This window comes from Mytilus galloprovincialis, chromosome 2 (assembly GCF_965363235.1).
Source record: "Mytilus galloprovincialis chromosome 2, xbMytGall1.hap1.1, whole genome shotgun sequence".
NCBI classification, from domain to species: domain Eukaryota; kingdom Metazoa; phylum Mollusca; class Bivalvia; order Mytilida; family Mytilidae; genus Mytilus; species Mytilus galloprovincialis.
The window spans coordinates 76,060,418-76,332,722 of NC_134839.1; the positions used below are offsets into that span (position 1 = coordinate 76,060,418).

Sequence of the window (272,305 nt, forward strand, 5' to 3'; positions counted from 1 at the left end):
TTGTGTCCATACCTGCCCATTCTGTTCAGGGTTTAAACTCTGCGGTCGTATAAAGCTGTGCCCGCCCAGTTAATTTCAACCACATAAACTAATGGCCTTTTTGATGTTTATTCCAACGACCTGAATGAATTGTATCTTTGTTGTTTATTTCTACAACCTGAACTAATGGCTTCTTTCATGGTTGATTCATACCACCTGAACTTATTGTATCTCTAATGGTTAATTTCAATCACCTAAACTGATGCCTTCTTTATTGTTAATTTATCACACCTGAAATAATGGCCTTTTTGTTGTTAATTTCTACCACTAAAACAAATGGCCTTTTTGTTGTTAATTCCAACAATATGAACTATCGGTCTCTTTGTTGTTTAATTCCAACCACTGAACTGATGGCCTTTTTGTTGATTTCAACCACCTTAACTGATGGTCTCTTTGTAATTTCCAACCGCCTTAACTTATGGCATTTTTGATGGTTGATTCCAACCACCTGAACTAATTTGATTTTTGATGGTTAATTCCAAGCACCTGAAATACTGGCCTCTGTGTTGGTAATTTTCAATCACATGAACTCATTGTCTCTTTGCTGGCTGAACTAATTGTATCTTTGTTGTTAATTTCAACCACCTGAACTTATGGTCGCTTTGTTGTTAAATCTTCTTCCTGAACTAATGACCTCTTTGTTGGTAATTTCCAACCCCATGAACTAAAAGCCTCTTTGATGGTCGACTCCAACCAACTTATTGCATCTTTGATGGTTAATTTCAACCACCTGGACTAACGGTCTCTTTGTTGGTAATTTCCAAATACTATCTGAACAAATGGCCTCTTTGATTATTAATTTCAACCACATTAACTAATGGCCCCTTTATTGTTAAAATCTCTACAACTGAACTAATGGCCTCTTTGTTGATTAATTTATACTTCTTGAACTAATGGTGTCTTAATTTGCGTTTATTCCAACCACCTGCACTAATTGTATCTTTTGTTGTTAATTCCAAACACCTGAACTAAAGGCATCTTTGTTGTTAATGTCTACCACTTTAACAAATGGCCTTTTGTTGCTTTTTCCAACAACCTGAACTATTGGCCTCTTTGTTGGTAATTTCCAACCACCTCAACTAATGGCCTCATTGGTGGTTGATTCCAACACCTGAACTAATTGTATTTTTGATGGTTAATTTCAACCACCTGAGCTAATGGCCTCTTCGTTGTTAAAATTTCTACAAATTAATTAATGGCCTCTTTGTTGATTAATTTATAATATCTGAACTAATGGTCGCTTATTTGTGTTAATTCCAACCACCTGAACTTATGGCCTCTAATTATAAATGCAAACCAATTCCTCTAAAGTTTTCTGTGTTGTTTGGTTAAATATTCCAACTGCTTAATCTTGTGGCCTTTTTGTTGGTAATTTCCAATCACCTTATATAATCTACCTGTGTTTAAAAATTCCAGACACCTTAATAGCTAATGACCTCTTTGTTGGAAAGTTCCAGCCACCGAATATAATGGCTTGTTAGTTTGTTAATTTTCTGCAACCTAATTCAATGGCTTGTTTGTTTGGTAATGGCAGTTGATATTTTTCTCAAAAAGGGTTTCAATTGTACTCTGTGATGTATATCTAGATCTTTTGCAGCCGCATCAGAAGTATAATAGGTCTAAGGACCACCAACACCACATATACAGAGGGGCGAAAGATACCAGAGGGACATTCAAACTCATAAATCGAAAAAAAATACTGACAACTCCATGGCTTAAAAAGAAAAAGACAAACAATAGTATACAAAACAAAACATAGAAAAAGAAAGACTAAGCAACACGAAACCAACCAAAAACGGGGGTTATCTCAGGTGCTCCGAAAGGGTAAGTAGATCCTGCTCCACATGTGGCACCAGTCGTGTTGCTCATGGTAATACAAATCTGGTAATAAGTCTAATTCGGTAAGTCACATTCGTGAGAGGGGAACGTGTTGGTAGTAACAACATAAGGAACGTATCCGATAGCATCTGTGAAACGAGCGATATTCCATAATGGTCAACCAATTCGGGCTGGTATCCGTAAAATTTACGAAGGGATGATTTCAACTTCACCATTTGGAACTCTTGGTTTAAAATATTCCTTGTGAATAGCAACACTCTATCAAGAAAATCATGATAGCAAATACAAGCCCGGGAATATCGTATCAATTGAGTGATATATACTCCGTATGCAGGCGCTCAGGTTGGAATATTGCTACATAGAAATGGAAAGTTCACAAGTGGGAAGCTGAAATCATATCTTTTGTAGTAAAGTCTTGTTTTAACTACTAGTATGTTACAAGTGCATGATGCCACTCACTATTTCCCCTGCAAAGTGTATATCTTTATTTCTCAACAAACCACATTACAATTGTATAGAGATACACATAGATCATGGACCTGTAGAGAAATATTCTATGTAAAACAGCGCTTTCTGTAAAGGAATTATTATATCGAAAGCTAGTTTTAAAAAAGTGAGTATTCAAATTACATCGCAAGAAAAAGTTATATAACAAAAATGTCGAACTCCGATGAAAATTCTAAACGAAAATTCCCAAAGCAAGTGGCAAAATCAAAAGCTGAAACACATCAAACGAATGGATTACAACTGTCATATTCCTGACTTGGCACAGGTGTTTTCTTATGTAGAAAATGGAGGATTAAACATGGTTTAATAGCAAGCTTAACCTCTCACTTGTATTTACAGTCGCATACAACTCCATTATATTGACAACAATGTTTGAAAAAAACCCAAGACATGATAGGTAAAAATATCAAAAATATGGTTACATCAGTCAACATTGTGTTACAATGTATAATCTTAATCACTTTAAAAACAAACAAATATGTCAACAAAGAAAAACAAAAAGGTATATAATAGACAAAGCACATAAGCAAAAACGGAAGACAAGAACACAAACAATTCAGTACCATAGAACAATAACACAATGACAGGATGTATACGTGCAGAGCCACGTCAAATCGAGGCAAAAAGATGACAAGCAACTTCAATATATAGAATCTATAGGCTACTCCAAGCCTATCGTTTATTATTTTTTGATTGTCTCTGTCTCAAGGATTGATGGAATTCCTCGAGATGAAAGACAGCGTCATTTCTACTCCTTGTCAATTAGAAATTTATGAGTTTCACTGTTTATTTGAAGTCCGTTATTGTTTGAAATATAACAAATAGATATAATGATATTTCAGAATATTACCACTGGTACAGTGTGTATCCACGTGTGCATGGAAAATTAAAGGACGGCTTTCATTTTGCAATATTAAAGTTATGAAGAACTTTTCATTAACCAATTCGTACTAAAATGAGTTAAAATATTGTAATCAAATTTAAGTTGTAAAAGATTAGGTTTTAAAAAAGTGTTGTTTTTTTTCTTCAAATAAATGAACTAAATAGTGTATAAAATAAAAACATCATGAATTTCAAAGGGACAATCTTTTTGTTATACATTTTGTCTGTACTTTCAGACCTAATCGGTATGGAACTTGACTGAACAAAATGACGGTAAACTTTAAACATTTTATTTTGAAAAATCATAGAAAAATCATTTACATCACCATTTTCATAAAACCAACATAATGTTATAGAACAAAGGTTTAACTTTTGAATTGTACTCATTTACGATGTCTAGTTCAAGAAGCTATAAGGGGTCTCGGTGGCCGAGTGGTCTAAGCTGTTACTACTGTAATCAATAGCTAGTCAGCACTGAGGTTGTGAGTTCGATTCCCGCTCGTACGAGTGCACTCGACTCCAATCTTAATTGACTAGATCAGTTTTCCTATTGAAGGTAGGTGGTTTTCTCCAGGCACCCTGGCTTCCTCCACCAATCAAAACTGGCCGCCACAAAATAGCCTAAAAGCGGTGCTTAAAAGTTAAGTAAAAACACCAAAAAAACCCAACATATGTGTATAACTATAAGTTCCTGATTTACTTGACTGATTTACACCAAATTGAGGCAAACAAATCATTTATACTATACCATTAACATCTAACCAGAGACATATAAACATATGTTTATATAGACATATAAACATATGTTTATATAAGTTCCTGATTTAAAATTCATAAAAGTTTACACCAAACTGAAGCAAAATGTTCCTTCTTAAAAGGATATCTCATTCTGAAACTTTTTTTTCACCTTCTAATTTTCAACATTTTGAAAATTCGTACTGCACTGCAAAACTGAAAGACACGTTTTGACAGAATAATGAAATGCCAAATTGAAATTTGGGAAAAATCGTAGAACATTTAGAAATTAATCCAGAAACACAAAAAAAAAAGTCTATAAGTTCTAGAATAAGGTTTCAGCTTCGTAATGATAGCAACTATATTGTTTTAGCCTTTCGTAATTATCGAGCTAGTAGAAAAAAACTGTGACAGTAGTTTTTTTCGTTTTATAATACGGGATGCAAATTTGACTATTTTAATGTGTCTTTTATTAGTTTGTTGCAGACATAGGTCGAAAAGGCTTTGAAATTACACCAAATGGATTCCATGATTTTACACTGAAGAGTAGTTTCTACTTATCTTGGTTTTTTTTTATCTTTATATATTCTCAAGAAGGATCACCCTGTGAATTTAGATGACCACAAAATATAACTGGGAATTGTATATTTTTTCATATTTCCAACCGAAAGAGTTGCCGCGTTTCCATTCCTTTCAAATATACAATTCCTTGTTTGTATACAAACATTGAAATTACGTGTACTTTTTCCCTGTATATAGTTATTGGATTTTTTTTTCCGAGCAGAATTACATATTCGTCTTTAATCAGTGATTTCAGGCCATAAACATACAAATCATAAGTCTATTTCATAACTTTTAAAAGAAACTGTCTGACATTTCCTGTATTTAATGATTGATCGACTGTTGATTGCTCAACATGCTCAAGTTAACTTCCAGTGGCAAATATTTCATGCTTTCAATTACTATTGTATTTTAAGAAACCTGGGCCTATCATAATGACGGCAATGTATTATGTCCCAGATGACACAAAATTCATCCAAGACAAAATTCATCCATTCTTAGACAAGAAATGTCCTCAGTATCTCCAAATACTAATGTTTTTTTTTAACAATTGAATGCAATATATATTGTGAAGTAGAATTTTACCTGTTCGGAATTTTTACATATCTGCTTCCAGAACGTATTGTATTTACAATCTAACACTACTGGTTCCATGAGATGTGAGCTTTTTGTTTGTCTCCTAAAGTGATATGATTTAAACCAGTATAGCAGACGGAAAACAACTTAAAACTTAGAAGTTAACATAACAAGTGGCAATTGAACGTTTTCATTAGTATTACATATCTTAACAGCAGATTCTGAAATTAAAAATCAGGGTGGAAAGGTTGTGGTGTTGAAGCTGTAACTTAATTGTAAGTGCAAAGGCTAAGATGGAGCAAAGGTCAATAATTCGGACAATATTATAACACACCTCCAATTATATATCTTACTGAGCTATATCTATATTAATAATTACCACTAATGCCTTAACCCAAGGATGGCCCATGAACAGCAGGCGCGGATCCAGCCATTTTAAAAAGGGGGGTTCCCAACCCAGAGTAAAGGGGGGGTTCCAACTATATGCTCCCATTCAAATGCATTGAATCGATCGGCCAAAAAAAAGGGGGGTTCCAACCCCCGGACCCCCCCCCCCCTGGATCCTCCACTGAACAGGTTGGGATCAAACCCTCCGTATGGTGTTTATACCTGTAAAGTCTATAGAGGGATTATATCCTTCTATAGAGGGTTATTCTTATTTAGAGGGATATATTTGTTTAGACTGGATTTAAAGCATGGAAATGGCAAATAATTGATTGGCATTTTCTGGTTATACATTGTATCATGTACTATATATGATCATATATTGGCTATAATCTAGCAATTAATTAATGTACCAATTATCGCACTTTACTAAAATTTGGGTTGCCCAGTTTACTGTTAAAGTGACAAAACATGCAATCTATTGTGTTACTGTACCTATCTGATCATCTTTCATTAGAATATTATCTAAGCAAAGTGCTCTCGACCAATGATATTGTAGGATTGTAAGTTGTTGTTTCCTGTGTATAACATATTCATATCCAACTAAGTCAGACATCACGTGACTTTTGTGACGTACACAAGCCCCCATTTTGTATTTTATTGCCCCATTTAAAATGCATAGATGCCTCAATAAAGTTTAATTTTCTCATTAACCAGGCCCGCTTCCTAACTTTTGCAAATCAATCCTTGTCTTTGATATTCAAACATATTTCTATCAAACAATATTGGTCCTAACAGTTTAATTTTTGATTAAATTCTGTCACTGGAGAATCATAAAAACATGTACTTTTTCTCGTTATATTTCTCCGTTGACTCAATGCTAAATGTACCGATACCCATGTCTACTTGTACAACAAATATAGAAATTCTGTTAATAAAAATAAAACTTTGCAAATCGATTAAGTATATTCAAACATATATCTGGCGAAAAATACTATTTAAAACAGTTTTATTTCTGGGAAATTTCTCTCAAACATTGATTTAAAAAAGTTAATTTTCCGGGATTTTTCAAAATAGCGGATGATGTATAGGAAATGTTGCATCAAATCGAGGATTTGTATAGTAAAACTTTCCTTGATTAAATTTAATTTTTCATGTAGAATATCTGAAGTTTCTGATATTTTCTTTGGTGATATTTCGATATGATTGATTTCAAAATTTCTTTATAAAAAAATTACTATTTTAAGTGTGACACATGAACATATTATTTTCACAGATATCCAGGATGAATGTAGTAGTCACAGAACAAAAAGTCACAGACAAAAAGTCACAATTCATTTTTTCTGATTGTTTTCTTTGAATAAAAAACGCTTTTTTCTACAAAAATATTTTTGTATTTTTCTTGAACTATTGTAAATAAACCAACTTTGTAAACAAAATTTACTAAAAAAATATCAAAGATGATTAAATGATTGTTAAAAAAACAAAATGTCAAAGTGGCTTGGCACTTGAATGGCTTCATGGTGTCAAGAAATCTTTTTTTTGCACGATTAAAATTAAATAAATCTTTATTTTTCTAGTATAATGACACATTTCATAAACTTTAATATGAATATATGTATTAAAAAGTAAATATTTCAAGACTTTCTCTTACATATTCCAACAACTGTCAACAGATTATTTGTGACTTTTTTGTCCTGAGACTCTTTGTCCTACCAAATTTGTGACTTTATGTCCTGTGACTTTCTGTCCCTTTACCATCCAGGATATACTGTTAACAGAAAATAGTTAACAATAAAAAAAAAAAATCCCTTCTTTTTGTAGGCTCACCTGGCCCATAGGGTCCGTAAACTCTTACAAAAATCTTCTCCTCTGAAACTACTGGGTCAAATTTAACTAAACTTGACCACAATCATCATTAGGGTATCTTGTTTAAAAAATGTGTCCGGTGACCCGGCCAACCAATCAAGATGGCCGCCATAGCTAAAAATAAAACATAGGGGTAAAATGTAGATTTTGGCTTATATCTCTGAAACCAAAGCATTTAGAGCATATCTGATACGGGGGTAGAAATGTTTATCAGGTCAAGATCTATCTGCCCTGAAATTTTCAGATGAATCAGACATCCGGTTGTTAGGTTGCTGCCCGGTGACCCGGCCAACCAATCAAGATGGCCACCATGGCTAAAAATAAAACATAGGGGTAAAATGTAGATTTTGGCTTATATCTCTGAAACCAAAGCATTTAGAGCATATCTGATACGGGGGTAGAAATGTTTATCAGGTCAAGATCTATCTGCCCTGAAATTTTCAGATGAATCAGACAACCGGTTGTTAGGTTGCTGCCCCTGAATTAGTAATTTTAATTTAATTAAGGAAAGTTTGCCGTATTTGGTTATTATCTTGAATATTATTATAGATAGATATAAACTGTAAACAGCAATAATGTTAAGCAAAGTAAGATCTACAAATAAGTTAACATGACCAAAATGCTCAGTTGACCCCTAAGAAGTTATTGCCCTTTTATAGTAAATTTTTTAACAATTTTTCGTAATTTTTGTTATCTTTTAGAAAAATCTTCTACTCTGAAACTCTTAAGATGAATTTAACCAAAGTTGTAAACAATTATCCTTAGGGTATGTAGTTTGAAAATTATGTATTTAGAGCCTCTAGTTATAGATTTAGATAAACTGTAAACAGCAATAATGTACGTGCAGCAAAGTAAGAGCTACAAATAAGTCAACATGACCAAAGTGGTCAATTGACTTCTCAAGGAGTTATACCCCTTTATAGTCAATTTTTAACAATTTTCATAAATTTTGTAAATGTTTGTAAATTTTTACAAAATATTTTCTAGTCACTTCTGGGCCAAGTTCATTATAGATAGAGATAATTTTAAGCAGCAAGAATGTTCAGTAAAGGAAGATCTATACAAACACATCACCAGCACCAAAACACAATTTTGTCATGAATCCATCTGTGTTTGTTTAATATGCACATAGACAAAGGTGAGCGACACAGGCTCTTTAGAGCCTCTAGTTTAAAGGTGCTTTTCCTATTTTTCTGTATAATTTATCTTTGTTTAGAAATATATTTATACATTCCTTTTAGAACAACAAATATTTTCGTCCAAAGAGAGAGAAAAAAAAACAATGCCCAACAATTATTATAGATAAATATTCTATACATTTAAAATCCCATCCCTTGACGAACAGGTGAACTTTGACTTGGGTTGTAATGTTACATAACAATATATTGTTAGGTAGACGTGCAAACCAAAATCAACCAGGTGACAATAAACATCCTGTGTAATACATGTATAACGAGAGTTTAAATTTTGTGATATACAAAAGTTTTCATAACTGTACAAATAAATATCTTCTCTTCCCCATGTCAAACCAGAAGAAGTTTGTATCATAATAAACTTTAAGAAAATATGAATATTATAAAAGTTTCTTTAAAAAAATAATTTTTGCTTTATAAAAGATAATCAAATTAATATTTTTGTTTCTATAATTATTTTAAAGAAATATTCTGATTCAAATTTTAATTTAAATGGATTTTGTTTCATTTCGTAGAAAGTTAAACTAGATTTCATTGTATTGATTTTATCATTTATTTTTTTAATTCAATATTTTAAGCAAAATCCAGGTATTCAATAAATCAATATAAAGTTAAACTTGTGTAAAAACAATTTGTTAATGTACACATTTCAACAACATTGTATACCTGACAATATTTATTGGTCCTGAATAGGACTGATATAGTTGGGTATATTTTTTCTTTCATTTATTGTTTTGCATAGTTTGTTCATGCTGTTACACAACTGTCCCAGGTTAGAGGTAGGGTTGGCACTTTAACATCTTTAACCCTGCTGCCTTTTCCAGGTCAGAAGCCTGTAATTCAGTAGATTGTTGTTGGTTCACATCTGTCATATATTTGTTTATGGGAAATTATTTTGTTTTATAAATAAGGCCATTAATTTTCTCAATTAAAACAAATTTCTCATGTTGGGGCATTTTATAGCCAACTCAACAGTGTGGAAGTTTCTCATTCCTACAACTGCTAAAATCCACTTCATTTGAACTTTGGTGGATAGATGTCTAATTGGCAATCATTCCTCCTGTATCTGCATATTTCTATATTGATACAAGATGAAACACAGGGTACCTGAATTCACTACAATGCAACAAGATGTGTTTGTATTCCAATTAAGGTCCTTCAGGGAGATACAAGCACACTTGTACTGTGATTAGTTGATGTATGGTTTTCCACTGTCAACTTTTTTTTGTAGATGGATAGACTAATTAGACCATTTTGGAAACCTGATGAGGATCGTAACGGGAGTGCTAAAATTCTGTGTGGTGTCGTTGCTGCAGTCTACATATCCAATCAAGTAGTCAGGAAAATCATAGATATAGTTCAGAAGCAACAGATAAAGAAAAAAATTCAAAAGAATAGGGAAAAACGTAAACTGTCTAAAGCCCAACTTGAAGAGCATTTAAAAGGGAAAGAGGTAATATATGGTTTAAAGCATTAAACTGATAATAATGATAGCTGAATGGTCTGTGATTAACATAAAAAGGATAACTGCTATTACAAAAAAACATTTTGGACAGCACAACAGAGCACATTAACCACAAATATGTTGTAAAAATATGTTATTTAAAGGATTTATTTAATTATCCCAAACTCATGAAAATCTATATGTTTGCTTCAACTTTTCTGGATTTTCAAATTTAAAGGATAAATTGTTTACATGAAACAAAAATTTTAATTTGAAATGTTTGTGTTGTAATGCGAGTAAATTTGTATTTGCTGAGTTTGTGAGTTCCAATTCTAGCATATGGTACACATACCTGACAAGGATAATTGACTAGGATTAACAGTTCCTCTACCTTATAGGTTGTTGGTTCTCCCTTGGAACTCATAGTACATGATATGGTTTTTCAATGTTGTTAGTAAAGATTGATTATAAAGTTTAAAGTTTATCCGCAGATAAGTACCAACACAATAAAAAGAATACTAAGCCTTTCATTTAAAGAACTCCAAGCTGAACTACAGTCAGGGAAACTGTCTGCAGTGGACGTGTTAAATGTTTATCAAATCAAGGTAAGTTTAAAACTTAGAAGTTGCAAATAAAAAAATATAAACCATTGTGTTCAAAATTATGGTATAGATTAAGTTATTAAGTAATTTTAAAATCCAAGTCAATGTATATAGATTTGATTTCATAGAAAGACAAAATGTTGGAGTTAGCTAAATTTTTATTTCTTTCCCTATAAGGGTTTCGGATTTAATTTTAATGGAAGATATCTGTAGATTGTCAAAGCTTCTTTTAATTTAGCCCTTAAAAAGAAAAATGTAAAGGCCTTCCGACATCAGAGCCATCATGGACTTCTATTACTGGTACATGAACTGTGTTAATATTTGCAATTGCTATGAAGTTAAAACACACATTTACATTTATAATTATTTTATTCAGGCATTGGAAGTTGATAAAAGGACTAACTGTATTACAGAACTAGTACAGGATTCAGAGGTAAGTGTTGAAGCCACATCTGAGGTATATTAGTACATAATACACATCTGAGGTGTATAGTACATGTTAGATATATGGGGTACATAGCCTTTTTGCACTAAGGCAGCTCAAAGCTAACACCAATCAATCAAATAATGTATTTTTTTATTTATAATTTTTGTAATACAACATTGCTGCTTCATTGTGTTGACTTGATAGGATATGAAATCAAAGGATTCTGAATTGTCTGATCAGTCTTGAAGGTATCTCCTTATTTTCTTATTATATAGGAAAGAGCTAAACAACTAGATTCAGATAGAAAGAAGGGTCCATTGTATGGAATACCTGTTAGCATCAAGGAGACATACACTATGCCAGGATACCCCTGTACAGGAGGGATGATGTTTTATTTTGATGAGAAAGTAACTGAAGAAAATGTTCTAGTCCAGGTATGAAGATTTAATAGATTTGTATGTCATATATATATAAATAAGAAAAATGTGGTATGAGTGCCAATGACACAAAAGAGGGGCAAAAGATACCAGAGGGACATTCAAACTCATAGCTCGAAAATAAACTGACAACACCATAGCTAAAAATGAAAAAGACAAACAGACAAATAATAGTACACAAGACACAACATAGAAAACTAAAGACTAAGACAAATCTCCAGCCAAGTCACAATGTTAAAAAATTAAACAATTATAGGTCAAAGTATGCTTCAACATGGAGTCTTGGCTCACAATGTACAGCAAGCTATGATGGACCCCAAAATGACTAGTGTAAAACCATTCCAACAGGACAACATATGGTCTTATCTACGGTACATAAGAAAAACCTGAGAAACGAGAAACACTTATGTACCACACCAAAAAAATGATAACCACTGAGCAGCAGGATCTTGACTTAGAAAAGGTGCATAAAAATCCAACAGGTTTAAACATTTTAACAGGTGCCAATCTTCACCCTTTACTCATAATTTCGCATATGGTTGAATGATAGGTCTTGGTATGTGGCATTTGAGCGCTAAATTCTTCAAATATTAGACCACCCCTTTGCAAAATTAAATAATACAAAAAGACAACAGTAAATTTATTCCAAAGAAAATACATTCAAAGAATTAAAAGTTTCTCGTTGGTAAAATAAAAAACAGCTTCAAATATATCTCAAATTATTAATAAATTAATTTACCAGCTAATATCATTAACCGGTATGTTTTGGTAAAAATTCCTAATTTGGAATAGGATGAATTAATCAGGAAAAAAATAATAAGTATAGAAGTTTATTCAGTGTCCAATACAAAAATAATTTGGTACCTGGCTTACTGAGTGGTCTAAGTAGTTGAAATTACTGTATATAAAATACCAGAATATTATTTACTGTGGATTCATTATTATTTGTTGGATACCAATTTTGATGGGTTTTGTTGGTACAGGTGAACCACGAATTCAGATGTTCAACAAATAACATTTTGTTGGTACAGATGAACCAAGAATTCAAATGTTCAACAAATAACATGATTTCAATACACCTTATTGCTATCTGTCCGCCATTACTGGATATCAAACATGTTCCTGTAAAATTTTGACGTCATAAAACAAAATATCTGATGCCACAATGAAAAAGTGATTGCTGTATGTGTCAAAAGTTCAAGCGACCAGGTCAGCCGGGATCAGCGATAAGGTGTTTATATAGGCTTTGTATGCAGAGATTGGCTAAACCACGAAATCAAATATCCGTGAATATACACGTTTTCAGCAATCCACAAAAATTGATACCCACGAAAATAAATGAACCCACAGTATGACATTACAAGCTCCTTTGTACTTTTACATTGCCTTATTTTTAGTAAGTCTTTTGAGGGTAAAATATATATATAAACTTACAACATATGATTTGTTTGTCCTATTACATTTGATATATGACCATGTAATGTTTAAATAGGTTTTAAAGAAGCAAGGGGCAATTCCATTTGTCAGGACCAACGTTCCACAAACTTTAATGACATTTGAATGTTCTAATTCACTATATGGCACAACAAAGAACCCACACGACCCCACTAGGATCCCAGGGGGATCATCAGGTGGTGAGTCTGCTCTGATTGGTGGAGGAGGTTCTATTCTAGGAATGGGAGGAGATATTGGTGGTAGTCTGAGGATCCCAGCACACATGGCAGGATGTTGCTCATTAAAACCATCTGGTGGTAGACTCAGGTTAATATACTTTGCATTAATTACAATAAAGTACAGTCAAACATACTTAAAGGTCATCTATCTTAAGCCAAAAACCTGTCTTGTCAGGTCATCCCTGTCCAGCTGTAGTAGTCTGTAATACCTATGTATTTTAAACCTCATTTCAAAGGTCACCTCTCCTAAAAAGTCAGCTTACAATGGTTCTGAAATTGAACTTTAAATACAGGTTTGACTGTATAACTGGTCCCTTACAAAAGTTGTGAGTTGATGATATGATTTAAAATTAAACATATATTGGGCTTTCAACATGCATTTTCAAATTATTTCATACAAGTTGTAAAGATTTTTATTTGACTTTTCTACTATTTCTTCACTTTAAAAAAAAAAAGAAATATGTTGAAATATTGAAAGCTTATATGTGAATTATTTCTTTTTACTCATTTTATGTTCTATATTATTGTATATTATAATTAAGTTTTGATAAAGGTTAAGTTTCTGTGTTATTTTAAGACAATGTACATATGACTGACTTTTAATAAAGTTATTTATAAGATGTACGTTGCTTGACCAATAATTTTACTTCCTTTGCAGTCGCAAAGGCCAAAACATGTTTAACAAAGGAGAAACTTTAGGTAAGAAAAACAAAAGTTAAAAGACATTAGATATATCTTACAATATTAAGAAACTCATTAATTAAGTAAATGAAACTTTTTTGCCTATGAAACCTTAGTAAATCATTTGTAGTATTCAATCAGATGTGAATTTCAAAGTGTTTCATTAATTTATCTGACAGTATGATATAATATTGATAGGCAGTTTACCTTGAATTTTCACATAATTATTACATTTGTTTTTTTAATTACTATATAAAATAAAAGGAGTTATGAAAATGTAAACAATTCTTCATATCACTTGAACTTTTTAATAACATTCATGATCATGATGATAGCCATAAACATATTGTTTTCTTTAAATACAAATATATAATTTTTTTCTCTGCAGTAGTTTTTCATAATCTTTATTTTAATTTCTAGATTATATTTTGATTTTATTATTGCAGTGTAAACATTTATAATTAATGAGTATTTGACATTTTATTTGCTCTACATATTCATAGGAGTAGGTTCAGTAAGACCCCTTTTTGGCCCCAAAATATAACAGTTTTACAAAATTATAAAAATGTATACTTTTAGTTATTCATTTGAAAGTAGAATGCTTCTGCTACATAAATATGGGCTGTTTTTGACAATACAATGCACATATATCAGGTTCTAGCATCATTAAGTCATGCTAAATTACTGAAATCTTCACAGTTTTAGCATTTTAGTTAAATTTTTGACGGTTTCTGTCTGAAATGAAAGTGGCCGCATTTGTGTTCATTCCTAATATTGAAATGTAAGTTGTATTTGATGATTATACAAAACATATATAAAGATTGAGGATGAACACGGATGTGGCTACTTTCATTTTTGACAAAACCATCTGAAAGTGACATTTTTTGGCATATTTGATAAATTTTTCATATTTAAATTGAATCGGGGCGTTTTAAATGACTAAATCAGTTGAAATCTTTGACATAAACTAATTTAATCAACTGAAATAGGCACTTAAGTGTTTAAGAAGTGTCCAAAATCTTTCGGCAGATGAACCTAAAATTTAGGCCAAAATCAGCACTTACCGGACCTACTCCTTTTAGGTTCCAGATTTTGGTTGATCAATTATTAAAATTTCATTCGGCTATTTGCTTTAAAATTTGGCACCTTATTTAGTATTCACTACAATAATTTGAATAATATATTTCTTCATGTTCTTTGTTCAACCTTTTAACTAATAATAAATGAATTTTGTGATATGTTTTAGTACAGTCCCAGACAGGACCAATGGCAGCCGAGGTAGATGGCCTAGTTAACTGTATGAGATGTTTACTGGTACCAGAGATGTTTAATTTAGATCCAGCAGTGCCACCTATACCTTTCAGAGAGGAGGTAATAAAGAATCATTTGCTTAAAGAATGCACTTAGGTGAAATTTAAAAAATCTAGATTTTAAAATTGATACTTTAAATCAGAAGAGCATTAGTAAAGGTACAACATATTAAGTTAAAAAATATGATAGGTTATGGAGCACCTTTTCAAGATAATTGATTTTTTTAAATGACCGGAAAAAGCTGACTTTTACCTTATATTTGCATTGGTATTATATGTGTCTCATTTCGAAAGAAAAGAAATTTACTATCTGCAGAAATTTTAGTAAATTGCCTTAAATGGGCCATTGAAGTCTTTATGTGAAAGCAAAATGGGTGTTATGGGGCAAATATTTTACTCTGTATTGTAGGAATAAAACCAAGGAGTCCGTACATTTGACAAAAATTTCTAAACCTCACCTTAACCCTTTAGCCCCCCAATCCCGCCTGTAGGCGTGATTGCGACAACCATTCTTTGATGGCCCGTATGACCCTCCATACTTTTTTTGAACTGCCCCAGCTGAACTGTTATGATAGCAGGGACTTGAACCAAGCAATTCATGGTCCATAAACTCTCCTTCATGAAAATATGGCACTTTGAAAGCCGTTGAAGAGTTCAAAATCGGAAAAACGTGAAAAGTAGCCAAAATCAGGTGGGGGTGGGCATCTTCTGATGGCCACTACGTAACTGGAAGTGACTGTAGGTATAAACTATTATCATAACTGCATGCATAGGTGGTTTAGGAACACAACAACGTATAATATGGCCAATAAGAATGTAGTCCATAAAATCTAGGTCACCATTTTGTCAAAAATCTGTAAAAACGGACATTTAGGCAGACCTTAGTTGACAATAATAATTCCCCAGCAAGACACTCAAGTCCCACATACTCCCAGTTAGCATGAATGGACTGCTGTAACTATAGGGTAATACCCTTATGACAAAGAAACACAGTGTTGTCAATGTTCACCTCTCAAGGTCGTTTTAAAATCGGAAAATAGATGGAAAATTACCATTTTTAAGTGTGGGTGGGTTCAAACCCAAGAGAAAATATTCCACCTCCCAGCCCACCCCCCACCCATGCCATCCGCCCCCAAATCCCAATATATAGTTTAATAGATGAGCACCAGTTACAGCATCAAGAGTCTGCTAATTTGCATATAATTTGCATATGATTGCAAATTTTCGAAAATGCCTGATTTTCCAGAAATCTCTTGGGGGGGGCGAATAAGTTAATGACCATTTTGTTGTGTAATAAAGTGTTCATTCAGCACATTTAAGACAATCTGAACTAAAGTTTTATAATACTGTATAAACATTAATTTTTGTTGGGTTAAAATTTCGTGGTTTTGTATTCAAAAGTAGGTTTGTGGGGATTAATTTTAGTGGTTTTGAAGTTGAGAAAAAAATTATGTAAATGCCACTTTATAATTGATAATACTCAATTAAACTGATTTTAACTTTCTCAGTTGGTAAAATCAGTAATTGCAATTCATAGTAACAGTGAGCTAACTGGCTTTTACACACCTTTGATGTTTTAACCCAGGACAATGATTGTGTAATAAATGTATTACAACTTGAGGGCATTACAGAGCATTAGACTAAAATAAACTGTTATCACAGAGATGTGTCTCGCTTTTTTGTAATTTCGATAATGCAAATGTTGAAATTAAAGTACCTTCCTCTGTTTTGGGGATATGGAATTGATCAGAAATTTGGATGTTATTTTTAATTTCAGGTTTTTATTATCGTACCTCCCTGTCAGCAATCATTTGTTTTACTATTGTAGATATTTACAGGAAAAAATAAGCTGATAATAGGATTCTACATAGATGATGGTAACATAAAGGCTGCCCCTGCATGTCAGAGGGCAGTGTTGGAGGTCAAGGCTATTTTAGAATGCCAAGGTCATACAGTAAGTTTTCTTGTTTTTGTGTAATATTGAATATTCATATGAGATGGTATTGTTTTAGTAGTATTTGGAAAAATACTGAATGCATTTTATATTCTTGTAAAAGGTTTTATACGATTGATAATTATTGTTTGCTTAATGTTTAGTCAGTCTAGAACAGTTTTTAATTAGAATATAAATCTGTCCTTAATAGTTAAGTTTTTACCATATATCAAACTTTAAATTGGCCTGAGTTTAGGAAAGAAAAATTCAACTGAAAGATCTTCAACCAATACAAATTTCTTGATAAAGTTTATTTAATAAACAATAGTTAAAAAGATTTTAGCAATGTAGACCAATGATTAGGTTCCTAACTTATGCATATTTTAAAACAAATAGTATGGTTTGGTACTCAACCCTTCTTCCTTTGTTTAAGGTTCCTGAAATTCAAGTGTGTGTCTTTAGCTTAACAAATTTTACAACAAAACTATTTTTACAGTAGAGTAAATTGTTTGGTTAACTTAAGCTGATGGTAGAGATATAAATATTTTCAATGCTCAGTCCTAGTACATGTAGTAAGTTCTGTTTTACATAATCATAAATTTTTCATATTTTACAGTTGGTCCCTTTTAAACCTGTTGATGTTTACAGAATGGCAGCACTTTTCCTGAAATCTGTATTTGCAGACGGTGGAAAAAGTTATTTAAATGTGTTGTAAGTATATTTAAGGTTTTTACAGAAAATTATTTATTTATTTAAAATTCAAATAACATTATGAATTCTTGAAACATTGTTTCCTTTTTAGCTCACCTGGCCCAAAGGGCCAAGTGATGGGAAATGTATACAAATGACTTCTTTTAGAGAACCACTAAATGGAATGAAATCAAACATAGCATGAATGCTCCTTATGAGGTGCTGACCAAGTGTTGTTACTTTGTAGCCGACCCATCATTCAAGATGGCCGCCAATGGGGGACTTAGTTTAACATAGGACCCTATGGAAAATGCATACAAATGACTTCTTTTAGAGATCCACTTAATGAAATAAAACCAAACATAGCATGAATGTTCCTTATGAGGTGCTGACCAAGTGTTGTTACTTTCTAGCCGACCAATCATCCAAGAAGGCTGCCAGCAGGGGACTTAGCTTAACATATTATATAGTATGGGAAATGCATACAAATGACTTCTTTTAGAGAACCACTGAATGGAACGAAACCAAACATGGCATGAATGTTCCTTATGAGGTGTTGACCAAGTGTTATTACTTTGTAGCCGATCTATCATCCAAGATGGTCGCAAGCTGGGGACTTAGTTTAACATAGGACCCTATGGGAAATGCATACAAAAGTCTTCTTCTAGAGAACCATTTAAATGAATGAAGCCAAGGATAGCATGAATGTTCCTTTCGTAATGAGGTGCTGGCCAAGTGTTGTTACTTTGTAGCCAAATTTTATCTTCTTTTATATGATTTCAAAAACCCAAGTAGAGTCAGGTGAGCGATACAGGCTCTTGAGAGCCTCTAGTTTAAATTGTAAAATCTTTCCCCACATGCACGAAATGTTTCAGAAACCGAACATGTCTGCTATAATAGCAGTGGCACCAATTGCAAATATAGTGCTGCAAATTAATATGCCCCCGACTTAACGGAGGGAGCATTTAGTTTTACCCGTGTCTGTCCATCTGTAAGTCCCAAAATTGGTTTCAATTCTCTAACTTTAGTTTGCCTCAACCAAATTTTATGAAACTTATACACAATGCTAATTACCACAAAACAGAGGTCAAGTTTGAATTTTGGTGGTGTCACTTTTACCATTCTAGAGTTATGCCCCTTTACCAATGGGAAAATTGCTGAATTTTTCATTTCCATTTTCTAACTTTAGTTTGCTTCAACAAAATGTTATGAAACATTTACACAATGCTTATTACCACACAACACAGATCAAATATGAATTTATGTGGCATCATTTTACCATTCTAGGGTTATGTCCCTTTACAAATGGAAAAATTGTTGAATTTTTAGTTTCTGTTCTCTGACTTTAGTTTGTCTTAACCCGAATAATTCAGTCGTTATATTTCGCTGATCTACGAAGGCTACATTAACGCCTGAACGTCTTCCTCGATCAAGACCGTCAACCGGAATTTTCACACCGCTTTGCAATATGGGAATTTTGATTTAAATTGGCAGCTAAAGAAGGAGGAGTTCCGGATGTTAATTGATGTTAAGTGATGTAAACTGATGTTAATTGATAATAATTAATTATTATCGGATTTGTGTTAATTGAACACACGTGTTTAGTAAGACAATTACAAGAGAGTTGCGCAGACTCGTTATCCTGATCGTAGCTGATTGGCTCTCTCTCACAGAGAGCAGGCGACGCGGCCAATGATCATAAGGAGTTCAAGCCCTCGTGTGGGAGAAAATCGGACACGGAAAGGGCTTGAATTATTCGAGTTAAGTTTGTCTCAACCAAATGATATTTAACTTATACACAATGCTCATTACCATAAAACACAGATCCAGTATGAATTGTTCAAGAGTTATGCCCCTTTACAAAAGGAAAAATTGCCGTTCTCTTACCTAAGTTTGTCTCAACTAAATTGTTATATGAAATGTACTGTGGATTCATTAATCATCGTTGGATACCAATTTTCGTAAATTTTGTGGTTACAGGTGAACCACCAAATTAAATGTTCTACAAATAACAAATTTGCACCATCATGCAAGTTTTCCCTAATCCACAAAAAAAAAAGTACCAACGAAAAAAATCCACAGTATATATAATGCTTATTACCACAAAACTCAAATTTTCAAAAGTTCAAATTTTGGTAGTGTTACATTTATAGTTCTGGAGTTATGTCCCTTTAAAACGTGATATGCTAGCGGGAGCATCACCTGTGTTCCTATGGACACATTCCCCATTTATTATATTTTATTAATTAACTACACTGTTATTGGACTTAATATGATGAAAACTGCCTATGCAATATAATGTGTAAACTAGGCCAATACAGAATAACTCGGCCAATACAGATTTTTTTCTGTATTGGCCGAGTTATTCTATATTGGCCGAGTTGACACAAGTGCAGGATTTCGGAACGTCTCTAGATTTTACATCGAAAGTCACGATAAACACAAACTGAAAGTAAACAGTTGTTTTGAAGACGCAGTTGTCATTTAGTGATCTTAAACATGCTGAAAATGTCAGTATGGCATACATTTCAGGCGAAAGACGGTCACATTCATTTAAAAGGTATTTTGAAAGCAGACGATAGAACTATTTCAGGTTTGGGGAACGAGTAGATTATCACAAAAGTTCATTTCTTGACGACCTCATAATTTCACGATTGTACACATCGATTTTAAATTAGTTTCTGCATAACACATGCAATGGCAGTACCTTTCCAATTACTATTTATGTGTTGCGTCTAAATTTAAGTTGTAACACTTTATAGTGACTGAAAAGGGTAGAAAAATTCATCAGATGAGAAAATGCTGAAGACACCTGGAAACAGCACCAGATCATTATGTATTGCATCTAATACAAAGAAACAAACTGAGATTTGGATAGTTCCACTTCAAGGTAAAAATATTTATCTCTTGAAATGATATTAAAAAAATATTGTAACACTGTAGTTAATTAATAAAGATATTATTATGTGTATTTCTGTATTGGCCTTGTTATTGGTCCTCGGCCAGCTGTATTGGCCTTCGGCTTCGCCTCAGGCCAATACAGAAATACTTACGTAATAATATCATAATATACGAATGAATAAATATGATATTATATGTTGCATATTGCATAATTAGCTTTGATATGTCATCTAGTACAATATTGATATATATATTTGAGTAAAATATCAAGGCTAATCATGAAATATTATATAGGGTTATTAACTGGCTGTGATTGCCCTGGTGTAGATTAAAGGTTAGCTGTTTTGTAAGTCCGACTAGAAAATTGTATGTATAGATACTAGATGAGTCAAACAGGCTACTGAAGCCCATAGTTTTCATTTTAAGTTTAGTTTTTATACGACCGCAAAAATTTTAATTTTTCGTCGTATATTGCTATCACGTTGGTGTCGTCGTCTGCGTCCGAATACTTTTAGTTTTCGCACTCTAACTTTAGTAAAAGTGAATAGAAATCTATGAAATTTTAACACAAGGTTTCTGACCACAAAAGGAAGGTTGGGATTGATTTTGGGAGTTTTGATCCCAACATTTTAGGAATTAGGGGCCAAAAAGGGAAAATAAGCATTTTCTTGGTTTTCGCACAATAACTTAAGTTTAAGTAAATAGAAATCTATGAAATTTTGACACAAGGTTTATGACCACAAAAGGAAGGTTGGGATTGATTTTGGGAGTTTTGGTTCTAACAGTTTAGGAATTAGGGGCAAAAAAAGGGCCCAAATAAGCATTATTCTTGGTTTTCGCACAATAACTTTAGTTTAAGTAAATAGAAATCAATGAAATTTAAACACAAGGTTTATGACCACAAAAGGAAGGTTGGTATAGATTTTGGGAGTTGAGGTCTGAACAGTTTAGGAATTAGGGGCCAAAAAGGGGCCCAAGTAAGCATTATTCTTGGTTTTCGCACCATAACTTTAGTTTAAGTAAATAGAAATCTATGAAATTTAAACACAAGGTTTATGACCATTAAAGGAAGGTTGGGTTTGATTTTGGGAGTTTTGGTCCCAACAGTTTAGGAATAAGGGGCCCAAAGGGTCCAAAATTGAACTTAGTTTGATTTCATCAAAAATTGAATAATTGGGGTTCTTTGATATGCCGAATCTAACTGTGTATGTAGATTCTTAATTTTTGGTCCCGTTTTCAAATTGGTCTACATTAAGGTCCAAAGGGTCCAAAATTAAACTTAGTTTGATTTTGACAAAAATTGAATCCTTGGGGTTCTTTGATATGCTGAATCTAAAAATGTACTTAGATTTTTGATTATTGGCCCAGTTTTCAAGTTGGACCAAATCGGGTCCAAATTAAACTTTGTTTGATTTCATCAAAAATTGAATAATTGGGGTTCTTTGATATGCCAAATCTTACTGTGTATGTAGATTCTTAATTTTTAGTCCCGTTTTCAAATTGGTCTACATTAAAGTCCAAAGGGTCCAAAATTAAACTAAGTTTGATTTTAACAAAAATTGAATTCTTGAGCTTTTTTGATATGCTGAATCTAAACATATACTTAGATTTTTGATTATGGGCCTAGTTTTCAAGTTGGTTCAAATCAGGATCCAAAATTATTATATTAAGTATTGTGCAATAGCAAGAAATTTTCAATTGCACAGTATTCAGCAATAGCAAGAAATCTTCAATTGCACAGTATTGTGCAATAGCAAGAAATTTTCAATTGCACAGTATTGCGCAATAGCAAGAAATCTTCAATTGCACAGTATTGTTCAATAGCAAATATTTTCAATTGCACAGTATTGCCCAATAGCAAGAAATATCTAATTGCACAATATTGTGCAATAGCAAGAAATTTTCAATTGATTGGAGTTATCTTTCTTTGTCCAGAATAGTAGTTGAATCAACTTAAATCATTGTTTTATACAATATACAATGTATATTCACTTTTACTACCAACTGATAAATTAAAACAATCTTTACCATTCAGTGATAACAAGCACCTTTTGTTACATTTTAATATTTTATGATGTATTTAAATGAGTAGTTATTGTTGCAAACTCCATTAGAAATTTGAATTGAGATCAGTTTTGGAAAAAGGGACAGGGGGATGTGAAAAAAAAATGGGAAGGGGGGGGGGGGTTAAAATTTTCTCATTTCAGATTTCATAAATAAAAAGAAAATTTCTTCAAACATTTTTTTGAGAGGATTAATATTCAACAGCATAGTGAATTGCTCAAAGGAAAAAAAAGTATTTTAAGTTCATTAGACCACATTCATTCTGTGTCAGAAACCTATGCTGTGTCAACTATTTAATCACAATCCAAATTTAGAGCTGAATCCAGCTTGAATGTTGTGTCCATACTTGCCCCAACCGTTCAGGGTTCAACCTCTGCGGTCGTATAAAGCTGCACCCTGCGGAGCATCTGGTTTGACAATGTATTTTGTACTTCTTATGTTGGGATGATTTTGATTTCTATGTTAATTTGCAGTCACTTTTATAGAAAGTTCAATCATAATTATATGGAACTTATTCATAGAGAGTTTCTTTGTCATTTTTAACTTCTTTATATTTCAGAGACAAAGACATTGTTGATAATTCGTTACGTAGGATTATGTTTGCATTTTCACTGCCAAATTGGTTTAGGAAAATGTTTAGTTATGTTGCCAAGATGATAACAAAGGTAAAACTGCTTTAACATTTTTTGGTTTGTTTAGTACATTTTTGTTTGGGATTGTCTTTTTTTTTTGTTAAAAAAATACAATTTTGTTTAAAAAAAAACCTATAATTTTGACTGAGTAATACATGTCTAGAGTATGATGCAATAATATTTGTGATACCTGTTGTAAAAACAGTATAAATGAAGTATTTTCTTTCTTGAATCTGAGATTTTACTACAAACAAGTTCATCTCAAATCAACTGATATATTATCTTTTAGATGAACACAATATAAAATCAAGGAGTAATAAAGAAAGACAGGCAATGTTAAATTTTTAATTTGTCTTCTAAACAGTAAATTTTGGTTTGATGATCACCAAGAGAAATTTCTTTATTAAGATTTAAAAAGCAATAATAAAAAATATACGACATACAGTAAACAATTTATGTGTCATATTTGCTCTATTCATTTTACAAACTGCTTCAAAGATTTCATGAATTTATTTTAATGAAGGAGGGGTTACTAACTATCCTTTCCGGTATAACTGTGCCTAAATTACTTGCCAAACCATACCCTGTTCTAACCAGAAAACATTGAAAAACATACCCTGTTCTAAACAAAAAAAATGAAAAACATACCCTGTTCTAGACCGTGTAAAATAGATGCAGTTCTTGACAGTGTAAAATAGATGCAGTTCTTGACCGTGTAAAATAGATGCAGTTCTAGACCTGGGTTCTAAACTGTATCTTAAATAGATAAATAATCAAATAAGCGATCCTGTTCAAGACAAATACTTTGTTTAAAAAAAAGACCCTGTTCTAACCAGCAGGACATGAAAAAGGTGTTCTAACCAGCAAGGCATGAAAAAGGGACCCTGTTTTGTGGCACACTCATACCACTAAATTATAGGAAGTACCATCCCCAATAAAAAAAAAATACAAATTAGTTTATTATTATCTCTTTTCAATAGTTTTATAATTTAATGTATGTTTATTTCTCCATAACTTATATTTTAGATTTTGATACAGGCAACATTGATTTTATTTTTTTGTCATTTTTTTCAGGACCAGTTTACCTCTATATTGTTACAAAGTGGATGTGGTGTAGAGTAAGTTATTTGTATAGTACTTAATTTATAAAAACTCTGCACAAAATCATCAGACCTAAACAAAATTCAAATTTGATCTGTAACTTATATTGATAAAACTATATACCAATTATCAAATCAATATCTTCAAGCATGAAGAAAAAAGTGTGGAAAACTTATTTGTCGGACTGATGGATGGACAGGCAGACGGACAGACGGAGTACAAACCTAAACCCCCTTTCAACTTATTCAGTAGGGGACTAATAAGATCTTAAAGACTGAATATTAATTGCCTTTAATCTTTTCAGATCAGTAACAGAATATTGGGATTTAGCTATAAATATAGAGGTAATGATACTTATATTATGTCACTGTACCTTAAACAGTAGTCACTTCTTTTAACTCTTTTCAATCCCCATTAAGATATAATATACAAATGTTTTAAATCATTTTTTTTTTAATTATTAATGAATACTGTAAAATGAAACTGATTGACAAAATAATGCACAAAATGATGAATAATAAAAAGTAATAGCTATATATAGGAGTAGCTTGATATTTATTCATACCACCTTATCTTTTGGTAGCAATAACTCTATGTATCACATTTACTTCACATTTAACAATTTTATAGCCAGTACTGTTAGAATAAACATTATAATATGATATTATTATCCTATATCAAAATTACATTCCCACAGCATACATAGCTTCATTATTGCTTGTTTTATATCTAGTGGCAAATATTACATGCATATTGAGGACTGTCACTTGAAAAGGAGGTTAGCCAAAATGGAAAACCAAACATGCCACTGGCATTTTAAATACCACTTATTTTCTATTTCTTGCATATTCACAATAAAGTCCAAAAATGTCACCTGCACAAATATATATTGCTATAAGGAATGTGTAATATAGATTAACATCTGAGCTGCCATCTACTTGTTTTATTTGAAGATAAATTAATGAAAGAAGATTACAGATCCACAGTGAAAATGAACTAATGTATAATGCTACTGTTGATTCATTTATTTTCGTGGGTACCAATTTTCGTGGATTCAGTAAACATTGTATTTTCATGGATATTTAATTTTAGTGGTTTTGCTGAAGTCTGCATACAAGCCTATAGAACATTAGTTATTTCGTTGAACATTTGAATTCATGGTTCATCTTTGCAACACAAAATCCACGAAAATTGATATCCCACTAATTAAAATGAATCCACAGTATTTCATATTATATTAATGTGTTTGGAGTTGTATTAACTAAGGTAGAATTTTATCTGAAATTTCATATATTTCAGACTTACAGAGCCGATTTTTTAAAGAAATGGCGAGATAACAAGTTAGATGCTGTTATTTGTCCAGGATTTGCCTTTACAGCAGTTCCTTCAGGGAGAGTCACAGATGTATCAGGTATATAACGTTTTAAACCTGAAAATTTATAGTTTAAAAAATAACTACGGTAGGGAAGAGGGGAATTCCCACTGTCAAATGCAGTTTTACTGGCAAGGCATAGATAGAAAATTCACTTTTAATTTAAAAATTTGTGATATCTTAAGCTAAACCTGTTCAAGTCTTTTGTTGTCCTAAGTCGTAAAATTTGACAAAAATCATATACACTCTGAAACTTCTTGACCAAATTTAACAGCAAAAATTATCAGCAAGATGATCTACAAACAAGTCTACTTGTTCATTAGATCATTATAAACTACTGATGAAACTATGTTTTTTTTTAATTTTGGTTTACCTCCAAAATTGAAATTATTTTTGGTACAATGATTAATTTTAAGAGTATTTTTATCAAGTACACCTATATTTTTGATGGAATTTACCAATTATGGTTCTTGTTTCTAGAAAATTAAATCAAAATATTTTGTTTACTGCATTTTTATGACCTATTTATGGGCATTATGTTTTCTGGTCTGTGCCTCCGTTCGTTTGTCCATCCATCCGTTTGTTCATGTCTGTTTATTGGTCCGTCCGTCTGTCCCGCTTTAGGTTAAAGTTTTTGGTCGAGGTAGTTTTTGATGAAGTTGAAGTCCAATCACCTTGAAACTTAGTAAACATGTTCCCTATGATATCGTTGTAATTTTAATGCCAAATTAAAGATTTTATCCAATTTTTCACGGTCCATTGAACATAGAAAATGATAGTGCGGATGGGGCTTTCAAGTACTTGGGACACATTCTTGTTTTGTCGTGTTTTCAGATATCTAGTTGTACAATTTTTATTTGTTATTTCAGGTGGAGTAACCTATACAAACCTCTACAATTTGTTGGATTATACTGCAGGAACCTTGAAGGTGACAAATGTGACACAGGCTGATCTGGATAACTTCCAACATTACCCATCTAATACATGGTTGGAAAAAAACATCAAGAAGGTGATTTATCTCCCTTGTCCAATTCAAGTTATAACTTATGGCATACATAGTTGTATAATTTGCTTAGTTCTAGTAAATTTAACACACTACTTTAACATTGTTAAATGTTTTTCCATATATCAGGAATACAACAAGCTGAATTCTAATTTGTACTCTGCTGTGCATTTCGAAATTTCAATTTCAATAACCTATAATTTTACACATCAGGGTTTAATTTTGAACGTAATACATTCAACTAAAGGTGGATTTACACAGTACATTTTCCCATCTGATTTTATAAATCTAATGTTGTTTCTACAAAAATCACACTGTGTAAATACTCAAATGGGATGTCATTTGATAAATTAAATAGAAAATCCTATTTTGTGAACAGAATGCTGAAACATTTTAATACCTAAAGCAGATTATTTTACTTGTTGGGAAGAAGAACTAATTTGCATTAATGAAGATTCTGGTTGTTTTTAATTCATAATGATTTATAGATAATATTTGGTTTATAGTATATATAAATTGTTAATGGTCTTCAACATTCTTGTAATAAAACTTGGATTTGTAATTTGTATTCAATTGTAATTTTTAATCAGATTTTGGCTTTTTTGAATGTCCAATACAGATTACTCTCATTAAAATTCAAGCATTAAATCTGACTACAATGAATTGTACCAATCTTATAGTTGATCTGTTTCCCTCAGTTTTAGTTTGTTACCAGGATTTGTGTTTGCTTTATCGAATTATGACTATTGAACAGCGGTATACAACTGTTCAGTGTTGCCTTTATTTATTCATCACAAACGCTAGGCTGTTCATTTAAAAATAAAGTCCCTCTAAAGGTAGGTGGTTTTTCTCTGACTACCATGAATTGTACAAGTTCATAAAAAGACACTAAGAAAATATAACATTTGACATTTACAAAAGGAAATCCTGTAAGGTGATTTTGATTTGTTATTAATAATAAAGAACTAAAACTAAAAGTGTAATACTTCACATACTGATTACTTATATATTGTTTTTTTTTCCTACAGTTTTCAGAGGGCTCTAAAGGTTTACCTGTTGGAGTACAGTTCGTAGGTTTATCCTACCAAGAAGAATTGGTTCTTAGACTGATGAAAGAAGTAGAAACATGCTTGCACAAGAATAGGTCAAAAGAAAGATTGTAATTGTAACTGTTAATTAATTTATATTTATATTACTTTCATTTATTTATGAAGAATTGAGGGAGCAAATACCATGCTAAATGAAATATTTTTAAACAAATGGTTGTAAACAAAATAATTCAAAAATATTGCTTTAAAAGTAACATTCTCCTAGTGGCTGACATATTGACCTTTTTGACTTTCATGTATATCTAAATTAAAATCTTTGTAATTAATATATTGGCTTATTCAGTAAGTTTGCTCTTGAAGTACCCTGCTTGCTTTAAAGGTAATGGCAAGTTCATAAGTTTGAGTTTAACAGCTAAGGATTTCTTTCATATACCTATATTTTAATGATTAATTCTAGATACAAATAGTCATTTGTATTGCCTAAGAAAATATATAATTGACTCTTTGTGACAAGAACTACCTCCAATAATAAGATTCAAGTAAGGTTAAGTTTGTGAAGTTTTTTATAATTTCCATAGAAATGAAAACACTATTAATGATATAACTAGAAGTAATTATCTTTTTTATTTTTATTGTCTAGAGGCATATCTATGATATGAACTTTTTTCATCTTCAGCACATAAATCATTCAATCAAATCATATTTAAACAGCATTTACTTATTTTAGTTATCAAAAATTCTTTATTTATCTAAAGCTAGTATAATCTGAATGGCAAATGAAATAAAATAATCAATGTTTTCTATTAGACTTGTGAATCAAATGACTTGATTTTTAGAATATAATTTAATTAATTTCTTTCAATTTATGAAGATTTTTTTCAGTATTTATTTATTTTTGGATATGTTTATGTTAATTTGACTGTGATTTTTAATGTTGCTCACCATATAATACCTCATTGTTAGACAAATCTGTTTTATAAGAATAAAGAGCAAGAAGTTTATAGATAGGCATCTTTATTCTTTGACAAAAATAACTGGGAATATATTGCATAATATGTGCAGCTGTATTTGAAATTAACATTGTATATATAATACATGTGATGGGATTGAAAAGTTTGTTTGATAATTATTTGTATTAAGATTTATCATTATACATTAAACAGATTAAAATTTGTTATGACTTAGATAATTTTTAAGGTAGAGGATAAATTTTTACTCATATTTGTTGTAATTCCCCGCAGTACAAAAGTTTTTTAGGACACACAGTATTGTGTTTGTTGATGTTTCTTATACCTCCCAAAATAATGTTATTGGTGGTATTTAAGAATTTTTCTGTCTGTTTATCTGCCTGTCTATGTGACTTGCATTGTTAACTTTTCCTAAATGCAAATTGGTTTTTGAAAGACATTACCCAAGGATGTGTATAGTTTGGTCAACATTCAAAAGGGGAGGTAATTGAATTGACCTCAATGTTGCAAGTATCTGGTTAGCTTAATGATGCTTTACATGGTTGCAGAATATTTCCCATGAATGTTAGGTTTGACTTTCATTTACAAAGAAACTCTCTGAACCAGATTCTAGAAAACTAAAATTTTTTTTGTAATAATAAAGGGGATGTAATCAGACTAAGTTACTTCAATCACATAACATGTGACAATAGCTTAAAAGCACAACTCCCTCCTTAACAATTGAATGAGTATTAATAACACTTTCAATGAGGGTGTATAGGGAAATGTTATCACTGTCCTAAATTTTTACAGAGAACTCTTTGGTCTATTTCCTAGAAAACTAAAATTGTTTTTGCTCTAATATAGGGGATAAAATTGAATTGACTTTAATATTGCAACATGTTGGATAATTTGTGAGCATAACTCATCCTGAACATCTAGTTGGATATTGATAAAAATTTACAAAGTTGTAGAAACATATCTGAGAATATGAATGTGTAATATTATCTGTCAGGCAATATATGGTAAAACCTTATAGAAAATCCTCCTAAATTGCTAGACATATATTGATAAAATTTACACAATAGTTCATTTGCCAATTCCCGTAATTGACCCTGTAATTAGAGACCTTTTTTTTAGTTGTCTCCCTTATGAGGGACATTAATTTTTATTAACAATGGAGAGCTAGCAGAAGGAACAAATTAACCTGTGCGTAATATGAGTCATCTTTAAGGTTTTGAAATCTTTTAATTACATTTATTTGTTGTTAAGCTAAATTTTTACTACATCAGAAACTATTTTTCATGAAAAATTAGTTAAACCGCCGATACATCATTTTCAATTCATCATGCATTGCATTGGCAAAAGCCAATTTTGTCCGGTATAGAACCAGTCTAAGATTGATAAAGGGAAATCATTTGTTCAAAAAGTGTGTTATAACAGAATCAAATCGGTAATTAGCAAATGGGCTATTGAAGACTAATATCTGAGAATATGCATTAACTGGTATGATTATTTTCCCACATTTCAAAGGAGAGATAATCTTACTCACTTCAAAGTTCCAATATGTTGTAATAGTCTCTCAAGCTAAACTATGTACTGAAGCAGCTTGACAGATTTTAAAGAAAATTTACACAGTTTAAGAACAGTACCTTACAATATCCATAAAATAATGTTAGTCTTGTCCTACATTGCTAAGAGGACCCTCTCTCCTAGCTGCAAGAAGACAAAAATAGTTTATGCTCTGTTTTCTATTTTGTAAATTTTTATAGACCAAGTCATTTTATATTTAAGATATATTAATAAAAGAGCAGGGAGCGGTATGTTTTAGTGAGTTCATAAACATGCAGTAGAAAAAAACAAGTATGAAATATTGAAGTCGCCAATCAGAATGTTGATAAATATTTTCATTAAACTTAATTCTGGTTCAGATTGATAGAAATTAAGTTTTATAAAGACAATCTTTTAGCATTTTTTTAATACTATATTTTTCATCTTACGATTGGAATGTTAATGTTTAAGCTGTAGGTGCTAGCATAATTGTTTATTATGTACTGATTTTAATAGTTATGATCTATGATTGTTGCATTAAAATATTTATATGATTTCAGGTCTAATTTTTTTATTTAGAAAAAAATCTACAAATAACTATGCAGAACACCTGATCCTGAATTTTCAGACCTGGTACATATAAAAGATAAAAAAAAAAAAAAACACCAAACAAAAAAGACTAGTAAAAAAACCACCAAAAAAAAGACAAGTAAAAAACAAACTGTTAAGATAATGGCAAAATACAAAAACCGACCAAAAGACAAACAAACAGTCAACAAAACATTTCAGTTGACACAAATATTACAATTTGACATTTTGTTCCCCTTTTTTCACAAACTATTGATACTTATTACTTTTTTCCAATCATACAGCTTTTCTATGCTATTTTTAGCCATGGTGACCCTGTTGGTTACTATTGACAGTAACAAAAAGTATTTTGATAAAGCTAACAAAGAATGACAACAATGGAGACCAAGTGATTGTGATATTACCGGTACTCACCAGGCCCTATGGACCAGTCATTATGCAATAAAAAAATCATGAAAGAACAGACCACAAAGCACAACACAGAAAGTGAAAGTTTGATAAATAAAATGGAAACAAAAACTAGGTTGAATTTATTATGCTCTATTTATAATTACAAATTGATTGATGTCTGTTGTATGACCCTTGGACATTATCAAATTCATAAAACAATACAGAAAAAATCCTGACACCAAACTTGCTTAAATGTGAAAAGCCACAAGAAACAATTTACAACCCAAGTATTTTTGTCAAGCCTTTGACTTTAGTCGAAAAAAGGAGACATAGCGATCCTACATTCCGTCTTCGTCCACAAATATTCACTCTGTGGTAAAAGTTTTTTAAATTTCAATAACTTTCTTAAACTATCCTGGATTTCTATGAAACTTGGACAGAAGCTTGTTTTTGATAATAAGATAGTATCCAATAGTAAATTTTGTAAAAATAAAATTTAATTTTTTCTGTATTTTACATAAATGGACTTATAAATATGCCGGGAAACACAACACTTACTCTGGTTAAAGTTTTTTAAATTTTATAAAATGTTCTTAAACTATCCTGGATTTGTACCAAACATGGACAGAAGCTTGTTTATGATCAAAAGCAAGTATCTAGAAAGAAATTTTATTAAAATTTTGTAGCTGTTTATCCGTATTTTACTTATAAATGGACTTTGGTTTTTAAAGCAATTGCTTTTATGCTATCGCGTATGGCCATCTTTGTGACCCAGATCAGAGACTCCGCCCATATCAAGCCATAGTATTTTGTTAAACAGGCTCCTGGTCTGTCATTCTTTAACACCTATGTATGTTTTCTAATGCAATACATAGCTTGAAACTTTAAAAAAACGTTAGTGGATTTAAGAAGTTTCAGAATACGTTCTTGTAGATGTATTTTTGTATTTAAAGGGTCAACCGTTTGACTATCAAATAACATAGAAGTCCGAGTGAAAAAAAGTACATTTTTATAACTGCGATTCCGTTTTCCGCCGTTCGTACGATGTTTCAACAAAATATGGATTCATTTCAGTTGTTGATTTAGTATTGAAAATTTAACTGAATTATCTCCTATTAAATACGGTTTTATATGTTTAATTTGTGTTTCTTTAAGAGGTCAGGTGCTCTTGTTCATTCATAAAATTATCGTTCATTCATACATTTATCGTAAAATCAAAATCACTACACAGGTTAATGCGTAGTGTCAAATGATTACCTGTAATCTAAAAATAGACAAACTTTGTTTGCGCAAATAATTTAGCGGAACGAAACCCTTGTTGAAAACACATAAAAATAAGTTCGTTTTCCTTTTCTGTCAAAACTCCGTAATATTTATCGATCACCTTACTAATGAAATGGACCCGTCCAAACGTAGTAGATGCCAAGTCGGTCCAGATGAAGAGATATTTCAATTTGGAATTTTCTAGTTACATAGATTGAAAAAAAGTACGTCTTTTTAAATATCATGATCAAAACTGGGTATGCATAACAAATGTCAGATGAAACCATTATCCTCGTCTTTTCAGTGAACAAGTCTACTACATTTGTTGACACTCGACGGTCCACCGTGTTAGCAATTTTATTTCACATGTTTTCGAAATATTGAAGATCATTTTTCGCAATGTTTCCTGAAAATTGATAAATGTCAAAGCAACGTAGAGCTGTTTGTTCTTGTTCGTATAATAAAATTGAGAATGGAGAATGGAAATGGGGAATGTGTCAAAGAGACAACAACCCGACCATAGAAAAACATACAACAGCAGAAGGTCACCAACAGGTCTTCAATGCAGCGAAAAATTCCCGCACCCGGAGGCGTCCTTCAACTGGCCCTAAACAATACATATACTAGTTCAGTGATAACGATTTAATGTCATGTTTGTCTGTGATGACCCCCCTTTTCGGGATTGCATGATAATTATAGTTATCTCGTACCCACATGCACTTGTTTCTATCCATAGGAAGGTCGACTATCCATATAAAACTATTTTGGATAGAAACAAGTGCCTGTGCTCGTACCGCATCAGAAGGACATACATGTATATCAACTGAGCAATAATGTTTGGAACTTAGTTTTAAAAATGATGACAAAGTACCATTATGAAAATATTTTTATTAAGCTGAAATATACATTTATTCTTTACATGTTTATGTCTTGTAAGATATTTTATTTCTTTCCCGTTTTTTAACATTTGCGCCTGGAAAGTTGAAATGTTTTAACTTAATCATTTGTGTTAATGGTTAAATATAAATTAATAATGAAAATTGTTAAAATTAAATCAATAAAGGAAATTATTGCCCAGTTACAAACACTACCAGGGGATAATCCATGATGAATTCTTTTTGAGTTCTATGTTTCAGCACATGTATATTTGACCCCAACTTTAGCCTGGTAAACGTGTTTTCTCCTTGTGAAATATAAAACATATTAAAAATGACTTTCTGCTAAAGTCTTTTATTTATATAAAGTTAAAACCTTCTTACTTCTAACTAGACAACACTCATGTCAGGTTTAATTATTATATATAAGTCCCCAAACATTAACATGACAGCAATTGCTTTTACAGCCTTTAAGGCTTTGATTTTTCCAGTTAACATAACCTACAGTCTGCAATTTAAAGTTTTTAAAACATTTGTTTGATTCATGAACTATCCTGGATTTTTACCAAACTTGGACAGAAGCTTCTTACAATCAAACTATAAGTATTGAGAGGAAAATTTTTATTGATTTTTTCCTCATTTTTGTTAATCTGTGATTAAAACAAAAGAAGGCGAGACACTGGGTACCGCATAACCCTTACAAAATTTTTTTTTTAAAATAAAGGACAAAATACAGTAATGAAAGCTAGGATACAATCAAAGATCTGCCATCGATTTCAAGTTTCCAATAGAACACAAGAGTGTACACATTGAAATGTCTTCCTTGTACTTTTCTTGATTTGAATTTATGTTGAAAGTTTATATGAAGGCATTAATCTAAACATGTTTATGTGTTACATATTTGTTTTTTGTTCAATTTTTGTACATAAATTAGGCTCGTTTGAATTGTTTTACATTGTAATTTTGGGGCCTATTATAGCTGGCTATGCAGTATGGGCTTTGCTCATTGTTGAAGGCCATGTGGTGACCTATAGTTGTTAATTTCTGTGTCATTTGGTCTCTTGTAGAGAGTTGTCTCCTTGGCAATCATACCACATCTTCTTTTTTTATATAATCAGTGTAACCTTTCAGATAAAAATCTACACCTTACAATTATACTTAACACCAACTTTATAAAGTGTATTGCTTAAAGTCTCTGAAAAAAACAAGACCCAAAAGTTAAACACTGACCAATGAACTATAAAAATTAGCTCAAGGTCAGATTAACCCTGCCAGACAACATGTTTACTATGAATCACTCTATACAGAAATGTAGTTGACCTTTTGACTTTTGTGTATAGTATTTGAGAAACAGACTTGATCATGAAAACTTAACAAAGGATGAACCATAATTTCAAGTTGATTTCAAGTTTGTATACTGTTAACTTAACCTCAATCACTGATCCATGAAATGAGGTTGAGGTATGTTGAACCCTTATTGGTGCACATGTAAACTTTGCAAAGATGTCATATACCAATTATAGTTATCTTGCTGCTTATAATAAGTGAGCAATTCACATGACAAAAAACAAAAACAGAAGTTTCAAGCATTTCATTATCCATGAAGATGAGGTCAAGGACAATAGACATATGACAGACAGAAACTTCATATCATAAGACATCTATATAAGTGTATGCAGGGTCCAGGTCCACTTCATTCTATAATATAAAGCGTCATACAAAAAGATTAGGGTGTTACCACCCCTCCTGCTTGATAGTAATCACTTTATGACAAAAGATTCAAGTGACAAAAAAACACCATTAAAATACATTGTATATCAAAACACAACCACTGATGAACTTCTTGACCTTGATATACTTATGTAAACCTATTAAACAAGAGTGTGTCCAAAGTACACAGATGCCCCATCCGCACTATCATTTTCTTTGTTCAGTGGACCGTGAAAATGGGATAAAATCTTTAATTTTGTATTAAGATCATATCATTATATAAGGGAACATGTTTACCAAGTTTCAAGTTGATTGGACTTCAACTTCATCAAAAACTACCTCGACCAAAAACTTTAACCTGAAGCTGGACAGACGGAGGGACGGACACAGACCAGAAAACATAATGCCCATAAATGGGGAATAAAAACACTTATACATAATCAACTTTTAATAACTTCACTTGTATCTTGTATATTACAACAGTAATCTAGAACCACACGTGATTGAATGTCTGTATTGTTTCCCTCTCCTTTACTTGTGATGTTTTCTTCTTGTTTATCTCCAGTTGTATATTCACAAGTCTTGCTTACTTCAATAGGTTGTGATGAGTTCACTTTGTCAGCTATGCTTTTAATGAACTTTGCTTGAACAAATATACGTGGTACACACAATCCTTCCTTCTTATTCACAGTCTCTCTTTGGATATATTCACAATTCACACAACTATAGCCAGCTGATTCCATAAGTAATGTTAATTCATCTACAATACAACCAAGAATATGACAGTAGTACTAGGCATACATTACATATACACTTTTAAGTCATATAGTTTGATATATACTGATATAATTGGTGTGAAGTGGACTAGAAAGGGCTAAATGCCAAATGAAGTATCTGTGAAAATAAGTTGGTTCAAAGTACTAATTACTCCACAAAACTAAAATAACTTCCATGTACATTTATTCCACACTTACCTGTTTTGAAATAGTAAGCCCTTGTACCATCTTGGCGTACATAAAAGTTCTCACATAACTTGTGGCCTGGACCAAATCTTAGCATGGCATGGTCATATAAACCATAATCTCTAAACAAAATACAGCCTCCTGGTTTTAATATCTGCAATAACAAATACATCTTTTAAAGATATAAATAATGTTTTCATAATAAAATAATAACACTACATCATGTAAATGAGGTTTATTTGATTTATTAAATGAAAAAAACATTGCTACATTGTACATGTACACCTATTATGTTACATGCTATAAATTACTCAGTTTTACACCACAAATTATGAGAAGATTATTTCATGGTGCATTTATCTCACAGTCTCAAATTTTGTAGATCTTGTCTGTGTCTAACCTTTTAAATAATGAGCAAAGCTACAACCAACTTTGTTTCAGTCTTATCGTTTTCATATTCATACCTTTTTAATATATTTATATAACAATTACCTTTAAAATATTCTTAAGGGCAGCCACCATTTTATCTGGATGAATGGCTGATAATACAAATATCATGGACACAGCATCAACACTGTCTGGTGGTATTTCTTTACACAGATCATCACATGTGATATCACACTGAAAGGCATGGCATCGATCAGGATTATACAAACTATTCTCCTACAAAAAAAGGTACCTTTACATAAACAGATCATCACATGTGATATCACACTGAAAGGCATGGCATCGATCAGGATTATACAAACTATTCTCCTACAAGATGTACATGAGTAAGAAAATCTACCTGAAAAATGCTCTGCTTAATAATTAAGGATTGAATGCTTCTTTTTGCAAATTCATTGGGGTGTAAAAGCCTTGAACGAAGAACATTTTTTTTATGAAGTGATTCATTCTAAAAATGTGTGCATAGTCAAGGCTTTTATAACCCTATGAAATTACTAAAAGAAGCATTCAGTACTTATATAATTACATTTTTTCTCTATGATCATGGAAACTCAATTACTATCAAGTTTTTCTTTTATTTACCTGTGCACTATATTGTGGAAATGTGTGTCATGAAAGTTAAAATTTATTTCAAAATTAATATTAAAGTCAGAATGATGCGAGATTACTGTTAGCCAATCAAAATAACATATAATAATGAAACATACATTGTACATCTAAAGTAATTATTCTTTTTTAATGTTTTAGTGTAAGAAAGAGATGTAACTTTTGTTTCTGGTATACAATGTACAGATTAGATGTAACTTTTGTTTCTGGTATACAATGTACAGATTAAATTAATATAAACACAAATAGAACAGCTTGAAAACTATTTATAACCATCATGATGACAGGGTTTATAGTTTTTTCAATATTTTTGTATTTTCCACAGGTACTTCCAAAATATTGTATGTGTTATTGTTCACTAATAGATCTGACGGTTCTACTGTTGCCATACTTACTACATGTACTATGGAACCATTATCACTCATGAAGTTCTAACTTTGTTGATTCAGTTGATGAACGTATTAAAGGTGAACTAAATTTTTCCTACTCCACAATAAAACTAGAGGCTCTCAAGAGCCTGTGTCGCTCACCTTGGTCTATGTGCATATTAAACAATGGACACAGATAAATTCATAAAAAAAATTGTGTTTTGGTGATCATGATGTGTTTGGAGATCTTACTTTACTGGACATTCTTTTTACTACAATTAAACAATTTTACCCTGTGTCAGATTTGCTCTAAACATCTAAATGCTTTGGTTTTTGAGTTATAAGCCAAAAACTGCATTTTACCCCTATGTTCTATTTTTAGCCATGGCGACCATCTTGGTTGGTTGGCCGGGTCACGCCACACATTTTTTAAACTAGATACCCCAATAATGATTGTGGCCAAGTTTGGTTAAATTTGGCCGAGTAGTTTCAGAGGAGAAGATTTTTGTAAAAGTTAAAGATGACGGACGCACCGGACGATGAAGAACGCCGACGCCGACGCCAAGTGATGGGAAAGGCTCACTTGGCCCTTTGGGTGAGCTAAAAATCAACAAAATTTTGTACCCATAAAAATAAATCAATCCATAGTATCTACTTATTCTGTATAAATGAGAATATTGTATCGTTTAAAGGAGAAAAGTTAACAGTAACCATAGCATACCTTGACAAACTGCACAGCTCTTATTGAAAAATCACAGGCATAGAAGTATAGCTTTTTAAATTCTTCCAATAAAGGGAAAAGAAAATTGCCCACTCCACATCCAACCTCAAGAATAGTTTTGCAGTCTTCTGTCTGTAAACAGAAAAAAAACATATCAGTAGTTTTATTATTTTTAACATAAGAGAGATTTGACATCTGCAAGCACTATTTCAAATGTACAGCTTTCAATAAAATACTGGTCTATGCTTTCATTTAAATAGACAAGAGAGCTGTGTTGTAGTGGTTAGTGCATCAGACTACTAACACTTGGGGTCCTAGTTAGATTCCCGTTTCGGGGAGAAAATTTCAGGGACTGAATTTTCAGCTTTCCCTCGACACCATTTGCGAGTAGTCTTGAGGAAACGATGATAGTCCATCAATAGTCTGTCGGAAGGGGATGATAAATGGCTGACCAGGGTTAAGAAAGAGCCATATATATCTCTTGCACGTAAAAGACACCCTTGCAGATTTAAAAAAAGAGTAGGCTAATGTTGCTACAAGGCAGCACTCACACCCACAAAAAGGAAAGGGATTAATATAAGTTGCAATAACTTGTTTCCCAATCCAGTCCACTATAAATAAATATGTTTAAAACCACAGACATGAGAAAATATTTGCCTACCTGCTCATCTTCTTCATAAAACAAATCACTAAATTCTCGCTTTGTCCAGTGCCTATCTTTGAAAAATTTTGTTGTATTCCTTTTATAAAACAAATCCCAGTTTTTCTGTGCTTCTTTTTCTAACTTATTCTGTTTAAATTCTGATATAACATTCTTGTCCTTTTCTAATTTTATTTTTTCTTCCTCTGTTAAATTCCTTGGGCATACTGATGATATTTGAAATGGAAAAGGTTTCTTATTGGATTCCTCACACATGCTGCTGGGTTAAAACTTCAATGGAAACCTGTTCAGCAATTCAATAATATACTTTCTACAAAAAAACTGAAAAAAATTTAAAACAGATACATATCATTTAATTTGTGTCAAAAGATGTTTGAACTAACATTTATTTACTTTATTCTTGCAATTGCATGATGCATTACTGAATTATTAAACGTTTCTATATATAGTCAACCTTTTTTGTAATTTTGGTTATTTAGTTGTACTGATAATATGAATGTCTAGTCTATTCTTTCTAACAAGATTACATTTGACAAGAGCAATTCTTAAATATCTTTTTATAATAACATAGCTCAGGGTGAACAACAAAATAGTTTGCTAGAATATCAGAAAGATAAAATCTCTGTTATACATGTAGAAATGAAGTCTGAGTACATATTGTAACAAAAGTAACGATGTGTAAGTTACAAAAAGTCGTTTGGAATGAACTATACTGATTATGTTTTAACATGGACCACGTGAAACCTTCGACAGTCAGCTCAATCTAGATTTTTTATGTTGAAAGACGATCCTCTCTTATTGGTTCTTACATCATGACATTCATTGTGAATCATTCATCTCATATATAGACAGATGGCAAGTTTTTAATATAAGAGTTTTTTTCATTCCAGAGTTCTAGATTGCTGTAAATAAGTAATAATCTCTCTGTAAATTGGAGAATTTTCTCCTAAAGGCTAAACAATTAGTGATATCCACTTCCAAATCAAAATCTTGAGAACAAAAGTAGTCGCTGAACCATGAAAATAAGGTCAAGGACAATGGACATGTGACAGACTAAAATTTTATATGGGGACAAAGTCCCCAATTATGGTAGAAAAATCAATAAGAAAAAAAAAAAAAAAAAAATCGGGAAAATTTCCCGAATTTTTCATTCTACTAATGATCTCAGATTTACTTCCTGTTCCGGTCTTCACCACATTTGCGCAGATATCTACTTCCTTTTCCAATCTTGTTTGCATGAGACTTTGAATAAAATATATATTTATCAGTCTACAAAATGGTCTAGTAAAATATAAGATTGGAACTCAATACAAATTCATTTTTAATAATTGTTTGATATGAAAAAAACGTTACCTGACGAAAGCGTTTCTTTTGTTTACATTGAATATGATGTCATAACTTAAAGAACGTCACAGCTAAATCCCTAACAACAGAACCAAAATCAGGAACGTTATGGTATTTCCGTTTCTTTAATCAACATGTTTGAATTATAAAAAAATAATACATACAGACTTGTGGGGACGAAGTCCCCAATAACAGTAGAAAAATCAATAAAAAAAAAAAAAAAATCGGTACTAATGAACTCAAAATCGTTTAATTTTTTTTATGTCATGTTTTAAATTCCCGCATCTGCGCAGAAATCTACAATGAACTTCCTTTTTCTGGTCTCGTTTGGATGAAACTTTGAGTAAAATATATATTTATCAGTCTAGTATAAAATAGGAAGGAACGCAATACCAATTTCATTTTTAATAATTCCTTGATATGAAAAAACGTTACCTGATGATAGTATTTCTTTGTTTACATTGCAAATGACGTCATACCTTAAATAATGTCACAACTAAAATCCCTAACAGCAGAACCAAAATTGGAAACATTACGGTATTTCTGTTTCTTTTTTTTAACAAATATTTAAGTTACAAAAAAATAATTCATACAGACTTCGTCCCTATTTACAGGTAATGCCTGCCTAATATTAACATAAGGCATCTGTATACAAAGCATGAAGCATCACATAATTATGGTCTTTCTCCTTCTAAAAATATTAAAAAAAAAAAGGAAAAAGTGCTCATGAAAAGTGTTGAATGTGTTATTCTTACGATCTTTGGTGGATTCCTTTCAGTTCATTTATAATTTATATACAGAGAGGCAGAATGGCAGAATATTATAACTAGTTTGAATGTTTCAGCATTCAGCAATAATTTTCAGGTGTTTCAGAGGCAACTTGCCACTTATACCATATTAACAGGGTTAATGCTAAAATAAATATTCAATTTCGAGAATAGCCAATTATTTTAATAGTCATCTGCATTTGTAAGACTTTCCATTTAATTCAAGAAAAAATAAGTTAGGCCTTTATCATACATTTTTAAAAAAAGTATATTTCAAGGACAGCAACTCTTACACGGATTTCCACTGTTTGACTTATTCGGTGAGTCTATTTTGCTGACCAGTTTTTCCACTTATTGTTTCTTCTATGGTTTCTGAAAATTTTCGGACAAGTTGACTAATAACAAAAGTGTCATCTGTAGGACGATCTTATTTTGGCCAACTCTTTCGCTTCCAAAAAAATCTCTCTGTTTAACTATAGTTTCTGTAAAAAGAATGCAAAAATGATCTTTCAAGGGCAATAACTCCCACAATGAGTCATTTGATTGACGATTCAGTCATTGTTAACTTATTTTAAATAGATTTCTTTTTGAAACAGGTTTATTATCATGATTGATTTTCTCTCATTTATTATACTTTCCTTAAAAAATGTAAAAAAGGATAAAACTCATCATTCAAAGCCAAAAACTCTTATAGGTGACAATTGATGTATTAAATCATGTGGCTTATTTACTACCTCATGGTTCAATTATATTTCAAATTCTTTTGCTTTATCCTTATTACTTTTGACGACGAGGTTGGTTTTTAACGACCCGACTTGATTACCCATGAGAGTCTTGCACGGTTGGTATTACCTTCGTCTACCTCCAGAGTCCTTATTGGCTACACTATTGGCTATATGATTATACTATTGAGTGTTTTTTGTCGAGCCTGTGGCGAGGGCGTTATAGTTAACTTCTAAAAAGCTTTCCACTTTTTGGAGGTGGAAGACCTGGATGCTTCATACTTTGTATATAGATGATGCCTTATGTTACGAAGTTTCCGTCTGTCACATGTCCATTGCCCTTGACCTCATTTTCATGGTTCAGTGAATGCTTTAAAAAAAAAAAGTTCAGATTTTTTTGTAATGTCCATTTCTTTCTTATTATGAGTAATAGGATAGCTATATTTGGTATGTGCGTACCTTGCAAGGTCTTCATGCCTGTCAACCACTTTTCACTTGATCTCGACCTCATTTTATGGATCAGTGAACAAGGTTACGTCTTGGTGGTCAAGTCCATATCCAGTGGCGGATCCAGCCATTTTAAAAAGGGGGGTCCCAACCCAGAGTAAAAGGGGGGGGTTCCAACTATATGCTCCCATTCAAATGCATTGATCGGCCAAAAAAAAGGGGGGTTCCAACCCCCGGAACCCCCCCCCCCCCCCCTGGATCCGCCACTGATATCTTGGATACTATAAGCTATAGGTCTAGTATATTTGGTGTATGTTAGGAATGTAAGGTATACATGTCCAACTGGCAGGTGTCATCTGACCTTGACATCATTTTCAGGGATCAGTGGTTATAGTTAAGTTTTTGTGTTTTGGTCTGTTTTTCGTATATTGTATGAAATAAATCTACTATATTTGGTTTATGGAATGATTGTAAGGTGTAGATGTCCAACTGACAGGTGTCATCTAACCTTGACTTCATTTTCATGGTTCAGTGGTCAAAGTTAAGTTTTTTAGTTTTGGTCTTTTTATTTTAATACTATATTAATTATGCAATAGGTCAACTATATTTGGTGTATTGGGAATATTTTATGATGGAAATGTCAGTTTCTCATGTTTTATTTGACTGTGACACGGTTCATTGCTCAGTTTTAAGTGTTTATGTTTTGGACTTTGTGTTTGGACTATAAGCAATAGGTCAACTATATTTGTTGTTTGGAAAGATTGTAAGCTGTACATGTCTGTCTGGCATTGTTTATCTGACCTTGACCTAATTTTCACGGTTAATTTGTCAATGCGTAGTTTTCTTGATAAAGTCTGTTTCTTAGAAACTATAAGCTATATGTCAACTATCATTTTAGTGTATTGAATGATTGTAAGGTGTACATGTATTTGTTGTCTGGTTTATATCACCTTGACCTTATTTTTGGGATCATTTTAAATAAATGTGATAGTTATGGTTAAGCTTTATTTTTAGGTCTATCAACATAATATCCCTAACGGGAAGGATTGTGCCTGATGTTCATATGATGAAATCATAATCTTTCAGTCAGTTTAATTGAAGTCTGGAGCTGGCATGTCAGTTAACTGCTAGTAGTCTGTTGTTATTTATGTATTATTGTCATTTTGTTTATTTTCTTTGGTTACATCTTCTGACATCAGACTCGGACTTCTCTTGGACTGAATTTTAATGTGCGTATTGTTATGCGTTTACTTTTCTACATTGGCTAGAGGTATAGGGGGGAGGGTTGAGATCTCACAAACATGTTTAACCCCGCCGCATTTTTGCGCCTGTCCCAAGTCAGGAGCCTCTGGCCTTTGTTAGTCTTGTATTATTTTAATTTTAGTTTCTTGTGTACAATTTGGAAATTAGTATGGCGTTCATTATCACTGAACTAGTATATATTTGTTTAGGGGCCAGCTGAAGGACGCCTCTGGGTGCGGGAATTTCTCGCTACATTGAAGACCTTTGGTGACCTTCTGCTGTTGTTTTTTTTCCAATGGTCGGGTTGTTGTCTCTTTGGCACATTCCCCATTTCCATTCTCAATTTTATTGTTAAAAAAAGAAGGCCAGACATTTCATCGTGTGCACTTTCGTTGTTAATGGTGTGAATTTTCGATGATTTAAACACCAATGATATGTTTTGAAATCTGAACTCACTGACTAGAACTGTGCTAATGTGATGTTTTTAGTTTGCCATTGATTCATGTGCTGTTTCACATGTTTCTTATGTTCCTCATTTTTACGCTTTTTTTTGGTTCTAATTTTATTTGTAACAGCAAGGATTTGTATAGTTACTATACAAATCATTGGTAACATAATATGGCATTTTCCCTTTGAAGTTTTTACGTGATAATCTGCTTAATAGTTTGAAGTTTCACGCCTCAATATCATAAAACGGCGAAATTGTGTCCCCGGCAAATATGAGCGCCCCATTAATAGTAATCCTTTATCCCAACAGCCAAATGTAACCGAAACTTGAAGTTGAAATCATCCCTTCGTAAATTTTACGGACGCCATCACGAGTTGGTTGACCGTTATGGAATAACCGTTTCACAAATGATATCGGATATGTTCCTTACGTCGTAACTACAATCCCCTTCCCTTTCATGAATGTGACCTTCCGAATTAGACTATTTACCGGATTTGTTATCACATAAGCAACACGACGGATGCCACATGTGGACTCAGGATCTGCTTACCCTTCCGGAGCACCTGAGATCACCCCTAGTTTTTTGGGGGGTTCGTGTTGTTTATTCTTTAGTTTTCTATGTTGTGTCATATGTGCTGTTTTTTGTTTGTCGTTTCATTTTTAGCCATGGCGTTGTCAGTTTGTTTTAGATTTACGAGTTTGACTGTCCCTTTGGTATCATTCGTCCCTCTTTTAAAACATACAGTTAAAAAAAATCTGTCTGAAACCACAGGCATTTGTCTCTTAAAAAATCACTTTATGCTTTAATATATTGACTGCACCACCTACTAGGATTACTAAATATCTATTGATTCCAGTTAGAATGTATGTGGTTTTGGTTTTATAAATCCGAGATCGGAAATATATACTTGCTTTTAGCCTGTCTTCATATTCCCATATCCGGTAGTATTGGACGCAAGTATTCACGGATAAAACGTAACTTTGTTTGCAAAGTTTGAAAGATGTAATAGAATTATTTTAATAATACAGATCATGGGCGATAAAAGTCTCCAAGTCGATAATGAAGTGCATGAATTGAAATTAGGTTCTAGCTTTGATCCTAAATCAAAAGTAGCTTTTCATTCAATCCGATGTGAGTACTATCAATATCATGCCATATGTTATTTTCACACTGAGATTACTATAACAAAATTACCTGTGAAATATACAATGTAGTTGTATATAAGTTTCCATAAACCGAAACATTATGGACAATTCACTTGAATGACCTTGTCCATTGAATTAATAATTTTCCGTTGTCTGAAAATTTGAAGATTAAGCTTTTTTAGTCTGTCAGATCAGCCAAGATGTGGTTTTTTTTTAAAATCAAAATAATTAATTATCGTTATTTTATGAAATTTCGCTTTGATCTTACTGTCTGATTTCTTTCTCAGCAGAGTCGAGTGATATGAAAATTAAGGCTAGAAACCAAGGGAGTACCGTTGTTAATGAAATTAACACGAAATTATCGATGTCATCATAGGTATAATAGGCTAGCGATAAACAGAATATCATTGGTCATCTCAACTCGATGCTTTTCTCACTTTCACCGTACCAGCTCAAGGGAGAAAATCAATCTTGTTGAGATGATCAACGATAATTTGTAATTATCAACAGATCAAAATAATGAATGAATATACATCATTGTACAAATGTTGTACATGTACGTGAACCATCATGACATACATCATGTACATGAACAAGTAAGAGTTATTAAATCTGTTAATCATTTGAATATTTTATAAGTTGTATTTATTATAAGATTGACATAGTATTCTTTTTATTTTGATGGACACAGTTTAAAAGCCATTGATGTATTCAATTACCATGATTACTGGAAATGGTCATAAGTCATTAAAAATTTATATTTGCTAGAGTAGAATATATCATGGTGATGTATATGTTGAATGTGGGTAGTATGCTTTGGTACATTTTTATACCCCATGCAACGAAGTTGCGAGGCTATAATGTTTTTGACCCGTCCGTCTGTCCATCAGTGTTTGTCCGTCAGTCCTGTTTCTTGTCATCACAACTCCTATCAAACCACACGACAGATTTTCACGAAACTTTTTAGATAAAAAGGACATACTATGTAGTTGTGCATATCGACAGGAAATTACGATTCAATTTTTTTTCTAGGAGTTACACCCCTTTGAACTTATATGCTTTAAGGTACTACTTCAACAGTTTGTCATCTCAACTCCTCTGAAACTACACAACAAAATTTCAGGAAACTTTGTAGATAAAAAGGACATATAAAGTAGATGTGCATATCAGTCAGGGGACTTACTGAAATAAGTGATTTTTAAATCACTTATTTGAGTAGCAAATTCGAAGTTTTGTCACAAATTGTGATTTTGTAGTTTTACCAAAATTTTAAACACATAGGTTTATATAATATCTTTTCATTAGTAAAATTGAAAAAAATGATTTTTTTGCTTCTTTTATGTATCAAGGTTTATGCCTTTGATGCTATCATTTAGCTGCAAATTCTATTTTAGTTGAAAAAATGCTATAATAATGGCTTTACATAATGAACTGATACATGTACTTTCTTAACAGATTTTTCCCAGCAGTGGGAGTATTTTTCCTATAAAGTTCAAGGTTTCATCTTTCAGATTATGTAATAAAATTCTACTGTTCGCGATAAAAATTTCACTGTTCGGGGGTGTTGAAATTAGTGGGGGTTATTAAAATAATGATACTTAAAGAAGTGATTTTTGGGAAGGAAATTGAGGTACGATACTTAAACAAGTGATTTTTATATCATTATCCTAGATTCAGTACAAGGTCATCACCTGAAATGACCTGGTCATCCTAGACAACACAGATGTTGGTTCTGATAAGTTTAGAAACATTAGTCCCATGATCATTAGTATTCTATATTTAAAGCTACAGTAAAATTAAATCACTTCTTCTAGTGATTATTTTGTACTACTTAAATAGATGATTATTAAAGAAAGACAACTCTTACTTTCAATCTTTTTGGAAATAATGTTACTTAAATCAGTTATTTAGGGGTCATCCATAATTATCAACCAATTTCCAAAGTGTACAAAACGTACACTTGGGGGGAGGGGGTTAAAAAATCAACATTTTTACTGTACGCTTTTTTTTTTTTATTATTTCCGAAATTTATTTCGTTTCCGTAGGGAAGGTCGATGTATAAAATCGAGAATTGGCTTGGGTGTGTTTCTCTTCTTATTTCTTCATTATTATTTTTACTTGATGATATTTATTTCAATATCATAATTCTCCTCAATCCGGATTGAACGATTAAAAGATCAAATATTATGAAAACTAAATCTTTCAAAAATATGAACTAGTAAAATTATTTAAACAAAATGTTTGCAAGCATTTCTCAGTACCCCCGATTGTCAATTTCACCTGCTTTATTATAGATCGTTATCGTTTCACTCTGTTTAATAAACAAAATCGATGGAAACGTTAAATTCTTTGAATGTTTTGATTTTGACAAGACGCCATTTTGTGAACAGATTTTAAACTGGTCCTTCGATTAATTTCCTTGTAATGCATTCCAAAATAGTAAACCAGTAAACCGGAAGTAAACTTATTTTTCTTAGTATAAGCCTCCTTTTATTATTTAATTTCACCATATGAAGTTTAACCTTAACTTAAAAAATATCCAATATATGTACACGTTACAGTATATATACATAAACGATAATAGTGCCATGAATGGCAAATTTACAGGGACCATTTAAATAGAAATACAGGCGAGAAATTTAAAAACTTAAAATGTTTTAAAACATTACACTTTTATTGATTGCTGTCTTGAGCTCTGATTCCATCAACAACTGTCAGTCCATACTTTACCAATGCAATATAACCATGCATTTCCCTTTCTTTGATTCTTAGCATAATTTATGTGCCCTTTTGTTAATATTTTGCATGCTCTAGGTGCCCTTTTTCATTGGAATTACCATTCCTACTGTGTGATAGGGGAAACACTAATCTTTGTACTCTTTATTCTGACAAAACACAAGCATCACAGATAGATGTCATCAAATAAAACAGTCAGATATGTTTTACTTTATTTTCAATGCAAATTTCTATATTAAACTAAAATATAATAAACAGGATCTTCTTTTTATTAAGAATGATTGATTCCTTTCTTCAAATCTGAAAATGGTTGATGTACACTTTCTGAGGGAGGGTGGGGGGTCTGAAAAAGTGTACGTTTTGTACACTTTGGAAAATGGTTGACAATTATGGATGACCCCTTAGAAAATCACTCATTTAAGTAAGTCCCCTGACTGCATATCGACAGGAAGTAACGATTCTACTTATTTTCTAGGAGTTACGCCCCTTTTAACTTATTTACTTTAATGTACTACTTCAACAGTTTGTCATTGCAACTCCTCTGAAACTACACAACAGAATTTCATGAAACCTTTTAAGATAATAAGGACATAATACATGTAATATGTACATGCCCATATCGACAGGAAATTATGACTAAATTTTTTTTCTAGGAGTTACGCCCCTTTGAACTTATTTGCTTCAATGTACTTCTGCAACAGTTTGTCATCTCAACTCCTCTGAAACCACGCAACAGAATTTCATGAAATTTTGTAGATAATAAGGACATACTAAGTAGATGTGCATATTGACAGGAAATTGTTATTCAATATTTTTAGCTCACCTTTCCTAAAAGCAAATGTGAGCTTTTGCCATCACTTGGCGTCCGTCGTCGTCCGTCCGTTGTCGTCGTCGTAGACTATTTCAAAGATCTTCTCCTCTGAAACTACTGAACCAATTCAAACCAAACTTCATCTAATTGATTCCTAGGGTATCTAGAATAAAGTTTGTGTTTTAATTCTCATTTCATCAAAAAACATGGCCGCCATGGCTAAAAATAGAACATAGGTGTAAAATGCAGTTTTTGGCTTATAACTCAAAAACCAAAGCATTTAGAGCAAATCTGGCAGGGGTTAAATTGTTTATCAGGTTAAGATCTATCTGCCCTGAAATTTTCAGATGAATCGGACAACCCGTTGTTGGGTTGCTGCCCCTGAATTGGTAATTTTAAGAAAATTTTTCTGTTTTGGGTTATTATCTTGAATATTATTATAGATAGAGATAAACTGTAAACAGCAATAATGTTCAGCAAAGTAAGATTTACAAATAAGTTAACATGACCGAAATGGTCAGTTGACCCCTTTAGGAGTTATTGCCCTTTATAGTCAATTTTTAACCATTTTTCGTAAATCTTAGTTATCTTTTACAAATATCTTCTCCTCTGATACTACTGGGTCAAATCTAACCAAACTTGGCCAAAATCATCATTTGGGTATTTAGTTTAAAAAATGTGTCCGGTGACCCGACCAACCAACCAAGATGGCCGCCACAGTTAAAAATAGAACATAGGGGTAAAATGCAGTTTTTGGCTTATAACTCAAAAACCAAAGCATTTAGAGCAAATGGTTAAATTGTTTATCAGGTTAAGATCTATCTGCCCTGAAATTTTCAGATCAATAGGACAACCCCGTGTCGGGTTGCTGCCCTGAATTGGTAATTTTAAGGAAATTTTGCTGTTTTGGGTTATTATCTTGAATATTATTATAGATAGAGATAAACTGTAAATAGCAATAATGTTCAGCAAAGTAAGATTTACAAATAAGTCAACATAATTGAAATGGTCAGTTGACCCCTTTAGGAGTTATTGCCCTTTATAGTCAATTTTTAACCATTTTTCGTAAATCTTAGTAATCTTTTACAAAAATCTTCTCCTCTGAAACTACTGGGTCAAATTTAACCACATTTAGCCAAAATCATCATTGGGGTATCTAGTTTAAAAAACGTGTCTGGTGACCCGGCCAACCAACTAAGATGGCCGCCATGGCTAAAAATAGAACATAAGGGTAAAATGCAGTTTTTGGCTTATAACTCAAAAACCAAAGCATTTAGAGCAAATCTGACAGGGGTTAAATTGTTTATCAGATTAAGATCTATCTGCCCTGAAATTTTCAGATGAATCGGACAACCCGTTGTTGGGTTGCTGCCCCTGAATTGGTAATTTTAAGAAAATTTTGCTGTTTTGGGCTATTATCTTGAATATTATCATAGATAGAGATAAACTGTAAACAGCAATAATGTTCAGCAAAGTAAGATTTACAAATAAGTCAACATGACCGAAATGGTCAGTTGACCCCTTTTGGAGTTATTGCCCTTTATAGTCAATTTACAACCATTTTCATAAACTTTGTAAATTTTTACTAACATTTTCCACAGAAACTACTGGGCCAAGTTCATTATATATAGAGATAATTGTAGGCAGCAATGATGTTCAATACAAACACATCACCATCACCAAAACACAATTTTGTCATGTTACATGTACCATCTGCGGCCTTTGTTGTTTAATATTCACATAGACCAATAGTCATAAATTTTTGTAAATTTTGAGAAAATATTTTCCACTGTAATTACTGGGCCAAGTTCATATAGATACAGATAATTGTAGCAACAAGAATGTTCAATGAAGTAAGATCTACAAACACATCACCATCACCAACATGACCAAAACACAATTTTGTCATGAATTTATCTGTGTCCATTGTTTGATATGTACATAGACCCAAGGTGAGCGACACAGGCTCTTGAGAGCCTCTAGTTTCTTATAGATTTTTTTTTCTTAGTTATACTTATTTAATTTCTCCAATGACAATGTGGGGACATGGGGAATGTGAGTGTGCCCACTAAGGTTCTTAATTGGCACAGTACCAGTTCCTCAATATTCTTTTTACTATAGTCTATCCACTTTTATTTCACAATGCTCTTACATGAATAAATGTATTATATGTTTTGATGGAGTGTTGTGAACAGGAATATAATTCAACAAGAAGTAATTTTTCATGGGTGCATCTGCTTAGACATGAGACTTTCTTATGTTAAAGTATACTTATTAGTTAATAATGTTTCCTTTTCACTTTCAATGGGGTTTGATTTACATATTTTGTATAGCAGAGAATTGAAAACAATACAGGGTTTCCCCTGGGTCAATTATTTTTTTCGCCACCTCTTTGGCCAAAACAATTTATTTTTTCGCCACTTTATTATTTCTTTTTGCCACTTTATTATTTCTTTTTGCCATATATAACTTAAATATATTTTTCGTTTAGTATTTTCCTCCTTTCTACCTAAACTTATGTTTTAGTCTACATTGTAATGAATTAACACTAAGCATGCTAAACGTTTACTTTGTTTTTTTAACTTTAAAGCCTAAAAAGGGGGATAATTCATTATGTTCATTTTATTTGGAACAACTTTTACAAGTTCAGGTTTATAACAAAATTCTTGGACATGTTTTGTTTATATAATACCAGATAGATGGATACTTCTTTGGGAAAAGTTTCCTCAAATAAGATAAAAATGTTGCCTAATGTGAAGTGGTTTTTACAAGGCATGCCTTTTTACAACAGAACCATTTTTGGGGAAAGACGGCTTCAAGCCGTCAATTCCCTAATGGGGTTGGCCAGAGTATCATTCCCTCACGTCAATCGTTTTGTTTTGATAGTTTGGAAACCCCCTCAAAATGTCATACTGAAATTGATGACAAGGAGAACAGATTGACTTTAAATACATTTTTTACACATTTCCCTTCTGTTTCTCGTGAAATTATCGTATATTGAGCTTTCCCTTACACTATATACGTTTCTTTTACAGTCCGGAAAAATCAGTATTACGAAATATTCTAAATATATCTAATCTAGTGACGTCATTGTTGGAATGCCACACTACACAGGGATATCCTTTATTCATTATAAAAATCATTCACAGTATTTGTATACTCATTTAAAATCCGTATTTGTTAAATGTAAACCTAATGATGTTTGCTGTAGTGTAGATGATTCACACACCAACATGCACAACTTTATTCTGAGGCTATAATCAGATAATTTGTAGGTCAACTTTCGCGGTAAACAATGTCAATGGGGATACATGAGATTGGGGAGAGAAACGGCAGTTTTCATTGTTTCTGTAAAGTTCTGTTTTTAGAATCTTCCTCCAATTCAGGAGCACCTCAATTGATGAGTAATTATACACTAAAATCAAAAAAAATGTTTCTGAACACTTAAAATGTGACATTTAGTATATGATAAGTAGTCTTCTATATAAAGAAAAATTTGTGTACCAACATAATTATTGAAATGGTTAAAAAGAAAAAAAAAAAAGAAAATGTTGCTTTTTGTAGTTTATACCTATTGAGATTGGGGAGAGCAACTGCAGTTTTCATTCTTTCTGTAAAGTTATGTTTTTAGAATCTTCCTCCAATTAAGGAGCACCTCAATTGATGAGTAATTACCCACTAAAATGAAAGTTAATGTATCTGAACACTAAAATGGTCACATTAAGTATATTTTTGATAAGTAGTCATCAATTAAAAAATAATTTTGCGTACCAACATAATTATTGTAGTGGTCATTTTTTTTTTCTTTTTTTTTTAAATATTGCTTTTTGTAGTTTAAAGCTATTTATTCATGAATTTTACAGATAAATCAAAATGTGGGATCTGGAAACAAACTTCACACAGCTTATATCAATCATATTTGATTTTATAAGTACATGTATCCCTGTGATGAGAGTTGTAACTGGAAACTTTATCAATGGAAAATTAAAACTGAATAGATTTTTCAGTCCTCACTTGCTTGAGAATACTGTCACAAAAAATTGAGAATGGTCTTAGCCTGTCCTTCAGTTGTACATAATTAAAATTCTAAAATATATTGTAGTAGTTGTTAAATTCAATTGAATTTTAGATAATTAACTCCCAACTTTAATCAAATGTTTTGATTTAGAAGGTGCAGATCTCATTGGTCCAAATTGTCTCTATGATGAATTCTTGACTAAGGAAATGAAATAACAATAAACAACAATTAGTTTCATTATTGTCAGCCTTTCTATATGTTCTAGCTGTTCTTTTGCTCATTCTTTGTATGTAGACTATCAAAAGATACCCCCCTAAAAATTGAAACAATGGCCGTCTTTTCCCTCAGAGCTCTTCAGCTCTTTGATTCATCACTTGAAATTGATCCCTAATTAAAGCGATAGTCATTACATTGAAGGGTTATCCCTTATTAGAGGGGTTGTTCTCAAACTGTTGAATATATTTCTTCATAACGAAACTTTTTTTTTCTGGACCATAGTAAATGAAAAAGTTGAGACGTAAAACTATATGCTTGAAACATGTGCGTCGGCAAACTGACATTAAAGTACCCTATCAAATCAATTATCTATATCAAATTCAAAGGATAAATTTTTAAGTCAGAGATTTTTCTTGCTTTTGAACATTTTTCGTCATAACAACAGTTTTCCTATCCAAACCAACTTTAAAAGAAGGAGAGGAGACAATAAAAGTTTCCTTCAAACACGTGTCAAGTCCCAGTAATATATTATGTCTTTAGAAATATTAAAGAAATGGTGATTAACAATTGTGGACTTTTATGGTCTATTATGAAATGATCAGAGGGATCATTATAATGAAAGCACAGGCCAGACTTGGCTTCACAAGTTTAATCTTAGTACAAGTAAGAGTTCATAAGGCATACACTGTAGCAAGGGCTAAGTAAGTAAGTAAGTAAGTAAGTAAGAGTTATAATTGGTCTTATTGAAACATATCTCTATAAGTTTAAATTTGTATGCACAAGCTTAAGTCGATCCTTTTTCTGGCCATTTACTAAAGTATTATAAGAAACAAATGTGGTAGCTGATGTCATTAGCTCACACAGGCTATTGAACCATTGAGTGAGGAAAGACCGGCCTGGTACCTTGTACAGTTTTACTAGTGGTAGACATTAAACACACTCTAACAAAGCATATTTAGTGATAAGGGAACCTTTAACATGAAACATCCTTACAGCACTTTTATAAAAGCATGCAAAACAAATCATTGATTAACTTGCTTGCTACACATGTATATTTGTTTGGATGTTTGCAGACTTGGGGTAATTGTAATTGTAATCGTTAATCAGCTGTAATTGATTACAATTTTTCAAGTAATCATTGTAATTATTAATCAGCCAAAAATCTGATTACATGTAATTTAATTTAATCAATTACTTTTCAAAATGCCCTGTAATCCTGATTACATTTTGATTACATTCTGATTACAATGAAAAAAATCTTGAACTGTGTTTATGGTCAATAAATGAACCTTTTGTTATTCTTATTTAATAGATATTTAACAAGTTAAGATAGTTTGGTTTACTTTATCACGCATGTTAATTGATTTGTATACTTCAGTAAAAAATAAACTGTTACAATATTAAAAAAGTCATCATTAGCCTAAGAAGGCCTTAGTAAAAGATATTGTACATGTATTCACAATTTAAAGATGTACATATATATATTTGATAAAAAAAAAACTGTTATATTTAAGCAATATTATATTTTTCTTTAACCCTGAATTATAATCTTTTGTTAATATTGTGATTATTGTAAACTTTGAATTGACAGATAGGAAACCAATTAAGGTTTGTTTTTATTGCAATTTCCAATTGAGTATAGCTGTAGGACATATATGATAAAAGATTAATCAGACATGTGAAAATTTATCTAATTATAAGCACAAACTAAATTAAAAGTTGGACAAATATCTTGTTTAATATACTAAGCAAATTCTTGTATGTTCTTGGACTGGACATGTAAATTGCATTGACTTATAGTACTTGTATTTTGTTTGAAATTTGTTTAAACAATTCTATTAAATTTTTTCATGATTTTTATCTGTTAACTTTATTTTTCCATATTTTAACTTCCAAAAACTGCACCTTGAAATACATATAAAGTCTGGAAGAGGTCAGAAGACAAACAGCAAACTCTTAAGCCATATTCAATTGAAGTCAAAATGATTCAGAGATCAATGATGATAAAGTGTAATGGGTGACACAATGTTCATGTATGTCTGTAGTGAACTTTTGTGGTTTATTAAATAGATGAAGTTTGAAGTTATCATTTTAAAATATATAAAACAAAATTCTTTCTAAAAAGAACTAACGTTATATTAAACGTTAATTCATTCTCATCATTCAAAATATTTTTTTTTTTAATTCATTGTAATCAGATGTAATCATGATTACTTTGCCAATGTAATCATTAATTTAATCAGACACTTTCAGAAATGAAGTAATCATTAATTTAATTTAATCGTACAAATGGCAAAGTAATTGTAATTTAATCAATTACATTGAAAGTAATCGGACCCATCTCTGGATGTTTGTTTACTATTTACTGGAATTTGATTGGACAATAAACATTAATTCATTTCATGTCAATTCTTATTGTCCAATCAAATCCCAGTATATATAATAACCGACTGAAACTCCGCCTTCCTATTGTTTGCAAACGACCAAGCAAACATAGCAAGCAAGTTGATCAATGTTTTGTTTTGCATGCTTTTATAGAAGAACTGTAAAAAGACCGAAGATTCAGATTTTCATGGTACATATCTCAATAAAGGTAATTACAATGTTACTAATGTGTGTTTTATTATGTCTACTGTGCCTACATGAATGAGTTTAATATATTTTAACAGATGATTTCAAGCCAGCATCAGTTGATACAACTCAAGATTCAACAGTAGAAGTTGGTGAAGGTCATCAAATAACTGTATCTGTTCCCCATGTTGAGGTAAGATAGTTAAAAAGTGGATAACAAAATATATGCTTGTACATACGTGTAATGCTGTTTCTTCAAGTGTAAATGATGTATCCTAGTATAATGAACTTTAAACCTTACAATGTACATACAATTAATGATTTGAATTTAACTCTGTAAATTGATAAAGATTTAAAAGAAAATATTTTGTTAACAATTGTTATTTTATTTCATTTTTATTTTTTTGGGAAAAAATTTGGTTGCTTATATAGGGAATCATTGAAGCATGACTGGAGCAGGCCCCCTCTTAGGTCAGTCAGTGGGCCCCCACTTATGAAAATTTCTGGATCCGCCACTGATATCCATATTTCTAACCTTTAGTATTTAAAATTATTTAGTATGAATGAATATGTTAATTACATTTCAGGGTGCTGGGACTGATCATACAGTTTATAAGGGTCACAAGCGACCATGTCTGAAGGAATGTGTGTTAATTATAGATCATCAGACAGGAACTTTTACCTTAGAGAAACTTACAAATAACATACAGTTGAAAAAAACGAGGTAAATATTGATGTGATCTTTAATGAATTCATCAGGGTAGTAAGAAAGTTAAGAAGTCTGAAACCAATGAAATAATTTGAAAGATGGAAAACAAAACCTTAACTAAATTTATAAGACAGTCACACAAAGTGACAAAGGGGACAATGTAATAATTTACACAACAAGATGTAATTACTGATACATGTCATTACATGTATAAACTTAATCTTAACATTCATTTAACATGCTTTATGAGTTTTAAATGTTCTCTTTTTATCTCTTGGCTCTTCTGATTTATGGATTGCATTAGAATAGGAATTACAGTATATGAATGTAATATTGGCTAGCATTAAACATTATCTTATGATAAATCACTACTGCTGCAGAATAATTATTTTTTTGTATTACTACTCTGAATGACATTATCCCCTAATAAAATTTATTTAAACTCTAACATTTTCAAATTTCAATTCAAAAACATTTTTATACAAATATGTATTGAATTATCTGTGCACCTTTATTACAGAATTGAAGGAAGCAGTAAAGCAGCACTTGGTGGAAGACCTCTGACCCCAGTTGAGGTCAACAGACAGAAAAATTCTCCAGTCAAGCCTAAAAACCCTCCACAAGTCAGTCCACCATCACACACTAACTCTCCCTCTGTAACACCTGTCAATCTGCCACAAGATGAAACGAGTAAAGGTAAATTGTCAATACATACTTTTGAGTGCATGGCACATCTAAACTTTTCAAGTCCATACATGTTTCTTTTTGGTCATGAGAAAAATTACTACCAAATCATGTTCATAAGCAGTTTACTTGTAATTATAGAAGGACAAATTGAATGGAAATCTAAGATAGATTGTTTTTGGAACCTTCACACCAAAAGTGATATCAAATGTACTGCTTACATGTAAATTTATAATCCTTAAAAAAATTGTTTATTTATAAATTCTTACAACTTTAAAATGTGTGACATAAATTTTATTTTATAAACAGTTATACATATGTCCCCCTATTGACATTGTCATTTTAGATTATTGTCTATTGGTATATATTTTTTTTGTCATTCCAAACTTTAAGTCTGGTTAGAAATCTGCTGAAAATGATTCCAGAAACAAATGTAGTACACAAAGTAATCATGTAGTACACACAATAATCAAATGTACACAAGGTAATCATGTAATGCATAAGGTTTTTTTTTTTTAAGACATATAAACGTTTTATTGCTAAATGTTTCCTGTATACAATTACCGTAGTCGTCCAGGAACAGACTAAGGGTCCCTGTTTACAAAATGAAACCATCTATCCAGGGGAAATAGAAGGCAATAAAAATCTAGTCCACCTTTTACCTTGGATTTACAATTAGTGTAAAAAATATAACCATATAATGTTAGAAGCATCTAACAGTTCCATAATACTTTTAAAGTAGTAAGTACATGTAAATAATAAGATACCCACACAAAAGATGTTCATTTACTACTATAAACATGATAGTTTAACTTTTTTATCATTTTTTTTATATTTGTATAAATTGTTAACATCGATATTCTTATACGATAAATCATAAAAAAAGTGCACTTTGACTCAAGCTTATACTATAATTACTGTCTAAATTTTCATTATTGCCGACTCCAATTTTGTCTTGTCAATGATGTCAACGCCTTTCAAAAGAAGAACAAATTTTAGATTATTTTTCAAGTTTTGTTTCCAGATATTATAAATATCTTGCAGTGCTTTAGGCGTTTTGTTAAATTTTATTGAATTCCTAATTTTCCATAGTGTCCATTTAATATATATGATAATTATGTTTAAAAAATTGATCTAATTCATAAGGTTAATATGTAGTACACTAGGTAATCATATATATATATATATATATATATATATATATACAAGGTAATCATATTTATACAAGGTAATCATATGTATACAAGGTATTCATATGTACATAAGGTAATCATGTGTATGCAAGGTAATCACATAGTTCAATGGGTAATCATTTGTATACAAAGTAATCATTGATGATTTGCTCTTTTGAAAATAATTTCAGCTGTGCTCTAGTGCTCATGTAAAAGTTGTTTCCTCTAGTTTCAGGTGTAAGTCATTATGTTGTTTATGCTGAATTATTATGTATCTAAAAATAAACACACTTCTTGGTAAATTGAGTCATAGTAATACTTATATGATAATAAAAATTCTGCTTGCTTAAAAGTTGCAGATCAAAGAAACATCAACAGATTTGCTAAGAAACATACCAGGGTGAATGATGAAATGATTTTTTGTTAAATTGAAAAAAAACTATCAAGATGACTTAATTGTAAATATTTCAGATGCCTGTCCTTTTGGTCTTGGTGAAATAAGTGATGATAGCAGTAGTTATGCTTCTAGTAGTGATAGTGATTCTGAAACAGAAGATAAACCAAGTAAGTTAACCACATAAAAACTGTTCAGTTAGGAGACTTAGAACTCTGAAGTTAAAAAACATTGATACTACATTAGTTAGTAATTTATAAATTTTAAGCTAGAATTTAAGATGTCAATGCTCGTGCTAGGCACTGCTAGCTGGTAACATTGTTTTACATTTTGTCAATACAGGGCCATTTATAACTCACTATGAGTAATGGATTTTAACTCATTATTGAAGACCAAACAGTGACCTACATGTATAGTTGTTAATTTCTATGTCATTTGGTCTCATGTGAAGATTTGTCTCATTGGCAATCATACCACATCTTCCCATGTTTATATTTAAATATGATGCCCTTATGTTAAAAGAGTGCAGTGGAGGCACAATAGTAAATCTTGAAAGTTCACAGGAAAATTATATTACATTTTTGAGATGAATTTATATATTTTGTATCCTTAGTATAGATAAAGTATAAAAGAGACTAATTTGGTGTAAAATTTTGTCTTTTTTCTTCAGAAAACCCTAGTCAAGAAAAAGTTGCTCAAACAGGTGGTCTGTTTAATATGCCATCAGTCTCATCAGCTGTTAAGCCTAGACCACCACAGTTTGTCTCATCTCTGAGTAAGTATTTTGTAACTTATATTGAACAATTTTGCTTTGATACTAGATGTACACGAGGTCAATCATATTAAATAAAATTGAGAATGGAAATGGGGAATGTGTCAAAAAGACAACAACCCGACCATAGAGCAGACAACAGCCAAAGGCCACAAATGGGTCTTCAAAGCAGTGAAAAACTCCAGCACCCGGAGGCTTCCTTCAGCTGGTCCCTTAACAAATATGTATACTAGTTTATTGATAATGGACATCGTACTAAACTCCAAATTAAAAAACACATTTAAGTTCAACTTTATTCAAATTTACCAATCGAAAAAGACATCTTTTAAGAAAATATTCTTTTGAAATATGTTGAAATACATGTAGCTTAGGACAATTATAAAATCCACATATTACATACACTTAATAGAAGGAATTAGCTGTTTTAACCAATTGCCTTTTACTTAAGTGAAGCAATACTATATTCCAGTAAGTGACACTACTTTGTTGAATAGATAGTGTCAAATAATAATTTGAGAATCATTTCCAGGCCTTTATATTTTTAGCAGATTATGAGCTGTTGTCCTACATGATAACAGGTTTTTACTCTTGTATTTGCCTGTGAGATAGACTTCTTTCTCATACTTGATAGTTAAAGTTTTAGATTTTTACATGCTTGTTAAAGATTGTATTTTGAAGTCTACTGGAGAGAAGTAATGTAACCAACTTGAAATGAAAGGAGAGACTATTTTGATTGGCCATTAACACTACTATATTTGATATTACAGGTGAAGATCTGAGACTAAGTGAATCAAGTAGTAGTGACAGTGATGATGATTAACATGATTAATTAGTCACATGTCCTTTGTGCTAAATACTGACCTCTACTACAGGGTATTACATTGAACATGAGAGAGAATATGTGTAAATGGTTCAATAAATGACAACAGTTCAAGATTAAATGGTGCTTTATTGTGAAAGCCATGTTTTAATGGTTATTTTACAACAATGTGTGATAGAGAAAATGTAAAAATGTTTTATCAGATAATTTCTTGTACACTATTATGTGATCTAGAAATGTTAACATGTCTATTTTACAACAATGTGTGATAAAAAAATATCAGAGAGTCTTGAAGGTTAATAATTGACTTTTCAAAGTCTACTGTAATGCTTGGCTACTTTATGTGATGAAGTGATATTAACTGTGGTTTGAACTTGAGTTAGAAATTTGGTGTTGGTGGATGGGTTAATAATGAGACTATATTAAATAAGGAAAGATAGGACTAACGGGAGAGTTGGATAGTTTTCATTATTTATATGCAACACATAAATTTTTGGACTTTATTGTGACCTCTTTCAGACTAACATTGAATATCATTTGTGAGGTTTCTATTTTAACAATAGGATTTTGATGATCTTATACAGGGAATTTTTGAAATGACAAAAATCTGTTTTTCAAAAATGATATTTGTGGTACTAGTATGTCCGTTGAGGGTTGCTTGAGTTGGAGATGATATGTGGGAATTGTTATTTTTCATCTTTCACTTTTAATGGTATTTGATTGAATTTCTCTCTTAAGGATACAAGTTAACTTATGTAAACAACATCCATTTACATTCCTAACGTATTTCTCTGTTTTTGTAACTTCATAACCTAAAGAATCAACCTCTAATTTCTTGGTGTTTCTGAAATATAGTTCTTAATATAGATTTCAAGCTAAAATTTTATGATTAATATGAAATTGAAGCTTCAAGATTTTTTAAGAAGTTCTCTGAATTCTTGGATGCAATGATTTTTCTGTTTTTATCAATGTTCTAAATTTTATGGACCAAGGGTTTGTACTTTGCTGTATACTGCAATCAAAGAACATCAAAAGAATATTCTGAATTTATTAACCCTTTTCTTCATAATGATGCCTTTTGATGCCACCCCTTTGCTTCATAATGACACCTTTCAACGCCTGCGAAGTGCCTCACTTGAAACGTATTGCCTACGAAAATACTTAATCAGACTTAAAAAAAAAATTGTATCTAATATAAAGAGGATATTCATAAGAATATCTGACTGGAATTTTATTGATGAAATATTTGTTTTCACATTGCATAAAATACTTTAAACCTGGTGATTTTTTTTGTTATTGAAACAAAATCCTATGCAAATCAAGTATGTAAAAAAAAAATCTATGGAGGAAAGGGTTAAATTGATAATTTGTATTGGTTTTTAAATGTGGATGGCTTGCTCACAACAGTTTGTTCAATTTAGTTTAATTATGACAGTATGTCTCTGTTGCTGTTGTTTATTTCTGTCATTATGGCACTAAAGAAAGCAATAATGCTAAATGGCCTATTACATTTTGTAATTTTTGTGGATCTCATTTTGTGGTATTATGATTAAAATCATTATATACATGATAAATACAAATATATTAGATGGCATGCACATAATATATTTTTGTGTGGATTCTTTATGTACAATTTGTAATAAAAACATGTAAATTCTGAATTTTAAAATATGCTCATGCTCTGTAAACTTTTATTTATAACATTGAAAACTAACTGAATTTTGTACAAAAAAATATCCTTGTAAAAGGAGACATATGGTTTACATGTTTGGGGAACTCATGTTAATTTGACTGAATTGATGTGTCTTGTATAGGCTGGGTTGCTTATAAATTTTGATAATATTCAATTTTATATTTCCAGAGTTAACGAATTATAAGACATTTTTAAGATTATATACAATAAGAATATCATAAATTATGTTATGACTGATGAAATAAAATGTCAGAAGTATGGCTATGTATAGATGTAGCATACGTTCATTATGTGTATTTTTTATAGACCCAAATTTCCTAATTTTGTTATGCTTTTAATAAATGAGATTGACTATTAACATTCCTCATTAAGATATGTTGCTTTGTTTCTTAGTTTGTGAGTTCAATACAAATGAAAAGCTTGGTGAATAATTGTTCAAATAAGTATTATTTTTTCTTCAGAAAAATGTTAAAACATGTTATAGTGTTGTTATATGTTATATGGAATGTGAAAAATATCTTTGTATATTATTTAATATTAAATTATTGCAATTATGATGTTATTGTTTAAATATGTTTCAATGTGGATATTTTGAATGTGATTTCATCCCAATCATTTTATTCATTTTTGTCGAGCCTTCAACTTTTGTCGGAAGCAAGACTTAGCGATCCTAAATTATGTCATACTTTCAATAAAATGTAGTGGACCAATCTGAATAAATTTAACTTAAAAAACTATAGGAAGGTGTTAATATAAGAAAGTTTTATCATATTTTGATGCTATTTATGCCCCATTTATTATGTGCGTCTGTCTGTTAGTTTGTCTGTTGGTTCAGCTGTCCGTTCGTCCTGTTTCAGGTTAAAGTTTTGGTTAAAGTTTTTGGTCGAGGTAGTTTTTGATGTAGTTAAAGTTTGATCAACTTGAAACTTAGTAAACATGTTCCCTATGATATGATCTTTCTAATTTTAATGCCAAATTAGAGATTTTCTCCCATTTTCACGGTCTACTGAACAAAGAAAATGATAGTGTGGTTTGGGCATCCATGTACTTGGGACACAGTCTTTTTTGTGTCAATTTTACCATGTTTACATATTTTGTAAATTTGTGATTTATTTCAGTTTTAAGAACAAAACGCATATTATTTCAATTGTTTGTTACAAATGATTGAAAAGTACATACCGGTATCTAAGAAATTTGAAAAGAAAAAAAATGATACGGTATGTACCTGATTCATCCAAATGACTTATAGGAAGGTGTTGATATAAGTCATATCTATATATATATTTGCATTTAATTCCATCTGCCTGCCTTATAGGAAGGTGTTGATATAAGTCATATCTATATATATCTGCATTTAATTCCATCTGCATGTCTTATAGAAAGGTGTTGATATAAGTCATATCTATATATATCTGCATTTAATTCCATCTACATGCCTTATAGGAAGGTGTTGATATAAGTCATATCTATATATATCTGCATTTAATTCCATCTGCATGCCTTATAGGAAGGTGTTGATATAAGTCATATCTATATATATCTGCATTTAATTCCATCTACATGCCTTATAGGAAGGTGTTGATATAAGTCATATCTATATATATCTGCATTTAATTCCATCTGCATGCCTTATAGGAAGGTGTTGATATAAGTCATATCTATATATATCTGTATTTAATACCATCTGCATGCCTTATAGGAAGGTGTTGATATAAGTCATATCTATATATATCTGTATTTAATAGTGTTGTTCCGATGATCGGAATAAGTCGGAAATCAGTTGGTTGAGCCTGGCGATGTCGATAATAGATTGGGATTTTGTTCAATCGATTGTCGTTTTAGTTTCCGGACCTTTAGCTTATCAACTTCCGGTCAGTTTGCGGTTTGCATTTTATATGCGCAGTCAAACAAATAATAACAAAAAATATCAGTCGATACAATAACAATGTCAAACATCCTACAATTAAGACATAACCAATTTCCTTCTTTATAAACGTGACAAAAGCATTGACTATAAATATATACAGATTGATGGAATGTTATTTAAAATTAATAACTTTGTAGGAAATACTTTCTTTAAATACCGGTACTTGTTACTTGAGAGCGTACATAAAATCAGAATTTTTAGACAAAATAATTTCTTTGCTTCATTAGAACGTGTTGCAAATTGCCTTTTATTAATGTTTTAGCCATTTGTAGAATCAAAAACGTCATATGCCTTTCCAAATTGCTTGTCAGACATTGTTTATTTTAGTAAATTTTCTGAAATTTGTCCGCCGTTGAAAAATATAAAAATCACAATTCGGATACGGTTTAACTATGTAATAATTTCGCATTCTTGCAATTATAAGTTCAGACGCACGAATGACTCAATTTACAAAAAAATAGTGATCACAACAGTGAAAAAAAGCATTCTACACGAATTTACAGACATTGGCTTAATCCCCTTTGTTAACTGCTGTATATATTTCAATGCAAATGCATTGTTTTATTATTTTTCTGTTAATTTTAAATTTCTTAAAGTTAAAAACTTTATATATCTTTTCTTAATTAGAAGCATTCAAATGTTTATACAGCTATGTTTTTGAAATTGCAATGTAAGTTACACCATTGAAATTTAGAAATGTTAGTGTCACTGTTGGTAATTAATGTTGTAATTATGAGATAAAATATGTTCAATCTGAATCTTGATTCCATGATTAATTCATTGTTTTAATTGCTAAATAAAATATAAAAAAGGAAACAAAAGATCAAATATGAATATATAAACTCTGCAATGATGTGGAATATACACATTAGACATGTATAATGAGACTAAATGCATGATTTCATTTGAAAAAAAGGGCAAGGTATTATGATGCGATTATGAACCGGTAGTCGGTTGGTTGCTGTCAACCGATTGTAATAGATAATCGGTTGGTGATTTCAACCGATTATCCAACGCTAGTATTTAATACCATCTGCATGCCTTATAGGAAGGTGGTGATATAAGTCATATCTATATATATCTGCATTTAATTCCATCTGCATGCGTTATAGGAAGGTGTTGATATAAGTCATATCTATATATATCTGCATTTAATTCCATCTGCATGCCTTATAGGAAGGTGTTGATATAAGTCATATCTATATATATCTGTATTTAATACCATCTGCATGCCTTATAGGAAGGTGTTGATATAAGTCATATCTATATATATCTGTATTTAATACCATCTGCATGCCTTATAGGAAGGTGTTGATATAAGTCATATCTATGTATATCTGCATTTCATTCCATCTGCATGCCTTATAGGAAGGTGTTGATATAAGTCATATCTATATATATATATCTGCATTTAATTCCATCTGCATGCCTTATAGGAAGGTGTTGATATAAGTCATATCTATATATATCTGCATTTAATTCCATCTGCATGCCTAATATATCATGTATTGTGTTAAAATTAGATTTTACTGATGAGGAAAGGTCACACTAGGCCACCAAAAGCTGAAATTTTAGTTCAGTTTAGGTGGCTGAGTGGTAGAGCGCTGGACACAGTTCAGGCGATGTTGTTGTGTTATGCCAATAGCATGAATTTGAATTCCAGCAAGGGAAGATAAACAAAAATTGCTTTTGCAAATGTACAGATTTAACATTGATGTGTTGATATTTAGAGTAATTATGAATATAAAATGTGTTTTCAGTCGTGTATCACCTTCACTGGTGATCTAATGGAAGGATCTGTTGAGGAGTGATCACTTGTTTAGACGAACTTATATATGTTTTGTGAATGACCCATGTTAGGTTGAATGTGTCAAAAGACATATTGTGATATTGTAGTGTACAAGTGATTTTTAAACTTCCAACAATATTCCAGATGAAAACACGTAGAAGAATGAAAATACAGGATGTTTGCTTGTAATGCCTACATTTTATAAAATATGTATTTCTTGAATATCAACGAAATAAATTGAATAGATGTTGTTATAATATTAAGAGATGTATCAGACAACTCTGCACCAGGGAATAAAGGAAAATAATTTCTGCAATTACAAATGAATATGGCACTGTATGGTCTTAAAAATTAGCAAAATCCATTTACTAGTAGTAAGTTTATGTGAGCTATTGCCTTCACGTTCACTTGCTCTATTCTGAAACAAGGTTTAAAAAATTATTTTGCAAATTTTAAAGTAAAGAATTAATTAATCTATATATTAATTGTATAAAAAAGATTCAAAAGACTTCTCACAGTTTAGGACAATTTCATTGTGGGTGGTAAAGGGTTATTTTCGTGCAACGTGATCCCTGTTTTTTATTTCACGTTCAACATGTTTTTACTTTTTTATTTGATGTTCAGTCGTGCAAGATAAAGACGGGTGCCTCGTTCAACGTGTTCTGCTTATTTAATTTTACGTGCATCGTAATTTTCAAAGTCTTATTTTGCGTGCTCGGTATTTTTATATATACAAGAAGACAGTGACTCAGTCACAAAAGGTTCAAAGAAAAGTATTTATTTTTCGTGCAACGTTCATTACAGAAATTATTTCACGTTCAACGTGAAATTACGTATTATTTCACGTTTTTTTTTTTCGTGCAAGCACCCCCCCCCCTTTACCACCCTCTTCATTGTTGAGCGTTGAGGGGAAAACTTACTTCTCTGTATCGGCAAACAGGATGACAGAATATATGGTAGACAATATCTACATCGATACATTTATGCAGAAAGGAGGCATTGCAGGTTTTTCAAATGTTCTTAGCCAACTCATACATGAGGCAAAGACTGGAAAGAAGAATTTGGCAGTAGTAGGGTTAGACATGGCAATGGATCACTACTACATCCCAGATCGAATCAAGAAGATACTTAGTAGTCCAAAAGTATTTTGGTGGAATACAGCTGAGATTTACTGTAGATAACTAGACAATAAACTGGTTCGCCATTCCATCTATAGCTTCGCCCCGTCAGTAGCGATAAGGGGACGACCATTTGATATTCTGGGGGGGGACAGGAGGATTTGTTTTTGATCGGTTATTTATTTTTGCAAACTAAGAGGACAGATTATTCATTTTCTGCACTATTGAAGCAAGATTTTTCATTTTCATTAAAGCAAGGGACTGATTATTCATTTTCACAACTATATTTTTGATATTCGAAAACATACAATTTTTTAAATGTTTTGTTTATAAATAATACATATAGTATAGTCAAGTCATTATGTAACATTTAATTAGATTAACCATCCCCCTCTACAGAAATGAATCTTTTAAATTCCCAACTGCATATACACATAGTATTAAGTTTAGTTATAACTAGGCACTTTTAAATGTTTTGGCAAACCTACTACGGCGAGCGGAGCGAGGAAAAAAATTTTTTGAAGGGTTTTGGAGCCACTGAAGGCCCAAGAAGCTATAGAACAAATGATGCAAAATCATGCTTTCTGGGTCTTCGGAAGACCCTTTCATAATCTGAAAATGAAGTTTTGTTTTAATAATTTTTTGACAATATTTTGGTCTCAAAGCAAAATGTATAAATTCAGTGTAAGACTGAAGTTTCTAGGGAAAACATCAAAAGACCAATGTGCCTGATAAAGCAAAAATGGAATTCACATAGTTAAGCCTGTGGCTGCTGTTTTTTTTTTTTAAACTCATGATCAAGTTCATAACAAAATTACTAGATTACAAAAGGAATGCAACACTAACAGAATACAGAAGGGCAATCAATGAACAAAAGACAAATAAATAAGAAACAATGATCCCGAAAAATCAGGGCTATAAGTCTGAGGGAAAACAGAACTTTCTTCTTGCAAGGCCGTGAACACAATTTGATATGGAGACAAGCGTTTGGTTTTGAAATTTCCTACATGGAGTTACGGCCCTGTTAAAATAAAGGTGAGGTAAGGTTTCCTGAGACAATATACTTCAAGTTAAATAAAACCAATTTTCAGACATTTCAAGTATATTTAAATAATATTTATACTTTTGTTATTAAAAAATTTGGGAAGTGTTTCCCGATTTTTTTTGGGAAAAAAGATGAATTTATGAAGAATCTGGTGCCATCTCATACTTTCGATTAGACCTGCTGAGTTATTTATTTTCTATACATTGCAAGTCAGGTAATTTATTTTCAAACTACCACAGAACAAACCATTTATTTTTGTGATTATCAAGGCTGAGTTATCTATTTTCAAAATCCTCCTGCCCCCCCCCCCCCGGAATATCAAATGGTCGTCCCCTAAGTAAACACAACAGGGGTCCAGTTTAACAAGACAACAGCATGGCAGAAGTTAGAGAAAACAATAGTTACGGGTCATACTATCTCACCGATACTCTTCATTATGAGTATGAATATCATCATGAAGGCAGCAAAAAGAGAAACAAGAGGTCCTAAGACAGATTCAGGGATTTTTCTACAAGCAACAAGAGGGTTTATGGATGACCTTGCAGTAACAACGTCATTCCATAGTCAAGCAAGATGGATACCGTTTGCACTGGAAGAGGTAGTCACGGGCCGGTGGTCACATGGGCCAGGATAAAATTTAAGCCAAGAAAGGTCAAAATCAATGATACTGAAAAAAGGGTCAGATAACAACGAAGTTCCAGCTTAAGATCAAAGGGGACGAAATACCAAAAATAGTATTTAACCCTATAAAGTGCCTTAAAGACAATACCAATGTGAAGACAGTACAAACTTAGGTTGCAGAATGGCTTACGAAGGTAGATAACAGTGGATTGCCTGGTAAATTTGAGGCTTGGATTTACCAACATGGGTTTTTACAAATACTGAAATGGATTCTCATGATCTATGAAATGACAGCAACAACAGTCAAAGCCATAAAAAGAAAAATAAGCAGTTTTCCCAGAAGATGACTTTGAGATTCAATGTAGGACAGAAAGTCATATAGGGTATAGGGGGAGGGTTGAGATCTCACAAACATGTTTAACCCCGCCGCATTTTTGCGCCTGTCCCAAGTCAGGAGCCTCTGGCCTTGGTTAGTCTTGTATTATTTTAATTTTAGTTTCTTGTGTACAATTTGGAAATTAGTATGGCGTTCATTATCACTGAACTAGTATATATTTGTTAAGGGGCCAGCTGAAGGACGCCTCCGGGTGCGGGAATTTCTCGCTACATTGAAGACCTGTTGGTGACCTTCTGCTGTTGTTTTTTTCTATGGTTGGGTTGTTGTCTCTTTGGCACATCCCCATTTTCCATTCTCAATTTTATAGGAAAAAAGTCACAGACAAAAAGTCACAGGACAAAAAGTCACAATTCAGTTTTGAGATTTTTTTTCTTTAAACAAGAAAACATTTATTTTGAAAAAAAAAAAAAAAAAAAAATGTCTTTTTCTTGAAGTTTTATATTTGAAGCAACTTTGTTATTAAAATTTATTCAACAAATATCAAAAATGATCAAATAATAGTTATGAAAACAAAATGCCAAAGTGTCTTGGTACCTAAATGGCTTCATTTTGCCATGAATATATCCTTTGCATGATTAAAATATAAAACATTTTCATTTATTAAGATTTATGATTTTTAACTTAAAAAATGAATATATGTAACAAAAAGAAAATATTTCAAGATCTTTCGCTTATATATTCAAATAATTGTCCTAAAATTATTTGTGACTTTTTGTCCTATCAAATTTGCGACTTTATGTCCTGTGATTTTCTGTCCGTTTACCGTCTAGGAGAACCATCAAGTTTTACAGCCATTGGTCTGTACAGTAGATCATCACAACTCTAGCTGCCCTTAACATCAACTTTGGAGGAATACAAGGTATCAAAGAGCACATTTGTTATGTCTCTCGGAGACTCAAAGGATAGTCAGATCAGTAACGCTTGAATTCAGATAAACAAATAATGGAAAAAGCAGTGAAGCGTGGATGAGGTGGAACTGAAAGAAAGATAACATGGGCAGAGGATGGAACAATTCAGAATTTCATTATGCTTAGGTCAGTGTACGATGCACTTCTTTCCCGTTCAAACTTACACCAGTGTAGACTGAGAGAAGAACCAAGCTGCAAGTTATACAAAATTTAATCCTGGTATCTATGGTGAGTTTATTGATGTGGTGAAAAAGGCACTGTGGCACATATACAATTAGGCTGCAAGGTTGTTCTGATACAGGGAAGATATCGATACACGGCGGCACGACAAGGTCCTTAAAACATCTGACAGATCCTTGATATTGAGAGAAGAAAGAAGAGACCATCAAAAACAGGCAAAGCAGACCAGGTTCGTCAGAGAGGGAGATATATGCACTTCATCTTGGACGAGGGCAGTGAATGGAACATGAGGGCTGACATTGGTAAGAAACTTGTGTTTCCAGAATAAGTACATACACTCTACGCCTATACATTGTAGTTTTGTCACAGTCGTCAAAGATGATAGTTACAATAGAACTGACAGTCACATGGAAAGATAGATGTGAAGAGGCATACCAGCGAAAGAAGGAAAAGTACACAGAGCTGTTGACAACATCTAGTGAGAGATGTTGGAAAGCATGGCTGTTCCCAGTAGAAGTAGACTGCAGCGGTTTTCATGCACAGTGCGTATGGAGGATGCTTCAGGCTATGGAAATAGTAGGAAAGGCAAAAAATACAGTAGTAAGACATATGAGGGAATGCAACAGAATGTTCATCTTGCTATTTATGGCATCGCCGAGATTATTTGAGCTGGAAGCCGAGTATTGATGGGTAGAGGTTTGGCCACTGACCCGCCAACTGGAGGATGTAATCGAATCCGGTGAAGGTTGGGACTATATGGGTCAATATCCCTAAGGCGCCTCGAAATGAGGAACTCAAAAGTTGTGTGTAAAGTACTGTAAACAAAAAAAAAAAATATCTGTGAAGTGATATTGGACACGTTTCAATTTTTACAATCGACTGAGCTTAACATTTGTAGTGATTTGGAAAGTGGAGGGACATAGTATAAATGTGTAAAAACTATGGAGCTATTTAACGTGTTCAAAGTATTAAATTTTCAAAGAACTTATTGTGTGAAAAAGGGAGCCGCATCACAGAAGGATGTTCGGGGTATGCTAATTTACAGGAAAAGTAATCTCACTTCGTACCACAAAATTAAACCACATACCAGTATGTGAAACTGTCACAGCTTCGAAACGAGCTATCATGCATTTTTCAGTTTACGATATTGACAAAGCTACAGGAAAAAATGTTACCATTACCGCCTATAGAAAACCAATTTAAGATATTGACCCATCTGAAGATATCAAAGCACCGAGAGAGAGCGACAGAAATAAAGGAAGATGAACAGTCAAGAGAAAGAGAAAGAAATGATGACAGCAGAATACATGTCCCACCATCTGTAAGTAATAATCAAATAATATAATAAGTTTAATCTTTTAAATTTTTTAATTGATTAAATTTACATTATTCTTATTTTGTAGTAAATTTTGATTACTCCAATTATATACATGTACATTAAAAGTAAGTAATACTCGTCAAAATTTTAGCTCTTATTTGAGGTGCTTTTAATTGCACAGTCAACTCTTTTTAAATCAGACATGTTGTGGTCACTAGTCTTGTCTCGTCCGTGTTATTCCTATAAGAGTGCTTCCAAAGCAAACCGGAGTCGGGTACTCCAGAGAAACGTCAATTCAAAACTTCAGCTCAACGACTAATCACATCCTGAAGTATTGAGTGAAATGTTTACTTTATTTTGACGACATCCTTAGGTAATGAGTAAAAAAACAACATACTCATCACATCTTGAGGTGATGGGTGAAATATGTACATCATTCTTATCACACTCTAAGGTAAAGAGTGAAATATTCACATCATTCTGATCACATCCTGAGGCGATGAGTGAAATATTTACATCATTCTGATCACACGCTGAGGTAATAAGTGAAATAATCGCATTTTTCTGATTACATCTTGAGGTTATGAACAAAACATTTACATCAATTTGATCACAGCCTTATGAGATAACGAGTGAAATACATGTATTTACATCATTCGGGTCAGGGATGGGGTAATTGAAAATGTAATGCTAATTAAGTGTAATTCATTACAATTTTCCATGTAATTGAATGTAATGTGTAATTGAGCATTTTTTAATTACATGTAATGGTAATTTAATAAATAACATTGAAAAAAGCATGTAGTGCTCAATTACTTTTGAATTACATTTCAATTACATGTACTTTTATGGTGGTAAAGATAAGGATTTGTGTTTAATAATATAAATAAAATATTGATATCACATACTTTTTTAATATATGAAGTCTGTAATTTATTCTGAAGCTTTTATATTATTTATTTGACCTACAGAATTTTTTTTTAATAGTCTTATAATTTAAAAAAATGTGAGGATCATTTATTAGTTTTTTCAGTTTTTAAGAAAGATCTTTTAACTAAATAGATTGATAAGTAATTAATCACCTTGTTAAACAAAAACAAAAAAATGTGTTACTGTGAAAAATCTTTCTTAGACAGTTCATTTAGAATTAGTTTTTTCAGTTTTTAAGAAAGATCTTTTAACTAAATAGATTGATAAGTAATTAATCACCTTGTTAAACAAAAACAAAAAAATGTGTTACTGTGAAAAATCTTTCTTAGACAGTTCATTTAGAATTTAAAATCACTGCACACAATCATTTTGTCAAATTAGTATACACAAAAGGATTATAGAAATAAAAATTAACAGCTGTAAAAACAAACAGCAATTAATCAGATTAAAATGTCCAGGGGCAATGCCACTATTACATGTATTTTATCTAATTAGCAAAATATTGCTAATATTTAGGCATTATATACATTGTTTGTACTAAAAATTACTTTCTATATAGTGACAAGCACACTTTTTAATATTTTAAAATTAATTGGGTCCAGGACCAATCAAGTATATCTTATCAAAATTTTTCGCAATTAAGTCCATTTTCTATGTACAATGTGTATCATAACTGTTCCTTGTTACGGAATGTATTTTTTCAGCATTTATTTTCATATTTTGTTAAGAACTTTGCATCTTGGATCTGCATGAGTGCAGAATAATTATTGTGTGTGTGTATTTTTAGAATAGAAATCTAGATTTAATCTGTGTTTCAAATATTTTAGGAGGTGTTTTGGTTATTGTCATGAGACCTAGGCTTATCCTCTTCAGGTATCCCGAGCCTATATTTTTCTTTCTTGTATTATAATCTTCTGATCATGGAACTTCCATGTTCTGATCAAGCAATATCTGCCACTTGAGCTCCTGTCAAAAGACTATTTAGAATTGCTGTCAAAGATTTCAGACCAGAGAGATTCAGACTAAATGACAAAACATTAAAATAACTAATGACTAATGATTATCAAATGCAACACTTAAACTATGCTTACAGGAATATTTCACACACGCATTATATATACATGTATAATATTGTTAAAAAAACCATGATGAAATGTAATGTGTAATTTAATTAATTACTTTAGTAAAGTAATTGTAATTTAATTTATTACATTTTAAAAACTGTGTAATGTGTAATTAGTGTAATTGATCATTTTTTGCAATGTAATGTGTAATTTAATTAATTACATTCCAATGTAAATGACCCCAAGTCTGATTCGGATCACATCCTGAGGTAATGAGTGAAATATTTACATCATTCTGATCATTTCTTAAGGTAATGAGTGAAATATTTACATCATTCTGATCACATCCTGAAGTAATGGGTGAAATATTTACATCATTCTGATTACATCCTGAAGTAATGGGTGAAATATGTACATCATTCTGATAACATCCTGAAGTAATGGGTGAAATATGTACATCATTCTGACAACATCCTGAGGTCATGGGTGAAATGTGTACACCATTCTGATAACATCCTAAAGTAATGGGTGAAATATGTACATCATTCTGATCACATCCTGAGATAAAGGGTGTAATATGTACATCATTCTGATCACATCCTGAAGTAATGAGTGAAATATGTACATCATTCTGATCACATCCTGAAGTAATGGGTGAAATATTTACATCATTCTGATCACATTCTGAGGTAATGAATGAAATATTTACATCATTCCGATCACATCCTGAAGTAATGGGTGAAATATTTACATCATTCTGATCACATCCTCATCCTGGGGTAATGAGTGAAATATATACATCAGTCTGATCACATCCTGAGGTAATGAGTAAAACATTTACACTATTCTGATCACATCCTTAGATAATAAGTTAAATATCCTGAGGTTATGAGTAAAACATTTACATCATTCTGATCACATCATGAGGTAATGTGTGAAATATTTACATCATTCTGATCACATCATGAGGTAAAGAGTTAAAAGATTACGTCATTCTGATCGAATCCTGAGGTAATGAGTAAAACATTTACATCATTCTGATCACATTCTAAGGTAAAGAGTTAAACATTTCCATCATTCTGATCACATCATGAGGTAAAGAGTTAAAAGATTACGTCATTCTGATCGAATCCTGAGGTAATGAGTAAAACATTTACATCATTCTGATCACATCCTGAGGTAATGAGTGAAATATGTTCGTTATTCTGATCACACCCTGAGGTAATGAGAGATATATTTACATCATTTTGATAACATAATGTGGTAATGAGTGAAAAAATTTACATCATTAAGATCACACCCTGAGGTAACGAGTGAAATATGTACATCATTCTTATCACATCCTGAGGTAATGAGTAAAACATTTATATCATTCTGATCACATCCTGATGTAATGTGTGTAATATTTCCATCATTCTGATCACATCCTGAGGTAATGTGGTAAATATTTACGTCATTCTGATCAAATCCTGAGGTAATGAGTAAAATATTTACATCATTCTGATCAAATCCTGAGGTTATGAGTTAAACATTTACATCATTCTGATCACATCCTGAGGTAATGTGTTAAATATTTCCATCATTCTGATCACATCCTGAGGTAATGTGGTAAATATTTACGTCATTCTGATCACATCCTGAGGTAATTAGTTAAATATTTCCATCATTTTGATCACACCCTGAGGTAATGTGTTAAATATTTACATCATTCTGGTCACACCATGAGGTAAAGAGTTAAACATTTACATCATTTTGATCACACCATGAGGTAAAGAGTTAAACATTTACATCATATTGATCACATCCTTTGGTAACGAGAGAAATATGTACATCATTCTGGTCACATTGGGAGGTAAACAGTTAAACATTCACATCGATCATTCTGGTCACATCCTGAAGTAATGAGTGAAATATTTACATCATTTTGATCACATCCTGAGGTAATGTGTTTAATATTTCCATCATTCTGATCACATCCTGAGGTAATGTGTTAAATATTTCCATCATTCTGGTCACCCCATGAAGTAAAGAGTTAAACATTTACATCATTTTGATCACACATTAGGTAAAGAGTTAAACATTTACATCATATTGATCACATCCTTAGGTAACAAGAGAAATATGTAAATCATTCTGATCACACACCATGAGGTAGTAAGAGAAATATTTACATCATTCTGATCACATAATGTGGTAATAAGTAAAACAAAAATACATCATTCAGATCACACCCTGAGGTAACGGGTGAAATATGTACATTATTCTGATCACATCATGAAGTAATGAGTGAAATATTAACATCATTCTGATCGCACTCGGAGGTAATGAGTGAAACATTTACCTCATTCTGATCACATCCTAAGGTAATGAGTTAAATATTTACATCATTCTGATCACATCCTTAGGTAATGAGTTAAATATTTACATCATTCTGATCACATCTTGAAGTAATGAGAGAAATATTTACATCATTCGGATCACATCCTAAGGTAATGAGTGAAATATTTACATCATTCTGATCAAATCCTGGGGTAATGAGTGAAATATTTACATCATTCTGATTAAATCCTGAGGTAATGAGTGAAATATGTACATCATTCTGATCACATCCTGGGTTAATGAGTGAAATATGTACGTCATTCTGATCACACCCTGAGGTAATGAGTGAAATATTTACACAATTCTGATCAAATCCTGAGGTAACGAGTGAAATATGTACATCATTCTGATCAAATCCTTGGGTAATGAGTGAAATATTTACATCATTCGGATTAAATCCTGAGGTAATGAGTGAAATATGTACATCATTCTGATCGCATCTTGGGATAATGAGTGAAATATGTACGTCATTCTGATCACATCCTGGAGTAATGAATGGAATATGTACATCATTCTGATCACATCTTAAACTAATGAAAGAAACATTTACCTTATGAGACTAGTTTTATCAAACTTGATATAAAATGTGTTCTTATTTTGCTGTAATTAAATTCGTACATTCTAAATAAACAAAAATAGTGAGAATCCCCAAATGTTGCTCCACAAACAAAGACTTGACACACTATAATAGCTACTTTGTACAAATCATATAAGAAACGAAGCATCACATCTTTTTTTTGTCAAGAATTATGACCATAAGAAAAGTCACTTATCCGGTTTTTTTCTCATTGTCATTTTGTAATCTAGCTTCTTATTCATATTTCTTATGAATTTCAAATTGGTATGTTTCTTATGCTTATTTGAGGTTAGTGCATGGAGGGAAATTTTTATAGTCGTCATTTAGTTGAGATAGAAAATGAGAGCTTTCGATACTACGATTGTGCTGCATACTTCCGTTTGGTTTTTTATTGCTCCATATACGTTTTATGATATTATATATGCTTAATAATACAGTTTGTCTGATTTTAAAGTGTGTATGTGTATTTGTTCCCGATTATTCCGTAGTTGGCCATTTCACCCTATGATAAATTTTGGTCTAATGTTTTTGCAGGTAACTATTGCTACATATGTTTCCAAAAAGATTTTATTCAAAGAGAAAGGTCCTCTTAATATCATTTTATTTCGTTGATGTTCTTGTTGATGTTGGGGTTGTTTTTTCTGTTACTGTTGACTTGTTTTTGTTGATGCTGCTGCTGTTTCAATCATGATTACTCTTCCACTTTTTTGTCAATTCTTGTAATATATATGTATGTAGTACTCTAAAGTGCGATGGGGGCGCTAAAGTACGATGGTCACGCTAAAGTGCGATGCTCTACACACGCTAAAGTGCGATGGTCCGCGAAAGTATAGACGTAATAAACATACTATGGATTATGACGTGAACAAACTTTTATACAAACCAAAAATGAACATGCCGAAAGATAAATGTAGAATATTTGATTAACAACTTTAAAGCAAATGTCCATGACTTACTCAATTTAATCATGATAACTGTGTTTTGTCGGCTGAAGCAAATGTGGGTTTTTTTCGGTGCTAGAAGAAGGACTTTTGTCCTGCAGTCGACCATCTTACTATACAGATACAAAAGTATACGCATTTATTTATAAATATCCTTTATCCTGTTTCTATTTGATGCTAACGGATACATTGAAATCATTGTTTATGTTGCAGTTTACTTTGCCGTCCCCGTTCAAATATTGATTTTAATGAAAAGTAAAGTCGGTAAAATAAAGGTACGTCATGTTTCCATGCCTAAATCATAAATTGTCTGCTAAAAAATTAGAACGAATTTTGTATTTGTAATTTACAAGGACGACTTTGAGAGGAGATGTTCACATTAGTGATAGACTGTGTGAACGGCAAGCTACACCAATTATCCAAATATGGGATACCAGCCTGAATTAAAAAAACACATATACAGGATATATAGATTTTTGTCGCACCTAAATTACCATTTTAGCAATAATTACGTGGTCGTTCTTATTAATTTAAAACAATGATCACTTAAGCCTATCGGTAATTATAAAGCCTATCAAATATGTCATAAAACCTTGTACTAGCTTTCGCAAGAAGACTATATTTTTTTAAATCCGTGTTCTTTAATACGTTAAGCCCTTTAACATTACCCTTTCAGTCCATCGCACTTTAGCGTGATAAACCATCGTACTTTAGCGAACAAACAGCCATCGCACTTTAGCGTGATACACCATCGTACTTTAGCGTAGACCATCGCACTTTAGAGTACCATCGCACTTTAGAGTCCTACATATATATATTATTTCAGACATAGCAAATCAAACAAATTCCATCTGTAAAAGGCTTAAAGTAATTTGGTGAGCCATCAATTGTCCACTTTAGAGATAACGGTTTAATCTTAGTTACCATTTCATTTAACTACCTACCTTATGTAAAAAGAAATGTAATTTCTTTAAAGCAAATTTAAACTTCAAGATAGTGTTGATTCTATTGAGGTCTGCGGACAGGTATGAGTTCCTCGGAGAACATAGTGTTTTCCGACATGGGGAAGTATGCTATGTCTGAAATAGCCGGTGTTTCCAATGAATCCGTACACAAAGAGCGGAATAGCTGTAGGGTTAAAACCTCGACAGGATTCGTTTTGGTACTACTTGCTTTAGTTTTAGCAGTAGGGGTTGGATTAATTGTTCATTTTGCAGAAAACAGGAAGATTGAATGTAATTTCCCCGGTCAGCCAGGGGTTTCAAATGCTGATCCACTGAAAAACGAAAAAACGCAAACTGAAATCTGCAGAAAAATGGTTAAAGACAATAAAGACAAAATATGTAAGTATTTATTAGCATCTTTTACGATTACTTTAATTGACGTTTTTATTTGTGGAATTAAAATCGTATAGTAGAAACAAAGACTTATTCAAACGTTCCGTTATTTGTAATATTTGGTATTTAATGTTTAAGTTATTCGTTTAATAAAGTTTATATTTTAAGTGTTTAAACGCTTTTTTTTACTAAAAAATAAAAAAAACTTAATAACAGTTTTGAAATGACATGCATGTATGGTGGTCACCTTTTTATCGTTTGACATGAAAGATACCAATGGTAGAAACATGGGTTACCCGCGAATATGAAGTTCATAATTCTGAAATTTTGACAGGATGCTTAAGCCTGTTAAATATCTACAAAAATGATGACAAGATTATTGTCTTATGTCTGGCTATCTAGATGAGAACTCTGTACATTGCCTGAATGCTGACCTAAAAATCCAGAGCTTCTGTTTAGTCCTTTCTTTGATCATAGAGAGTTTTTGTGTACTAAATAGCTACAATGTATTAGAACATTCTAAACAAGGATTTCTGTGTGGTGAAGGAATAGGAAGAAGTCGATTATTAAAACAGTTTAATTTCGCCTCATAGTATACGGCTAAAAAATGGCACAGTCCTAGAAAAAACTAGTTTATTTCAATTGAAATTTGGTCGTCAAAAATTCGTATGGTGCAGGTTTTTTTTTTAATTTTAGCTGTTATGATATTGTAATTATTGTATTTATTTATGTTGGCCTGATTTGTGTTGTGTGGCCTGATAGTTGTTTACAGAATAATCTTAGAACTGTGCAGTTTAGAAATCACTGGAACAATTACAGAATGATTGGAACTTTCCAGAATGATACTAATAAAAGATGCGTTATATAAACTTCTACATTTTACTAGAAACTTCTGTTGTAACTTTCTAGGATGTTCCATTATAGACTGTTCTAGAATCTTCCATGACAAATATATATATATATATAGACACTAAAGTTAAACTCACTCTTGGACTTGGACTTAGACATCGATAGACATTAATATTCATAGCATTTGGATTGACAATTTTATTCTACAAACAACATCATACTGGATTGTGACCGTAATATTCAGATTGGATTCCGAAAGATAACTGGATACAGATAAAGATAAAAGATTGGACTCATATTTTGACAGTTAAGTTGACAGTAATATTTGTGTAATACTTCTTGTAAACTTTTGTATAATAAATATTGTTAAATTTTATTATTGATTTGTGTCTTTTGTTGGCTACAATTTAAAGGCGATTTCTGGCCGTAACATAGCTTTTAGCCAGTAAAATTGATTTCAAATACAGATCATTAGTGGCATTCAGTTCGGCTTGTTATTAAAATTATGCTGCACTTAAATATCTTAAGACGCATTAGACGAAAAAAGAGAATCCTAAAAGCCTTTTAATGACAAATAATGAATATAAAAATTACTGTAAACGGGGACATTTTGAGTTTCACCGGATTCCAACAACATACTCATTTAATGATGGGTTTCCACCTTTGTGGTGGAAAATTGAATAAGGAAGACAATAGATCGAAGATTTCAATAATTCTAATGTTAAAAGGTATTTAAATTGGAATTAGATATTCAATGTTGTTTTTCCTTTAAAACGGCATATGACCTTTGATATTGATTTCTGAAAAACTGCACAATATTTTCTTTTGACGACCAACATAAGCTCAAAATACACATATTTTCGAATCGAATGATACATAATATAGCGGTATACTATTTTTGACGATTAAAATTTCATGATACCGACTTTGGTCACCGGCCTATTAGTGTCTGCATAATACTATGATTTCAAGACTATTGGTTGTCTTTTTGTTTATGTTATCCTTGGTGTTGTCTCTTCGTCAGATGACACCCAACCTTCCGATGGGTATCGTTTAACCTTTCTGAACAGTAAAGTGTCTAAGCAGTAATTCCTAATTTAATCTGACAAGACTAGATTCAATTTGAAGGTATAAGGAAGTATGTGTTAAAAACACAACTTGTTCGATAGAAGGACAAGTTTAAAGTCGTTTAATTGTTTAATGTAAGCACTGCTCTATGATAACGACAAAACAAGCTACCAAAAAATTTAATTCACAAATAGTAACCACTTTAAATGGTCTAATAAATAACTTCCGAAAATCCAAGTTGTCAAGAGATATAAAAATGTAAAAGATATTACGTTGTGAAATACAATTCAGGTGCACTGCAAACAACACGAGACCAGAAATTCGGTAGACAATTTGATAAGATAAAAGTTGAAGGTCTATAATAACAGCCTAACAATTATCATCACTATAGGCATATACAAACAAAGATGCAGGGACACTGTGATTGTCTTTGCGAAAGTACCAGTTGAACCATAGGTATAGACCCCACTGTTATTTCTAATAAGGCTCTGTGTTTTTCAGACTATTTCCCGTATTTCACAAGTCATTTATGGCAAGCCGTTTTACTATATATTCGAATTTCAAGATATCTCATATAATATATAAGATATCTCCTTTAATATATAAGATATCGTACATGATTTCATTTTTATAAGATATCTCATACATTATATAAGATATCTCATAAAATTTCTGAGATATCTTATATACTTTATAAGATATCTTCTAAAGTTTATAAGATATCTTATAAAGTATATGAGATATCTTATAAAATTTACAAGATATCTTTTAAACTATATAAGATATCTTATATAATATATAAGATATTTGATATAATAAATGAGATATCTTATATAATCTGTTTTTATAAGATATCTTATATAATATAGCAGATATCTTATATAGTTTATAAGATATCTTCTAATGTTTACAAAATATCTCATATGTTATATAATATATCTTCTAAAGTTTATAAGATATCTTATAAATATTTTTTATACAAGATATATTGTATACTTAAGATATCTTATAAACATAAGAAGATATCTTAGAAAGGAAAGTATATGAGATATCTTATAAACTATATAAGATATCTCATAAACTATAAAAGCTATCTCATTAACTATATAAGATATCTTATAAACTATATAGGATATCTCATAAAGTTTATGAGATATTGAAGTAAGAATAAATAGCAAAACGGCTTGCCATACATTTAATCCTTTTCATCATTTATTTAAAAATGCATAACAATTACATAAAAATGGAAATGTCAGTCAGGGTAATATAATTCCACCAGAAATCCGAAGTCCGACTGGATATATATATCTTTTCGTTACAGAGACGACATAATAATTCTCTTATGCAGCTCTTATGGTTAACAATTGAAGAACTATCTTTAAAAAAGATATCCGACGTATTTAAATTTGAGTATATGTTTAAACTATCATTTCGATAACCTTCAGAAGCACACAGATACCGTTTAAATAACGTTTTCTCTGTTTGTGTTCAGTATTCTCGGTCCTCGTATCTTTCTGTTTACATTCACCAAAACCCCGCGGAAATCTCACATGCGTAGGTGCGTTCTAAAAGTCATGTACGTTCGTACAACAAAGTTTACATTAAAAATCATATAATTGTCCAGAATAAACAGCTGTCACGGATGCAAAGAGCTATTGGAGAAACAATAATTTTAATAAAAATATAAATCTTTGTAAGATCTAGTTCCAATATTTATAGTTTTTCACTTGCTTTCCATCACGATATAATTAACGAGACGTTTTTTCAAACACAACCAAATCATCCACCATGACAGCATTTTCTCCAATCACAGAAAGGATTTTCGAGCATGCGTATTCTGTTGCCATAGTTAAGCGTCCTTTAGTTCAAAGGGTACAAACCGAAACTATACCGACAACGTCGGAAAAAAAATTTGGTTAGTGACGTCCTTCAATACAAAAGTTTATGAAAATGTATAAAATGTGCAATGTTTGTTTCAAAATTTAACAGCAGCATGTCCTGAATTACACTGTGATTTTAAATTTACGCACGGTATTGGTGCCACTCAGCGTTACATGACGTTCCTAATAAAACGACGATTTTGACGTTGTTCCACGGAAAGTTTCAAACGTTGACCTTATATTCTACTCATGTGAAAATGCTGCTTAAAGTAAAGAGATGTTCGAAGTTGCTTCTTTGTATGGTTTTATTTTTTCAAGCCGGTGCAAATGCAAAATTCCATTGAATTAAAACAAAATCTTAGATACATGAACATTTTTTTATTTTTGCGAAGAATTGCCTGCAACAATAGCACAAAATGACAATTTGATGTCTTGTAAAATGATTTAAATATACAAAAAGAAGATGTGGTATGATTGCCCGCAATGAGACAACTCTCCATAAGAGATCAAAATGACACCGAAATTAACAACTATAGGTCACTGTACGGCCTTCAACAATCAGTTTCTTCTATTTCTTAAAATTAAGCAAATGAATGTTCTCTCTGCCAGAAGACGTCTCATATCTTTGCTAGTGAAATTGTAAATATTTCGTTTCTTGTTTCTGTCTCTTTTCCCCAATTACATGTTTATTCTGTTTGTTGTAATTTGGTAACTTCGCTCCCTCAATTAACGTTAATATTCAAACGCTTTTTGATTTGTCTTTGATTATGTGAAAGATGTAGGTAGTATATCGCAAGCTATTTTTCTTTTCATAATCTTATTTTATCAACACTTTAATCCTGGGACTATTATACTAACGTTAATATAAAAGTCCCAGAATTTGGTTTTATTTAAAAAAAAATAAAAACAGTGACTTATAATTACAAAAAAGTCATTTTAATTCATATTACTTATTTTAACGTATAAGTAAGTCCACAATCGATCTTAACATCAATCCCGATTTTATGGAAAATGTTAAATATATCATTATTTCAAAAATCTCTAACAAAAAAACTTTATAAAATGTGCATCATGTTTAAAAAGAAATACGTGCTGTATGGAAAACTCTTACACAGATCAATACCTACCTCACAGATTACCAGCAGGTCGAAATCCGATTTTGAATAATACATTTTTTTTTTACTAGATTTGATTGTTTAAGTAACTGCTATATGTGCATGTTTACATAGATCAGTGTTTTCTCAAGCAAACAACTATGGACCAGGAATGCATTTCATGCATTTTTTGTACTATACAATATTTTTGGTTCAGCACTTCCATTTTCAACATATAACTGAGTATCGGTTTACACTAAATCTTCTTTGACATTCATCTGATTATTTTTATGTTTTCGGTTTCAATCTTTTTGGTTTCGTTTTTACATTGTTTTAAAAGAATAATCAAAGTACTGAAGTACTGAACCTCGGATGACCGCAAGTTCTTGTGGATGGTCAAAAACACTTGTCTCAGAAAAAAATCACATTTGTATACCGGAAAGCTGAGATTTATGTACAGAGATATATTTTTTTCTGAGACAAGTTCGTGCGTGGATGGTGAATAAATGACTAGGAATTCAACTTCACTACTTTAATATCTATCATATTGTGGGGATACAAATACGTATACTCTGGTTTGTTGTTATATATTACATGTATATTAATAATTGTATACAGCAGTTACATGTGTGTATAATTTTCATCCAATTGTATATCATTCTATTCTACGATTCTAATAAAAGTGCAGTACAAGTGCATGGTGGACACTCTTCTATAACAAATCGATTTTTCCAATAGGTTGGATTTGAGTAGACATTTATATTTTCCCAAAAAACTTTCTTGTGATATTCTTCCGCATGTGTTAACACAAATTTTCTGTACGTGTGCATAGATTTTAATGCATATAAATATTTCTAACGACATAATATTTTCGTATTATCAATTTCTGTTCTTATGAGTATTCATTAAAGAAGTGAATTTATAACAAGCGATAAGAAATGTTATTTTGCACTCGATGAATATATCCGCGTATTTATACGATCGGTTACCAGTCAAATCTCTATGGCAACAATACATCGGAATGCCTTCAGGGTCATCGCGATGTAAAAATTAATATTCAAGCTATGTTTTGTGGCGTTCTGCGAAGATAAAACAAAGATCTACTTTACACAGCAGATTGATTGGTTGATTTTTTTTCAAGAATGAGTTGGGAGTGTCTGTAAATTAATACCTTGAAGTTAGCTGCTACATGTTTGTGTGCCATCCATCATATATGTCGGACAACTACTCTCTCACTCTCTTTCTTTCGTTCCTTCTCAAATTATGGTAGAAGAAAAGTTTCAATTTCAATATACTAGTTTCATCACATGCCTATGTACCAGGCAATTCTGTTGGAGATTCGAGAAAATAATATTCATTCTCCCACAATATTTCTAAATGTAATAACCTTATTTTTCATACACATATTGCTAGGTAGATGACTAGGAATTTTTCTACTCACAGTAAATAAAAAAAAAAAAAATAATCGTTAGATATACTGAAATGTTTATGACATACAAGTATTTCTCTGATTTGAAAACTTTTTGTTAAATGAGTCGATACGACAAAATAAAAAATGATTGCACGTTTTACTGAAATGTTCACGACTAAGGTGTACTTTTTCTCATAAATTTTTTGTGAGAATTTTCATTCATGTGTATAGCTTCGAATCTTTTAATAGCAACGCTAGGAATTACATGTACTATCTGGCTTAGGAGGATAATTAAGAAGATCTCACTTTTGATCGTATTTTCTTTTTCAATGTATCTCTTGCTTTTATAAAGAGTGTGTGATCATTAGTAAGTTATCTCTTTGTTATAGGTCTTGTCTTTATGAAATATCCGAGTTAAATATTTCGACATCTTATATGCATGAATTAATGCATATCTGTATTTTAATGCATTTTAAACGAGAACTTTATTTTACATAGATCAGACCATTTCATGAAATTATGTTATGCCAAATATGCAAGAAAATTTGTATACAATTTAACGTTATTATATCGCGAACGTCAAATTACGGTTACGGGGACATTTCATTGGACATCTTAGATCGTTTCGGATTTTCTACCTGCAACTCAAACAAAAGTCCATATCATATCATTTTAAAGGAAATTAAATGTATTTTCCATTCATATCAGTTAACAGGTGTTAAAAAATTGAAATATAGTAGAATTTCGTTTGATAAAAAGCCTCTGAATTATCCTTTGTGTTATTTTGTCCATCGAGACATTTTATTGGACACGGGAAAAATGACGATGTTTTAAAATAAGACCGCAGTTACATAATGATGACTTCAGATAGCTTCTTCGGGACATGTATAATTTTTCTGATATTATTAAAATCAATTTTCGTCAGCTATATCTTATGAAAGTGAAGACAGAAAAAAAATTTACGGGTTGAGCAGCTAATTGGGACAATTTTTCTCTTTTTTATTTAAACTCTTTTGACGATCTTCCTTCTCTTACAGTTTAAAACAATTTTTAACCATTTTACTTACTAATGAATCCGCACTGGGATTTTAAAGACTCACATAAAACAAAATTGTAACAGCGGGACACCATTGAAATGACGTTATAGGCATCGAAATGATCAAAGTTTTTCATTAAAAAATAGACAAAGCACAAAATCATCTATTTTATTGCTTTCTGTGGTTTATTTCCTTTCGAATGATATGCATAACATGGATATTTATTGTATAGGATAAGAGCTTGAATTTGAATAGCCCGCCTTCTAACCCATATTTCCAAAGTGACACCAATATCGTGCGCAACGTCAATATAAAAATGAGGAGATGAACTTTTATTGCCAAACGAGACAACTTTCCATAAAACAAATGATTACCAAGATGTGAACAACGACTGAAGTAACAGCACACACAGCATAATCACACAGTGTATTGTAAATCAATTGCAAATGACTTTCAAGACTCATCAGGCTTATTGGTACCAGAGACATATACTACCTTGTATTATATGTCTCTGTTGGTACATAGCACAAAAACAATTAAAATTACTACAAAACGCATACAAAACGATGTAAGAGTAGTTATCAGTTTAAAATGAACAAAACCTAGCTCAAAGCCCAGTTCCAGGTTATGTCCTTCTCGTCCATTTAAAAAAATGAAATACTCGAAATTCAGTACCCAAAACTTATTTTGAGACTGTCAGATTCGAACTCTGGAGTCAAATGACAATACAATTTGCTAGTCTGTTATGCCACAACATGCGGTTGTTGGAAGTAGAAACTCGTTTTAACTTTGCGGACAATTTCTCTTAAATTAGATACGAAGAATCGGCAAAAATTATTTTAACAGGTAATTTGTACATGTTCAAAACAAATAACTTGTATAATCCAATTCTGCTACATAATATTGAATATTCTTTCAGGTAATGTGTGTCCACAGGTAAAAATTGCGTCAACAATTGCATCATTGACAACATCACCTACGCATTCAGCCACAACAGCAAAATCATCAACTCGGCCTAATGTGGTAGCATCTACGTTACGGCCGGTTACAACTTTAGATAATATTAGATTACCTAAAACAGTGTACCCACTTCAATATGATCTTGAAATTACACCACATCTTTATGACGCTGATGAAGAAATCAACTTTTATTTCCAAGGAAAGATTAGTATCAAAATCAAATGTACTGAGCCAACCAAAACTGTAATAGTACACGTAAATCAGCTAACCATAAATAACCAATCAATTACATTTACATCTGAGAGACAGTCGGATCCAGCAATCAAAATAGTGAGAATAGAAGATGATATAAAACGTCAGTTCATGCTTTTTCACTTAAGTAATGACTTACTTAAAGATCATGAATATGTTTTATCCATGGAATTTAGGGGACCGTTACAAACTGATCTAAAAGGGTTTTATCTAAGCTCATACACAGAAGATGGTAACAAAAGGTATTTAAATTTTAATATTGATATTTGCTTGGACTAATGCATTGAAATATATATTATCTGTTACTCCAATATTTAAGTAAAAGAACAAGTGTGGACACAGATGAGTGTGGATAGTATGTATGGATGTTTGACAGTGTCTTATGACAAAATGAGTTCTATGTTTTTTCTATATGGTGTTATTAACTATGTTGCACGATGACAACCAATCTGAGCATTATGAGTGTTATTTATTAAATTTTTTATGCCCCAACCTACAATAGTAGATAGGCATTATGTTTTCTGGTCTGTGGGTCCGTTCGTTCGTTTGTCCCGCTTTAGGTTAAAGTTTTTGGTCAAGGTAGTTTTTGATGAAGCTGAAGTCCAATCAACTCGAAACTTAGTACACATGTTCATTATGATATGATCTTTCTAATTTTAAAGCCAAATTAGACTTTTGACCCCAATTTCACGGTCCATTGAACATAGAAAATGGAAGTGGGAGTTTCAGGTTAAAGTTTTTGGTCAAAGTAGTTTTTGATGAAGCTGAATTCCAATCAACTTGAAACTTACTACACTTGTTGCATATGATATGATCTTTCTAATTTCAAAACTCATAACTGCTCCAAAAGTAATCTGATAGAATTTCAAGCATTTTAAGCCAATATTATCAACATCTACTAATGAGTCTTAATATGTCTACATATCTAAAAAGTCATAGTATTCAAAAGGTAATGCAAAATTATTCCTTTTCATTTTTTTTGTTATATGGATACACATTTGAGTGATACATGTACCAATACAATATTTGTTGTGGTATGAAAGTGCAGTAATTAGCATTTACTGTAACTATGTTAATTCACACAAATTGAAAAATAAACAAATGAATGGACCAGATGCTCCGCAGAGCCCAGCTTTATACGACTGCAGAGGTCGAAGCCTGAACAGTTGGGGCTAGTATTGACACAACATTCAAGCTGGAAACAGCTCTGAGTTTGAATTGTGATTAAATAGATGACACAGCTTAGGTTTCTGACACAGAATGAATGTGGTCTAATGAACTTAAATATTTGTTTTGCTTTTGTGTTAGGAGCAATTCACTATGCTGCTGAATATTAATCCTTTCAAACAAAAATATCTAAAGAAATTTTCTTTTTAATTTCTGAAATGAGAAACATTTAGAGGAGACAAACTTCAGTTAAGAGATCAGAAACTAAAAATATGTATAATTTTTCCATTTGTAAAAGGGCATACCCTAGAAAGTGCTTGCAATCACTGAATGGTTATTAATGACTGCTTTAATTTATCAGTTGGTAATAAAGTGAATATTGCATTGTATATTGTATAATTGATTTAAGTTGACTGAACAAAGAAAGATAACTCCAATTTTCAAAGAAGATTTCATAAAGCATTGGTATTAGGTAATTCAAGAACCATTCTGGACAAACTCCAATTAAGGGTCTTGAATTTACAAAAATGTTTGTTTTTGGTCCGTAATTATTAGACTGTTTGTCCCATAACCCACACAATATATCCGAACCTTCTACTTATGGTATTAAACATTGTGGTACAATTTCAGAACAATTGAAATACTTATACACAACTTTTTAAACCGACACTAGATTAAAGCTTGTTTTGGGCACCTTTGTACCCCTTATTCCTAAACCTTAGGGACCATAACCCCCAAAATCAATCCCAAGCTTCCTTTTGTGGTTATAAACGTTGTGTTATAATTTTGTTGATTTCTGTTGACTTATAATAAAGTTATTATCCAGAAACCATCTTTCGGACAGGATACCAATTTACGACCCCAAATTTTTTGTGGTTGTATAAAAATGTTGAACATGTGCAATGAAGTATAGTTTTAGAAATCGATTAGGGAGCTACCATTTGATTTTTATGGGGGGGGGCTAGGATGAAAAATGTTGTCCTGCCTTTTTTTTTAGTTGTAATCTCTGTCCTGCCTTTTTATTTTTCAGTCTATTCGGTCCTGCCTCTTTTTTTCTTAGCTTATCCTGACTTTTTTACAACAATTGTCATCCTGCCTTTTTTTTTTTGCCAAGTTACTCATCCTGCCTTTTTTTTTTACTCAAAATCCTGTCCTGCCTTTTTTTCAAATTTCATCCTAGCTCCCCCCATAAAAATCAAATGGTAGCTCCCTTAGACTGGATAGGCCTTATAATTTTTTTCCCTCCTAATTGAAGGACCGTTTACACTCAGGGCCGAGTCATCAGCAGGCAATACAGATGTATTAAAACAACCTAGCATCATATTGCTAGTAGTGGGAGTAGCATTGTCCGGTAAATTTGTTCCCACTTTTTTTTATAAAATGTATGGTTCAAATCAAAATAGAATGCTTTTATCTCCTGAATACTTACATTGTACATAGAGATGATACTACTTTGACAAATCCTTGTCCATTAGAGTTGTCTGTCAAATCTTAATTTCACAAAGAATGAATTGCATAACAATGAACTGAGCTCAAAGCAAAGTACTTTAATAATACACTTAGACAAAGAGCTAAATCCAGTGATATACTTTGTACTACAGGTCCTTCATGACCATCCATCCACCCAAACCATATCTCAATAACATTCCATACTACATGATTGGATTCAGAAGTCCTGAAAAAGACATGACTTTTTTTATCTTGTTTTAAGTATATATGCACAGGTTAAACCTTTATTGTGGATATAATCATTCAGTATCTAGCAACTATCAATTTGCTTCATGCACATATTGATATAGGTTGATTGCTCCTCTGTTGGAAATTAGAACACACCTCCATCTAATTTTAGTCAACTGACGAAGAAAAATTCAAAACTATATAAAATGTTATCTAAGACTTGTCAGTGTCTATTTCCTTTGCCACTGAATAAGATTCCATATTTACAACCAATGAAAATCAAATATCCCTCTAATAGACTTAGCATTGAAATCGTTTTCTAAAGTGGTAGTTATGTGGAACCTAGAACTAAAAAAATTGAAACAATATATCTTAAATATTTCAAATGCATGTACATTTAATAATTCTCCAAAATTCACTTTATTTTTCCTTTTTTGGTTTTCTGTTGGAGACTGTATATTGACCTCTATGTAGCCTTTTCAACTTATAAAAGGGGGGATACATTTCCATAGAATTAAACTTTTCTGAAAGAATTGATTCCATTTATTTTCAATAAACAATAAATATTGAAGTCTATAACAGGCATCTAGGAACAGGCTCAACATTATTTCTAAACATGTATTAATATATACCAAAATGTGGACAAACCTACATTAAATATTCTACTTCAACGACTTTAATTAGTGGAGTAGATCAAATTAAAAAGTCACAATGGTTAAAAACTCCAATGGCAGTCTTTCCTGCTAAAATCTTGATGTGTAGAATGTGATATACCATTTTTGGGTCTATATACTGTCCTTTAAATTTAGGTCATTTTGACACGGCAAAATATGAAAAAAAATGTAAACTATGGTCTGGAAAGCACACAGTTTGTGATATTTTAAGGTATCTTTACTAAGAAAACCTGCAAATCTCAGTGGCAGATCCAGAACTTTTCAAAAAGGTGTGGGGGCTCTGATAGACCAGAGGGTTGCCCACTCCCATCAAGCTTCAATGATTTCTTACATATATGTCATAAGCTAAATTTCCCCCACCCCCTTGGTCTGTCTATGCATCTGTTTATCGTTCTGCGAAATAGTACTAATACTAATTTTTCCCCTCCCTTACCTGGCCCTAGACAGTTGCTTACCTTTGTAAACATTTTATAATTATAGTCAGGTATATATTGATTGAGAGTAACTTACATAGTAGTTAATGGGACTCTTTTTCACACGGTTCTGTGAAATATAATACGGCAAATATATACCCGTACATACTATCCGCATAACACAGAAATCTGATAGATTTTCACTCCTCTGGGAAAAATCAACCTGTGAAATGAAATACCATGCCTGGAAAAAAATTACCGTGACAAATTATCCTCAGGATAAAATATCACAGAGGACGAAATAAACCGTTACATTACATGAGAAGCCGGTTTGGTTACAAATAATTATGTCACGTGAAGGCGCACTGACGTCACAATTTGCATTAATTTTGCAATACACTACAGTTCACTCATACAGAACCCATTATCATGCAAACATGCAACGTGAATGTGATTGGTTATCAAATAATACAGAATTTATGCACGTACAGTTAATATAGAAGAAATTAGTTCATCAAATGTGAGTTCGTGATCTTGTGGTTAAGACCGATGGCTACAGTGCTGAAAGTCCTGAGTTAGATTCTCACTTGGGGTGCTAAAAATATCAGTACATCAGAAGGGTAATTTTCACCCTCTCACACACATCTTTGTTAATGTTCCGGGATTGTTGAAAACTTGCATATTCATCAATATTTGATTTTGTGGTTTTAACAATCCAGACAGACAAATAGCAATAAGGTGTTTAGGAAAACATGACCTAAAACCTCCTTCATATATGACAAAAATACATGGGAACTCATATTGAATGGTCAAATGTGTTCAATATGAAAATTGAAATTAAGATGGTAAAATCAAATATTAGCCGTTACTGTAAATGGACTTAAAGTATGACTTTTCAGCAAATTTAAAGGGAAATGACACGGAAGGGGCCAAATAGTGTTCAAGGGGAGCAAATGCTATTTAAATTAGTATGCAGGTTTTAAATATAGAGGGAAGTTGAGTCATCTTTTTGGGTGAAGTTAAATACTGACTAGTGTGTGGTTCTCATTGGGTCTAAGCGTGACCAATATTGACAATTTTTCGCAAGCGTGAAACGTGAAAGTCAAATTATTGTGTCATGAAAACGGGAAATGAGGTCTGTCGTGAAAACGGGAAATGGGGTTCTGCAGGACCCCGGAAATGACAAAAAAATGAGACCCCCTTATGTAGATTTACCTTCTAATTCTATATAAAAAAACACAACTAAGAACTACGTTTAATTCACTTTGACTACTGATATGCAAACCTAGAAATATTTCATAAAATAGTGATTGAAAGATTCATAACACTTTGAAAGGATAATTCAGACACGTGTTACGCGGGGAGCATGTTTTAAATTTGTTTACAAATAATAATGTCACGTGATCGCGCACTGACCTCAAGTTGCATCGCCCTTACAATTCACTAATACATGACCATTTTCATGCAAACATGCAACGTGAATGTGATTGGTTATCATATAATACAGAAATAATGCATGCACAGTTTAAGAAGAAATTAGTTCAATAAATCGATGCGATTTTCACTTTTGACACGAATAGGTCGGGTTGACATTACTGTCATCGGAGATAATATTGAGATAAATGGGATAAAACGGACCGTCAAAAAGGTCTAGAGGAGCACATCAGTAGAACCTTAACATTAATAAGTAATACTTACCAAAATTTCTCTAATTAAAGAACTATATAACTGAAATTTCACAAAGATAACGGTAAACATTTTGTTGATGGTGATGATGCTATTATCGATCCGTTGAATTCAGGGTCAACGGAATTTTTTGCGTTGCGTTTAAATCATTGAGGCCATCTATTTTTATTGCGGGTTCCACATATATAAATCGGAATTAAAGAAAAAATGGAATGTTGTTAGCAGAATCAAAACAGAAATGATGAACATTGCAACATTTTCAGCAAAATATAAATAGGATGGAGGATCTGTGTATTCACATTATTTGTAAAACTCTCCTTATTCATGTGAAGCGTGTGCTTTACATCGAGGCTTGCTATGCTTATCATTGACGCCACAGTACTTCAACCAATCAGACAATGTTTATTTTGGGCATTTGACTTTTTTTAACTCAGATTTTGGAATATTTTAATCGAAATTATAGAAAAATGGAATGTTGTTAGTACATATAAAATAGAAAATGATGAATACTTTTAGCTAAAGATAATTTGGATGGGGGTTCTGTGTATTCACATTATTTGCACAACTCTCCTTACTGATGCCATATTTTGGAATTTCCGTGACCTAAATGGTTCGCGAAAATTAATATTTTTATATATAGTATAGTAAATAGTTTAGCCTGAGCCAATTATCATAGCAAATGATCACTGATTTTAAATGTAGGTTCAGATTCTATTTTTGCATTGGTTAAACAAATCAGTAATTCATTTCCGAAATAATTATATAATAATGTTGTATTTAACATATTGACTATGCGATAATAGTAGCCAGGGTGAGAGACAATAGCGCACGACCCGAAGGGGAGTGCACTATTGTCTCAAACCCTGGCTACTATTTTCCATAGTCAATGTTAAATATTTACATTAGATGTATGTTTCATTATGATACCTTATTCTGATTGGCTAATTGCACATCACGTGTTATTCCATAAGCAGTTGCATTGCTCAATAAAACTTTTCATTCATGATAACGCGTGGTCCCACAATAAAGTGCACAGGTGAATTAAATAAAACAATAATAAAATTCATGTTTTCATGATCATTGCTAAAAAAATGTTATTATAAGTATTGAATACTTTCTTTTTGTAACTTCATAGTGTTGTAAAAGCGTTGACCGTGCGCACATTTTTAGTATGCCGCGCTTCATACAAAATGTACTTCGGTCAACGCTTTTACACCCCAATGAAGTTACAAGAAGAAGCATTCAATTCTTAAATACAACATTTATATCATTATTATACTGACTGTTCACTATTTTGAAAAGTGACAGTAGTGTACTTCAATATAAAATGTCAATTTCATCATGGAACACTTTCTGCATAATCAGAGGTCCATTAAGGGATAAAAATAAGTTTGACATGAAAGCTATCATTTTATTAATTTAAGTTGCAGTAAAAAACAATACTCATAACTCAATAACTTACAAAAAAAGCAATGATATCGGATCATAACTATTTATCTGTAAACAAATGACTTCTAAAGTATTAAACAATTTTGGTTTTAACAGCATTAAGCAGAAGTAAACAAAGAACAAAAACGTTCAAACAGAAACTACAGTATTTTAAAGTCTCTTAAAATGTTAGAAAAATTTAAATGAATATATCTACTATTTCCCCTGATTATTCAATTGTAATAGTTTATTAATTGTCATGCTAATAAATCCAACCCACTTGTCTGTTAAAACAACTAAGCTCTGCCTTTGCACGTGAAATTGACAATGAGTTGACATGGAAATCAATAGTCTGTTGCAACAGCAAGGCATACTATTTTCATAGTGCAGTGAGTTAACGCTATATATTTCTTTAAAAAAACTACGCAAAAATAGAGCAGTTTTACTATAGAAGGACATTCTTACAGGAAGTATAATAATTATATATAATGTAGATCAAAAGTTTATGTTAAAAGCTAAAAAGTATCTCGGGAACACTAAAAAATCATTGCAAGAACTAATAATATTTTTCCGGATAATGACCGTAATTGTTTTGCGAAATGTAATAAGGGGAGTTAATTTGGCGGGTGAATTGTGATAATTTTTAAGACTAAAGACATCAACTATCTTTATTACTGTATAAAACTGTCGAAGAACACAAGACTAATGACATGTTATCATTTGAGTTATTAAGAGGCTGTCCAAGTAAATATCAGGCAAATCCTAATATGGGGACGAAGTCCCCAAATTATGGTAGAAAAATCAATAAGAAAAAAAATAAAATAAAAAAATTGGGAAAATTTCCCGAATTTTTCATACTAATGAACTCAAAATCGTTAATGAAGTACACCACTAATTAATGGCCCCATTGCTTTCTATGTTAAATTCCTCAATTTCGAGTGGTCACAGCTCTTTTATCTTAAGTTCAAATAAAGTGACAATCATTGCATGTCAAAGCAACACCTTCTGGTGTCCTGTCTTCTTCTTCTATACGTAAATCCTTCCAATTATGGAACACCTCCTGAGAACGGATATCATCCAGACGGGAGTTAATTAAAATTTATACACTAAAAATTTTCCCTAAATAACTTAAAAATTTTAAATTGACTGTACACGGGTAAAATCTAAAATATTTAAGGACTGATCAAATAATTTACGCAATAAAAGGTAAAAATATCTAGGCCCTATCAATATTTATTTATAAGATTTACTGTACACAACTAAAATCTAAAAATATAGGGTGCTTTATACAATGGAAAGCAGGACACCCCTGCCTCTACCTATACACATATGTACATAATGTTCATTTCATATCTTTCCTTATTGCACTGAATGTATTGTCTATACATATTTAACTACGAGTATACAGATATTATTTTCCTTGTAATTTCCATACACACTGAGCATGGAGTCTATAACACATGTCCGTAGCCAATGGTTGAATTTTGTCCAGTTCAGTCCTATTTCTAAGCAATGGTAGTAGAAAAGAGCTGTCGACAATAAGTTTTATCAGATCCGAATGTCCTTTAAATTGCTTAGACCAATGTTTCGTGCCAATAACTGAAATCACATAAGACTTGAGTTTGCTAAATGTTTCTTTTCTCTGTACTGAAAAAATCAACATACCTTACATGGCATATAAGAAAGAACTGGTTCCCGGAATTTCGGATGTACCAAAACAGGTACTTCCGATCTGACAAAAAGGCAAAATGTACCCTCCTTTTTAAATTTCATGCCATTTTTTTATTATTCAAATTTATCAGTCAAAAGTTGTTCTGCAATGATCACCAGTCATGCAGCTTTCATTTGATACCAAAATAAATAAAATATTCTAAATATTTTGAAAGTTATGTCCATGCGTAGGAACTATTTTGTGTTAAATATGTACTACTTTCTGATATGTGCTTTCTGGCCGGGCCTGAATTAGTGGTGTTACACCTTAACTTTTTTTTTTCAGATCTACTTCCTGTTCCGGTTTTCAACGCATTCGCACAGAAATCTACTTCCTTTTCCGGTCTTGTTTGCATGAGACTTTGAATAAAATATATATCTATCAGTCTAGTAAAATATAAGATTGGAACTCAATACAAATTCATTTTTAATAATTGTTTGATATGAAAAAAACGTTACATGACGAAAGCGTTTCTTTTGTTTACATTGAATATGACGTCATAACTTAAACAAACTATGTTAAAAGCTAAAAAGAACGTCACAGCTAAATCCCTAACAACAGAACCAAAATCGGGAACGTTACGGTATTTCCGTTTCTTTTATCAACATGTTTAAATTAAAAAAAATAAAACATACAGACTTCGTCCCCATTCACAGGTTATGCCTGCCTCATATTATGAGGCAGGCATCATCTGTGAATTGGGACGAAGTCTGTATAGGGAAAACGGTACTATTTATTCTGCCATAGGCGACAATACTAACATTTTCTAAATTTACCAGTTTTTTTTGATAAAAACCTGGATAAAATAGTTAAGTGTGGTGTTAGTACTTTATTACTGTATTCTAAAAATTGAAGCCAAATACTATCATGTATAAAAAAAGAAGATGTGGTGTGATTGCCAATGAGACAACTATCCACAAAAGACCAAAATGACACAGACATTAACAACTATAGGTCACCGTACGGCCTTCAACAATGAGCAAAGCCCATACCGCATAGTCAGCTATAAAAGGCCCCGATAAGACAATGTAAAACAATTCAAACGAGAAAACTAACGGCCTTATTTATGTAAAAAAAAAAAAAAATGAACAAAAAACAAATATGTAACACATAAACAAATGACAACCGCTGAATTACAGGCTCCTGACTTTGGACAGGCACATACATAAATAATGTGGCGGGGTTAAACATGTTAGCGGGATCCCAACCCTCCCCTAACCTGAGACAGTGGTATAACAGTACAACATAAGAACAAACTATAAAAATCAGTTGAAAAAGGCTTAACTCATCAGATGGACAAAAATACAAGTGGACGTGGCCCGGTACTTATAAAATGACCAATTTTCAACGGAGCTTGTTAATGTTATCCATGCCCACTGTCATTTTGCATCAAATTTATAAAATTTTGGATGCCTTTCCGAATAATTCTCTAGAAAATATTTCAATAGGTTTTAAAATATATATTGTAAATTTACACACTGCTGTTATTCATAGATAAATAAAAAAAATAAATTGTACCCTTACATCCAATCACAGAGCTCCTAAGTTGACTTCCTTCACCTGTCTTGGGTACACAAAAGGCCAACCTAATGCTGGGAAAATGTAATACTACCGTTTTCCCTATAAATTATTTTTTTTAATTCAAAGACATTAATAAAAGAAACGGAAATACCGTAATGTTTCCAATTTTGGTTCTGTTGTTAGGGATTTAGTTGTGACGTTATTTAAGTTATGACGTCATATTCAATGTTAACAAAGAAACGCTTTCATCAGGTAACATTCTTTTCATATCATATCAAATAATCATTAAAAATGAATTGGCCTTCTCACTTGTTATAACATAGCCAGAAATTAGTAGTGCTTTTGCTAATTAATATTCATAATATGTAAATGAGAATTGTACCACGTGATAGTAGTTTGAACTGGACTTGATATAGACTGGTTCCCGATCGCAATATTCAGTATGTTACACATATACCAATATAACGACCGGGACGAACTTCACGTTACCTTGAACTTGTTTACAACGTTCTTCAAAATTGGAGGTATTTCTAAACCAAACGTCGTCTATTGGCGAACTTTTTAATTTTGGCGTCTTAGGAGACGCCCCTCACATGATGAATTCCGAGATCCATCTCTCGAAGATGTTATTTGAACATCATAATTAAAAAGATAAACAGGAACAAATGAAAAGAAAAAATGAAATGGTATAAATAAAAAAAACCGAGTTTTTGATTCCAGAACTTCGATCTGAATAGAGAAATGATGAGACCTGAACGTACCTAAAATCATAGTTATCAGTTATTCTAACTTCAAATTTTTACTGTTTTATTTTTCAATGGATTTTCTTCAACTTTATCAAAAAGTTCTATATAATATTTAATAAGAAATTATGAAAAATATTGTTGACCATTGTCAAAACTCGGACCTTAGCGAGGAAATCAAAGTGGCAGTGGCTATTTTGCCGGCTCTGAATAATATATCTCTGAAATGGCTAATTTATCGGCAACAGCAATATCGTGACTGTGTTGCGGGTGCTGGAAAAATAGAAAATATGTTTATTGTGTTGGCATGAGGTAAACGGAAGCCAAACTAAAAACTATTCTGTTTACGCATACATGCATGTGTATGCAATTCAAATAACTGACCAGTTGTTTCAAAAGCAAGTTTAATTTAAAAAAAAAAGATTTTTGAAGCTATGTGATTTACTTTTTTTATATTGTATAATGTTTTATCAAATTTATGATGCAATGATATTTTCAACTTTTTTTTTTTAACCAACAATTAATAAATCTGAGTTTTATTTTCATATGATGCATGTATATATGAGGTGGGTCGGACATTTATCGGGGCTCTAGTCCTATAACATATGACTTCGCATTCTTATTCAAGGTGGCACATTGATCGCAAGAACACTCAGTAAATAGAAATAGTGAATAATGCCCCGAGGTCATATGTTATATGACAAATCGGGACTCCAGGGCCGGGATCAGGTGTTTTTAAGCTTGGTATTAGGGATCAATCCTTTCGGGATCCGGGAATTCTTTTTTTCGAAATTTCGTGATGTCGGGATTTCTTTAAATTCGGGACCTCGGGATTTCATTATTAAGCCCTTGATTTCGGCCCTTCGACCATGCACACTGTCATAGTACTTTTCAAAAGTAAATCACTCTTTGATACAAAGACCCTTCAAAATAACAAATTAACTATGTTGCTGGTAAAACAGCCTTTTCTAGATAAATAGGCCATTTTGCCGGCTTGAATTGAAATATTTTAATCAGAGCCGGTAAAATAGCCACTGCCAATTAAAATATTATACCTGTATTGACCAGATAATTTTCGATCAAATCTTTTTTTGATAGTATATTCAATTAATGCTTTTGACAAAATCTAGATTTCAAGGAAATTACTCGAGAAAATAAATGAATGGAATTTATTAGTGAAATTTCAGGTCCATTTAAGATTTTAATTCACCATTCAGGTCAGAGTTTTGGTTCCCAAAACATATTTTTCATGATTAAATTTTAATTTGTTTTTCATTTTACAAAATCTACAGTTGAAGAAAATACATTGAATACTAAAAAAAATATTGAAGTTTAAATAAGTCTGACCTTAGATTTTCAGATCAGTTCAGGTCTATTCATTTCTCTGTTCTACTAGTCCAGGTTTTGGCATCAAATATTTGTTTTTTATTTGAAAAAACATATTTTTGATAAAGTAGGGTTCATTTAATAGAATTCTTATTTGAAGAAAAAAATCCATTGAAAAAAAGCAGCAATTGTTATTTGAATAATTTGAGTCATATGTGTTGAGGTCTATTATCTGGAATTCTATTTGAAATGTATGGGGGAGGACACTGCTCAGCAGTATAAATGTATTCTAATTTCTTGATTATCTTCTGTTTGTGTTTTTTTACCTCAATTTTATGTATCACTTTAGATTCAGTTTTATGTAATTTTTTGTTGTTTGGTTTGTAGCTGATTTTTAGCTCACCTGGCCCGAAGGCGTCCGTCGTCCGCGTCGTCGTTAACTTTTTACATTTTGAACTTCTTCTAGAGAACCACTAAATGGAATTAAACCAAACATGGCATGAATGTTCCTTATGAGGTGCTGACCAAGTGTTGTTACTTTGTAGCCGATCCATCATCCAAGATGGCCGCCAGCGGGGGACTTAGTTTAACATAGGTCCCTATGGGAAATACATACAAATGTCTTCTTTAAGAGAACCGCTGAATGGGATGAAACCAAACATAGCATGAATGTTCCTTATGAGGTGCTGACCAAGTGTGGTTACTTTGTGGCCAATCCATCATCCAAGATGGCCGCCAGCGGGGGACTTAGTTTAACATAGGACCCTATGGGAAATACATATAAATGTCTTCTTTTAGAGAACCAATGAATGGAATGAAAACGAACATAGCATGAATGTTCCTTATGAGATGCTGACCAAATGTTGTTACTTTGTAGCCAATCCATCATCCAAGATGGCCGCCAGTGGGGGGACTTAGTTTAACATAGGACCTTATGGGAAATACATACAAATGTCTACTTTTAGAGAACCACTGAATGGAATGAAACCAAACATAGCATGACTGTTCCTTATGAGGTGCTGACCAAGTGTGGTTACTTTGTAGCCAATCCATCATCCAAGATGGCCACCAGCGGGGGACTTAGTTTAACATAGGGAAATCTTCTTTAAGAGAACCACAGAATGGAATGCAACCAAATTTGGTCTCAATCATTATTTAAGTACCTGTCATGATTAATATCTTTTTTTCAAAAACCCAAGTAGAGTCAGGTGAGCGACACAGGCTCTTGAGAGCCTCTAGTTTTGTGGCACTCTTTCTTTTTAAGCTAATTTGCTTTTTGGTTGGTATTTCTTTCTTTTGGTCATCATGGTCATGAGTATTAATTTGTAATAATGAGGTTGGTAAAGCTTTGCTCACACGGATTGGCAAGCTGAAAAGGACCACAAAAAATACTATTGTAAAACAATCCATGAATAAATTTGATCTATGATACAATGTGCAAGGACATATACAGGGGACTTTGGGAGTCAGATATGTATATTGCATCCAAGTAATGTGGCAGCAGCTTGAATTGAAAGTCATTGTATTTTCATAGTTAATAATAGCTTCCTTTAGCTGTATAATGAAACCTATGGGAATGCAACCCAAGTATAAATCTCACTTTCTTTGGTATAATTTTCAAAGGTATACCATGATTTTGATTTTCATTGTCTTTGATAAGAAAACAAAATTAGCAAGTGGTTTTTTTTTACATTGGAACAACAGAGTCAGTGTGGGGCCACTAAGCTAAACTGCCCGCTTTGCACCAGCTGATATAAATGAATGCTTAGGGTGGGAATCGAACCCACATACACCAACTCTGTTATCCTATATTTTTAAATGAATTAAAATTTGCTCAAAGAATAAACAACCAAACAAATTAAGTATAATAAAATTTAATAAAATGCTCCAGGGCGCAGCTTCATACAACCCCAGAAGTTGAACCCTGAACAGTTTGGGCAAGTATCCCAGGACACAACATTTAAGCTTGATACAGCTCTGAATTTGGATTATGACACAGCATAGGTTTCTGACACAGAATGAATGTGGTCTATTAAAGAACTTAAATTTTTTTAAATTGGACATTTATCTTTTATAATCCAATATCTAAAATCTAAATACATGGTTAGATTCAGCATTTTAAAGAACCTCAAAAATGCAATTTTTAAGGAAATCAAACAAAGTTTAAGTTTGGACCCTTTTGACCTCATATGAACCAATTTGATCACAGGGCCGAAAAATAAAAAATCTAAATACATGGTATTAAGATTCAGTATATCAAAGAACCCCATATCTTGATTTTTTGTTGAAATCAAAGTATAAGACAAGTATTGTTTTTGGCCCCTCATTCCTAACCAGTTTATAGGGCCATAAACCCATAAATCAATCTCAACCTTCCTTTTTTTGTATGGAACCTTGTGGTACAATTTCAGAAAGATCCATACACTTGCATACAAAGTTACTTTCTGGAAACTAGAAAAATGCCTATTTGGATCCCTTTTAAAGCCTTTAATTCCTAAACTGCTAGAACCATAACCCCCAAAATCAATCCCAACCTTCCTTTTGTGCAGCCACTGCTGTCAAACCTTGTGTTTTAATTTCATAGAGATCATAGACTTATAATTGGTGGTCAGATAAATATAAAATATTTAGTTCACTACATGTGCATTTAACTCATTTATGTCAAATTATGAAGACTGCAAACAAACTATATATATAATACATGATATATAGAGTGGACCATATATCAAATGAAAACTTTTTGTCCTGTGACTTTCTGTCCTACATTCAAAATTTACTATGGGTGTAGACAAACTGGTGCATGACTTCAACTAAAAATGTTTAAATCCATCAGGTTTAATAATGTAAAAAAAAAGAGTGACATTTGATATCTCAAGAGATTTGTATCCCCCCCTTCTGACGGTTTCATTTGATATATGGTCCACTCTATATATCATGTATTATATATATTATATATGAATGTAGGACAGAAAGTCACAGGACAAAAAGTCACAGACAAAAAGTCACGGACAAAAAGTCACAATTCATTTTTTCTGATTATTTTCTTTGAATAAAAAATGCTTATTTTTACAAAAACATTTTTGTATTTTTCTTGAAGTATTGTATATTAACCAACTTTGTAAGCAAAATTTATCAAAAAAATATCAAAGATGATCAAATAATTGTTAAGAAAACAAAATGTCAATGTAGATTGGCACTTAAATGGCTTCATGGTGCCAAGAAATATGTCCTTTTCATGATTAAAATTACATAAATCTTCATTTTTCAAGTAAAATGATAAATTTAATTGAATTTAATACGAATATATGTATTAAAAAGTAAACATTTCAAGATATTTCTCTTATATATTCCAACAATTGTCAAAAAATTATTTGTGACTTTTTGTCCTGTGACTTTTTGTCCTATCAAATTTGTGACTTTATATCCTGTGACTTTTTGTCCGGTGACTTTCTGTCCGTTTACCTAAATTTTCAGGTGCAAATGTGACCATATGTGTAAATTACCTGTAATAAACAGATGGTCTTCATGTTTTTCATTTGTATAAGCAGGGGCGGATCCAGCCACTTTAAAAAGGGGGGGGGGGGGTTCCTAACCCAGGACAAAGGGGGGGTGTGTGTGTTCCAATCACATGTTCCCATTCAAATACATTGATCGTCCAAAAAAAAGGGGGGGGGGGTTCCAACCCCCGGAACCCCCCCTCTGGATCCGCGCCTGTATAAGTGCAATATAGACATTTCCCCACATATATGTCATATCTGGTCATACATGTATGATATAATTCTGCTTCAAAACCTACTGCTTACATTGTCATGATTATAGCCGGGTAATTTACACATATGGTCACATTTGCACCTGAAAAGCCCGCCGTCATACATTTATTGTTCAACTATTGCGGTGATTCAGCCAAACAAATTTGATTTTTTTTCTTTATTCTTTCTTGTACGATACTTATCAACTGCTATTAAGTCTTACAGGGTGTAATTTATAGGTTGACATTGGTCTGACCAACATACAAGTTCTTGTCGTTGGATGTGCTTGGAATAAATCGTTTGCACATTTTTTGTCTGTGTTCCAATTTAAATCATTAATGTCTTAAATCAAAGAAAATACTTTTTTGCAGAAATGTGCAAAGTCGTTTTGTTATTTTCTGTCTCCTAAGGCCAAAATTTAAAGCTTTTGTTTACTTGAGGCGGACTCCCAAATGCCGACTTCCGGTCCATTTTGAAATTTAAATAATAACCCCGTACCGGGACCTCGTGAGAGGTAAGCGACTAAATAACAACCTCGCTAGCCAGGTCAATAATTTTCTATATTTAGATCGGAATTCCTTCTATTTATTAAGACTCGGGTTAATATCGGTTAGGGAAATTTTTTCCGGAATTTTATAATAAGAAAGAATAGGATAGTTATTAAGTGAAGAAAACATCGAGTTACTCAATGAAATTTCACTTCAATCGTAAAGTGGAGGGGCATTTAAAAGTTTTACCGGCCTTGTCCGTGTGTACGTCCGTACGTCAATAAATTGTTTTCCGTTCTTTTATCTTGAGTTTGCCTCAGCAAAATGTTATGAAACTTATATACACAACCCCTTTTACAACAAAATTGAGATCACATTTGAATATTGCTGGCGTCAATTTAATATGAATAGCTGGCAAAGAAATCTAACAAATCTCTCATAGATTGCCCGACAGTTTCACTTATTCATTGATATAAAACGAGACAAATCACACAGGGTAAGTTACTAGATGTTGTATATATGAAACCCCTCACAAATGAAGTAGGTGGTGTGGTGGGATGTATGATTAACCAAGTGTGTTCTGTCCTGCTTGTCGGTTTGTCCATAGATATAGAAAGTGAGGTACTAGTACACTATATTATGTAGGTGGTCTTTTTACCGAGCACAGGATAAAAATGCATCAAACTTGTCATTTTTGCTGAAGATGAAGCCAGAATATTTTTTTTAGTACCTGAATAAGCCAGATCATTTTTTGTATTAAAATAGAGGCCAGATATATAAAATCCCCCTCCTAATTCAAATATTCCGTGCTTTAAACCACAAAACACAGATCAAGTTTGAATTTGGGAAGTGTCACTTTTACTATTGTAGAGTTATAAACACTTTACAAATGCTTATTTTTTTCTTTCTGTTCTCTAACTTTAGTTTGTCTCAAACACACATTATGAAACTAGTGTGCATCACTTATTAGGGAGCAAACATTTGATTTTTAAATAAGGAAGAGTTGGTGCGAGGAAGATTTGTTTTTAGTTGTAATCCCTGACCTGCCTTTTTATTTTTCATTGTATTCGGTACTGCCTTTTTTATTAGTTTACCCTGACTTGTTTTACTAAAATTGTCATCTTGCCTTTTTGAGCAAAGTTGCTCATCCTGCCTATTTCGTTACTCAAAACTCTTGTCCTGCATTTCTTTTTCAAATATCATCCTACTGAAGGTCGGTCGTTTTTTTTCTCCGGACACTCAGCTGGTTTCTGACCGCCACGAAGTAGCCAACATATGGAACTTTAAAGAGACGTAAAAACACCAACAATCAATCAATCAATCAATCAAAATGGTTATTATAACAAAACTTTGATCAAAGTACAAATTTGGGTAGTGCTACTTTACTGTTCTTGAGGTATCCCTTAATAAGTTACATTGTATATGCAAGCAGGGGCATCATCTCTGTCCCATGAACACAGTAACAATTTATTCTTTATCAAACGAAAAAAAAAATCGTTTAAACTCTGAGAAAGATGATTGAAAAAAACAATATAGGAAATTGAAGGGATAGTCTTGTAACTACTTATGTCTGACACTTCAGAACACTAAAAGTTGGATCCCTTTGTATCATAGACACTAACCAAGTTTTTAACAGGTAAGTATCTTCTAACGGATAATAACCACCAAAGCTTGGAACTGTAGTTGTTGGACTCTATTTAACAGGAATGTTTGAACAACCATTAAGGGCACAGACACAGATCATGTTTTATAGCTTGTAACTTGCTGAGGACTAACCCCCATAACCTAGTACTATAGTTGTCACATAACACATAAGAGGACTATGATACTAATACTATTAAGGCAACGGATACCAGTTTTCTTCCTTACATGTATCTTCTAAGGACTAACCACCATAACCAGGTACTATAGTTGTCACACACTACCACAGAGGACTGATTATAAGACCGTTTGGACCATAGACACAGACCAGGTTTTACAGGTAAGTATATTATAAGGACTAATCACCACAACCAGGTACTATAGTTGTCACACACTACCACAGATGACTGATTATAATACCGTTTGGACCATAGACACAGACCAGGTTTTACAGGTAAGTATATTATAAGGACTAACCACCATAACCAGGTAATATAGTTGTCACACACTACCACAGAGGACTGATTATAAGACCGTTTGGACCATAGACACAGACCAGGTTTTACAGGTTAGTATCTTATAAGGACTAACCACCATAACCAGGTACTATAGTTGTCACACACTACCACAGAGGACTGATTATAAGACCGTTTGGACCATAGACACAGACCAGGTTTTACAGGTTAGTATCTTCTAAGGACTAACCACCATAACCAGGTATTATAGTTGTCACACACTACAACAGAGGACTGATTATAAGACCGTTTGGACCATAGACTCAGACCAGGTTTTACAGGTTAGTATCTTATAAGGACTAATCACCATAACCAGGTACTATAGTTGTCACACACTACCACAGACGACTGATTATAAGACACTTTTGACCATAGACTCAGACCAGGTTTTACAGGTTAGTATCTTATAAGGACTAACCACCATAACCAGGTACTATAGTTGTCACACACTACCACAGACGACTGATTATAAGACACTTTTGACCATAGACTCAGACCAGGTTTTACAGGTTAGTATCTTATAAGGACTAACCACCATAACCAGGTCCTATAGTTGTCACACACTACCACAGAGGACTGATTAAAAGACCGTTTGGACCATAGACACAGACCAGGTTTTACAGGTTAGTATATTATAAGGACTAACCATCATAACCAGGTACTATAGTTGTCCCACACTACCACAGAGGACTGATTAAAAGACCGTTTGGACCATAGACACAGACCAGGTTTTACAGGTTAGTATCTTATAAGGACTAACCACCATAACCAGGTACTATAGTTGTCACACACTACCACATAGGACTGATTAAAAGACACTTGGGACAACAGACACATATACTCATATAACACGGTTCTTCTATCTCTTATGTATAAACAGATTATAGAGGTAAGTATAGACATACGTCTATTGCCATAGCATTGTCAGCATTTTCGATCTATGAGTTTGAATGTCCTTCTGGTATCTTTCGCCCCTCTTTCAGTAACCTGACAGTATGTTCTACGTTGTTATGTAACCACATAACACTTCTAAGTAAAACAAAACGCATATACAATTGTTAACTATCTCTTACTTTTAAACAGTTAATGGAGGTGAGTACAGATATAAGACTAACTTCAGTAACCTGGCAGTATGTTCTTCACAGAAATATAACTGTACAACACCTATTCTTAGCAAAAAAAACTCATTTTACATGGTTGACTATCCCTTATGTATAAACAGGTTACAGAGGTTAGTACAGGCATAAGACTAACTTCAGTAACCTGGCAGTATGTTCTACACAGAAATATAACTGTACAACACTTGTTCTCAGTAAAAAAAAAACTCATTTTACATGGTTGACTATCCCTTATGTATAAACAGGTTACAGATGTTAGTAAAGGCATAAGACTAACTTCAGTAACCTGGCAGTATGTTCTACACAGAAATATAACTGTACAACACTTGTTTTCAGTAAAACAAAACTCACATTACATGTTTAAATATCCCTTATGTATAAACAGGTTGCAGAGGTTAGTACAGGCATAAGATCAACTTCAGTAACCTGGCAGTATGTTCTACACAGAAATATAACTGTACAACACTTGTTCTCAGTATAACAAAACTCACATTACATGTTTAAATATCCCTTATGTATAAACAGGTTGCAGAGGTTAGTACAGGCATAAGATCAACTTCAGTAACCTGGCAGTATGTTCTACACAGAAAAATAACTGTACAACACTTGTTCTCAGTAAAAAAAACCTCATATTAAATGGTTGACTACCCCTTATGTATAAACAGGTTACAGAGATTAGTACAGGCATAAGACTAACTTCAGTAACCTGGCAGTATGTTCTACACAGAAATATAACTGTACAACACTTGTTCTCAGTATAACAAAACTCACATGACATGTTTAAATATCCCTTATGTATAAACAGGTTACAGAGGTTAGTACAGGCATAAGACTAACTTCAGTAACCTGGCAGTATGTTCTACACAGAAATATAACTGTACAACACTTGTTCTCAGTATAACAAAACTCACATTACATGTTTAAATATCCCTTATGTATAAACAGGTTGCAGAGGTTAGTACAGGCATAAGACTAACTTCAGTAACCTGGCAGTATGTTCTACACAGAAATATAACTGTACAACGCTTGTTCTCAGTATAACAAAACTCACATTACATGTTTAAATATCCCTTATGTATAAACAGGTTACAGAGGTTAGTACAGGCATAAGACTAACTTCAGTAACCTGGCAGTATGTTCTACACAGAAATATAACTGTACAACACTTGTTCTCAGTATAACAAAACTCACATTACATGTTTAAATATCCCTTATGTATAAACAGGTTACAGAGGTTAGTACAGGCATAAGACTAACTTCAGTAACCTGGCAGTATGTTCTACACAGAAATATAACTGTACAACACTTGTTCTCAGTATAACAAAACTCACATTACATGTTTAAATATCCCTTATGTATAAACAGGTTACAGAGGTTAGTACAGGCATAAGACTAACTTCAGTAACCTGGCAGTATGTTCTACACAGAAATATAACTGTACAACACTTGTTCTCAGTATAACAAAACTCACATTACATGTTTAAATATCCCTTATGTATAAACAGGTTACAGAGGTTAGTACAGGCATAAGACTAACTTCAGTAACCTGGCAGTATGTTCTACACAGAAATATAACTGTACAACACTTGATCTTAGTAAAACAAAACTCATTTTACATTGTTGACTATCCCTTATGTATAAACAGGTTACAGAGGTTAGTACAGGCATAAGACTAACTTCAGTAACCTGGCAGTATGTTCTACACAGAAATATAACTGTACAACACTTGTTCTCAGTATAACAAAACTCACATTACATGTTTAAATATCCCTTATGTATAAACAGGTTGCAGAGGTTAGTACAGGCACAAGATCAACTTCAGTAACCTGGCAGTATGTTCTACACAGAAAAATAACTGTACAACACTTGTTCTCAGTAAAAAAAAAAACTCATATTAAATGGTTGACTACCCCTTATGTATAAACAGGTTGCAGAGGTTAGTACAGGCATAAGATCAACTTCAGTAACCTGGCAGTATGTTCTACACAGAAATATAACTGTACAACACTTGTTCTCAGTATAACAAAACTCACATGACATGTTTAAATATCCCTTATGTATAAACAGGTTGCAGAGGTTAGTACAGGCATAAGACTAACTTCAGTAACCTGGCAGTATGTTCTACACAGAAATATAACTGTACAACACTTGATCTTAGTAAAACAAAACTCACATTACATGTTTAAATATCCCTTATGTATAAACAGGTTACAGAGGTTAGTACAGGCACAAGATCAACTTCAGTAACCTGGCAGTATGTTCTACACAGAAATATAACTGTACAACACTTGTTCTCAGTATAACAAAACTCACATTACATGTTTAAATATCCCTTATGTATAAACAGGTTGCAGAGGTTAGTACAGGCATAAGACTAACTTCAGTAACCTGGCAGTATGTTCTACACAGAAATATAACTGTACAACACTTGATCTTAGTATAACAAAACTCACATGACATGTTTAAATATCCCTTATGTATAAACAGGTTGCAGAGGTTAGTACAGGCATAAGACTAACTTCAGTAACCTGGCAGTATGTTCTACACAGAAATATAACTGTACAACACTTGTTCTCAGTATAACAAAACTCACATTACATGTTTAAATATCCCTTATGTATAAACAGGTTACAGAGGTTAGTACAGGCATAAGATCAACTTCAGTAACCTGGCAGTATGTTCTACACAGAAATATAACTGTACAACACTTGTTCTCAGTAAAACAAAACTCATTTTACATGTTTGACTATCCCTTATGTATAAACAGGTTGCAGAGGTTAGTACAGGCATAAGACTAACTTCAGTAACCTGGCAGTATGTTCTACACAGAAATATAACTGTACAACACTTGTTCTCAGTATAACAAAACTCACATTACATGTTTAAATATCCCTTATGTATAAACAGGTTACAGAGGTTAGTACAGGCATAAGACTAACTTCAGTAACCTGGCAGTATGTTCTACACAGAAATATAACTGTACAACACTTGTTCTCAGTAAAACAAAACTCATTTTACATGTTTGACTATCCCTTATGTATAAACAGGTTGCAGAGGTTAGTACAGGCATAAGACTAACTTCAGTAACCTGGCAGTATGTTCTACACAGAAATATAACTGTACAACACTTGTTCTCAGTAAAACAAAACTCATTTTACATGTTTGACTATCCCTTATGTATAAACAGGTTGCAGAGGTTAGTACAGGCATAAGACTTACTTCAGTAACCTGGCAGTATGTTCTACACAGAAATATAACTGTACAACACTTGATCTTAGTAAAACAAAACTCATTTTACATGTTTGACTATCCCTAATGTATAAATATCTCAAAATTGATTATTATTACAAAATAGCTAATTTTTTTCAACTGTTCTGTCTATTTCACAAACAAAATCTTCATTGCTGGTGCCAGCTGCAAAAGCCTCACCAACACAATGGGTTTTTCTGTGGAACAAATTCTTGCATATTTTGCATTGAATCTGTAAAATATAATGTTCATGTATATTAAAGTAAAGCCTTTAAGTAATGTGTCTTTTAAAAAATAGAAAATAGATAATTATGTAAAAGCAATTGTTACAAAAAATTATGTTGATCTCTATGCATGATAAATTTGAAAAGATCAGACAAGATTATGAATAAAATATATAGAGTATAAATGATTACCAATTGTTCTTCATCAGTATTTGTTCGAAATCCACAGCATGGACAGCATCCCACCATGTGTCCTGTAAAGAAAGGATTTTAAAAAAATTTGTGAGATATTAAAATATTAACAAAGCACTTATTATTATTATCCAAAACAATATTTAAGATACTCCTTCAAAATATGTGATACTGAAAGAATATATGTGGTTAACTCAATTGAAACACTGATTTCTTCTTCACACAATATCCAAATGCAAAACATAATTTCTCTGTCAGTGTTGTGGTATTCAACAATGAGAAAAATCATCCTTCTAATGGATTAAATATATAATTGGGAGGGTAAAATATTGTAATTAATATATTTATTATTATGTTCAGTATTGATTTATATAGTTATTTTTATAATACCTTCAAACATCATCAGAGTGTGGGCTATCGTTACCCTTTTATTATTTACTTCTTCCTGGATCTATAAGTGTCTACAATAAAACCAGGTTCTACAGGTTAGTTATCAGAAGATACTAACCTGTAAAACCTGTTTGGTGTCTGAGAATTTCTGGTCCCTTATCTGGTCCTATGGGAGATCACAGATGGATCTATAAGTGTCTACAATAAAACCAGGTTCTACAGGTTAGTCATCAGAAGATACTAACCTGTAAAACCTGTTTGGTGTCTGAGAATTTCTGGTCCATTATCTGGTCCAATGGGAGATCACAGATGGATCTATAAGTGTCTACAATAAAACCAGGTTCTACAGGTTAGTCATCAGCAGATACTTACTTGTAAAACCTGTTTGGTGTCTGAGTATTTCTGGTCCATTATCTTGTCCAATGGGAGATCACAGATGGATCTATAAGTGTCTACAATAAAACCAGGTTCTACAGGTTAGTCATCAGGAGATACTAACCTGTAAAACCTGTTTGGTGTCTGAGTATTTCTGGTCCATTATCTTGTCCAATGGGAGATTACAGAGGGATCTATAAGTGTCTACAATAAAACCAGGTTCTACAGGTTAGTCATCAGAAGATACTAACCTGTAAAACCTGTTTGGTGTCTGAGAATTTCTGGTCCATTATCTGGTCCTATGGGATATTACAGATGGATCTATAAGTGTCTACAATAAAACCAGGTTCTACAGGTTAGTTATCAGAAGATACTAACCTGTAAAACCTGTTTGGTGTCTGAGAATTTCTGGTCCCTTATCTGGTCCTATGGGAGATCACAGATGGATCTATAAGTGTCTACAATAAAACCAGGTTCTACAGGTTAGTCATCAGAAGATACTAACCTGTAAAAACTGTTTGGTGTCTGAGTATTTCTGGTCCCTTATCTGGTCCTATGGGATATCAAATTTTGGATCTATAAGTGTCTACAATAAAACCAGGTTCTACAGGTTAGTCATCAGAAGATACTAACCTGTAAAACCTGTTTGGTGTCTGAGAATTTCTGGTCCATTATCTGGTCCTTTGGGATATTACAGATGGATCTATAAGTGTCTACAATAAAACTAGGTTCTACAGGTTAGTCATCAGAAGATACTAACCTGTAAAACCTGTTTGGTGTCTGAGTATTTCTGGTCCATTATCTGGTCCTATGGGAGATCACAGATGGATCTATAAGTGTCTACAATAAAACCAGGTTCTACAGGTTAGTCATCAGAAGATACTAACCTGTAAAACCTGTTTGGTGTCTGAGTATTTCTGGTCCATTATCTGGTCCTATGGGATATTACAGATGGATCTATAAGTGTCTACAATAAAACCAGGTTCTACAGGTTAGTCATCAGAAGATACTAACCTGTAAAACCTGTTTGGTGTCTGAGTATTTCTGGTCCATTATCTGGTCCTATGGGATATTACAGATGGATCTATAAGTGTCTACAATAAAACCAGGTTCTACAGGTTAGTCATCAGAAGATACTAACCTGTAAAACCTGTTTGGTGTCTGAGAATTTCTGGTCCCTTATCTGGTCCTATGGGAGATCACAGATGGATCTATAAGTGTCTACAATAAAACCAGGTTCTACAGGTTAGTCATCAGAAGATACTAACCTGTAAAACCTGTTTGGTGTCTGAGAATTTCTGGTCCATTATCTGGTCCAATGGGAGATCACAGATGGATCTATAAGTGTCTACAATAAAACCAGGTTCTACAGGTTAGTCATCAGCAGATACTTACTTGTAAAACCTGTTTGGTGTCTGAGTATTTCTGGTCCATTATCTTGTCCAATGGGAGATCACAGATGGATCTATAAGTGTCTACAATAAAACCAGGTTCTACAGGTTAGTCATCAGGAGATACTAACCTGTAAAACCTGTTTGGTGTCTGAGTATTTCTGGTCCATTATCTTGTCCAATGGGAGATTACAGAGGGATCTATAAGTGTCTACAATAAAACCAGGTTCTACAGGTTAGTCATCAGAAGATACTAACCTGTAAAACCTGTTTGGTGTCTGAGAATTTCTGGTCCATTATCTGGTCCTATGGGATATTACAGATGGATCTATAAGTGTCTACAATAAAACCAGGTTCTACAGGTTAGTTATCAGAAGATACTAACCTGTAAAACCTGTTTGGTGTCTGAGAATTTCTGGTCCCTTATCTGGTCCTATGGGAGATCACAGATGGATCTATAAGTGTCTACAATAAAACCAGGTTCTACAGGTCAGTCATCAGAAGATACTAACCTGTAAAAACTGTTTGGTGTCTGAGTATTTCTGGTCCCTTATCTGGTCCTATGGGATATCAAATTTTGGATCTATAAGTGTCTACAATAAAACCAGGTTCTACAGGTTAGTCATCAGAAGATTCTAACCTGTAAAACCTGTTTGGTGTCTGAGAATTTCTGGTCCATTATCTGGTCCTATGGGATATTACAGATGGATCTATAAGTGTCTACAATAAAACTAGGTTCTACAGGTTAGTCATCAGAAGATACTAACCTGTAAAACCTGTTTGGTGTCTGAGTATTTCTGGTCCATTATCTGGTCCTATGGGAGATCACAGATGGATCTATAAGTGTCTACAATAAAACCAGGTTCTACAGGTTAGTCATCAGAAGATACTAACCTGTAAAACCTGTTTGGTGTCTGAGAATTTCTGGTCCATTATCTGGTCCTATGGGATATTACAGATGGATCTATAAGTGTCTACAATAAAACCAGGTTCTACAGGTTAGTCATCAGAAGATACTAACCTGTAAAAACTGTTTGGTGTCTGAGTATTTCTGGTCCATTATCTGGTCCTATGGGATATCACAGATGGATCTATAAGTGTCTACAATAAAACCAGGTTCTACAGGTTAGTCATCAGAAGATACTTACCTGTAAAACCTGTTTGGTGTCTGAGTATTTCTGGTCCATTATCTGGTCCTATGGGATATCACAGATGGATCTATAAGTGTCTACAATAAAACCAGGTTCTACAGGTTAGTCATCAGAAGATACTTACCTGTAAAACCTGTTTGGTGTCTGAGTATTTCTGGTCCATTATCTGGTCCTATGGGAGATCACAGATGGATCTATAAGTGTCTACAATAAAACCAGGTTCTACAGGTTAGTCATCAGAAGATACTAACCTGTAAAACCTGTTTGGTGTCTGAGTATTTCTGGTCCCTTATCTTGTCCAATGGGAGATTACAGATGGATCTATAATAGGTGTCTACAATAAAACCAGGTTCTACAGGTTAGTCATCAGAAGATACTAACCTGTAAAACCTGTTTGGTGTCTGAGAATTTCTGGTCCCTTATCTGGTCCTATGGGAGATCACAGATGGATCTATAAGTGTCTACGATAAAACCAGGTTCTACAGGCTAGTCATCAGAAGATACTAACCTGTAAAACCTGTTTGGTGTCTGAGAATTTCTGGTCCATTATCTGGTCCTATGGGATATCACAGATGGATCTATAAGTGTCTACAATAAAACCAGGTTCTACAGGTTAGTCATCAGAAGATACCAACTTGTAAAACCTGTTTGGTGTCTGAGTATTTCTGGTTCCTTATCTGGTCCTATGGGAGATCACAGATGGATCTATAAGTGTCTACAATAAAACCAGGTTCTACAGGTTAGTCATCAGAAGATACTATCCTGTAAAACCTGTTTGGTGTCTGAGTATTTCTGGTCCCTTTATCTGGTCCTATGGGAGATCACAGATGGATCTATAAGTGTCTACAATAAAACCAGGTTCTACAGGTTAGTCATCAGAAGATACTAACCTGTAAGACCTGTTTGGTGTCTGAGTATTTCTGGTCCCTTTATCTGGTCCTATGGGATATCACAGATGGATCTATAAGTGTCTACAATAAAACCAGGTTCTACAGGTTAGTCATCAGAAGATACTAACCTGTAAGACCTGTTTGGTGTCTGAAAATTTCTGGTCCATTGTCTGGTCATATGGGATATCACAGATGGATCTATAAGTGTCTACAATAAAACCAGGTTCTACAGGTTAGTCATCAGAAGATACCAACTTGTAAAACCTGTTTGGTGTCTGAGTATTTCTGGTTCCTTATCTGGTCCTATGGGAGATCACAGATGGATCTATAAGTGTCTACAATAAAACCAGGTTCTACAGGTTAGTCATCAGAAGATACTAACCTGTAAAACCTGTTTGGTGTCTGAGTATTTCTGGTCCCTTTATCTGGTCCTATGGGAGATCACAGATGGATCTATAAGTGTCTACAATAAAACCAGGTTCTACAGGTTAGTCATCAGAAGATACTCACCTGTAAAACCTGTTTGGTGTCTGAGTATTTCTGGTCCCTTATCTGGTCCTATGGGAGATCACAGATGGATCTATAAGTGTCTACAATAAAACCAGGTTCTACAGGTTAGTCATCAGAAGATATTAACTTGATACATTTAATATTTTTTAATCAAGTTAAAAGCAATTTATATACATCTTCCAAAATATCATTTAATACTTTATATATACCCATAAAATGTACCTGTGCATTCTGGGTTTTGACTTTTATCGCCTTATTTCTATCTGGCCCATGGTGACACTCAAATCTCTCTGTTTGTAGGACTATATAGGGATTGTCTGGCATATGAAGATTGTTCTTTTCCCTCCACTGGATCTTGTGCTGCTTACTGCCAATATCTAATAATTGAAATATTCAATACTTGATTACTACTGTGTTTATATTACAGAGTGAAATGTACATGTATTGTATATTTATCACCTAAACTCATTCAGCATGTTCAGGACAGTTACCATCTCATTTTAAGTTTTAATTTTAGAAAGAAGTGATCTTTTTTCAGTGGTAACTGGTCCACTGATACAGAGATTTTAAGCCTAGAGCAATTAAATATACACAAATGGATGATAAGTAGTGCATAATAGTCAGTAATGATGATATGAATTATTTTCATGCAAATTACACATACATATCAGATCACTTTTTCAAATAAAAATTAATGCTAAAATCTGTTTTACACAATTAGTTTTGTTTCAGTTTCATCAATGTACTGGACAAAGAAATACATTCATAATGTATTTCATAAATTTCTTACCCTTCTGAACCTGATTTCACTGCCAATTTTAAGTGGAGTCCATGTTATTTTTTATTTATTTCAACTGTTGTTGTAAACGTATTTTACTTTTCTACATTGGCTAGAGGTATAGGGGGAGGGTTGAGATCTCACAGACATGTTTAACCCCGCCGCATTTTTGCGCCTGTCCCAAGTCAGGAGCCTCTGGCCTTTGTTAGTCTTGTATTATTTTAATTTTAGTTTCTTGTGTACAATTTGGAAATTAGTATGGTGTTCATTATCACTGAACTAGTATATATTTGTTTAGGGGCCGGCTGAAGGACGCTTCCAGGTGCGGGAATTTCTCGCTACATTGAAGACCTGTTGGTGACCTTCTGCTGTTGTTTTTTTCTATGGTCGGGTTGTTGTCTCTTTGGCACATTCCCCATTTCCATTCTCAATTTTATTTGGTTTTATAAGTCTTTGTTTACTCAGTGGCTTTGATTGTAACTATCTCATATTTAAAAAAAATTATTGCCAATATATATTGTATTGTATTAATACTGCATTGTTTCCCTTACTACCATGTTCTTGAACATGTATATTGTAAGTTGTTTCCCCTGATTACTTTCCCCACCTCATGTTTCATTATTAAATGTGCCTTCTTATAACATGTTAGTTTTTAGTGCTTACTGGTGAATGAAAAAAACCTACCAGTGTTTCCAAAAGTGGATGAAGTTTTCACAGAAACAAAATATGATTTTGTCTCCACTTCATAGTGCCACTTAAGCTCCTCCAACTGTTCTTTTGACTCAACAAAGCCATTATATGGGTTATGGAATGTGGAAAAAAAATCACACCATCCTGGAAAAAAAGGGCTTATACATTAAAGTATTATTATTCCACTGTGTGTTGATTTTGATAGCAAAATAAACATCTGATTGGTTGAACTAAACTATCACACATGAACAACAATTCATATTCCATTCTGGATATAGGGCTTGCCTTGTGTGAGGTTACAAACGGTACATGTTTTATAACGTTATCATTTGATTGTTTTTTTTTATATATACATTTGTATAATATAGTATTTTCGTTTTTAAAAATATTTTCAGATTTAAAAACAAACAAGAATGAATCAATAATTAACTTTTAATCGCAACTGATTATCATTGTGTACGTTGTTTTTTATAGTTAAAAAAAAAACCAGATAAGAAAAGACAAAATGAAAGAAGTATATTGATTAATATATAAATGTTTTAACGAAGTAAAAAACGGTAAAGACAGTAGAATAAAACGCTCATTTCCAAGGGCTTACAAATGTAGGAAGATATGAAGATTTGTTCATCCAAGGAAAATCATATATGAAGAGGACATCATATCTCCCTTAGGCTCAGGAGATAAATGTACAACATTCATGCATAAAAAAACATACCCCTCTGTGAAGTTAAATGGTCGTACCCTAACACTCACTCACTCAGTGACGGTCACTCACTCAGACTCTTTACGATGAACTGTTAAATCTACTGCCCCGGAGATCAATTTTAGAAATTTTTAGTTAGATTCTGTGGACCTGTAGATATGATTTTTACAGGCCCGAGAGAACTTTTACAAGCCTAGGCTGCCTGGGCTGATGTTCAGCGCGAAAACAGTAACATATCACTGTATATGTCAACATTTCAAAAGACAGGACAGTTAAACTTTCTTTGATACATGTTGTATAGAGTTATTTTTGTATATAAGCTTTGCTTTCATATAAAATATTTGTTCAATTTTATATAAAAAATGAGAACCGACTAATGTGGTTTAAAAATGTATCAATAAAGGTACAAGTACTGTCAGAATTAGGAGTTTAACTATTCAATCTGAAGGTTAGAAATTATATCATTAGTATTGATATTAAATCTTCGAACTACCTGTATCCTGTGTCTGTTGGAGTGGGGGTTGTTCCATATTTGCGTTGTTCTAGTTCTACATGTTTTAACTATTTAGCTTAGCTGTTCTCTTCCCTCCTGTTCTACTTTCATTTTCAAAAAGAGCGCCGGAAATAAATACGGGGAAGCCGTTCTATTTTTAACAAGTAGATGCGTACGCATTTCTGGTTTCAAAGGTTGTTATCTAGTTGCTTCCTCGTGAGAGAGTATGGCTAAAAGCTAATACCTGGAACGTAGTACCGGGAACCAGGATAGACTTGATATCACTAAAATCTTTAAAACACGGATATTATAAGTTGCCCGTCACAGAGTCCTTATTTACAATCACTTTGATATTTCCGTAAAGTCGTCAGGCGGTTAAAATCAAAACAATGAACGCGTATTTAGTGAATTTTTCATGTTTTCGTGAGGTTATTCTTCTTGAAATAGGGTCATTTTAACATTACGTGGGAACCTAGAGTTCAACGACTACACATACAAGGTTTGGACTTGCTTATTCTTTGGACATTCAAGTTTCAAATTTCACCCCGGCAACCTGTTTTTCTAATGACATTGTTAGCCAATTTTCATCACGAAGTTTGCAAATTTGGCGTTTCAGCCATTTTAGCCTATATTTTATACTGCATTGTTAAAAGCCTCTCGCTTCGATTTTAAAAATAGCTCAGGAACCTGTATTTTTGCAACGACAGTCATTATGTTTCGTTTGAATTGTGTATATTGTTGTGTATATTTATTTTTTGCCCCGGCGTTCTGTCTATCACTTAAATTAAAGTTAAAACAGGCATTTTATTCAAAATTCCCTATCATTTCAATATAATTTCCGTGACCCGTATCCGATTTCTTAAGTATAATATTCAAATAAGCAAAGTGGCGTTGATTTCTGGATATGAGGTAATTTCCCATAACATTTTCCTCAAATCCTGAGCCTAAACCATACCAGAAAACATTTGTGCGCAGATGCAGACCGGAAAAGGAAGTAGATATAAGTTAACGATTTTGATTATATTAGTAGAATGAATAATTCAGGAAATTTTCCTGAAATTTTTGATTTTTTTTTTTTTATTGAATTTTCTACCGAAATTTATGATATGGGTGGCACAACATAATTTTTTTCCCACTGAATTTTGGGTTCCGATGCAATGTTTGTATCATACAAAGGATATATATGTCAAAGATATTTTTGAATCAACAGTGGATGGCTCAGAAAATGATTTTAAAGTTCACTAACAATGCAACAAAATTTTGAACAAAATGAAGTTATCTCCCCTTTTCATGAATTTTCAGTGCTTTCTATGTATTTTTTTTTCTATTTATTTGTTACAGTTAATATAAAAACACAATTTGACTTTGAGAAAGAATGAATTTGTGATATGAAATAGATGAAAAAATTTTGAAAACAAAATATGTCATGTGCCATCCACTAACAGGTTTTTCCATGGGCACCCTCTTAATTAATTTTCCCAATAGGCAAGGGAAACTTAAATGTGTTACATGCACATTTTTAACCCTCCCATTTATTGTATTTTTGAAAAGGAATCCTAGCTCCCTGGTCCCATCTAAGGCATCTTAGACTCCAAGTAATAATGATGTCATGAATTTGAAAGGCTATTATATTTTTTTTCTTTGACGTCTTGCATCAAAGGAAATATTTGAAATATCCTTCCAAGACATCATATTTATTTTGACTAGTCACATCCCAGCCTGGTGTTAATGTATAACCAGATATCCTGGATATTGGATACAACTATATATTAAGAGCTTACATAGTTGGTCTCATTAGGGTCTAAGCATGATGTGTGATTTCCGATTTTTTGTAAGGGTGTCGTGTAAAAATCAAATTTTTGTGCTGTGAAAATGGGAAATGAAGTCTTTCAGGACATCAGAAATTGCAAAAAAAATGAAAATTGCTTACCTACATAGTGTAAGTGGGATACTGGAATCTGACAAAACAGTAAGCTGGATCCGGGATTAAAACCCCCGAATTAAAAGTATCATTTCAGCTATTGGTCTTAAAAAGTAAAAATATTGTTTTTGTTATCATGGATTTCTCCCATGGAAGCTCCCAAATGGAAATTTTGAAAGAGCAATTTTTCCACAATTTTAAATAAATCAGTTAGTTATACAATTGCTATAGGCTTTAAAAAGTAAAAAGAAGCTAAAAACAACATTAAGATACATTTGAAGGCCCCATTTGATGACTTTTTATGACTGTTAGAGCCATCTTGCACGTAAAACCCCCATGGGGATTTTGAAAAGTTGGCAGGTATGTTAATGTTAATGTTATGTTTTCAACATAATCATTGGCATTATGTTTTCTTGTCTGTGGGTCCTTTGTCCATTTTTTTGTTTCGTTTGTCTGTCTGTCTGTCCCACTTCAGGTTAAAGTTTTTGGTCGAGATAGTTTTTGATGAAGTTGAAGTCCAATCAACTTGAAACCTAGTACATGTCACATGTTCCCTATGATATGATCTTTCTAATTTAAATGCTAAATTAGATTTTCATAGTCCACTGAACATAGACAATGATAGTGTGAGTGGGGCAATCAGTGTACTATGGACGCATTCTTGTTTTATAATATTTTTTGAAACAGCTTCCCATTTTTGTCTTAAGGCCACGGTTTTTTAATTTGTTGGTTTACGGATTTTCCCCATGAAAAAGTCGGGTCGGTCGGTCGGGAAAAAAAAAAAGAAAAAAAATCATCTTTGAAGACAAAAAAATATGCAAAATCAATATATATTTCACCTTTCTAGCAATATGTTTGTTATGCTATTTTATCATCATTTTAGTTCGATGAAATATTATTGCTCAGCTGTTATAAACTACGCATGACATTGTCTAGTAATTTACAGTAAAAAAAAGGGGATGCACGGACAAAGACGAAATTAAATCATCATTTCAGAAACAAGAAAAATAGATTCGCGTAGCTCTTAATCAATTCCAGAAAACTTGGTAAATAATGATCTTCAAGCACGAAAACTGATAAAGAAACAATGCATAAACGTCGTACGAAAATAAGTTTCAACACACGTGTCAAAAACCTAATAGAATCGTCCACTGGAAAAACGATATCGGGTTAATCTGTTGTCTTGCATTCCCGTTTTTTTATCCAAATGAACGACATTTTTTTTATTACCTATAAAAACAAGAAAATTCCTAATGATTTGTTAATATTCAGTTCTTTAATTTGATGCCTTCACCCTGTCCACATTTGGACAAGTCTATTTCTATGAGATGATGCATCTTACGGACTGATGACAAATAAGGTAAACGAACTTATTGTGTATTGGTTTCAAACACAAGTTTCGTTCCGCAAAATTATTTGCGCAAACGACATTTCAAGGTCAGTTATAATTGATTTGTCTATATTTAGAAACGTAAACTGGAAAGTGTTTTTTTTTTCACACCAGAAAGTGTTGTCAATTTTGTTAGTGATTAATGCATTTCATTTCAGGAAAAAAAATATTTTAATTATTTTTCAGGGATAATGCATTTGTTAAGGTCGGCGGGAATAAAAAAGCGTGAAAAGTGAATTTTATTTTTATTCTGGAAATCAGCAAAATCGGGTCGGCGGATCCGTAAACCAATAAATTAAAAAATCCTGGCCTAAATAATAAAAAGTATATGTTGAAATGACCCCTTTTGACACAACTAATTTTGTTTTTGTTTTTTCACAGATATCTTGCAACAACTCAGTTCCAGCCAACAGATGCTAGAAAGGCTTTCCCTTGTTTTGATGAACCAGAATTTAAAGCTGTCTTCAATATTACAGTTGTAAGAAAAGTTGGATGGCTCAGTTTATCAAATTCAGAAATTGTAACAACAACATCAAGGTTTGTTTACAGATAAATTTAAATTAGCATTTTGCTTTTATAATAAAAAGACATTAAGAAAGACAATAGCAAATGTTAAAGGTGTCTAAAGCACTATAAAATTTGAAGAGTGGTGAGTGGTACTGTCATGACTGTGGTATATTAAAGGAGTTTGCTTCTCAGTTTCAAAGTCATTAGCTTTTCAAAACACCAGTTCATATTGATAGGGGATTAATAATGGAATCCAAAGAGCAAAAAAAATATAGAGGTCATCGTTCTTGTTTTCGAGGTATTGGCCATTAAAATTTTGGTGGGAAAATATTCTCTCTTGACTTTTCATAGCTTTATCATTGACAAGTTAAAGTTTTCAAAAACTTTGAAAAAGTAATTAAAATTTTATAAGACTTTAACAGATGGCTTATCCTTATATATGTAAAAGATTTAAAAACAGAAAATGGGGGTCACCGGGCAAATTTTTTCAAGGCATTCAAATGGATAAAACCAGAGGATTCCGAAAATCTGACAAAAAATCCAAAACATGACAAGCCAGCTTCCTTCTATAATATTTTTGGAGAACTGTGGATTGATTTATGAAACAGTATTTGTTTTTGAAATTTCAAAGTTATTCAATTTTAGCTATTAAAATGATTATTTTATATGTTTCTGTGCATACTGCATGTATGAGGCTCCCGCAGGGTCAAAAACGACCTGCGACCTATGGCTTTTTAGAGGCGACTTCCGACCTGAAGGCCTTCTAAAAACGACCTGCGACCTATGGCTTTTTAGAGGCGACTTCCGACCTGAAGGCCTTCTAAAAACGAAAATTTTGAAAAAACGACCTCCGACTTCACCCACGCTAAAAACAACCTTGCCATTTTTGGCGCCATGTTTTCCTTTGTGGTCTTTTGTCACTATTACGGTTATTTGATAGATCAGCAAAACGGTGCGCAGTTACTGGTTCTCTGTCTCAGCCTATTTTCCCCTTCCCCCCATAACTGTATGCCAGAGAATTGTGTCGGGGAAACTACGTTCTTCCCAACAGTAGAACTAGATCGGGAAGAACAATCGGCTGGCGTCATGACCGATCTGATGAAATAAAATGCCCAAATCACATGTCTGTTATTAAACATAAACTGCTGACTGTTTGTCCCACCAACCATGGTCAGCCATACTGTTTGTCTACTTTATTATACTCCACTACACGCAGTAGAGAAGTATTACATGCTTGGGTATCCGTCCGAACTTCCATCTGTCTGACCGTCCGTCCCATGGTGGTATCCAGATGAAAACTTGAGAACGGATCAAAGATTTGTTTCATTTGTTCCCAATTGTTTAAGCCCTAGTCCCACTAGACCAAGATCGAACTAAGCTCACGCGATCTAATACCAGTCCCACAAGGCCACGATCGCACTACAATCTGTGAAAAAAATGCAAATTTTGATGATCGTAGTACGATCTTGTAGATCGCAGTAAGGTCGTATCACGGTCGTGGTGAGGTCTTCAAGATTGTGATGAGCGTGGTCAACTTTAATCATGTTCAAGACGTTTGTGGTGCGGTCGTTACAAAATCAGGTCGTAGTAGAAGCATAGTGAGATCGTAGTAAGATCGCAAAGGTCGCTGTGCCATCGTAGCGAAAGCGTGATTCTATTCAGAGAGACTTTGCTACGATCTCTCACTACGACCACCACGTTCTCACTGCGACGCAATTAGGCTTCCACTACGACTATACGACGCTGTTCAAGACCATAGTACGATTTTAGCAAGCTCTTGCCGTCCTCATCACGCTCTTCTTACAACCTGACTACATTCATACTACGGCCATCATTCTTATTGTCATTTTTACATAAAATATATTAAATCTCCCCAGGTTTTGTATGTAATTATTAGGACTTCTTGACCATTTTCTTTAATGGCTCAACCATGCTTCTTGTTTTTATAAAGATTAGACCGTTGGTTTTCCCGTTTAACAATGCTACTTTGTCCTCATTAATGCGCTTCTACAAAGATTCTGCTACGATTATACCATGTTCTCACCGTGCTTATTCTGCAACCTCTATACGCTTATCAAGATCTTTCTACGCTCATCACATTCTCACCACGACCATACCATGCACGAGTTATCCGATTGCAACATGATCTTACCACGCCTCTACTGCGATTTTAGCACGATCTACGTTCATACCATGATCCTTCTACGTTCTCAGCAATAATGTCAATATCATGCGCAGATTTTTAGAAAGAAATGCGGTAAACGCTTTTACACCCCAATCAAGTTACAAAAAGAAGCATTCATTTCTTAATTTATACATAGATTTATCGAAAACAATACAGTCATGCCACCAAAATCTACTAGAATGCTTGGGAGTGGTGGTAGGGGTTGATGTAGAGGCAAACGGAGCTCTGATAGTAAAGAATCCTGATCAAGCAGAGATGTCGGACCGACCAATTCAACCTAAACTACAACATATTGCTTGTCCATGAAGCTTAACAGGGATGACGATATTTCAGTGAACGATAGCAGAGATGACACAGATGTGTCATTATTTGTCAATAGATAAAGAAAGATGTGGTATGAGTGCCAATGAGACAACTCTCCATCCAAATAATAATTTATAAAAGTAAACCATAACGATTATAGGCCAAAGTACGGCCTTCAACACGGAGCCTTGGCTCACACCGAACAGCAAGCTATGAAGGGCCCCAAAAATTACTCGTTTAAAACTATTCAAACGTGAAACCAACGCTCTAATGTATATAAAAACGAGAAGCTTGGTTGACCCGTTGCAGAAAATGGACAAGAAGTCCTAATAACTTACAAATAAACAAAACCTGGAGAGATTTAATATATTAAATGTGAAAATGACAATGAGATGATGGTCGTTGTATGAATGCAGTTAGGTCGTAAGAAGAGCGTGGTGAGGACGGCAAGGGTGTGCTAGAAAGATCGTACTATGGTCATGAACAGCGTGGTATAGTCGTAGTGGAAGCGTAGTTGGGTCGCGGTGAGAACGTGATGGTCGTAGTGAGGTCGTAATAAAGTCACTTTAAGATCGTAGCGCAGTCTCTCCGAATAGAACCACGCACTCGCTACGATGGTACAGCGACCTTTGCGATCTTACTACGACCTTAGTGTGCTCTCACTACGTTTCTCCTATGACATGATTTCGCAACGACCGCACCACCATTGTTTTGAACATGTTCAAAGGTGGCCAACTCATCACGACCTTGAAGACCTCACCACGACCGTGATACAACCTTACTGCGATCTACACAATCGTACTACGATCATCAAAATTTTCTTTTTTTACAGTTCGTAGTGCGATCGTGGCCTAGTGGGACTGCAGTACTAGCACTATAAAGTACAAGTTAAGTTCGATTTTCATCTTAAATCAACATGCAATTTTCAAATAATCAATTTTGAACTATTTGTGACCTTTTTGTATCTATAATCGATTAAAGTCTTCGTTTCTTTGTTTCTAGAGCTTGTGATAAGCTATCAAATTATCAAGTTATGATCATTTTTGTTTCTTTAAAAAGATTTAAGTTGGTCTGGATTATTGCTTCAAATATACTATATTTGTTTCTTTGGAGCACACACAGAGACGCTAGTAGCTAGTGCCCTATGTGCTAGTGATGACCATCGCAACAACTGTGTAAAAATGGGGGAGTTCCATCGAAAATGGAAATAAGCACAGAGCGGGACACCCCTGTCTTCAAGACATTTCCTTGTTGCCATCAGTCTATAGATCGTGTTCAAAGTATCTCAGTAGGTAAATCCAGCTCTACATCCCCGGTGATTTAATAAGAGTTCTGGGAACTTGCTCAATATGAATATTGTGTTGGATTAGTGAAATACTGAATGTTTGGTTGAAACTACTGTTCTGAAAAATCGAAAAGTTCAAGTCCTATTTTTGGTTTCAATATGGAAAGGAACGGATATGGGTTAATGGCACGAAGACATCACATATTAATCATTAAATGCTACACAAGAAAATAAATCTAGAGCTGACGACACGAACTCCCACTTACAGACAGCCATCTCTGGATAGCATCAAACAAAACAAGAACAACCGAACCCAAGGGCACATCAATGACTTAAATAGATCCTTTAAATATATAAACGACTTTCGACCTCTATGTTGGAAAAAACGACCTACGACCTGTACATTTCCCTTAAAAACGACCTCGTGACCTTGCGACGAATTTAAAAACGACCTTGCAATCTGAGGGGTACCCTGTGGGATTCTCATGTATTGGAAATATGAATTTTATCAGAATTTTGCAGGTAGTTGAAGTTCCGTTTTGAATATACAATGCACTGTTTGTTTACTCAAGTTCTCCTACAATTTGTTTAGCTAAAAGTTTTTCCATAATCAGACATTACAAACATTTTTTACACAAAATAGGCCAATAAAAATGAAGTAACCATGACATAGTCATACTTACACACTTATTATACATTTTGTCACATGATATGCTAGGAATATGATTTAAAAATAACTGCTTATTTTATATTTGTAATAGAGGTGATGGGTTTGAGGCAGATCATTATGGTCCAACTCCTAGGATGTCAACATACCTTGTGGCCTTTGTTGTGTCTCAATTTAAATCACAACACCAGACTACATCTAATGGACTTCAGGTACACACATTTATCTTTTATCTCAGTTCAAATCATAACACCAGACTACATCTATGGACTTCAGGTGCAGGACTTTATCTTAAATCTTTATTTTTTTTTATATATATGTTAAAGAGGGGAAATAGATACCAGAGGGACATACCAGTTCATAAGTCAAAAATAAACTGACAATGCTTTGCCTAAAAAAGAAAAAGACCAACAGACAAACAATAGTACAGAAAAAAACAAAAAAAACATAGAAAACTGTAGACTGATCAAAACAAACCCCCTACAAAAACTGGAAATGAATTCATGTGCTCTGGAAGGGTAAGCAGATTCTGCTCCACATATGGCACCTGTCATGTTGCTCTAATCTGACCAATTATATATTATGAAATTTGACCAAAAAATATGGCACTTATGTTATTAATGCTGTTCTAGTTCAACTGTTTTCATTGTTATTATCAACAGTATTTTTTTTAATTTTGCTCTTTATTTTTAAGTATGGAGTTTGGGCCCAACCAAATTCTGTCCTTCAAACAACAGAGGCCTTGAATGTTGGTACTAAGGTGATAACTTTCTATGAAGAGTACTTCAACATTTCCTTTCCTTTACCAAAGCAAGGTAAGATGATGGATGTCATTTTTCATGATCAAAGTGGTATTTTGTAGATTAGTATTTAGAGGATCAGTATAGTCCCTTTCTTTTAATGCTTTTATTGTTTGTATGATAAACTTTATGGATTCAATATTTTTTTCAAACTCTAAATTAGAACCACCTAGAAAATAATTAGGCAAGCCGTTTTTTGTAACAACTAATTTTTTAGAAATCCAGGGAGATTTGAAATGGCTTGAAGATAAAAGTTGTAATGACTGCTTTTCATTTCTCTTTTGCAACTGCACTGTTTAAAACCTATAAAATAAGGAATACAAAATTGGATAATCTAAAGGCATATTTCAGCAAATTTCTTTTCTTGACAGACCTTATATCATTACTATGAAAAAATGTTATTGACAGATTAAGATAAGAAAATTGTTTAATCCAAAGATCTGACTTCAAATTTCAGATATGATAGCAGTTCCAGACTATCCTCTTGGTGCTATGGAGAATTGGGGCCTAATTACTTACAGGGAGACAGCCATGTTGTATGATGACAAGATATCAACAGAAGATAATTTAGCCCGTGTTACATCAGCGATAGCCCATGAACTTTCCCATCAAGTATGTATGGTGGCAAAATCTTGTTTTACAGTGAAAAAAAAACACTGGAACTTTCTTGTCAAGTGTTTTGTATTTGAAATTAAGAATGTTCAAGCCTGTATGAGGACTGTTACCTTGTCAGCTTGTACTTAATTATATAACTGAGTGTGCTGGTCTAAAAGATAGCAGGATAAGTTTCTTTTTTATAAGTATGTTATTGTTCAGGATGTGCTTGTAATAATTTTTAAAATTTTTTCATTAGTTTGAAGTATTATGCCTGTATAACAAACCCTTGAATTTCTTAATGTATTTTCCACACATATTTTATTTGTTTTCAGTGGTTTGGTGACCTTGTAACAATGAAATGGTGGGATGATCTTTGGTTGAATGAGGGATTTGCTACCTTTGTACAGTATATGGGAACTGACCATGTCCATCCCGATTGGAATATGGTAATCACTGTTGTTTATCCAGGGCTTTCTAAAGTAGCCGGTAGAAGGCAGATTTCCGCCGTTTACTGTGGCTTCAAGTGCGGGCTACTTCATTGACAAAAATATAAATTCAAAAAAAAGTTTACAGGCAGCCAAGAGACGTATTGTCGCAAAGTTGCCATCACGATTAACAAAGATGAAAAGTCAGTGTTTTCCTTGGGCTAAATATAGTTCACACGAATTCAGGTCACTGATTAGTTGTCTATTTAAAGTCAGAATGCATTGTTTCTGTTCAAAGATAACAAGAGAGACGTTCCGGTGGTCATTGGACGACAACAATAGAGATGGTCCGATGGTCACTAACATGTTGGTTTTGGCTTTAATAGAATGTCAAGACAATCAGATAAGATGACAATTTTATGTTATGGAATAATATCAGTCAAAAAAAAGAAAGTGTAGTAGATCGTGTTGTTCAGAATCTGGAAAACAGTATCTTTTGAAGTTCATTTTCAAAGCCACGTGGTGTTCAGAGAATCAAGGTCAAAAACGAAAGTAGAATATTGTCAACTCCACCACAAATAAATAACATTTCCAAATGATTTATGTATCCAAGTTATTGAACAGTTTACAAAAAAAGAAAATCAGAGGATATATAAATTTTCTTTCAATGCTTGAGAAATAATTTTATGATTTAAATACGCGTAACAGTCTTTGGAGAAAAAAGGGGAGTCATTTGTTTACAAATGCACGTAGTTGTGTAAAATAAATAGATCAAGATTTCTAACAAATCGGATTATTATGTAAATAAAACTATAAAAGCAAATGAATTTTAAGCATAAGATAAAGAAAATAAAAAAAAACCATTACATAAAAAAAAAATGAAATTTCTTTAAGATTTTTTTTTTCCTTTAATTTCATACTTAAAAAATGGTCATTTGAAAGATGAAATTAGGTGCCAGGAGATTGCGAGAATGCAGGATTTTGCTCTATTAATGCCAGAGCTTCTGGGCGCCTTCAGCGGCCCCCAGACCCCCTGCCGTAGTTTCAGACGCCTATATTTTTAATTTTAGCCTACCGGTACTACTTCAATTTCAAGGGAAATCCCTGTTTATCTTCTGTTTTAAGATAACCATTGTATAATCAAAATTAGTTCATGCATCACCAGGAATATTGTCATTGTCCCCTGGGTAATGTGTTGTTGTCCCCTACATAATTAACACGTTGCGGGGGCATGGAAATACCAGGCGTCCATCTATCACTGTGTCAGTTCGTCCAATGTTGTTAGTGCTCTCTCAGGTACAATTCTTTGATAACATTTATAGTATATGTGATATTGGTAATATCTTGGACAAGTTTTATAATCGTGGATAATCAACTTTAAAAAAAAAGAAGAGTTATGCCCCTTGGAAATATTAAATTTATGGAAAATGGTCTTGTAAGCGCTGACTCACTAGTACAATTCTTGCCAGATTTTTATAAATCTTAAAATAGGTTAATATCAGCAATATCTTAGACAAGTACTATAATAGTGTTAAAAAAAGGTTTAAAGCTACTTTGCCTATCAAGCACAATTGGTTTCAACAACTTATCTATTATTTTATGAGTTTTAATTGAGTTTAAAAGTTCCTTAATTGTTAATTCTACTGAGTATTGTCTGACCATTCTGTTACCTACTTAAAGCAATGAATAAAAAAAAAATGCTATCTATTTTTATTTCATGCATTACTAAGTTATGTCATTGCCAGTTATTGATAGAAATTAGAAGTTCTCTTCACAGACATCAATAGTAAAGATATAATATTCAACATGCTTTATTGTTAATTTATTTGACAGTTTGACCTTTTCCCTATTGGAGACATGTATGATGCTTTTGAGTTTGACAGTGTTAAATCTTCACATCCAATTTATGTTCCTGTTGAAAATCCTGACCAGATCAATGAAATATTTGATAAAATATCTTACAGCAAGGTAAGAAAGTAAACTAGATCCATGTAGCATAGATGAATGTCAACTTTTTAAACCATTTTAGGAAATATTTGATGTTTATTTTATTGTAGAACTTATTCCACATTGTTTTTATACCCCCGCTTTAGAAAAGGGGGGGTATACTGTTTTACCTCTGTCTGTCAGTCCGTCCGTCAGTCCGTCCATCAGTCCGTCCGTCCGTCCATCAGTCCGTCAGTCAGTCCGTCCCATGAAACTTTCGTCACATTTTTCTCAGGAACTACACATCCACCCTTTCTTTAATTTGGTATCAACATTTATATATGTTAGCCATACCGTGTGATGCGTTTTCAGATTCATCACTTGACAACTTCCTGTTTACCGAACACTTGTATGATTTTACACATGATAGCCAAGTTGAAAATTTTCGTCACATTTTTCTCAGCAACTACAATACAAGGATTTCTGAAATTTGGTTTCAGGATTTATATAAGTCAGCTATACCGTGTGATGCGTTTTCAGATTCATCACTCGACAACTTCCTGTTTACCGAACACTTGTATGATTTTACACATGATAGCCAAGTTGAAAATTTTAGTCACATTTTTCTCAGGAACTACAATACAAGGATTTCTGAAATTTGGTTTCAGGATTTATATAAGTCAGCTATATCGTGTGATGCGTTTTCAGATTCATCACTTGACAACTTCCTGTTTACCGAACACTTGCATATTTTTACACTATTAATATTATCCACTTGCGGCGGGGGTATCATCAGTGAGCAGTAGCTCGCAGTTTCACTTGTTCTTTGATTTTTTACCTATTTTTTTGTTTTAAATTTCTGATAATAGAAAAATTAAATGAATCCAATCATTAATAATTACATTAGATGACATTATTCTGATTGGCTAGCTGCAATCTGTCATTATTCCTTAATCAACTTCATTACACAATAAAATTTATCATTCATGATAACACAAGGTCATGAAGGTCCCACAATAAAGTGCACAGGTAAATTAAATAAAAAGTTGATAAAATCCTTTTTTTCATGATCCTAGTTCAGTATTGAATGCTTTTTTGTAACTTTATATGGTTGTAAAAGCGTTGACCGTACGCTCATTTTTTAAGATGAAGCGATTCCAAGCTTCATACAAAATGTACTTTGGTCAACGCTTTTACACCCCAATGAAATTAAAAAAAGAAGCATTCAATTCTTAAATGAACTCTAAAACAACTAGCTTTCATATTCTTTATTATATGAATATGCACTAATTCAACAGTAATTTGTCAGTAAGAGGACAAGCAATTACTTAGCATGCTTATAGTCTTATATTGGATAAAAGGTGATAAATTGGTGGAAATATGTTTCTATATAGTGTAAGATTTTACCCTCTTTTCAGGAGACTATATTTGAGAAAGATATCAAAATGTTGAATTGAATGCTCCTGTCAAATATCTTCAGAGTACTTTTTAGTAAAAATAAGATTAATAATCTGTACTTTAATTATAGGGAGGATCAGTAATCAGGATGATAAGATATGTACTTGGAGAGGAAACATTTAGACATGGGCTTATTGTAAGTACTTGCATGTGTATATAGATTCAGGACCAAAAAGAACATTGAAAATAATGCTTATGCCATGATTAAGACCAGCAATGTAATTGACAAACAGCAGAATCTTTTATCATTGATTACATAATAAGTATTTTAACTGTATCAAAACATCTTGGGTTTATCAAGATGACCAGTATGAAATATAACTTTGGGTTCTAAGCTGCTTATGCTTTTTGTTCAACTAACTCAAGACGGTATCATTTCTTCAACACTAATATTAAACAATAATGTTTTCTGAGGTTTAAAAAAAAAATCTAGTGTTAATGTTAAATTTGCATAAAAAGAAATGTTAAGAATTATTTCTGTAAATTCATCAGTTAAGTAACTTTTTTCAGAATTACTTGAAAGGATTGAAATACCAAAATGCTGTACATGAAGATTTATGGAAAGCTTTACAGAAGGTTTGTTTTTAAATCTTCCTTAGACGTATCCCATTTATAGCTCACCTAGGCCTGGCACTAAGGGCCAGGTGATCTTTTCTCATCACTTGGTGTTTGTCATCAGACATAGTCATTGTCGTTCTGTAACTCTAAAAAAAAACTTCTCTGAAACTTCTTGGTCAAACTTAATCAAACTTGACCACAATCATCATTGGGGTATATAGTTTAAAAAATGTGTTGGATGACCTGGCCTGCAAACTGAGATGGCCACCATGGCTAGAAATAGAACATAGGTGTAAAATGGAGATTTTGGTTTATATCTCTGAAACCAAAGCATTTAGAACAAATCTGACATGACTAAAAAAATGCTCATCAGGTTAGGATCTATCTGCCCTGAAATTTTCAGACAAATCAGACAACCTGTAGTTGGATTGCTGCCCCTGAATTGATGATATTGAGGAAATTTTTCCGTTTTTGGTTATTATCTTGAACATTATTATAGATAGAGATAAACTGTAAACAGCAATAATGTTCTGCAAAGTAAGATATACATGAGTACATGACCAAAATGGTTTATCAACAGACAAGTTACAAAACCGTGGTGAAAATAAGATTATGAAATCATGTATGTAGAATGTGGCTTTAATGCAATTGACTCATGTTACACTATTTCATGAGTCAAATAGAACAATTACTATTCTCACAGTAAGTAATATGTTTCTGTTGTCAATTGATATCTCTTAAATAATTATCTAAATTAGGTTGCTGAAGAGGAAGGAAAAACAATCCCATATACTGTAAAGGATATCATGGATACATGGATACTTCAAATGAACTATCCTGTTGTCATGGTGAACAGAACAAAAACTGGTCTGATAGTAGAACAGAAAAGATTTCTTTTTAACAAAGACTCAAACACAACTGAAAAATTTCAGTCTCCATTCAAGTAAGTTACATGAACATGAAAGGGAATAACAAGTATTTTAACAGCAATCAGATATATAATTTATAAAGTATTTTAACAGCAATCAGATATATAATTTATAAGCTGCTTTATTCAATTTTTTCAATTTTATTTGGTTTGACAGAGTAAAGGATCATAAATTTTCAGAAACTTTTAGAAACTTTCTGCCTAAGAAATTTACTTTGTAAAAGAGTCAGTGAAAGGCTTCCATAATTTATCGAAATGTGTTTTTAAAATGTTTTATGATAGTTATTACTTTTTGATGGCCATATTTATTACAAGTTTTATAAATTAAGATATCATTTTAATTACAGCTACATATGGAAGATACCTCTCACTTATACTACGAGTAGTGAAATGAACTTTGATAAACCTGGAGATAGTGTTAAATGGCTTACTTCTCAGTCACAAGGTTAGTTCATATGAAGTATATATAATTTGTTTAAATCAATATAAGATAGCTCTCAATAAGTTTAAGCATTCTTCAAAGACTTATATTTAGATCTAAGATTCATAAAAAATTGTAAAACAGTAAGACCTGCCTTAATGGTCACCTAGTTTTAGTGGTCATCTGTCTCTAAAGGTCACCTTCAGACCATCAAAATCTTTTTCTCTATAACTTAACTCCTTTTCAGCAGTCACCTGTCTAACATGGTCAGTGCTCACCTTATTATTGTATGAAATTATCATTTCAACTGTTCGAAATACCCATTAATATTCAGCATACACTTGCACCATAGAGTAATCTATCTAGATCAATTGTTATAGTATTCAAGATTGTAACTGTTAGATATTAATTTAACAGAAATAGTTGACCAGAAAATACCTACCTCAGAGAACAGTTGGTACCTATTTAATCTACAACAGTATGGTGTCTATAGAGTTAATTATGATATACAAAACTGGAATGCTCTCATAAACGTACTGAAGCTGGATCACAAGGTATAAACATGTATAACATAGAATTTGAAAACATTGAAAATGGGATCACAAGGTACATATAATGATAAACTTGAGGATGTTTTCCCACATTATGTATAACAATACCGGTATATTACAAAGGGCTTGAAGGAATTCAAACACACACTGATGATAATTTTATCACAAGCCATATACAACAGAACTAAAATGCACACACTGAAGCAAGATTACAAAGTGTACATCACACAAGACTGAAATGCTTTCATAGGTACTCAAGCAAGATGACAGGGTATATATATACATACTTTTTGTGAGCTTGTGATTCTGAAAACATTTTTCAGCAGTTTTGTAAGCAATTTAAAATCATCAATATTTGATACATGAATCAGAGTATTGGAAATAATTCTGTAAAAACAGATTATATGAAATTTATTGCAGAACTGTCTCGTCTTGAAATATGACAGATTGTTAGTTATGTTTTTAGCTCACCTGGCCGAAAGGCCAAGTGAGCTTTTCTCATCACTTGGCGTCCGGCGTCGTCCGTCGTCGTCCGTCGTCCGTCGTCGTCGTCGTCGTCCTGTGTTAACTTTTACAAAAATCTTCTCCTCTGAAACTACTGGGCCAAATTTAACCAAACTTGGCCACAATCATCATTGGAGTATCTAGTTTAAAAAATGTGTCCGGTGACCCGGCCAACCAACCAAGATGGCTGCCATGGCTAAAAATAGAACATAGGGGTAAAATGCAGTTTTTGGCTTATAACTCAAAAACCAAAGCATTTAGAGCAAATCTGACAGGGGTAATATTGTTCATCAGGTCAAGATCTATCTGCCCTGAAATTTTCAGCTGAATCGGACATTCCGTTGTTGGGTTGCTGCCCCTGAAATGGTAATTTTAAGGAAATTTTGCTGTTTTTGGTTATTATCTTGAATATTATTATAGATAGAGATAAACTGTAAACAGCAATAATGTTCAGCAAAGTAAGATCTACAAATAAGTCAACATGACCAAAATGGTCAGTTGAACACTTTAGGAGTTATTGCCCTTTATAGTCAATTTTTAACCATTTTTCGTAAATCATAGTAATCTTTTAGAAAATTTCTTCTCCTCTGAAACTACTGGGCCAAATTTAACCAAACTTAGCCATAATCATCATTGGGGTATCTAGTTAAAAAAATGTGTCCGGTAACTCGGCCAACAAACCAAGATGGCCGCCATGGCTAAAAATAGAACATGGGGGTAAAATGCAGTTTTTGGCTTATAACTCAAAAACCAAAGCATTAAGAGCAAATCTGACAGGAAGTAAAATTGTTGATCAGGTCACGATCTATCTGCCCTGGAATTTTCAGATGAATCGGATAATCGGTTGTTAGGTTGCTGCCTCGGAATTGGTAATTTTGAGGAAATTTTGCTGTTTTTTTGTTATTATCTTGAATATTATTATAGATAGAGATAAACTGTAAACATCAATAATGTACAGCAAAGTAAGAACTAAAAATAAGTCAGTATGACCAAAATAGTCAATTGACCCCCTAAGGAGTTATTGCCCTTCATAGTCAATTTTTAACAATTTTCTTAAAATTCTTAACATTTTCCACAGAAAGTACTGTTATAGATAGAGATAATTGTAAGCAGTAAGAATGTTTAGTAAAGTAAGATCTACAAACACATCACCATCACCAAAACACAATTTGTCATGAATCCATCTGTGTCCATTGTTTAATATTCACATAGACCAAGGTGAGCGACACAGGCTCTTTAGAGCCTCTAGTTTTATATAAAAAGTTTTCTCTTTATTTGATAGAAAGTTCCTGTTGTCAACAGAGGCCAAATTATAAATGATGCCTGGAATCTTGCAAAGTGAGTTACATTGGAGTTTGATTTTTACGCAAGATTCTAATATGACCACATAATAAGTTTAAATTTACATGATTAAATCTTGTGTAGATTCATATCTTTGAGAATAAAAGCACATGTTTAAGAAATAAGTCATCAGTTTTTATGTTCTGACCATTGAAAATGACAATCAGTCCTGATTACATTAGAATTATAACTTAGTGAAATTTGAACTTTCTTTTAACCCTTTCACCGATTGCTGCCCAGACTGAAGCTACTCTGAGATGATGGCTTCCCTGGCTACTATAACTTAAGTGGGAGATCTTCATAATAAATGTCAATAAAAACTTGTTTGTAGTTATTTATGTATTTATTTCTTTCACTAACACTATGTTCACAGTTTTGTTCATGTTTTGATAATTTTTTCTTCATAAAATATTCAAATTTTCAAATTTTCGGCATTATTGAGGTGAAATTCTCAAAATTCTGCTCTTTGACACCAAATCGTAATTTTTTAACCCAAAACGGCAAAATTTTGAAAAATTTTACGAGGCTGTACAAATTCCTCACACTGAACAATGTCCATTCCAAGTGTTTTGTACATAAAACGACATTTTATGTCAAAAAAGTATACTAGTTTGGTTTCAATTCTTCCATATTCTTTCAAAAAAAATGTTCCCTCATTTAAAATTCTCGTAAATTCCGTAAATTTCCTCTGATTTTGACACGGCTTTCAACAAACGGAAGCGCCATGTTTACACTTTCATCCGGGTATTCATCAAAGAAAGATAACCCATGTTTGCACTGTTTTGAGCGGGAAATATAAAAGAGGTATTCCGATCCCGGTAAAACGGGACTCATTGTCAGCTGTCTGAAGCGTGAATCCCGGTAAACCGGGACTCATCGGCGAAAGGGTTAAGATATTTTGTCAAATTCTGACAAGTCACTATAGAAAAATAAACTAATATTGCATTTTCTATAACCTATGTGCTCTTTTACTTCTATTTAAATGTTTTAAATATTTTGTTTTGCTTGTACTATTAATTACCAAGGATAAAAATATAATCTAAAAATTGTTAATGCAACTGATATTGCACAGAAAAGCCTGCATGAATATAGACCAAACAAATAAAATGTGTTTGTAAATTGGTAGGAAATATGAATAATAGGGTATACATCCATCATACTGGGGAAAAAATCTATAATCCAATTTATTTACAGAGCTGAAGAGCTGCCAGTAACAATTGCCTTAGGGACACTGAACTATTTAGATAAAGAAATGGATCATGTCCCTTGGGCAGCTGCAACAAGAGAACTGGCATATGTTAATGACATGTTGTCAAAAACAGAAACATTTGGTGATTTCAAGGTAAATTTATATATTAAAGGGAAATAACAATTTTTTAAAGTTAACAGTCATAGGGCTTTTCTATTTGTTATGCAGGGCAAAAAGCTTCTGACATCTACCCTTGGACATTCATAAGTTTATCCAATACTCACTGTAATAAAATCTTTTAAAAATCAGTTATTATTATGTATTTAATCCTTATTGCAAATATCAAGAATTGGTTCCTTTTGATTTTTATACGCCCGTCAAAATTTTGATGGGACATATTATGTTATACAAATGTCTGGTGTCCATCCGTCTGTCTGTCCTTCTGTCTGTCTGGCATATACATGTCGCACCATAACTTGAGAACGACTTATCCAAATTTTATGAAACTTATTATAGTTGTTTCTTATGATGGTCAAATGATCTGTATACGTTTTGGTGAAAATAAGATTAAAACTTTTTGAGTTGAGGCAATTTGAAACTAAAACAGGAGTGGGTTTTTTTCACATGTCGCACCGTTTATCAAAAAAAAATTTGATTATTGCTTAAAACTTTACACACTTCTTAGTTATGTTAATCTTAAGATCTGTACACTTTTTGGTGATGATCAAAATTTCATTTTTGAGTTGTTGAGTATGTTGTAAAAAAGGGGGAGGGGGTTTATACATGTCACGCCGTATCTCAAATACAATTTATGATTATTGCTTAAAACTTTACACACTTCTTTGTTACATTAATATAAAGATCTGTATACTTTTTGGTGATGATTCAAAATTTATTTTTGAGTTATTGAGAATTTTCTAAGAAAAGGGGTAGGGTTTTTATACGCTGTCAAAATTTTGACGTGATGTATTATGGTATACAAATGTCCGGTGTCCAGCTGTCTGTCCGGCGTAAACATGTCGCACTGTAACTTGAGAACGACTTATCCAAATTTCATGAAACTTAATATAGTTGTTTCTTATAATGGTCAAATGATCTGTATACTTTTTGGTGAAAATAAGATTTAAACTTTTTGAGTTACGGCACTTTGTAACTAAAACAGGGGTGTGTTTTTTTGGTGGAAGAAGACTTCAAGTCTTCTGAAGGTCTATGGTGCCGACTTTAAAATCTTTGAGCCTCCGTATGCCACATTCGTTTCTGTGTATTACCATTTCATAATAACTTCTGATTCCTTACACCGATTTTTACACATGATTAAGCATTTGAATCGTTTAATTTGTAAATTAGGATTGAAAAACAATCAGTATCGTAAATATGTACCCTTTTATTTATGTAAATTATTAGATTTCATCTCATCTACATGAACGTTATTTGTTTACTTGTAACCGGATATTTTTACTGTAGATATGTGTAGTACGCATGCGTGAATTTGGTATTGGGACAACTCGCCCCGTTTACATGTTCACCCTTGGTCTGTTCATCCTGAGTTCTTTCGCCCGTATAGTACGTTTGCACTGTGTTCATTCTCTTTACTGTTATCAAGGACGTTTTATAATACGTCCTTGCATTTATTAAAAAATATTGATATTAAAGGTATCGTTAAAAAACACGATTTAGTGAAAATCATCTGTTCCTTTGTAAGACAATCGTGTTCAGCGAAATCAAATTATGTGTTTCTCATGATCAATTAATAAGCCAATCAAAAACGTTTTCTCTGAAGATTATTCTAACATGCTAGATTTTGAACTTTTGTTGTTAATCATGAACATGACATGTGAATTTTAATCTGCAAGCAGGTTCTTACACAGCTTAAGGATAAAAGCATGGCTGATTGACACAATTCAATGATGCAGTACTACCATAAAGATAATAAATAGTTTTTTTTTTTCACTAACTTATTGACATGATACTTGTTGTAACATATTTTATTTTTGTATTCTATTAAATCATTTAAATGGCAATGTACTATTCTTTTTCAGAAAGACCAACAAACAGATTGGGACAACCCCCCATAATGAGTGGTGTCCCTTAAATGAGGGAGTGTCCCTAAAACAAGGGGTCATTTTACTGTTGAAAAAAAAAGAAAAAAATTTAAGATTTTTAACTCAAAAGTGGGAAAATTCATTATATTTGGAACAACTTTTCTAATAGAGGGTTCAAATTAATAAAGAAGATATAAGTTTAGAAACATCACAAAATTCTTTTGACCATTTAATACTTGATAGATGCATAGTTCTTTAGGAAAAGTTTCATCAAATAATATGAATATAAAGGTGCTCATTTTTTACAGTGGGTTTTAATGTTCTTCCAATGAGGGTTACCCCTTATTTGAAGTGTTGTTCCCAACCTGTTAAAGGTCCATCTTTGTGCATAATTCAAAATTGGAAATTTCAACAAGCATCTAATATTCTTACACAAGAAAATAAACCCTGGTCTGCTAGCTACATGTTCATCTTTTCTACCAATTTACTAACTAGAATCATGCAAACAGACTTAAGAAAAGGGCATATAAGTTCATTATACAAATATAACACTTTTTCTAGACAATCCAGATCGTGCAAAATACTCCGCTAAAAATTGTAACCTTTAAAATTGTTGCCGTGCACTAAAAAACCCCATGGGAACTTTCAAAAGTTGGCGGGTATGTAACAAGTCTTACTATTTCTATACCCCATTTATGGGCATTATGTTTTCTGGTCTGTTCATCCGTCCTGCTTCAGGTTAAAGTTCATGGTCGAGGTAGTTTTTGATGAAGTCGAAATCCAATCAACTTGAAACTCAGTACACATGTGTTCCTTATGATTTTTCTAATTTTACTGCCAAATTAAAGATTTTACCTAATTTTCACAGTCCACTGAACATAGAAAATGATTGTACAGATGGGAAATCCATGTACTTATGACATATTCTTGTTTGAAGAAAAAAAATACATCATAACGATAATGGAAAATAGCAGGCTGGGTTAGTGGGGCTGCTTTTATGGTAATTCAAGTTACCTTTTATTCACCTTCTTCTACCTCAGAACTATCAGCTCTTTGATTTCACATGTCGCACCGTATCTCAAAAACGATTCTTGATTATTGCTTAAAACTTTACACACTTCTTTGTTATATTAATCTAAAGATCTGTATACTTTTTGGTGATGACTCAAAATTTTATTTTTGAGTTATTGAGTTTTTTGTAAAAAAAAACAGGGTGGAAGGGGGGGGGGGGGGGGGGGGGGTTCACATGTCCCCCTGTGTCTCAAAAACAATAAATGGTTATTGCTTAAAACTTTCTCAGAAACTATTGATGATTATTACATAAAACTTCCGCACAAGACGTCAGGCGTATCATGCGCTCATGGCGCAGCTGTTTATTTTACATGTCGCGCCGTATCTCAAAAACAATTTATGATTATTGCCTAAAACTTCCACACAAGACGTCAGGCGTATCATGCGCTCATGGCGCAGCTGTTTATTTTACATGTCGCGCCGTATCTCAAAAACAATTTATGATTATTGCCTAAAACTTCCACACAAGACGTCAGGCGTATCATGCGCTCATGGCGCAGCTGTTTATTTTACATGTCGCGCCGTATCTCAAAAAAATTTATGATTATTGCCTAAAACTTCCACACAAGACGTCAGGCGTATCATGCGCTCATGGCGCAGCTGTTTATTTTACATGTCGCGCCGTATCTCAAAAACAATTTATGATTATTGCCTAAAACTTTACACACTTCTTTGTTATATTAATCTAAAGATTTATATACTTTTTGGTTTTGATTCAAAATTTTATTTTAGTGATATTTAGATTTTTTGTAAACAAAAAAGAGGGGGGGACGGTCATATGTCCTGTCATATCTCAAAATCAATATTTGGTTATTGCTTAAAACTTTCTAAGAAACTATTTATGATTGTTGTATAAAACTTTCACACAAGACGATGGGCGTATCATGCGCTCATGGCGCAGCTGTTTATTATTATCAGGAAATATGTACGATTTCAATGCTTCATTATTTACTAAATACATTAGTTTGAAATGGTTGAAAAAAAATCCTTTATAATTTAGGAATTTTGTATGTTTTCAGAACTTTGTGAAGTCCAAAGTTTCAGCACCATTTAATGTACATCAATTAGAGTTTTCAAATCTGACACATTTGGAAATGTAAGTGCTTCTGATTGTAATGTTATTTCTGATTTTTTTTTTAGAAAGCCTGTTTCTGTAGAACCACTAATTTTTCTGTAGCTTTGCTTTAGATATAATTTAGAACATAAATGATACTGATTAACCATCATACAACAGACACTCTATTACTTTGAAAACATTAAATTATGGTATGGTTATTTGTTTTATTTTGGTTTCTTTTTTATTGTCTTTGATTTTTCAAACAACTTTTGATACAGAAAATCTAACATTATCCCCAAATGATTGCAAAGGTAATTGGATAATTTTGAATGGAAGGTGTTAAAATTTGGTAGTTTTCCATATTGCTTTCTCTATTTATACAGTTATGCAGTGAGAACATTTGTCGGAGCAGCCTGTTCATATGGAGAAGAATCTTGTGTTTCACAAGCCAAGACATTGTTCAATCAGTGGATGAACAACCCAGATAATAATGTGTGAGTTATTGCTTCAGAAAATCTTTAAAAGGAGACATATTACATTGAAACATTAAGATAATTTCAGGTCTGCATAAAGCTAAAAACCAAATGTATGATGACATATGTATAGATTATAACATGCCCTTTTCCATATTGGCCCTTGTATCATCCCCAAACTCCCATATCGGCCTCCAGGCTTTTATGCCAAAATTTTGCACCGTCATTGTTGGCCATTGTCATGTCATTTAGAGGGCACAATATCAATATACTCATTTTTGCCTCAGCCAATTTTGAGGTTATTGCATATGCAAAACCTAAGGTATTCATAACATATATGTGATAAATATATCTTATCTGTCTACATCACTATGCTCAGCTCTAAATAAAATTGCATATCACAGCTTTGTGAAGTCAAATATGTTAACAGGCCTTAATAACTTTGACTCGGACATATCAGTGACAACATAATGTTTGAACCAACATTGATAAGTTTGACCTGAATTTATCAAGTCATCTTACGGTTTGCTGGCGAAACAAAGAAAACACTTCCAAAAAAGGCAAAAACAGCACAATAAATTGATTATCAGGTTATCTGCATATTGATATATTAAAATATTAGCTGCTGCACACAGGCTTTTTAGATCATCTGGCCGAAAGGCCAAGTGAGCTTTTCTCATCACTTGGCGTCCGGCGTCCGTTGTCGTCGTCGTCCGTCGTCGTCCGTCGTCGTCCTGCATTAACTTTTACAAAAATCTTCTCCTCTGAAACTAATGGGCCAAATTTAACCAAACTTGGCCACAATCATCATTGGGGTATCTAGTTTAAAAAATGTGTCCGATGACCCGGCCAACCAACCAAGATGGCCGCCATGGCTAAAAATAGAACATAGGGATAAAATGCAGTTTTTGGCTTATAACTCAAAAACCAAAGCATTTTGAGCAAATCTGACATGGGGGTAATATTGTTCATCAGGTCAAGATCTATCTGCCCTGAAATTTTCAGATGAATCGGACATTTCGTTGTTGGGTTGCTGCCCCTGAAATGGTAATTTTAAGGAAATTTTGCTGTTTTTGGTTATTATCTTGAATATTATTATAGATAGAGATACACTGTAAACAGCAATAATGTTCAGCAAAGTAAGATCTACAAATAAGTCAACATGACCAAAAAAATTTTGCTGTTTTTGGTTATTATCTTGAATATTATTATAGATAGAGATACACTGTAAACAGCAATAATGTTCAGCAAAGTAAGATCTACAAATAAGTCAACATGACCAAAATGGTCAGTTGACCACTTTAGGAGTTATTGCCCTTTATAGTCAATTTTTAACCATTTTTAGCTCACCTGGCCCAAAGGGCCAAGTGAGCTTTTCCCATCACTTGGCGTCCGTCGTCCGTTGTCGTCATCGTCGTCCGTCGTCGTTAACTTTTACAAAAGTCTTCTCCTCTGAAACTACTGGGCCAAATTAAACCAAACTTGGCCACAATCATCATTGGGGTATCTAGTTTAAAAAATGTGTGGCGTGACCCAGCCAACCAACCAAGATGGCCGCCATGGCTAAAAATAGAACATAGGGGTAAAATGCAGTTTTTGGCTTATAACTCAAAAACCAAAGCATTTAGAGCAAATCTGAAAGGGGTAAAATTGTTTATCAGGTCAAGATCTATCTGCCCTGAAATTGTCAGATGAATCCGACAACCTGTTGTTGGGTTGCTGCCCCTGAATTGGTATTTTTAAGGAAATTTTGCTGTTTTTGGTTATTATCTTGAATATTATTATAGATAGAGATAAACTGTAAACAGCAATAATGTTCAGCAAAGTAAGATCTACAAATAAGTCAACATGACCAAAATGGTCAGTTGAACACTTTAGGAGTTATTGCCCTTTATAGTCAATTTTTAACCATTTTTCGTAAATCATAGTAATCTTTTACAAAAATCTTCTCCTCTGAAACTACTGGGCCAAATGAAACCAAACTTGGCCACAATCATCATTGGGGTATTTAGTTTAAAAAATGTGTCTGGTGACCCTTCCAATTAACCAAGATGGCCGCCATGGCTAGAAATAGAACATAGGGGTAAAATGCAGTTTTTGGCTTATAACTCAAAAACCAAAGCATTTAGAGCAAATCTGACATGGGGGTTAAATTGTTTATCAGGTCAAGATCTATCTGCCCTGAAATTTTCAGATGTATCAGACAACCCGTTGTTGGGTTGCTGCCCCTGAATTGGTAATTTTAAGGAAATTTTGCTGTTTTTGGTTATTATCTTGAATATTATTATAGATAGAGATAAACTGTAAACAGCAATAATTCTTCAGCAAAGTAAGATTTACAAATAAGTCAGCACGACCGAAATGGTCAGTTGACCCCTTTAGGAGTTATTGCCCTTTATGGTCAATTTTTAACCATTTTTCGTAAATTTTAGTAATCTTTTACAAAAATCTTCATCTCTAAAACTACTGGGCAAAATTAATCCAAACTTGGCCACAATCATCTTTGGGGTATTTAATTTTAAAAAAATGTGTCCTGTGACCTGGCCATCCAACCAAGATGGCTGCCACAGCTAAAAATAGAACATAGGGGTAAAATGCAGTTTTTGGCTTATAACTCAAAAACCGAAGCATTTAAAGAAAATCTGACAGGGTTAAATTGTCTATCAGGTCAAGATCTATCTGCCCTGATATTTTCACATGGATCGGACAACCCGTTCTTAGGTTACTGCCCTGAATTGGTAATTTTAAGGAAATTTTGCCCTTTTTTGTTATTATCTTGAATATTATTATAGATAGAGATAAACTGTAAACAGCAATAATGTTCAGCAAAACAAGATCTACAAATAAGTTTCATGACCAAAATAGTCAATTGACCCCTTAAGGAGTTATTGCCCTTTATAGTTAATTTTTAGCATTTTTCATAAATTTTTGTAAATTTTTAGAAAATATTTTCCACTGTAATTACTGGGCCAAGTTCATTATAGATAGAGATGATTGTAGCAACAAGAATGTTCAGTAAAGTAAGATCTACAAACACATCACCATCACCAAAACACAATTATGTCATGAATTTATCTGTGTCCATTTTTTAATATGCACATAGACCAAGGTGAGCGACACAGGCTCTTGAGAGCCTCTAGTATCATCATTGGGGTATCTAGTTTAAAAAATGTGTCCGGTGACCCTCCCAACCAACCAAGATGGCCGCCATGGCTAAAAATAGAACATAGGGGTAAAATGCAGAAACCAAAGCATTTAGAGCAAATCTGACATGGGTAAAATTGTTCATCAGGTCAAGATCTATCTGCCCTGAAATTTTCAGATGAATCGGACATTCCGTTGTTGGGTTGCTGCCCCTGAAATGGTAATTTTAAGGAAATTTTGCTGTTTTTGGTTATTATCTTGAATATTATTATAGATAGAGATAAACTGTAAACAGCAATAATGTTTAGCAAAGTAAGATCTACAAATAAGTCAACATGACCAAAATGGTCAGTTGACCACTTTAGGAGTTATTGCCCTTTATAGTCAATTTTTAACCATTTTTCATAAATCTTAGTAATCTTTTAGAAAAATCTTCTCCTCTGAAACTACTGGGCCAAATTTAACCAAACTTAGCCATAATCATCATTGGGGTATCTAGTTAAAAAAATGTGTCCGGTAACTCGGCCAACAAACCAAGATGGCCGCCATGGCTAAAAATAGAACATGGGGGTAAAATGCAGTTTTTGGCTTATAACTCAAAAACCAAAGCATTAAGAGCAAATCTGACAGGAAGTAAAATTGTTGATCAGGTCACGATCTATCTGCCCTGGAATTTTCAGATGAATCAGATAATGGGTTGTTAGGTTACTGCCCCTGAATTGGTAATTTTGAGGAAATTTTGCTGTTTTTTTGTTATTATCTTGAATATTATTATAGATAGAGATAAACTGTAAACATCAATAATGTACAGCAAAGTAAGAACTAAAAATAAGTCAGTATGACCAAAATAGTCAATTGACCCCCTAAGGAGTTATTGCCCTTCATAGTCAATTTTTAACAATTTTCTTAAAATTTGAAGATTTTCAATAACATTTTCCACAGAAAGTACTGTTATAGATAGAGATAATTGTAAGCAGCAAGAATGTTTAGTAAAGTAAGATCTACAAACACATCACCATCACCAAAACACAATTTTGTCATGAATCCATCTGTGTCCATTGTTTAATATTCACATAGACCAAGGTGAGCGACACAGGCTCTTTAGAGCCTCTAGTTTTTATCTTGTTCACTGCGTTCACTCGCCAAAAAGCTTCATATTGTGACTTACAGCTGATATTTTACAATATCAATATGCAGACAACCTGATAATCAGTACTTACTTCTATAAGTACATCTTCTTTAAAATTGGCCACTTAGATAAGTGTCTTGTCTTTTGATATTGGAAAATTTACTTGTTGCATGTATTAAAGTAATTGCTTTTTCATAATGGGAAATTGATGAATTCTGGAACCACATTACATTTGTTAATTTTTTGTTTGTGTTTTTTTTCCCCTTCAATCTATGTTACATTGTAAAATGTTTAAAATAAACAGCTGATGTATAAAATAAATGTATTTATCACATATTTGTTATGAATACCTTAGGTTTTGCATATGCAATAACCTCAAAATTGCCCGGGGCAAAAAAGAGTATATTGATATTGTGCCCTGATTCCAAATGACGTGACGTCATTGCGTCCTTAACGACAACGGCGAACAATGACTTTGTTGTAATTGAACTTTTTTCTCCTCTCTGCAAAACTTAAATATGTGATAAATAGATTATAACATGTCTTTTCCATATTGGCCCTGGTATCATCCCTCGACCCATATCGGGATGATACCAGGGCCAATATGGAAAAGGGCATGTTATAATCTGTACATATGTATAGGGGAAATAAAACATATCACAAAGTAAAAAGCACAGAGATATCATATTTTGTTTGTTTAAAAAAAATATACATGGTATTTCATGAAATGTAATATTTTAGGATAAATCCCAACATTAAAGGCACAGTCTATTGTACTGGAGTGGCTAATGGGGGCATAGAGGAATGGAATTTTGTTTTCAATCAGTACAAAATAGCTACAGTGGTATCAGAAAAGTCCCTTCTTCAGTCTGCCCTGTCGTGTACCAAAGAAGCATGGATTATTAACAAGTAGGTCATGTATGGAGGAGATACCTAGTAATACAACATAAAACATGGCTGTTCTGTGAAACATTAACACTGAAATAGCACAGTAAATTCAAGAATAATATTTTTTAAGCTATTGTTAAGTGATTATATTTCAGTAATTATCATAAATTGAAAGAATTATTAAATGAATACATCTAAGGTAAAAAGAAATTGTATATGGTACAATTAAAACAGTTCATCTATCAAAGCCTAACCAGGGCATACACTTATGGTAGCTGGGAGTTTTGTGTAGCAGTTAATTAAATGCTAAAGGATGTCTATTAAGTTGTGCAAGATATTAAGCATTAAAGCTATGTACAGTTTGAAAAAAAAATGTTTAATGTTAAATTTAGGCTGTATTTTGCCTTCTGTCCCTATCATAATTCTATAGTGTCAGTCCAAATTTTCTGTAATAAAAGCTCAATTGAGGTTTGAATTGCTTATATAAGCACTTCATTATTCTTCACATGTGCTACTTATGTGCTCATTTTTAACAAGTTTTGTACAGAAGATTTGTAATTCATATTAAGTTTTCTATGTACCAGGGTATGACTTCTTTCAGATTATTAGAGATGACCTCTGACCCTAATGAGATCAGAAAGCAGGATGCTCCTTATGTTATCATGCAAGTGGCAGATAATTCAGTTGGAAGATATCTGGCTAAAGAATTCTTCTATCAGAACTGGGATTTCATTAGAGATACGTAAGTTTGAGGAGCAATGCCATTTTCATAGGTAATACTATTCAACCAGATAGATACATTTTAGTATTTCAAAGTTCTTTAATAGTGATATAAGAAAGACTTTATAAGGAGTTTTTTTAACAAGATTGATGTATTTTTGGTATTATCAAGATGATACATACACTTCTATGTTCAACTTTTAAAAACTAAACTACTGAGGATATATATATTTTTGTGGGTATCAAATTTTATGGATTGATGAAAACTTGTATTTGTGTGGATATTTGATTTCATGGTTTTGCCAATCTCTGCATACAAAACCCATTGAAAATATGCAGTTCGTTAAACATTTGAATTCATGGTTCAACTGTACCCACAAAACCCACAAAAATTGGTATCAAACAAATAATAATGAATCAATAGTATGAATAAAAGGAGATGTGTTGTATATATATGTCAGTATACGCCAGACAAAAATCATTGATGTACTGTGGATTCATTTATTTTCGTGGGTATCAATTTTCGTGGATAGAGAAAAAAAGACGTTTCGTGGTATACGTAAATTCGTGGATCGCTGATTACAACAAAAAAAAATTAGATACGTAATTCGTGGATTTCTTTTCGATTTAGGAGATCATTTAACATCCTTGGTTCGATCAATAATAAAACAAAACAAAAAAGAAGGAATTCATTGAAAAAGTTTTGAATTGTCAAAATCCTCGCTTAATTGGTCATTCTAGATTAAAGTGTTCATTGATAACTTCGATTACAATAATGGGAAGAGACAACTAATTATTTGTTTGTTTTACAATTTATAAATTCTTGTCTGAATTTTATAAGGCATTCAAAACTTTATGATTGAAAGCTAATTTCCCTAATCACGATATAATAAACAGTGATATAAGTATAAGGTGTGAAAATAAATGTTCCTGTCATAAACAATATTACCTACGGGCAATATCCCCGTACTTAATCCTATTGATTTTTTATCACAGGTAAACCAAACTATGACACGGTAATTAATAATTTGCAGTTATTTTCCATGAACAGTTTTAATCAATTTTAAAAAGTAAATTATCACTGATATTCGATATATTTATTATAGATTTAATCAAAATAGTTGTATCTTCTTTCAATAAAAATCACGTGTTATGTTACAATGTTTATCGCTTGTCAACACTATACTAGAACTGCATAACATAACCGGAAATAAACATCCAACTCCATACACATTTCTCGGGATTATTCTTCGTTGAATTCTTAAATTCGTGGTTCGCTGTGACCCATGAAACCCACGAAAATTGGTATACCACGAATAAAAATGAATCCACAGTAATAGCAGTTTATTTTGTTGTAAATGTTTTAATATGATGTTTTGTATGTTTTCAGGTATGCAGGAGGATTTGGTGTTTTTACTCGGTTAGTGCAAGCAATAACCAAGGCATTTAACACTGACTATGAACTAGACCAGGTTTGTTTTATTATATTAATGACTTAAATCTTTTACAAAATTTGTTGAAGCAATAAGCAAGGCAATTGATACTGATTATGAACTAGACCAGCTGGTTTGTTGTAATTTCTTACTAATTTTGTATTAAGGGGGCTGGTGTGTAAAAATAAAAAATAGAAATTGATGTAGGATTTCACTATATTATTTTATAAATGAACCTTATCATATACTTAATAGAAAAATGAAATAAAAAAGGGGTCACCATTCATGTTCTTTTTTTTCTGTTGAACTAATGGGAGAAATAGAGATAATATCAAAATAAAAAAAAAAGAACTAGATTACAGAAATCGCTTACATTTTACAATTATTTAGTTTATGTACAGTTTGTTTGTTTAAACAATAATAAAAAATATAGGTCACTGATGAGTTAAAATGGCATTTTTTACACCAAAGGGAGATAATTTGGAGCTATTTCAATGATATAAACATTTTAAAAGCTATCTGTGGCCAAGCTGAATTGATTTTTTTTATTGATTTTTGTACCATATCATAATTTAAGTAATAACTAATATTGTAATAAATAAAATTTGTAATGAAAAAAACAAATGATTAATTTTTCGCTGAAATTTTGTACCTGTGAGCCTCCTGAAGAGTATATTTATTGCGTTTAACACTGATTTCTCATTAAATTTTTTTTTCTTCTGAAAAGTACTTATCTAAAATTTTCATTTGTTAAAAAAAAAAACCTTAGTTAAATACTTATGTTTTTTTTTCAGTTAAAAGACTTTTTAGCCTCAGAATCAGACTTAGGTCCTGGAGCAAGAGCATTTGATCAAGCTATTGAAAACACAGAGTCAAACATCAGATGGATGAAAAACAATTATGATGACATTAAGAAATGGCTAAGTGTACGTCCAACACCCAACAAAGTTGAAAACGTAAGACTACCAAGATCTTTAATACCAAAAATATACAATTTGACACTGAAACCAGATTTTTATGGAGCTGACCCGTCCACATTTTCAACAGAAGGAAGTGTGAAGATAGAAATGGATTGTACAGAGAATACAAATAATATAACACTCCATTCTGTGGATTTAACAATAAATGAATCCACCGTGACAATCAGCAGTTCAGATCATGTTGGGACATTGCCAACAGTGGTTAGTCTGGCAGAAGACAAGGATCGACAGTTCCTCATTGTTAATGTAGATGCAAATTTACAAGCTGGGAAAGCATACGTCTTAGAGATGTCCTTCACTAGTCCCCTGTCTAATGAAGTTCTAGCTGGACTTTATCTCAGTTCATACAAGAGAGGTGACCAGACTATGTAAGTTATATTTAGTTAGAATATAATACCAATAGAATATCACTTATTAGGGTCATTAGGTATTGTCAGGAAGATGTTAAAAGATTGAAAATAGAAAAGAAAAATATTTACATAAACAAAGCTTCACAGACAGACAGATCGAGTCTATAACTTAGGTATAGATTTACTCTTTTTGTAAAATAGATATTCTGTATTTTTTTATTTCAGATATCTGGCCACCACACAGTTTGAAGCAACAGATGCCAGGAGAGCTTTTCCTTGCTTTGATGAGCCTGAACTTAAGGCCCAGTTCAAGGTGACTTTGTTAAGGAAACCAGACCGAGTAAGCTTGAGTAATATGCCACAGGAGAAAACTGGTATCATAAGGTAAGATGCATATGTGAAGGGTCAATGATGTGAACCTGTTAATTCTGATATTGAGGTATTTTCTCAGAAACTACATATCAGATCTTAGTTGAGAAACATTCACAAGTGTTTAAGACCGTTAATAATCTGTTCATTGCTGTTTTTCTAGGCCAAGACAATGACATCAGCTTATGACTTTGTACATTCTCTTTCTACTCTACTGAGAAAACCCATATCACTCCTGCAGGATGATATAAAAAAATGCTTTTAAAAAAAGACTGATCTATCATTTTATTCTCTGTTAGGGTCTGTTAGGTTCTCATTATTTTGATTTTTTTTTAAAACCAATTGCCAAGTAGGCCATTGCAATTTTTTTAAGCAAAAATGAAGATGTTCTGAGAGAAATTTATCTGTGGTGAACTTTAAAAGTACTAGATCATATGATATAATAATCTTAATTTATTATCATTTACAGTGCAGATGGGTTTGTAGCAGATGAATATGCCTTGTCACCAAACATGTCTACCTATCTACTCGCCATTATTGTATGTGATTTCCAGTTTACACAAACTACAACTAAAAATGGTATAAAAGTAAGTTTATATAATTGGAGGCATTCTAAAATAATAGCTTCAGCGCCTACAGTAAACAAAATTGTGAAAAAATACCCCTAGGATGGTGTCTGTCAAAATTAACAGGTGCAGAAAGACAAATAATACCTAGCATGACTAGAAGAAAAAAAGACAAAGAATAAAACATGAGACCAATAAACACTACACAAAATACTAAAAATTTCAAAAATAGATTAGTTTTCTGCTCTTTGGTCGAGTTGTTGTCTCTTTGACATGTTTCCCATTTCCATTCTCAATTTTAGATACAGAGAAAGGATTTTAAAAGGTATTTTTCAAATTACTGTAAACAAACCTATTGTTGCGAATTGTGGTTATAGAGAGAAAAAACATTTTGATGTAGTACAATTAAGAATGGAAATGGGAAACATGTCAAAGAGACAACTGCAATGATATAAATGATAGAAAAATGGATAAGGTGACTTAATCCAATTTTAAACTATTACATTGTGAATAGGGAGTTTGAACAAATTACTGCACATTGAATGTGTCACATTTGATGGCAATAGTATAAAATGCTCCAGAAATATTGAATAATGCAATTGTAATATATATTAAACGAAGAGATAAAGTTACAATGAATATTGTGAATAATGTTGATTTTTTTACTAGTATAAATGAATATTTTTTGTCTATTATTAATTAGCATAATCTTCACCAGTACATTTTGTAGCAGCAAATAATATTTGTTTTGATTTCAGTATAGAGCATGGTCTACACCAGAAACTTTGAATCAGACTGAATTAGCATTAAAAACAGGAGCTGACACCTTAACTCTCTATGAAGATTTCTTTGGGGTCCCATTTCCAATACAAAAACAAGGTTAGCTATTGAATCAAAGAATAGAATAATAACCAGATCTTATTTTTTTTTGTAAGAAAATTTGATTGTCCCAAATCTTATGCTTTCATAAAATAAGGAGACCAAATTTTAATTCTACTATTAAGCCATCACTAATATTTTATGAAACATCATTGGATTTGAATTTTAGATCAATTTTGTAAAGGGACTAGTTTGATAGCTACAACCACTACAAAATGAATGCAATCACTACCCTTGTGTGGTTTCAATCTCTGACTATAATGATAGTTTTGTAGATAAATGACTGCTGTGAAATCTAGGTAAGAAATGAGGAATAGTATGATTCATTCATCTTAGATTCTTATTTTATTTCAATGAAAGACAATTATCTGAGCTGTAAAATAATTTCTTCAGAAAAAATATTTGCAAAAAATATATTTGATTTAAGATATGATAGCTATTCCTGATTTTGCTGCTGGAGCTATGGAGAACTGGGGACTGGTTACATACAGGGAGACGGCCATGTTGTTTGATCCAGATGTTTCCTCTGCCAGCAACAAACAAAGAGTTGTAGTGGTGATAACTCATGAACTAGCTCATCAGGTAAAGTGGTGAAAACTCATGAACTAGCTCATAAGGTAAAGTGATAACTCATGAACTTGCTCATCAGGTAAAGTGATAACTCATTAACTAGCTCATCAGGTAAAGTGATAACTTATGAACTTGCTCATCAGGTAAAGAGATAACTCATGAAGTAGCTCATCAGGTAAAGTGATAACTCATGAACTTGCTCATCAGGTAAAGTGATAACTAATGAACTTGCTCATCAGGTAAAGTGATAACTTATGAACTAGCTCATAAGGTAAAGTGATAACTTATGAACTAGCTTATCAGGTAAAGTGATAACTTGTGAACTTGCTCATCAGGTAAAGTGATAACTCATGAAGTAGCTCATCAGGTAAAGTGATAACTCATGAACTTGCTCATAAGGTAAAGTGATATCTCATGAACTAGCTCATCAGGTAATGTGGGAAAAACTCATAAGTTATCTCAACAGGTTAAATGATTATAATTCATGAACAAGCTCATAAAAAAAACCTGTGCAATTGCATGAAAATTGGCAGAATTTATATCAGCAATTTGGGTTTACTATGGATTCATTTATTTTTGTGGGTACCAATTTTCGTTGATTGAGGAAAATTTTCATTTTTATGGATATTTGATTTCTTGGTTTTTTCAAAGTCTGTATAACATTTGTAATTCACAAGACATTGAAATTTGTGGTTCCCAGGTAACCATGAAAGCCATGAAAATTGGTATCCAAGGAATGATAATGTATCCATAGTATCCACTAAAAAAAAACCACAAGAGTGCACACGCTGAAATGTCTCGCCTTCTATACTAATCATTGATATTATGTTGATAGTCCTAAGTATAAAGTTAAGCATTATAACAACTGTCACATAAACTTAACATTAACCAAGATAACTAAACAAAGACCAATGAACCTTGAAAATGAGGTCAAGGTCAGATGAACCATGCCAGGCAGACATGTACAGCTAACAATGCTTCCATACAACATATATAGTTGACCTATTACTAATAGTTTAAGAAAAATAGACCAAAACACAAAAACTTAACATTGTGCAATGAACCGTGAAAATGAGGTCATGGTCAAATAAAACCTGCGCGACTGACATAAAGATCATAAAATATTTCCATACACCAAATATAGTTGACCTATAGCATAGAGTATTAGATAAAAAGACCAAAACTCAAAAACTTAACATTGACCACTGAACCATGAAAATAAGGTCAAGGTCACATGACATCTGCCCGCTAGACATGTACACCTTACAATCATTCCATACAACAAATATAGTAGACCTATTGCATATAGTATGAGAAAAACAGACCAAAACACAAAAATTTAACTATAACCACTGAACCATGAAAATGAGGTCAAGGTCAGATGACACCTGCCAGTTGGACATGTACACCTTACAGTCCTTCCATACACCGAATATACTAGCCCTATTGCTTATAGTATCTGAGATATGGACTTGACCACCAAAACTTAACCTTGTTCACTGATCCATGAAATGAGGTCGAGGTCAAGTGAAAACTGTCTGACAGACATGAGGACCTTGCAAGGTACGCACATATGAAATATAGTTATCCTATTACTTATAATAAGAGAGAATTCAACATTACAAAAAATTTGAACTTTTTTTTTCAAGTGGTCACTGAACCATGAAAATGAGGTCAAGGACATTGGACATGTGACTGACGGAAACTTCGTAACATGAGGCATCTATATACAAAGTATGAAGCATCCAGGTCTTCCACCTTCTAAAATATAAAGCTTTTAAGAAGTTAGCTAACACCGCCGCCGCCGGATCACTATCCCTATGTCGAGCTTTCTGCAACAAAAGTTGCAGGCTCGACAATAAAATCAAAACTTTACAAAAAATAAACCTGCCATACAATAATGTCCAATTTGCCTTTTAAGAATCCAAAAGACTATGGATAATCTCATTGTTCGTACACCAAAATGAAAATAACGTTACATCATTGGTTGAATTTCCATTGTTTAGTACATTTTAAACCAATCACATTTTGGTGTACTTTTTTGAAAATATTACCCAGATTGCATTCGATTCTGAATGAGCTAATGTAATGACATTATTTACTATGTAAGAATGTCTTCATTTACTTTTTTCCATTTAACAGAAAAGAAAAATTATACTACATGCAGTAAGTTTACATGAAAATATATGTTGTCTTCCTTTCTCTTTTGTATATCATCATACCTTTTTTGTGAAATTTGATCCTGAAGGACAAATTCACTTGACCATCTTTGATATTTCTTGGTTTCCTTTATAGTGGTTTGGTGACTTAGTTACAATGGAATGGTGGGACGACCTTTGGTTAAATGAAGGGTTCGCCACATATGTTGAGAACTTTGGAACAGATTGTTTGTATCCTGACTGGAGAATGGTAAGGAAAAGTAGTCAGAGAGAGAAAAAAAATGCATAAACATTGTATTCTATGTCGGTGATATCAAATGAGATTGACAGAAAACAACGTCAAATTAAACATTTAAAATCTGTCAGACGTAGTCTGTGTTTTTTTAATTGATTCCATGAAAATTAGTGATGTTGCCCAATCAAAATGAACGTTACAAACAATGTTGCATTAGAATTTTTGTATTCTATAGCCAGAATAAAGAAAACGCAGCACAGTGGGTACCCTTCACTCATACTAAAGTAAGTTAGTTTGATTCTTTGCCAATTTATTTATTCTACTTTAATGGTCTATTTTTGTTTTCAGTTTGATCAGTTTTCTGTGGATGTGGTGCAGGATGCTTTTTCTTTTGACGGTCTTGTGACATCACATCCTATCTATGTCCCTGTATCTAACCCAGCAGAAATTAACGAAATATTTGATACTATTTCATATTCCAAGGTAAAGTGTAACATAAAATATATTTAATAACGGTATCAGTCAAATAAAATTAATTTTGTTTAAAAATTCAAATCTTTACTCTTTTAAATGAAATATCTTTTGATTGCAAAGGTTTAATACTAATATTATTCACCTTATTGCTGTTTGTCCGCCATTACTGGACATCACAAAAGTTCCTGTAAAATTTTGATGTCATAAAAGAAAATATCTGACACCACAATGGAAAAGTATTGTTGTATGATGTCAAAAGTTCAAAAAGGACAGATTCTCAGGTCAAGCAGGACAGATTTCCAAATAGTGATAAGGTGTATTCAATGATTTAAGTTGTTGCACGATCCTGTTATTAGTACTGATATTTATAATTAGCATTTACAAATGTTTTTACTAATGAAGCAGATTCAGTAATGTAATCTTATTCTTTTCTATCTTACAGGGTGGTGCTATAATTAGAATGATGAGGTTCTTCCTTGGAGATAATACTTTTGCTAAAGGATTAACAGTAAGTTCAGTTTTATCTTAGCTGATGCAATACATTTAGAACTGAGGAGAAGGGACATTTTGGGGTTTTGCTGGCCTTGTATAGTTACTGTAGACCATAACACTGTATAATACCATTACTAATCACATGTTTTAAGCTACAGTGCAAAGGCTTTCACAAAATATGAATTGGCATCATGAAAATGTCATTAGAGAGATTTTCCTGTGCACTTATAAGCTGAATAAGCACAGAGAAAGGTTGTGTTTTCTTATTTCTAAGCATGTACAAGTCAAAAAGTTAAAAATTGTACTTAATTTTGCCATTTTTCTGAAATTACAGTCATTTATTGACTGGTTAAGCCATGAATATGGTATATTTTCAACAACAACATCAAAAAACAAAAATGGTCTAACTGGACATAAGTAAAGTTATATGACCACAAAGAACAACAACACTTTTTTTTGCTACATGTTATTTGTTTATTAGGCTAACTTGTTTCGCCAGCAAGAAAAGTAAGATTAAATTCTTCTGTTTGAAGTCAACAATTATTCAAGTGAGATGTGGTATTTTTTTGCTGGAGCAGGATGAAATTTCTTTAACATTGTAAAATACAATTGATTTTTTTTTTCTTATCATTTTAGGCTTATCTGAAGGACAGACAATTTAGTAATGCTTTTCATGATAATTTGTTGTTATTTATCATTTTAGGCTTATCTAAAGTACAGACAATTTAGTAATGCTTTTCATGATAATTTGTTGTTATTTATCATTTTAGGCTTATCTAAAGGACAGACAATTTAGTAATGCTTTCCATGATAATTTGTTGTTATTTATCATTTTAGGCTTATCTTAAGGACAGAAAATTTAGTAATGCTTTTCATGATAATTTGTTGTTATTTACCATTTTAGGCTTATCTAAAGGACAGACAATTTAGTAATGCTTTTCATGATAATTTGTTGTTATTTATCATTTTAGGCTTATCTAAAGGACAGACAATTTAGTAATGCTTTCCATGATAATTTGTTGTTATGCCCCACCTACGATAGTAGAGGGGCATTATGTTTTCTGGTCTGTGCCTCCGTTCGTCCGTCCGTCTGTGCCTCCGTTCATCCGTCCGGTTAAAGTTTTTGGTCGAGGTAGTTTTTGATGAAGCTGAAGTCCAATCAACTTGAAATTTAATACATATGTTCCCCATGATATGATCCTTCTAATTTTAATGCCAAATTATAGTCTTGACCCCAATTTCATGGTCCACTGAACATAGAAAATGATAGTGCAAAGTTCAGGTTAAAGTTTTTGGTCAAGGTAGTTTTTGATGAAGTTAAAGTTACATCAACTTGAAACTTAGTACACATGTTCCCTATGATATGATCTTTCTAATTTTAATTCCAAATTAAAGTTTTGACCCCAATTTCACGGTCCACTGAACATAGAAAATGATAGTGGGAGTGGGGCATCCGTGTACTATGGACACATTCTTGTTATCATTTTAGGCCTATCTAAAGGACAGACAATTTAGTAATGCTTTTCATGATAATTTGTTGTTATTTATCATTCTAGGCTTATCTAAAGGACAGACAATTTAGTAATGCTTTTCATGATAATTTGTTGTTATTTATCATTTTAGGCTTATCTAAAGTACAGACAATTTAGTAATGCTTTTCATGATAATTTGTTGTTATTTATCATTTTAGGCTTATCTAAAGGACAGACAATTTAGTAATGCTTTCCATGATAATTTGTTGTTATTTATCATTTTAGGCTTATCTTAAGGACAGAAAATTTAGTAATGCTTTTCATGATAATTTGTTGTTATTTACCATTTTAGGCTTATCTAAAGGACAGACAATTTAGTAATGCTTTTCATGATAATTTGTTGTTATTTATCATTTTAGGCTTATCTAAAGGACAGACAATTTAGTAATGCTTTCCATGATAATTTGTTGTTATGCCCCACCTACGATAGTAGAGGGGCATTATGTTTTCTGGTCTGTGCCTCCGTTCGTCCGTCCGTCTGTGCCTCCGTTCATCCGTCCGGTTAAAGTTTTTGGTCGAGGTAGTTTTTGATGAAGCTGAAGTCCAATCAACTTGAAATTTAATACATATGTTCCCCATGATATGATCCTTCTAATTTTAATGCCAAATTATAGTCTTGACCCCAATTTCATGGTCCACTGAACATAGAAAATGATAGTGCAAAGTTCAGGTTAAAGTTTTTGGTCAAGGTAGTTTTTGATGAAGTTAAAGTTACATCAACTTGAAACTTAGTACACATGTTCCCTATGATATGATCTTTCTAATTTTAATTCCAAATTAAAGTTTTGACCCCAATTTCACGGTCCACTGAACATAGAAAATGATAGTGGGAGTGGGGCATCCGTGTACTATGGACACATTCTTGTTATCATTTTAGGCCTATCTAAAGGACAGACAATTTAGTAATGCTTTTCATGATAATTTGTTGTTATTTATCATTCTAGGCTTATCTAAAGGACAGACAATTTAGTAATGCTTTTCATGATAATTTGTTGTTATTTATCATTTTAGGCTTATCTGAAAGACAGACAATTTAGTAATGCTTTCCGTGATAATTTGTTGTTATTTATCATTTTAGGCTTATCTAAAGGACAGAAAATTTAGTAATGCTTTTCATGATAATTTGTTGTTATTTAACATTTTAGGCTTATCTAAAGGACAGACAATTTAGTAATGCTTTTCATGATGATTTGTGGAATGCCATGACCAAGGTAAACAACGATGTTAGATAGGTGGTTAAACGTTGAAATCATGTAACACTACATTGGAGATAAAAAAAATACAATATAATTCCTAACATGCTTAAGAAAGATAATCATTCACTGCAAAGTTTTTGGGCAGAACCATGTACATGTACAATGTACATTCAAGTATTGAATCAGGTTCCTTACCTGGAAGAAAAAAAAGAATAAAATAACAAAAAATTATCTCTCCAGTGGTTCTTTCATATTTTTGTCAGTTCTATGAATTCCCTTCTTTCTTTTGGCACCATTGTCCCTGGCTCCATTGCTAATGCATATGCATTCCTAAATAACCTGTTGTGATAAAATATAAATAACTGGTATCTTTAAATTGCAGCAAGCAGGAATGGATGGCAATCCACTAGATGTCAAGGATATAATGGACACATGGATTCTACAAATGAACTATCCTGTTGTCAAGGTTACAAGATCAAATGGAAAGTTGCATTTGGAACAGAAGAGATTTTTGTTTAATCCATCATCTACTGACCCAGGCAAATATCCGTCGCCATACAAGTAAACAAATAAATCTACATTTCTGAAAGACTTAAAAATGGGATAAAGTTTTTAAATGCAATCTGATATATCTTTTCAAAATTTAAGGCAAAAATTACAGCATACAGCAGATGCTTCTTTTTTAGTTAGTGAATTAAAAGTCTTTTATGTCTTCTTTTCTTGTAGGAAAACAAACAAGATTGCCTCTTATAATATTGCACAGTTGGAATGTTGTATATTTAAGTATGCCAAACTGTGAACTGAAAATATATGAAGAAGTCATATCAAAGTTTACCTTATTGTAGATAAAGTTGATGGTTTTACTTTTGATTCCTATAAACTTGAACTTTTAGTTCCTCCACATGTTTCAAACTTATATTATTTGTTTGCAGTTACACATGGAAGATACCATTTACCTTCACAACAAGTGAAACTTTACAGTTCAACCAGAGTTACAAAGATGTCACTTGGTTTGATTTACATTCAGAAATGGGTATGTTGGAAGGTTTACTCTAAAAACATCCAGTGATTTGCTTTTGCGCCAATTGGCATTTTATTTGTGCCAATAAAAATTTTCATTTGCGGCACAAACAATATTTCATTTGCACAAAAAAGAAAACCTTTCATTTGGGCCAAATATTACAGGTAAATACAGATAGATATAGATAGGTATATAGTTTAAAAAGCAGATGTTTTTTCAAAACAGAGATTTTTTGTTTGCATCATAAAACATATACATCAAACATCAGTCGTCATTAAACCATACAAGTTATGTTAAAACTTTGATAAAACACAGTTCTGCTATAAATCAACATGATCATAAAACCGAAAAAATGAAACCTTAAAGAAAGCACTATACGCTGGAGTAAAATTACGAGAAAGTTTTAAGCATTTTACACAATAGCAAAGTTATAAGTCTATCCAAATAAAGTTCTTATTCTGATTTTTTTTTTTTGGTACAACTAAATGACTTGTTTCCATTTTTCAAAACATATGATAACCTATATGTGTGACAATAAAAAACAATGCAAACTTATTGATAATTCTTGTACGATTTGCATATCTAAAGTTACTTTCAACTGATTGGTCATAAACCTTTCAGTTTGTAAATTCTATAAAAAATCAGACCTTCCTTCCCATTTCATTGAAAATGTTACTTAAAAATATTTCTCAAAATACTTTTTAAATCAAATATCAATGATTATGAGAATGTACCATTTACTAAATCCACATATGTATTCACAAATTATTAAAATTGATAGTTAATATTCATAAAATTACAAAACCAAATAAAACTTCATTGACAATGTAAGATACAGGAGCATGCAGGCCATGTAGTAGAGGAATATAACTTATTTCTGAAGACTTGTACTTTTCAGATATACCTACAACCAGTAGTGGATGGATTGTGGGTAATGTACAGCAATATGGCTACTACAGAGTAAATTATGATGATGAAAACTGGCAGGCATTGATAGAACAACTTCAAACAGATCATTTGGTAGGTACAAAGAGATCATGTGATTAAGAATTAACAGGTATTGATAGAAGAATCAATAAAAAATCATATGGTAAGTCAAGGGTCACAAGAACTGGAAAGCAATTCTGAAACAACTGTAGTGTGACATAACCATAGGTAGAGGAAAAAATCTAAAACAACTTTCTTGTGAGCTATTGACAAAAATATAGTGTTAAGGATTAAGCTGTTTAAATCATGATTAAAAATAGCAAAACTGCAAAAATGAGTAGATGTGATACAAATTCACACCATGAGAAACAACCACTGACCTGATCGAGTGACTGATAATAAATTATTTTATATCACAGATTGAAATAAGATTTGAAAATATGTGAAATTGGTATGTTACAATAGAATAAATTGTATATTGTGTGACCCCTATATGAATAATGTAGAACTTCAAATGAATACTCACAATAACAAAATGTTTTCTATATCTGAGCTGCTTCGGATAGAAATTGACCTTATGCAAGTGAACGTGAATGTGTACATGTACAATACTCTGATTTATTTTGGAGCATTCATTTACGAAATACCATGAAATAAAAGATGAAGTTTTGTAAGTTTTGTAGCATTCAATTAACAATTCAACTTGCAAACAGTCATAGACTTTCCGTTGAATTTGTTTTCAAAACCTAAATAGGTTAACAGATACATTGATGTTGATTGGCAGAAGATGGATTTCTATCCGATGCAGCTCATATGGAAAAATTATACTTTGTTTACGTCAGACAAGACAACATATAACAATTTTATTTTTAGAGAATCCATGTTATAAACAGAGGTCAAATAATAAATGATGTGTGGTCCCTTTCAAAGTGAGTACAATCATAATAATCAGCATAAATATTTAGAATTATCCAAGAAAATTATGTGATGGTTGGTTATAAAAGGGAATTATATGTCTTGAAGAAACTACTTCAATTTGAGTTTGGGAAAAGGAAAAAGATCTTCAGGGGGGATTATTTGGCTCTAAAATTTAACTGAATGTAAAGAAGATATATTAATACCTCTCTCTATAAATAACTGTTTGTTTAACCTTAGAATAGAATCTTTATGAAGATATAATAATTAGATGAAGTGCATAATGACACTGTTTGAATTTGTCATAAACTGAGTCAGATATATGTGTCTGCTTCAGGTTAAAGTAATCACATAAAACTAATATTTTGGCTAAACTTATATAAAGCACATGCCTCATCTAAAAAAAAAATTATGGCAAATAGATGGAAACAAAACACACATTTTGGGCAAGGTATGTGCTCTATAAGATTTTTTTGAATTTGCAAATTTAGTAAATTTACTTTCATTTCATTGCAAAACATCTCATTACAAGATGATATATGACTAATTTTGAGTACAATAACTTACAGATCAGGTGATGTTGGCACTCTTACAGCTCTACAAGTTGTAGATTATCTAAGTGAAGAGTTGGATTATGTCCCTTGGTATGCTGCAACATTTGAATTATCTTATGTAAAGAAAATGCTGACAAGGACAGCTATATATGGAAACTTCCAGGTATGTAGCTTTTAATGAAGTCACCAGATGATGTATAGTTTGCTTTATATGTAGAGTATTTATTAATATTTTGGTGAAATTTTAAGCTTGAGATTAAATACAATGGTAACTTCTCTGAAAAGGATAACCAAATTAATATAGTTTAACTATTTCTATAAAAGCATAATGAAACTAACTCCTTTTTAAATTGAGTAAATATTCAACACATGTATGATATAAACAGATTGCCAACAGTGCTTAAAGGATGGATAAGCATACAGTTCTTCTTGAAATGTTAAAAGTTTAAACTATCTTTTTTGATTTATTTATACATTTATGGCAGAAATTGACATGAAAAAAAATGTTTCATATTCCAATAATGTAAAATTGTGAATACAACTTTTTTTTCAGAAATATATGAGTAATCTTTTAGGGAAAGCATTTGATCATTATGGTTTAGATAATACTGGTGCTACTCACATTGAAGCGTAAGTTTGTTATACAGATATACTTCAAATCTACATACATATGATAAGTTTTTGTATTCAGGACTGTTTTTAAATTTCCTCGAGTAAAACACTGAATACATTTTTCAATGATCAATCTTAAACTTTGTGATTTGATCAGTTTCTCAAAAAAAATATTATCAGCATTGGTCTGTGGAATCATTACAAGACTTATGTGTAACATTTTTTTATGGTACATTTACCAGTCATAAGTTTTTATGATACAGGCAGTAAGACTGTCAGATTTCAAAGGAATCAGCACAATTGATTTAAGCATATGTCCAGCTTTCTTTATTCTGTAATCACAATAGTCAACTTGCTCACTATAATTACAATGGTTTGACACAAGTTGGTTCCCTTTGCAAGTGTTCACTCATTCTCTAATGGACAGATTTGGATGCTGCTAATACAAAGCTTTGATTTATCAGATGAAAATTACATTTTTAAAAGCATTTATACTAATTTTAAGAAAATTTTATGGATTTTTTAAGCTGAACAAAGATTAAATGTTATTAAAAGATTTGAAAATGAAAGATTGCATGCATCACCTACAGACAGACCAATTTGATTTTTCCAATTGCACTTTAATTTAATGAAAATGTGAGTCTCTTCTAAGGGGAAAAACTCACACAATAGATCTTTAATTACATGATTAATTATGGAATTTGAAAAAATAGAATTTTTAAAAATTGTTATAATTTGTCTGGCAATACTTTACCATGCAGAAAATGTCTGTACAAAATAAACAATTGTACTTATTGAATAGAAAGATACTTTATCTTCACCTCTGTGTAAATATTCATGATTTTTTTCTGTAGATATGCCAGATCCCTGTTAGCCCACCAAGCTTGTAATTATGACATAGTTGGTTGTACAACTGAAGCTCTGACTATGTATAACAATTGGATGGCTGATCCCGAAACCTACAGGTAAATATTCATACCTTTATCACATATCTGTCAGAGGTCTGTTGACACAGTTCAAGCTGGGCCTGAAGTTGTTCTCTTTCCACGTTTTAGTCTATACTTGGTCCTTTTTGTTGTTTCAGTCCATGCTTGTTCCCTTTCATTGTTTAGTCCATGCTAAATTTCTTTTCTTGTTTGAGTGCATACTTGTGTTCTATCATTATCTCTATTATTTAATTGTCTCATTGACATCTTATTTGACTAGTTTTTGGACTCTGAATAGCAATTTTTATAGAGATCAGAAGATTTTTATTAAAGATATTCAAGATCTTTCTATTTAATAAACTGTTTTTGTTTGGTTGCTGTCCTGTTGTTACTCATCCCAATTATTTGCCTTAATAATTCAAGTTAATTATCACTATTCTGACTACTGTAAATTCAGAAATTATTGTGAAAAAAGCAATCAGGGTTATAATCTCAATAATTAAAAGTCCATTTTGAAATTTTTTATATGATTTAAACAGGATTTTTCAAAATATCTCAAAAATTTAAATTGCATTTTAGTTTAAGATGAGTAAATTGCAATAATAAATGCAACCAAAAATTTCTGAATTTAAGGTATACATTTAAGTTTGTTTGGTCTTACACATTTGTTTACTACATTAACAGGATAGATCCTGACTTGAAGAGTACTGTGTATTGTACTGGTGTAGCCGAGGGTGGGTTTGTTTGGTCTTACACATTTGTTTACTACATTAACAGGATAGATCCTGACTTGAAGAGTACAGTGTATTGTACTGGTGTAGCCGAGGGTGGGTTTGTTTGGTCTTACACATTTGTTTACTACATTAACAGGATAGATCCTGACTTGAAGAGTACTGTGTATTGTACTGGTGTAGCCGAGGGTGGGTTTGTTTGGTCTTACACATTTGTTTACTACATTAACAGGATAGATCCTGACTTGAAGAGTACTGTGTATTGTACTGGTGTAGCCGAGGGTGGGTTTGTTTGGTCTTACACATTTGTTACTACATTAACAGGATAGATCCTGACTTGAAGAGTACTTTGTATTGTACTGGTGTAGCCGAGGGTGGGGTGGGTTTGTTTGGTCTTACACATTTGTTTACTACATTAACAGGATAGATCCTGACTTGAAGAGTACTGTGTATTGTACTGGTGTAGCCAAGGGTGGGTTTGTTTGGTCTTACACATTTGTTTACTACATTAACAGGATAGATCCTGACTTGAAGAGTACTGTGTATTGTACTGGTGTAGCCGAGGGTGGGTTTGTTTGGTCTTACACATTTGTTACTACATTAACAGGATAGATCCTGACTTGAAGAGTACTTTGTATTGTACTGGTGTAGCCGAGGGTGGGGTGGGTTTGTTTGGTCTTACACATTTGTTTACTACATTAACAGGATAGATCCTGACTTAAAGAGTACTGTGTATTGTACTGGTGTAGCCGAGGGTGGGTTTGTTTGGTCTTACACATTTGTTTACTACATTAACAGGATAGATCCTGACTTGAAGAGTACTGTGTATTGTACTGGTGTAGCCGAGGGTGGGTTTGTTTGGTCTTACACATTTGTTTACTACATTAACAGGATAGATCCTGACTTAAAGAGTACTGTGTATTGTACTGGTGTAGCCGAGGGTGGGTTTGTTTGGTCTTACACATTTGTTTACTACATTAACAGGATAGATCCTGACTTGAAGAGTACTGTGTATTGTACTGGTGTAGCCGAGGGTGGGTTTGTTTGGTCTTACACATTTGTTACTACATTAACAGGATAGATCGTGACTTGAAGAGTACTGTGTATTGTACTGGTGTAGCCGAGGGTGGGTTTGTTTGGTCTTACACATTTGTTTCTACATTAACAGGATAGATCCTGACTTGAAGAGTACTGTGTATTGTACTGGTGTAGCCGAGGGTGGGTTTGTTTGGTCTTACACATTTGTTTCTACATTAACAGGATAGATCCTGACTTGAAGAGTACTGTGTATTGTACTGGTGTAGCCGAGGGTGGGATGGGTTTGTTTGGTCTTACACATTTGTTTACTACATTAACAGGATAGATCCTGACTTGAAGAGTACAGTGTATTGTTCTGGTGTAGCCGAGGGTGGGTTTGTTTGGTCTTACACATTTGTTTACTACATTAACAGGATAGATCCTGATTTGAAGAGTACTGTGTATTGTTCTGGTGTAGCCGAGGGAGGAGAGGAGGCCTGGGATTTCTTATATCAACAATATAAAACTACTAATGTGGCTGCTGAAAAAAGTAGAGTTCTAACTGCCCTGGCATGTACAAAGGAAACCTATTTGATTAGCAGGTGAGTTAAAAGTGAGCTTTGAACAGACTACAAAAATATTGTGGCTCTTATTTGAACAAGTAGATTAAACAAAATAAATATGAGCAAATGCCTTCCCCAAAAGAATTTTTGAATTCAAGTGTTCGGAATAGTGGCTACATTATACATGCTCCTTTACAAATTCCATGATGGACATTTGTAGATTTTTTTAATCTTCAGATAAAATTAAACAATCAGATACTTCTTGGTCCTGTTATGTTTAGATAGACCTGTTTAAAAACATTAATGAATAATGGAGAAAAAATGACTTTGAATTAAAAATGATACTTAAGAATTGTAATTAGAACTTACATTGTATTAAATGAAGAAGTGAAAAGGAGGATTGAGCTTACAATTGAGAAAAAGTCCAAATATTTATTTTCCAAATGATTTGATTTTCATTTTGCCAGGTATCTGACATATTCCTTGGACATGTCAGAAATAAGAAGTCAAGATGCATCCAGTGTTATCATTGCTATCTCCAGGAATGTCAATGGCAGAGATCTAGCATGGAACTTTGTTGTAGGAAACTGGAAATTAATAAGTAGCAGGTAAGTAATGTAACCTACACCTTTAATAGAGAATTCACCTGTTGATAGACCATTTTATAGACAGAATTTTTAAAACATTTAACTTATCAAGTTAAGTTTGAGACTTTGTTTCCCTAAAAATATGTGTTGCAGCAGGGGCATAGTATGTCCATCTAATGTCAGTTTTCTACCTATGAACTTTATGTATATTTTTATACCTTAGTGAGTGTGAGGCATCTATATGTAATAGGGTTCTTGGACAGAATAAAAGGATTCGTCAAGTTCTAAGATGTTTTATGCATACGACATAAATAAATGATCCCTGAAAGTACACAAATAACAAAACGTAAATACATAGACAGTACAGTGTACAAAGGGATATAACTCTAAAATGGAAAGTACATGTATAAAATACGATAAACTAGATCTTTTCTGTAAGAATACAACCAATACTATTTAAGTGTATATATTATAAATATATAAATTCAATCAAACTCAATTATCAATCAAGTCAGGATTAAGTGCTACATTATGTCCAATTATGTTATGCTACTCATTCATAGATTTATGAATGAACTATTTCTTACTATAATGTTTACATGTAATAATTGACATACAGGTAACTACTATTCACAAGACACAAACAATACATATACTGAACTAAAATTAGATAGACAAACACAGACAATACAGTAAACTAAAAATACATGTAACACTGATCTTATCATGTATATGGTACAAAGGTCTGCTTGGAAACATCACCAGATTAATAAATATGAAGATGTTCTGGTCCTGTTAAAATACAAATATAACCTACATAAGTCTAATGAACTAACTATATCAGCATAGCATTTATAAAGAATAAGTAAAATGTTCAGTCGACATTGCTTTGGACCTTTTATAATAATAAAATAACTGTACCAATACATGTATCATTAATATATCTATGATATATTATTTCTCTGAGTTCATGAAAATACTTCTTTAAAATAAAATATCTATCATTCATGCACAATCATTCTGACTTATTCAAAATACATTTTCTCTCAGATTCAAACTAAAGGAATACTGTGCAAATATTAAAGACTTAGAAATATTAGTAACTGACCTGATTAATATGGAATAAGTGTCATGAATATTAACTATACAACTATTTTAAATATGGCTGCTATATGTAAAGCTTTCTCTCAAGGTATATCAAAAAGAGTGGCAAAAACTATGAACTTAATGACTGTGACCAATAGTAGACAAGATAATATGACACATGACTGACTGACTAATGAACCAGAAAAATGGAGTAGAACTGTACTAAGATATAAGAGAATAGAAGAATTGATGAACTCTTAATAAACATATAATAAAACTACTAATTAATATTAATTATTCTAAAAGAAAATAAATATTAATGCTAAACACTCTACCACATATAGATGGACATGTCCTGTATCAATTAAAAAAACTTGATTTTGGTCAAATCAACTTTTGAATTAGTACTTAGATTTTTTATGAGCAACTTTCAAAGTAATGTATACCAAATTAGAGTTTTGACAAAATGTAAGGGTGAGCAGGACATGTTTTCTTATGGACAGCTATTGTTGTCAAATTTATCCTTAATTAAAGAATATTGGATCTCAATGCTGATTTTGTTATTCCGTCTCTGTCATAACATACACTGTAACATGCATGTGTCTTGGTACATGGTAAATACTTTGGTCTGATGTGTATTTTCAGTATATAGGTTCAGCTTTGCTGAAAGTTGTAGTGTCAGACTAAGTTACAGCAGAACATAGAAATATATATTGATAAAAGTGATTCTCAATATACTTTCTTTTCTGTTTTGTTGTATTTTAGATATGGTAAATCGTCTTTTGCAATCAAGAACCTGATATCTGGAATAACAGATAGTTTTAACACAGAGATAGATCTTCAAAAGGTACATACAGAAAATAACACATTAATTCTTTCTTTAGAATATGTCATTCAAAATCCATTTCCTCCCAAATAACTCCTGTGTTTATTTTCTGAAAAGAAGTATCTGTAAACAAGATTATTAAATTTTGAGAAATTGTTATAAAATCTTATTTTACATCATTCCTTTATAAGGTTTAACTTGTTTGACTACATTGATAATGAGATAAAAAATACTTATAGTGTGAATGGAGTTAATGTTTGTTGTCAGTGTATAAATACAAACTGTAAAGATAGTCTTTCTGAAACTTCATTCAGTTAATAATGAATAAGGACATTTAATCCTGTCCTTCATCCTGGTTTTCTCCTACCTCGCAGAACATACCTAATATGATAGTTCTAATTTTTCCCTTCCTGAATATGCATGAAATATTGGCCACTGAAAATAAATCAATCATTTGTAATCAAGATCCAGAAGAAGCCATAACACTTGTTTTACTCTCATTAAGAAAGGTTAAGCTTGAGGCAAGGGTCCATATATGGATTGTCAATAGAAACTGACTACAGTATGGGCTCTGCTAATTGTTGAAGGCCTGCACTCAGTGGCCTATAGTTGTTGACTTCTGTGTAATTAAGTCTCTTGTGGAGTTATATAGTATAACCATGAATTTGGAAACATTTAGATTTGCTGATGCTGTTTTGATTATGGTTATTTGACAGAATAATGAACTGTTGACATCTTGATATCATTATACAATTTATTATAAAATTGTTCTAATATTTTTGTTTTTGTTTTCAATAATTTACACAATTATTTTAGTTGAAAGCTTTCAAGATAAATAATCCTGACTTAGGATCAGGCAGTGGGGCCTATGAACAGGCTGTAGAAAACACAGAGTTAAACATCAAATGGATGACAGATAACTATGAAACATTGGAAGCATGGCTAGACAGGAAGATGTCTTCACAAAACAAGGGAGGTAACCACATCACTGATGTCAGACTCCCCCGCACAGTTTTACCACAACTATATACCTTAGAGTTACTACCTGATATTTATGCCGAAGACCCAAAAGATTTCAAAATAGTTGGAAAAGTTGATATTGTTATTGACTGCCTTGAAGCTACAGATAATATTACAATCCATATCAATAAACTCACCATCAGGAAACCGACAGTAAAGATCCAGTCTGGTAACCAGTCAGGACTAAAGGTTGTCAGGACAGCAGAAGATAATGACAGACAGTTCTACATCATGTTTTTGTCAGAGAAACTCAGACAGGGTCAGACTTATGTGTTGTCTTTAGAATTTGAAGGTCCTTTAAAAGATGATCTTGCTGGGTTGTACTACAGTTCATACAAAAGAAATGGCAAGAATGTGTAAGTATTTTCAAGATATTGGTTCTGAAACACTATATTCATGAACGATATATAAGCTTATTTAAAGGCCTTTAGTAAATTTATCTGATTAGGTTCATTTGATGCTAAAAAAGTGTGATATATTAATATAAAAGAAGTTTTATTAGTCCCATACCAACGAAATCCAGGGGAACTTTAGGTTTGCACTCTGTCTGTCTGTCTGTCTGTCTGTTAATCTGTCAGTCCGGCAAATCAGTTTTCCAGACTTTTTTCTTTATGCTTGATATGTTATTGTTTGTAAAATAATTTATTTTAAAAAAGATACCATGCTTAGTCTGATAGTTACAGTTATGAAGTAAAATATCTTTGAAGGTGTTCATTTCACATTGATTAACTATGTACTGTATTTATATTTCTATAATTTAATTTTGGATGTAACACATCTTCTGATTGGCTGACGTCGTTTTGTTTATCAACTCATAGACATAATATTGTCATGTGACCTTAATGTCATCAACGTTTTTTCATGATTTACTCCGGTTTAAAATGGAATTAAGAATTTAATTATAAGAAATGACTGTTATTTTTTCTGTCTATTCAAAATAAGGCCAACTAAAATTAATTAGTAGATTTTCATCCAAATTTTTGAAAAAAATGGGGCGGGGGGGAGGATTTTATTTTTTAAATTTTATTTCATATGAAACCTTCTTGTCACGTGTTATTCGATCATATATGCAAGTGTAATAAAAAGCTTATATCATGTAAATACATCCATTAGGTATCGTGTATAAGACAATAACAATCAAAACCAAGGAGTAACCAAAGACTCATAAAATCAAAAGACATTAGCACCAACAGTTACAAATAATAAGTAGGAAACAACACAAACTCCACTAAGAACCATGAATGAAATCAGGTGCTCCGGAAAGGTAAGCATTTCCTGTACCGTATACGGCACCCGTCATGTTATTTGTTTGTTCAGTTCGGTAATGATGGAAGGTTGTTATGACTGAGGAAGAATATCACTGAGATATGATTTCTGACACACTTTTGTCATAATGGCCAATCAGCTCATGATGGCAACCATACAATTGAGTGATGACCTTAATTTGATGATTCATAGCCCTGTCTTAGCAACTTTTGAGAAAGCAGTATTCCTCGTTCAACAAAATCAGCGTACATGTACTTTGAGCTAGCTCTAGAGTAACGTATCAATATTGAGACACATTTACTTCATATGCTGGTGCCGCTTTTTCAAATTCGTATTCAAGTATATATCTCTGATCGGCCACCACTGTTCTACATGAAATTGCCGCTTTAGAAACCTATTTTATAGTAAACAGCAGAAATGTGAGGAAATGCTCTCTTCAGTTGGACTACCTACATGAAATATATTTTGCTTTCTAAGCTGTTTTGTTGTCCGAATAAAATGAAGCAAATCCATTGGTATGCAACACGAGTACGATGAGTACAGAATATAATGAAAACTCAAACAGTGTTGAAATAATAGGATTGGTCCTTAATATGCAAGATGCAAATATAATTACAATGTAGAACAGAGTTGTTTAATGACTCTATCGTGGGTATTGGGACAGAGGATGTTTGCTGGTTTTTTTTTACAAAAAAACGAAAGGCATGGATAAATTTATTTCTAAGAGCTTGCTCTAAATTAATAAATTAAAAATGCGTATGTTTGTCGATTTTCTGAACTCAATATACGGTCATTAATCTAAAAAGTTCATGCTTGTGTCAATTTCTTTATTCCAGTCAAATGTGTTCCACGATTCTGACGCTTTTGGGTTTTCTTCACAGTCCAAATTTCTTGACACAAAGTCATTGTATAAATGAAATAAATCCAAGGTGTTTTACTCGCAAACATTTGTCATTTGTGACAGTGTACGGCGATTTGCGTTCTTGGACACAGCGAATATTTCACGCCCTTCTCATAATCTATCTTTTAACTTATTCTCGGTAAATGATGTTGTCATCATAGATCAGCAGAATATATCGACTTAATCATCCAGTTAGAATACTCTAAGAAATACGAAAACCGAAATTTAAAACAGGAAGTTTTACACGAAACGAAATATCGACGGTTACCGGTAACGGAAATGAACAAATTCCGGAAATCGTAATTTTTTCAAAAATAAAAAAAATCGGGGCGGGAAGATTTCAGAGGGGCGGGCGGGGATGAAAATCTATCAATTAATTTTAATTGGCCTAACATAAAAAATGTGATGCATACTTTACATAACCCACATAGCAGATTATTTAGTGTGCACCATATTTTGATGTTATTTCTTCATAGACAGAAAAAATATTACATTTCTTAAATAGAACAAAAATATAGTTTCTTGATTGTTTTGTAGGTATTTAGCTGTGACACAGTTTGAGGCTACTGATGCTAGGAAAGCTTTCCCATGTTTTGATGAACCTAACATGAAAGCCAGATTTAAGGTGACACTACTGAGAAAACCATCAATGACATCAATATCTAATATGCCACAGGAAAAAACTGGTATACACAGGTAATTATTTGTCTTAAAAATCTCAACATTTATTAAAAAAATGCAATTTTACCATAGTCCAGGATTCGTAGAACATTAGAAATACATATTTTTCTTTTTCTTTTTTTTAAAGGCAAAATGGATTCGTTGCAGAGTATAAATTGTCAGAGAAATAAAATACTCAACATTTATTCAAAATTGTAATTATACCCTAGTTCAGAATTTGTAGACTTATTTGTCTTTTTCTGTTTTTATAGGCCAAAAGGATTTGTTGCAGATGAGTATAAATTGTCAGAGAAAATGTCTACCTATTTACTGGCATTTATTGTATGTGATTTTAAACAGATTACAGGGAAAACCAAGAACAACATAACTGTAAGTAGTTCCACATCTATTTAACAACTGATTCAGGCCAAAATTAATTAAATTTTTATCCACCAAACTCTCAGTAATTATACCCCACACAACGGGTTGCGGAGGGTATAATGTTTTTGACCCGTCCGTCTCTCAGTCAGCTGTCAGTCCTGTTTCTTGTCATCGCAACTCCTCTCAAACCACACAACAGAATTTCATGAAACCTTTTCAGATAATAAGGACATACTATGTAGTTGTGCATATCGACGGGAAATTGCGGCGGCGGCTACGGCTGCAGCGTTAGCTCACTTCTTAAAAGCTCTATATTTTAGAAGGTGGAAGACCTGGATGCTTCATACTTTGTATATAGATGCTTCATGTCACGAAGTTTCCGTCAGTCACATGTCCAATGTCCTTGTCCTCATTTTCATGGTTCAGTGACCACTTGAAAAAGTTCAAATTTTTTGTAATGTTGAATTCTCTCTTATTATAAGTAATAGGATTATTATATTTAATATGTGCGTACCTTGCAAGGTCCTCATGTCTGTCAGACAGTTTTCACTTGACCTCGACCTCATTTCATGGATCAGTGAACAAGGTTAAGTTTTGGTGGTCAAGTCCATATCTCAGATGCTATAAGCAATAGGGCTAGTATATTTGGTGTATGGAAGGACTGTAAGGTGTACATGTCCAACTGGCAGGTGTCATCTGACCTTGACCTCATTTTCATGGTTCAGTGGTTATAGTTAAATTTTTGTGTTTTGGTCTATTTTTCTCATACTATATGCAATAGGTCTACTATATTTGTTGTATGGAATGATTGTAAGGTGTACATGTCTAGCGGGCAGATATCATGTGACCTTGACCTCATTTTCATGGTTCAGTGGTCAAAGTTAAGTTTTTGAGTTTCGGTCTTTTTATCTAATACTGTATGCCATAGGTCAACTATATTTGGTGTATGGAAATATTTTATGATCTTTATGTCAGTTGCTCAGGTTTTATTTGACCGTGACCTCATTTTCACGGTTTATTGCACAGTGTTAAATGTTTGTGTTTTGGTCTATTTTTCTTAAACTATAAGTAATGGGTCAACTATATATGTTGTATAGAAGCATCGTTAGCTGTACATGTCTGCCTGGCTTGGTTCATCTGACCTTGACCTCATTTTCAAGGTTCATTGGTCTTTGTTTAGTTATCTTGGTTAATGAAAAGTTTATGTGACAGTTGTAAGGACTATCAACATAATATCAATGAGTAGTATAGAAGGCGAGACATTTCAGTGTGTGCACTCTTGTTTTTCTAGGAGTTACGCCTCTTTGAACTTATTTACTTTACTTTAATGTACTACTGCAACAGTTTGTCATCGCAACTCCTCAAACCACACAACAGAATTTCACGAAACCTTTTCAGATAATAAGGACATACTATGTAGTTATGCATATCGACGGGAAATTGCGATTCAATTTTTTTTTTCTCGGAGTTACACCCCTTTGAACTTATTTACTTTAATGTACTACTGCAACAGTTTGTCATCACAACTCCTCTCAAACCGCACAACAGAATTTCACGAAATCTTTTTATATGAAAAGGACATATTATGTAGTTGTGCATATCGACGGGAAATTACGATTCAATTTTATTTCTAGGAGTTACGCCCCTTTGAACTTATTTGCTTCAATGTACTACTGCAACAGTTTGTCATCACAACTCCTCTGAAACTTCATAACAGAATTTCATGAAACCTTTTCAGATAATAAGGACATACTTTGTAGATGTGCATATCAACGGGAAATCACGATTCAATTTTTTTTCTAGGAGTAACAACTTTTTGAACTTATTTGCTTTAAGGTACTACTTCAACAGTTTGTCATCTCAACTCCTCTGAAACCACACAACAGAATTTCATGAAACTTTGTAGATAATAAGGACATACTACGTAGATGTGCATATCAACAGGAAATTACGATTCAATTTTTTTTAAGGAGTTATGCCCCTTTGAACTTATTTGCTTCAATGTACTTCTGCAACAGTTTGTCATCTCAACTCTTCTGAAAACACACAACAGAATTTCATGAAATTTTGTAGATAATAAGGACATACTATGTAGATGTGTATATTGACAGGAAATTATTATTCAGTATTTTTTCTTATACAATTTTTTTTTCTTATACTTATTTAATTTCTCCAATGACAATGTGGGGAAGTGGGGTATGTGAGCGTGCTCACTAAGGTTCTTTAATTGAATTATATTTTTAGCTGAGTTGCCAGAAGTGAGAGCAGGTCTAATACCTGCTTCACACTATCCATACAACATTAAATCTTTCTGCCCAAAACATAGTTTATTCCATGCATACCTTGAAAAATCTTCATTCAAACTATTCAAACTGTGTACAATGTTTACAAGCATATTAAAGATGTGCATCTTGTATTTACAAAAGAATTGAATATTTATTTTAAGGTTTTCAGTGTTGAACTAAGTCTCTTTTTGTTGAGTCTTCGACTTAAGTGGAAAAAGCAAGACATATCGATCCTACATTCCGTCATTGTTAGTGTCGGCAGCGACGTCCACAAATATTCACTCTGTGGTTAAAGTTTTTGAAATTTTATAATTTTAAACTATGCTGGATTTCTACCAAACTTGTACAGCAGCTTGTTCGTGATCATAAGATAGTATCAAGAAGTAAATTTTGTAGAACAAAAATCCGGTTTTTCCGTATTTTACTTATAAATGGACTTAGTTTTTCTTCGGGGAAACATTACATTCACTCTGTGGTTAAAGTTTTTGTTTAAATAACTTTCTTAAACTATGCTGGATTTCTACCAAACTTGGACAGAAGCTTGTTTGTGATCATAAGATAGTATCCTGAAGTAAATTTTGTAAAAAATTATTATTTTTTTTTCCGGTATTTTACTTATAAATGGACTTAGTTTTTCTGCCAGGATACAATACATTCACTCTGTGGTTAAAGTTTAATTTTTTTTTAATAACTTTCTTATACTATCCTGGATTTGTACCAAACTTGGACTGAAACTTGTTTATGATCAAAAGCTAGTATCTAGAAGGAAATCTTGTTTAAATTTAGAACCTGTTTATCAGTATTTTATTTATAAATGACCTTAGTTTTTCATCCACTTAATATTACATACATAGTTTTTAAAAAATTTTTTAGATTCATAAACTATTCTGCATTTTTACCAAACTTGGACAGAAGCTTCTTACAATTAAAAGATAGTATCAAGAGGAATATTGTTATTAATTTTGTCCCTCATATTTGTTGAGCTTGCGATTAACAGCAAAAGTAGGCAAGACACTGGGTTCCGCAGAACCCTACAAATTTTTTGTCATTCTATTCTTTTGAGTCACATGCAATTTATTACAACATTATTCTAACTTTACACAGTAATTACACAGACTAAAGAGGTGCACCTATTTGGACAGATTGGGATAATTCCCGCAGATTTCCAAAGTGTGGAACTTACTCCAATGTGAAGATGTGCACCTCTGATTTTAAACAAATTGAAATATCTTTTCTTATGTTTTCCATTGATATACTTAATCATGTTTGTCTTTGTATGTTATAAAGGATACCTAGTTCGTCTCCTCCCTCACTTCAACAGTTTTGCTTTTACATGATTAAGAAGCTTTTGCATTGAACTTTGTTAGATAAGATTAAGAAAGTGCATTAAATGTATTGTAGTACGGAGCATGGAGTACACCTGAGACAATAAACCAAGCTGAGTTGGCCCTACAGATTGGTATAAAGACAATTACTTTCTATGAAGACTTCTTTGGGGTTAGATTTCCTCTTCCTAAGCAAGGTAAGATACACACAAATTAAGATGAGTTAGCCCTGCAGATTGGTATAGATACCATAACTTTCTATGAAGACTTCTTTGGGGTTAGATTTCCTCTTCCTAAGCAAGGTAAGATACACACAAATTAAGATGAGTTAGCCCTGCAGATTGGTACTGATTTGATTCACATTCACAGTACTGCTGATTATAAAGAAATGTTCTAAGAAATTTTGTGTTCGTTAAGATTAGTTATTTAAGAAATGACTGTACTCTTTTTTTCTGTCTATGAAGAAATAACATAAAAAATGTGGTGAACACTGAATAATCTGTACAGCACGTTTTTTTAAAGTGTGCACCACATTTTTTATGTTATTCCGAATAGGCAGACAAAATATTACAGTCATTTCTTATAATTTAATTCTTAATTCCATTTAAAACTGGATTAAATCATGAAAAAAACATTGACGACGTCACAGTCACATGACAAAATTATGTCTATGAGCTGATAAACAAAACAATGTTAGCCAATCAGGAGATGTGTTACATCCAAAATTAAATAATTAGAAGATGTGGTATGAGTGCCATTGAGACAACTCTCTCATCAAAGTCACTATTTGCAAAAGTAAACCATTATAGGTCAGTATGATCTTCAACCACAGAGCCTTGGCTCCCACGGAACAGCAAGCTATAAAGGGCCCTAAAAAATTACATGTGAAAAAATATTCAAACGAGAAAACCAACAACCTAATCTTTATGAAAAACGAAAAACAATAAACCACACCAATAAACGACAATTATTGTACATCATAAGCACGTCTAATAATGGTTTGAAGGACTTTCAGTAGTATTTTGAATTAAAATTTGAAATATTTTTTGAATTAAACTGCTCTAATAATTTCCTATTTCATTTATTGATACATGCACTGTTGTGTATGGTTATTCAATGTCTTATTGGCAGATACTAATTACAAATAACACAAAAGATAAAACCTGAATGTTAAGTTATGAGTGTAAAAAATATTTGTTTAATAAATTATCAAGTAAAACATAAGTATTTATTACAGACATGATAGCCATTCCTGACTTCTCTGCTGGAGCTATGGAGAACTGGGGGCTGATTACATACAGGGAGACAGCCATGTTGTTTGAACCTGGTGTATCATCAGAGGGAAACAAACAAAGAGTCACAGGGACAATAACTCATGAGTTAGCTCATCAGGTGAGTATGTAATGAGCTATGGAGAACTAGGGGCTGATTACATACAGGGAGACAGCCATGTTGTTTGAACCTGGTGTATCATCAGAGGGAAACATACAACGAGTCACAGGAACAATAACTCATGAGTTAGCTCATCAGGTGAGTATGTAATGAGCTATGGAGAACTAGGAGCTGATTACATAGAGGGAGACAACCATGTTGTTTGAACCTGGTGTATCATCAGAGGGAAACATACAAAGAGTCACAGGAACAATAACTCATGAGTTAGCTCATCAGGTGAGTAAGTAATGAGCTATGGAGAACTAGGGTCTGATTATATAGAGGGAAACAGTCAAAGAGTCACAGTGTAAGTACGTATATATCCTTAATCTTTAAGGGGTCACAAGAACAAGAACTCATGTTCAGTTAATTTTCCAGTGTTTTATTGGATATTTAAGAGAAGCAACTGGTCATAATTTCAAAGAAAGTATAATATCCAAAATCTACCATTTCACAGTAAAGGCATGTTTCTGCATGAGGGCATAGTATTGAATCATGTGATACTGTATGTGTTATGTCTCTTTTCAGTGGTTTGGTGATCTAGTTACTATGGACTGGTGGGGAGATATCTGGCTCAATGAAGGATTTGCTAGATTTGTACAATATCTTGGTAGTGATAATTTATATCCAGATTGGAAGATGGTAAATAGTTAACTGTATTACTGTTACATATTCTAAAATATTAGTTTGAAATTATCACTGGTGTTTTTGGAAAGTTTGCTACAGCTTGCTCTAGCTACTTTCCATAGGTGTTGGCCTCAACTTCCAGTGAGACAGACTATCACAATGTTCTGCTCCAAGATAATGTAGTACTAGTGTTCGAATTCTGATTCTTTGATATTTTGAGTTACTACTCTTTTGAATAAAAAAGGAATGAATGTACACCGACAATTTAGATGAATTTAACTTCATTTGGAAATAAGTATCACAAACACTACTTTGCGGATTGGCCATTGGCTGAAGAGAAAATCAAAAGAAATCTACGCGAGATAGCGTTTCATTCATGAATATTTCATGAATGAACATTTTCCCGCACTATTTTTTACTATGTACGATATTTACAACTGTTTATTATTGAATAAGTAGATATTTGACCAAGTTGTCGGATAATTGACAAGTGACAATGGTTTGATTTATTTTAACAATACACAGGTGATAGAATATAAAATAATTGATAATTATATGGCTTATGTCTCACGCAAAGGACGGGTTAAGGTAAATACCGGCTTTAATAAAAAAGTGCATTGTTTTTGTCAAACTGACATGGATCTGAAAGTTTTGATGCCAAAAATCATTTGAAAACTTTTAATTCCGTTATTTAAATACTAGCTGTTTCACTTTCCAATGTGGATATAAGGACCTTCACTCGTTCAGCATGCTCAAGTGGATCAAACTGACAACAGAAAAAACATTGTCTTAATGACAATTAGTAGCATAGCATCCGTATAATTTAAAAGCAATCGAGTCATCATCTACTTCATAGAATATTATAGATCAGTGTATCAAGACCGAGATCAAGCTAAAGACAAGTGCTGTAGAAATTATTAAAATGATTTAATAACATTTGTCCATGTACTAGCAAAATTACTTTCTTAGTGCTTGACAATGCATTGGCAGATCCAGAACTTTTAATCCTCACACTTTATTCCTGGGGCAGTATGATTCTTTAGATTGACCTATAATTAACAATGTGTCGTCCTAACACAGAGGCAATGATTACTAGTATATCAATTTCAAATAAATGGTGTAAAACAAAAATCTTAAATGTCATTGCCTTAATGGTAATTACACAGCAGCAACTAAAATGTGTTACAGGGTTATACGCACCTCAGCTCAACATTGTATGAATCTAGTGTATATAAACTTCTTATTCCTGATGTCATACTACTATTGTTTTGCCCCCACTATATTGAGTTTTAGCCTTGTTTTTTTACTGTAATTATGTACATTCCTTACTTGTACAACTATGTCCATACATCCCAAAATTGATTTCTGTTCCCTTACTTTAGTTTGCCTGAACCAAATTTTATGAAACTTATACGCAATGCTTATAACCACAAAACACAAGTCAAGTTTGAATTTTGTTGGCGTCACTTTTACCATTCTAGATGTAAAGGGGTGAAAATTTCAGTATACCCTATCAAGTATATATACCCTTATATATAAGTTTGACTTGTAGCTTTCTTCAGTTATACATTTATCAGGTGAACATAAAAATGGTCTTTAGATTTAGAAGTATAGATATATAAACAAGAATGTGTCCAAAGTACATGCATGCCACATCTGCATTATCATTTTCTATGTTCAGTGGAGCGTGAAAATGGAGTAAAAACTCTAATTTGACATTTAGATTAGAAAGATTATATCATAGGGAACATCTATCTATATAGTATTAAAATAAGGAGGTCCAATTTGTCAACCGTCTGTCCCGTCGTGGGGTAAAAAGTTTTTATGGTCGGGTTGTCGTCGCTTTGACACATTCCCCATTTCCTTTCTCAATTTTAAACATTGTTAAATCAAAGTATTCAATTTTATATATATCCAATATAGGACAATGGTGTTGATTAAAAATTGCCCCACTCCAGACCCCTTTGTTTTCCACATAATTAATATTGCCAATAATTAACAAATTCAGAGTCGAATCTGATACCAATAGTATATTCACCTGTTACCTATTACCTTATCTACTTTCTCATCTGACAGGCACACCACCAAACGGTGTATTTCGGAATTTGCTATATACACGGGTCAGTTGATTGGACTTAAACATCATCAAAAACTACCTCGACCAAAAACTTTAACCTGAATGGGACAGACAGACAAAAGGACGCACAGACCAGAAAGCATAATGTCCATAAATGGGGCATTAAAAGTGATTTTTGGAAATTGCTGCAGAGAGAACGGTTTAGTTTGAAAAATCCAAACTGTGATTAAATACATATTTGAAAATATACACGTCTATAACCTATTTGAAATAAAACACATATACAGTTGCAACTTTTCCAGAGATACTATCCAGTACTTTGATTAATGCACACATTACAACAATTTCTTAGATTACTTTATGTTTCTAGGTAAAATCTATATCAATGTTTTTGCAAATTATTCATAATCCATAGGTAATCTTATAATTTAATGTTGCTTGTCCAAACTATGCAAGAATCATATTAAAATGGACACCTCAAGCATACAACCATTAGATTCAGCTTGTCAAAATAAAAAGAAATTCAGCTTTAAGTATTTGTTTCTGCAGTTCATATTGTGAATTCAAATTTACACAAAAGTTGGTAAAGATAATGTTTTTGATGTAATGGCAAAGTTAATAGACAACTTTCGAGTTCGATGCATTTCCGTCAAAAACTCTGGTTTTAGTGAACGTCATTTGTGTGTTTAGGGGCGTCGTCACTTCTATTCCAATGTTGAGCGAGTGGTTGGAAAACTATAATTCTATATTTTACAAATTATTCGGTAAATTGAATTCTCAAAATTGACAAATCAGCATTGCTGTCATTAGGGAATTGTCATTAAGTACCTACAGAACAACCATTATTTCTAGTTAATCCTGCACAATGACGATCATTAAGACGCTTGATGAACGTAAATAGTGCTGGGATACAGGCGACCCCTCTTTCTGGTAAATGACGTCATAAAGGCGCGTATAATTGACGAGTTTTTTCTGGTGACGGATGAACTCGAAAGTGGTCTATTTATGTGAAACAGAAACTTCCTAAAGTGAAAGTGATTTTGTATGTAAAGTTTACAGAAATTTGTACAAAGTGGAAACACAACATCACTATGAATATACATTTACAAGGAACTTTTATTACCTTTCAGTTTGAGCAATTTGTAGTGAATGTCGTCCACGCAGCGTTCTCATTTGATGGTTTAGCAACATCTCATCCTGTCTATGTGCCTGTATATAATCCAAGTGAAATTAATGAAGTGTTTGATGCTATATCCTATGACAAGGTAAGAAAAAACTTACTGTCATTCAGAACCGTCATAGTAGTAGGTAAGATATTGAATTATAATGGGCTCTGAATAGATGGGATATAAGGTCTGTTGATGTTTTGTTATCCTAGCCAAATCAATGAACTATGCGACCATTTATCCAAGACTTACCAAGTTTAACCTTTGATTGTGGATAGAGAGGATATCAATACAAGTGGTAAGTCATTGATATTTAGTATATAGTTGATACATTTGCACATATTATTTCCATGGCGATTTTGTGACCAATTTGAAGGAAAGTCTGGTATTTGGAATGCAGTTGTTATAAGATTCAAATTTCTCATTCTCACAGAGACAATTAGTACTATCAAAATTACATACATCTGATACATATCTGTGTCAACATTTTATTGAAGAATTTGAGTTGTAAGGGATACATCATGTATTGTGTGTTCAAAACGACCTCTGTATAATTTCAGTAAATTTGATGTTTTTGATTTATGATGATAATAGTTTTAATTTCTTGTAGATTCGGTTTGTAGATAAAAGAAGTAAGCCTTTTCAGGTTTTCTTAAATGGTATTCTAACATGTCTAAGTAGGTAATATTAAAAGCACATGTGACAGTTGAAATGATTTTTGTCTTTGTTTTAGGGAGCTAGTATTATAAGGATGATGAAATTTTTCCTTGGAGATTCAACATTTAAAAACGGTTTGCAGGTAGTACTTTTATATTATCTCTCTACAACCACACATATGTTATTAACTTGTGAAGAATATTTATCGTCCTTCCCTACGCCTTAAACACCTTGCTCAAACTCTACATAATTCTCGTATCAAGGCTTTGAGACAAGAGCAGGTATTATCAGTTACGTCACAATGTCTGAGGAAACGTTTTCAAGCTTGCTTTCATCAAGCATAAAACTGTCTTAGGGAGGGAGAAAAGACTTATTAATGTTTACAATATACATTCGATTTGTTGGCCCACCTATGGTAGTAGGGTCAATATGTTTTCTGGCCTGTCTGTCTGTTTGAATATACATGTAGTCCCATACTATATAAGTTATTGTCACATCAACTTTGAATGTTCTTTCTGAACTTTTTGATTATATGCCAAATTATTGTTGTGATATATTCCACTAAATGGGGCATGGTAGGATACTTATTCTTATTTATTTGTTTATAGAATTATCTAATGGACAGGAAATTCAGTAATGCTTACCATGATGATCTGTGGAACGCCATGACTAATGTAAGTAGTATTAAAACACAAAAAGTTTGTTTACCAATAATTCATTTGAATGCATGGTTATAAATGTTGGTGGATAGAGGAAAACAAGACATTTTATGCTACATGTAAAATTGATGGATCACTGTTTTAATTTATGTATTTTTAAGCATACACGATATTGGAATCTGTGATTAAGTTTTTTTCATGGCTAGAAACAATGTCATAGAGCTTTTATGTCACTACCAAATTGCGTTAGTTGTTGCGCATGAAAACATGCTGTTTATTCTTTAAAAGTTCAAGAGGTATTCTAAAAATCTCCATTTTAAAGTAAGACATTTTTGTTGTCAGGTTTATAGATATAGGAAGATGTGGTGTGAGTGCCAATGAGACAACCCTCCATCCAAATAACAATTTTAGAAAAGTAAACCATTATAGGTCATTGTACGGCCTTCAACACGGAGCCTTGGCTCACACCGAACAACAAGCTATAAAGGGCCCCAAAATTAGTTGTGTTAGCTCCAGCTTTAGATAAGACGCTGTTCATACAAAGAAAAATTAAGATCGTTTATTTTAGCTGTGTCATTATAGATTAAGGTGTACAAACTATCATTACATTCGTGAACATAGATTATCCTTGATGGTTTTTGCAGTGTAAGTACCCAATCTTTTGCGTGATTGATCTGCTAGGAAACTTGTTTTGCCAATTTGAAGAACAATATATATTTACCTTTTCTCACTAGCATATATATAAATGCACTCTAAAGCACATAAAATACTATTCTTCAAATAGAGGCAACCTAAATCTTTTCAAGTTTTAGTGTCATTACCATTTATATGGTCATTTCAAATTCCAAGAAATAAGTATAGAAACCTGATCCTCTGATTCTTTGACCCAATTTTTTGGTCAATAATTAGTAATTTTATATATTATCATTGATCGCAGCAATCAACGGCTGATGGCAAGTCAATGGATGTTAAAAGTATCATGGATACATGGACTTTACAGATGAATTATCCAGTTGTCATGGTAACTGCCACCTCTAATGGCCTAAGAATATCACAGAAACGTTACCTGTCTAATCCAGATGCTAAGGATCCTGGGAAATACACTTCACCTTTCAAGTAAGAGCATAGACTTTATAATTTTGACACGTTTTACATAAAACTAGATTCCATTTGTTTGTTTTTGTCTATGATCATGATTATGATTTCATGCAATTGCAGTGTTATATAGAATATTCTTACCATCCAATTCTAGTGATGGAAGTTCTGTATCAAGCTAACATCGATGACATCCAAACCTAATGATTAAGTATTTGCATTATACTAACAACCTTTCACTTTCAATCGGTTTGAAAAGATTGATTCATAGTCAGCTATAAATGGCCTGAATGAGAAATGTAAAACAATTCAAACAAGAAAACTAATGGCCTAATTTATGTACAGATTTTTCAATATAAATGATATTTTGTATATTGCAGTGACATATACACTTAATTGTATATGACAAAAATGTGTGATATTATGTAAAGATAGATATATTCTTCATCTTTTGGTTTCCATTTCAGTTACAAGTGGCAGATTCCATTTTTCTATACAACCAGTAAGGAACTGAACTTTAACAAGACAGCTTCTGATATCACCTGGATCAAAACTGAAACAATGGGTAAGATTGTCAGAATCCTTGTTGTAGACAACCTTAGTTGGTTGTAGGAGACTACTACTGTATGTATCAATATGTTTCCATTCAAAATGCATTGATCTCAGGTTGCTGAATGATTTCTAGACTGTTAATGCAAGTTTTTCTGCCAAAGGTTGTGGGTTCCCTCTGTGCTCCAGCTTCCTCCACCATTTAAAACTGTCCTGTCATGATATAGCCAAGCCTGATGAAAGTGACATCAAGCACCAACCATCGATGAATCTCCTTATTTCTAAAGGTCTTTTCCAGTGTTGTCATGATAGCATATTTTGGTCCAATGTAGAAGGGAGTGGGTATAATTCTTTAACATGTCAAAGTAATGTTTGATGCTGGTTAGACAATCATGTGCTATTTACTAGCAGGAGAAAAGATGAGTTTAGTAGGATGTTTTGAATTCCTTCAGTTAACTTGTGAGCTTCTGACTTTGCATGTTGTTGTAATTAAAGATTTATAATCAAGTTATATAACAACCAACACCACACTAGTGATAACTTGACATATTCTTGCCAATGGTCAATTCTATTTATACCTTGAGATGATTAAAAACATTTTCTGCTGTTGAAACTTTTATTAAATTTTGTAAAAAAAATTGGAATATTTTTAGTGTTACCTGTTATGTCTGTGTGTCTTGTTCACATATTGTTGTCAGTATAATGGAATTTGATGTGACTGTCATGCAAGTGTAAGGTTTAGCTAGCTTTAAAACCAGGTTTAATCCACCATTTTCTACACAAGAAAATGTCTATACCAAGTCTGTTTGAATTAGCCCTTTGATGGACTTTACATTTTGATTTTTCCTCAGAGTTCCATATTTTTGTTATTTTACTTTTTACCATAATAAATTTAGAAATGGAGCTCACAGTAAGATTTAGGTTTTCAAATTATGCTTTATTTTTTACAGATTTACAAAGACCATCCAACTTTTTACCTGGGAAGGATTGGATGATAGCCAATACACAACAATTTGGATTCTATCGTGTTAATTATGATAATGAGAATTGGTTGGCTTTGGTGAAACAATTAAATACTGATCATAAGGTATCATAAATGTTACAGACAAAATTATTCAACACTTAAAAGAATTACAGGATTTTCTTTTTAAATGTTCATTTACTGAACAACAACAAAACAACAGATGATTTGATTTAGGTTCCCTCATTATAAAATACTGTTGATTCATTTATTTTTTCGTGGGTACTAATTTTCATGGCTTGAGGAAAACTTGCATTTTCTTTGAAATTCAATTTTACAATCTATGCGTACAAAGCCAATAGAAAATTTGAAATTTGTTTTACATTTGAATGAGTGGTTCACTTGTACCCAGGAAATCAGTGAAATTGATATCAAATGATTAATCCACAGTATGGTAAAACTTCAAAGCCAATGACATGATTAAAATTGTATAGAGTAAAAACATAAACAAGATTTGGATATTGGAATATAATGCATTGTACAAGTTTGGAGAAATGAAGAAAAATTATCAACATTTATTGAAATTGAAAATATTGACAATTTGGATAATTAGAAGTATGAAATAGAGGATTCACCAATTATATGTGTGAAGGATTTTACTTAAAATTTTATTCCCATTTACTTGAAATGTTTACATGCTTGAACATTTTGTAGGTTATTCATCCTATTAATAGAGCACAGATTATAAATGATGCTTGGAATTTAGCAAAGTAAGTTTATTTCCACTTAACTTTGCCACAGTGATCCTAAGATTCTCTAGTAATGCCTGTTAGAACAATAGTTGCATGTTTATATCATGCTTTAAAATTTGCTTGAAATTTACATAATCTAAGTTATCTCCCCTTACATGGCCAAGTTGAAAGTTATTGAATCAAACACACATATTCTATATTTGTAAACAACATTTGTAAAATTTGATAGACGATAATTTCCGTCATTTAGAAGAAAAGTTTTAAAAATGAATTGCATTATTCTCTCGAAATTTGCACATTTTTATTGAAAGATCCAGTTGATTGTTTTCTGCTATGGTAGAAGACACTGGATTAACCTTAACAATACTTCTTTAAAAAGAACATGGATTAAAATGCTGTGAAGGTATTGATACTCTACCTAACTTTAATTTTATAGGTCTGGAGATCTTGATATTGGTATATCCTTAAAAACGGTAGAATACATTAGTGAAGAACTAGAATATGTTCCTTGGGATGCAGCAAGCAGCCAGCTATCGTATGTTAGTAATATGTTGTCACGCACAGAAATTTATGGCAAATTCAAGGTAAGCTTTTTGTATTTGCATTTAATCAGATTAAATTTTACCTGAAGGTTTGATTCTTACATTTATGTAAACCTTATAACATAGCTCATCTACATACGGGTCAAATGATCTGCAGTTCTTGCTTAAACTGTTTTAGCTTATCTTTTAATTTAGGTCCATATTTAACCCCTTATAATATTTTACCTCTATTTTAATTATTTCTTCAACACACATTGTACAATATTTTGGCAATGACTTTTTTAGAAGGCAGAAAATAGAGTGCTTTGGACATCAAGAAATTATTGTTGTTGAAATAACATTTTTAAGGAATATATATGTAACATACTTGTCACTTTTCTTTTGATTAAAACAAACATGATTTCAATGTTTCAGAAATTCATGAAAAAAATTGTGTCAAAACCCTTCAAGCATTTTGGGATGGACAACAGTAAAGCAAGCCATCTGGAGTCGTAAGTATGAGCTATAAAATTCCATGTTCATTAAGTTTGTTTTTTATATTTTTTTATTAATATTTAATTTGTTTCTTGAATATGTGTTAAATATTTCCCATTGGAGGTATGAAAACGATAACAAACAAATCATTATTGATTTTAAAAGATAAGTTATGGTTCCAAATCAGACAAAAAAATGCCAAAATAACGTTGTTTATAAGGCTTTGAAATCCAGTATGTTTACATGAGACAATAATCAAATGAAAAATGAAAAAAAAAAGGAACAGTAGTTTTGTTTTGCAGTTCATTATTTAACTGTTGTTTTTATTTCTTCAATCATGATCTAAAGGGATATGTATATATTGTAGCTTGTGCGCATCATCAGTTTACATAAATAATACTATCACATTAAACTATAATAGATACATAAATATACGCTCAGGTTTTATTTAAAAATAGTAAAGCGTTAAGAACTGCCGATTGCGCTTTTGGCATACCAAGACCCTAGTCAGCTAGGAGATAACCATGTTACAAAATTAAATACACACAGAACCTAGATTTAAGGAACATGTTGAACCTTTGACACTCTTGCCACTAAAGTTTGTGTAAAATTTACTATGGCTTCTGGACAGGCATGTAATATAGTATTTTCACTAAGTAAAGGCTACAAATTTTGAAACAATACTTTTGAAACCTTTGTAGTTATGCCCCACCTAAGATAGTAGAGGGGCATTATGTTTTCTGGTCTGTGCGTCCGTCCATCCTTCCGTCCGTCCTTCCGTTCGTCTGTCCTTCCGTCCGTTCAGGTTAAAGTTTTTGGTCAAGGTAGTTTTTGATGAAGTTGAAGTCCAATCGGCTTGAAACTTAATACACATGTGTCCTATGATATGATCTTTCTAATTTTAATGCCAAATTAGAGTTTTAACCCAAATTTCACAGTTCACTGAACATAGAAAATGATAGTGCAAATTTCAGGTTAAAGTTTTTGGTCAAGGTACTTTTTGATGAAGTTGAAATCCAATCAACTTGAAACTTAGTATACATGTTCCCTATGATATGATCTTTCTAATTTAAATGCCAAATTAGAGTTTTAACCCCAATTTCACGGTTCACTGAACATAGAAAAATGATAGTGCAAATTTCAGGTTAAAGTTTTTGGTCAAGGTAGTTTTTGATGAAGTTGAAGTCCAATCAACTTGAAACTTAGTACATGTATACATGTTCCTATGATATGATCTTTCTAATTTAAATGCCAAATTAGAGTTTTAACCCCAATTTCACGGTTCACTGAACATAGAAAATGATAGTGCAAATTTCAGGTTAAAGTTTTTGGTCAAGGTAGTTTTTGATGAAGTTGAAGTCCAATCAACTTGAAACTTAGTATACATGTTCCCTATAATATGATCTTTCTAATTTAAATGCAAAATTATAGTTTTTACCCCAATTTCAGGGTCCACTAAACATAGAAAATGATAGTGCGAGTGGGGCATCCGTGTACTATGGACACATTCTTGTTCTCAGATAAATTGTGATGTGTTTTGTCCTGTAGGCTATTTGATGTTGAATGTAGATATGATATTTGATACTGTAATTTCAGAATTTATTGGGTGCATTTATTATTGTGATTTTGTCATTATAGACCAAAATGCTATTTTAACTTTTGCGATATTGAGAAAAATCCTGTTTAACTGATATGAAAAATTTAGAAATGGGAGTTTAAATATTGTGATTATAACCCTGTTGCAATATTCACAATAATAAACACCTTGTGAGAATTTCTGAATTTACAGTAGTCTTTTGTGTATTTTTTTTGTATCTCCCCTTTCCAGGTATTAATTAATGTTTGATGTCAGGAGAAAGTTGACATGAAGCATGCAAATCAATTTTCATTAAAAAAAATTTTACAAGTGAAAGAATCATTTACAAAAGTTTCTTGTTAAATTATTGTTCTGGTTTTTTTTATGGCAATTTTTCTTTACAGATATTTAAGGTCAACACTATCTGGCCTTGCCTGTGATTATGATATTGAACAATGTACAAGGGAAGCTGCTAAGATGTTTAAGAATTGGATGATGGACCCTAAAAGGAATAGGTATAGTTCTATTATTATAAGCTTATCTGAACATGGAAACAAGGACTATCTATCATTAGACAGTAAAAGAAACTAATGTTTAATGTAAAAGGGAGACAAGGAGATGTGGGGAATAATTGATAGAATCATAAAGAATATATATTGTTCTTCCGTTTGATGAAGTTGAAGTCCGATCAACTTGAAACTTAGTACACATGTGCCCTATGATATGATCTTTCTAATTTTAATGCCAAATTAGAGTTTTGACCCCAATTTCACGGTTTACTGAACATAGAAAATGATAGTGCAAATTTCAGGTTTAAGTTTTTGGTCAAGGTAGTTTTTGATGAAGTTGAAGTCCAATCAACTTGAAACTTAGTATACATGTTCCCTATGATATGATCATTCTAATTTAAATGCCAAATTAGAGATTTTATTCCAATTTCACGGTTTAAACATAGAAAACGATAGTGCAAGTGGGTATCAGTGTACTATGGACACATTCTTGTTTCATATTTATCAAATAACAGTTAGTTTTAAAAATGTTTAATGCATGTCTATATCAAGGTCTGGGAACAATTCAGTAATCCCAGATAGTTAGTTCTGATCATACCACAACTTATTTGATTGCAACATTTTTTATTCAGATCGAAAAAAAAATGTTTTTTCATGCAAATACTGATACTAGTTTATAGTAAAGTGAATGTTTGTATTTTTCCTTTGCTCTCTAGAATTGATCCTGGTCTTAAGAGTACAGTATACTGCTCTGGAGTGGCCAGTGGTGATGAAGAAGAATGGAATTTTGTGTATAACAAATATAAAACAGCAACAGTTGCTGCTGAAAAGGCACGGCTATTATCTGCCTTGTCATGTACCAAACAAACATGGATTCTGAATAGGTAAATAATTGAATTCATATATTTTTAATTACTATTTAAAAGTATATCTTCAGGAATTTAAGAATAAAGGCTACCATCTTAAGTATTTTTCCCCATCAAAAAGGATGTGTATAAATCTACTCATCCACACCATGGTTAAACATGGACTTCTTTGTTACATCCATGTCAGATGTTTCTCAGGAAAGGATCATATAATCTGTCCAAGATGATGTAATAAGAGTTTACTGGTGATAAAAAAAATGGCCACAGAAATACTTGAAGATCTTATTGTAAATGCACCTGCCCTTGTATCATTGAATACTTGATGGAGGTATACTGCAAAAGACTTAATCAACACCTAATGTTTTATTTATTTATTTAGTTTTTAAGTTGTATTTTATTGATCAATTTCATTTGCAAGCAGTCCCTACACTCTTAAATTTACTATTAGTCCAGCCTAGATAACTCTGTTAATATAATGAATTTGTATTTCATTTGTATGATATTATTATTGTTATAGAATTATTGACAATTGCTCTTGATCCTTGATTTTAAAATTCCAATGGTTTATTGATACAATAATTGTTCTTTAGATTCATCAAAATGTCACTTGACTTTAATCAAGTAAGGAAGCAGGATTCTAGTAAAGTTATTACTGGTATCCATGGTAACCCAATAGGCCGTGACCTGGCATGGACTTTCTTGAATTCAAACTGGGATCAAATATTCAGCATGTAAGATAGCTTTCTCAAACTACTGTTGTTTTTTTTACTTTAATTTAACATGCTTTTATGTTGTTAAAATATTAACAAAATGAAAAGTGAATTTCTTTTTTTGGAGAGAGAATACGAATGAAGGCTTGCCTCTCAAAACTTTCAGGGGGAGACAATTATATCAAATCTTAGATTGTTTATACAAACTTTACTGCTTTTCTAGAATTTATTGTTTGGAATGTTGATACAACCATTCATTTAACCTGGATTTGTTAAAAACTTTGAAGACAGCCAGTTGGTTCATAATTATCATTTCATTTTTTTAGTCTACAAATACAGATTCTGGTGTTGATAGTGTACTTTTTCTTAATGTATTTTCATACTCATTCCCAATTTATTTGTTCATGTTTTATGTATGAAATAGCAAGTAGATGGATGAAATTATAAATTACTAGTAATAAAAATTGTGGGTCATGTTAAAGGTTAAGTTGTGATTCAGTCCGTTTGAAAAATGAAAATAAATTGTTCAATTAAAGCTGATAAACTAAATGCAAAACCCATTTACATAAAACAAATCCTTATTTTGAGTTAGAACTGGTAGAATTTATTTAAAGTTGATATAATGTGTCCTAGGTATACTACATAAAAAAATATGGTGAAGAAAAAGCAGGAGGTATTTTTTTTTTAAATCACAGTAATTGTTTACGTACTGTAATTGTAGTGCTAGCCATTTTATACCAAGTTTTTTTTATAATGTGACATTTTTAATTACAGGTAATTCACCATTTCAGAATCTAATGCATTCTGGCTAATATTTTCATAAGAGTACACCAAATGTCTTGATTGGTTGAAACTGTCATTAACAAAGAAAATTAAACCAATGACAGGATGTTATTTTCATTTTGGGGAGCAAATCATAAAATTACCCTATAGATTCTGAAACCACCAACTACATATTTGGATTATTCTTTAAACAATTTCAGTACGCCAGTGTTGATATAGACAGAATATGTTATGAATTTTACATTTGTTTTTCACATCTTAAATGTATTCATACTATGACTCTGAAAGTGTATTGCAAGTTTCAATAGCTTTTCCCATTTATACAAATTGAATTCTACTGGTACGTTCTACCTTTATACAAGATTTTACTGGTACAAAATGAGTTTTATAAATGTATTTGTAATCAAGTTAAAACTGTGGATGTTGTGCAAGTTGTATTTAGTAAAGACCACAACTTGATTGTTTTAATCTAAGTACTAAAACTCACTTTAGAAGACATAGTGTATGTTAATTATTTTCTTAATTATTTTTTTTAAAAGCCATTTTTTTCTATAAAAACTCTTTTTACAGGCATGGAAAAACTGCATTCACTATTTCGAGGTTGATCAGTGGGACAGCATATGGCATGAATTCACAGTACGATCTTCAACAGGTGAGTTTATTCATTGATTAAAGAGAAGAATACTAATTTTAGGCTAGCAAACATATATTTTATAAAGGGAAACCTGACATAGAGAACAAGTTGAGATTTGTTTTAGTTTTCATTGATTCATTGGAAATACAATAAGATGTGCATAATAGTCAGTCATGCTTATGTCTGATTGAAAGTGCTTTTTGTCCCAGCGTGACTTGTCGCAGAAGGAATTATAATACCCGTCATCCTACAGTTCATCTACCCAGTCTTGTGAACAAGACTTCGTTGGAAAATCAGTGCCAATCAACTTGTTTAAGAGTTATGTCCCTTGGAAAAATTGATTCTTCAGAAACTACATTGTAAGCACTCTCATGTGTACAAATATTATCAAATTTATATGAAAGGTTTATATTAGCAATATCTTGGACAAGTTCAAACATTAGTGCTGTTAAACTATTTTTAACAGAAATTTGTCCCTTGGAAATATTAATAATTCATAAAATTGCATTGTAAGTGCTTGCTTGTATTCATTTCAGTAGGATACTATTGAAATCTTAAAAAAAAAAACAACAAAAAAAACAAACAAAAAAACAACATATATTTTAGTTGTTGCCCTTGGACATATGTGCAATCAGGGGAGATATTGCAACTCTGTTCTTTTATTTGTTAACAATTATTTGAATCTTTGAAAGAATTTTCCAATTGGAAAATATTAAAATTAGATTTATGGCTATATATTTCCATATCTTTACATACTATTATATATTTATGTGAACATTTCATAAAATAAACAAGAAGTTATACAAATGTGTTGAATGAAAATATTTGGAATATATTTTCCATGAACAAAGAAAAGATTTTCTATTTTTTACTTACTTTTAAGACTTGAGTTATTAGGCATAGTCGCCTTTTATCATGCCATCACAATAGGAGATTCAAAGAAAACAAGAAAATTCAATTTGATGTCATAATCGAATTTTGACCAATGAGGAATTGAGATCAAACGAACCACACATTGATTTAATAAAAATAATCAACATGTCAGGAAAAGGATAAATCACATCTAAGAATTAGATAAATTAATTTATTTTATATTTCAATTTCAGTTGAGGGAATTCAAGAGAAGGCATCCCAGCATAGGATCAGGCCAGAGAGCACTTGAACAGGCAATAGAGAAGACACAAGCTAACATTAAATGGATGAGCAGATACTATTCACATATTGAAAACTGGCTAGATGAGAATTTACTAGACAATCAAGGATCAGACTATAGACTTTCCAGATCTGTTATTCCTTCTTTCTATTCTATTGAACTGTTTCCAGACTTATACTCTGGTGATCCATCAAAGTTTACATTTACTGGGTCTGTAACAATACAAATTACTTGTACAGAGAATACCAGTAACTTTACACTAAACAGCAGACAACTGGAAATAGATGAAAAATCTGTAAAAATAGAATCTCTGGATAAAGTAATTGTTGGTCCTGTTTTCTTGTCATTATTGTATGATGCTGACTCGCAACTTGTTACATTTGTATCTAGTAGCCAGTTTATAAAGGGCTATAACTATTCCATAGCTATGAACTTTTCTGGTCCCCTGCTAGATGATCTACAAGGTCTTTACTACAGTTCATATAAAGAGGGAAACACCACAAGGTATGATAGTAATGTAAGATTTGTGTTTATTGTATTTAATTTGAATATGACATTCTTGTTTTGCTGTGGAAACAAAGCCATGTTCTAATTCCAATAATCTATTAATCAATATATACAGTTAACTAAATCCAACTGAATATGCACTGATTGTTCTGCATGGCATTAAGTAGTGCACCTTTTGGGATTTAGATATGAGTGGTTTTGGGGAGCTTCAAGACAATATTGACTTATTTTTTCTGCCTATTTTATTTAGAGACAAAATTATCCCTTAAAGTCTGTCACTTTTTAATGCAAACAAAAAAATGCAGAAAAGTAAGAAGTTGTATGAAATAGTTACTTAATACCAAAATCAAAGATGTAGAACATATTATATCATAATAATTTGGTAACTCATGTAATTACTGTCTCCTACATGCCTTGGACATAATTTTTTTTTTTAATAAATAACACTCCTAATGCTCAGATTGGTTGTCATCGTGCAACACAGTTAATAACACCATATAGGAAAAACATAGAACTCCTTTTGTCATAAGACACTGTCAAACATCCAAACATACTATCCACACTTGTTACTTAATAAAATTTGAATGTTATAAAAATTATATTAGAAATTGAATATAAGGATAAAAGTAGCTGGGTTTCATTTCATTTTGTCCATCTACAGGTACTTAGCCTCAACTCAGTTTGAATCAATCAAAGCCAGAAAAGCATTTCCATGTTTTGATGAACCAGATTTAAAGGCACAGTTTAAAGTGACATTGGTTCGTCATAAAGACAAGATTTCACTATCCAATATGCCAATAGATAAAACACATACCAGGTACTGTACCATGATTACTACTCTCATGGAATATAAATGTCATTGTAATATAAAATTACAAACCCTGATAAAAAAATATTTTAGGTGTCAATATCTTAAGTTAATACTAAGTTAATTTAGATATTTGATCAAAATTAAAATGGCACATACAAACTCGTGTAAAGCAGAAATTTTCTTGCTCTGCCAAAGATAGAAGGGGGCATAATGTTTTTTTTTCAGTCTTTGTGTCTAAACATTATTCAACTGTTCAGTATCAGATTGTATATAAAAGTTTGTTCAATGTAGTTTACCATGAAGTTGGGCATGATTCAAAATTTTGGGTATTCCTGACTGTTTTATTAATGACAGCCAAATTTTGAACTTTAAAGTTTTTAATTAAGAAAGTGTTGAAAATTTATATATAACCTCTTTATAGAAATATTCTTGTTTTATACATGTTTAAGAAAGATTTTCTTTATAAGTGTGTATGTTATAAATGTTACCAGTGTAGGATATTATCAAGAATGAAAACGTTACACACAAGCAATTGAGACTTACTTTATCTGACGATGTATTTAGTTTCATTGTGTATATCTTATATTTTTATTTTGTAGGTCTGATGGTTACATGGCTGATGAGTATAAAGTGACTCCTATAATGTCAACTTATCTGTTAGCCTTTGTTGTGGGAGATTTTAATTACACAAATAGCACTACTAGAACTGGCATCAAAGTAAGAGTCATTAATATCTATCTGTGTCTGAATTTGTCCAGCGTTCTTCATTGTTTTAAGGGTTTTAACTTGACTAATAATAGTGTCAGGGCAAGAGTGACACATATGTCAACCCAACAGCAAAATAGAAAAGGCATTAAAAAGTAAAATACATGGGTCAGGGAAAGGATAAATTGTGTAAGAATTGGAGAAAAATGTCTATACTATTCATCAGTAAATAAACCATGAGATGTGGTGTGATTGCCGAAGAGACAACTATCCACCCCAGACTAGACAGTAGCAACACTTCTATTAGATTTTAAAGGAATTTGTTGAGATACCTCATTCTTTGCCTGCTTGTTCAAATTATGCTTATACTTTTAAACCATTAACCATATTAACAGTTTACATTATTCAAATTATATGATTATATTGAAATTTTCAAATTATTTTTAGTATGGTGTATGGTCAAGACCAGAATCAGTGGACCAGACTAAATTTGCATTGAATGTTGGAACTCAAGTGTTGACATTTTATGAACAATTTTTCAACATATCCTTTCCTCTACCAAAACAAGGTATAGTTATTCATTGTACATTTGTATTTCCAATTCACCAACATTAAAAGACAAGTTGCTTACATATATAACAATCTTGTGATGTTTTATGCCCCACCTACGATAGTAGAGCCACCTAAGATAGTAGAGGGGCATTATGTTTTCTGGTCTGTGCGTCCATTTGTTCAGCCGTCTGTCTGTCTCGTTTCAGGTTAAAGTTTTTGGTCAAGGTAGTTTTTGATGAAGCTGAAGTCCAATGAACTTGAAACTTAGTACACATGTTCCTTATGATATGATCTTTCTAATTTTAAAGCCAAATTAGACTTTTGACACCAATTTCACGGTTCAATGAACATAGAAAATGAAAATGTGAGAGTTTCAGGTTAAAGTTTTTGGTCAAGGTAGTTTTTGATGAAATTGAAGTCCAATCAACTTGAAAACTTAGTACACAGGTTCCCTATGGTTTGATCTTTCTAATTTTAATGCCAAATTAGATTTTTTACCCAATTTCACGGTCCATTGAACATGGAAAATGATAGTGCAAGTGGGGCATTCATGTACTTAGACACATTCTTGTTTGTCTATTGATTAGCAAGTCTTAATTAACTGCACTGGGTCTTCTTTTGCATGCCGGACCTTTTGATGTAAACATAGCTACGCGCCTGAATAAAAGTATGAGAAATCACTAATTCAATATCAGCACAAATATTTCAGTCAGTGTGTTTATTCTTGTTATATTCATATCAGACATGATAGCTATACCAGACTTTGGACCAGGAGCAATGGAAAACTGGGGACTTATAACATATAAAGAGAGATACTTGTTATATAAAGAGGGTGTATCCTCAGCAGAAAGTAAACAAAGAACAGCTGTTGTAATAGCCCATGAACTAGGACACCAGGTTAGTAATATTGTGTGAGAAACAGCATTTAGCAATTCTTAGGAAGGTTTAGACATCAAAACAAACAGTGGCAATACAGATATCAGTGGTCATCTCTGAAATAAACTTCATTTAATAATTAAATCAACAGCCTATACTGACATAAATACAATCACTTACTTAGTTCATCTGTATAACTTATAAACTGACCAGCAATTACCAATCAAACCAGCTAAAGCCAAACTTCAGGTGCAGGATTTTCTTACTGTGTTGAAAACCCATATGTGGCCTTTGGTTGTTTTTTAACTCTTTGGTCGAGCTGTTATCTCTTTGACATATTCACCATTTCCATTCTCAATATTATATCATGTAAAACCATGCCAAGACCAAAGAACCAGCTACTAGGTAGAAAATAGATACTATATAGTTAGTTATTTTCGCAGGTGTAAAATTTACGCGAATTTCATTGAATGAGGTATACAAATATTTTGGCGGTTTTTATTTTGGTGGATTCAAAACTTTTATCGATACCTTTGCATTAGCTCTTTTAAATTGTATGAATCTATTTTTGCGAATTTGTTTTATCTGTGAAAAAAACCCCGCTATATGGTAATACACTATGCAATTCACAAGAACTTGGAAGTTTTTCTATTATAAATAAATCAGTTAAAACAGCCTTGGTTTATCCTTATCATTTAACACCAGGATGTTTTGGACATTCTCCTTCAAAATTTATTATCTATTGAAACTATAAAGCAAAATCAAATTATAACAAAACAAAACTAATATTACAGAATTTAGTGAATAGTTTAAATTTGAAAATTAGGAAAAAGAATTAACTAGCACTGGCTTAACCAAAAATATTTTGTGTACTTTAGTTTTGAAATTAGAGATTTTTTTTATGCTCTTCTATTAAGAATTTGCATATATGCTTGTTGATGGAATTAACAGTTCTAAATTATTATTTTTAGTGGTTTGGAAACTTAGTAACAATGAAATGGTGGGACGATCTTTGGTTAAATGAAGGATTTGCGACATTTATGGAGTATATTGGAACAGACCATATCTTCCCAGATTGGAAAATGGTAAGTAATGTTTGCAGAAGAATTAATATAGTTTTTTTATAGGCAATGTTAATAACCTAGACTTATGACTTCATACGTCATACATTCTTCATCTAATTTTTGAGAAAAACCTATATCCCTGGAGTATCTTCGGTATTATCATACAGAAATAACTATATAAGGCAAAAGTGTGATAATGTTAATAACTGAGATCAAAAAGAAAGGGGACTCAATGGCCCAGTGGTCTAAGTGGTTCTACTACTGTAATCACTAGCCAGTCAACACTGAGGTTGTGAGTTCAAACCCAGCTCGTGTGGTTGCACTGGACTCCAATCTTAATTGACTAGGATTGTCAGTTTTCCTATCAAAGGTCATGGTTTTCTCTGTACACTTGCTTCCTCCACCAATAAAAACTGGCTGCCACGAAATAGCCCAAAAGTGGCGCTTAAAAGTGGTGTTAATACACCAACAATCAATCAATCAATCAAAGAGAAGCTGAGACAAAGTATTTTGATTTATTATTTGCTTATCACTATTTTTCTTTAACTATGCTTCATTATATAGGAAAGTCAAAATCTATTAGTAGATATAATTCTGTTAATTTTTTTGAATAATAGTAGTACTTTCACTTTCAGTTTGACCATATGATAATAGAGGATCTGCACCCAGTTTTAGACTTTGATAGTCATGTGACATCTCATCCAATATATGTACCATTAACAAGTTTAGAAGAACTAAGTAATATCTTTGATGCCATATCATACAGCAAGGTAAATATCAACCTTTATCAGCAGTCAACAACAAAAATACAAGGGAACAATAAATTCCTGTAAGTGTATTAAAAACAAGCATTGTCATGGGCAAAAAAATGCAGAAATAAAAATAGTTTATTACACAATGTGATCAATTAACCTAATCCAAACAATAAACCCAGTGCTTCAAGTAAGCAGTTCATGCATGCTCTGCTAGCAGAAAGAAATATATATTAAAAGATAATGAATATTATTTAAAGGCCAAATGATTGTTGAGTAGAACTGCAAAATGATCAATTTCATTTTAAATATAGAATGTACTATTTGAAAGACAGATTGTATACAGAATGTATTATAATTACAGGGAGGAAGTGTGATAAGAATGACCAGATTTTTCTTAGGAGAAGAAACCTTTAGCAAAGGACTATCAGTAAGTTTTTTTTTATCCACATCAGTATTGACTAGTTACCATAGATTAAATCTGAACTCTTTTAGCATAAAATATTTTATCATATTGCATGACAAAAACTAGTTATTCCAGTTCAAATGAATGTATTTTTAATCACTATGTGCTTCATTGAAACCCCAGTTATATCTTTATTTCATTATTTTATCAGGGGAATTTACATTATCAATGTAACTCTTAGTGACCTAGGCCTGCATTACAATTTTTTTGATAGATTACTATGTTGATGGAAGTAAATTTTAATATTTTATGACTACCAGTAATCTGCATTTTTTTAGTTTTATATTATATTTCTATTTTATAGAGATATTTAAATAACAGAAAGTTTCAGAATGCGGATCACAATGATCTTTCTGAAGCCCTGAATATAGTAAGTATATTATTATATGATTATTACAACATATGTATCAGTGAACAGTTTTAATATTTTTCTGTACATTATGGTATACATGTATTAAGAATTTTATCAAACTTTCTGTTGAAACTCAGAAAAAAAAGTTTTGAGGTCTTAAAGGAATTGTGTTATTCATTTGCTTGCCTGTCCATGTTCATGTGAGCCAACTTCTCCTAAACTGCATGATAGATATTATCAAAACTTTAAGTCAGTTGTAAAATGAGAAATATAAAATAAACGAAAGAAAAATATGATACCAGTCCTAAATATATAAGGGGAGATAATCAACCTTACCAACTACAATTTTGTTAATATGTTTCGAATAATCTGTTGTTAGCACAAATTCTCTAAAAGAGCTTTACAGTAATTGCAGAAACTGAACATAGTTCTAGAACACTACTAGAGGATCTTCATACAGGAATATGATACTACATGTTAAAGGGGAGAAAATTGAATTTACTTGCTGCCATTCCAATATTGCAACATGTTGAAACAATCTCTTATAACTACATCACCTCCTTATTGACTGAAAGTTTATTGATGAAACTTTACACACCTTTACAACACCACCAGTACCTGAATATATGGATAAAGGATTAATAGATTGTAGTTGATTTTGGATGTAAGATTTGGTTACTGTGGATTCCTTTATTTTCGTGGATACCAATTTTAGTGGATTGAGGAAAACATGCATATTCTTGGATATTTAAAAGTGGTTTTGGCAAAGTCTGCATACATTCCTTTAGGAAATTTGTAATTCCTTGAATATTTCAATTTTTGGTTCCCCTGGACCCACGGAATCCATGATGCTGCATTGTCTAAATATACTTTCTTATGTTCTTCGTTCTTATGTTTTACTGTTATACCACTGTCCCAGGTTAGGGGAGGGTTGGGATCCCGCTAACATGTTTAACCCGCCACATTATTTATGTATGTGCCTGTCCCAAGTCAGGAGCCTGTAATTCAGTGGTTGTCGTTTGTTTATGTGTTAAATATTTGTTTTTCGTTCATTTTTTTACATAAATAAGGCCGTTAGTTTTCTCGTTTGAATTGTTTTACATTGTCTTATCAGGGCCTATTATAGCTGACTATGCGGTATGGGCTTTGCTCATTGTTGAAGGCCGTACGGTGACCTATAGTTGTTAATGTCTGTGTCATTTTGGTCTTTTGTTGATAGTTGTCTCATTGGCAATCATACCACATCTTCTTTTTTATATTTACTTTTTAATATCCATCTGATATTTAGATAGAATTTTGGTATAAGCTTTATATTTAGTTTCAGATGGTTTCAGAACTTGTAATTGATCAAAGTTTTTACGTTCTCAAAACTTCATTATTTTTATAGCAAGCCAAGATTGACAAAGTAACTCTGCCGGTCAATGTCAAAAGTATAATGGACACTTGGTTACTACAGATGAACTATCCTGTTGTCATGGTAACCGTTACAGCACAAGACAAAGTTAGGCTGTCACAGAAACGATTTCTAACTAACCCAGAGGCTAAGGATCCAATGTTATATAAATCTCCTTACAAGTAAGAAAATCTAAGACCTGCTTGTTAATCATCTTTATATTGTAATTGAGATTTGAATATGTTATAGCAAACATGCACTGCCAACTTCACAAATTTTCTAAAATATTTTTTTTTATAACTCAGTCTGATACTGCAGATATTGATCTAGTTTTGATGCATTACGGTTGTGGATCCAGGATTTTGAAAAAGGTAGGCCCACCAACAAGGCAATGTTATAAGTAGGACTCATGAAATTTCTATGCATCAACCATATATGTATTTTCATTAGGGCCCTTTCCAAAATCTGTTTCTGCATTAAAGTATAATGATGTTTTACAGAGTGTGTTCTGTTCTAGTTGATTTACTTTTGTGGTTTATTGTAAATAATGTAATTATCAACATATCTACTTGTAAAATAACTTTGTTTAATTATGATTTCCTTTTTTCAGTTACAAGTGGTGGATTCCAGTAACTCTAACAAACAGTGGAGAGAAACAGTTTGAAAAGACCAATAAAGATGTGATTTGGTTCAATGATACATCTACAGGTAATTAAATAAAGATTTGATTTGGTTCAATGATACATTTCCAGTTAAATTAAGTAAAGATGTGATTTGGTTCAATGATATGTATACAGGTAAATTAAGTAAAGTTGTGTTTTGGTTCAATGGTACAATTACTGATAAATTAAGTATAGGACATTATTTGATAAATTAAGTAAAGATGTGATATGTTGTACAAGTCCCCATTTTTAGTTGCAACACATGTATTGAATTGACTACTTTCAAATTTTGAAATGGAACTTTTCAGATATAACATCCTTGCAAATACCAAAAGAAGATGGTAAATCATGGGTTATAGCAAACATTGGACAAAATGGTGTGTACAGAGTGAATTACACAGAACAGAACTGGAGAGCTATTATCAACCAGTTGAAAACAAATCATACGGTAGTATTTTGCATAGGGATTCTTCAGAATTGTATTGAAAATGGCTTTTAAATTCTTAATATTATTGACTATATCTGTTTTCAACACAAATCTCTGACTTTTTACGGAAAAAAAAAATAACGTGTTGAAGTAAACCACTAAATATTGTGGAATTATTTTAGAATACGTTTTTCCTTTTTACAAAATTGGGAGTTACAGAATTTTTAATTCAGATTCATTCCAATATATAAAGGTTGATTATAGACTGTATAATATTGTTTATCAGATACCTGGTGTGATATGCAGCTGGTGATATAGTATTGTGGCCTCTTGCAAGAGTGACTTCATTCTCAAAATACCATATTGTTTATACTGAATATATTTGAAGTTTTGTTTCATTTTTACTAAAGAAACCTAATAGCTTCTGCAATCAAAATAGTTTTTATGCCATATGAATTGTTTTTCTATTAAAGGCAATTTCTGCTATTAACAGAGCTCAATTAATAAATGATGCATGGAGTTTTAGTAGGTAAGTTTGAAAGAAATAATTAAGAAATAATTGATGCAAGCTATACTTTATTGTAGTTTTAACATGGGAAGGCATTATATTTGTGATTATTTTTGCCCGAGCGATAGTGAGGGCTAAAATAACACAAATGTTATGCCTACCCATGTTAAAACTACAATAAAGTATAGCTTGCATCAATTATTATACCCCCGCTTTAAAAAAGGGGGGTTATACTGTTTTACCTCTGTCTGTCAGTCCGTCCGTCCATCAGTCCATCAGTCCGTCCGGCCATCAGTCCGTCCGTCAGTCAGTCCGTCCCATGAAACTTTCGTCACATTTTTCTCAGGAACTACACATCCACCCTTTCTGTAATTTGGTATCAACATTTATATATGTCAGCCACACCGTGTGATGCGTTTTCAGATTCATCACTTGACAACTTCCTGTTGACCGAACACTTGTCTGATTTTACACATGATAGCCAAGTTGAAAATTTTCGTCACATTTTTCTCAGGAACTACAATACAAGGATTTCTGAAATTTGGTTTCAGGATTTATATAAGTCAGCTATACCGTGTGATGCGTTTTCAGATTCATCACTCGACTACTTCCTGTTTACCGAACACTTGTATGATTTTACACATGATAACCAAGTTAAAAATTTTCGTCACATTTTTCTCAGGAACTACAATACAAGGATTTCTGAAATTTGGTTTCAGGATTTTTATAAGTCAGCTATACCGTGTGATGCGTTTTCAGATTCATCACTCGACAACTTCCTGTTTACCGAACACTTGCATATTTTTACACTATTAATATTATCCACTTGCGGCGGGGGTATCATCAGTGAGCAGTAGCTCGCAGTTTCACTTGTTTCATTTCTGATTAGAACAATTAAGGTAGTATCTATGTCCGATGTGTGTAAGTGTGTAGTCTCTTCCATGAACCTATCTTTTAATTTTGTAAACAAGCAAATGACTGGCAATGTGATTTTTCCATGGAGATTATTTGGCCCTGCCCCCTCAGTCATGGTCTATTGACTTCGAAACTTTTGCTTATTTTACATGTATTGTTTGTGATTAGGTCAGTTTATGGGGAACCACAAGTGGTAGGTCAATGATATTTGGTATGCAGTTGTATAATCATTGGTATATCTCATTTCCATGGAGATAATTTGTCTCCACCCCCTTAGTCATGGTCTATTGACTGATTTTTTTTCTAAGTTATCATGTATTAGTTTGTGATTAGATCAGTTCAAGGGGAACCATTAGTGGAAATCCAATGTTAATTGGTATTCAGTTGTATAAGCATTGGCAAATCTCAATTCCATTGAGAATTTTTGGCCTCACCCCTCAGTCACAGTCTAATGACTTTGAAACTTATCTTAGTTTACATGTACTAGTTTGTGATTAGATCAGTTTAAGATGAACTTCTTATGTTTAGTCAATGATATTTGGTATGCAAATTTATTGGCATTTGCAAGTATTGTTTCCATGGAGATTATATAGCCCCACCCCCTCTTCATGGTTCATTGACTTTGAAACTTTTACATAGTTAACAAGTTAATGTTTTTATTTAGGTTTGGGAACGACTTATGATAAGTCAATTGTATTTGGTATGCAGTTGTATTAGCATTGGCACATCTCATTTACATGGAGATTGTTTAGCCATGTAACTCAGTCATGGTTCATTGACTTTGAATATTTGCATAACTTGTGTAAGATGTTAAAGTATTGCTTTTTTGATTTCAACATTTGCATAATCAAAATTACAAAAAAAGGCGAGACATATCTCTGTTATAACAGTTTATTTTTCTTTCATTAATATTTTACTATCAAGATTATATACAGTAATCAACAGTTTATTGTAATTCATGTTATCCTTTCAATGTATTCAGTCTTCTTTAAGTTGTTGTTTATGACTAAATGTGTCCAGCTATGTTTAATACTCAATGTTTATATCCTTAGGGCCAACCTACTGAATGCTAATATTGGATTAGGAATTATTGAATATTTAGATAAAGAAATGGATTATGTACCACGTACAGCAGCTAATAAACAGTTATCTTACTTGGACAGCATGTTGTCAAAGTCAAATTATTACGGAAAATTTAAGGTATTTTATCTGACATAGAAAAAAGCTTGTAGTTATCTTTCCTAGAATACGAAATATAAGATAACCTTGTAATTTAGAATTCTAAGACATACACAAGTGAAAGAAAATTTAGTCTCATCTCTGAAGTTTTGCAAATTATGTTTGATATGTACTGTAATCCAGTTTTTAGGGCAATTATAATTTGTCCTGATCAACTTAACAAAGTCTGTAACATAATTTTCTTTAAAACAAAATTTATTTCAATTTGTCTTTTTTAAACATTTAAAATACAATATATGACCTTGAACTTATCTCAACATTTTGTAACATTACAATGTATTACCCATTTACCAATATTTTCAAAACATTGAATTGAAATGAATAAATACCCATTGAATAGTACCTTTACTCTAGAAAACAATTATTCAATTATCATAACTTGTTGAAAGAAGACAGTGAAATAGCTAAAGTGGGGAAAAGATTTTTCTGCAAACTGGTATTTCATAGAGATGTGATACAATTTATCAAGAGAAATGATAACAAGAATATTTTTCAGACTATTGAGCTGAATATAATACGTTTTAAACAGAGTATAATGTCATAGTTTTTTTTTAATATTAAACTACTAACTCTATGGAGATTTAGGGGGGAAAAATTATATTTCAAATATGAGGAAGTATGTATTTTAGAATTTAAAAGATCTTTCATCCACCTTTAAGTTTACATATCATGCCTTAAGGTTATTAGAAAATGTCAATAGTTACTGCTTCATGGTTCTTTCATTTTGATTTTTTCCTAACTGTTATCGACAAGAATAATATCATGTGGTTATATTCTCCTTGATTTCATCTTTCACAGAGTATAATGAGGAAGCTTGTTGATAAAGCATATGATAAGTTTGGTTTGAACAACACAGGCCTGAACCATCTACAGTCGTAAGTAATCATACACATAATAGTCTCATTGTAAAACATTATATTATTTCACACTATTTCTTTATTACGTGTACTACTGACTTATTCCTGTCCAACAACTTTTTTTTTACTGAATTATATTTAAATATGATATGATAAATAGCCTGTCAACACATAAGTTGCGAGTCTGAAACCTGATTGTAGCAGGTGCGTTTAAATCCAATCTTAACTGACTAGAATTATCACTTTTCCCTGCAAGGTTCAGTTGTACTCTCTGGGCACTCCAGCTTCCTCAACAAAAAAAAATCTGACCACCATGATATAGCTTAAAGAGTTCTATTGAAAATTATAGGTATAAAACCACTAATTAGAGGCCCCCCCACCCCCTTTGCAAAGAACATACAAGAAAATAGTAAATATCTTAATCAAAATAGTTAATGTAACTTTGTTAATAAGAAAAACATTTGGGATATTCTGGTATCAAATGAAAACTCAACGACTTTGGATCACTGTAGAACTCTTATTGAAACCTTTTTTCTTGAATAATAAAATATTTTTTTGAAATGATGAAAAGGGTATAATTTCCCCTGTTGCTCATGATGATGGAAGTTTTTAACTACCTTGACTGGCAATAGAGCCCTGCCACAACCTGTTGCTCAGATCAGAAGTACCTATTTTTATAATTCCCAACTTCTGGGAACCAGTGCACAGTTAAAGGTGTGTTCAACTTTTCAGCACAAGTCAGGATAAGTTATAGTTTTACTATGAAATGATTGCCACTTTTTTTTAATATAAGACAAAACATTTATAGATGCTTAAAATTGCCAAAACATTAAAAGCAATGGGGCTATGAATAAGTGGTTTCAATCCAGTACATAAGGACTGAGTTATCTGACATAACATGATTCTGTTCTTTGATACATTTCAGATACATGATGTCAGAGGTGTCCAGCATAGCATGTGATTTTGATCTACCAGAATGTATAACTGATGCAAAGAGACAGTTTGATGATTGGATGAAAAAACCTCAAGATAATAAGTGAGACAGTGAAAACATTTTAAAGTTGAAAAGTGTGGAGGGGGGGGGAGGGGGTATAACTAGTCTGCATTTTAATTTTTTTCAGTCCTTAAGAGAAGATGTCTGGTGGTTCAAAGAGATCATGTCCTTGACTAGCTTGATATACAATGGTCCAGTGCCAAAAGGATGTATTTTTGTGTATATCAAAACACTTAAGTATCAGAGATTTAATGATGTGAAAAAAGATAATGATTGTTCCTCGTCCTTTGTAACTCTCATATTTACAAACTTTTAAAAATTGTCCTAAGAATGTGCTATAATTAAAATACTGTAATTGTCATCTTATATTGACCAACAGGCTACCTCAAAATAACTTGCAGTTTACACTTGTATCTTGTAATTATATTGTAAGATTTATGACTAAAAAGCTTGACACAATTTTGCACACAATTTTGCATGCACCATGATTTCTGTATGCTTGAGGTTGTCAGCTAAGGGTTACCGTAACCTATGTAATATATATATATCTGAAAGTAATTGTATTTATCAGATATTTTGAAAAGTAAATTTTCAGGCATTTTAGATATAAGGAAAAAATCACAGAATTGCAGGATATTGTATATTTTTAAGGGATATAATTATTGTCTTATGACAAACAGACATTGTAAGGTCAAACAATCCGTCAAACCTTTCAGTTGAAGGTCATAAATTAAACAGGAATAGAAAAGAAGCATTTCAACTACTAAAAACAAAAAGAACATAAAACCATAAAATATGGTGTTTTTTTTTTTCAATAGGTCATTTATTGTAGAATTTAGTCAACATTTCTTTTGTTTGCAGGATAAATCCTGATATGAGATATATTATCTACTGTACAGCAATAAGGACAGGTGGAGAGGAAGAATGGAACTTTGCCTATAGACAATATAAACAATCTACAACGGCCTCAGAAACAGATAATTTATTACGATCGTTAGCTTGCAGTGAGGTACCATGGATTTTACAAAGGTAAGTTTTGGTATTGTAGGAAATTACCATCCTAACAATGTTAGTCACAAGTTTATATCTCTAATAAAACTTGAAATTATAATGGTCATCTGACATCTTAGAAAATAAAGAAAAAATTCTGGTAACAATTCAGATCATTATTTGGTTGCTACCCAGTGTATGCTAAACATTCAGTGTTTTGAAAATTAAAAAAAAATATGATTGCACATCTGCAAAGCAAGAAAAATAACATGTCAACAAATTAAGTGAAGCAGTATACAAGGACATATTAAATTAATCATTTGATTTTGAAAAAATTAGAAGATCTTTTGGAGTACTGTCATTCATAACTATCACTTATTTTCAAAATAGTTTGAAAAGAATTCACAAGGGAGGGTGGTTTGAACAATAGATAAAACATTTTAACAAATCAAGCATGCAATTTAGTTTGACACAGTTTCATATTCACGGCTGATTTACATTTACTTTAATATTCTATACATAGGATTAAGGATTGTGTTGATCATGTATAACTACCAAACTAGAACCAGCACTTGAACAATTGATTTTTTTTTTATTGAGAAATGAAACCTAGACAGTTATTTTAATGTTTAACTTTCTTGTAAATGTTTATTTCTGATATTGATTTCCAGATATTTACAGTATGCTATCACCCCAGAAGAGATAAGGAAACAAGAAACAGGAAGTATTCTGGTCAATGTAGCCAGTAATAACATTGGTCGTTCTATTGCCTGGAACTTTGTACAGTCAAAGTGGGATTATATTCATGATGAGTAAGTACCTAGTGTAGCCAGTAATAAGATTGGTCGTTCTATTGCCTGGAACTTTGTACAGTCAAAGTGGGATTATATTCATGATGAGTAAGTACCTAGTGTAGCCAGTAATAAGATTGGTCGTTCTATTGCCTGGAACTTTGTACAGTCAAAGTGGGATTATATTCATGATGAGTAAGTACCTAGTGTAGCCAGTAATAAGATTGGTCGTTCTATTGCCTGGAACTTTGTACAGTCAAAGTGGGATTATATTCATGATGAGTAAGTACCTAATGTAGCCAGTAATAAGATTGGTCGTTCTATTGCCTGGAACTTTGTACAGTCAAAGTGGGATTATATTCATGATGAGTAAGTACCTATTGTAGCCAGTAATAAGATTGGTCATACTTTTGCCTGGAACTTTGTACAGTCAAAGTGGGATTATATCCATGATGTGCAAGTACCTAGCGTAGTCAGTAAAAAACTTGGTTTTATTTTTTATGGAAATTTGATCAGCGATCTTTCAGCAAAGTTTGCTTCCATTTTTTCAACAGTTTTGATATTTAAAAAGCTCATGAAATCAAAAACTGTTCATCAAGTTTTTTTTAAATAAATTTTAGGTTTCGAACATCACTTAAGACACAAGATCAAGAACATAACATTCAGTGCCAAATAATTCATGCATTATTTGAACGACATCATGTAAACAATACATATACTGTAGATAGGTTCTACAAATGTATTATGATCATACCGGGAGCTATTCCACATTTTTCAACACTGGTATCACGCAGTACTTTGATAGTGAACAAATGTATCATGTAAAATTGTTTAGTAAAAACTCTCTAGACGATATAACGAGCTACATATACTACAATGAAGGAGATATCGTTGGTTACAGAAACAATACTGCTATGAACAAAGGGACTGCTGTTTTTAGTAGCGGTTTCTGGAGAAGAGGTGTAGTAATACAAATAGATAAGTGTCCTGGACGTGGCACATTGTATACTGTTAAAGATGATATAACAGACTTCTGTTTTCAAATAAACAGACCCTAGATAAGAATGACACAATAAAAATGATTTTTTACTAGCAATGGTTTTATAGATTCATCTTATCAATATGATTATTATGTGATCTACACTGGTTGTTAATTACCGTAATTGAAAAATTGATTTGTACTGTATCTATAAACTTTAGACTGATGATTGCGTATTGTCCAGTTGCAAGTACTTCATGCATATTTAGAGACTATGCGGTATGGGCTTTGCTCATTGTTGAAGGCCGTACAGTGACCTACAGTTGTTAATATCTGTGTCATGTTGGTCTCTTGTGGACCATACCTGTCAACCTGTGACGATGAAAATGCAGGTCATGACCTGCATTGAAGAATCAAATCTCAGGTCATATCGCGTATGAACTTTTTCGAGCTGAATTTCAGTATTTATGGTACATTTTCTTATAATGTATATCAAAGATACCAAAACATCAATGCATGTTCACTTTGTTAAGTCATTTTAAATCTTATTAAATATTATTTCATTGCACTTTTAAAGATTTTTATAAATTTGTGTAACTCAGTCTTATGTGCTTTTCTTTTTGAGAAAAAATACTACATTCATCAAACACTAGAATTTAATGTAATTCTTAATGTTTGAGCCTATTGACTATGTAGCCTTTAACCATAAGGTCCAAGACCACAATTATTTCGTAGTGCATTTCTTTTAGAACATAAAGGAAATAAAAAAAATCCCACCTGCGCTTTCTCAAAGAAACTTTTACAGTGTGTTGTACTACTTTTGGGACAAATTATATCAAAATTATAGAAAACTTCATCGGCTCTAACTCAAAATATGGACAATTTTATGTTAAGGGCGTCTTGAAATCTTTTGACAGCTTCCGAAGTGCTAATTTTCAACCTTTTTCAGCTGGACCAAATCACTACTTTCCTTTAAAATTCTGGACCCAATTTTTTTTACAGTGTAATTTCACCCCCCTACTTGCAATTTGAGGCATTACACATGGAGAAATAAATTTGGAAGGGGTATAAAAATTAATGGCAAGTAACCCACTGTCAACACTAGGGACTATATTCGTGAACAACGAAAATCAAGTGACGACAATTGTGGTCTCGGATTATAATATTTTTCATTTAACAAGGAAATTAGACTATGACAAAATATAGTAATACAGTTAAAGGAAGTATAAATGTAAAAAATAATTTTCAACTTTTTTTAAAAAATTGTAAAAAGGTATAAAAATAATGAAAAGTTATTTTTCAATATGTATTTGAATTTTATATTTTTATGATTTAATCTTTTTCACCCATAAAACGTAAATATAAGGAATAATTTTGAATGGTGACAAATAAGGGGAAGTAACTCTAGTTCAGTTTGTAAACCAATGGTGCAATTTATTTACGACCTATAAAAGCTAAAGGTAATTGGTGTTAATTAACAGTGTGTTTGACACCAAAGCTGTCAAGTGAAGCCATGCACTTAATGGGTCACTTAATTTGACAGTTTACATAGCTAGATGAACTTCCTGTTCATGGAAGAATTACGAATTTGCCGGTATTTCAAAGGAATATTACTTATGAAATCAATCACAAGGCTAAGAAATACGGGTGAAATCGTGTCATTTTCGGAATTCCCGGGTTATTTCAATGACCCGGCGGGTGTTCCGGGTGATCCCTCAGAATTGTGAAAATCTCGGGTCACACCCGCAGACTACGGGTCAGTTGACAGGTATGGTGGACAGTTTTCTCATTTGCAATCATACCACATCTTCTTTTTTATTTATACAAGTTCTAATGTTTTTACATTTGTTGTATAATTTAAATTTAGACTGTTGATGGGGTATTTCCAGTTGCAAGTATTTCATGCATTTTTAGTGAGAACAATACAAGTTTAAATGATTTTACATTTCTAGTGTATAAATTAACTTTAGACTGTTGATTGCGTATTGTCCAATTGTTTCATGCATATTTAGAGAGAACATAAAAGTTTTAATGTGCAGAGAAAAGGACATTTTGACCAGGTATATGTACAGTTTAAATAAAAATGTTTGCTTACAATTTACATACAACATAGCCTAAATGACACCCCCACTTTTACCTAGCTTATACTGCTGGTTTAAAAAAGACCTTACGACTTTATATTTATTTTTTAATGAAATGGTAAAATTATTATATGTTAACGAAATAGCAATAACCTTATAACGCATGATATTGACACGTTTTGGAGATTGGACAAGTTTGGGGTTAGTTGAAAAATGGACATGTTTGGGCGTTTATACAATTGACACGTTTTGGCGCCCATACATGTTTTGCAGTTCAGTGACGTCGATCTGGACACGTTTGGGGAAATCGGACATGTTTGAGGGGAAGGACACGTTTCTGAGTGATACATATATACATTAAAAACCAATTGTTCAGAGAACAATTGTAGGTCTTTCCACTAGTAAAGATCTATTTTGATATTGAAATATGAAAAATCAGTTTAAAATGTTAGTTCCTATGGCTTTATGCTGTATTTATATGAATTTAAAGTAAAGGTCAAAATCTAGAACGTCGTATTAACCTATGACCTTGACCTCAATTTCAAGGTCATAAACCAAGGACCTTAAATCAAAAGACCCTAGGTCTTTAATATGTTTGGTTAATGAGAAATATCACTTTACGCGTAATTCTAAATGTAAGATGTGCAAAAACTCCCATTAATTGTCTGCGCACCTTTTCAACCAAAATTTACAAGTAACGGCATGTCGCAACTAACAATTTAGTAAAAATTATTTGTTGATATATCATACGGTATTTGAAAATAAGTCGAAATAAGCCAAAATCAAAATTAAGAATATCACCTTGACCTTTGACCTTGACCTCATTTTCATTTTTTTCGACCAAGGATCTTAAATCAAAAGACCCTAGGTCTCTATCACTTATTGTGTACCAGTTAGACATGTATATTACTTATATCAAATGCATTAGGGGAAATAACTCTCATATGGAGTCTCTGGAAAGCTTTGGTCCAAATGAATATCCTAATCCTGAAGATGTAACGAGCAATTTGGTAAAATACATATGTCGTAATCTTTTACGGTTGTGAAGGAGTAGTGGCCACAAGAAAAACAGTGTTTGGGGAGATAACTCTTACAACGTAAAGTATTTGGTTACGCAGTTGTCAGCTTTAAAAGCGTATAAACTATACGATATCATATTCCAAATATCTAAGCGACATCTTACGAAACAACAAAACTACACAAGAAAAAAATTTAGGCGGAAGAAGAAAGATAATAATAATCAGAACAAAATCAATAGGTATTTCCACGGAAAAGTGGAAAGACCTAATAAACAAAAGTCATTCAAAGGAGTTTAAATGGCATCTAAAATTATGTTTACCAATTTAAAAGATGCATACAACTTTCTTTTGCTTAAAACCCTCCATGGAGAGCTAGAAAAATTGGCCAGTATGGTCATTTGATTTCTCATGTTGGTTATATTGTAGCTTACTTAAATTCCAGTTACAATATCAGTGTTCATAAATGACTTATGTATGGAATTGTTTTGTTTTTACAGTTACTTAGCAGGGTATTGGGATGGTGGTGGAGTTATTAAACAAGTCGCCAGAGTTTTTAATACAGAATTTGAATTGCAACAGGTTTGTACTATAAATATCTTGCTCTTACAATTGAAAAATTAGTGTAGTTCTATGAGAGTATGATAGAGCTGAAGATAAAAATGATATGAAATGATATATGTAAATTTAGAATAAGAAATGTCTGAATCAGTTATTGTAAGTCTTTTGACTTTGAGATAAATCAAACAGAATTCCTGCTGTGATTATAGAAATGTTAACTATCAATTTTAAATTTTGTGATTTTTTTTCTTCTGCATTGTTGGCTTTAATAAAATAAAAAGCTGAATTCAACTGCCAGGATTGCACATAGTTATAAATGTCATACTGTACAGATAGTATGTTATAACTAATTTAATTTTTCAAACTATGGGATTTATGATTGTATATAAGTTATTGAAAGAGCTACAAATAGGTAGGGTCAAATTCTGAATTTTGTTCACATAGGGTTTATTTTTCAAATACTAAGCCATATGGTGGGGGGGGGGGAATCACAATTGGGAATTTATTCATTCTAATGAGTGAATTGAATTTTCAGTACATTTTAAAAAGAATGATGGCATTTTATTTTTTAGCTACTGGATTTTGGCGAGTCAATAGCTGATCTTCACAGAGCAAAAACATCTTACAAACAGGCTATTGAGACAGTACAGGCTAATATCAAGTGGATGAAAAATAGTATAGACACTGTGGAGAAATGGCTGGTACAATCGTAGCATGGAATATCACTGCTGCTGAACATTTTTTTTTTACCTCTTTTGCTAAAATATGTAAAGACTTCAAGTGTTTATCAATTATACGACATTCACATTTTATTTAATCAGAATTTTATAATTTTATATTTCTGAAATTCAGATTAATGTTTTGAATTGTCATAGATATTATGGGTTACTAACATAAACTTATATATTCATACAAACTAAATTAGACCTGTTTTCATAAGTTAAAAAAAATGATAAAATATATACTGCTGTTACAAATAATGACATTCAGTAAATTAAAATACTTTTACAAATTATTGTCAGCTGAATGTAATTAAACAATATATTTCCAGTGGTGTTACATCTTTATTATCATATGGCAATATTTCCAGTGGTGTTACATCTTTATAAGCATATGACAATATTTCCAGTGGTGTTCATCTATATTATCATATGGCAATATTTCCAGTGGTGATACATCTTTATTATCATATGGCAATATGGCATATTTCCAGTGGTGTTACATCTTTATTATCATATGGTAATATGTCCAGTGGTGCTACATCTATATTATCATATGGCAATATTTCCAGTGGTGTTATATCTTTATTATCCTATGGCAATATTTCCAGTGGTGTTACATCTTTATTATCCTATGGCAATATTTCCAGTGGTGTTACATCTTTATTATCCTATGGCAATATTTCCAGTGGTGTTACATCTTTATTATCCTATGGCAATATTTCCAGTGGTGTTACATCTTTATTATCATATGGCAATATTTCCATTGGTGTTACATCTATATTATCATAATGGCAATATTTCCAGTGGTGCTACATCTATATTATCATATGGCAATATTTCCAGTGGTGTTACATCTTTATTATCATATGACAATATTTATAGTGGTGCTACATCTATATTATCGTATGGCAATATTTCCAGTGGTGTTACATCTTTATTATCCTATGGCAATATTTCCAGTGGTGTTACATCTATATTATCATATGGCAGTATTTCCAGTGGTGTTACATCTTTATTATCATAAGGCAATATATCCAGTGGTGTTTCATCTTTATTAGTTTAGTCCAGTTTGATTTTTCTCCACTTGACAGAATGGCATCATTCATATTCGTGGCCATTTGCCTCATTAAGTATACTGATTGTAGTGATGTAACTACCAGAGATCAGCTTCCATTCAAGCATTATGTTAGTGTCCCATATTCACATAAGGACAGTATTATAAATTCAAGTACATGCAACCCAAGACAAGTGGATCCTTACCTAATACCAATGAACATGCAACCCAAGACAAGTGGATCCTTACCTAATACCAATGAACATGCAACCCAAGACAAGTGGATCCACACCTAATACCAATGAACATGCAACCCAAGACAAGTGGATCCACACCTAATACCAATGAACATGAAACCCAAGACCAGTGGATCTACACCTGATACCAAGGAAATGACCTGAGTAGACCTCCAGTCGATGTAACATGTAGAATGCATGTACACACTTCCTGTAACATTTTAGTGGCAGCACTGACTTTGTAGTTTTCATGTTTAGTCAAGAAAAGACCCATAGCAGGATTTTTATTTGGTCATTATTATCCTTTGTGTGCCTTGTTTAACAATTGGCTTTGATGACCAGCCCATCCACCAACTAAGCCATCATAACGAATTGAAAAAGCATAAGGATGAAATGTAACTGTCAACCATACCTTTAAAACTATCATTAACAGGTTACATATGACAGTACTGAAAATGTTCATAAAGTGAAGTTCCAACTGTTATGTGACAGCTGACTTGTTGCTAAAGCAGTAAAACCAATAACCAAAAATTATCAAAGATACAAGACCTGTAACAAAAAAAATTATAAAGCAAACTGTGCATGAATGCCTTCTAGATGTAATAGTCCTGACATGATGATTTTTAGCCAAACATAGCATTTTTGTAAATATTTTGAAAAACTACAATTTAATAAGTAGAGGAATGCTAAACAGATATTAGACAAAACAATTCACAGGAAAAAAAATGACCAGCAAGACATGGTAGTTTGAAAATTATGCTGTGGTCTAGGAAGCAATCATGATTGAAAATAGAACATAGTGGTTAATAATTATCTAAAATTTTGAAAACTATGGAAACTAAAAGATTGGAGGGGGGGGGATTTGTCTGAGTTGTAGTTGTTAAATACATTTACTATATGCCATGTGTAGCAGTGTTTTTGGCTTGAAATAATTGGATGAGGGCTTACCTGTTTATCTAGTCAAGAATCTTTTATTTCTGATGTAAAAACTGATTCAATCTGTTCATTTAGGATGTTAGCTGTATACGATTTTCATATTTTTTTAGAGCAGCTATTCTTGGTTTGCCAGTCCTGTTGTCCTAAATGATTTTATGTACTGAAAATATTTTTTTTGGTTTTGCTTAATTGAATGATGGAATGTGGTTCGTTAATGGATAAGTCACAGAGAAATTTCTTAATGTTTTTCTAGTGCTGTGGATTCACTTATTTTCGTGGATTGAGGAAAACTTTAATGTTTGTTGATATTTGATTTTGCCGAAGTCTGCATAAAAGCCTATAGGACATTTGTCATTCGTTGAACATTTATTTTCGTGGTTCACCTATAGAATATGGAGCGGAGTTGTTCAATGTTCAAACTGCTGTGTGCATTGTTGCGTCGTTTGTGGTGACTGCCTTGGGTGGTTTCGCCAAAATAATTAATCGTTACTGATAGGTTTTCGACCTAATAAAAGCCAGTACCTGATATTTATCAGTCAATAATGTGACAACTCTCTCTTCTTGTATATTTGCCACTGGACGTTAAGCAATCAATCAATCTCTTCTTGTATTGTTTATTTTTATCGTTTATGAGTCGTTGGAGTGTTTCATTATCCATGTTTTAAATATTTTTAAGGTATGTTTGCTATCACTGTATTCTGTATCTTCATATATTCTAACAAATATAGGCACACCTTCAGAACAAAGTAATAAATCCAATCACCAATAGAATCATAATACAGTCTGTGAACTATACAAGTATGTCAATATACTCTTCCACCAGTATAGCATCACACATCAAGTCTTTATTGTGAAATTTAAATTATATTTTCTATTAGATAATAATAACTTGCAGTCCACACACAACTACTACTGAGATTTACTTTTTTTATGTTTTCTGTCCTGTGTTTAAGAAATAATTGATGCGAGCTATACTTTATTGTAGTTTTAACATGGGTAGACATTATATTCGTGATTATTTTAGCCCGAGCGATAGTGAGGGTTCAAATAACACGAATATAATGTCTTCCCTTGTTAAAACTACAATAAAGTACAGCTTGCATCAATTATTTCGATTCTGATTAGGACAATTAAGGTAATTTCTATGTCACATGTTAACAAGTGTAGAGCGTTTTATAGGCTCTTCCATGAACCTCCCTTTTTTGTTTGTAAATAAGCAAACGACTGGCAATGTGATTTGTCATAGGGAGAAGTTTGAACAAACAGCATGAACAGTTGTCCGTATCTAGGTCAAATATGTCAATTTCGAACTGCGATACATTACAGTCATGATAAATGAATTAGTAACAGCATGCGCATTATTTAAGAGTTTGGAAGTGTTTTAAATTAAATAAATATATTAAATGCATGTTAATTTGATAAAATTCATCATTCTGCAGTAGTCAATATACGCATGTGCAAACAGTTTTATTGGATTTAGAGCATGGGTTTATTCACAAAGCGAAAGAAGCGCGTCATATTAGAATTAGGAGCTTGTACCTTTGCATATTACGGTTACATATAAGTGTTCTACAAGCAGGTTCAACATGCAAGCTGATAAACTATTAGCTACATAAAACAAAAATTTGAGTGGAGGCACAAAATTTCACAAGGTAGTATGGGTTATTGATATATATAACGGATTAAGTTCACATCCAAACTTATGTTAAATATTATAGTTCAAACTTTCTAAGACAGTAATAGCTTACGTATTTTAATACGATGCTCTCTCTCCAGTTCTAGATGAGTACATGAGATTAGGAAGTTTTCTATTGTCTCTTCCTAATTATTACACATTTTACAGGTGGCAGATACCTCACATTTGTTGAAATTGGCTTGAATTGATTGTATTATGTAATTTCCTGTTGCAGATTCTTATATGTTTTCTTTTGATGTGTCTGCAGTTTGAGGTGTTAGTTGTAAGGATTAGATGTATTGCTTTGATCTTGTAGGCACCTGCTATGTGTTGTAAACTTGAATAACCCTCAGAGTTGTTATCTTTTTACTCCAATATGTATACATTTCCCTTATAATCAGATTTTCCATTGAAATTTTCCAAGTGGATATGTTAAGAAATTCTAACATTCTGGCAAATCATATTTTAGGCATATTTTCTTTATTTCTATAAACCAGCTTTTAATTGTATGTGATTTTTTTTTGTAGCCGTCTTTTGCCAATCTTCATTCAACTGATATTTTGTTAGCTTTAGTAATGTTTCAAAAAATGTTGAAGCTTTTAGATGGATTTCAGCTTCAACTGGTAGCATTCCACTTAATATGTATGTGGCGGGGTCAGTTGTTTGTTGAGACAATTAGAGTGTCTGTGTAAATATTTCATGTCTATACTGAATTTTGTTATGAAAATACTACCGTCAGGCAACATGTGTGATACTATCTAACAATTCCATAAGAAAATTATAAAACACTGGCATACGGATATTGTTTATATGCCAAAAATTGTCTTCTATTTCAATCGACCTGTATAAGGTGTTTAAGGGTACTATTAAGTTTCATGTTGGTTGTAAAGTATATCCCTCTCTCTTGCTTAAGTTGACAGCAATACTTACTAGCATCTGAAGTTCTATAGGATTGTTTGCTATGATAGCAACATCATCAGCACATGTTGAAGCACAGCAACTAATATTACCTATGTGTCCACCTTTGTCTGTGTCACATAAAAGGTTTAGTAGAGGTTTACATACAATTTGTATAATTAGTTATCAAAGTTAATGATTGAAGAGTTTGAGCGTGAGTGAGAGTAAAGATTTAAAACTACCAACATACATACTTGGTTTATTTGATGGACAATTTGCATTTGATGAGCGTGTACTTTCGAATCTTATAATGAGATTATATCAAACAGAAATCTCTGATCAATTCATCATCCATAATATTGATAGATAACCTTTAAAAAAAAGTGAAAAATAAAACTGCAGAAGTCTTTGAAAAAACAGGGTGTACTGTACGCCAAGGTGGTGCCATAAGTGCTGACTTCACATAACAGAGAGTGGTTTTCTTAGTAAATCCTCTATGTAATGGGTTTTGTCTATCCTGTCTTTTCAATTATTTTGGAGTATATATTGTGACTAATATTCCTCTATAGTTTTTAGCATATCTAGCATTATCCTTTTTCTTGCATACGGCAGGAAATAGTGAACCAATTTTCAGAATGTCGGATATACAGCCTAGTTTAAAAGATTTTTTGAAAAGTAGTTTTAAATATTGTTGTAATTTTAACCTTTGATTACTATTTACCACCATATATGATATTTTCAGCATTTGTACCAAAGTAGTCAGCAGCTTAATTTATATCTATTTAAACTTGAAATTGAATACATTTTAAACAGTTCCGTGTGTTGTTTTGTAGGCCTGATTTAATGGATTCCTAGTTTGCCATGTAGATATAGGTGGCACGGTAGTATTTGCATTCCAGAATTTAGGTTGCTCTTTTGTGTACCATACTTAGGTAAATGTATCTAAACAGTGTGATTGGACAAAAAATACAGTATCAACTGAACATACTTTCCCAAACTGAGGGATGAATCAGGTGTAGAAAAATATGAAATAATTTTACATACAGATGAAAATGAATTTTTGAGAATTTTTTTTAATTTTGTATTCACTGCACCATAAAAGACCTAAAATTACTAGTGGCCTTAGGTTTCTAAAAATAGCAAAAAAAGTAAACGGTCATGATACATATTCAAATTCATTTCTAAATAGTAAAATGAAAGTACTTCAGTTAAGTGTGAATGTAGATTTTTTTGCAGTGTTAGAAAGTGGTGAAAATTCTAAAAAGGCTATCATTATCCCTATGGGCCAGGAAATACTACCGTGCCACCTTAAAACTTTACATCTATTTCTGATGTCTGGTTTAACATAGTCAATATTATAGTCACTGGCCACTATATGGTATAGTTGTCATGTTGTGTATGACATAATGTCAGTTGGATTGTTTATAAGGATAAGGTCTGCTAGATTGTTGACAATTCGGGGGTATTTGATTCATCTATTATTTCTTGGAGGAAGTGATGTTGATGCTGATAAGGTTTACCAGGTGTACAAGAAGTGTTTTGCTGTCGTTTGTTTTATGAAGATACAGGTCGATTGTGTAAATATCGCCACAAAAGTTATCAGTGTTTTGTTGATTTAGACATATTTTCTCAAAACCTCAACATTTGTATTCATGAACTTGATCCTTAGCGAATTTGGTTAATTGTTGGCATTGACAACTTTGCAAACATGGGTTACTCAGCGTTCCAATCCGTTATGGTTAGTTTTTCGTGTTCTTCTTGTTTTGTTGCACTGGAACTGTTGGGGTTATTTTAATTGGTTCATGTTTTGTCACCGGTTGTTTTGTCCCCTGAATTTTGATTTTCTAGATCTGATACATACAATTTGGTTGGTTGGTTGTTGAACCTGCTTCCAAATGATACAATGTAATCAGTTTCCAATTTCACGGTTGTAACTGAATTGTTTTGGATGCAGTAGGTATGCAAGCATGCTCCTTAAGATTAATTTGTAACTTAAACCACAATAAATAAAATACAAATTTATTTTTTAATCAAAACAAATTTCCTGGTAGCATTACAGTAGACAACACCAGGTGAAATATATCACTATGTTACGTTACACAACTTAATTAAAATCAAATTAGTATCCAAGATTGTTATTTACATATCAATACTACATATAAGCGGTGGTGATTTATACTACAACAGTAAAGTAAGTTACAACATTATGGGGATACACATGAGACTTGTCTCCAATGATTGTCATATACATGTAGTAATAATTATCCATCACGTTAATTGGTAAGGCTATACAACCAGTTATTACTTCACAACAAGAATATTAGAATCATCACAACACCAAGTTGAACTTATTCTTTCAACTCTTTCAACGGGCTTTCTTAGCTTTACGTCCAATCGCTGGTGAATCTTCAGCTTTACGCTTTCCTCGGCCTCTAACAGGAGTTGTGGGTTCTTTTACTTCCATAAGTTCAACTTTAGCTTTCTTTCCCCGACCTTTTGGTTTTGGCGCTTCAGTTTCCATATCGTCTGTTTCGGCTTTTCTTTTTCGTCCCTTTGCCTTTGGTTCTTCAATTTCAACATCTTCGACTTTAGCTTTCTTTCCCCGGCCTTTTGGTTTTGGTGCTTCAATTTCCATGTCTTCAGCTTTAGCTTTCTTTCCCCGGCCCTTTGCCTTTGGTTCTTCAATATCTTCTTTCTTTGATTTCTTTCCTTGACCTTTCTTTGACGTTTCATCTTCCTTGATTGGTTTTCCTTTAGAAGTACTTGCTTTATCTTTCTCAACTTTAGCTGTTTCAAAAATTATTTAAAAAAACAATTATTATATAAAAACAATATCAATTGTAGGTGATTTCATGGTTGCTTCAGTTTGTATTACCAAGGAGGTTATATGAGACATAACCTCCTTGGTATTGCAAACTTTATTTATATAACAATGAATAAGCATTTGACATTTAAACCTTTTTTAAAACTATATATATATTTACACTTGTATCCCGTTTCAGCAAATAACATGACTGAGGTTGTATTTGTTGTTCATTTTTGTGTTATTTTTATTTACCTAACTACCAATCCCCCCCAAAAAATCAGAATTTCTTTGAATTCTCTAGTTAAGACTGCATTAACTGAAATTTTAACTACTCGGAACATAACTTATCTTAGTAGAAATCGTATTTCAAAGAGTTTCAAAACAGTGACGCCCACCATATTCCAACCAGTGCAACCGAGTCTGGACTGACTTTAAACTGATGTATGATATGGAGCAATTGAGGTCATCCTCCGGTTTTTAGTGGGGTTACAGTGTTGCTCGGTCTTTAGTTTTCTATATGTTGTGCTCTTTTTTTTTGCCATGGCATTATCAGTTTATTTTAGCCTTGACTTGCAGAGTTTGAATGTCCCTTTAGTATCTTTTCCCTCTCTGATAGGACATGTCCCTAGGTTCTCTGGATTGGTCGTGTAGCAAAAATTGGAAAATTCATTTCACACAAGGAATTTATACCTATTGTTATTTTAAATATTGGTATTGTGCGTTTTACTTTACTTTCTACTCTGCGGGTTCGTCGTCAGTTAGTAGATCTTATTCTAATTTATACCTATTGTTAGTACGGTACAGTACACAATGTATAGTTGAGACAGATTTTAGTGCAGACAAATGGTATGCCCAGTAAAATGTCTGACTCTTTATAGTTAGTAACAAATAGCATACGTTTCTTTTCTATTGGATATCTCTTTAAAACTTCCATCCATCCACCAGCGTTCTTCCAAAATGTCCATCTGTAACCATCTGTCTTTAGTGAATAATTTACAGAATCTAACAGTTTATCATAAACTTCTTGTTCACTAAGAGGTTTAACTTTCAGGACCTACAAAATGAAGTTTTTAATATTGGTATTGTGCGTTTTACTTTACTTTCTACTCTGCGGGTTCGTCGTCAGTCAGTAGATCTTATTCTTATTTTTTGTTTAAACCCACATGCGTGTTGATCTTATTCCTATTTCACCTTTTAAAACTATTGAAGTTTGACATGTTTAATGTACCTTTCATTGGGGTTAAGCACATGATGTATATACTCGGAAATTTTTAAATACATGTGAAAGGATTATGCTTTATCAGTTTAAGTGACTGGACTAAATTACAATGAATAACATATGTGTGTAGGCTTTAAAAAATAAGGTTTAAATCATCAGAACTTTACATATAGAATTTTAGCTTGTAGAATTTACATATAAATCATCCTTATAACTTTTTAAATTATCTTCTATAGTGCTATAGTATTATTCCTTAACCATCAGCACTACATCAAAGCGATTTTTTTTTTCTAAGTTTAATTTCTAATGTCTACTATCATGCCTTGTCATAGCAAATTAATGTTTGAAGAACTTACATCGAACCAGTCCTTGTACGTTTTGACATTTTTCAACTTCTCAATGGAATCTTTCATCACTTTCACCATTTCTGCTGTAGGAAACCCGAGGTTCGCGTCGTATCTTTTGATCAAGTCCTTTCTCGTTTTGTCCTTTGGCATGGCGATATCCAAAAACAAAACCTGAAAGGCTAAAAGTTTCCTGCTAACAGCTGTGCGTTCAAATGTTTGGTTGATTCTGTAGGGTTTGTCTGTGTCTAGGAAACCAAGCTTAGCGTCTTCTTTAACATACCACATTACATGTCGTCTCCAGCTCTCAGACAGATACGCCATTGCTGCATCTTGCCATCTGAATGTACAAACAAAATAATAAATTGTTTTCAAAAGTGTATTTATAGTGGGTCATAAAGACTGTCTTTCGGTGGATAAATTTTGCATTTATTAAACAACAACTTGATAACTTCATTTAAAAATTCGTACGCTTACTCCGACATCTTTTAAATTCACCACTAAAGTAAGTGTATAGTTCAGGTGCCAGCGTCATTCGTGTGCTCTTCATCACCGAATAGTATTCAATAACAGCGTCACCTAAACAGTACTAACCTATATTTTGAAGATGCAGCTAGTAACATCAGCCACTCTCCTATATGTGGACAGGCTTTCTTCGTTCTTCTGTCTTCGTTGTCTATGAATTCCTGTAAAACATAGCATTAAAAAATAATTTTAACTTGCACCAGACGTAGAATACTATTAAATGGGTAAAATAAAATTTACATTATATTTCAATACTAGGACAGAGTTCGATGATTAAGAACACTTGATGTGCCATTTATTTATAGCAAACTAACACACAAATATCATAAATTATACAATGATTTTGTTTTGTTTATTTGAAATTATGTTAGTTTTTTTAATTCCATTTTTTTGTTTACCTTCAAACGATCGTCAATAAGTTTTTGAAGATTTGGGTAGGTTTCCAATGCCCATAGTAGTAATCTGTGTAAGGAGAAATATCCATTCAGGCTGTTGTCGCTTGTATGTTGAGTTCCTTTAGAAAATTCTACTACAGTGGCGCTCATTAAGTTTGGTATGACACGAATGACAATTTCTTCAATTGGAGTTTTCTTCGGGTTACAGCTCTTCAGTATTCCAGCAACTTGGACTAATGAATTTTCAAATGTCTGTTTTATTTTATCACCATGTGGAGGATGGATGTACATCGGAAGAAAGAATTTTACATCTTCTTTCATTACACTTTTGACGCAGCCCATGGCTTTATTCATGCTTGTGAATGACTCTTGTTTGAGAAACTCACAAGGTGTGGTAAGAGATGGTCTATGTGTCGGTCCAGATACAATCAGTCCATAACCAAATAGATCATCGTCACTTTTTGGGACAGCTAAAGAAAATTGTTCTTTAGACATGTAGTCAATGATAACTTCTGTTGAATCTGCTTTTGGCGCAACCTTCTTTCCCTTTTTCGAATCTTGTTTTTTCAATGGCAATTCAGGCTTTCCTGCATTGATGGGTGGAAACGGTTTTTTATAATTATGACCACAGTCCTTGCACGAGAATGACTCCGATAATTGTAAGTTATGGACATTTGAATTGGTGCACTGCCACCAACTACTACCGGATTGCGTCTCGGCAAGAAAAGCAACTACGTTTAGAAGAATCGTCTGTACTGTGTAACCAGGAGACCAACCAACAGATTTCTCATCTTTCCATTCTGTATGAATATCAGCAAAGTCAGAAAATATATCCAAGCAAACTTTGGTTCCTTTCTTTCCTTGTTTTGTTGCTCCACTGTTGTACTGGAACCCAACTGGTACGAATTCTGCACTGGGACTTTCGTATGGATAATTGTCTGTAAACAGTAATAGTAAGTGATAGATTATGTCGTCATGTTTGAAGTTACAGTGCCATTCAAACACATTTTCATCCAGTGGCGCTGCTGATACATTTTCCACTGGCTCCCTCTGAATTTCATCATAATCTTGCATAAGGCGCTTCATTGCGCGCTTCTGCTGTTGGTTGACAGACATCACTGCAGCTCAATGTCGTTCAATGCCTAAAATATTGAAATTAAATGCCACTTAATTCGTTGCACATATTTCTATTTTTGTTGCTAAACATTTAAATTTATCTTGTTGTTATATCAGTATATTAATAGATGAACACAACCTTGACTGATTTAATATATGTGTTATCCACGAATTCAATATATAACGTATATAGATGGACCGATAAATCGACATAAGAAAAATCAATATGCAACATGAATGCACATGATTGCTTTAATATGGGTTTAGATAGGCGGCTATGCTACTTTCTCTTAAATATTGAAATACCAATGAAATTTGTAGTACTCACATTTGTACCCATAGAATAGTATTTCTACAACTGAGCTACATTTACAGGAAGTTAATTTTATTATTATAATGATATATCTACTTTAAAACCCTTAATTATTATACAGACGAGAAGTGACCTTTAAAATTGTATTCCTGATAAGTTATGTTTGCGTAAATTAATATTTAATATGTATATAAATATCATGCCTCTTGCAAGTGCATATTACTTACCTATGCTTATATGGCTTTCAAAGTCCTGCAGAAGGAGTTTTTATACAGATATATTGTTCACGTGATTACTCTAAACATTTCTTATCATGTTTATACTGGTCACATACCAGTACTTCTCGATCTTTACCTTTATATTTATAGAAAATGCATAAGAAGATCGAAAAAAACTATTTCACGGTAAAGTAAGGAGAATTTAAATTTGTATTTTCCAAATTAAATATTTTGGAGGAATGGTGCGCTTTAAATGCTTAGTTTTTGGTAGCAACCGGGTGTAACAATATATCGTCAACACATTTTAAGTTCAATGCAAGAAAAAGAATAAAGACCACCGCAAATGTGGCATAGTTGTATATTAAAATATAAAACACTAATATCTCCCAACCCCATTCTCTATTTTTAACGGCTAAAGTGAAACCAATAATAATCTATGAATGGGCAATAATTGCATGTAATTGGTCGATTTATATTGGTCTCTCACAATTAACCTCGGGCTGAAAGGACTGGTTGTGATTTTTTTTTCTACTCGGGGGCTATTGTGGCTGAGTAAGACATGGGCACTTGTACATTGCTGAAGGCTTTGTGCTGACCTGTAGATGAGTATTTTTTATTTATAGGTTAGACAATACTTGGTCATGTTTTATGAAGATTTGAGCCCAAGGCGAGGCGAAGCCGAGGGGTTAAATCTTCATAAAACATGACCAAGTATTGTCTGATTCGCCTTGGGCTTAAATCTTCATAAAACATGACCAAGTATTGTCTGACCAATTTAGAACATATTCACACTTTCGAGTGACCTTACAAAACTATCCTTTCCCATTGTAATATTCAAACCTAAATAAGAGTAATTAAATTCACTTTTTTTATGAACTAAATATAAAACATAGGTAATGATCATTTCAATGGATAAAATGAAATAGCACTGACATAGTTTGTGAAGGATAAATTGTTTTACTTCTGCTTCAGGTAAAATTTAATACTTATATATCTTTAGATTTTTTTAATTTTAAATAGCAACACAATGTTATATAAATCCCCTTTTTGAAATTTGATTTTTTTTATAAATATAAAACTCTCTGTATGCATATTTGAATTCAGACCATTCAACATTAAATGTTTACTTTTTATTGATAAATTAAAATGTATTGTGTTTCTCCGAAAACAATCATTTGCTTTATATATCAGCAGTCTGGCATTGTGTTTTTTTTTTTGAAAGAAAAAGAAAATAATTCCCTCAAATGTAAGGTATATAAATTAAATAAATATCATTTTATTTATTCTTACCAATTTTTTTTTTGTGTATTCTATATGTGTACCATTAAAAAATGCATGAAATATTGCAAAATTCAAAATGTTTTTATTTTAATCTTTGCTCTTTCATCTTTAATCAGTAGGCTATTTTCCCAAGGAAAATGCCTTAGGGGATTGTACACTTCGTTAGTGCAGCTATTAAGAGTTCAATTTCATAATTAACTGACAATGAAAAGTCATTCGTGAGGCCCCTCATGGGGGGGTCCTAGTAATCACATAATCACCATATTTTTGCCAATATAATCACATAATCATTAAATATTTGCTTATCTTTAGTAATCAAATAATCATAAACTAAAAATACAGTCCTAGGTAATCAAATAATCATGAAATATTTGGCTTAATAATCAAATAATCATTAAAAAAACGGCCAAGTAATCACATAATCAAAAACCCCATGAGGGCCCTCATTCGTGTATAGCATTTCATAGTGCATGGAAAACCATATACTATGAAAAATTAGAGGGCAAAAAACTGTCTTTTCATTGGACGAGAAGGGGTGAGTATGTTCTAAATACATGTACTTGAATTGTTGAGTGTTACTGTAAAACAAGTTTACATGAGCTTTCTTTTAAAAGACAATCCTTTATAATTTTTAAATCTTATAAATGTACTGCTATTGTCTTCTCGTACTCTTATTTGATGATATTTTGTCTTAACTGCGAGACTTCTCTTTAGAACTTCGGCCCCGCACAACGCAAGAGGACATTTTGTTCAAAATGATGTTAGTTGTTTCGTTACTTTTCGTTACGTTTTCACGGTTTAGTTTTTAAAAGATCGTTTGTTTGCAATCTCCCAATCAAATAAGCATTTCAAATGTTGTAGATAAAATAGGTAAAAATATTATATTCAGTGGCGGATCCAGAAATGTTCATAAGTGGGGGCCCACTGACTGACCTAAGAGGGGGCCCGCTCCAGTCACCCTTCAGTGATTCCCTATGTAAGCAACCAAAATTTTTCCAAAAAAGGGGGGCCTTGGGCCCCCTGCCCCGCAAAATCCGCCTCTCATATTTAAACCTCACATAAATCCATCTTTAGTGAATTTGTCTTTTTAATAATTTTACTGAGGCTTTAATCATTTATCTGTGATAACTCATTATGATTTTAGTAATTTTTATATGTTAACAGTTGCGGTACGTCTAAACACCACCTAGGCCGCCTTGGTGCACTAAGCTCCAGGAAGTGCACTAAGCCCATGATGGACAAGTCAAATAAGCACCAAGGTCATTTAGTACGATACAGATTTGAATAAAGAGCATATATTTAAATTTTGGTGTAAATATATTCAGAAATAAAAGAGTTATTAACATTTTATATGACACGCGCCGATTTTGTGTAATGTGTCCAGTTGTCACATTGTTGATGGAATCCAATGAAGCTTGACGAATTTATAAATACTGCACTAAGGATATGAAGCAAAGGTTAAATATGCACCAAGATCATTAATTTAGATAAATCATTATTTAAAAAAAAAATATGTTGGTTCGATGATATAAAGAGATTTAAAAATTATTAACATCTTTAACGTGACACGCGCTCTACTTGTGTAATGTCTGATCACCTTGTTAATTGATCCAATCAATTCTGATGGATTATCTTTTAACTAGTAAATTATATTCTTTGTTCTTAACTAGTAATGATAAAAGGGCTGTTGATCTTTTCTTTGATGCTTTGTTGTAAAAAAAATATTTGGAAAAAAGTGTTTATTTGGAAATAAATGATTTGCGGAAATAATAGTAAAAACAATAGAAATTGGCTTTTACTCAAAGCGGAGTATGTTGTTGTCTATTTCTTTCTTTTTATTCTTTCCCATTTACTGTTTCAATATTAACACGAATAGACACAAATCATAATACAGACTTACTTCAAATATAAGAGTTAAAATGTGGCGACCTTGGGGTTCAACATGTTCAATGCAACCCATTTGCAACAAGTATGACAGACCACTTGAAATTCTGCAAGAGGTAATTATTATTAAATTTATATTTCATATAAATAAATAGTTAGTGTATGATTGCAAATGAGACAAATATCCACCACTGTCCATAGGTCATAGTGGAACGGCGAAGATAAAAGCAAATAAAGGTCGCGCAATACAACCTTAAACGATGACAAAACGCATACCGTTTAGTCAACTTAATTTTTCAGATTTAGTCAAAAAGTTTAAATCAAAATTAAATTGTAGAAGAATTTTTTTTTATATGCTGGATTAATAGTTATGTTTTTACAGAACTGAAATAATTTAGAGACATGATAATTATATAGTGATAATTTAGTTTAATTTCTATAGTCTCTCATAAATCTTGTAAAGAGATATTGTCATAAAATGCTCTACGTAATTTCTATATATGTTAAACATCATATATATATATTAAATAAATAAGCATAAACTCCTTGGTGATGAATAAATATAGATTTAACACATAGCAATTCGTTCTCTTTCTGTCGTATAATAAAAGACAGCTTCAAACTGGACAGATGTGATGTCACACGATTTCTCTCATTCGATGTGTATAAAGACAAATCATGACTTATATTTGCTTGTGAGCCTTTGTTATATTTATTTATTGATAATGTCATCCATACTTACTTACTTTCTTACATATGTTTATAAACTATATGTTTCATATCTGTTGATAGTTATCAAAATGAAATATTAATAAATGAATTTATGTAGTCGTTTTGTGCACTTTCGAATTACAACGAAGTATTGATTAAAAACAAATAAAAGTATAAAGTCAAAATAGCATATTAAAAAATACACACAAAAAAAGAAAGAAATACAAAGTTTTGTTTTAAATCCTACAAAAATAAAATACACGCAATAACACGACAAACAAAAAGGTGTAATTATATATAAGCCGTGTAATTGTTGTTTCTTTATTTCTTCATGGATCAGTGATTTTATTACCTGGTTAATTACTAGCACGTGCCGTCGGACAAAACCTTTGATGACAGAAAAAATCAAATTACGACTTAACTCCAATTTTTAATGACTAAAAAATTCAGATACATTATCTTCATGAAAAACTACGTCCGATGGTATGTTTTTTTCATTCATAGCACCACCCCATCATGGGCTTAGTGCACTTCCTGGAGCTTAGTGCACCAAGGCGGCCTAGGTGGTGTTTAGACCCTCCCAACAGTTGGGGGTACCACGATTTCCCGAGAAATACGAGAAAAACGTAATATCCCAAAAACAAACTGATATATCCCGAGAAAAAGATTTTTAATGGTGTTATAGGTGTTGTACTGATTAAATTAGTGTAACAGCATACAATAATAAGGTTTAAGGGCTAGGCGTTCATATTTAATAAAAGTACACGCAATCTTCATAAAATCGATTTTTATATCTTGTATCGTGTTATATCCATCGAATGGCAGGACCGAATAACAGGACCGTAAATGAAAAATGCTAATAACTTTTTCATTTCTGAAAGGATTTATCTAAAATTTGAAATATAATAAGATTTTATCATTTTATATATCGATGTAAGAAGAAATAAATAGATTTATTTTTTTAAAAACGTCAGAAAACATGACCTAACCAACGCGGATAATGACAGGGCCAACATCGACAATGACAGGACCAAATAAAAATGCTAATAACTTTTTTATTTCTCAAAGGAATTAAATATAAAATAAGAAGTCATCTTTCAATACATGAATTTTATTAAAAAAAAAAAAAAAAAAAAAAAAAAACTTGCGAAAACGTGACATTCTTAAACTTGCGAAAACGTGAATTCTTAAATTTTGATCCATAATTAATAAGATATTTCTAAAAATAAACCTCAAGAAAAACACTTTTTAGTGGGTAAAAACTTGACCTAGCTGACAAATGTACGTTGGCGGACAGAAAGTCAAAGGACAAAAAGACACAAAGGATAAATATACAATTGTTTGAATATTTAAGAGAGAGATGTTAAATATTTACTTGTTAATGCATATATATTCATTTTACAATTTAGGAAATATAGATTATTAAACTAGATGTTAAAATTGAGATTTATTGAATTATAATCATTATATTTTTGACATCATGCAGTCGCTTAAGTCAGGGACTTTCTACTTTAATGTTCTGAAAATAGGGTGCGTCTAAACACTGCTAAGGAGTCCTTAGTGCACTAAGGACTTATAACATGCCACTAAGGACTAGATGGAGTGCTGTTACATGTAATTTCTTTTCATATTATGGTAGAGAATGATATTTAATGCATAAATTTCATTTTTTGTAGAAAAAAAAATCATAGATAAATAAGATATTCGACATTATTTAGACACGTGCCTGTATTTCTTTGATGTGCCGAAAATCAATGAACCGTTTGACACGTGTCTAATTACACAACTGATTACACGGGAATCATGCTATTTGTTGTGTTTAATGGACAAGATTGGTAAAGTTGGATACTAATAAATGAATTGTTGTTGAAATACTATTAATGTGTTTTTATTTCAGAATGAAGAAGTTTTTTGTAATTATTTCTTGTAAATAATAAATATGTCTCCTGGCCAGAACAATATATTATATCTAATGAAGGTTTTATAATTTGATGTTCATATTAATAAATGACAGAATATATGTCTTTTAAATATTTTAATTCACATTTATATATACAGATATTTACATTACATTTCATAGCACTGAATATAAGACATTTAAATGTTCAAAATCGCGGCTGTGTTCGGGCAACTCTAGGTCTTTTTGTCTGGCATGGTTTCTTTGTAAGTCTTTGGGGTAATGGCATGGTAAAGTCATACAGAGTACTTGTCACAGTTTTTTCTTTTTCTGAAGTCAATCTGGACCTGTCACTGTCTTTCATAAGTTTATGAAAAAGACGATCTTTTTGATCAGCTGATTTTGTAAGCCAGCATTGATACAATAATTGGTGGCGCATATAGTATCCAAACAGCAGGTAATTGCCTTGGCTGTACAGTGTTCGTCTTAAGTCGGCAAACTCCAGCTTGACTAGTTCGTGGATAATTTTCACAAGTTCTGGTATACTTTTCGGTTTCCAGTTAATCGCCGTTTTGAACACATGATTTATTGATTCACAATTGTTATTTGTCCATAAATCAACATGCTGAAGCTGATTACGTGGTTTTAATACATATTCGTACAATCGCTCTTTAAGTTTTTGAAAGTACGTGTCGAAATTTGGGTAAGAGACAGATATGTTTGCTGCTTTTTCGTTGAAATCATCATGATCTTGGGCTGTGATAAGTCCAGTAGCACCGAAAATTGAATTTAATACTTCGTAGCGTTCTTTGTCGTTGGAACCAAAATGACACAGAAATTAATAACTATAAGTTACCCTACGGCCTTCAACAGTGAGTAATGCACATACGAGTAAAGCACATACCACATAGTCGTTATTTCATAAATTATTTCTTACAATATGTTAAACAAACAATTTTGTAATAAACAAGAATACAAATTGGATTCCCTTCTAACAAACAAGATCTTCTTAAAGAAAACTGAATTAAAGTAATATTATTTGAAAATATTTCTGTTGGTCTTTTTCTTTTTTTTTAATTTTCAAATCATGTGGTTAAGGCATATTTTCAAGGCATTTGTACAAAGCATTCTCTTTTTCTGTCAACATTATATCTTTAACTCTAAATTAACAAATGCAGGAAGTTATTCGTAAATAATGTACTAAACACTGTGGAACATTTTGAAAAACATTTATTGCTTTCATATTTATATATTTGAAATAAAACCTAGTCTGACTAAAATTTGTTAAATGATTATTTTGAACTTCTTTTACTTTTAGAAAAAAAAAATGTTAAACAATTTCAAATAAATAAGTATCGTATGAAGCCTTTGTAAACTGATACCAAACTGGTAGAAAACTGGTGGTTTTGATAAACCCCAAGGACGCCACATGATTTTTTTCAATTCAATCGTTATTCGTACTAGAACGTATAAAGCAGTATTAGAAAGTGGAAAAATAAAAATCATGATTTATAGTTTTTTTTCGGAATTTACTCATGTTTTAGTGAAGCCATTTGTATATACACGCATCTTTGTCGGAACTAAAATAAAAACAAAAAAGTTATAAATATATATATTCATTTTGTCTTCATGTCTCTTACATAAACATTTTACCAAGCTGACCACACTCTTACTTATTACTTGGCGCACATCAAGGATAAAACCTATGGCAAATAACTTTGTCGGGAAATAAACGAAACAAAAGCAAAATTATTTGTCCTTTTAATAATTTTAAATAAAAACACATTTTATTATGATAATCAAGTATTAATCTTTTCGATACAATTGTTAATTACTTAAATTAAAGAATATGATTGTTATATTATTTGGCACGTGTCAATCGGTTCATTGATTTTCGGTATATCAAAGAAAAATACGCACGTGCCTAGAAAATGTTGAATATCTTTTTTATTTATGATTATTTTTCTATAAAATTTGAAATTTATGCATTAAATATCAATCTCTAACATAATATGTAAAAATAACACGTATAACAGTAGTCCTTCTAGTCCTTAGTGGCATTGTATAGTCCTTAGTGCACTAAGGAGTCCTTAGCAGTGTTTAGACGTACCGCTGAAAATATTAAAAAAAAACCCCAACTATATGTGATTTTAATTACTGTCATCACAAACTAAACTTATTTATGGCTTATTTCACACCTTTTGTTTGTTACCTTATAATTTTGATTAAACGTGTCAGATTATGACCGGTGATTAAACCATAAAAAAAACTTTTTCTCGGGAAAATATCAGCTTGTTTTGGGGATATCACGTTTTTCTTGTATTTCTCGGGAAATCGTGGTACCGTTTACAACTGTTTTGGTGTGAACTGGAAGACTTTTCTTTAAAGAACCCCACTGAATGGCAATTTCAATAAGTTAGTTGTGGGTCATTTTGAGGTGTACGTCTCAGTGCAGTTTTAATCTCAGTATTAATTAGTCTTTATAATATTGGCACTGATTATAATCTATTCTATTACTATTATCAAAATATCATGACCATAATGTTCATTTTCCCGATGATTACTTTATTTTTTAAAATTATAACTTTTTGTAGCATGTAAATCATTTTTAGTGTCAATAACTATTTATGTTTGTCGAGTGCTAATCATGTTAAATATGTGTGTTCGTCAAATTCATGCCTTTTATATTGAAAAAAAAAATTATATACATACATTACCTCAGTTCTTTGACTATAATATTATAGCAAAGACATATAATATTGTATTATATGTCTCTGATAATAGTTAGTATATATAGTCCGAGTTATAACGTATTCCTGCTTTTAGTCTACCCTACATTTTCGGATATAACATTTGTGTTTTAGGTATATCCATTTTGAACTTCCGGTTTCATTTTTTTCAAGAACATTTTTACAATTTACTCATGCTGTCATAATACTGTTCAAGAGCCAACAGAATGGCTAACATACTGAATTCTGTTAGAGTTATTGGGCGAATTTCATCGTTGGATGGATTGAAGTTATTACCCGCAGCAGTCAATACCTCAGTAACTCAAAAAGCCAAGTTGCATTCTGTCAAGGACACAGTAAACCCACTTCCAGCAAGTCAATATCCACCATGGGATTATATTAATAATCCATACCGTTGGTTTCATCAGTTTTACGAACACACAACAAAAAGGTTAGATGAGAACTCTAAGATAATTATAGTTGAAGGAAATATAGGTACTGATAAGGTTAGAGTTGGAAAAAAGATTGCCGACGAATTTGGTATGCTTTTCTTACCAGATGTACCAGAAGAGGCAATTTTTGTCAATGAAAATGGATTTGATCAGAGGGAATTGAATCCTCGTCTTGGAGAGGATAGATTCTATGATTTGAAAGATCTATACACTGCTAAACGACCACAAGATATTTTAGGATTTGGAAGAACGCAACTGGAAATGTTCAAGAGACGATTTTTCAACTATAATTTAGCTCTGCGTCATCTATTAAATACAGGTAAATTAAATGTTTTGTTTTTTTTAAAGCGATAATGCTAATTCATTTGTAATTAGGAGTCCGGCAAATAGACCATTGCACATCAGCGAAAGGACCATTGCACTTTAGTGTGACCATCATACTTGGAAGCAAGTTTACTCGTACCACAGAATACTTGTACCACGTTAACTTGTACCAAAAAAGTTAACTCGTACCAACGTAAACTCGTGCCACTGTTAACTTGAACCATTAAAAATATATTGTAAACTTAATGAAAATAACGTTGAATTATTGAATTTTATACTGGATTTTAATGAAAACTTAGACAAAAAAAACGAAAACGAATGTTTTTTTAAGCTTTATTTTTTAAACTGATCTTTCAAACTAGTTTTAAGCCAGAAAAAAGTAAAAACATTGCTTTAAGGTTCATGTGGACCCTATGGCTAAAATGGTCGTATTTTCACCTCAAAATTTTCTCTGAGTACAGACAAACCTGTGCATCTGAAAATTGTTTAAGGCATAGCATGCCCTAGATAAATAGAATTCAAATGCATTGTATGAGTTAGAAATTTCATAACTTAATTGGATTTTGCCGTTTGTTTTTTTTCGTCCCTGCAGATGATGATAAAATTAACAGACAGTTGAGTTTCCCTTGATATGGTCCACTCAGATACACAGTTAAATCACCAATTATTGCCAGGTATCTATTGTCCATGTCAATCAATACCGCTCACTTCAATTATTACCTGTGGGGAAGTTTTTAAACCTGTTTCCCAACTTAGTTTATTTTGGCACCTTCTCGAGGAATGAAAAAAAGTGCACTGCAAAATCCTGGTAAGTTTTTATTTTTCTAAAAACAAAAACATATTTGAAATTTATTTATCTAGGGCATGCTATATGCCTGAATATTTTTACAGATGCGCAGGTTTGTCTGTACTCAGAGTAAATTTTGAGGTGAAAATACGGCCATTTTAGCCATAGGGTCCACATGAACCTTAACTGTACAATGCTGTACATACCTTATGTTGAATATCTATATCCAAATTAAATTTATTAAAGCTGTAATCCATGATCACAAAGTGAATGCTATGTTTACAATTGTTGAAAGCCATGTGCTTTATGGCAGGAAAATTCGGGAAACCCCTTAACAGGAAACAGTTACATTTCATTGTTATTTATAGACAGTAAGAATTTCATTTTGGAAATCATTTTGATCAACTGCTAAGATTTATTCATTAAAAATTAATATTTTATTGGGGTGAAACTGATAATACTTTAATAATCTACACCTGCCACAGTATTTTTTATCCAATAGACAAGGAACATTAGCTACAAATTGGTCATTGTACTTTCAAATTATATACATTTTACAGACTTAAGAGGTATTAGGTGAAAGCAAAGTATATATTCATCATTAAACACCATTTAAATGCATTTAAATAAGTTGGTACAAGTTTGCATAATCCCCATTGGTACAAGGTTTTTTTCAGTGGTACGACTAACGAGTTGACGTTGGTACGAGTTTACAATGGTACGGGATAACTATTATTCATCATACTTTAGCACCTCACAGTCCTACACAATACAATATTGTCCAGTTTAGCTCTCTCACTAGAAAAACACCAGCAGGGTTTTCTGAATGTGCTGAAGTCTGTCTTGGTATTAGCCTATATAGACTATCATTAGACCCATATTGTCTTGTTGATAAGTTATTCTGGTTTGATAACAAATTTTAATGAGGGCATTTAATATATTTTTGATATTAATATGATTGATTGTCTTTGGTCACTTTTAGAATAGTAATGTATTACAGTAATTTCAATCATTATGTCATGAATGTTCCATTACTATTCTAAATGTTATCAGACTTAACAGCCTTCATTGTTCTTGATTATATACAAACATCTACATGTATATCTTCTGATTTCAGGGCTTTCATATAAGTCAAAACGTTTGGTCACCTGTTAAATACCATTCACTGCATTTCCTTAGAAATTGGACATTTGTTTATGAAGTTGCAGATAATTGTTACAAATAATTTATGAAGTGAAATATGTTTTCAAATTGCAATAGATTATCAAAGTATACATTTATAGCGTATAAATTTCAGGACAAGGAGTTGTGATGGAGAGAAGTTACTGGAGTGATCGTTGCTTTGCTGATGCTATGTCCAAATGTGGATATTTCACCCGTGAAGGTAATTTAAGACACTTCAACAGTGTTTTAAGTAACATTTCCAAACTTTTCCCTTTAGACTTATAAATACATTGTACATGTTGTACACATGTATACAAATTCCTCATACACATGATACAGGAATAGGAAAAAATTAGTGTTGTCAAATCGTACACTTTTGCCTAACCGGTTACTCGGATAATCGTTCGACCGATTAACCGGTTAACCGGTAATTTAAGTTGGTGTTTGAAAGCCTTATCAATAGAACCCTACACATAGATATAAGATGTGGTATGGGTGTCAATTTGACAACCTTTCACCAAAGTCATAAATACGCTTTAAGAATTGAAGTTTTTCCTTTAAGGCTTGTCTGTGAGGATTCCTGGCGAAGTTTGACTTTTAATAATCAACTATAGCGTTTGTACCAACTTCAGATTAAAAAATCCAAAAAAAATGTGTCACATGTCTGAAACCGATTATTCTTTCCTTTTGTCTTGTTGTCTTCGAAAATAATGGGATGTGTTTCAATTTGAAATGATTAATTATAAAAAAGAATATGCGGTATGATTGCCAATGAGACAATTCTTCACAAGAGACCAAAATGACACAGAAATTAACAACTATAGGTCATTGTACATGCTATGCGATCTGTTTCTTCACTGTGTTTGCTTTTTTCTTTCAGCATGTTACTCGTACTTTCACGTATACATTGAGTACATTCACATTGGTTTGCATTTCACAATTTTTGAATTTAAAGTAAGACTAGCCCTTGCACTACGGAGGTTGCACATTTAAATGTAGATTTACACAATATTAGATCGAAAACGAAATAATGAAGTAATTAGTTGAATTAAATCTCATTACTGATTTAAAGTTACTGTTAAAAAAACATGTTTACTAATTATGTTTCTTAAAGATCCTGCCCCGAACTATAATTAATTTTATGTTTTTAGGATTAACAATAGCAATCAATATACTGGACAATTGATCTTTCAAACTAATTACCACGACGACAATTTTTATATCAAATCTATCTAAATTGAAAAAAGTCCGGTTAACCGGTTAGCGTTTTTGGTATTCGGTATTCGGTCGTTCGACCGATTAACCGATTAACCGGTTAACCGTTGACAACACTAGAAAAAATCATCTAAAATCGCAATTTAATATGTTTTTGTTTTCAAGTTTTTCATCAGTAAATTTTAGTAGTTTTATCACGAAAAACACAGGATTGAAGGCTGTAACAAATCTCTCCTTTTTCCTTGGAATGTATAAAACTTGGCAGAAATGTTAGATACAACTAAAATCATCCACTGTAAAGGTTGTTTATTTAAGATGTTTGAACATATGCATGTTATGGGAGAGGTCTTATTGACACATACCAGGTAACCCTATATTTGTTTTTATTCATATTCAGGTATAAAAGTAATTGCATATATATTTTTTTCATGTTTGAAACTGTTTGCATGGTTTGTATTTCACAAATTTTGAAAATATGTCTCAATTTTATTTTTAGGAAAAACCTATTATAATAAAGTGTATAAACAACCTCAGCATATATGGATGCCTCATGTAGTACTGTATATTGATGCCTCAGTTGATCAGTGTAAAGAACTCATTAAAAAGAGGAACAATGTAAGTACTTATATAATTACATCATTGAAACTTACATTAAAAATACAAGTGGGTAATCATAATGTTTTTTTTTCGGATTTCCATATTTATGTAATAACACATTTTACTATGATCAAGAGTGAAAATAACATGAGCCACCTGTAAGCACATAGTTTTTATATGCCCGTTTACGGGACTTACTATGCCAAAATTATGGTATACCGTTGTCTGTCCATCGTCAACATGTCGGACAATAACCCAATAACATTTGAACCAACCAGCATGAAACTTTGGTGCATTGTTTATACATTTATCTATGAATTTAACTTGAGCTCCCTTTTGTTTTTTTAAAGGCAGTGCTTTGAGGCCTGACTTTCAAGTCATGAGGTATATCTTTTCATAAGCGACGTCCAACAAAAAGTGAGTCATTTGGCCAGAAATAGATCCGGAAATGTTCAATTTGCTCCTCTCCTTAAGGCTTTTTATGGTATGAAATGTTTTTTTTTTTTTTCATTTACATTGGGAAATAAAGAAACGATCAGTGTGTATTGTTCGTTTTAAAAAACTTGTTATTAATGTGTATTTTGCATTATAAGCAGTCAACCTGATTACCAACTATCATTATTTGTATTCTGTGTGGAAAGAGGTCGGGTCAATTTCGAGTGTTATCTGACGTCTAAAGATTTTTTAATCAGTTCAGACATTGATATAACAATGAAAGGTCGCCTGAACATGATTAATATTGCATTTTCTAATATTCAAAGCGGAATTAAGTTTATAAATGAGAAACCGTAAGCGTTTTCAATTTCGGTATTAGTTGTGTATGTTGTGTATTATCCTGGTTCCCGCTACTACGCTCCGGGCATTAGCTATTTGATATGTGTGTAACATTACGAGTACCAGTCAATCTACGTGTGTATCATTAGTCTCAACTCAGCCGATTCCGTACCTTCATCTAAGGAGAGTAGCGGATTCTACCGAGGATTGCCGAATGACGCGTGTATGTGTATATGAATTTCTGCTAAAATGACCGACTTAAGCTATGGAAAAATAGTTCATAAACGTTCCGTATAATTATATGCAAATTCATAATTAATCATAACTGTTTTTTAACTTTATATAATAATTATAACAAAATGGATTCCACAAAATAGAAAATGGCATTATTTTACGAGGATTTCTCATAATTTTTTCACTTCCGGCGCAGTAATACGTATGTTTTGAAGAAGCTTAAATCATTTGACAGTTGACAGGCAAAGTGAAACAGATAGATATCAGGTAAAAAAATTTAAATGTACAGAATAAAAAGATTCACTTCACACAAATAGTAGAAGCTTAAGCATTTTATTGTCTGATACACGACTCTAGTCTAGTGTTTAAACGACGGTGGTGACCTACAACCACTGGCACGTGCCATACTGGGTCAAGTCTAAATATGTAAACATATCCACGTGATTTTAGGTAGAAAGTAATATAATGCAATATACAGTGTATCTACCAATGTCTCCTCCTTTATAAATAGTTTAACCAGATATATTACTCTTACACATTAACACAGGTTGTATGTATGTATCTTTTCTCTTGATGTAGACCTACTGTTTTCTTGTCCTTAACATTTGTTGATGTTTAAATATTTCTGAACGACTGAATGAATGCAACAATAATAGAATGAAATTCAAAACAATGTGGCTGTGGCCATTGATTGACACATTAAATTCATCCATTGACTGAGACAATTTACGTGAACGTTTGTCTGTAACGACCACTGTTCACGACGTACCTACGATAGACATTTAAACTGTGGGGTCACCAAAGGTTTCTTAACGCCTTTAATTATAAAATAATTTGAAAAATTAATCAGGAATAACCTTTATGTTTTGATTTATATAATTGATATAAATCAAAACATCATGTTACTTCTGATTAATTTTTCGAATTAATTTATTAAGGTGTTGAAAACCTTTGGTGACCCCATAGTTTAAGTGTCTTTAAAAAGTACATAGTGAGCAGTGGTCGTTACATACAAACGTTCACCTAAATTGTCCCAGTCAATGGATGAATTTAATGTGTCAATCAATGGCCACAGCCACACTGTTTTGAATTTCATTCTATACTGAAGACTAGGGCTGTACAATAATAGTGTAAAATAGAAAAGAGAACTTCTACCTTTACCATTTTGCTGCCACCATCATTGGCATCAATTAACTGATTGGATACGCATGTAGTGTGTTCAAGTTCTTGTTTACTTGTTACGAATTAACCGTAATACAGAGACCAATACTTGTTAAATGTTAACGTAACATATTGTAACGTCACATAATTATTAGGTCTTTCTATCATTACATCTTCCTGTAGAAAAGAATCTCGGGAGAAGATATATACTAAAATTACTATATTATCAGTACACAAGTTTCAATATGTATTTTTAAAGGCAGTGTTTTAAGGCCTGACTTTTAAGTCATCGTGTTCATCTTTCCTTATGTGACATCCAACAAATCTATGCTGGGGGTCATTTGGCCAGAAATAGATCCGGAAATGTTTAATTTTCTCCTTTTTGTGGTATGAAATGGTTTTTGTTTCTTTCATTTACATTGGGAAATAAAGAAATGATCAGTGTGTATTGTTTGTTTTAAAACCTTTTTATTAATGTGTATTGTTTGTTTTAAAACCTTTTTATTAATTTGTATTGTTTGTTTTAAAACCTTTTTATTAATGTGTATTTTGCATTATAAGCAGTCAACCTGATTATAAACTATCATTATTTAAATTCCGTGTGGAAAGAGGTTGGGTCAATTTCGAGTACTATCTACGATCTAAAGATATTTTTGGGGAAAGACGGCTTCAAGCCGTCAATTCCCTAATGGGGTTGGCCAGAGTATCATTCCCTCACGTCAATCATTTTGTTTTGATAGTTTGGAAACCCCCTCAAAATGTCATACTGAAATTGATGACAAGGAGAACAGATTGACTTTAAATACATTTTTTACACATTTCCCTTCTGTTTCTCGTGAAATTATCGTATATTGAGCTTTCCCTTACACTATATACGTTTCTTTTACAGTCCGGAAAAATCAGTATTACGAAATATTCTAAATATATCTAACCTTGTGACGTCATTGTTGGAATGCCACACAGGGATATCCTTTATTCATTATAAAAATCATTCACAGTATTTGTATACTAATTTAAAATCCGTATTTGTTTAATGTAAACCTAATGATGTTTGCTGTTGTGTAGATCATTCATACACCAACATGCAATGCTTTAATCTGAGGCTATAATCAGATAATTTGTAGGTCAACTTTCGCGGTAAACAATGTCAATGGGGATACATGATATTGGGGAGAGAAACGACAGTTTTCATTGTTTCTGTAAAGTTCTGTTTTTAGAATCTTCCTCTAATTCAGGAGCACCTCCATTGATGAGTAATTATACACTAAAATCAAAGTAAATGTTTCTGAACACATAAAGTGTGACATTTAGTATATGATAAGAAGTCTTCTATATAACAAAAAATTTGTGTACCAACATAATTATTGATATGGTTAAAAAAAAAAAAAAAAAAAAAAAATTAAATGTTGCTTTTTGTAGTTTATACCTATTGAGATTGGGGAGAGCAACTGCAGTTTTCATTCTTTCTGTAAAGTTATGTTTTTAGAATCTTTCTCCAATTAAGGAGCACCTCAATTGATGAGTAATTACCCACTAAAATGAAAGTTAATGTATCTGAACACTAAAAATGTCACATTAAGTATATATATGATAAGTAATCATCAATTAAAAAATAATTTTGCGTACCAACATAATTATTGTAGTGGTCATTTTTTTTAAATATTGCTTTTTGTAGTTTAAAGCTATTTATTCATGAATTTTACAGATATATCAAAATGTGGGATCTGGAAACAAACATCACACAGCTTATATCAATCATATTTGATTTTATAAGAACATGTATCCCTGTGATGAGAGTTGTAACTGGGAACTTTATCAATGGAAAATTAAAACTGAATAGATTTTTCTTGAGAAAACTGTCACAAAAAATTGAAGATGGTCTTGGCCTGCCGTTCAGTTGTACATAATTAAAATTCTAAAATATATTGTAGTAGTTGTTAAATTCAATTGAATTTTAGATAATTAACTCCCAACTTCAATCAAATGTTTTGATTTAGAAGGTGCAGATCTCATTGGTCCAAATTGTCTCTATGATGAATTCTTGACTCAGGAAATGAAATAACAATAAACAACAATTAGTTTCATTATTGTTAGCCTTTCTATATGTTTTAGCTGTTCTCTATGATGAATTCTTGACTAAGGAAATGAAATAACAATAAACAACAATTAGTTTCATTATTGTTAGCCTTTCTATATGTTTTAGCTGTTCTTTTGCTCATTCTTTGTATTTAGACTATCAAAAGATACCCCCTAAAAATTGAAACAATGGCCGTCTTTTCCCTCAGAGCTCTTCAGCTCTTTGATTAAATCATTTCAGTCGTTGATATTTCAATTAAAAGTCGACTGAACATGAATTATATTGCATATTATACAATTTAAAGCATTTCTGTACATGAAGCCTTATGACGTTATAGTTATTTTGGTCTCAGTTATATAAAGTATGAAATTATCGTTCCTGAATAGGTAGTGCCCTTGTAGCCATCTTGGTCTCACTAATTAGAGACAAGAAGCGTCAAAAAGTGATAAGAAGCGACAATAAAATTAATTTAGCGATAAGAAGCATACAAAGACTATTTAGCGAAGATACATGAGTAAAAAAATATCATTGAAACAACATATTCCCAATAGATATTGAAAAAAAAATATGCATTATTTTTATTAAAGGGGTGGTTAGGCCAAATAAAAATATATGTGTGGTTCCAGTAACATGTACATACTTTTAAAAAATAGGGTCGGTAGGTTTGGCAAATTTTATTTATTTATTTTTATGCCCCACCTACAATAGTAGAGGGGCATTGTGTTTTCTGGTCTGTGCGTCCGTGAGCTTCAGGTTGAAGTTTTTGGTCAAGGTAGTTTTTGAATAAGTTTAAGTCCAATCAACTTGAAACTTAGTACACATGTTACCCATGATATGATCTTTCTAATAATAATGCCAAATTATAGTTTTGACCCCAATTTCATGGTCCACTGAACATAGAAAATGATAGTGCGAAGTTCAGGTTAAAATTTTTGGTCAAGGTAGTTTTTGATGAAGTTAAAGTTACATCAACTTGAAACTTAGTACACATGTTCCCTATGATATGATCTCTCTAATTTTAATTCCAAGTTAAAGTTTTGACCCCAATTTCATGGTCCACTGAACATAGAAAATGATAGTGCGAGTGGGGCATCCGTGTACTATGGACACATTCTTGTTTTTCTAAATTTTAATATGGATTGTCAAAATCCAGAAAAAAATCGTGCTTACTGAAATTGTTTCCAGTATTATACACATCAATACCGGAAGTCGGCCATTTTAAAAGTGTTTAGTTGCAAAATTAAGACAGTCATTTACCTTTTTAGTTAATTTTGTTGCATTTTGACAACAAATCTTGCATTTTATCAATAACAGATACTTCTGATGGAAATTCAAATGACAGAAATCTACGAATTTTATTATTTTAAAAATGTAATTCACAATCTTCAAAATTTGATCGTTTGAAAATTTATTTTTCCGAAATGAAAAAAAGTTCTAGGGTCAGGGGTTTAAACTAGGGAGTTGGGTTACTGGAACCACACTTATATTTTTGTCCTTGTAAAACATTTTTTATATTACATTGATAGAAAAAAATTAAATTTTTATAAAGAAGAAAGGGAATCATTGTCTAGTTTTTATTGAATATAAAGAATATGTTTTATGCACACGCTTAAAATTGAAATCAAAACAAAGATTTTCCGACTTACTTTTAAAGAATTTGTTGAATCAAAACCATGCAATATTATTTCCTTATTAACAGTGAAATTCGACGTTCTTGATTAGGACATCATTATTAGGTGTGGCTTCACACTATCACACCAAATGAGAATAGCCTCGTGAGAGAATAGTGATTCGTGTGTCCCTTGTTTGTTATTGTCGCTTCCTCACTAAATTATTCTTCTTGTCCCTGTTTGTCACTAAAATTCTTCTTGTCTCTTATTAGTGAGACCGTCCAGTTCCCTCCTTAACTTCTGTTTCTGCACTGCAAAACAACCACATTTTCAATCAAGACAATTAATTAACGATGCCTAGTCCTTGTTGTGCATTTCCAAATGACTTAATAGAAGGAAAGGTTGGATCAACGCCATGGCTCATACATATAGGGAGGTTAATTCAAGACGTCATAATTTTTGGGATTACGATTCAATGTCATCTGTTTGAGATTTTTTGGTGAATGCTACAATAATAAGGTTTTCCTACAAGAGGTATATCATACTGAGAATTATTTTAGCAGTAATTATGTTTATTTATGATGTAATGACAGGAACGCATAAGCTATGCCTCATAAAAGACAATATGTAAACAGGAACAAAACAATGTCATGAATGATGTTCTCTTCTAATATAGTTATTTAGGTATGTGTGTTGCATAAGTCTTTCACAAGTTTCAAAACAGCTAATGTTATCAAACTTTTTTTCAGGGCACAAACCCACCTTAAAGAGACTTGTCTTTTCCATTCCCAGCCTATTTTCATGCACCATTTGCAAGCAAGAGACTGAATGGTTTGCAAAAATAAAAATCAGGACGGTGTCCCGTTAAACCAAAAGAACTAAACTGGAGAAATCTAGAGAAAAGTTTTGATTTGTGAAATTTGTTTTCCTGAAAAGTCATTCATCCTGCAGAAAGGATTTATAACTGTCCACCACCAAGTGACAAGCTAATGTTGAGCGTCATAGATGGAATTACTCAAACACCATCAATGCCTATGTTTTCAGCACAGATTTTGCAAATCATGACACAGGCGTGCATGTTTTGTACCTGTTAAAGAGTCGTATACTAAATTTTATTTTTATATAAATAAATTTATATTGTGTCATTTTAGAACTTGTATTTTGCCAAACGATGCATAAATAAAAGTGGTGCAATTCATTTTGCTTTGATATATAGATGTGAATTACAATTGTTCATGTTATTGTAATGCATATAAAAATAAGGAGATGTGGTACAATGTATATACATGATATTTAGTGAGTTTATCAAACTAAAGTGCATAAGAAATGGGTATAAGCAGTTACAGGTACAACTGTACAATCTCAAACAATGAGAAAAACTCATACCGTAAAGAGAATATGATAGATTTACAAGTAAGTTTTGTTTTTGTGTGGAATCATTTACTTCTACATGTATTGTCTTAATAGCAAATATGGGAATTGGTTAAAATGCTAATGAGACAGCTATTATGACCACCAGATGTCATTGTTTTCTTAATTAATAACTCCTTTTTCATTCAAACCGGTACATTACTTTATCATGTTTATACTGAAAAATAATTTTGCTTGGAGCAGTCTTCACGCTGAGTGGCAGCCCAGGCTAGTAGAATTGCTCCCGGGCCTGTAAAAATCATATCTATAGGCCAACAGAATGTAACTAAAAAATTTTAAAAATTGAGCTCCGGGCCTGTAGATTTAATACTTCATCGTGAAGACTGCTTGGAGTTAGAAAAAGTATGGTCATCAAAAGAGTTGACATGTAACTATGTACATTTACCATTATGTTACTTGATGTTCTTGCAATACACACAGTACGGTGACTATTCAATCTTTGTGAACTATTTTTCATAGGATGGGAGTCATTGAATATGCGTATATAATCAATAATTAAAAATAGTCTATTTATATTAACCCTTTACTCCATGGATATTTTTTTTTTAAATACTTGATTCGCATAGGATTTTTTTCAGTAAAAAAAATCATCAGGTTTAAAGTGTTAATGCATTGTGAAAACTAATATTTCATCAATGAAATTCAAGTCAGATATTCTCATGAATCTCCTTTTCATATTGGATACAATTTTTTTTAAGTCTGATGCAGACATTTTGGAGACATAGCGTTTCAACTGAGGTACTACACAGGCGTCAAAAAGCGTCATTATGGAATAAAGGGGGTGGCGTCAAAAGGCGTCATTATGGAGGAAAGGGTTAAAAAGGAAAAGTTCTTTTATGTCTTAAAAATGCATTTCATGGCAAGGTACAAAAAATATACTGTAAACAGTAGACTATAAATATAGGTGAACTAGGTACAAGAGAACTCTAAATCTTAAATACTACAAACCACCTCTGTACTATGGAAGATAATGATAAAACTGACTAGAAATACACACAACCTGTAATTAACTGCCTTTACAGCGCTTTCACGCTTTGATTTATAAATTTAAGATTTTAAGTGTCCAAGTTTTGGGTTTGTTTTTTTTTATTAAAAAAGGAGGGATTTATCAGTTTAATGTAAAAAATTGCAAAACTTGAGCATGGCATTTGTATTTTCACTTACAATGTACATTCTTCTTTTATTTATATGTCTTATGTTGCTTATTGTTAATATGGATGTATGGTATGTATTTCAGCCAATTGAGAAGGATAGTCCATTATTGACAGACCAATACCTTCAAACTATAGAAGATACTTATAAAACAAAAGTACTTCCAAGGTTCAAGTAAGTCAAAACATATTTAATCGTTTTATAGTAGTAAAATTACCTATGTTAATCATAAATTACACAATGCCTTCATATGGTACCCCATATGCATTTACAGGGAGTCAGAACATGTAGATTTCACAGGGGACTATAAATCCATTATACAGCAGTAGCAAACCTAAAAACTTATAAGGACATTTATTATTCTGAAACAGGCAAGTTGAGAGTCACTCTATCCATCCCATTGTTGAATTGTCCATGAATGTTGTCAGAACAACAATTTCTTAATAATTAGATAAATTTTATTGGAATACTACTAATGATTAGAAAAAACATGTGAAGAGGTACACAAAGCTACAACGTAAATACATCTCCAAAGCAATATAACTGAATTTTTTTACATTTTGAATATAAAGAATATATGCTTGGATGCCATCATAGTTACAAATCATTTCATTAAAGATATATTGATGGATAATTTCTTCATTTTCTGTGCATCTAATCTGAATATGTTGAGATCAAAGTTAGCAGAATAAGAGATATTGAAGGTAGACTTGTTTTAAAGGTCAGGTCATATTTGCATATGGCCACCTTTTTCAGTAAAAATGATAGGAACAATGATATTTACCATGATTACTGGAAGTCATGTTCAGGTTTTCTTGAAAAGACAAGAGTGAACAATTGTCTACACAATATGTCAAGCTTTAACTTACCATTCTAGAAATGTTGTTAAAAAGTTAACAGATGCTTTATAAAAAATCTGACATTCATGTATATTTAACCAATAAAGTTATTTTTTTCTATCTTGCTTCTTTTATTTAAAATTTTAATGGAATTTTATATATTTTTTTCAGAATTTGGGGAGAAGTTCTTACATATGATTTAGATGAAGTGGAAAACATGGATGAAGTATGTAATGCAGTGTTTATCTTACTAAAATTACTTATACTATGTTTTAATAATAACCAGATTCCAGACCAAAGATTTAATAGTTTTAATGACTTGGCGTCCGCTGTCTTTGTCCCCTGTCTAGTTCATCAAATTTTACAAAAATCTTCTGGAACTTAAATATATTACAAATATATAGAGAATTGTAGGTGTTGCTAACCAGTTTTAAGACATTTTTAAGAAGACACCAGAAGGGTAACAAAATAATCATTTGCTAAGAACAAATATTTCACTTGTGATGAGAAATGTTTTTCTCACACTGCTCAGGAAATGTGAAAATAGCACAAAAATTAGAGTATGGAACATTCAAAACTAATGTAATAAACAGAGAGAGAGATGATAACAAGGGGATAATCAGAAAACAAAAGTCCAAATAAAAAAAGAACAATACCATGGGCATGATGGGCAAAAATAAAGATAAATGATCAAATAATAAAACACTAATATTTTTCAAACAATGGTATCTTAGTTGATAATCAGACTGAAATCGTTACAGCACATACTGTATACATTAAACTTTCATATATGCATGTAACTTTCAGATTGTGTTTGAAATGCAGAAGCTTAATCTTGAACCTCCAAATAAAATTGATAAGTTAAAATTTCTTGATTGGTATGAAGATAAAGAATGGAAATGGAACTATTTAAGACAAATGTGAGTGTTATACATATATTTATACCAGAGTTTAGAAGATGTTTCCTGTTTATTTTGTTGAGATATTGCTTGGCAGATAATGAGATAAACAGGGCAGATTTAATAAATATAAAACATGTAGCAATTTTACAGGACTCAGTCCTAAAAATAAATATTCTAAATTAGAGCCAATAGGAAGAAAATAAAGACTCAAGTAGTCAAATAAATTCTAATAAGTGGCAGTTATGTATGCTGGTTGTTTTGTAATGATCAACATGACCAGTTAATTTAATGACTTTTGTAGAAAGATATAGGAAGATGTGGTATGAGTGCCAATGAGACAACTCTCCATCCAAATAACAGTTTATAAAAGTAAACCATTATACATGTTATAGTTCAAGGTATGGCCTCCAATGGTTTGTTGGATTGTAAAATGTTGTTTTTTGAAGCCTTGTTGAAACTAAGATACAGTGTAAGATCAAATAAAACAAGGCACTGTAAATTCAGAAATTATTGTGATGTTTTTATTATTGCAAAAAAATGTGACAGGGTTATTATTGCAACAAGTCCGTCTCACATTTTAAAATTTTGTATATGAAATAATTTTCTTCTCAATATCCATGATATCGCAAAAATTAAAATAGCATTTTAATCTAAAGTGACATAATCGCACCTTTAACTGAACGCAATAATTTAGGTATTTCAAATAGTCTTTTCATTTAACTCACGATTGGTGCTACTTTTCACAAGATATATCAACTTTATTATGCATTTTGCTTATCTGTCTTATGTTTCGTTTGTTCTCAGTATTCCTAATAATATGTTATTTTTGTCTGAAAGCTTGTTTTTTATTCTTTTTAAAGGACAGCAACAGATTACGTTTACGATAGAAAGTTTTTCATGGGTATGGAAGATCCATTTTTATCCCCAGAGATCTGCATACAGGATCATGACAATTATGATCTTGTAGTGAATTGTGTAAGTACAGAATATATTAAAAGACCTTATTCTTTTAAGAATAATGTATTAGACTCCAGGTATTATGATGTAGCCATAACCTTAATATCATAAATTCATACAAATCCTCTCATTTAAAGGATATCTTTTCAATCAGGGTGCTCAAATTTATAAATAAAAAACACAGAATTTTTTTTACAGAAATTAAACAAAAGTCTTGGGGCTAAACCAGTTTTATGTGGTAATATACCTACAAACAATACCGAACAAGACATGGTCTGGATAACTGGTCTTGGTACAAGATACCAGATGGAGTTGAAGAAGGTTGAACTCTTGTGCAACAATAGCAATAGTGTCTTTTTTTATTATTGAATGTTTTGTCAAAGGTTGATTATCCAAAGTGCAAATGAACTAGGCTTCCTCTGTTACTTTAAATATTACATTAGAAATTAGAGGAAAAAAAATGGTCTTACAATTTATAAGCTTAATCATTGCTTTTCGTCTATCTATCTGTCTGTCATTATCAGAGTGTCATACTTTCATTAGGAATAACAGGTACTGCCATAAAACTTTTTTATGTACTGGTATTCTAAAAAAAAATATATGAGTTTTATAAGATTTTGGTGTAAATCATCTTTCTTTTATATTTCAGCATCCTTCAAACTACTGGGAGAAAGGATTTAGCCCAGACACAGTTGATCACATGTTTAAACGTCAAACTTTGGCTAATAACAGGTTTCAGAAAGTCACAGCATAAAATGTTAAACCAAAAAATAAAGAGGCAAAGATTTGCCACAAGAATGTTACAGAATGTATTGCAAGAAAGAACAATATTGGACTAAGTGCATTTGAGTGAAATAAAAATTTAATTGTTGTTAGTTTTATTTAGAAAAAAAATTTTGCCCCATTTTCCCCATGATCCTTGTTAGTTCCTGATTATTGCTAGATATCATGTCAGGTCTGATGACATATTTTAATGTGTCATAAACATGATCAGTTTATCATGACCATGTGAAAATAAGGAAATGTGACAATATGAAACAACTCGTCAACAAAGTTCAAGTGAAGTGGATGTTAGCAATAATAGGCAACTGTACAGCCTTCAACAATGAGAAAAACCAATACCCTATAGTTGGCTATTAAAAGCCTGACATGAAAAATATATACCGATTTAATTGAGAAAACTAATGGCCTAATTTATAACAAGTCAATTTAAGAAAATATATCACATACATAATCCAATGACAATCACTGAACTACAGGCTCCTGAATGTGGTGGGTTAAACATGTTTGAAGTTACTAACCTCTCTAACGTGAGACAGTGGTGTAACAACAAAACACTGAACTACAGGCTTCTGAATGTGGTGGGTTAAACATGTTTGAAGGTACTAACCTCCCTAACGTGGGACAGTGGTGTAACAACAAAACACTGAAATACAGGCTCCTGAATGTGGTGGGTTAAACATGTTTGAAGGTACTAACCTCCCTAACGTGGGACAGTGGTGTAACAACAAAACACTGAAATACAGGCTCCTGAATGTGGTGGGTTAAACATGTTTGAAGGTACTAACCTCCCTAACGTGGGACAGTGGTGTAACAACAAAACACTGAAATACAGGCTCCTGAATGTGGTGGGTTAAACATGTTTGAAGGTACTAACCTCCCTAACGTGGGACAGTGGTGTAAAAACAAAACACTGAACAACAGGCTCCTGAATGTGGTGGGTTAAACATGTTTGAAGTAACTAACCTCTCTAACGTGAGACAGTGGTGTAACAACAAAACACTGAAATACAGGCTCCTGAATGTGGTGGGTTAAACATGTTTGAAGGTACTAACCTCCCTAACCTGGGACAGTGGTGTAACAACAAAACACTGAACTACAGGCTCCTGAATGTGGTGGGGTTAAACATGTTTGAAGTTACTAACCTCTCTAACGTGGGACAGTGGTGTAACAACAAAACACTGAAATACAGGCTCCTGAATGTGGTGGGTTAAACATGTTTGAAGGTACTAACCTCCCTAACGTGGGACAGTGGTGTAACAACAAAACACTGAAATACAGGCTCCTGAATGTGGTGGGTTAAACATGTTTGAAGGTACTAACCTCCCTAACGTGGGACAGTGGTGTAACAACAAAACACTGAAATACAGGCTCCTGAATGTGGTGGGTTAAACATGTTTGAAGGTACTAACCTCCCTAACGTGGGACAGTGGTGTAACAACAAAACACTGAAATACAGGCTCCTGAATGTGGTGGGTTAAACATGTTTGAAGGTACTAACCTCCCTAACGTGGGACAGTGGTGTAACAACAAAACACTGAAATACAGGCTCCTGAATGTGGTGGGTTAAACATGTTTGAAGGTACTAACCTCCCTAACGTGGGACAGTGGTGTAACAACAAAACACTGAAATACAGGCTCCTGAATGTGGTGGGTTAAACATGTTTGAAGGTACTAACCTCCCTAACGTGGGACAGTGGTGTAACAACAAAACACTGAACTACAGGCTCCTGAATGTGGTGGGTTAAACATGTTTGAAGGTACTAACCTCCCTAACGTGGGACAGTGGTGTAACAACAAAACACTGAACTACAGGCTCCTGAATGTGGTGGGTTAAACATGTTTGAAGGTACTAACCTCCCTAACGTGGGACAGTGGTGTAACAACAAAACACTGAAATACAGGCTCCTGAATGTGGTGGGTTAAACATGTTTGAAGTAACTAACCTCTCTAACGTGAGACAGTGGTGTAACAACAAAGCACTGAACAACAGGCTCCTGAATGTGGTGGGTTAAACATGTTTGAAGTAACGAACCTCCCTAACCTGGACAGTGGTGTAACAACAAAACACTGAACTACAGGCTTCTGAATGTGGTGGGGTTAAACATGTTTGAAGGTACTAAACTCCCTAACGTGGGATAGTGGTGTAACAACAAAACACTGAACAACAGGCTCCTGAATGTGGTGGGTTAAACATGTTTGAAGTAACTAACCTCTCTAACGTGAGACAGTGGTGTAACAACAAAACACTGAACAACAGGCTCCTGAATGTGGTGGGTTAAACATGTTTGAAGGTACTAACCTCCCTAACGTGGGACAGTGGTGTAACAACAAAACACTGAAATACAGGCTCCTGAATGTGGTGGGTTAAACATGTTTGAAGGTACTAACCTCCCTAACCTGGGACAGTGGTGTAACAACAAAACACTGAACTACAGGCTCCTGAATGTGGTGGGGTTAAACATGTTTGAAGGAACTAACCTCTCTAACGTGGGACAGTGGTGAAACAACAAAGCACTGAACAACAGGCTCCTGAATGTGGTGGGTTAAACATGTTTGAAGTAACGAACCTCCCTAACCTGGGACAGTGGTGTAACAACAAAACACTGAACAACAGGCTCCTGAATGTGGTGGGTTAAACATGTTTGAAGGAACGAACCTCCCTAAACTGAGACAGTGGTGTAACAACAAAACACTGAACAATAGGCTCCTGAATGTGGTGGGTTAAACATGTTTGAAGAAACGAACCTCTCTAACGTGAGACAGTGGTGTAACAACAAAACACTGAAATACAGGCTCCTGAATGTGGTGGGTTAAACATGTTTGAAGGAACGAACCTCCCTAAACTGGGACAGTGGTGTAACAACAAAACATAAGAAAAAACTATAAAAATCAGAGCTTAGCTAATCAGATTGATATAAAGCAGCAAAATGTTTAACAAAAACATGGACTAGATTTGGCAGGTATTTATACATCTCCCTCAAAGTACTCATAATTAGAGACAGCTAGCTAGTTCAAAGCCAATAACAACTATTAGAAATAATCTCGTTTCTAAGACTTAAAACCAACTTCAAAAGCTGTTTAAGAAAAGAAGGTCATAATCATTGATACAACAGGACAGTAATAATGGTTCAAAAAGTAAATAAATCATAACTATACTTCTTCATTCAAAATGGAATTTCCCTGTGGAATAATATGAAACTACTCAACAAAAAATTAAATATATTTCCCTGGAAAAGAAGTAAATGAGGTTGAAACTTTAAAACAAATATAAAATGATTCTATTTCTTCCACTGAATCTTGAAGATAAACACATTTACCAGTGTACAAAAAGATGTTGATACTTATTTTGGCTTAAATCACATGTACAATGTAACAGTTGCAGTATATACAATTAAGAAGTTGTTGCATCAAAAAGCATTGCACTCTATCTTTAAGATGCTTCGGATATAAGGTCCCATTTCTTGGTGGACGTGGCTGCATATTTACACATCTTTACATAAAATCGGACATCCAACTTCAGTAAGGGTTTTACTGATTGATGGTAAAGTTCCAGAGGATACCATACTATTTCTAGACCATAGTAAACGCTAAGGATACCATGAGTAAAACAAAGCAAAATGACCATGAAAAGACGAGACAAATAACAGTTCACAATGAACTACACAGCAAAACAAAGATTTAACAAGGCAAATCTCCCAGTTCCTGCTCTATTTGTGCATACGCCATGTTTTTCTCCTATTAAAGTAGTATCTGGTAATGAGGAATCGGGTTTACCTAGCTACAAAGCCAGATCAATTCACCATTTTCTACATAAGGAATTGCCTGTACCCTCCATTTCTAAAAATATTTTAAAGTCTTCTTTGCAAATTGGAGTTATCTTTCTTTGTCCACAATGCCGGTAGTTGAATCAAATACAACCAATGCTATATACATTTGCAATATTTAATTTTACTTCATATTGATAAATTAAAGCAATCTTTACCATTCAGCGCTCACTTTGATTACCGTTCTAGAGCTATGCCCCTTTACAAATGAACACATTGCTTTTTTTGGTTTCCATTCTCTTAACTTAATTTTGTCTTAACTAAATGTAATGAAAAGTATAATGCTTTTAAACATAAAACTCGGTCTAAGTTCAATTTTTGGAAGCTTCACTTTTACAGTTCTTGAGTTATGTCCCTTTATAGCATTAAATGCATGACATTTGTGTCCCTATGGACACATTCCACATCTTTTTTATGCACATATATCATTAACCAAGCAAGAACATTTGATATATATATATATATTGTAGAGTTGTCACTGACTCAGACGTACTTATAAATATAATTATTTTCTGTGACTGTATATTACATTAATTTGTAGGATCCTTTACTATAGATAATTTAGCTGATCTGTAACAATAACATCTTCATGCCTTATATATCATGTACTGTAGTACGCCGCTAGATTAAAACTGACGTGGAAAGGTAACACACGGCCAGCGAAAGCTCTTTTTGAGAGCCCAGGTGGTCGTGTGGTCTAGCGGGACGGCTGCAGTGCAGGCGATTTGGTGTCACGATATCACAGTAGCATGGGTTCGAATCCCGGCGAGGGAAGAACCAAAAATTTGCGAAAGCAAATTTACAGATCTAACATTGTTGGGTTGATGTTTAGACGAGTTGTATATATATATATATATATAACATAGTTCATATATTTAATGACAGCTTCAGTTTAATATAAATACTAAAACCATATGGTTTAATATTTATCGTGACTGTGTATTTCTCTACAGTTGTCACTTTTGGATCTGTTATGTTGTTAGGTTTATTCAAATATAATTAAAATTATAAACAAACGCATTGGCGGATCTAGATATTTTCATAAGTGGGAGTCAACTGGCTACCTAAGAGGGGGCCGCTCCCGTCACGCTTCAGTGATTCCTTATGTAATCAACCAAATTTTTTTCTTAAAAGGGTGGGAACTGAAAACCCTTTTTTTGAACAATCAATGCATGTGAATGGGACATATGATTGGAACCGGCATCTCCTAGTAAGGTTAAAGAAAGCTGAGCTATATTCTAAATACTGGGAATTCCCCCTTTTGTACGAAATTATATAAAGTACAATCAGAGGCATATAATATTATATGTATCTGGTACAATAAATGATCGAAACGTAAAATTTTAGTAAGTAAAAATTGGAAGGGAGCTTTTATCAATAGATCTAAATTATTAATTTGTTCTTGGAAAAAATATTATTCAAAACCACATATACATGAATACGAATTTTCCGAGTATGTGTATACAAAATTGACGCTTTACTTCAAACATATTGTGTTCATTAAAAAACGAAAAGAATGCGCCTCTCAAGACCGGCTCTAGTCCAAAAACTCTAAAATATAGGTTCAATGTTCAAAACTGAAGATGTTCTCCTCTTGAAAGAGTTAAACCGTTGTATGAATGAGCAACATAAGACATTCTATATTATTTTACACCTCCCGAGAGTTTATTGTTACAACTAATAGACTTTTAAAATAATTTTACTTTCTTAAACATCAAGTTCTTTCATTGTACTAACTAATTTAAAGCACTGCGGCCATCAATATGAATATATTAAATTACCAGTTTTAGGAAACAATCATGGTAGATTAAAGATTAATAGATTTGAGTTAAATACCAGACAATCAATAGCTGTTAACAATGAACCTTTATACGGTCTATAAGTTTGTATAATGTACGAAAGTGAAGCAAAGTTTACTGTTTGTTAGATTATTGTTAAACTTGAAATCAAAGTTCAATAATTTAAAGGTGTGCAATACAAGTATACAGACATACTAATTCATAAATGAACCCACTTTTTGGTCTTTCAAACATGGCGTAGATATTACTAGTATCAGGAATATATTCAGTGAAAAAGTTGCACTATGCAATTGTACACAGCCATCGTAGCTTGTGTGGTTTTCATTTCACTGGTTGATAACGGTAAGACTTTTTTTTATTTTAACTTGTGTGGTTTTCATTTCACTGGTTGGTAACGGTAAGACATTTTTAATTTTACGCTTGTTTACTTTTCGCTTAGCACAATCTTTTTACTGATACTGTTCTCTTTTAAAAGGTAGATTCATGGTATTCCGCCATGCATCTTGGATTAAACAATCACAGTAACAAATCGGTCTAGTTATTTGCCTAAATCTTCAAATTTGAAGACAGATTTGCAATTTAATGGTTAGACTGTTTAATAATATAAAGAAAACTTAGCAATTTATTGTATAATCCAAAATATTTAAACAAATATCATATTACTTGCTTTTAGAATCATTTTTTTTCAAACGAGCCATTTAAGGGAAGATATCTCTTTTAGTAAAAAAAATTATACTGGACAGATAGGGAATATTTTTAGCACTCTTAGCACTAGATAAGAAACTGATAATTTTAAATATCTAAATATAGAGTTTTGACTATCTAATTGAGTATTGGAGAAACGCAAAAAAAACCCAAAACAACAGAAAACATAATCGCAAAATTGTGTGACTTGTTTTACAAGAAACATATTGACATCCTTTTCAATATTTTGAAAGATACGAACTTTACCGAAGTACCCTGGGAGGAGAGGAGGGGAGTGGATCGTAACCCTTGGCCTAGCGAAGATGAGAACAAATATATATTTATTGAAGTCGCTGTATATTTCTTCTTTTGGACTATTAAACGATCACGATGAAAACTGTATCATATCTTTAATGATTTTATCGTTACTTTCAACTTTTCCTTGTACTAGTTTTATTGGAAGTGACAATACTATTTTTTTGAGTTATTTTTTTCATGTATTTTGTAGCGTCCGCTATCGATTGTTGGGTATGTACAAGCGCTGATGCTGGTTGTGGAGAAAGTATAAACGAAGAAACATTACAGGATAATCTGAAGACAGCTTCTGGGTGTATGGGATGTAGTAAAACGTTTAAATCTTTAGGAACAAGTAAGTATGTTCTCTAGACGGAATACCTGATATACATTTGTGTTACTCTGAATGCCGGTATGTGTGTGGTAAAACGTTTAAAGCCTCAGAAATAGACCGGTATATTCTCTTAACTCATTATACGTTTTGTCTCTGTATTTTTAATGTAAGGAATGTAATAACGTTTAAATCTTTTGAAACAAGTAAGTATTACGGTTATCTCATTCCATGACATACTTTCAAATTTTGTTTTTAGCTCATATGAGCCACATGTGTATTCAATTTGAACTTACATATCACATGCTTTTGACAGTTTTTTTTGGTTTTTCGTGTTTTCCCTCAGTTTTATGAAATACAAATATTAAGAAATATGTTTGACAAAAATTAACAAATTATTCGTAAGGACACGAATAAGGGAAGATGGGGAATATGCCTTAGAACTGTCTTCAAATGTATAGAACAGTTTACATAAACATACGATGAACTAATTGATTAAAACAAAAAATAACTTTTTTTTCTTTCTTTCTTTAGTATGGTCGGAAGTTCAGAGGACGTGTCTGACAACTGCCACTGACACATGTGACAATAAACTAGGTTACGGAGAATGCACATGTTCAACAACGTTCTGCAATGGAGAAAATAAACTGTCAATCAAACCATTCACCGTGCTGATGATTTCTGTCTTTTGTATGATGTTCTACTTGTAAATAGCAAAATGTAAACCAGAGACTTATGTCACTTAGAATGAATAGAGTTATCTTTCTTTGTACTGATTTTTTGCATTTGTATTGCAGGTTCATTTCTTATATTACACGAATCCATTGATCTCATGGTGTTTATTTTAATATACAAAAACAACCTGGTTACATGATAATTCTTTTTAGTGTTTTGTATTATTTGTAAAATCAAAACAATTGATTCGTGCTACTTAACTTTGTCTGAATTTATAAATCTTATAGATAAAAATATTTTAGTATTGTACCTTGTTCATATTCTTAAACGCTTGGACATGCCGGCACATCGACTCAATTTAAACGAATTCAAAACAAGCCTCTCTGCTTGGTTTTGTCGATGCCTTTGATGATATTGCAACTAATATACACTCTAGGTACGATTGTCTTGTGCTTTTTTATATCTTGAAATCTAAATTTCCTATCTAGCTAATTAATACTTGTTATCGCATATTTGCTTCTGAAAAAAAACAACACCAAAAACATGCAACTTGTTTATGGTATTTTATACATATCAAAATGACTAGTTACTTTCATTCTTGTCACATAATACTAATTTTCCTAACAAAATATGGGAATAAGGCATATCTTTTCTGAGATCAACATGTTATAACATTCAATCACATTGGTTTCCTCTGTTATTCTTCGTAAAACAATTCCTTGATTTTTAATACAATTATAATGTACACATATTTTTCTGAATGAATTTATTAATTAATCGTTACAGATAAAAACTTTACATCAAACATTTCCGTTAAACAAGCCTGCGAAATACCTCCAGACATACCATGAAATATTACATGCACATAACGACCAACGACAATAATTGTGTCATGTAATGATCTGCAATGTTTGAACCTCTCATGTCTTCGAACGTATATGAATAAATAGTTTATACATAATCATATAGTTCCGATAGAACTGGAATAGTTTCTTTATATTTGACTAGCACGAATGAGAAAACTAATTTAAAAGCATAAAGAAATTTTATTTTTTATTTTCCCGTATGTGAAAGTCTTTCTCCACAGAAGTAGTAATCATCAATATTATTATTATTCAAGTATTTAGACTTTTATACTGGAACTCCTTCAAAACAATGTAACTCTGGTAGTAGGGTATTTCTTTCATATTTTTAATTCGGAAACCAATCATAAATCTACGTTTCAAACAGGCGTCTATAAATATATCAATCATTAAGAAAAGTGCATGTTTATAACACATCTAAGGACAAAATATATGATGGCCCGAGGCTAACACATCTACAACTTCATTATAACTATCACCCATAGACCATACAACATTTGATCGCCTTCCGTAATCAATCATCTACTCTAGGAAGTCAAAATAGGATTTCCAATATCGTGCCATGTAATTTAACTCTATTGCTGAGGATTTAGTTGTTGTTTACTTGTTTACTTCTTAAAAGTTTTCTAATTTTGGTTTTGTTAATTGTTTTTCCTTATTCTATCTGATTGAGCCATGGAGAAGAGCGTTTGATTTTATTATCACTAATAACTTAGGTAGGTAACTTATATAGATTTGTACATTTTATAGAGTTTGTTCACATGGTCATGTTTTGTCATAACTATTGTAATTTTTCCTGTATCAGAAATTCTAAGAAAATATTTTATATGAATTTTAACTATGAATTATTTCGACAAACTGATTTGCAGATTACATTATGTGGTAATTTTTACTGATAAATTAACAAAAGTATAAATTTTTCGAAATATTGAGGATTTTCTCAGCCCAGACATAGACTACATTTGCCGTATTTGGCGCAACTTTTTGGAATTTTAAGTTCTCAATGCTCTTCAATTTTGTACTTGATTGGCTTTATAACTATTTTGATCGGAGCGTCACTGGTGAGTCTTATAAAGACAAAACGCGCATCTGGTGTATTTAATTATAAGCCTGGTACCTAACTATTACAACAACAAAAAAAAAAACTAACAAAAAGATATCTTATTCGAGTCTCACCTCTTTAAAACATTTGATATACAGAAGTATCTGAATATTTCTCTGGACCTGCGAAAACGAAACTTGAATATTTGATTAGTGAATGGTATATGCTTTCTCCTGTCAGTGAATAATCGTACATAACTCCTCTATGATTTAACATTTAAATGATGATTGCTTTTGTAGAAAATGAATCTTTTGTTGGTGTTATCATTTTCCCTGTGCATTGTATATTGTCATTCTGAAGTCCATCTCGACGAATTAAAGCCCAAAGAACTTGTATGTAAGTATATATACGTTTCTTTTTGCATAATTCAAATGTGAATGGATTTTGGACAACTTAAAATAATTATTAGGGTCCGTTTCATAGTTCAACAATATAAAAATACCACGAGTGTTAAATGATCAAAGAAATTAGGTTCTCTGTCATAACGCATAGACGTTTGGTATATAAATACAATTGATAACGATGGACTTGTGTCTAATATAAAATATATTTTTTGAAAATAATTAACGAAAATGAACTTTTGCAAAGCTGAATATCAGTCCAATTTGATATTGCCTAAATTTAAATTAAGTTCAGTAAAAACTATATACTGAAAATATATAATTTCAGTATTGAATGTGGCAGTGAAAGCGAGGCTACTCGAGAAACTAACTGAAGAAACTGACAAGATCCAATTAGAAAGGAACGAGTTGGTCAACCGTCATAAGGCATGTCTATTAAATGTTTCGTCTACGGCCAAGGCTTGTAAACAGTGTGTGGTCAAGAAATGTGAAAACAGGTAAAACTTGTACCATTTAAGTAACAACTGTATATTCAAAATAATTAACGAATTAATGAGTATGAAATTTCTGTTTTTTTTGTCTCACTTCAATTGTGTTGTGTTCTCACTTAGAAACGATCCGATGCTTTGCGAACGTTTCCTTAAATACGGATGTTAATGAAATTTAAATGAACTAAACTCGCGCGATTGTATTGTTACCTGTTGTGGCATAGTTCTATCACATGGAAAATCTATACCATCGAAATATATTGTAACAAAACATTTATCCCATGCAAAATCTATACCATCAAAATATATATTGTAACAAAGCATTTATCCCATGCAATATTTATACCATCGAAATATATTGTAACAAAGCATCTACATGTATCACAGTGGCATGAACAATCTTTACCATCGAAATATATTGTAACAAATTAATTAGTCAAACACAATAAATCAGTTGCCAAAGATCAAAGAACAATGTCTTAAAAATATTGTGTACGTGTTTGATATATTGTAGAGGAAAGCAATGCCAACTGTCATCAGAAGATTTACAAAATATTAAAGACGAATTTGATAAAAAAGAAATACCTGGAGTAGATTTTTTAAGCACCCCAACTGTTGTTCAAGAGGAAATACGAGAAATTAAAGAAACTGCAGAAAAAAATATAATGAAAGATGTTCCAGCAGAATTAAAACCTAAAGGGGAGGAAATAATCGAAAAAATGAAAAAAGGAATGAAGGTATTCCAAAAAAATCTAGGTCAAGCTGTGAATAAATTACCAGAATTATTACCGAAAATAGAACAGAACTTAGCATCTATGAATACAAAGATTGATATAAATGCTGTAGAAGACATGGCAGATCAGGCCGCTGGTCAGATTTCAGAAACAATGAGTGACCCAGCATTTAATGGAATACGAGCTCATGTTATTCACAGTAATAAAATGCTGAAGAAAAATTTACCATCTATCATGAAGGCAATGGGCAATACGTTATCAAGGTTAAAGTCAGCTGTTGGCAGATTTGTTGGAGTTGTAAGGGTGCAAGCAGGAACCGCTTGGAAACAAGGTATAAAACCTATTCAAAATTTCAAGCATTGTTTAAACTTGACAAAATTCCTTTATTTTTTAATCATAAATATAATGCAAGCTATAAGTATAAACCAATAATGGGTTGGGTTTAAATTTGTACCGATTGATAAATGAAAATTTCTTTTTGATACCAAACTATTTCAATTATACTTTTTTAGTAGTGTATAAGTAGTAACGATGACACAACGTAGATATCAAGGAAAGATAATTATTGAAACTGGAGACAATATCATACAAAGTATCATTCCAAGTTCAATGAACAAACAAAACGGTACAGCCGACCCAATTTCATCTAAAAAAAAATATAAAGCAATATTGTATAGCGCTACCAAAAATATAGAAAAGTAATCTTATCGTAAGTTTGTTTACAACTTAAATACTAGTATTATTTTTAGTAAGTCTTATTCTAGCTATATGACAAATTGTTTTCATTTTCTTCCCTTAGCTGCCACAGACTTGCCAAATCAAACCATCATGGACACAAATAATCAAATTCCCAGTGCTGATATGGATATGATACCTCAACCATTCAACTTAAACCAACAACAAGCTGTGAATGATGGACAATCAATGTGGACTTCTGGACAACAGAATCAACTATCAAACAATGTACAGTTTCCACAACAACAAAATGGACAATTTCAGGAACCACAAGGCTTTCCCGACATGCAGCCTGGAATGGCACAAGGAATGACAAACTGGCGGAAGAGGAGACAGGCCGATGTACCATGTGAACATATAAAAGCTAAATCATACGAGGCATGCCATTCTTACCATTTTTACTGTCCGTCTTGTATGAACGAAAGGACTATCTTAGAACATGGTAGGTTTAAAGAGTTTAGTTATTAAAGCATTATATAATTGTTAAAAGAAATTACCAAACATTGTAAACTAGAGCAAACTGCTCCAACCCATACAACACAAAAGTTCAAAATACAGACATATAAATTATTTGAAGATATTTTCTCAAACTATGTGGTGAATTTTTACCAGTATGATGACGTATTTTTTTTATTTTACCGGGTATGTGTTCTACATAAACTGGTAAGAAAAATCTGTAATATGCTGTGATAATTATTTACCTAAATTTCTACATATATGAAGATAAGGTATGAGAGCCAATAAGACAACTCTCCATCCAAGTCACAACATAAAAGTAAACAATTATAGGTCAAAGTACGGTCTAATACACGGATTCTTGGCTCACACCGAACAGCAAGCTATAAAAGGCTCCAAGGAAAACCAACAGTCTAATCTATATTAAAAAACTAGAAACACTTATGAACCCCATCAACAAATAACAACTATTGAACATCAGATTTCTGACTTAGAACATGTGTAAACAATTGTAAAACAATTGTAAGACAGTCATATGTTCAGTTAAAGCTAGATAGGAGTAAGTATTCATTAGTAAAAAGGAAAGACAGAAACTTCAATAATTTAATGTAATTTCAGATTGTGGTCGAGGAGCACTTGTTGCCATGGTAGCCATAAAGGAGTTAGATCTACAAACAGGAAGTGATGTGATAAAATACAGACAGTATATGGACCACGAATATGTGATTAAGAAGGTACATTATATCGTTTTGGTTGGACCATTTAGTGTCTCATTTATATCTATTTTAACTTTTTTTAACCTTGTCTTGTTGTGAATTATTATGGACCAAAGTACTTTAATTTACCTATAAAGACATGTATTATTCTCAGCCTACTTACAAATTGGGAATATAACGCCGCATTTTCGTTGCTTCCATACTTCATTGTTCATAATTATTATTATCTCCTTTGGCAACTTTCACTGTAATCTACAGTTTGGCATAAGGCATTTAGATCAAAACATACTGTTGCAGTTTTTGAGCTTTGTTCCGTAGGATTTACACATGTTTGAGTTCAGTTATGGCCCAATTATGATTATACCATATACTGTTCATATTCTTGTCATGGGCTCTTTGATGATATAAATGTGATAATTAGGGATTTTTTTAAACATATAGATAATATTCAACAAAATGGTGATATTGAAGGGATGTTTAGATTTTCAAAATCTCGAATTAAGAACTGCATTCTAAACTATTTACTCTAACTACTATACTAACTACGATTGTTTTTAATTTACAGGTTCACTATGACAAGAAAAGTCTGAACCCAGAAAATGGGATGTACTCAAGAGCTTATATTACAGTTCAAATAGGTGAAGAAAACAAGATATTCGGGACCTCCATGCTTCCTGATATTCGGGACATAAAACATTCTGGATTTATACTAGGTGATGAACTCTGGGACATTTTGCAGAGTGATGAAGACTCTGCGTCTGTTCATATTGCACAAACTCCAGAATTTCATAATGTTAAATCAGAATTTCTGAAAAGTGAAAATTCTAGTTCTTCTGCTGTAGTGTATGGGGCAGTTTGGGGTGTCGTCATTATGGTAATGTATATGGGAATAGTTGCTATATCCGTCATGGTATGATCTCTTTATTCCTAGGGTGTCATATTAATGCCCTTAATTTGAAAAGACTATATGGCGGTAACGCTTTTTAGTATTCCGCTAAACAATTCCTTAAAATATTGTGTTTGTAAGTGCTGTAGTTTAACCACTGTATTATGTTGATATTTGAGGATTTTGAAATTGTGTGACACATTGATTAATTATACACTTTAGAAATAGATTGTTGTTGAAAATTGTGCAACACGTTCAAAACATACCAATAATGGAATAAAACTAAGCAGTTCTGAAACATCACAAAGCTCAAAGTTAGTGCAGTTATAATCATTATTAAAACGTTTTATTCATCAGAACAAAGATCATCTTTTAGGAATTTTGATCCTCAATGCTCTTCAACTTCGTACTTTATTTGACTTTTTTTTTAAACTTTTTTGGATTCGAGCGTCACTGATGAGTCTTTTGTAGACGAAACGCGCGTCTGGCGTAAATATTAAATTTCAATTCTGGTATCTATGATGAGTTTATTCCCATAAGTTTACGTTACATGACAAATGGTTATTATTCTTAAAACATTTAAGGATTATCTCAAATATGTGTTTTCTATTGAGCATGAGATGCTTATATTATTGATATAGATAGGTAATTTGTAACGCATGTTTTTGATGTATTCATCGGAATGCTTGTAATATGTAAGGCTTCATTTTCGTTTTCATATTAAAAATAATAAGTAAAGTAACCCCATATTATTTCTTTCTCTTAATAAAAAAGGGCTGTTGGTAATTATAAAAAAACTTTATGTATTTAGGAGTTCTTATACTCAATTAATATTAATGTTCATTAAAAACTGTTATTTGTCGTTTTTGTAAAATCTTCACTTATATCATTCTTCTACGGGTTCGCCAAAGATATTCCAGAGTTTTGTTCTGGAAATGTCCGACTTTTTAAATTTTAAATGTTTTTATTTTTTTATTTGAGTGTTCATAATGACGGTAAATATTATAGGAAAGCAATTCGGTCGCAGAAAATTGTTAAAGTCTCATTTTCATTGTAAAGTGTTATTTTCATTGAAATTCTGGCGAATACTGTGTTTATGGTACTAAGTTTGCTGCACCAGATGCGCGTTTGTCTGCTACGATGTCGTTTACTCTGCTGATAGCCATACAAAATATCAGCTAGAGTTTGCGATATGATTTATAATCAAGTCAGGAATATGACAGTTGTTATCCATTCGTTTCATGTGTTTGAACTTTTGATTTTGCCATTTGACAAGGGACTTTGAATTTTCCTCGGAGTTCTGTATTTTTTAAATTTTACTTTATGACCTTTTCAATGCAACTTAATTAATTTTTGTTTAAAGGTAAGAAATACTGATGATTTTACAGCAAATACATTATTATTATATGTATAATTTGTAAACATGATGCATGTGAAGTTAATGTTTTTTCTGTATATTACGAAAGAAATTCTCTAACAAATTCTGTATGATTTTGAAATCCAAATAAAATATTCAATTTGAAAACGAGTTTTGGAGTTGTTTATTTAAAGTAAAACTAACCTCAGTTCCACCTTCCTTTGTAAATGACAGTCAGTGTGTCTAGCATGTTCTCTAACATAATTTTTAAAAAGGGTTTAGAAAGAAAATTCTGCTATTTGACAACAAAACAGTATGAAATATGTCTGATTCTTCTAAATACCAAATGAAGTTCCATACACCACAAACCTTGTGTAAGATTTCGTGTTGCATCTAAGCATTTAAATTTCAACAAGAGCATTTATTTCTCGACAAACGGGAAACAACCTTGACTGACGGAGACGCGTTTATAATAATTAAAACAATAACAAACAAACAAACCAAGATTTTCTTGAACACGTACGTTTAATGATATAGAAAAACATGTCATTTGATAAAAATAAAAAAAATTGCAAATCGTAGGTCATTCGTGGCTTCAATGAACATTATATTGAACAGCAAATCTGAGGACATACCTTATTTTTATTGGATACTTAAGGTTCACTAAATTCTGTACAAACAACGGTATATTGTCGGCTCATCTGCATGTTCTACAATGGAATTGTTCAATAGATTTACAAAAATGCTGTCTGCAGTGACAAATGGCCGTCAGACATACTGTAAAAGAAGAACAAAATATATCAGAGGGACAGTCAAACACATGGATCGAAAATAAACTGACAACGTCATGGCTAACAAATAAAAAGACAAACAGACACATATTAGCACAAAAGACACAACATAGTCTTAGAAAACTAAAGACTAAGCAACACGAACCCCACCAAAAACTGAGGGTGATCTCAGGTGCTCCGGAAGGATAAGCAGATCCTGCTCCACATGTGGCACCCATCGTGTTCTCAAGTTATTACAAACCCGGTTAAAAGTCTAATTCGGAATGCCACATTCGTGGTGAAAAGGGAAGTGGATTGTAGTTACAACTTAAGAAACATATCCGATATCATCTGTGAAACAGTTATTCCTTAACGGTCAACCAACTTTTGATGGCGTCCGTAAAATTTACGAAGGGATGATTTCAACTTCACCAGTTACAAGCGTGGCAATATCGTATTTATTGCGAGATCTATACTCCGTATGCAGGCACTGCTGGAATGTTGCTACATAGAAATGGAAAGTTCACAATTGGGAAGCTGAAATCATCTCATTGTCGTAAAGTTTTGTTTTCAACCTACCCTCATTGTCAATTTCTAGATGTAAGTCAAGATATGAGGCAGACGTAACTTTATCTCTAATTCGATGGGATAGATGCGTTCAACATAGTCACCAAATTTTGAATTATTTATTGCGAGAACAATATCTTTATAGTGGAAAGTAAAGTAAAAGGATGTTGCTTACTTCTTACCTTTCTTTTTAAGAAGTTCCTGTATGAATTCAGCCTTATAATAATAAAGAAACAGGTCGGCAAGAAGAGGGACACAATTGGTTCCCATTGGAATGCCGACATTCTGTTGAAAAATATGTCTCCAAACGTCACAAATATGTTGTCAATCAAGAAATCAAGCATCTTGATAATGTTAGTTTCAGATAATTTTTGTTTGAATCAGAGTGGTTCTTTACAAAGTAGGAGTTATCCCTCCCCAAGACAAGATACTTTTATCTGCGTTCGCCATTATTTTTTTACGAAACAAAGCTTACAGCTATTTCAATTTGTCTTTTAGTTTGGAATGGGGAATACTTGGGTAAAGTTTAGAAAAGTCAAATGTTTTAATACTATTGCAAGATTAGAGAGTCTTAGATTGTATGTACTCTAAAAGATCTTTGGAATTTGTTAGTATCAATATCTGATTCACAATATGTTTGAAGCCCGGCTTTGATTGCTGATAAAAGAGTTGTTAATAATTTAGAAAGAGATTTCGTGGAGAACTTTGAAGATCCAGTAAAACTGTTTACTCGCGTAGTGGTATTAAAAAGCTTGAAAGAACTTCTGGATAATTTTAAACTCGATCTTTCTCTGTAATTAATTACATCAAAACTTTTGGTTTTAAGAACTATATACTACTATTCCTCATTTGAAACTGAAAAATCACCTAAAAAATAATCCACAATGCTTTTCTATATAAAAATGATAGCATACGCTATATAAATGTATTGCTTTGGGAAGCCATACGATATTTTTGTGAACAAAAGGTAAAACATGCTCAGTACACAGACGAACGAGTGATCAAAGGATTTCTTATATACAACATATTAGTTGAATTTTTGGGTAGTATGTTTCATCAAATTGTTGGTATTTCTTTGGGAACAAACTGTACACCTCTCCTTGTCGACAACTTCTTATTTGCAAATGAGTCGAAATTCCTTCAGACACTTGTCAAAAACAAGGGGATCAAAGAAGCCAAAACATTTACTTTCACATTCAGGTATATTGATTCCATTAAATATCAAAAATGTTTCTGTTTGGATTCTATTAATATATCCCCCATAATTAAAATTAAAAAAACAACAGACACGGCTTCCTCTGCCTCATTATAGACGCTTACCTAGAATTTGACATAAGTGGTCATCTCAGTAATATCAAAATATATTTTAATAGAGACGATTTTAATTTTGAAATTATATATATTTTATCCCACCTTAGCAGCAATATACCAACTTTACCTGCATATGGGATATATATTATCCAACTTATTCGGTATTCAAGAGCTTGCAGCTGCTTCTCATACTTTATAAAACGTAACCAGTGTCTCAGCAGAAAGTTAATGAACCAGGGTTATGTCAAAGAACGTCTCGTTCTTTTTCTTAAAGGCTCATCGGAAAGTGCCATGACCTTGTTGATAAATAATTCGTTCCAGTTTCCCATTTAATACATATGATATTGAAGTGTAGATTTTAGGTACCGATGCTGTTCAACTTAGTTACATGTATAGTCTTATAATATTTTTAACCTTTACTATTTAGTCCATCTTTTGTAATATTGTTGTTGCCTGGCTCGGTATTTATACATCCCGTCATTTCTTTGTGCTATGGTCATTTTTGTTCGGTTGTCTTTCATTTTTTTTCATGTACTTTGTCTACAAAGTGTCTTTACACTATTTAAAAAAAAAACATTTTTTCCCATTATTTCTGTTTGATTTTCTCCAATGTTGTTGACAATATAGTCGATTTTTATGCCACTCTCATACAAAAGATATTTAGGTAGCTATAAAATCAAGTTTTTCTACATAATGAGATGCCTGTACCAAGTCAGGAATATTACAGTTGTTTTCTATTCGTTTGATGTGTTTAAGCTCATTGATTATGGCGTTCGAAAAGGACTTTCCGTTTTGAATTTTCCTTTGAGTTCGTTTTTTTTTATTTTACCTTTTTAGTACAACCGTTGGCAGTTATTTTTAAAAGTAAACTACATCGCCTCTTTAATGTTCGAGTTCCAAGGTTCAAAAACTTTCCGACACAAACCCTATGAGTGAAATAAAATAGGGGAAATACACCTGACCTCTTTAAATGTTTGAAGCTTTAAAGTGTTGTAAAATGTTTTCTATTACAGTGATATACATTTTTTGTACATGTTACTCAATCAAAGAGTTTCATATACTAAGCAATACGTATAAACAAATATAATTCTATTGTAAATAAGCTTATGATATACTCTGATTCAGAGCACAAAAAACATGATGATCTTTAAAGTACCAACAGACACTATTAGTTATCTTGATGTAATCAAGGCTGTACAGAATTTCACACCGTTGTTGAAAATTCATACACGCTGAGGCGCAGCCGAATGGGTGTATTAATTTTCAACAACGGTGTAAAATTCCGTACACCCATGATTATACCAAGATAACAAATGTATTTCGTATGAACAATTCCTTTACTTATTTTAAATTCTAATATGACGTGCTTCTTTCGCTTTGTGAATAAACCCATGCTCTTAATCCAATCAAATTTGTTTGCATATGCGTATATGGACCACTGCAGAGTAATGAATTTAATCAAATTGGCATGTATTTAATATATTGAAACACTTCCAAACTCGTACTAATTCATATATTATGACTGTAATGTGTTGCAATTCGAAATTGACATATTTGACATAGATATGACCGTTCATGCTGGCTGTTCAAAACTCCTCCCTTTAAAGAAGCACATTGCCAGTCGTTTTATCAATAAAAAGGGGAAGTTCATGGAAGAGCCTACACAAACCCTCTACACTTATACACATCGGACATATAAATTACCTTAATTGTCCTAATCAGAATCGAAATAATTGATGCAAGCTATACTTTATTGTAGTCTAAACCAGGATGCAAAATTGAAAAATGGTAATGAAAAATTTCCAGTGTAACATTTGTTCAACGCCGATGTTGCTACGCATTGTCCAATACTTTTTTCTTTATTTTTTGGGAATTCAGAAATAAAATTGTGTTCTTTTTTATTTCTGGGGGAAATTTTTTTTTTTCAATTTTTGTCCTAAAATTTTATTTTTTTAAATTTAAAATTTTGTTTATTTTTACATTTTTTTTAATAATTTTTTTTTTTACATTTTTTTTTTAATTTCCATATTTTTTTTCTTTATATTGGCAAAATTTAATTTATCCCGGATTGAACAAGGGTGGGGTGTTATTTACACCGGGATAGTTAACCAATCAGATTGCAGGATTTTTGCGTCACTGATGAGTCTGATGTAGACGAAACGCGCGTCTGGCGTACAAAATTATAATCCTGGTACCTTTGATAATTATTTTGCTGCATAAGAAACAAACCTATTCACAACACTGGGTCGATGCCACTGCGGATGGACGTTTCGTCCCCTAGGTTATCACCAGCCCAGTAGTCAGCACTTCGGTGTTGACATGAATATCAATTATGTGGTCATTTTTATAAATTTCCTGTTAACAAAACTTTTAAATTTTCGAAAAACTAAGGATATTTTTCCGCCAGGCATAGATTACCGTAGACGTATTTGGCACAATTTTTTGGAATTTTGGGTCCTCAATGCTCTTCAACTTTGTACTGGTTTGGCCTTATAACTATTTTGATATGAACGTCATCAATGAGTCTTATGTAGACGAAACGGGTGTCTGGCGTACTAAATTATAATCTTGGTACCTTTGATATCTATTTTGCTGCATAAGAAACAAACCTATTTATTGATCATGATCATCTATTATCTGCGTTAGACTCTGACATGTCCTCTAAAACGATAAATAAAATGTGGGACATTTAGAGCTACAGGCTTGATGTCCCTATGAAAGTTTTCAGGCTTGGTCAAAGCTTTTTATGGATTTTTTGGAAAATGACAACCGTCAAAAAGAACTTTGATCAAAACTTTGATGGACTTGGATCGAATAGAATATCATCCTATTATTCTTGAAACTTGGGTGGACTTATCCAATCACAGTAGAGCTTTTCGTTTGGCCAAGTTTTTGACGTAAAAATTTGACAGTGACAATCGATGACTTAGAGCAAGTTAACCTGGTAAAACAAACTTTGATTTAGTTAATTCTAATAGAGACGAGCTTCAGATGGAAGTGAATACGATAGTACGTGAATAACAAATTCCAGGTGATGGAAATGTTTACACGGACAAGAAGACTTAGTCACCACATGTTTTATTGTATCCTGTAATAAAAAAGGCAAAGCAATTTTTTTTTAAAAAGCAGATGATGACTGCTAAATTTTAGCAGGATGATAAATAATACTTCGACCAAGTACCACAGTAATAGGCTTATGGATTATAATTGGTAAGCAAATAATTTTAAATTTAGTCGATTGTTTCTGTACATCTTTTGTTTACCGTTTCTCAGCAGTATTGCTCGGAACGTTCTTGTTTCCTATGTAATTTAGGAAATTTTATAACGCTTGGTATCTGTTAAAATATCATGTAGAATGGGAAAATCAAAATCCTATTTGGCACTCCTGTCTTTTTGAAACTCTTTGGGACGGTGCATTTCCAGTAATTATATATTCTGATACATGTATAAAGTGAAAGTTAATAAAATTGTGATTATGAACTTTACAGATCGTTTCAGGTGTACGAACTTACAGGTTACTTATATATGTTATTGACATCTGTTGCAGAACATTTAAATGATTAAAGATTGGAAATGGCGGGAGTGTTATGGACGTATAATTACATTAATTCTATTGACATATTTAAGTTATATTTTATATTATATATAATTTGGTACATCCCTAAACCTTTTTAAACTTGTGAGTCTTAGTGTATGTTATTCCAATTCTTTGAATTTTTGACTGTCAGCAATGTCATTATGAGTCGTAATGATAATTATATAATTCAACCCAAAAATAAAAAAATCAGATCTACAAAATGTGTTGGAAAAAAGTGTGTTTTCACGGAAGATGTTTTTGTATTTGCGTTTTCCTTTTCAATATAAACATCTTCTTGCGTTTTTTTCTTTTCTTTAGTAGCACTTGTTTGACAACTCAGTTGGTGAACTGTTAATCCCCGTTGGTATCATCAACTGTTGGTATCATCAACTCAGTCACCAGTGTTTCGGTGATTGACATGATTAATAACATAATTTCTTAAATATCCTGTTGACGAATTAACATTATATAGAAATTAATGTTCCATTACCCCTTTGTAAATTTTACGGACGCCATCACGAAATGGTTGACCGTTGTGATATATTTGTTTCAAAGATATGTTCCAATAGTCCAAAATATCGTCCCCTTTTCCCCGACTATGACCTTTCGAACTAAATTTATCACCGATTTGTACTTACATAAGCAGCACGATTGGTGCCAC

The 272,305-nt window shown here is 32.3% G+C and overlaps 7 protein-coding genes and 2 long non-coding RNA genes across 10 annotated transcripts; 6 read left to right on the plus strand and 3 right to left on the minus strand.

The window, feature by feature from the left end:
* The first annotated feature begins 5,213 nt into the window (after nucleotides 1–5,213).
* Nucleotides 5,214–30,956, plus strand: LOC143064416 (vitamin D3 hydroxylase-associated protein-like). The gene is made up of 16 exons (XM_076237232.1): nucleotides 5,214–5,414; nucleotides 9,817–10,038; nucleotides 10,521–10,634; nucleotides 11,008–11,064; nucleotides 11,334–11,492; nucleotides 12,988–13,256; nucleotides 13,827–13,867; nucleotides 15,096–15,220; nucleotides 16,988–17,113; nucleotides 17,709–17,803; nucleotides 23,307–23,412; nucleotides 24,454–24,497; nucleotides 24,785–24,824; nucleotides 25,780–25,891; nucleotides 26,722–26,861; nucleotides 27,884–30,956. The coding sequence occupies exons 2-16, from the start codon at nucleotides 9,817–9,819 to the stop codon at nucleotides 28,016–28,018; spliced, it is 1,785 nt and encodes a 594-aa protein (XP_076093347.1). The 5' UTR covers nucleotides 5,214–5,414; the 3' UTR covers nucleotides 28,019–30,956.
* A 4,702-nt stretch (nucleotides 30,957–35,658) lies between these two features.
* LOC143064417 (tRNA N(3)-cytidine methyltransferase METTL6-like) lies at nucleotides 35,659–41,249 on the minus strand. Of its 2 annotated transcripts, none has more exons than XM_076237233.1 (6): nucleotides 41,093–41,249; nucleotides 38,994–39,314; nucleotides 38,333–38,464; nucleotides 36,683–36,853; nucleotides 36,203–36,344; nucleotides 35,659–35,988 (listed from the first exon to the last, which is right to left on the minus strand). In XM_076237233.1, the coding sequence occupies exons 2-6, from the start codon at nucleotides 39,246–39,248 to the stop codon at nucleotides 35,669–35,671; spliced, it is 1,020 nt and encodes a 339-aa protein (XP_076093348.1). In that variant the 5' UTR covers nucleotides 39,249–39,314; nucleotides 41,093–41,249; the 3' UTR covers nucleotides 35,659–35,668. The 2 variants fall into 2 exon arrangements, with proteins under 2 accessions (XP_076093348.1, XP_076093349.1); XM_076237234.1 differs by having other exon boundaries at nucleotides 38,994–39,303; nucleotides 41,093–41,245.
* Nucleotides 41,250–44,899: 3,650 nt separating this feature from the next.
* On the plus strand, nucleotides 44,900–62,259 carry LOC143064419 (ell-associated factor Eaf-like). The gene is made up of 7 exons (XM_076237235.1): nucleotides 44,900–45,095; nucleotides 55,560–55,654; nucleotides 56,049–56,185; nucleotides 56,691–56,866; nucleotides 58,498–58,590; nucleotides 59,091–59,195; nucleotides 59,960–62,259. The coding sequence occupies exons 1-7, from the start codon at nucleotides 44,996–44,998 to the stop codon at nucleotides 60,010–60,012; spliced, it is 759 nt and encodes a 252-aa protein (XP_076093350.1). The 5' UTR covers nucleotides 44,900–44,995; the 3' UTR covers nucleotides 60,013–62,259.
* A 15,614-nt stretch (nucleotides 62,260–77,873) lies between these two features.
* LOC143064420 (uncharacterized) lies at nucleotides 77,874–213,767 on the plus strand. The gene is made up of 78 exons (XM_076237236.1): nucleotides 77,874–78,242; nucleotides 86,495–87,029; nucleotides 121,373–121,528; nucleotides 126,033–126,150; nucleotides 126,633–126,753; nucleotides 127,196–127,350; nucleotides 127,668–127,781; nucleotides 129,594–129,728; nucleotides 131,215–131,280; nucleotides 131,655–131,720; nucleotides 132,461–132,645; nucleotides 132,978–133,075; nucleotides 133,469–133,605; nucleotides 135,389–135,444; nucleotides 136,642–136,789; nucleotides 140,769–140,845; nucleotides 141,190–141,300; nucleotides 146,294–146,461; nucleotides 147,042–147,182; nucleotides 148,551–148,632; nucleotides 149,388–149,941; nucleotides 150,149–150,307; nucleotides 150,762–150,879; nucleotides 151,617–151,737; nucleotides 152,165–152,319; nucleotides 154,603–154,716; nucleotides 155,050–155,184; nucleotides 155,618–155,683; nucleotides 158,345–158,410; nucleotides 158,778–158,956; nucleotides 159,328–159,428; nucleotides 160,315–160,436; nucleotides 161,217–161,272; nucleotides 161,828–161,975; nucleotides 162,366–162,442; nucleotides 163,279–163,389; nucleotides 165,533–165,700; nucleotides 166,129–166,269; nucleotides 168,100–168,181; nucleotides 168,977–169,536; nucleotides 171,885–172,043; nucleotides 172,280–172,397; nucleotides 176,075–176,195; nucleotides 177,236–177,390; nucleotides 177,958–178,071; nucleotides 181,264–181,398; nucleotides 182,033–182,098; nucleotides 182,565–182,630; nucleotides 183,553–183,731; nucleotides 184,178–184,275; nucleotides 185,210–185,346; nucleotides 185,935–185,990; nucleotides 186,409–186,556; nucleotides 186,929–187,005; nucleotides 188,969–189,079; nucleotides 189,790–189,957; nucleotides 190,530–190,670; nucleotides 192,003–192,084; nucleotides 193,173–193,723; nucleotides 194,388–194,543; nucleotides 195,137–195,254; nucleotides 195,690–195,810; nucleotides 196,537–196,691; nucleotides 197,642–197,755; nucleotides 198,370–198,504; nucleotides 198,851–198,916; nucleotides 199,257–199,322; nucleotides 200,692–200,879; nucleotides 201,308–201,405; nucleotides 201,668–201,807; nucleotides 202,260–202,315; nucleotides 204,262–204,409; nucleotides 205,247–205,323; nucleotides 206,231–206,341; nucleotides 207,161–207,328; nucleotides 207,961–208,101; nucleotides 212,657–212,738; nucleotides 213,290–213,767. Exons 1-78 carry the CDS (start codon nucleotides 77,927–77,929, stop codon nucleotides 213,428–213,430), a joined length of 11,181 nt encoding a protein of 3,726 aa, XP_076093351.1. The 5' UTR covers nucleotides 77,874–77,926; the 3' UTR covers nucleotides 213,431–213,767.
* On the minus strand, nucleotides 115,224–117,895 carry LOC143064421 (uncharacterized). Its single transcript, XR_012975244.1, has 3 exons — nucleotides 117,681–117,895; nucleotides 116,479–116,628; nucleotides 115,224–115,393 (listed from the first exon to the last, which is right to left on the minus strand). It is a non-coding gene; the product is annotated as an uncharacterized LOC143064421 (long non-coding RNA).
* A 6,477-nt stretch (nucleotides 213,768–220,244) lies between the features above and the next one.
* On the minus strand, nucleotides 220,245–225,292 carry LOC143064422 (uncharacterized). The gene is made up of 6 exons (XM_076237238.1): nucleotides 225,183–225,292; nucleotides 223,530–224,668; nucleotides 223,201–223,292; nucleotides 222,619–222,946; nucleotides 221,941–222,097; nucleotides 220,245–221,024 (listed from the first exon to the last, which is right to left on the minus strand). Exons 2-6 carry the CDS (start codon nucleotides 224,640–224,642, stop codon nucleotides 220,603–220,605), a joined length of 2,112 nt encoding a protein of 703 aa, XP_076093353.1. The 5' UTR covers nucleotides 224,643–224,668; nucleotides 225,183–225,292; the 3' UTR covers nucleotides 220,245–220,602.
* Nucleotides 225,293–233,807: 8,515 nt separating this feature from the next.
* On the plus strand, nucleotides 233,808–250,222 carry LOC143064427 (NADH dehydrogenase [ubiquinone] 1 alpha subcomplex subunit 10, mitochondrial-like). The gene is made up of 8 exons (XM_076237246.1): nucleotides 233,808–234,446; nucleotides 236,536–236,622; nucleotides 238,114–238,232; nucleotides 246,739–246,827; nucleotides 247,664–247,718; nucleotides 248,300–248,412; nucleotides 249,255–249,369; nucleotides 250,001–250,222. Exons 1-8 carry the CDS (start codon nucleotides 233,903–233,905, stop codon nucleotides 250,103–250,105), a joined length of 1,227 nt encoding a protein of 408 aa, XP_076093361.1. The 5' UTR covers nucleotides 233,808–233,902; the 3' UTR covers nucleotides 250,106–250,222.
* LOC143064428 (uncharacterized) lies at nucleotides 238,239–245,268 on the plus strand. Its single transcript, XR_012975245.1, has 2 exons — nucleotides 238,239–239,489; nucleotides 244,820–245,268. It is a non-coding gene; the product is annotated as an uncharacterized LOC143064428 (long non-coding RNA).
* Nucleotides 250,223–259,067: 8,845 nt separating the features above from the next.
* Nucleotides 259,068–265,587, plus strand: LOC143064423 (uncharacterized). The gene is made up of 7 exons (XM_076237239.1): nucleotides 259,068–259,320; nucleotides 259,946–260,042; nucleotides 260,376–260,544; nucleotides 261,050–261,600; nucleotides 262,069–262,446; nucleotides 263,079–263,194; nucleotides 263,742–265,587. Exons 2-7 carry the CDS (start codon nucleotides 259,949–259,951, stop codon nucleotides 264,090–264,092), a joined length of 1,659 nt encoding a protein of 552 aa, XP_076093354.1. The 5' UTR covers nucleotides 259,068–259,320; nucleotides 259,946–259,948; the 3' UTR covers nucleotides 264,093–265,587.
* The last annotated feature ends 6,718 nt before the right edge of the window (nucleotides 265,588–272,305 follow it).

What these genes read in the sequence shown, in the direction of transcription:
- LOC143064416 (XM_076237232.1), top strand. Translation starts at nt 9,817, where the DNA reads ATGGATAGACTAATTAGACCATTTTGGAAACCTGATGAGGATCGTAAC. An exon ending in TAAATGTTTATCAAATCAAG is followed by an intron (nt 10,635 to 11,007) that starts GTAAGTTTAAAA and finishes TATTTTATTCAG; the next exon opens with GCATTGGAAGTTGATAAAAG. An exon ending in GAGAGTCACAGATGTATCAG is followed by an intron (nt 25,892 to 26,721) that starts GTATATAACGTT and finishes TTGTTATTTCAG; the next exon opens with GTGGAGTAACCTATACAAAC.
- LOC143064417 (XM_076237233.1), bottom strand. Translation starts at nt 39,248, where the DNA reads ATGTGTGAGGAATCCAATAAGAAACCTTTTCCATTTCAAATATCATCA. An exon ending in GAGCTGTGCAGTTTGTCAAG is followed by an intron (nt 36,854 to 38,332) that starts GTATGCTATGGT and finishes CTTTTTTTGTAG; the next exon opens with GAGAATAGTTTGTATAATCC. An exon ending in CCCTTAAGAATATTTTAAAG is followed by an intron (nt 36,345 to 36,682) that starts GTAATTGTTATA and finishes TTGTTATTGCAG; the next exon opens with ATATTAAAACCAGGAGGCTG.
- LOC143064419 (XM_076237235.1), top strand. Translation starts at nt 44,996, where the DNA reads ATGGGCGATAAAAGTCTCCAAGTCGATAATGAAGTGCATGAATTGAAA. An exon ending in AGCTTTTCATTCAATCCGAT is followed by an intron (nt 45,096 to 55,559) that starts GTGAGTACTATC and finishes ATATTTTAACAG; the next exon opens with ATGATTTCAAGCCAGCATCA. An exon ending in ATACAGTTGAAAAAAACGAG is followed by an intron (nt 56,186 to 56,690) that starts GTAAATATTGAT and finishes CCTTTATTACAG; the next exon opens with AATTGAAGGAAGCAGTAAAG.
- LOC143064420 (XM_076237236.1), top strand. Translation starts at nt 77,927, where the DNA reads ATGAGTTCCTCGGAGAACATAGTGTTTTCCGACATGGGGAAGTATGCT. An exon ending in TGTATCCTGACTGGAGAATG is followed by an intron (nt 154,717 to 155,049) that starts GTAAGGAAAAGT and finishes TTTTGTTTTCAG; the next exon opens with TTTGATCAGTTTTCTGTGGA. An exon ending in AAATACACTTCACCTTTCAA is followed by an intron (nt 183,732 to 184,177) that starts GTAAGAGCATAG and finishes TTTCCATTTCAG; the next exon opens with TTACAAGTGGCAGATTCCAT.
- LOC143064422 (XM_076237238.1), bottom strand. Translation starts at nt 224,642, where the DNA reads ATGTCTGTCAACCAACAGCAGAAGCGCGCAATGAAGCGCCTTATGCAA. An exon ending in GCTGCATCTTCAAAATATAG is followed by an intron (nt 222,947 to 223,200) that starts GTTAGTACTGTT and finishes TTGTACATTCAG; the next exon opens with ATGGCAAGATGCAGCAATGG. An exon ending in CGTACAAGGACTGGTTCGAT is followed by an intron (nt 222,098 to 222,618) that starts GTAAGTTCTTCA and finishes TTCATTTTGTAG; the next exon opens with GTCCTGAAAGTTAAACCTCT.
- LOC143064427 (XM_076237246.1), top strand. Translation starts at nt 233,903, where the DNA reads ATGGCTAACATACTGAATTCTGTTAGAGTTATTGGGCGAATTTCATCG. An exon ending in TGGATATTTCACCCGTGAAG is followed by an intron (nt 236,623 to 238,113) that starts GTAATTTAAGAC and finishes TTTTATTTTTAG; the next exon opens with GAAAAACCTATTATAATAAA. An exon ending in TGGAACTATTTAAGACAAAT is followed by an intron (nt 248,413 to 249,254) that starts GTGAGTGTTATA and finishes TTCTTTTTAAAG; the next exon opens with GACAGCAACAGATTACGTTT.
- LOC143064423 (XM_076237239.1), top strand. Translation starts at nt 259,949, where the DNA reads ATGAATCTTTTGTTGGTGTTATCATTTTCCCTGTGCATTGTATATTGT. An exon ending in AGGAACCGCTTGGAAACAAG is followed by an intron (nt 261,601 to 262,068) that starts GTATAAAACCTA and finishes TTCTTCCCTTAG; the next exon opens with CTGCCACAGACTTGCCAAAT. An exon ending in ACGAATATGTGATTAAGAAG is followed by an intron (nt 263,195 to 263,741) that starts GTACATTATATC and finishes TTTAATTTACAG; the next exon opens with GTTCACTATGACAAGAAAAG.